General features: G+C 34.7%; 9 protein-coding genes and 1 non-coding gene across 12 annotated transcripts in view; 5 read left to right on the top strand and 5 right to left on the bottom strand.

Annotated features, from left to right (window-relative positions):
* The window catches only part of LOC126977468 (ATP-dependent DNA helicase PIF1), a 3526-nt gene extending 1801 nt beyond the window's left edge, over window positions 1–1725 (top strand). Inside the window, exon 3 of one of the 2 annotated variants that reach the window (XM_050826298.1) lies at window positions 1–1725. This exon is cut by the window's left edge and continues 142 nt beyond it. In XM_050826298.1, coding sequence (XP_050682255.1) covers window positions 1–854 — 854 coding nt within the window. In that variant the 3' untranslated portion in view covers window positions 855–1725. The other variant, XM_050826297.1, reaches the window with a different exon arrangement.
* LOC126977529 (uncharacterized) lies at window positions 1721–3686 on the bottom strand. The gene is made up of 3 exons (XM_050826386.1): window positions 3473–3686; window positions 3204–3399; window positions 1721–2160 (listed from the first exon to the last, which is right to left on the bottom strand). Exons 1-3 carry the CDS (start codon window positions 3547–3549, stop codon window positions 1762–1764), a joined length of 672 nt encoding a protein of 223 aa, XP_050682343.1. The 5' UTR covers window positions 3550–3686; the 3' UTR covers window positions 1721–1761.
* Window positions 3687–8409: 4723 nt separating this feature from the next.
* On the bottom strand, window positions 8410–32841 carry LOC126977443 (protein brunelleschi). Its single transcript, XM_050826234.1, has 18 exons — window positions 32369–32841; window positions 31780–31870; window positions 31258–31488; window positions 30063–30361; window positions 28960–29136; window positions 26741–27370; window positions 25517–25681; window positions 24607–24767; window positions 23813–24050; window positions 21878–22365; window positions 20285–20451; window positions 19293–19427; window positions 18584–18665; window positions 16313–16437; window positions 14788–14951; window positions 13061–13258; window positions 10920–11127; window positions 8410–9821 (listed from the first exon to the last, which is right to left on the bottom strand). The coding sequence occupies exons 1-18, from the start codon at window positions 32556–32558 to the stop codon at window positions 9593–9595; spliced, it is 3978 nt and encodes a 1325-aa protein (XP_050682191.1). The 5' UTR covers window positions 32559–32841; the 3' UTR covers window positions 8410–9592.
* Window positions 32842–35281: 2440 nt separating this feature from the next.
* LOC126977543 (U6 snRNA-associated Sm-like protein LSm7) lies at window positions 35282–36101 on the top strand. Its single transcript, XM_050826399.1, has 3 exons — window positions 35282–35455; window positions 35555–35738; window positions 35881–36101. The coding sequence occupies exons 1-3, from the start codon at window positions 35423–35425 to the stop codon at window positions 36015–36017; spliced, it is 354 nt and encodes a 117-aa protein (XP_050682356.1). The 5' UTR covers window positions 35282–35422; the 3' UTR covers window positions 36018–36101.
* A 1289-nt stretch (window positions 36102–37390) lies between these two features.
* Window positions 37391–70932, bottom strand: LOC126977479 (chitin deacetylase 1). The gene is made up of 10 exons (XM_050826321.1): window positions 70771–70932; window positions 70621–70693; window positions 53178–53350; window positions 50817–50953; window positions 46535–46660; window positions 43957–44165; window positions 42125–42244; window positions 40567–40724; window positions 38705–38949; window positions 37391–37754 (listed from the first exon to the last, which is right to left on the bottom strand). Exons 1-10 carry the CDS (start codon window positions 70823–70825, stop codon window positions 37476–37478), a joined length of 1575 nt encoding a protein of 524 aa, XP_050682278.1. The 5' UTR covers window positions 70826–70932; the 3' UTR covers window positions 37391–37475.
* A 10132-nt stretch (window positions 70933–81064) lies between these two features.
* LOC126977495 (chitinase domain-containing protein 1) lies at window positions 81065–86936 on the top strand. The gene is made up of 6 exons (XM_050826339.1): window positions 81065–81470; window positions 81585–81765; window positions 82426–82632; window positions 83513–83674; window positions 84501–84738; window positions 86734–86936. Exons 1-6 carry the CDS (start codon window positions 81216–81218, stop codon window positions 86873–86875), a joined length of 1185 nt encoding a protein of 394 aa, XP_050682296.1. The 5' UTR covers window positions 81065–81215; the 3' UTR covers window positions 86876–86936.
* Window positions 86937–89308: 2372 nt separating this feature from the next.
* Window positions 89309–113551, bottom strand: LOC126977506 (short-chain dehydrogenase/reductase family 16C member 6). Its single transcript, XM_050826358.1, has 7 exons — window positions 113349–113551; window positions 107307–107595; window positions 100323–100438; window positions 92543–92662; window positions 91891–92052; window positions 91224–91423; window positions 89309–89521 (listed from the first exon to the last, which is right to left on the bottom strand). The coding sequence occupies exons 2-7, from the start codon at window positions 107572–107574 to the stop codon at window positions 89425–89427; spliced, it is 963 nt and encodes a 320-aa protein (XP_050682315.1). The 5' UTR covers window positions 107575–107595; window positions 113349–113551; the 3' UTR covers window positions 89309–89424.
* A 20083-nt stretch (window positions 113552–133634) lies between these two features.
* Window positions 133635–224396, top strand: LOC126977502 (estradiol 17-beta-dehydrogenase 11-like). Of its 2 annotated transcripts, XR_007732217.1 has the most exons (8): window positions 133635–133851; window positions 166877–167267; window positions 196865–196989; window positions 201795–201905; window positions 211635–211882; window positions 215664–215780; window positions 218156–218389; window positions 218422–224396. XR_007732217.1 is itself a non-coding variant. In XM_050826349.1 (7 exons), the coding sequence occupies exons 2-7, from the start codon at window positions 166964–166966 to the stop codon at window positions 218328–218330; spliced, it is 1080 nt and encodes a 359-aa protein (XP_050682306.1). In that variant the 5' UTR covers window positions 133635–133851; window positions 166877–166963; the 3' UTR covers window positions 218331–224396. The 2 variants fall into 2 exon arrangements, 1 of the variants encoding a protein (XP_050682306.1); XM_050826349.1 differs by having other exon boundaries at window positions 218156–224396.
* Window positions 178434–178507, top strand: Trnas-gga (transfer RNA serine (anticodon GGA)). The gene has a single exon. It is a non-coding gene; the product is annotated as a tRNA-Ser (tRNA).
* LOC126977456 (integrin beta-nu) lies at window positions 224391–277180 on the bottom strand. Its single transcript, XM_050826257.1, has 13 exons — window positions 276967–277180; window positions 251636–251774; window positions 249108–249262; window positions 247714–247879; window positions 245309–245453; window positions 243010–243199; window positions 242366–242487; window positions 240160–240489; window positions 237464–237636; window positions 234913–235104; window positions 232790–232959; window positions 231310–231501; window positions 224391–225918 (listed from the first exon to the last, which is right to left on the bottom strand). The coding sequence occupies exons 1-13, from the start codon at window positions 277022–277024 to the stop codon at window positions 225533–225535; spliced, it is 2418 nt and encodes an 805-aa protein (XP_050682214.1). The 5' UTR covers window positions 277025–277180; the 3' UTR covers window positions 224391–225532.
* Between the last annotated feature and the right edge of the window lie 11178 nt (window positions 277181–288358).

Below are 288358 nucleotides of genomic sequence, written 5' to 3'. Positions count from 1 at the left end.
CTTGTTGGGAAAAATGTATTGATCTATGTTATGAACTAAAAGAAGTACACAGGCAAACAGACCAAGAATTTATATCAATTCTCAATAGCATAAGAATAGGACGTGTTACAAAGGAAATAAGTGATAGGCTAGTAAAAACAGCATCACAGAAAATTGAGAGTGATGGTATTCTAGCTACAAGGTTGTGTTCACATACAAATGATTCTAAAATGATAAATGTTTCAAAGCTAAGTGAATTGAATAGTGAGCAGAAAATATATTCAGCACAGGACAGTGACAATGCAACAACTGTTCTAGACATACAGACAATAGCACCGGCTAAATTAGTATTGAAAATAGGTGCTCAAGTTATGTTGCTGAAAAACATTAATGTAAATGCAGGCTTAGTCAATGGAGCAAGAGGAGTTGTTGTAAAGTTCGAAGAAGGCTTTCCAGTTGTAAGGTTTAAAAACAAAAAAGAGTATACAGCTAGAACAGAGCGCTGGTATGTCAAAAACTCTAATGGATCACTTTTGTGTAGAAAACAAGTTCCATTAAACTTAGCATGGGCGTTTTCTATCCATAAATCTCAGGGTCTAACATTGGATTGTGTTGAAATGTCTCTTTCAAAGATATTTGAAGCAGGCCAAGCCTATGTGGCACTAAGCAGAGCACAAAGTTTAGATACACTTAGAGTCCTGGATTTTGATGCTCGTCATGTTTGGGCGGATTCTAAAGTTCTAGAGTTTTATCAGAAGTTTAGACGAAGGATACAACAGATGGAAATTGTTCCGCTCGGAAGACCATTAGCTGATAAAACTAATAAGAAAGTGAAGCTTAGGGAAATTTTAAAGAAGCACATGAGCATAAAATAGTTTTTGATAAAATAAAACATTTCACTGACTGATACAACAGATGGTTCTCATTCCCATCTGGGCTGAACATTTGGATTTCTTTGAATTAAACAGTATACAAAGATAAATCTAAACAAATTGTACTTGCCAAACATTAACGTTTGATGGCAAGATTGTGTTAGCATTAGTTAATTAACAGTTGCAAATAGAATTTCATTAGTCATTTGGACTTTGTCTTGTCCAAATGTACCAACTAAATTAATGTAGATTTTGAGAAAATTATGTAAACAAAATTCTAAATTATTTTCCTGACACCGAAATTGAAATTTTGTTAAAATTCTCTGTTATGGTAAATGAATTCAACACTATTTTGTGCAAATATTTTACTTAGTTCAAAGAACCAAAATCATCAGCTGGATATTATCAGGAATATACCAAGTAGCTAAATGATAATAAGGATATTGTATTGGTGTAAGTTTAATTAAATACTTATTATGGCTGGTATTGAGATATATAATAGATCTTGAGTTTGAAATTGTATGCTGTATACTATGATAAACTACATCCAATAAGGTTGTCTTGTAGTAAATTTATTAATTTATAATATATAAATGTATAGACTATATATGAATACTGGATGTATGTTTGTATAGAAAATTTAATTGTGTAAATTGAAAAAAAAAAGGTCTCTACTTATTTTTGCACTATAAATTTAAATTATGTTTCCTTTGTATTAACTTAAATACATATATTTTCAATATTACATTCAGCAATAATTTATAGACCGAGTCTCAATTTTATACTGCCTATTTATTGTGTTCAATCTACGCTATTATTGTAATAAAAAGACTGATAAGGAATTTTAGTTATAAGTGAAAACAAAATCATAGTTAAATAATTTGTTTTATTTCAATCACATTAAGAGGTCTTATCTTGATTCTACTGCTGTTAAAATCTCAATTTGCTCTTCAAGTGTTGCCAGTTTTTCTTGCAAACACTTTATAGTATATATTTTATGTGCTTCAGTGGTTTGATCATTTTTATCAATCATGATATTTTCTTGACTATTGTTCCTCAAAGCTTCAGAATTTTTACTTTTAGCTAATTGTTCTGACAATGTGGCTATTAGCTTCTCCTGTTTCTTTATTATAAGCCATAATTTTCCTTCTTGAGAAGATTCATTTTTCCATTGCAAGTTGTCTGTCACCATTTCATCTAAATTATTTGGTTCTTTTAGCTTTCTTAGTGAAATTCTTATATCAGAAATAAGCTCAGATGGTGCCATATTACTAAGTCCTTTTTCAATCTTTTTACTTGTACTAACAAACTGAAAAAAAAATGTGATATTTTGGAACCATCAATATTATACACACATATTTGGAATTACAGTCAAGAGATTGGTAAGTATTTATTAATAGAGGGTAAAATAGTAATGCTCATAAAATAGGAGCTTGACAATATTTTTTTATGAAAGTGAAGGACAAATGAGCATACATATATGTTGGATGGATATGAATTCACAAACATTGCCAACCTTATAAAGCATCAAATGAATGTACATATAAAACTAAAAACACAATAATTTTAAGGAAGAGGATGGCACAGCAGTGAGTCAATGGTTCTATCACCAATCCTACAAAATATCTTTAAATTCTATAAATCACCCAATAGTGCTTTTTTTTAAATTAATGTAACCCAGGAAAAAAACATGCTTTATATACATCTTCCTATATTAGAAGTAAAAAGTCTAACTGTTACAATTATAATGCCCATTGGATCTTATTGTAAAGAATATTATGCCAACTCTTAATTTGTGGACTTATGGTATAATTCCCATTGATAATAAAAAAACTGCAACTCTGAAAACCCAAAAATAATGTGTTATGGGGTAAGTTTCCTAAACTATGGTGAGGAAGGCAATAGGTATCTTGCTCATGAATGAAACTTTAAATGTTGATTTAAAAGTGTGGCAATGAGATTTTGCCAATACTTCTCATTTAACTTTGCTTTCATTTAGAAGCTAAAATATTTGGTTCTAGGTTGTAGTACTTATGATAACAAATACACTACTTTGTATTGATTAGAAAAATTCAAAAACTTATTAATGTTTTAGACTGAATCACTTTGGAAAGTGTTAACAGAAGTACCTACTATACTATTCACTTTTCTCAACTCAACTTAGTATTGACACTTGGTAACAGCATTATTCACAAAAGTTGCCAAGTGCCTCACAATCTAACCTCAGCTCAAAATTAGTCCCCAGAAGCCTTAATAGTTAAAACACATATTGCCTGCTGTACCCTATTTCTATTAAAATAAAAACTAAAGTCAACTCAATAGCAACTTGATTACAAATCTAGAATAACTTACCTTCTGAAAGGGCTTTTTGGCAGGAATAACATTAAAAATCGTCGGTATTGCATTTGCCTTTAATCTACCATTGGCTTCAATATATTTACGGTGAAAATGCTTAGAACATATTTTACTCTTTAACCAATCCAGGTAAGTACATTTGTTTTTCAATGTGTGCAGCCACTTATTTCGCATGTCATTAGATGTAGGGCAACTAGAATTTTATTAAGAAGCATAGAGTGGATACATTTTATGAATACATAGTTAAATATGTTTTTGGAACTTACGAGTGCAAAGAAATACCAGGTTCTTTATTAAATATTGAAGTTTTGCAGCCCTGTATAGAACATTGTGTAGCGGACATTTTAATTAATTCCAATTAAAGTTAGTAGAGCTAGAGCTTTGTTCACAGAACACTATTAATCTAACGAGGCTTTTGGTTTACAATTTAATATTTATAAAACAGGCAAACGCAACAACAAGCATGAACCAAAGATTAAATTAAAATTTAAATGCATGGAAGGTCAACGGACTGACAAGTGACGTCTGAATTTGACAATATCTATAAGTACTCTGTGCCTGACACCTCTTTAGAGGAAATATATTTCGTTCAATTGAATGAACAGGTTAACTTTAAACTACAGTATTACTAAAAAAATCGAAAATCTTTTTATTGCACTGGGTCTTAACTCGATCGGACGTGAAATGGCGTATAGTCCTTTTCATGAAAGAAGTCCCCCAGAAAATTTACATATTTTACATTTAGCATATGTAATTTATCAAATAATACTATTTCCTGCATACTTCGATGAAACACTATAAGCTCTTAAATTATATTAAGAAATAAATACATTTTGAGATAGGCTGTAATTGCATTACTTAAGCCCTTACTTATAACAAAAGTTCAGATTAGTGAAACATGTATAATATTCTGATAAGTCAAAAGTATATTTGGGCATTTTTATTAAAATGTCCACCAACCCACTCATGGGATGACCCATGCAATAAGTCCAAATAACTAACGTTAATGACTCTGTAAGTGTCGTGTTATTATTAAATAGTTTCAAATGACTAAAGTTTCCTTTTTTACTATGTTGTTAGGTGAGAAACTTAAAACAAAGTAACAAAATTCAACTCAGAAATGTGGCATCCTACGTTTCCCAGTAGGTACTGTCCCCTGTTTTAGGTAACGGTCGTGACCAAAAATCGTCGGCTTTTATAACTTTAAAAAGAAAACTTTAGTCATTTGAAACTATTTAATAATAACACGAATTAAGTTACTAATATAGTTATGTAAGATAAGTTAATTATTTAAAATGTTTTATAGTATGTGTATTAGCTAGTAAGTAAATTTTTGTTTTGTTAACTGTAAAGAAGGCTTTATTATTATTATTAATAACACGACACTTACAGAGTCATAATAACGTTAGTTATTTGGACTTATTGCATGGGTCATCCCATGGGTGGGTTGGTAGACAATTTGATAAAAATGCCCAGTTACCTATATTTAGTACTATAGTACTGTTATGTAAAAAGTATATTTTTATTTACTTATATAAGCGGTGTTCTACCTACTTATAGGGAAAAGATGAGAAAATATGGTAAAGAAAAGCATTCCAATTTTATTCACAGTTTTATTGAATAATTGTGATCAGCGGTCAATGGGTGCCAAAAACTGTCTGAAGAGTGGATAGAAACAGAATCAGATTCTGTTTCAGTATCACTAGTCGTAGATATAATTATTCGGTCCATCTCTTCATCCATAAGGCCGTCATTTTTTATATTCCTCCTCTAAATGTTCGACATGTGTGCACTGAGCTGTCCAATCTTCCGCCGTAATAGACTCAAAGGCCTCTTCAGTTAATTTTACAATTTCTTTTGGATCTTGAGCCACGTTCTTATCCGCCATTTTTCATTTTACAAGGCTCCAGATTTTCTCAATCGGTTTGAGGTCGCAATGGTAAGTTGAATGTAATTCGGTTGCGGCCTCGGCATAAAGGATCCGAACTGCAAAGTCCTACAGAGGAAATATAACCGTTCCTCTAGATTTTCCAACAGTGTCCAATTTAACCCCTAAAAGACTCAAGTTTGCACGTTTACAACTAAAAAAAACTTCCGAATCGTCGTATCACCGCTCTTCGACAACACTTCCCGTAAAGCCTCGTATAGTATCTGAATACTGGGTCTTTCGTGTTCATTTGGGTGGCAATCGAAGAAGCTGGGCGTCATAAACAGAGTACGGCCATACATCAAGGTGGACCACATTTTAGCGTTCTACAAAGCGAATGTCCAGCCACATACCGACTATTAGTGTCATCTATGCAGGCGTACCCCAGTATCAGCTCGAACCATTTGACTGCGTGCAACGCAGAACTGCTTGAATTGTCGGGGACTCAATGCTCTGTGAATGGCTAGATCACTTGGCGTTGCGAGGAGACATCGTTTCACTTTGTGTTTTCTACCGCATTTCCCATGGGGAGTGTTCCGAAAGACAGTTTCGCCTGATTCCTGCCGTTGAATTCCATCTTTGCACGACGACGCACTAAGTAGGATACCATCTGGATGTATAGTGTTCCTACACAGTGCGGTTTTCGAGGAACTTTCTTCCACGTAGAACAAAGCTGTGGAATGAGCTTACTTGTGCGGTGTTGCCGGGGCGATACGACATGGGTAACGGTGGTACGGCAGTGGTTGCTTAACATCAGGTGATCCGTACGCTCATTAAATGATTTATTATTTTATTCAACCATTATGATGTATTTTTATAGCATTTTTAGATTGGGTTTTAAATCTTGCTCTGTAAATATTAAAAATGTTCTTGTCAGCTATAGCAAGAAAATCCTAAATATATTTAGGATTTTTTTCCAGCAGTAGATGGTGTACTCTTGACAAAAGATGCTGCTGCCCATCCTCCGTTGTTTGTATCCCTTAATCGCCTCTTACGACACCCACGGCAGGAGATGTGGTTGTACTATTTTAGTGGGACACCATACACACAATGCACGCTGTCGACTAATTGGGAAGCTTCTTTAGAACTTAAATGACCGTATTTATGGTTTTGACCATATTCTTTGTTAAAATGTTTCTCAATTGTAAAAAATTTCCCATGCGTAAACAAAATTTTTCTGTGACCTGAGACCTCCCTTTTTCGTACAGCTTCAGTAGTAGTTTCGATTTTACCACCCTATTCGTTTTTGAATTATCAATTAAGAAATGACCAGTCTCCTATAAGCTGCAAATACTAAGTCACCTTTTAAAATACGCGACATGGTTCTAGATGCTATCTTCATCAAAATAACGCAAATGTTATGTGTATTAGGGTATTTATCCACCTTCCAAAGAATATTAGAGAGATGCCTAAAACATTAATGCATAAAAAATTAAAATTATGGCTAATAGATAAATGCTTTTATAGTTTAAAAGAATTCTTTAGCCAAAAATAATAGTATTCAAATGTAATTTTTGAGAGGTACCTACAAACTAATGTTTATTTTATATTATATCATTGAATTAAAGCTATGTAATGTGTATTAAGAACGTATAAGTTTAAATTAAATATGATATTCCAATATTGACAATCAAATATTTGTATGCCGATATATTGGCGAATTGTGCTGTACACCAATTAATTGTTAACAACTATGTTACCACGATTCATACAAATAAATCATTTCATTTCATTTCATCTACCGATATAAAATCTTTTGCTTTCTGACAGGATTTCTTCGAATTCTTTCAAAATTTTTCAAACTATTAAAATATCTGAGGACCAGATTAAATTTCATGAAGGCTTGAATCGATTTGCAGAATATTGTAAAATAAATAAATTGTCTCTTAGTTTAAAAAAGTGTAAATCAATAACATTTACAAAAAAAAAATTAAACATAAATGTAACTACAGATTGTCTGATGAATATCTTATTTAGGAATCATATTAGATAGTAAATTGCACCTAGATATACACATTAATAATATTATCAACAAAGCGTTCAAAATGTTTCGTTTTTTTCTCGATCTTGTCATAATTTCACCGAACCAGATCCATTCAAAAATATAATTACAAGGCACTCATTCAAAGTATTTACGCGCTTTAGCTTAAAAAGTAAGTAAGTTCGCCATGTGCCACGGAATAGTACAAGAATAAGGACTCCGTGTCACCTTACATAACAGTGTAGCACCAAAACAAGCCGTTTAACGTGTAAATACATAGCCCCACGCACACACTTGCACTACTACAGAGAATTGTTATAGTCTGTGACAGATCAGTTTGCGTCTCAATACAATATTTTAAAAATACCGTCGTGCGTTGTGAAGAAGTGTAAAAACGATACTATATAAGTATTTGAGGCCATATATCATTATTTAAGGGAGAAAAAATTGTGTAACTAGTATCCCTCGTAGCCGCACACACACTAGCATAAGGGTGATTCATTTGCTAATATCACGGCGCGGAGTCCTTCTTTTTTTACTCGTCCGTGGCCATGTGCATTACAAATGTTTTCGCAGTAGACTACCTTATGACCATCTTTTAAAGCTTTATAATTTATTAGTAGTTTTTGGTTTTTATACTCATAAGAAATTTGAATACTCATTGAGATATTTCACATTTTTCACTCATGAAATGTCGACGATGTCATGGTTATCGCTATTGGTTACATGTAGTCATCAAATTTTACAACTTTCATTAATCCAATAACAGTGAAAAAAAGACACTTATACTTAATTTCCGAATCCGTTGTAATGCACAATCAAATAGGTTAATGTTTATCCGATTGAACTATAGTCCAACAACAACAGCAGGCTACGGCAGTCTCACGCGTTGCTCTACTACAACACGACCGTCTGTCATCCTGTGGGACGGTCGCTCACTAAGTTGTCGGACTATAACTACATACCTATCTATTGATATCTGATAAATCAATGCGGTAAAGTCGAGCTTGGCTTAGAAGATTCTTGTTGGTATTCCATTTTTATTATTACATTACTCTGATACTTTTGTAGGTACGCATAAGTACAAGATTCCACTGCTCAATTCTGCAGGTATGTTTGTTTAATACCTGTAGTGAGAATAGTTTATTGAAATCATTGCAATCTCTGCGGCCATCTGGTGACATCATGGATTGTCGTAAACAGTAAACAATAAATATAAAACTTCAATTTTGTATTTAAATACTATCTATCTATCGCTCACTATCATACAAAAGACATAAAATTAAACAAATTGATAATTACAAACATTTATTTACATAATCAACATATTTTAACAATTAAATCATCCCACATATTGTGAATAAATAATTAAATTACCATAACATGCATGCTTTTGGTGTTTTTTTTTTTTTTGCGAAAGTCTATATCAAAAGCGATGCGACTCATTAATAACAATAGCATTTGGATTATAATATTTAATATCTGTATAAAATAATTGGTTATATTTAATATAGGTATAATATATTACACTCTTCTTATTTAATTAAAGTTTTAGCCCACATCAATTTCTTCTGTTGTGGTGTACTTGTTTGAACGGTGTTTCCGACTCATCGAAAATTAACCCCATAGACGCCAAATTAAAGGACAAACTCTTTTAGTTATATGATCAAAGATAACGTAAAATAACTCATATGATAAGTAGTCGGCCCTTCTATCCATCAGTTTTATCTCCATGTTCAAGGCTGCCTCCACAGAAGAGATGGACAAACACATAATCCTGGAGGCCGTATGTGTAGCCACGTACAGGGCCTAACACCTGGGGTCATATACTCTTAGTTTGAGTAATTTTGTTGAGCAGTTGGAACGGCAATATTAGCCACCCAACCCTACCACGCAAAACAGGTGTTCAGTGGACACATACCTTATATAAATACAAAGTAGGCAGCGATTTTTTAAGATATGTTGTGATCATTAAATAATGACCAGGTGACCTATGAGTGTTCAATATCCCGCACCTGCTCACTTCAGTTGGTTGAGTGATGTGACTCAACCAAGTGAATGTTATCAAATCAAATGCAAATCACTTTATTTGACACTTATGAAAGTCAAGTTTCTTTTCTTTTTACATTTACCACCACTATTAGATTGTGATTATTTTATAGCGATAGAAATGACTGTACAATATTGTATATTTTTATTGAAAAGAGCGCAAAAAAAAAGAATGCTGGGAGAGTTTCTTGCGCCGCTTCTTCTCTCTCAGAGCGCCATTTGTTTCCGAAGCGGTAGTACTATCTAGTAGTATAAGAAATAACATCAAAAAGAATTCTAAAGGAATCAATTTTGAGAAAATAAATGCCTTTTATGCCTTTTTATCGGAAAGGTTGAGCATTAGTGAGTGGTAAGAAAATCTTTTAATATGTGTATCATCATAAGACGATGGCAGGGGCTTTTTCCGTCACTAATTATCATAAAAAGCTCTTAATCTGTAACACTGATGGCTACAGGTGGAATGAACCTCCAGACATGACTAACTTCTCCGACACATGGCTGCGTGATGGACGAATGTTCTAGATCCTTCGAGGGGTCGTCTGACAGGGGCTCGGTTGTCGAACACTGGATATCTATCTTGTATTCCCCTGGGGTCAGGAACACCACAGTGCATTCGTGGTAAGCTTTGGTGGATTCCTCTAATGTTTTCAAAATGACTCTGCAAAAAATATTTTAAAATGTTAAGATTACTTATATCGTTATACGAATATTACCGACAAGTTAATATAATATTAGTCATAACGAGAATATGTCACAGTGTAATGGGAAAACACATCCAGATAGAACTATGTATAACAATTTCGTCTGTCTTATTTTTATAGCATATAGTAGCTTTAAATTTTCACGGGAGCGTTTTTAAAATTTTAGGCCGAGTTCACATATAACCAACGATGCCAAAAGAAGAAGAAAAAAGCTATAAAATTAAATAGAAAGAGTACCTACATGTAACAAGGTGTGTGAATGGGAAGCGAGATTTTTTTTTGTTTTTTTATTCGCGATCGTTGTTGTGGAAAAGCAATAGTTATTGTATTATTGCATTGGTATCATATTACCAGCTTTTGCTAGCAAAAACATAATTAATCAAAATAATACTAAATAGTTTTCAAATATTTCAAAAAAAAGTAAATTATACATAATAGGCAACATGTCATTTACCAAGCACATATGTTTTATGAATAGAAATATAAGCAACAGAAGCAACTATGAAAAAAGATTAAAGTTTCTTAAAATGAATAAGCTCTCTGATGGACGTCGTATGCTTGACCACTCGTTTTTATATAAAGTTTTAAACAACATGCTAGATACACCCAATATCCTGAGCAAAATAACATTAAAACCGAAATTAGGGTAAAGAAGTAAACACAAACTTTTCTATCTACCCACCGTAAGAACTAACGTTTGCAGCAACGCGTCACTATATCGTGTCTGTCATTCATTAAATAATAATTTGGAGACATCCGGGGCTGATCCATTTTGCGATGGCCTCATAGCATTTAAACGTAAGGTATTGCAACTATAGTATAGTGATTCTTTAATTACTTACATCATATTTTTTATTACCATTTATTTTTTTTCATTATCATTTTTTTTATACTGTATAAGTCTCTGTGTTAAATATAAGTGCCCAATTGAAATGATTCTCATTTATGTTGTGTGCACCTGTAATTGACTATTTTTGTGCAATATTTAAGTTTAAGAGTGTATGTGTTGTTGGAGCACCTTAAAATAAATGTATTAGTCAAATAAAGACACCCACTTGTTGTTCCCCGCAGTAGCGACACGGTTGTCCAGCTTGTAGTTGAGTACTCCGTTGTTGTAGTCCTGGTAGAACTGCACGGACAGACACAGCTGCTGCAGCGGCCTGCTCAGGTGGTTGGATATGGCGACCCCGAGCGAGAGACACTCGCCGGCGTTGCAGTTCAACTCCTCTTGGGGCTTTATTTGTTGTTTGTTTAAACTTACTTCTGTTAAGTTGAAACATTATTATTATCATAGTTGATTTTAATAATATAGGTATATTAATCTAGTTGGTATTTTCTGTATGGTGTTGGGTACTTTTATATTCATTTTATTTTTTATTGTAGTACACTGTAAAATAATATCGTAGGTATTATTATACTCAAAACTGTAAGCCGAATTGCATATATAGATTAATTATTTAGAGTAACTTAAATATTCTTAAGTCTTCTAATTATTTTGACAGTGGATAATATAATATATATAGTTGACAGTTAGATGACGCTTGTGTTGTACCACAGAGCGAGCAACGTTGGATGCGACGTTATGTCACAGAGATACTGTTTACACCGCGAAAGTCGCAAATCAAAAAGTATTCAAAAAAAAATGTATATTAGTCTAAAGTCGAATAAGTGTTGGGACTGCTACGAGGTCTCAGAGTGGCTCAAGCGGAAGATCGGTTGTATTTTTGCACTAATTTTTGAGCTGCAAATAAAATATTTTATTATTATTATTTTTTTCCCATCTCGATGAAAAGCTCGCTTTTAGGGAGCCCCTGGTACGAGGGACGAAAGTCGTCTCGCCGGGAGAGAATCGGCCACACAAAATCGTATATGCACCACGTGAGATAAGTAGGACATTGCCACCCGCGATTTTCAACATTCCGCGGGTAAGAAGGACCTACTTTTATCCCTAGGTTCGTAATATACTATTTTATACATGGAACAATGTATCCCTGGACATCTTGAACTCGAATTTATTCATTAAATTTCAAATATTTTTATTCAAAATAGGATGTGCCATCACTTATTGAAAGTCAAAAACAAATGCCTCAGACGTGAGAAGAATGGGCGCAACAATCTCAACGGACTTTGTTTTTTCATCGAAAAAATATGTTTACAAAATAAAATTGTACAATTAAACTTATTATTTAATACCCTGAGAGCGGTCGCTCCAATCCCAATCTTTGGCATCATTAAGAAAGTCATATATGTTATAGGAACCTTTACCACACAAACTTAATCTCGTATAATACTTTTGTTTTGAACATTTTCTAGGATCTTGTAGTACACGCATATACACCCCATAACAGACTAACCAACTCGAATTAGCCGAGTAGTAGGCATTATAAGTGTATGTCTGTTCTGGTGTTAACATTATGGTTATGACAGTTTCTAGCAAATTCATTTATGGATCGTTTAAACTAATATTTTATCGACAAGATATAATAAACTCAAGAGAATCGTACTTTCTTCCAAGTGATTTAAGTATGCTACATCTTCAAGAAAATAGAATAAAATTCAGAAAATTTATTGTGACAACGACATCAGGCCCAAAACCTTAATGAGGCTTAAAAATGTAAACCAATAAGTCTTCAATTAATCCATTCCTAACAAGCTCTTCTAATACGTATTATATCTACAGCCCGAAAATATATATTTACGTTAAGTTGTATAATAATACGACTTAGGTATTATAATTTTTTTTTCTTTACAGTGAAGGTGTCATGTTACTTTTTTTCTTAATGAAAATAAGGGACGAGACGAGCAGGACGTTCAGCTGATGGTAATTGATGCGCCCTGCCCATTACAAAACAGCGCCGCTCAAGATTATTGTAAAAACCCTAAAATTTTGAGCGGCACTACAACTGCACTCGTCACCTTGAGACATAAGACGTTAAGTCTCATTTTCCCAGTAATTTCACTAGCTACGGCGCCCTTCAGACCGAAACACAGTAGTGATTACACATTACTGCTTCACGGCAGAAATAGGCGGCGTTGTACCCCTAGTCTAGCCGGCATCCGGTGCATAGGAGCTTCCCACTGGTAAATCATTGCTCAACTGTCGATCTTAGACATGCGATTCCTGATTGCAAGGGCTAAACTTCATGAAACTAACATACACTTGTAGAATAAACAGCATATACAGAAAAAGGCTTACCCCAATTTAAGGGTGACATTCGAACAATGTCTATCATAGCCTGAGATAATGTGATGCCCTTCACCGAAGCTCTGCCAAAAACATTGGTCTGCATCAGGTGCCACTTCAGATGCACATTGTTGGTGATATGCTCTGAGCACATTAGCTCCAAACTATTTGTTGATACACTTGTGCTAATTGACTTTGAGTCCATTGTATCTGAAATATCAAAGTCAAATTCAAATAAACTTTATTCAAATAGGCTTACACTAAGCGCTTCTAAATCGTCACTATAAATATTTCTTTTAAATTACTGAGTTTACCATATCTTCGTAAAAAGTTCAGCTCATGAGATGAACATATAAGAAACTCAACGGCCACTCTTTTCAATCAAATAGAGTATTTTACAATGGCTGTAATATACATAACAAATTAGTTTGTAAAGTGCTACATCCAATATTTGAGTCATGTTTAAATAATAAAAATTATTTCATTAAAGGTAATAAAAAAATAAAAAAATATATAAATTATCGTATATTGGATGCATCAACCTTTAGAGCTTGAATTCATTGTTTGTGTAAGGATGCTTCGTGAACATGATGGTCGTGATTACTGTCACAGTTAGTAATTGCATCCACATATCATTATTAGATAACCAATTAATTAAGGACAAGATAATATAATACTGTATTAGTTCCACACTAACACTTATCACCAATCAGTATTGACTATTGATTAAATGAACCCTTAAGGATTATTCTGGAATGATATCGTACTGTGAATGACAAACTAGAAGAAATAAACATGTGACCAAGTTGTTAATGTAACAGCAAGTTGTATCATAATCATACTTAAATTATGAGACATAAGGTCTAAATTACCTAATGATGGTAGTTATAGTAGCTCGCGAAAGTTCTATAACAACATGAAAAAAAATAACAAAAAACAACCGACTGCGAAAACAGTATTCCAAAACAATAGATATATCATGCACTAAAAAGTATAAAAATAATTGCTAGTTTTATACAATCTAATTAATTAATTTAATTCTAGTTAAGATTATTGTTATTCTTGGAATCGGTGTCCCCCCACCGCGGCCCGCTCTCGCCTCTTGCCTCCTCACGTAGCGCGTGCGACTCAAGCACATCTCATCTATGCAAGTACTTACAAACCTACCTTAGCTGACACCGACTCCAAGAATAACAATAATCGTAACTAGAATTTTTTGAAGTCGGTTAAAAATTAATCAGTTTTTAAGTATTATTATATTATTTTTAGTTATTAAGTATTTGAAACTATGTAGTACAATAATGCAAATTTTGATTCTACTATTATAACAAGGAAGCAGCAGTCACCATCTGTGCTTCATTTAGGAGGGCAAACGATCGTACGGCTCACCTGGTGTTAAGTGATCACTGCTGCCCATATTCTCTTGCAACACCTTAGGAATCACAGGAGCGTTGCAGGTCTTTAAGGAAGGTGTACGTGCTTTTTTTGAAGGTACCCATGTCGTATCGTCCCGGAAACACCGTACAAGGAAGCTCATTCCACAGCTTTGTAGTACTTGGAAAAAAGCTCCTTGAAAACCGCACTGTGGAGGACCGCCACACAACCAGATGGTGGTAATGATATCTTATCTTGTGGCGCGTCGTGCGAAGGTGTAATTCGGCGGCTGGAATCAGGTGAAACAGCTCTTCGGAATGCGGTAGAAGACACACAATGAAGCGACGTCTCTACGATTATCTTACCATCAATCTTTGGCGTGGAATTGAATGGACATCTATCCAAGGGCACGGGGACTCTGCACGACTCCTTGCCTTCAATGAGTATGTGCTTATTCTCCGTGTAGTGTAGATCCATTTCCTCCGACGTTAGATTTGTTACATCCAGTACTAGATACAGTTGACTTGGGCTAGGAACAATCAATATAAATTAAATTTGTAAAGAAAATTTAAGAACGATGCGGGACTCGAACTCACTATCTCTCGGGTTCCGTCCGAGCGCTCTTCCACTGAGCCAACCGTCCGAGTGATGCATCGTTCATAAATTTTGGCATGTGGTGTCAGATTGTGCGTTCATGAGTAATTAATCTCAGAAGTGAGGGTTAGCACTTTAAAAAATAACAAATTGTTTTGATTAATTGAAAGAGCGACATCTCAAGTCATTTTAAATAAATAATATGTAAATATTGGGGTTTAGCAGGTTATCTGTAACTGTTAAGTAGATCCTGTAGATGGAACCCTAACCTGAGAGTTGAAGTCATACCAAGATATATGAACGATACGTCTCTCGGACGGTTGGCTCAGTGGAAGAGCACTCGGACGGAACCTGAGAGGTCGCGGGTTTTTGTTTACAAATTAAATTTGTAATTAATCCAAGAAATGAGGTTTATCACTTTAAAAAATAGCAAATTGTTTAACAATCAATATTATATGAGTAAACTAAGAAACTGTACTAATTTAGAATCATATTAGTTGTGCTAACACTTCCGATTTTTACCAACACTTAGATAACTTTAAAGAACTGGATCGAAATTAAGATTAATTTTATTTTTATATGAGGACTACAGATTTCCTACTTTTATTTGTAGTTTTAGTTAATACTTTAGTCAATGCTTGAAGTCATCACGCATTAAAAAGTAGGAGTATTTGTACTATTGTAAGATGGTCACTTTTAAGACCTATAACAAAAGGAACCGTGTTGTCTACGGCTACTGTCAACAGGTCGACTTGGTAGGTACCTACTGAAAATCAGTGTTGGAATTGGGGTGATTCTTATTTCAATTCCAAAAATGCTTCCTGCCGCCGAATTCCACCTTTGCACGACACGCCACAAGTTAGGATATCATCTGCACCATCTGGATGTGTGACGGTCCTCCACAGTGCGGTTTACAAGGAGATTTCTTCCGCGTACTACGAAGCTGTGTAATGAGCTTCCTTGTACGGTGTTTCCGGGACGATACGACATGGGTACCTTCAAAAAAAAGCGCGTGAACCTTCCATAAAGGCCGGCAACTTGTGATTCCTCTGGTGTTGCAAGAGAATGTGGGCGGCGGTGATCACTTAACACCAGGTGACCCGTACGCTCGTTTGTCCTCCTATTCCTTAAAAAAAAATGCTGACTGGGTGTCGTTTTCATGACATCCTATTTTTAATTTCTTAATTTTACTCTGTACATATTTTTTTGTGTTGTAATGAATAAATGCATTCTTTACTTTACTTTAATGAATATAAACATAACTGTTGCTTTTAAAGTTTTTTAATATTCACTTACATTTCGGCTGGCAGTACGTCCCAGTGTGTTATAGAGACGCTTGGCAACAGTTCCACATTGAACTGCAACGTGGACTCTCTGCAGTGGACCTCCTTACCTTCTCCACCCGAATACCTTATCAGTATCTATAAAAATAGTTCACAAGGATACATCTATAAGTAATATTTATTTAAAAACAAGTACGGAATAAGGATTATAGAACAACTAGCGGCCCGCTCCGGCTTCGCACGGGTATAAAATACCTACGACGACCTGTATAGCCGAGTGGTAAGCGATCCTACCTACTAAGCTAGAGGTCCCGGGTTCGAATCCCGGTAGGTGCAAGCATTTATATGATGAATATGGATGTTTGTTTCCGAGTCATGGATGTTTAAATGTATTTATGTATGTTATATGAATGTATCTATGTTTAAGTAAGTATATTGTATTGAATATATCATTGTCTTGTAACCCATAACACAGGCTATATATGCTTAACTTGGGGCAAGATAATTTGTGTAAAAAGTGTGTCAATATTATTATTATTATAAAATATATATGAATGTGCCTATGTCATTCACTGAAAAAATGATAAAATCGATCCAGTAGTTTTGATTTATTCATTACTGCCCGTGGCGCGGCCGCGTTAAATTTAGAGTTATATGCACGCTCCTGCCGCCCGGTCAGCCGGAACCGCCGCAAACGCTACGTCCCGTAATTTTTAAATCTGTAATATCTTCGAAAATATTCATTTAAATCATATGCTGTAAAGGGCCATATAGATCTATATTAAATCAAGAATGTATTTAAGGTATTTAATTAGATAAGAATTAATGCTGTATTGGTAAAAATAGCTTCGAAAATTAGCAATTATTTGTGGTAAAAAGTAAATGATAAAAAAATGTTATTGTGGGATATCCATAAGAGATAGACATATACCTTAGCGGAGTTTTCTGTAGACCTTTTCAAAGTGTACAATACTTAGTACATTATTTTGATAAATCTCGTAGGGTTCAGCCTGCGTTTGCAATGTAAGCGGAAAAAATGTAATTATTTACGACACTAAATCAAAAACCTCAAAAATAACCTCATCAATCACTATATCTATTAAAAAAATCCGTTGCGTAGTTTTAAAGATTTAAGCATACATAGGGATATAGGGACAGAGAAAGCGACTTTGTTTTATACTATGTAGTGATATATTGTTCTATAACAAACAAAATCAATATTAATCTTATTTCAGTAAAATCCTGCAAGATACAAGATACGATTAAAAATAACTTTAATCGATAAAAAATAACACCTAAGTAGACTTATACGCGCCTTTTTTCCCGTTTTACTAAAAAAACACTTAATAATTTAAGTTAAAATTAAGTTTACATCGACCTCTTATAGCCTAGTAGCTCTTAATACCTATATTGTTAACAAATAAAATTTGAAAAAAAAAAAATATGAACGATGCGGGTCTCGAACCCACGACCTCTCGCGTACCGTGCGAGTGCACTGCCAATATTGAGGTTGAGCAGGTTATCAACTGTAAAGTAGATCCAGTCGTCCTGTAAAGTTGAAGCCACAACCTGAGAGTTGAACAAAGCATACAAGATTTTATGACGATACGTCACTCGAACGGTTAGCTCAGTTGGCAGAGCACTCGCACAGAATGCGAGAGGGGTTCGAGTCCCGCATCGTTCATAAAATTTTGTTTTCAAATTTTGTGTATTAATTCTAGAAGTGAGGGTTATCACTTTAAAAACATAATAAAATAAATTGTTTAGATAACAAATAGTTTGATTTACAAGAGCGACATCTCAAGTCAATTTCCTTATATGCAAATATTGGGGTTGAGCAGGTTATCAACTGTAAAGTAGATCCTGTAGATGAAGCCACAACCTGAGAGTTGATCAAAGCATACAAGATTTTATGACGATATGTCACTCGAACGGTTAGCTCAGTTGGCAGAACACTCGCACTTAACGCGAGAGGTCGTGGGTTCGAGTCCCGCATAGTTCATAAAATTTTGTTTTCAAATTTTATTTGTGTATTAGTCCTAGAAGTGAGGATTATCCCTTTAAAAAGATTTAAAAAATGGCCAGGTAATAATCACAATGTTAAAATGTACGTTTCTTTCTGTAGGTAATCCAATAATATGTATGTAATATCTATATGTAGATAGATTTGACACAGTTACATTATGTAAAATCGAATTGGATAAACTCTATTAAAAAGTACAATCCAGTTTGGTTCCACGTGAAAATTCGTCGCCTTAAAAAGTTGCATATAAAATATATCTACCTGTGACTCGATTTGACGACCTCTAGATGGGGGCATGACTGATATAGGAGCGGACCAGTTAGTAGTATGAGAATTTGTCGATCTGAAAATAACATTACATTATATATTTCTAAAACAGCACATTCTAAAAATACAGAATGCCCAACCAACCATTACTGTAGGTTCACGTTCGGTACGTACGACGTTGTTACATAGAAGCACTTTTAGAACGTAAAAAGCTGAAAATACACTAAACACACAAGTGTATTTGCAAGATTTGATTAGGTACATGAATTAACTCGTTACTACAATTTCGCTGGTAATCTTCGAGATATTCAATAAGGATTAAAGGAGTAAAACCTGGGATGAATGGTCGCAAGAACTTCTACGGGGTCTTTTTTTTAAATAATATATTGTTACATAACTTTTTATGTATCAGATGGCCTGAAGACCGTCGCTCCATTCCCTAGGTGCGGGATGATTAAGAAAGTTATTTTCGTTACAGTAATAATTACAACATAAACGTGGTTATAACAATTCTTTTAAATTTCGTAATGTACTATTATGAAGCCTGCTAGAGTTAGTAATGAGCAATTTCTTATTTCCAGTGTCGTAACAATGAACATTAATATTTTGAACAGATCCCATCTGATTACCTACAGTAATTCTTTCAACAACAGTTAGAATGGAGTTACAGATGAAAATTGATGTCAGCCGATGAATAACTCACCTGAAACTTCCCGAGGTTCTGTTTACAATAAGTCCACTGCTTAGTGATGTGTGTGTATTGGAACTTTGCGTTGGAAGTGATGTGTTGGCGTTCGGAACAGGAGATCCCACCCGAGATGGATAATTAGAGCTCAAACTGAAAACATAACGATTATATTACTGCTCCTTAAGGATTATCAGAGGATCTGCAAAACAGTTAATCCTATTTAGTGTCTATTATGAATTTATTGTATTTTTACCCCCTTATTCATAATAGTCTGCTAACTTAAAGCATTGCTAATTCTCACTCTGTCTTCTTCTATTGACCTAAGTCAGAATGAGAAAAAACACTCCTTAGCGGCTGTTTAAAGTTAGCGGACCATTATGAATAAGGGGGTTAGTGTATTTTATGAAGCCCACTAAAATTAGTAACCAGAAATTATTATCTTCTCGTATTGATGTAACATTGAAAATCACTATTTAGAGCAAAATATGACGATTTTTGTGAATGTATATTACATTTTTATAGGTATACTGCCAATGATCAATCGAAGTATTTATTTCTTTGAATTGATATAAAGAAGGAACAACTCTTTTCTGCAAGGCGAAACCTATATTATAAATGTCAGCAGCATGGCATGATAGCAAAATACCATAAGTCACGATGATATGAAAACAATGTACCTACTTATTTAGCGGCTTGACTTATTCTCATGAAATTTTGAGTGCATATTGGGTAGGTCTGAGAATCGGACAACATCTATTTTTCATCCCCCTAAATGTTAAGGGTCGTCCACACGATTTTTTTTTAAATTTTTTTGACATTTTTTTTTAAATTTGTTTGATTATGAGTTAGCATTAAAAATACATACAACTTTAAATTTTCACCCATCTACGATCAACAGTTACTTTGGTATCGCGATTTTAATATCGGCAATACAACGTTTGCTGGGTCAGCTAGTATATATATGTAATAGCTATAATTCTTTAAAATTTACAAAATTATTAACCAACCTGTTAGGGAAGGCTTCACAAGTTCCCCCCAGATCCAAGAAATCAGCTTCACCATACAACTTCATCAGAATCGTAGCGGTCTCATTTGGCTTTAGCGGCAATAGTGACTGCACAGCATCGTTGGACCATTGGAATACTTTATTTTGAAGCTGACTGTCCATGTTAGACTGTGAAATAATTTTTAATGTAGAAATGTAAGAATTTAATCCATTCCTTCTCTTACTTGAGATAAAAATCTTAACTATAATTGACTTCTCTGTCCCAATACACTCATCGACGGTAACTCACATTATCCGTGCACGCTGTCTGTCAATGGGACGACGTACAGCTTACCAGCGATATTAAGTTTGTATGGAAATTGCAATTCAAGCGTCCCAATATAAGGCGATAAGAATGACTTATCGGGTATATTGGGACAGCTTCAGATTGTAGACAGCTAATTACTGACAGTAGAGGGTAGTAATTTATCTCTATCTGTACATAGTATATTGGGAACCGCCGTTAAAAATTATGAAATCTGCTGGGCTTCAGAAAAAACACAAATTTAAAAAATATTAAGTAACACAATAGTTTTTGGATGACAGAAAAGAGACTAGAAAATGAATTTTATCCAGTTTACTTTACTACGTAGGAGTGTAAATTGTTATGAAAGAATGTGTGTATAACAGCATTTTAAAAATACTAGATAATCAACAAAACAAAACACTGTTCATTTAGTAAGGACAGTAGAGACAGACTCGATATTCTGATAATATACATATTCTTGAAAATTTAATTTACGAACATAGACACATTAGGGAATCTTCTAGAAACTGAGATAATCACAAGATGATTGTCAGACACAGTGAAGAAACATAATTTTTTTATATCTACTAATCGATTAACGGCCGTTCCTAATATTCTGTCTACCTCTTACTTGAGATAAAAATCTTAACTATCGTTGACTTTTCTGTCCCAATAAACTTATCGACGGTATCTCAAGGTGAGTTACCGTACACGCTGTCTGTCAATGGGACGACGTATATACCAGCGATATAGTTTGTATGGAAATTGCAATTCACGGGTTCCAATATAAGGCGTTAAGAATGACTTATCGGGTATATTAGTACAGCTTCAGATCATTGGTAGCTAATTACTAACAGCAGAAGGCAGTAATTTATCAATACCTGTAGATAATATATTGGGAACGGCCGTCAGTCTTTGTTAGGCGATGTTTATGTTTTTACAACATGATCCCAGAAGATTTATAGTAAGTTGAATAGAGGTTAATCTATACTATAATATTATAAAGCTGCAGTGTTTGTTTGTTTGAACGCGCTAATCTCTGGTACTACTGGTCCGATTTGAATGATTCTTTCAGTGTTGGGTAGTCCATTTATAGGAAGGCTATAGGCTATGTTTTTTTTAAAGGTGTAAAATCGAAAACCTATTTTTGCGTGCGCTGCAAAAACTATTGACAATAGAACAAAATGATGTACAGGCTATAATATAGGCAATATTTTATTACTTATAAAACTATCACGTGAATTATACTTTATATGGCAAAACAACGTTTGCCGGGTCAGCTAGTATTAAATATCGTGGCAAATTTACCTGTATAGATAAATCCAAGTATTCAACAGGCACATTACTCGTGTTTGTAATCTTGATACTACAGTCCGTGCTCTCTCCGTTGTACAATGATATATTTGTAGAGCCCGAATCAGGCCCAAACACATTGACACCCCCCGACACTGTCACACATGTCTCAATACTAATTATTGGCAGACTCGGAATAACTGATACAGTGAACGAAGCAGGAAATTTATTTGGCATCGGCATGTGTTTTAAACGACAATTGGATTTGACACCTAGAGTGTGGGTGGAATAACCCAAAATTTGTAAATCCCCTTCTTCTTTTGGCGTTCCGTGAAGGTTGACTGTTGTAGGTGTATCAGGCGGCAGAATGATTGTCTCTGGTATAGATTCAAACACAATTCCGGTGGTAAGTAACAGCATGTTTGATACTTTTAACTCGATTGGCAGGGGATTTGTGAGTTTCAGTTGAACTTCGCAAATATCGTCTTGAACCCATAAATGATCTAAAACATAATCCGAAACAGTTTTATTAATAATTCTGTGGTAATAGTAGGAGCAAAAAGTACTGTCATCGTCAAAAATTGTCACTTGTCATAATAATATGATAATAAGAAATAATGATAATGGATGATTTATGATCGTCACAATTAAAATAATAATTCCGAAAAAATACATTGAATTAGATGAGAATTTAAACAATATGTTATGTTTTTAAAGTGATAATCCTCACTTCTAGGATTAATACACAAATAAAATTTGAAAAACAAATCTTTATGAACGATGCGGGACTCGAACCCACGACCTCCGGCGTTCCGTGCCGGTGCTCTAACCATATGAGCCAACATAATTTTGTAGCGAGGCGGTACTCGAACGGTTGGCTCAGTTGGTTAGAGCACCGGCACGGAACGCCGAAGGTCGTGGGTTTGAGTTCCGCATCGTTCATAAAGTTTTGTTTTTCAAATTTTATTTGTGCAGATGAGCATTCTATGCTGAATTATTTTTTTATGAAAATAAGGGACGAGTCGAACAGGACATTCAGCTGATGGTTATTGATACGCCCTGCCCATTACAATGCAGTGCCGCTCAGGATTCTGGCAAAACCCCAAAAATTCTGCACTACAACTGCGCTCGTCACCTTGAGACATATGATGTTAAGTCTCATTTGTCCAGTAATTTCACTAGTTACGGCGCCCTTCAGACCGAAACACAGTAATGCTTCACGGCAGGAATGGGCGCCGTTGTGATACCCATAATCTAGCCGGCTTCTTGTGCAAAAGAACCTCCCAGTAGTAGGTATACCACGAGTAAATTCAAAGTTATTATGATGGCAACGTATCAATGTGACCTTGCGACTTGGCTAATTTGATCTACCCGCACTATAAGCTATCTATATAGCGCACTTTTTGCACACATTTTGATCAAACTTTACCTACGTAAAACTTAACAGAGTGTAAGCTTAGCAAAATCTTTGATTTCGTTTTTATAGTCATTTGACAGGTGAAATTGAGTTTAAGCTAAGACTTCTTCTTCTTCTCCGTCGTTACACTCTTGACAAAGCGGAATGGTCATCACGAATTGAAATCTTTGTCAGATGTGACGCTCCCCCCGAGACTTTGCCACTTTTCTCTGCTGGCCGACAGTCTCGTGAACTCATTCAATGGACCGCTTCCGGCGGACTTAAATCGGTCGGTCTATCGCATGGGTGACCGACTCCGGCCTCTGGTGCCCTCCACTTTGCCCTGAACGACATGGCGCTCAATGCACTCACTCTCGCGCCGGGAGACGACAGGAGGAGAAGCTAAGACAGCCCAATGCAAAAGTCAAGTTCGCGTTTTATCACACTCAGCTAAGTTTTAAGTAAGCAAAGCCTATAAGATCTCAGCCTTAATGCCTGTTGATCACTTAAAAAAATAGCTTAGTTTTATATTAAAAAAAAAACAATTGTCGTACCCATTTTTCCTTCTTCCTTCTTTGATTTTCTCTCAAGACTACCGAAGTGTATTGGTGTGAATATAAACGGCCCATGTTGTGGTTTCGAGTTGATAAGTTGTGGCGTCCTCGTTGCCTCGAGCGGACGCGGGTTGAAGTGCAAACAGTGGGGCACGTGGGTTAGGTTTGCAGGAGGAATCACTTCTCCTGTCTCTAGCACCAATGGTACTGGTCCACCTTCACATTGAGCTGATAACGCCTGATAATAAAGAACAATAATGACTGAAACGTATTTTGGAAAAAGGTTAAAATTGTCTCATGGTGTTTACATTTTAAAAGGTTAAGAAAGCCTGCGCTAGATCTAACAGTTCTTAAAAATAAAACAATATATAAGTAATTTAATGATCCTGCCGGGATGCATAGTAGCATCGGAACCGTTTGATATGAGATATATTTCGATATTACTGTTTGATCAATCGAATAGATAAAATGCAACGTAAAGTAGCAACTACATTTCAACTATTGACAAAGTACATTTGTGAACAGTAATTTCGTGATGTGTACTTTGTGAACAGTAATTTCGTGATGTGTACTTTGTGAACAGTAATTTCGTGATGTGTACTCTGTGAACAGTAATTTCGTGATCTGTACATTGTGAACAGTAATTTCGTGATGTGTACATTGTGAACAGTAATTTCGTGATGTGTACTTTGTGAACAGTAATTTCGTGATGTGTACTTTGTGAACAGTAATTTCGTGATGTGTACTTTGTGAACAGTAATTTCGTGTTGTGTACTTTGTGAACAGTAAATTACTTGCAACTGTATGGCTAACTCCCGTTGCTGCAGACGTGACAGATGAGGCCACAGCGTCTGCAGCAGGTAAGTCATGTGCCTGGTGGCGAGCGCGGGGTGTCCCATGCGCCGGGCAGCTACAACTATCTCATGAAGCACCTCGATTTGTAATACCGGCCAACCTGCCGATAATGGTTAACTTTAGACGCCATACAATAAAATAAGTGAATCTAGTTGAGTTTTACTTAATTATTTGTTATATTGTTAGCTAATAGAATAATCACACTGTATTAAAAGCAACAATACTTTTTGTGTTAATATTGAGGGTATTTGTAAATTCTTTGTTTGTAATGTTGTTCATATACTGTGTTAGCTCTTTTTATGTTAATATTTGTATGTATAGTTAAGTTGTTTCCTTTTTTAATTAATTAAGTATTACACTTTAAATTGAAATAATATTATGTATTCCCACGACCTTATGTACACGGTAAAACTCGAATGTGTTTATGTATGGACAAGAATTTTGATATTTACAATATGTAATTTATTAATAGGAAATAAATGAACAAAAAAATTAAAACAAAGATTAGTATTTTCGACCATTATATGAATTTTATGTATGTTTATGAATTATTTATTCTGTCTGTATCTCAAGTGTTAAATGGGCACCGCTGAAAATCAGTACTGTTTCATAGCCATGGCCTTGTCGCAGTAAATCCTGAATTGTTGACCCATTTCCTGCACTGAACAGGAACTCTCTTCTCTCGTTCTTTTTCGGTTTGTTTTGTACCTTTATTTCATTTTATTAAGTGTCTCCTGTAAGTGTTTTATGTTATAAATGTTTTCTTTCTTTCTTTCTATTTTTGCAGATCAAAGCAATTCAATTGCTTTTTATTTTATTATAATTAATATTTTTTTCTATTCTTCTTACCAACTTGATGTTGTATCACATAATCAGGGTCCAAGCACAGCTTATGACCGGGAAAGCTGTGAAGCATGAAATAGTAACACCGTTGCCAGTCGGGGTTGGGATTGTTGACGCTAACGTGTCGGGTCGCAGCCAAACGCTGACAAAATGCTGCCTTCCGAAGAAAACCTGTAATACATATTACATGCTAAAAACTCGTAACCAGACATTTCTCTTAGTTCGTTTTTCATTCAATTTTAGTGTAAAAATATTTATTGTAGCTTTGATGTAATAATACAATAATATCCGGACGACCGAGCCTTGCTCGGATTTTTAAGAAAAAAACTAAAAGGACATCTGGATTCGAAACCGGGGTCTTCTGCTTTCCAGATCACCCAATGTCCCACCTGAGCTATTATAGTCTTGCATATGGTGGCGAAATTTACCTTTATATTCTGATGTTATTGTAGCTGTTTCTCATTAAAACACGGATAAAATTATTTTTTTTAAAGTGAAACCAAGCTACATCGATTTATCGCCCCCGAAATCCCCTGTATACTAAATTTTATGAAAATCGTTGGAGCTTCCTAGATTCAGATTCTATTATATATATATATATATATATATATACTAGCTGACCCGACAGACGTTCTGTCAATAAACGGTTCGAGAGATATGGTAAATGCGTGGGTGAGTGCGTTGGTGGGATCGTGACACGACAAACTATATATGTAAACCTTCCTTGAGCTTCAACGAATCTATTACAAAAGATTTCATTGAGATCGGTTGAATAGTTTAGGAGTTATTAGAGAACATACAAACATATATTCTCTTTTATATATATAGAAATTTTATATATCTATATATATAGTATATCTTCGTAAACTTTTTTGTTGATCTACACTGGTTTTATGACCGTAGAAAAAACTAAATGACATGCTGTTCACGGAACTAAAACAAATTATATCAGAGATGGATTTTTACGTTTGCTAAGATTCCAAAAATCGGAATTAAATTTGTCAATTCTGTCAAGAACTATAACTATTATAAGAATACTAGTAAAATTGCTTTGTCGCCCGTAATATATATTTTTATTTCATACAAAATCAATTTGTAATAAAAATAATAATGGATGTTTATTATGTAATACGAAAGATCGTTGTACAGTCAGCATCATAAATGTTAATTATTGCAATATTTTGATTAAACTTATAAAAAGATGGGAAATAAAAGCTGAAAATATCTTACCTATATCTTTATACAACTCAGCAAGAGTATCAAATCTTTGTATCTTCTCCTGTTCACTCAATGTCAGGTTGATGAACACAATATTCTGTAAGAAACTGGATGCTTGTAAACAATTGCCCTGCTCAACAGCAATCCTAGCTGCTTTGAAACACGCCTCTGTTTCGATAATTCCAGCATTTTGATATTTACTGTAGTGTATAATAGCTTTACGATACTTTAGAACAATGTCCTCTCCATTCAATAAATATTGGTTATGTAATTGAGAAGAGGGTTGTCTAGGAATAGATGGTAAGTCAGGCGTCAGATACGATTTTTGGCTCTGATATTCCATATCACTGCACGAAGCCAGCGATTCAGTATCAGCATTTTCCAGCTCAGACTGTCTTGAAGATGTTTCAATACTTTCAGATGATGACGGAGTCAGATCGCTGGGTAGGTTCACCGGACTTGACATCTTAGATTTTGACGGTGAAGCATTCATTTTAAACTTTCTAACTGGATCACTCGGTTGGCATAATGATAAGGATTTCATTTTGTATGGTGAACTTTCTTGTAGACTTGCATTACGTTGTAAAGGTGTTGAGTTTCTTAAGTTTGGGTAGAGGAGTATAGCAGACGCTGCACAATGTCCTAGAATTAAAACAATTTTTTTTTAACAATAACAATGTCATTAATTTCTTATTATTATTAATGCCAAAACAAATGTTTAGGGTTACTACTGTTGATTTTGTTTTAAGGAACAGTTCGATTCCCGCCAAGAAACGATGTGACGATTGAGACGGCGCAGCTGCTTTTGTATTTCGTAACGGAGATGCAGGTATGTTGATCAAGCCATACTGCGTAGATATTTAACATAATATTCATTGTTTTATGTACATCATACCGACCCCGCCGTAAGTGTCCTAACAAAATATATATACATACATAATAGCTTTAAGGGTAAATGTATACACTTCTAAAGTCCCAGCCACTGTTCAGGCATAATCTATAAATAAATTTAAATGTTTTATAAAAAATGGCTCTGTCGTAAATCCTATTACTCCACTGCTGAATATCTAAATGATTGGACAGCCTGGGACTAGATTGTGATTATTTTATAGCGATAGAAATGACTCTACAATATTGTATATTTTTATTGAAAAGAGCGCAAAAAAATAATGCTGGGAGAGTTTCTTGCGCCGCATCTTCTCTCTCAGAGCAGATTTGTTTCCGAATCGGTAGTAGTGTCTGGTAGTTATTAGAAATGACATCAAAAAGAATTCTAAAGGAATCAATTTTGAGAAAATAAATGCCTTTTATGCCTTTTAAAAACAGGTCACACCGGGGTAGCTTTGTTGTTATGATATCACTTGCCACCTTCTCGGTATTTTTGATAATGAATAAATTATATTTATTCGTACATTTATTCATTTTTTTTTTAATTGAGAGTGAATTGGATGATTAGCTTGTTTTTATAACACATTTGTCTGATTTTTTAATTACCTATTCAAATGTATGATCTGTGTTTTACTTACGTGTTTACCCGTTCAAAGGTTGTATTTTTTTTTCGTTATTTTCTTGAAAATTGTGTATTGTAATAAGATTAGTAGCACTATAAACGTGGACCAAATCTCTATAACTATGATTTATAAAAATTGGTTAGGTTAGGTTATGTTATAACAGTTAAAACAACGCACGAGCCGAGCGTAGCAGGTCGCGGGAGCGGCCGGCGAGTGCCAGAAACGAATTCTAGACGTTTCCCTTTCTTTTCTCTCCATAAAAATGTCCAACCCTTAAAAATGTCATAATTTGTGGTTTTAGGTTATAAAGCTTTTTTCTCTGGAACGGTGCATTACCTTGTAATTAGAGTGGTAGCATTATAATCGTGGACTGAAGCTCTATCAATTAAAATATTTATTACCTCATAATTCGTGCTACGGGACACTAAGTTTTAACCCAAATTTCATTCAATGATGTCTTTTTTCTCTCTAATCCGATAATCGGACGACTAATTAAATTCATTCGTCCCGTTGCCGGACGAATAGCAACAGCCTAAAATAAAAGTATTCGTCCGACTTCTGTACGAATAATAATAAATTGTTCGTACAGTACCCGTATTAATAGACTCAGCCTATTAAGTAACTGTAAATATAATCTTGTAAAATATGGTTGATGGTATGGGTGTTTCATACAAAATTTGATGTTGGGATATTGCTTGCCAAGTGTTAATCATTATGTACCTTCTTTTGCAGCAGCAAGCCATAACCAATCATTTCCTGATTTAAGTATTTCAGCAGCAGAATGGTATAAGCTCAATGAGTCTGCCACTAGGCCAGCCTGTAGGGTAAGGTCTGCTAGATTTTTTGTTACACGACCCATGCATCGCTTTTTATTGTTCCTTGATTCCATGTCAAGACCTGAAAATTATGGCGGTAGTTTTATATTAAAAATGAGCGTAATTATGCTTAATTTTAATTAATTGAATTTGTTAAAAGTAACCTTACAGTAGAATTGAAACTGTGTAAAAAACTTTTCTGTAGATATTAGGTAATCTAAATATGGGAAATTGGTACAATTTTATCATATTATTAAAAAATATAATATTCTTAAGAAATGTCAACACCACATCTCCATTGGTTGTCTCACTTGCTCTGAGCTTCTCCAACTATTAAAATTCATACTCAAAAACTGTTGCATGCAAATATGACATCTATTTAAAGGCATTTGTGTCAAAATTGTACCTTCTTGTGTTCAGTTACCGAACTTGCTGCTTAGTGCTTGAATTGGAATGTGAAATGGAAATACATATATCTTTATTTAAAACTAGCTGACCCAGCAAACGTTGTATTGCCGATATTAAAATCGCGATACAAAAGTAACTGTTGATCGTAGATGGGTGAAAATTTGAAGTTGTATGTATTTTTTAATGTTGACTCATAATCAAACAAATTTAAAAAAAATGTCAAATAAATTAAAATAAAAATTTGGTGTGGACCACCCTTAAAATTTATGGGGATGAAAAATAGATGTCCGATTCTCAGACCTACCCAATATGCACTCAAAATTTCATGACAATCGGTCAAGCCGTTTCGAAGGAGTGTAACTACAAACACAACAACATGAGAATTTTATATATTAGATAAAAGCTATATACACGAGTTGTAATAAAAGTCAATTTGGAACAACAACATAATGTAAACTTGTTGTAAAAGTCGCATTTCTGATTTGTAGCCAATTATATAGATTTTGTCTGTTCACCTCAACACACTCAATGATATCCTCCTAGGTAGCCTCCAACCAGAGGGGTATAGAATTGCAAGCAGTGACTTATTTCTAGACTCACCAACATAATCCTTTTTTTCAAATGGCACCAACAAAAGAGAAACTTTCTCCAACTTTTCTTTCGACCTCTCCAGTCTCTTCGATTCAACAACCCAAAACAATGAGTTGATAAGATCTGATATTTGTTGTTCCATATCTAACATTGGGTCATTTTCTCCGTAAAACATGGCATGAGTTTTGAAATTAGATGGAGTTGTAAAGTTTTCTTCTTGATTTGAATATGAGGCAGTTGATGAGGGTGATCTTGAAAAACTTTCTGCAGACGAGAGGCTTTCAGCTGCCTCACTGGGTAGTGATATTCTAAAAATAAATTAAATTACTGATCCATTGAAGTTCTTGACACAAAGTAAAAAAATGAAAAAAAAAGGGTATGGCTGCAGTTACTATAATATGACTGTCACTATGTAAAAGTACTATAAATAAGCCCATACAATATATTTAGCATATGTTTGTAAATGATTATTGGATATATAAAATCAATAAGCCAGGCTTTAATAGCAATTTCTGATTAGTTGGATTTCTATAATAAATTGTTATACTAAATTGGCGATCTATCAATTTTAATTTAATCCATTCCCTACTTTTGGATTCAGTCTGATTTAATAATTTATCTATGGGATGTAATTGTATTTTAGCTTATTTGAATGAATGTGACAGATGTTTTCTATAGAAAATGGATTTAAAAATTAAGAATATCATATGAAATAGAGATTCACTATAGAATATTGGCATCTTACATTAGAAAATGGACAATAAAGAGTATAATATATAGATCTATTATGTATTATCTTAACCTTCCCAAATTAGTACTGCCCCAGGGCACTAAATTTTTCAGATAAACCAAAACCGAGTGTAACATTCGGCACCCTACTTCCTCACGAAGTTCTGACCATTATTTTATTTATAAGATGGTTTACTTTGCATGGTCTTATAGCTTGCTTCACAATAGCTTTCTGATACATTCACTCAAATCATCATAATTATAAGCAATCTATTGATACACATAAAATAATACTCATTGACAGAACACTACATTTATTTCCAACTTTACATTTTACATTTTATTTCCAACTACTGATTTTGATAATGTTGGAGCAACACAATTTGACGCAAATATGAGTAGCTTTATGCTGAGTAAATTATGAAAACCATTTTGATTCTCTGTGTCACTATTGCACCACTGTCATTTTACTTACCTGTCACAAGTACTTGTCTTCTCTTTTGATAGTTTGTCATCCTCATACACACTGTATGTTTCTGGTTCTTGCACAGGTCTCTTCAGATTGGTTCCAGGACCAAATATAAATGCTCGAGAATCATACAAAGTATTCGAATATTTAACTTTAAGTGATTCATGAACACGACACACTTCATTTAACTCAACTTGATTTGTGTATTTACTAAATGTGATCAATCCCAGAAGTCGCCTAGAAATTGAAAGATGCATTAAAAATTGGGAAAGAAAAGCCATATATACAAATAGAATTTTCTTGAGCATATGAATCAATTAATGCAAAAAGACTACATGGTATTGTTCACCTAATGAAGGTGAAACATGTAATTAATGTAATAACAATGTTTGTGGTTTGATTCTATAAAGATTTTGAGTTTCCTTTCAACAGCAACTTTTATCAGCTCTTTAGATGAAAGATCAGTGGCACAACTCACATTTAGGTAGTAGAAGTAAAAATAGAGCAATATTATATAATGTATAATACCTATGAGTTTGGAAGTCTCCCCAATCATTATTTTCAACAGGATAATCCTGCACATATCGAACCCAGATATCCCTTATTTGTCCTTGTGAATCTACAAGCAAAAAATATATATTATGTCTCATAAAATATATTAGTGACTTATTTAAAGGTAGGTGCAGAAAATACTTAGTGGTGAGAGACAACATTTAACCTAATGTACCATTAAATTTAAATACTCAGTATTTTCTTTGATTGACTGAAGTATTAAGCAAGGCAACAATATATCAGATAAATGATGATAATTTAAGAATCTAATGTTTCTAATTCTTCAGTTTTAAAGAAGACTTTAAAGAGCAATAAGATTGAGAATTGACTTGATATTTTCCTATAAAATGTTAACTAATTTAAGAAATTCATTCATTCAACTTCATAATGTCTCTAAAAGAGTTTGGAACACATAAAATTTGTTGATACTGAGTCACCATTGATATTTGACTACACACCAGCATAGCAAAGGTTAAAAAGTATTTTTACCTATGAAGTACACTTTTTTTGGTACATATATATTTATATTGTATTGAATATAATAGAAAGTAAAAATCTAAATTACCTGTCACTTTTATATTGTTTACTTTTTGTACACGATCCCATAATTTGTTAAAATTTTTCAATACTCCTCCAATACCTTTAACTAAGATCAATAAGCAACCATGGTGTTGAGCCTGCTGTGAGTAGTCAGGGTGCGACATAACTGACTCTCCCGGCGCGTCAGAAAGTATATAACTCACCGATGAGCGCATTGAAATTATGACTTGCGAATAAATTTATTTAATAAACTTTTATTGTTACAATAGGAAGACTGGATCCATTATTACAGAGTGGCAATCAGTCTACTCTTAGAATTAACGTAAATGTGTACTCGATTTTAGTACGGTCACTGAAATGCTAGTTTATCTTATCATCCATTATCGCATGGACTATGAAATATTTCAGGATAATATACAGGTTAACAATAACCTACAGTCCTTATTTGATTTTAATAAAATTTAATCTTATTCGTAAAGGTACGCAAAAGGAAACAAAATTATAAATACAAAACACAAACAGAGGTGGCAAAACAACTGTCAACGCCAAAATCAAAATGTCAATTGTTAAGCGGACTATTCACGTCCCACACATCTGCCGAAGGAGTGTCCTAGGTTGTAAAAGTGGTGAGTAAATATTATGTGGTTAGCTGGGGCAATTTCCTAGATCGGCGATTGCGGTAGGGCAATAGGCGCCTAATCCAGTAAGTCCATCCTTGGTCCCTACATAGCTGTCACAGAGTACCTTTGTGTATAATAAAAGTGCCTGTAACCGAACCTTAAACACGAAAAATGTGGTTTCAAACTTAGAATAATGAGTGTCAATATCTTATATATTCTAAGGTTTGAAACGACAATATTTTTTTCTTCTTCCCTCTACGGGTAAAGTGCTTATTACACTTCATTGAGTTTAGTAGTTCAGTCGTTACTGAATTTAGACAAGTATAATCGCATTCAACAACCTAGCATCCTAGGTACCGCAACGGCGCCTATTTCTGCCGTGAAGCAGTAAAGTGTAAACATCACTGTGTTTTGAATTTACTGGGCAAATGAGACTTAACATATTACTTATGTCTCAAGGTGACGAGCACTATTATAGTGCCGCTCAAAATTTTTGGGTTTTTCAAGAATCCCGAGCAACACTGTATTGTAATGGGTAGGGCGTATCAATTACCATCAGCTGAACGTCCTGCTCGTCTCGTCTCTTATTATCCTAAAAAATCCTAAATTCAGAAATAAGGATGGTTTCTGAATAATAGAAACGCATTTAGGAAGGTGTAGTCGCATTAAGTTTTCGTCGACTTCAGTCGCTCGTGACTCTTCGTGCGTGGAGGACGTATCTTAAGCGCTTATTACACTTAACTGAATTTAGTGTTCTTTATTAAGTCGTTAGTGAATTTAGACAAGTATAATCGCATTCAGAAACCTAGCATCCTAAATTCAGAAGCAAGGATGGTTTCTGACTGACTGTATCATTAAGAAGCCTAATTAGAAACGTCTAATTGCATTTAGTTACTGATTTCAGTCGCTCATGGCTCTTCGTGCGTGGATGACGTATCTAAGTTTTATGTGCCTGAATAATAGTAATAGCCCCAACAAGTTTCAGATATAGTTTATGTCAGCAGAGCTTGAGCTATTAAAGAAATGAGATTAAAGTCGTGATATGAATTACCTATTGCTAGAAATCTTAGTGTTACGACCAATTTTTCGTAGGAGTAGTAGTACGTAGTAGAGATAGTATCTTGCTTTTAAATAAACGGTATCACATGATTTAATTATTTTTCAAACGATCTCGAATACATTTGTAGATTTCCGAAATCTGTTGGTTCTACAACACCTATATATGTCTCTTTACAATGTTTGTTAACTTTCACCCACGGAGAGTAAAAATAGAAGGACTCCGCGCCGTGATATTAGCAAGTGAAGCACCGTTATGTTTGTGTGTCTGCGGATACGGGGGATACTAGTAACACAATGTATTTCTCCCTTTAATAATCATATATGGCCACAAATACTTATAAAGTATCGTTTTTACACTTTTACACCACGCACGACGGCATTTTTAAAATATTTTATTGAGACGCAAACTGATCTATCACAGACGATGACAATTCTCATAATGGGCTCCTATCGGCGTGTAGTACTGTAAGTGTGTGCGTGGGGCTATATATTTACACGTTAATCGGCTTGTTTTGGTGCTACACTGTTATTTAAGGTGACACGGAGTCCTTATTTTTTTACTAGTCCGTGCTTTCACTCATGATTTTCTTTTTCTATTTTAATTGAGCCAACCGCCAGGGCTCAGCAAAGGCCAATTTTTGGTGTCCAAACAATACTGGACCATCCTCGAATACGACACGTCCGACTACGTCGCGCTTTAAGTGAAACTGTAAGGTGGTAAGTGGTAACTGATTTAGTAGCTAAATTTAGGACAGTGTGATCAGAAGCTTCTAATTTGTTTCTAAAGTTGCTTCTGAATTTAGACGACTAATTAAGTGTATTATGCGCTTAAGTTTTGTTTTGTGTTACGGAATAATAGTAACAGTCCAGAAGTTTCAGTGACAATTTATATCAGCAGGGGTTGGGATAAGAGAATTAAATTTTAAATCTTGCTATGAATTTCCTATTGCGATAAATCTTAGTGTTAGGATCAATCTTTCTTCTGCAATATTACTATCTTGCTTTTGAATGAACGGTGTAATAAGATAAAATAATTTGTCGAATGATCTCGAATCCATTCGTAGATAACTTGCCAGGGCTATCAGGAGCCATCTTCACATACGACACGTCCGCTTCAAGTGGTACCTGATTCAGTAATCAGTTACTAAATTTAGGACAGTGTGATCAGAAGCTTCTAATTTTTAAATTGCTTCTGAATTTAGACGACTAAGTTCAGTGATGTGCAATAAGCGCTTAAAGGCAAAGAAATGACAAATGTCAAATTCAAGTTCGATTTTGGAAATTCAAATGTAAATAAATATATTGTTAGAGTAAACCAGAGTTTCAAATAACTTTTAACTAAGTTTGTATTTCTGTTTGTTCTTCCTTCTGTTGAATAAATTAAGAAAATAAGTAATATAATGGCCTCCAAAGAAGCAGGTGAAAAAAATAAGGTAAATAATTAGCCGCTTCCTATTAGTATTTTAAGGTTATCTGCGTTTTAAACTAAAATTTCAATAACTCATAACTTTATGCTTTATTAATGTATATAGGGAGGTCAAGGTGGTGGTGACAACAAGGAAAAGCGAAGAAAAGAGTCTATTCTAGATCTCAGCAAGTATCTAGAAAAAAGTATAAGAGTTAAGTTTGCCGGGGGTCGTGAGGCGGCAGGAATTCTAAAAGGATACGATCCCTTGTTAAACTTAGTTTTAGATAATACTACAGAATATTTAAGAGGTAAGTCCCTTTTTTCCTGCCATCGTCGATTATTGTGTAGAGTATTCCATTTTAGTAAGAAAAATTGCCCCCATTAAAATAAATAAACAAACAGAGCATAAAATAATGTATAGATTTTTATTTGTATATGAATTACTTACAGACCCTGATGACCCTTATAAGTTATTGGAAGATACCAGAGCATTAGGTCTAGTTGTGTGCCGAGGAACATCAGTAGTCCTTATATGTCCAATGGATGGAATGGAAGCTATCCCGAACCCTTTCATTGCACAGGAATAATATTAACTTAATAAGTAATTTAAATTTAAGGAAATAAATATAAGATTACAATAAATTATGCTATTTTTATAGCAAAATTATAAATTTTATTCTTGTGACATTGCCATGGATCCCATCATCTACTTCAACCTTATAATTATTATAAATGTGAACAAGAGACTATGGAATATTATGACATACTATACTATATGACTATGAATATATGACATACTTTGTCAGGGATACAGAAAAGGATATAGTGGTTGGAGGATAAAATTTTGCTCTTGGAGTGTAATGCAAATTTGAGGTTGGGATCACATATTTCGAATGACAGTGTAAGAAAGCTATCTGTCAAGGTTACATCCTCTATGATGTTGCTGTCTAAAGTTTTTGAGGTATAAAGTTGATATCCTGATAGCCGAGTGGTTAGCGATCCTACCTACTAAGCTAGAGGTCCCGGGTTCGAATCCCGGTAGGTGCAAGCATTTATATGATGAATATAGATGTTTGTTTCCGAGTCATGGATGTTTAAATGTATTTATGTATGTTTATATGAATATATGTATGTTTAAGTAAGTATATTGTATTAAATATATCATTGTCTTGTAACCCATAACACAGGCTATATATGCTTAACTTGGGGCAAGATAATTTGTGTAAAAAGTGTGTCAATATTATTATTATTATATTATATCCATATATTAAGTTGATGTGTGTATAAGTTGGTACTCAGGCACACATATAGGTCTAGTCTAGTCATAAAGCATTGGTAAACTTTGAGATTTTTAAGATGTTGCTTAAATTAAATTGAATTTCAAATGTACAAATATATAATATTCATACTCTTAACCAAGATATTATGGGGCCCATAATTGGTATTCAGAGACAAAAAGTAACATGTTTTGTCACTAGGTGATAAAGCAGGAAACATGTGATTAACTCAGCTTTGTAACTTAGTATTAAAGCCTTATTAATTTGACTCTTACCCAAGATGAATGTATGGGGCCCATAATTAGTATTCAGAGATAAAAGTAACATGTTTTGTCACTAGGTGAACAAGCAGGAAACATAATATTATGATTAACTCACCTTTGTAACTTAGTATTAAAGCCTTATAAATTTGACCCAAAATTAAAGTGAGTTTAATTAGTGAGAGTTATTAACTTAAATAGAACAAATTTGATACATTATTATTTAGTAAAACAACCCAAAATCCAATCATCATCACATCATAAGAAAGTATAAAATATTTTATTCATTGGACTCTGATATTTGATAAAATACTTACCTAACTTTAACTGATGCTACTATACCATGAATACTCAAGATCCAATTCAATAATTAGTGCCTATTTGCATGTAACAGGGCCTTGGATAGTAAAAAAACAGCAAAAATGAAACAGAAACAAGAATAATTTATTAGTGTGCTAGTAATTAAATCTAAATGGTAACTTATAACTTATATTATACACTTATATTGTTATTCAACACCAAACTCATTTCTAATCCACGGATAGCTCTTTGGACAATCTATACATGTGATCATATATTTATCGTGCTCGAGAACTTTTGAAGGTAGCTTGCATGTGTTTGGTTTTTGGCAAGCTATTTCGCTGTCTTGAAATCTTTTGTTATTGCATTGCCATGGTTGGAATTTCTTGAGTTGTATCACTGGTGTTGGTCGTTTCATCCAATCGATCACTTCTCGGTATGTTACAAAATAAACATCAGGTAACTTCAATAATTCAGATGTGAATCTCTGTAAAGAAAGATGAATGCATAAATAATTTTAACTTATAAAATAGTAGATTGTTATACAAGGGTTAAAAGGCAATGGGAATTGATACTGTAGGTACTTTATCAAGAATGTAGAGAGTTCCTTGTCTGCTAAATTGTAAGTGGTATCGCAATTGCGGTCTGCACTTTGAGACAAGATGTTAAGTCTTATTAACTTTGGAATAGTGAGTAAATTCACTACCTATCATATAAGCAATTTTTCATCAAAATTCAATACCCACAATACAAGTAATAGAACAGTACCATATCTTAGCGGTCTCCTAGAAGTTTATACCTACGTTTACGTACATAAAAAGATATAGTTTAACTCGGACAGCGACCAGTCTTGGCGGCGAACGGCGTGCCACTCAATAATTTTGTCTACCCAAGATTGCTTAGCGGCCCTGTAAATGTTGTATATGTGTGTGTGTGTGTGTGTGTGTGCATGTCGATTCGGGTGCTCTATTATAAAGTTAAATTACTGTTCTATTACGTATTTTGCTACGGCCGTTTAAATCGAAACACAAATTGTATTTGCACACTTGTTTCTGATTGTCGCAGAAAAGGCGCCCCACAGCGGTTACCCATGCCGGTAGGTATCTAGCGAACATCCTGTGCAAAGAGGACATTTCTTACAGGTGATATAGTTCACTAGCGAATATGTAATGATTTAGTATGAATAAGAACCGAAAATGCTACGTTTTTCAAATAAAATACTTAGGTATATTATTTTTAACTATGACATTCATAATTAATTTATATTTTGCGCAGCATTGCTGCACAAGTCCCTCAATATGCGCAGCGTTGTTAGCATACGTAGCAATGTAATTAATGCATAAGCACTTTTAACATTCATTTACTTAACATTCTTATTTAGATTTTTATAAACTAAAACAGTCAGATATTTTAATGTTGAGTGTACAATATACTTACTTTTAGCGCCAACAAGTAATCATTATTCTTAAGCCACGTCGCGTTCAAATGAATGCCGAATGGTGCTCTATTCTTCAAATAATGCCTCTTGAAATTATCCAAAAGTATATTGTACACATCATCTCCGCTAAGCGTCGTAGGACAATACTGTAGTGTGGGACACGTAAGTTCGCCGTGTTTGAGCGGGTTTATCACCATCTCCCACAAGCCAGCATAGCTTCTGGTTGGACAGTACTGGTTGTTTCCTAGAAATTAATATTCAATATTATTACAGAGCTAACTTCTATTTGTCAAAAATTAAGCTCCTCAATCGAACAACCCAAAAGATTTTGGATAAACGTTTAAAACTTCGGAGATAAATCATAAGATGAATAAGACCTCCCGTGGACCAGGAACCATGTAATTTGGCAAAAAATAGGGTCTAATGGTCTAAATAGTTGGAGAAGTTGGCGCTGTTAATAATATTTTACATTGTCCTGTACGTCATCCGTCATACGCACGGTCCTGTATAAATATTTTTTCTATAATTATGAATACTCGCAAGTGTCCACACTTTAGTTGCCGAAAAAAAAATCTCAAGGAAAGCTAATGGGGCATAATTGTAAACCTTTTTTATCAATTCAACTCTAGCTGTATATACATGATAATACATAACATGTAATCTTAGTGTCAGTTAACTGTTACAGATGACAATGCAACACACTTTCTTATAACGTCATACATAATGATTCCCACGCCACATTTACCAAGTTACGATCTTTAAATACTTGAGGCCTAGCTCGAACTGCGAAAACTTATTGCGCCATTTTTTTTCGCGGTTAGCGATGTATGTCCAACGTTCATATGTCACAGAATTCTGCGAGAAATAGTGCGCAAAGAAAAATTTGCTATAAGTCAATCAATGTTTGAACCTACTAATATTTATGAAAAAGTATCTACTATTAAATCTTATATCTTTAAACGAGCAATTATATATATATATATATAATCTGAATCTCGGAAACGGCTCCAACGATTTTCATAAAATTAAGTATGCAGGGGATTTCGGGGGTGATAAATATATCTAGCTAGGTTTCAATTTAAAAAAAATGGTTTTATCCATGTTTGAATGAGAAACAGCTACAATAACATTAGAATACAAAGGTAAGTTTCGCCACTATATACAAGACTATTATAGCTCAGATGGGACATTGGGTGATCCGGAAAGCAGAAGACCCCGGTTCGAATCCAGAAGTCCTATTAGTTTTTTTTTTGTTCAAGTTTTGTACATTCTTAAAAATCCGAGCAAGGCTCGGTCGTCCGGATATTGGTTATTAGATAAGTATTAACGCAATGGATCCTATAAAAATGGTTTTTTGATTATATGTGTTTATTGTAAATTAAGATATATTACATACCAGCTGACCCGGCAAACGTTGTTTTGCCATATAAAGTATAATTCACGCGATAGTTTTATAAATAATAAATAGCCTATGTGTTATTCTGGTGTGTAAGCTATATTATTGTAAAGTTTCATCAAAATCCAATCAGTAGTTTTTGCGTTAAAGAAGTTCAAACATACATCCAGACATACAAACTTTCACATTTATAATATTAATAGGATAGATATGTGTCGAGATAAACATTATTAAGTACCAAAACCTTAATTCTCTATGTGGTCGTATCTGAGCAAGGAAACGAATATATCTACATAATCCTAATAAGAATTTTGAATGAATAATGTGATTTTGATGTGTTTGATATGCTATCACGCCTACCTTAACTTAATTTTTTATGTGTTCCCGAGGGAGCGCGATACGAATTTAACACGAACGAATTCGCGATCAAGAAGTTAGTAAGCAATAATACCAACATATAATTACCTTTGCATTGATGTGGCATTTTGTAGTCTAATGTGTACGGCCAGAAGGGAGGATCAGATAACGGTGCTACTGCCGTAGCGTCGTATACAAACCCGAACTCTTGCATCATCAGGAACTGCCTGTTCCATCCTACTGAGTAGTGCGGCACTCGCATACCTCTGCACAAATAAGAGATGATATTTTTTAATAGAGTAAGTGATAGAACGATTGGCTGGTTTACCAGATGTGAGCTACAAAGCGGGATTATATGCCCATAAGGCTGCCTGTCCACTGGAGCGGAGATAAACGAAAAAGTAGTTTAAAAATCTCAAAAACCCGGAGAAAATTACTCGTCGCATGAACTCGATCTAACCCCGCACAGTCAGTAATTCCATTACTTCCTCCGCTATCCGCAATGAACACTCTCCGCAACTCCGCTCCGCACCGGTCAATGATCAGCCGGCCACAGTGGAGTGTGAGGAACGTTAATTAGTACATTGTGATACAAGGGTGTTAATTAGGTTTACAAACTAGGTGTCATTAACAATTTTTAATGGCACGACGTTTTTCAATAATTGTAGGAAATAATAAAAAAACAAATCAAAGAACTAAATATGTTTATTTTAACATACTTTCAGAAAACGGCGCGTTTTTGGAACGGGACTGTTCGATTTTTAAAACTGATATATAATTAAATAAAAAACAACCATTAATATGAATTTTAGGAATTCAATGCGGAAAATTTAAGGACTTCATTCATTGTCAATGTATAAAATCTACCCGATTTTATTTTATGTTTGAATATTTCTTGCTACTAAAATATTTAAATTGACTTATAAATTTCAAACTAAACTGCGAAGGTACCTAATGATCGAGCTCGTACGAGAAAGTCACGACCATGTCAAATAAAGATATGAAAGCTCTATGGAAAATACTTAATTTTCGAATCATTATTATAAGCCTCTAATAGTATGCTATGTTTAACAACTGCATTACTTCAAAATGAATTGATTAAGTCATAACATTAGGGTTGCTAGAGAGCAAAATTTGTTTAAGAGCATTAAAGGCCTTTTAATCTTGATTTCAGACAGATATTGATTTTAGGAAGATATTCATTTCTGATAGTTCTCTTTCGTCCCTCAGTTAGGTTGAATGGATGGATGGGAGGCTCCTTTGCACAGGATGCCGGCTATATTATGGGTACCAAAACGGCGCCTGTTTCTGCCGTGAAGCAGTAATGTGTAAGCATTATTGTGTTTCGGACTGAAGGGCGCCGTGGCTAGTGAAATTACTGGGCCAACGAGACTTAACATCTTATGTCTCAAGGAGACGAGCGCAATCGTAGTGCAGCTCAAAATTTTTGGATTTTTCAAGAATCCTGAGCGGCATTCCTAGTAATGGGCAGGGCGTATCAATTACCATCAGCTGAAAGTCCTGTTCGTCTCGTCCGTTATTGTCATTAAAAAAAATCGGTTCTGATATAATTCCTCTAAACATGCAAAAAATAATAGAGTATTGTAATAACATACCAAACTACTAGCACAGAATATAATGCGGGTAGGCAAAGAAATGTCGGTACCTGAATTCTTCCATCCATACACGGCCAAACCGATTTATAATGTTGGCCTGACCCACCATTTCATCAAACCAGTCCTCAACGGTCGCGTTCTTCGACCACCACTCCGCTGGACCGCGATTTCTGTAAATCGGTATATAAAAGATAGGTTAGCATTGCCATATATCCTAGAGCCTCTTCTTATCTTTACGAAAATATCGTATAAAAAATAAAATATTATCAACAAAACTTTTTAGACCTTTCGTTTTGTACCTATAATGCTGGCGCTTAATTAGTGGCCGAATTTTCGCGCCAAAAACATCGTCTACGGGCTAACGCGATGTCCCTGGCTACATATTCTATGCAGTCAACTAAATCGCCTACCGCGTGAATTATAATAGTCTAAACACATGGTCGGATTTGGTACGACCGGACGTGTGCCTCGCACCAATTGGCCCGCCATCGTAATCGCTACGGTCCGGGCGGTAATCATAATATTTTTGTGCGATGGATGATGCGACATACCATCGAATATGGTCCGGACAGCGTCCGATGCTTCGGCCGTACTAAATCCGATCATGTGTATAGGCTATAATTATGAAGCGGCGAACGTTGTCGCGACAAAACCCTTTTATGCGCGTCTATTTACCAACAGTGCCGCGATGTGCAGCGTTCTGCGCCCGTCACACACCGCGATGCGACGAATGGCGTGCCTTAATTCGCTAATTAGCTATAGCCATAGCCCGCTGGCTACGCGAATATTCGCCGTAGCCCGCTAGTGAAGTCCGAGTATAAGAAGTGTCGAGACTAGCAAGACGTTCTCTTAATATCCAAGTAGTAAAAATCATAGTCTGATAGTACCCGCGATTACATACAAAATGTTTATTTCGCATAATTCATATAGTATTGACACAATATGTGTACCTAATTCACTATTTGTAGTAACCGTAGCAGTTAAATAAATAAAATAATACCTCGACGTCTATTAGCTAAAAAGTAGAAGAGGCACCAATTTCATACTAAATTTCTCTATGTAGCAATTGTCGTGTTGTGGAATAAGAACATCGAATGCGTGTAATAGATTTCATGTACCTTCATGACACTCTTAAATATCAGTAGGTACCAACTTGCAATTGAATAAATCGATACGACCGCAAACTGCAGGGACAGGAGGGAAACGCCGCCTCCTTCATTAGTCCTTCATTGCCGAGTTGAGTCAATATTTGAATGAAAAAGTATAAAATATAAATCAAATCATACTTTATTAATAATGTATCATGCTCAATAAAAGTCTTGAATGTTCGATAAGTTCAGTGAACATGACAATCGTATATTTACACGCAATCCACAATAATTATTAATTCAAATTCACTAAGTATATTCATTTAGTTACTTCTGTAACAATAGAACAATAAATTTTGGCTACAAATTTGTTTTAATTAATCCCTGAAGTGAGGGAGATTTTAAAAATAACACACTACAAATGTCAAATATTCGCGCGCGCCAGCCGTTAAGATGGAAGTGTGTAGTTCCGTCACTTATAGATAAATGCACTATTTTTTATGAAATCATTGACTGAAGAGAAGATAAGTTAAGCCATATAAATAATCAGATCCTAACAAAGTCAATAATATCTGAAAACGACCAATGGCCTAGCGCGCTTCTTCACTGAGATTTAAAGTAAACACACTGGCAGCTACACCCTTACTATACTATTTTTTATGACAATAAGGGACTAAGGGATTTCATAAAGGCAAGCCAGCAGGAAAAATAGACCTCGAACCCATCTTAACTCGTTTACGGAAGTGATATTACGACAATATAACAAATGTCATAGCAAACAATACTTTACTCACGTTATTGAATTAACTGCGATTTCGTGATCGTCGTTCCATAACTTCTGTACGTGTCTATAATTTGTGTACGGATGCGACACAAAGAAAGTTGCCTTAATTGGACATCCATTAGGGTTCTTTCTGTCCGCGTTGAGAAGCTGCTTCGTGTAGATATCCCAGTTCTCATGATTCACGGGTCCGTCGAATGTGAGCGTTATCATTTGAGGTGTCTGTAATGATAAAATTTAGCTACAAGCGATTATAGTTTAAAAACCAAGTGTAAAACGTTGTGGTCATTTAAATATTACACATTTCATGATAACTAACTAATATTTTGGCAGAGTTTACAATAAGGAATTAAAGCTCAAAAGTTATCTCGCCTATCTAGACTCGACAGCCAATTGTGTTAATGCAAACAAATGACAGCAGTACTATTTACCAACTATCTTACGTACAAATATATCGTATGGCTCCATAACTTTGTGAGCGTTTAACACAAGATATAATAATACTATTTGTACTGGGCCTTTTGTATTTCGCTATCTTAGTTATTATTATTTGTTTATAGCAATGATATTTAAAAGTATTTAAAAGATAGGTTACGTAGACAACATTTGGTGTATGAAAATGATACACTAACGCACACATGAATAATTTAACATTGCAATAACACACTACATTACAATTACACGTCAAAGAAGGATACTAAATGCAATTATCGCAAGCGAAAAAGGGATAACTCTAATTTGCTAATTGCTTCGTATTTGTATAGATTTTTTACCGTACACCGTGATTTATGCCTAAATTACGATTCATTCATGAGTTCATGTAGTAAAAGCTATAAAGTAGTAAAACTGCATTGAAATTAGGTAGATAATGTGTCATTGATTTTATAAAAAAAATATATTGATTATAATATATAGCTACATTGATGATATTAATTACATATTTATATATAAAATAATAAAAAAACATACAGACACCAAAACAAAACCGAAAGGTATCTACAGTAAGGGTCCAATAATTTTTCAATTTTACTAACAACGGCTCCCAAAAAGTTTTAAGATTACAATTATTATTTTTTGTATCTTATATTATTTATGAATGTCTTTTTGTTGAGGGTTTATTACAATAAGGTAATGGGAGAAGAAGAAAATGATCCATTGATTCTTCTGCAGTTAGCAAGGGATATACTGAAAAAACTCCTACGTAAACAAATAGCACTCACTGTCTACATCCGCTAGCTACCCTGAGACTTGTTTTAGTAGTTTGATAGTTCAGCTACCTATATACGCACTTGTTTATTAAAAATTATTACATTCACTGCAACAATGACTTTTTTACATCATTTCCTAAAATATTCTACCTCGATCATCCCGCAACAGACCGCATCAATATTTTGTCATTTCTGTACGTTAATCTATGATCGGCTTGGCGGCGATCGGCGTTGTCATGGCAACATATTTATTTTATTAGATAAATAATTAAATCAAATAAAATGTTATAATTCATGATTTCTTAACTGTGGTATGTAATTCTATGATTTTTTTTACTTTCGTAATTAGTGCATCTTCCTATAACACAAGACGGCATTTTAATGTATGAACCTATATGAAATTGTAAGCAATTCTGTCAACAACAAACGCGTGTGTACCGTTTTCGTATCGAGAGAGCGACTACGACAAAAGGAACCAATTGACTCAATTTAGGCGATTGATTTTCGGCGCGCTAGTGACATATATACCTCTTTTAATACTATAATACCATTGGTTTATAGTTATAGCGGCATTATATAGTAGGTAATACACAGTATATAACATACTCTGTCAAAGTTTCAGTTGTCTAACTTTTACGGGTTCAGAAATACAGTCCACTCCGTTAGACAGACAGACAGCCATAGGCTTAAAATATACTAGCGTATACACGACCTGACAGCTGATGGTTAGCTAGTTTAATATTCAAAATACGACGGAGCTGTCAAACGCGGCTGTCTGCTTAAGACGTGTCAATCAAAATTGGTTAAAGTAACTATAGATTCGCTTTCTTTTCGAAGTTAAAATGCTTTAGGCGCGTTATGAAAAACTGATGAGAGTGAAATTTTTAAGATGCGCGCGCATCACTGTTACACAAAAGTAACAGGGTGAAGTTGGATCCTAAAATTTTCTGACGTTTGCGACATTCGTTATTTTTTTTTTAGTTTCTTCGTCCATTATTAGGATACGTAAAGGGTTCAAGTCCGTACAGCTGTTTTATTTAACTTAACGTTTTAATTAACTGTCAAAGCCAACGTTGGAAGACTTTTACAATATTGTTTATTTATATTTTCTACAAAGGTAGAATAGCACGAGGAATAAATAATTTTAAGGATTTTTGCTTTGTTAGGCCAAAGAAGTATAACTTCTTGCGTGCATACATTACATACAAGTACACGCACACTATTTTCTATCTTGTCTGTGCCTCCGTTAGAAATGTACTTCTTTCTCGGACATTATGTTTATCTACACAATAGTAAATTGTAAGTCGGGCTATCTTTCGTCACCTATCGGTCACGTCATCCTATAAGTGTTATCAACTTGAATAATAGCAGTAAATAGCTTACCTGACTAGGTACCAAGTTGCCTGGTGTGTCTGTTCCATTCTTTGTACAGAAGCAGTTTGGCAAGAGACACAATCCTGGATCGCAAGGTAGAGCTCCGTTTGGATCGTAAGAAATGTCGCACCATCCCTGGACATAAAATTGAAAAGGTAAAAAAGGCACGAAGCAAAGCATTGCTATGATGTACTGTGTCGACCCAAATGTGTCGAGGTAGACCTAAGCAGGTTGAAAAGATTCACCAGCCACATAAGAAGGAATTTGCTGCAGAAGAGGGCTATTCGCGCTATTTATAACCTAGTTCCTAAATCATTAAGAGAACAATTTAAAGAAATAAGCATTTTGACTGTTGCTTCTCAATATATTCTTGATAATGTTCTATATGATAATAAGCACATTGAGGAATTTGCTAGAAACTGTGAAAATCATTATGTTATCACGAGGAACAAACATAAACTTGTTATGCCTACTACTAGGTTAAGTCGAGTTAGTCTTTTATTCGGCGATGTATATTCATTTACAATATGATCCCAGAAAATGTACAAAACAAATGTGTTACGAAATTTAAAAGAATTGTTAAAAAACGTTTGTGTGGAAAAGGTTACTGTAGCATAAACATACTACAGACTGGGATTGAAGCGAACACCCTCAGGATCTTTAATTATAAACGATATTACATAGCCTGCTGAGTTTCTTGCGCCCGTTCTTTTCAGATCTGAGGCAGTCTATTTTGAATGGGGTTTTGACGTTCGATAAGTGGTTTTGAATCAAATATTTGAATGAGTAGGTAAGTATATTCCGACCCAAGAAAGAATTACGTTTAACTTACACTATATAATATGATAGCTTAGTATCTAGCAGTATATATAGTACAACGACATAGACAATCCACGTGGCAGCAGTAGCTTACATTTTTCGAAAATGGGACAATGTAAACAATTTCTTCGAGGGTGAAGCTTATAGACACGAGACGAAGCGGAGACCTCACAATACATTGAGTAGGTGAATCTTACTTTCTTCAGAGTGATAAATATATTGTTTATACTACATCTTGCCTCATGAAGTAAACAACAAATGTTTTTTTTAAATAAAACGGAGGACAAACGAGCATCACTTAATGTTATGTGATCCCCACAGGCTCTTTAAGATTAGAGGAATCACAAGACCGTTGCCGGGCGTATGAAGCATCAAATAAACATACATAATATCACGGACTAGTAAAAAAAAGAAGGACTCCGCGCCGTGATATTAGCAAATGAGGCACCTTTATGCTAGTATGTGTGCGGTTACGGGGTATACCAGTTAAACAATTTTTTCTCCCTTAAATAATCATTTATCCACAAATACTTTTATATTATTGTTTTTACACATTTCCACAACGCACGACGGCATTTTTAAAATATTTTATTGCGACACAAACTGATCTGTCACAGACGATGGCAAATCTCATAATGGCGGCTGATCGGCTTGTATTAGTGTAAGTGTATGCGTGGGGCTATGTATTTACACGTTTACCGGCTTGTTGCACTGATGCCTCACTGTTATGTAAGGTGACACGGAGTCAGGAGATTATGATTGTAGTTACGTGGTGGGCGAGGAGTGACCCGGGGGCACCGTGGTGAAAGTCAGCGGCTCTAAATACCTACAGCGCCGTCATTGTATTTTACGTAAACAATAGGCCAAAAAATATAAATAAGTAAAATAGCAAAACAAAATGCAATTATTTTACAAATGGGAATGCAGAGCGCCTTGAAGTATTTTTGACAGGCTTAAATTGAAAATAGCCAGTATCGTTTCTGTCAAAATATTCAATAGCCAATCTCTTTTAATACAATAATATCATTGATAGCCAAACAAAATATTGATGGCACTATTCACGGACGAGGTCACTATTAAACGTAATAATTTCGTTAATTCTTTGGCGTAATTTTAAACGAGCGGAATAATTTATCTTTGCGTGTGGATGATAGATATTTATATATTTAAACTAGAAGTATAAATAGAAAAATTCCAATATTTACAATTAAATATTTGTATGCCGATATATTGGCGAATTGTGCTGTACACCTATCAATTGTTAAGAACTATGTTACCACGATTCATACAAATAAATCATTCCATTTCACTTAACTGCAACAACAAACTTTTTCCCATAACTGTTATCATAACTTTTCTGGATTCTAAACAATATGTTATGTTTTTAAAGTGATAACCCTCACTTCTAGGATAAATACACAAATAAAATTTGAAAAACAAAATTTTATGAACGATGCGGGATTCGAACCCACGACCTCCGGCGTTCCGTGCCGGTGCTCCAACCAACTGAGCCAACCGTTCGAGTAGCGCCTCGTTATAAAATTCTGTTTGCTTTGTTCAACTCTCAGGTTGTGGCTTCATCTACAGGATCTACTTTACAGTTGATAACCTGCTCAACCCCAATATTTGCATATTAGGAAATTGACTTGAAATGTCGCTTTTGTAAATCTAAACAATATGTTATGTTTTTAAAATGATAACCCTCACTTCTAGGATTAATACACAAATAAAATTTGAAAAGCAAAATTTTATGAACGGATTTTTCAGGATTCCGCTTATTTTTTATGAAACAAATACTGCAGTTCGAACTATTTTCAATACAAAAATACTTAGCAAGAATGGTAGGTATCTATTTCTATTGCACTTACGCACAGATATTATGTAGACGGAGAATACTATGGATTATTACGTAGGTATTGTGTTACGAATGTTTAACAAAGAAATTCCAACGGAGTATGGAGCTAACGATCATAAAAATTTAAAGCGCCCTGTGTTACAGATAGCACCTTCATTCTGCACAAAAAACACCATTATCGTCATTTTAACCGACTTATAACCGATATAAATGAAATATAACAATGCGATTTGAAGTCCACGTTCTTTCACACACGACAAATACCGATTGTTTAATAGACAACAAACAAACGGAACAAATAGGCACAATTAATCGTATTAAATGTGCATAATTATGAATGATTTGCAAGTATAATAGTCTTCCTCTTCCAATGAAAACTCTCACATCGGAAGTTACGTAACGAATGCTACTGGTAGTCGGGCAAACGTTAAATTTCGCGCGCAGTGAAAGTGGACGCATGAGAACTAGATTAAATACAAAACGAAATGTGTGAATGACTTGAAAATGTGTATTGAATAATTAATCTGTGACAAATACGAAAAAGGCACTACAATTCGTATGCATAACCGGCGTTTGCCCTGGGTCGATTGGTACGTAGATGTGTCTTCCAATCAAGCAACGGGTTGTAGGCTCGATTCCTTCTAGGACCGTCTCATATTTCGCTACATTTACACACGCAAACACATAATATACTGGGTGTATGTGTGTTTGTGGGTGTGTATATGTTGTTATAATAATGTATCCTGGTTTGTAGTAATTTTTCATTAAAATAATTATTCGAACGGAGGACTGTTCACAAGTATACGGCTGTGAATCAAAAGTATTTCTCACATATAGGTAACTAGTTAACTACGGCGAATGGAAACTATGGAGAGAAAGGGACAGAGTATGTGTAGTGAGGTGAGTAAAAAAGAAGTCATTTAACGAGCTTTTATTTTTGTTTCTCGTTGTTTTTATGTGAACAAATCCTTATCAAAGTTGTTTTTAATAGTTTGGACGCTTAGATTATTTATACGTCTAGGTAGACTGTGACAGCTGTAAAAACGTCGAAAAAGGTCGTGAGGTCGACAGTTAACCACTATTTTGAACAATGCACGCACACTATCACAAAGTGACATACAAATCGCGAGTGTTAGACGTAGCTTGTCACGCACACTAAACTAATAAAACTGGCTTGTTTTCATCGGTTTTTGAAATCGTTATAAAGAAAAAACAATATTTTTTATGAAAAAAGGGACGAGACGAGCATGAAGTTCAGCTGATGGAAATTGATACGCCCTATCCATTACAATGCAGTACCACTCAGGATTCTTGAAAATCCCAAAAATTCTGAGCGGCACTACAACTGCGCTCGTCACCTTGAGACATAAGATGTTAAGTCTCATTTGCCCAGTAATTTCACTAGCTACGGCGCCCTTCAATCTGAAACACAGTAATGTTTACACATTACTGCTTCACGGCAGAAATAGGCGCCGTTGTGGTACCCATAACCTAGCCGGCATCCTGTGCAAAGGAGCCTCTCACTGGTAAACAAATGCTTTAGTGAAGTGCTTATTGTTTTATAATCATGTTCGCACCAGATGGTGTCGGGGTGAGCTACTAGTACCTACTACTTACTTCGTCTGAAGAGTCCACACAATCGTTGGAGCCATCACAGAAGTATTCAGCCAGAACGCATGTCTCGTCAGCGCAGCCCAGATGTGTTTCATTTGCACATCTCGCAGACTCCAACAATGGTTTCGGTACTATCGTTTCTGTAAAAAAACTTGTTACCTATGTTATATTGAACTTAGAACTACTTGTTCTCACAAACGGATTCACCAACGCAGAGCATACACCACTCGACAGACTTGATATCTTTCGCAAATATTCTTTATTATGATGTTTGCTCTTAAGAACGGATTTTTGAAATATTTACCCCTAACGGGATAGGATAAGGGATAGACAGGTGAAAGGTTACTCCGTCATTTTATAGCTTCTGCTTAGAATGAAATTTAAACGAATATATACGATACTGCTATATCCGGGTTTATCAAACATTTTAAATTTAGCGTTAAACGTTAACCCCTAACACGTTAATAGTTTTTTAGGACTACGTTGATTTTCTACGAATAAGCCACAATTGAAAATTGCTGGCATATGCTGTGAGTCTATAGGTATATATATACATAAACTAATAAGTTATCTCAATACAAAAAAAAAACATTTTTATAAAATTTTATTTCCTCTGTCTGCTCGTATTACCGGCTTATACAATTTTGACATTTTCACCGGAAGATAGCTCATGTAATAGGAAGTAGCTACGGTTATTTAAGAAAAATTGTGAACTATAAAATTGTTTGCATGTTAACGAATACAATAACTCTATTTTACTAAGAAAGAAGAGAAATGCTCAAATGACGTGACGCGTAAACATACGAGTGTCTACAAATAACATATTTACAGATAAGGACAAATGAAATCCTATTTTTTAGTAGATAAAATATACTTTATGACGATTCAAAAGCGCTTACCTTAGTCACCGAAAGAGTAGTGCTATTTTAGTGTATTTGAATTTTCAAATTAATAACTAAATCAAGTTTTATTGGAAATGTGATTTGATATGAACAATAATTCAGAAAATAGGGTGAACTATTATTTTATTGACACTGCTATAATAATTAGTACTTTTCAATTTAATTTGTCAAATTAAGAGTAGAATTAACAGTAGTGTTATCCCAACTGAGGTCAGCGATCGCAGTGGTCGATGGTCAATGGTCAGGTGATGATCACAACATAATATCGTAAACAACTGCTCTCGGCTATGTGTACTATGTGAAAGCCTTAGCTCTTAATTAGGCATCTATCGGCCTTACAAATAAACTTGGTACTTACATAAAAAGTTATACCAGATAATAAACCTAGAATTAGATAGATCAGATTAAAAAGTTGACTATATCGCTGACAACAATATAATGTCAATACAATGGTAGCTCTCCCGGCCTACGGACTTGCATCCCGTGCAACTAAATAAATTAAAAAAAAACTAAATATATAAAAAAAAAATTAACTCTGAAATTTTCCGAATGTCAAGCAGCCTTGCAAATAAACGCGGGAAACGGTACACTTCCGATTAAACCAATAATAAGCTAAATGTCTATTTGTAAACATTTTGCATATTCTTGGTTTATTCTCAGTTACAAATTTATACCAAGTTTATTTGTAAGGCCGTACATGCCTGTCGGCGTACGTTCCTAAAAGGCCGCTCCTGTATTTCTTTTACAGTTGTAAAGATGACAACTTACTATGTGGTGACCCGTACGCTCATCTGTCGTTATATTCACAAAATATATTAACGGAGCCCTATTTAACACTTTAGTTGTTACTTAAAAGTAAATACTTTACGTGGACATCTAGATAAATATGTAGTAAGTACATATAAAGATGTTAAGGCGACACTAAATGCCGGCGACCTTGAGCGATATGAGTTCACGGTTCCTATGTAACAAAGCCAATATTTTCAAAATTCTTTTAATTGCTTACAATCCTCATTATTGACTACTAATCTGAATAAATGTACCTACAAAAAAAAGTAAAATCTATAAGAACAACTTTTATGAAAGTAGTATACTAAACAAATGCATGATGCCGAGAAAAAACTTGTATAAGTGCAAAGAAAACTGGTAGTTCATAATAGCTCTGGAGTGCTAACTTTAACCAACAATAAGCATTAGCAACCTAGAAGTAAGACATAAGGGTATGTGTAACAGGATAAAGAAGTGTTCATAGCTCCAAATCCTATATTTTCATCACATAACTTGAGGAGGTTTTTAGTCGGTAGGGGGTGTTTACACCCGAGCCCGACATATGCGCCCCGTTTCGGGCTTCAATACGTAAATGTATTTTACTCCTCTCGAAAAAAAACCCGCAAAACTTGTCTAAAAACACCTTGTTTGCATGTTTTCTATTTACCCTTCGCCTTAAATGTACATCTCAAACCTGTAGTAAGATCACAGTTATGCACATTCTGGTAGGAATCACACAGCTGACGATTGACGTCAAAGAGTAGACCCTGGGAGCATTTGAACTCGAACACTTCATCTTGCAGACACAGATAATACTTGGAGCACTCGACCGACGTCCACATCAGGTTCTCATCACGATCGGGATTCCTGTTACAAATAAAAAGTAATAAAGAATTTAATAAATGAATATCCCTTAGATAATTAATACTTACGTCTAGACATGTGACAGCTGTGTACGCTTCGAAAAAAATAGCAACGCACGCAGACTAAAACAAAGTGACTGACGTCTTGAAGACGTAGCTGTTTGCACACTAAAGTAATAAGCCTGGCCTGTTGTCATGCGTTGCCTAACAGCAAGAGGCTTTTTTTATGAAAATAAGGGGCGAGAGCTGACGGTAATTGATACGCCCTGCCAATTACAATGTAGTGCCCCTCAGGATTCTTGAAAAACCACATAAATTCTGAGCGGCACTACAACTGCTATCGTCACCGTAAGACATCCAATGTGAAGTCTCATTTACCCAGTAATTTCACTAGCTATGGCGCCCTTAGACCGAAACACAGTAATGCTTACACATTACTGCTTCACGGCAGAAATAGGCACCGTCGTGGTACCCATAATCTAGCCGGCATCCTGTGCAAAGGAGCCTCCCACTGGCTCTATATAGACGTATAAATTATCTACCAAGTAAGTAATAAACCACCACTCTTAGTTGTGGATAAACCATAGAAATCTAAAAATGAAAGTATATGCGGTAGTACGCTTTTTATATTAAGAGACTTGTAGATACATTAATGGTGTGCAAAATACATTGATGTAGTATTAACAACTAAACTCACAATCACACACAAAAAATATCTGAAGCAAAACTCTGCCTAAGTGTCTATTAGGCACAGTTTTCGTTCAGTTGTGTTTCAGCCGCGCTTAGAATACAACGCCACACAATGACAAAGTTTAGTTTGAAACTGTACAAAGAAGAGCATATCTAAACTTACAAGGGATGAAGTCTCGTATTTCAAGTTAGTTTGCCCATAAATTACGTAACAAAATTGTGTAATCAACTTGACGATTATGACCAATTTACTAAATAATTACATTTCAATTACTAAAACAAAATGTTCTTGTCTCGTGTTCGCGTCGGAGCTTTTAATGAGCGTATACAATAGACTTTGAACATTACTGCCACGAAATATGGTGTTAATTTGAACTGTATAAGTTAATGTATACGTATTTACAGCGCCGCTCGGACATCTTTTGACGACCTTTTAATAGGAGATTGAGGAGTCTAGTTGTTTACAGTACGTCAATGGCAAAATACGAATTAATTGAGAATCTCATTATGAAAGAAGATCACATATATATATAAATATAAAAACAGCAGTTAAGTTAAAAAACGAGAGCTACGGATAAAATTTAATATTTTAAATGGCATTGTTGCATGCTGTGGATGATACTGTAATATTATACTAACACTAAATCACTACTTATATGCTTTACACAGCTGTAGAACGCAACAACTACTAAACCAATTATAAATACATACATACATATAATCACGCCTCTTTCCCGTAGGGGTAGGCAGAGGCCACTTCTTTCCACTTGCTACGATCCTTACATACTTGTTTCGCTTCGTCCACTTTCATTATTCCTTTCATACATGCTCTTCAGTTTAGGGTACTATTGACCTGGCCTTTTTCAATGACGTCCCTGATTTGATCTTGAAACGTCCGCCTAGGTCTTCCCCTTCTAACACTTTCACTTACACTAGCCTTATACACTTTCATCGTCAATCGTTCTTCATTCATTCTCTCGACATGTCCAAACCATCTCAGCATATTATAAATTACCTTTAGAAAGCTACAATATCAGTACAGTAAGTACAGATTGGGGATGTGAACGTGAAAATTGATAGAGAAATCTGATTCAAATTGAAACTATATAAAAAGGCATTAATGGCATTTATTTTCACAAAATTGATTCCTTTAGAATTCTTTTAGATGTCATTTCTAATGTACTAGATACTACTACCGCTACGGAAACAAATGGCGCTCTGAGAGAGAAGAAGCGGCGCAAGAAACTCTCCCAGCATTCTTTTTTTTTGCGCTTTCCAATAAAAATATACAATATTGTACAGTCATTTCTATCGCTAAAATACAATCATAATCTAATATAATAATATTTATAGTATTTAACGAAAGTAATGGGTTTGAGCTTTATATAAACGCAAGCCTATGAAATTCTGAACAAAATCTGTACCAAAACCCGTACCAAATCTGACCATGAGGCATAAAAGGCATTTATTTTCTCAAAATTGATTCCTATGGAATTCTTTTTGATGTCATTTCTAATATACTAGATACTACTACCGCTTCGGAAACAAATGGCGCTCTGCGAGAGAAGAAGTGGCGCAAGAAACTCTCCCAGCGTTCATTTTTTGCGCTCTTTTTAATGAAATATACAATATTGAACTGTCATTACTATTGCTATAAAATAATCATAGTCTAGTCCCTGGCTGTCAGATCACCTAAATATTCAACATTTTTTTTTTACATAATGCCTGAATAGTGGCTGGGACATTATTATAAAAGTGTATACTACTAACAACTACATACCCTTAAACTTAAAATGGGTTCAAGTTGCAACAATTGATTATCGACTTTCAGTTGTTTTTTTATTGAGCTTAGAGATATATATATATCATCCTCACCATCTGGATGTGTGGTGGTCCTCCACAGTGCGGTTTTCAAGGAGCTTTCTTCCACGTACTACAAAGCTGTGGAATGAGCTTCCTTGTGCGGTGTTTCCGGGACGATACGACATGGGTACCTTCAAAAAAAGCGCGTACACCTTCCTTAAAGGCCGGCAACGCTCCTGTGATTCCTCTGGTGTTGCAAGAGATTGTGGGCGGCGGTGATCACTTAACAACAGGTGACCCGTACGCTCGTTTGTCCTCCTATTCCATAAAAAAAAAACAAAAAACTAAAAAAAAGAAGAGATGAAAGATGGATGCTTCGATAATTGAATAAAGTTTATTTGAATTTGACGAAGGTAAACAAAAATCTATGCAAGCAAAGTCGCAAGTGGCCGCTAGTATCATTTAATAAAGTTACGAACATGAACTACAGAAACCTGGGTGGTACTTCCAGCTTTTCAAGCTCAAGGTTATGATATAAATAACGACTTATTATTGTTTGCAGTGAAAGTTCGGGTCAACAGTCTTGTTCGTCATTCATCGTTTATTGGCGTGCTATAACTACGTAGATAATAAATAGACATTATTGTATCATATAACAAGTAATTTTTGTTTGTTCGTTTTTTAGGTACTGCCATACCGTTCATCCGATTGCAATGAAACTTTGCGAACCGTAAGATCAATCTTTGTTATATCTTCAATGGATTTATTTGAAATTTTTCTTATCAGAGTGACCATTGACTTGGTTTTTGTATCTACAATCCACTTTGTCGTAACTCGACTCAAAGTGGTGAGGAATCGAATCTTGCATCGTTCAATCGACCACCCGGAAAACTGTTATACACAGGTTTTCAAACATGGAGACTATTTTAACACGCAATTTTAACACTCTATAACTTTCCCCAATATGGCGCTGCAACATATAAACATAGGTTACTTGTCATAATTTATAATATATTATTAAGAAATATTATTTTCCCAAAAAATACCGACTTCGAACATGCACATACAACTATAAGAAAAGAAAATATAAAATAAGTTGTATTTATTCTCTTAAGGGAAATTTCAGTATGACCAGCGTTATACACGCCTTTATTACGCATTGCATAGCATTGTGCGTGTTGGGAGTTGCGTGAGTAGTAGGGATTCGCCGGTTCTGGCTCACAGTAGTAGGGATTCGCCGGTTCTGGCTCCTCGATTCTGGCTCACTTGCTCGTGATGCCTACTAAAAAAAAAAAAAAAGAAGTTTGGTGTCAAACTGGGGGTTTTGATGTATTTCCGAGCGATTGCGCTGATCCGTTTTTCGATATCTCTTATAGTTTCAAAGTTAGCTTTTTAAATTAAACAGATCCATAATCATTAATAATCACTGGTCATTTAGCTAATGATTGGTGAGCGACTCAATGTCTAAATTTCCATGAACGTGATACAGGTAATTTACTAATTACCTCTATCACATTCGTTACTACGATTAAAAAGACAGTTTCTGTATTTATTATTTATTTTTAAAACATGATTTAAATAAAGTATATAATAAAACATCATTGCAGATTGTATCATTTTCAAAATATTTGATGAAATCATTCAAACTCTTCTTATTAAACTTAAAGTATAGATACATTATGCAGTACTCGCCACACACTGCGGTATATTCATTCTGTACTCTTGCAGTATTGTAGTTATACATTCTGCAATTCCTTTGTAAAAACATCAGCTGGAATCCCTGAGGTGGACGACCATATGAATCGAAGTATTGTCCAATACCCTGCTCATCAATGTGTATTGCAACCCAGTGAGTGCCTGGCTTATTATCACTATCTAAATTGCTGACAATATAACAGGGCGTTACAACATATATCGGCAATCGGTTTGCCGCGTAAACATTATTTTTAATACTGGGATCGATTTTGTTCAAATAATTCTGTATCTCGATTGTATTCATATTAGTTGAGAACAGGGTCTTGTCAGTTGCGATGATTGAATAGTTATGTGGATCATAATAACATAAGCACTCAATAAATAAGGCTTTAATGTATCTTATTCATGTATTTAAAACTTATATGGTTACAATAAAACAAAATATCATTACAAGCGATTCAAATATAAATCTATGAACATTTGATGAAATTATATTTTCATCAATTTTATTATAATATAAAAGCTGATTGAAAACGAACTTTGTACCTACATACTTACGTAGTCATTAGTACAATCTGGAAATGTTGACTCCATTAAACTATCAATAATTGAACTTATCATTTAAGTGCCATTATGTTTCACCATAATAAAACAAAATAACACAATCTTAGTCAATATGACTCTCATTTTATTGTTCATGCATTAAATTCTATTGAAGGGGAAATTGATATTATTCCACAAACGAAAGAAAAGTACATTTCTTTCACAAAAACGATAAAATTTAATAATCATAAAATTCAATTGAGATTCGTTGATTCGTTTAAATTTTTGCCTTGTAGTTTAGACAAACTTGTTCAAAATTTGATGGAGGAACAATTTCAAACATTAAAATATAATTTTCCAAATAATAATGATTTTTTACGTCTTAGAAAAAAAGGAATTTATCCATATGAATTTATGTCATCACATGATTCCTTAAAACTTTCAGCACTCCCTAGTCGCGATAAATTTTACAATACATTAACCGACACACATATTTCCGATGAAGATTATGAACATGCCAAGGATGTTTGGCAACACTTTCATTGTCAAAATATGTCAGATTATTCTGATTTATATCTTAAAACCGATGTTTTACTTTTAACAGATGTGTTTGAAAATTTCCGAGCCTTATGTTTGCAAACATATGGTCTAGATCCAGCTCATTATTATACAGCACCTGGGTTAAGTTGGGATGCTATGTTAAAATGCACAAAAATTAAATTAGAATTACTTCAAGACTTTGAACAAATAGCTTTTATTAGATCGGGCATTCGAGGAGGTGTATCTCAATGTAGCAATCGTTATGCCAAAGCAAATAACAAATATATGCGAGAATATGATAAAGACACACCAAACTCATTTTTAACTTATCTTGATGCTAATAACCTTTACGGATGGGCCATGTCTCAATTCCTTCCTACAGGAGGTTTTGAGTGGGTAGATGTCACAACTAATTTTGATGTCCCTGATGATTATGAATATGGTTTTATTTTGGAAGTAGATCTAGAATATCCTATTGAACTGCATGATTTACATTCTGACCTACCCTTATGTCCCGAGAATATATGTATTGGTAATACAAAAGACATAAAATTAGTTCCAAACCTTCGTAATAAAATTAAATATGTGATTCACTACAGAAATTTAAAGCAATGTCTGACAATGGGTTTAAAATTACAAAAAATTCATAGAATTTTAAAATTCAAACAATGCGCATGGTTACAATATTATATAGATTTAAATACAAACATGCGTAAACTAGCCACATCTGATTTCGAAAAAGATTTTTATAAATTAATGAATAACTCAGTGTTTGGAAAAACAATGGAAAATATCGAAAAAAGAGTAAATGTAAAATTATTGAGTCATTGGGAAAATCAGGGTAAAATTCTAGGCGCACAAGATTTAATTGCTAAGCCAGAATTCCATAGTTTATCTATTTTTAATGAAAATTTGGTTGCAGTTCAATTACGAAAGACGAAATTGTTCCATAATAAACCTATTTATTTGGGATTTTGTATATTGGATATTTCTAAAACTCTAATGTACGACTTTCACTATAACTATATGTTTAAAAAGTTTCAAAACAAATTAAAATTATTGTACACAGATACTGATAGTTTAATATATCAAATTTTTACAGATGATTTTTACAGAGATATAAAACCTGATTTACATTTGCGTTTCGATACCTCTGACTATACAGAAAAAAATATATTTGGCTATCCAAAACTCAATAAAAAGAAGTTAGGCTACTTTAAAGATGAAAACAATGGTAATATATTTAATGAATTTGTAGGACTTAGATCTAAAATGTATGCATTAGATGTTGAGGGAAAATTCACAGCTAAAGCTAAGGGGGTTAATAAAAGTGTTACTAAGAATATGAAAATGGAAAATTATAAGACTTGCTTATTTGAAAATAAGAACGAATATTGTTCAATGCTTAGATTTAAGTCAATAAAGCATAATATTTTTACTCAAAGAATAAATAAATCTAGTCTGTCATTTAATGATACCAAACGGTACATTTTACCGAATAATATTGATACATTAGCTTGGGGTCATCATAAAATAGAATAAATATTATATTAAATTTTAAGAATAAATTATTATAGTTTTAAAAAACCAAATGAGAGATTATTGTATTTAGATGTATAAGTTGCGGAGTAAAACATGATGTACTGTATATTGTTTCAATTATCGATTTTTCTGTTTAAATAAATGGTGGTTTAATAACAGATTGTTTCATTACTATACTAAACCTTAACACACATAGACGTAGTAGATAATGCATCATTTCAATCATCCATTCACTGCAATAGTTGCTGGTCCAAGTGGATGTGGAAAATCAGTTTTCGTAAATAATTTTATAAAATTTTTGAATGATATCTGTGATACAAATTTTACCCAAATCACCTGGTGCTTTGATGAAATGCAGCCTTTATATAATCTCAACCACATTAATTATCTTCAAGGTTTACCTGATTTATCTATGTTTGACGGAAAAAATCCTCAACTTGTAATAATTGATGACCTGATGAGGGAATCAGATGGTCGTATTGTTGATATATTCACGAAAGGAAGTCATCATAGAAACTTAAGTGTGTTTTATTTATCTCAAAATTTGTTTCATCAAGGTAAAGGACAAAGAGATATATCACTCAACTCAAGTTATATAATATATTTCAAAAATCCTCGAGATAAAACCCAAATTCGATACTTATCTCGTCAAGTATTCCCTGAAAATCCGAAATATTTGGAAGATTCTTACAGAGATGCTACCAATGAAGCTCATGGTTATTTAATGATTGATTTGAAACAAGAAACAAATGAATTGTGTCGCGTTAAGACAAAGATATTTCCATCCGATGGATATTGCACTGTTTATGTACCCACAAAAGGGTTTAAATATGGTAAGAATCAAGAAATTTCGATCATTTATAAATGATGCATAGACGTTTAAAGACGCATAAAGATTTGTTAATTGCTCTACATAAACTGAAGCCAAAATATCAAAAAGCTTTATTAAAATCATGTAACAAAACAGAAATAAATTACATTTGTGAATGTATTCATAACGTACTGCGGGGTAACGTTGAATTGGCCGAGAAAGAAAAATCTAAATTAAAGAAATATAAAAATATTCTTCGAAAATTGGTAAGAAAAGGTACGAATAAAATTAGAAAAAATATAATTGTACAAAAAGGAGGTTCATTTCTACCGATAATATTGGGTTCTATTCTAAGTGGGTTGATTAATTCATTTATTTAAGAAAATGGATAATGCTAAAAAAATGTTACTTATTGAACCATCATTATTGGAGAAGTTAAAACAACCCAAAGAAAATGATACGCCAAGATCTCGATTAGATACTGATATGCAAAATATCTTAAGCAGTGACATAGAAGATCGAAAGAAATGTATTTTATATTTGCAAACCCTTCAAAGATATCTAAACTTCGTCAAAGAGGATCGACAACCATACCACATACCACTTATAAATGATAATGATTCATATATTGGTTTTAATCAAAGTCATAATGAAATCGATACTGATTATATAAATCATGATGTGAATAAAATAAATGTAGTTCCTTCTCAAACATCAGTGGAGGTTAACAAAAATATTGGAGAAATATACACGAGCTCTGAAATACTGAAACTAATACCGAAAACATATGCTAAAAAAGGTGAACTTTTACTAAATTTGATTTCCTTGAATAAAAATAAAATAAGCTGGGATGAATCTGGTACCGTGATTATAGATAATGAAAAAATACCTGGGAGTAATATTGTGGACTTGGTGAGTGATTCCTTGAGAGCTCTTCAGAAAAGTGAACCTATAGGTTGGGAAAAATTCGCAACAACTTTAAAGGAAATAAAAGTACCACTCACTTATATCGGGAACCCAAAGCGATTGGATTTTATAAACCATTTGCAATTAAAAGAGGTTGAAGCTAAATCAGTACCTGACGAAGAATTTTCTACACCAACAAGTAATAAGTACACAGGGAAACTAAAAAAAAGATCGGACTGGGAAAAATGGACCCCATATTAGAAATAAATAAAATTTATTATGATGCATCACATCCTGCTGGCTACAGCACTATTGATAAATTGTCAAAAGCAATGAAGGGTAAAATGGACAGAAATAGTGTCTTAAAGTGGTTACAATCACAAGAAACATATACATTACATAAACCTGTTCAAAGAAAATTTCCTCGTAACAGATATATTTTGTCTAATATTAATGAGTTATGGCAGGCCGATTTAAGTGATATGAGATCTTATTCTGAATATAATGATGGTTTCAAATACATACTTTGTGTTATTGATGTCTTTAGTAAATATGCGTATGTTCGAGCAATGAAAAAGAAAAACTCTGAAACAGTTAAGGAATGCTTTGAAAGTATTTTTGCTGAAGCTAATACTACACCTACACATATACAGTCTGACAAAGGAACTGAATTTGTTTCCAAATATGTACAAAAATATTTTAAATTAAAAAACATAAATTATTATACAACCAATAATCCAGATATTAAAGCAAGTATTGTCGAAAGATTTCAGAGAACTCTTAAAATGAAAATGTGGCGCTATTTTACACACAAAAATACTCATAAATACATTGATGTTTTACAAGATCTAGTGCATTCATATAATCATAGTTTTCATTCTAGTATAAAAATGTGTCCATGTGATGTTAATAATACAAATATAATGAGTGTATGGCGAAATTTATATGATAGAGAAAGTAAGATAAAAACATCAATTAGTATGGTGAATCCAAGAATTCACGTTGGAGATTATGTTAGAATAACAAAACATAAACATATTTTCCAAAAAGGATATGAATCAAATTGGAGTGACGAAATATTCATCGTATCTACTATAATACACCGATCTCCGTTTGTAGTATTTACTTTAAAGGATTTAGAAGGTGAAGAGATAGTTGGTACTTTTTATGAAAAAGAGTTACAAAAAATCATATTCGACCCCACTACTAAATACAAAATAGATAAAATAATACGCTCTCGATATACCGGTAACAGAAAAGAATTGTTGGTGAAGTGGAGAGGTTATCCAAATAAATTTAATAGCTGGATATTAGCTTCTACTTTGAAAAAAATATGAATAAAGATAGTTTTTATTTAACTTTACTAAGCAATAGTTCTATGGATTATTTTCCTGATAATACAACAACATTATTTTCTACGAAACTGCCAAAACCAACAATACTAGAAGGTGAATGGAGGGTTGGAGTAGTAGAATTTCAGTACCCATGCACTATGTTCACCGTTCAAGAACATGAAAACATTATTTATATAACAAAGTTGATGCAAGTACCCAATGAAAGTAAACCGTCATATGTTTATTACAAGACACATATTCCAGCCACAAATTACGATAACATAAATCATATTTTGATGGCACTGAATAACACTCGAGAAAAAATTAAATTTAAGTGCGATGAGGTTTCAAGGATTGTAGTTGCTACAATAACGGATGAATCCATAAAATCTGTAACTCTATCACCTAAATTATGTCTTCAACTAGGGTTCGAACCAAACAGGAACCTCGTTGAAAAAAATTTTGGAAAGTGTCCAGCTAATTTGCATTTGGGTTTACCGTCTCAATTATTTGTTTATTGTGACATAGTGGAGCCTCAAATCGTTGGAGATGTTATGACACCCCTTTTACGAATAATACCATTGGATCCCTCAAAATACATATATGGAGCGTACAAAATGCACGTTTTCTCTCCTCCCCATTACCTACCTGTGATGCGTAGAGAATTTGATACAATCGAAATAGATATAAGAACAAGCACCGGTCAAAAGATACCATTCCAATTTGGAACAGTGTGCATTAAACTCCACTTTCAAAAATTATAATGTACGGCAAACGTGATAATATTTCATGTCCATATGAACACTATTATACTCACCAGGCCGGATCGGGTATCGGAGTTATTTATAAAGGAGCACCGTATCAAAGAGGTCATGGAATCGGAAGTTTTCTTGGGGGGCTGTTTAGATCTATTTTACCACTACTGTCTAGTGGTGTTCGAACTATTGGTAAAGAAGCATTAAGTACCGGTGTAGGTATATTATCAGATATGGTTAATGCACGCCCCATGGAAGATTCAATAAAAACTCGTCTAAAAGAAGTCAGCTCAAATTTGAAACGAAAAGCCGATGCTAAAATAGATAATATCAACATGTTTGGATCTGGGTATATAACAAAACGAAAACGTCGTTCTGCGATCATTCCATCATTGACTGCGAAAGCGAAAGCTATTAAGAAATTAAAATTGAATCAAAAACAAATCAAAGATATATTTACTGATTAAATATGTCATTTTTACATAGTCAGTCTTGTGAATGCATTAAGTCCGAATTGGATTTATTTGCATTACCATCAACTCAAACTAGCATTGAAAGTGGACTATGGATTCATTATAAGCCCATTTCATCACTTGCTGATGATGGACCAATAGAATTTCAAGTACCTGGGGCAGGTGATGACTATGTGGATTTATCCCATACTTTACTCCATATAAAAGCTAAAGTTTTGAATCAAGATTATACAAAACTGACAGTACCGACAGTTGTGGCCCCAGTTAATAATTGGTTACATACACTTTTCAGTCAACTTGATGTATATTTAAATCAAAAACTTGTATCGCCACCGAATAATACATATGCATATCGAGCTTATATTGAAACTCTATTGAATTATGCACCTGCTGCAAAAGAATCTCATCTCACTTGTGGTCTATGGTATGAAGATTCAGCTGGAAAAATGGATGCAACTGATGAACAAAATAAAGGATTTATTAAAAGACAAGAATTGGCTAGTGAAAGCAAAGAAATAGAAATGATAGGACATTTACATGGAGATTTATTCAATCAAGAAAAATTTTTGATTAATGGCGTTGACATGTGCGTAAAGTTAGTTCGTTCTAGAGAAAATTTCAATCTCATGGCTTCATCAACTGACCATAAATTTAAAGTGTCTATTACAGATGCAACTCTTATTATTCGAAGAGCACGAATCAACCCAACTGTGCTACTTGCACATCAAAAAGTTTTATCATCTACTACAGCAAAATATCCAATCACGCGAGCAGAAGTCAAAGTTTTAACTATACCATCAGGCATTCAGGGGAAAACCCTTGATAACATATTCCTTGGTCAAATACCCAAAAGGTGTATAGTCGGTTTTGTGAATAATGCATCCTTTAATGGTAGTCTCACAAAAAACCCATTCAATTTCGAAAATTATGATATTAATACATTTTGTTTATACATAGATGGACAACAGATACCTTCAAAAGCCTTACAGCCATCGTTTGACAATAATATTTTTACTACGGTCTATCATACGTTATTCTCAGGAACAGGTATACATTTCCTAAATGAAGGCAATGGAGTATCAAGAGAGCAATATGCCAAAGGGTTTTGCTTGCTAGCCTTCGACTTAACACCCGATTTATCAGCAAATTCTTCAAGTCATTGGAATCTTATAAAACATGGTAGTGTAAGATTAGAAGTTCGTTTTGAATCAGCTCTTACACAAACAATTAACTGTATTGTTTATGCGGAATTCGATAATGTTATTGAAATTGATAAAAATCGTAATATTTCTGTAGATTACAGCAGTTAGAATATAATAATTAATGTTTGAATCGTTTGTATCCTTGTGTATTTTTTATGTTGATTAAATACTAGATTACCTTATAAATTTATATAATAAAAATATGTATATAAAATGATATTTTGTTTTATTATGGTGAAACATAATGGCACTTAAATGATAAGTTCAATTATTGATAGTTTAATGGAGTCAACATTTCCAGATTGTACTAATGACTACGTAAGTATGTAGGTACAAAGTTCGTTTTCAATCAGCTTTTATATTATAATAAAATTGATGAAAATATAATTTCATCAAATGTTCATAGATTTATATTTGAATCGCTTGTAATGATATTTTGTTTTATTGTAACCATATAAGTTTTAAATACATGAATAAGATACATTAAAGCCTTATTTATTGAGTGCTTATGTTATTATGATCCACATAACTATTCAATCATCGCAACTGACAAGACCCTGTTCTCAACTAATATGAATACAATCGAGATACAGAATTATTTGAACAAAATCGATCCCAGTATTAAAAATAATGTTTACGCGGCAAACCGATTGCCGATATATGTTGTAACGCCCTGTTATATTGTCAGCAATTTAGATAGTGATAATAAGCCAGGCACTCACTGGGTTGCAATACACATTGATGAGCAGGGTATTGGACAATACTTCGATTCATATGGTCGTCCACCTCAGGGATTCCAGCTGATGTTTTTACAAAGGAATTGCAGAATGTATAACTACAATACTGCAAGAGTACAGAATGAATATACCGCAGTGTGTGGCGAGTACTGCATAATGTATCTATACTTTAAGTTTAATAAGAAGAGTTTGAATGATTTCATCAAATATTTTGAAAATGATACAATCTGCAATGATGTTTTATTATATACTTTATTTAAATCATGTTTTAAAAATAAATAATAAATACAGAAACTGTCTTTTTAATCGTAGTAACGAATGTGATAGAGGTAATTAGTAAATTACCTGTATCACGTTCATGGAAATTTAGACATTGAGTCGCTCACCAATCATTAGCTAAATGACCAGTGATTATTAATGATTATGGATCTGTTTAATTTAAAAAGCTAACTTTGAAACTATAAGAGATATCGAAAAACGGATCAGCGCAATCGCTCGGAAATACATCAAAACCCCCAGTTTGACACCAAACTTCTTTTTTTTTTTTTTTAGTAGGCATCACGAGCAAGTGAGCCAGAATCGAGGAGCCAGAACCGGCGAATCCCTACTACTGTGAGCCAGAACCGGCGAATCCCTACTACTTGCGTGATCGAATATGTACGGAAACATGATACTGTCCGCACTTGAATAATAGCATTATTTATTAGATACATAGATACTAACTGATAACATTTATTACAAAAATTTCAATGAGTTTTGAGTCTGTTAGGTTCGCGCACGCTCGTGCACGCTCCTCCATGGGGTGTGAGTCCAAAAAAGTTGATAGTTTTAAATTTATACACGTAAGAGCTTTTAGAATGCTTGACATAATAGAGGTGAAGATTAAAACAAATAAGTATGTTTTTTTATTTATTATATGATGTACCTATTCATACTAATACAAGTAAAATATTCTTTGGTGCCTGAGACATCCGTGTCTAATTTAAAAACAACTAAAACGTAATAAAGGCATCATGAAGTGCACGCCGTGGAACGGGATGATGAAGTACAGAGCTAATACGTACACGCCGCATGTAACGGGGTCATGAAGTACAGAGCTAATACTTACATGCCGCATGTAACGGGGTCATAGGATCGGGGGATAAAAAAAATACACTCCAGCGATATGGTATCTGTACCTATCGCAATATCAGTATATTCTATTATTGCGATTACACGTAGGTAAGCCAAAACCCTAACTATGAAGGGAAAATGTTAAATTTAATTTTCGAAGGTCGGCGATGTATCTTTTTTAAGGAATAGAAGGACAGATGAGCAAATGGGTCATGTAATGGTAAGGGATCGTCGCCCCCCAGTCTCTTGCAAGGCCAGAGGACTCACAAGCGTTGTTAATGTCCGATCTGCCGTTTCCAAACAAACAAAAATCAAAATTCTATAGATAATTAATGAGAAATCTTCTCTTTTCTCCGCTAAATCTATTTCCACAGAAGCTAAGCGGAGTGGAGGTGTTGAAATAACGAAATCTGATTGATTATCAAAATACATTTCGTCTCTTCTCCGCTTTGGTGGATACCGGACCTAAGATGCCGGTTAGCTGGATACCACAGCGGCGTCTTTATCTGCCGTGAAAGCTTCGTCAAGGTTATAAAATATTGTTGTATTATATCTATTATTTATTAAATTATTATAAAGTCCAAGACTTTAAACTAAATCGTATTTCATTGGAAATAATATCAATTATAGGCAAACAGTGTTTCCAAATAATTTATCGTCAAATCTCAGTGGGTTTGACGCTACAAAAATTTCAGCGAAAATTATTGAGTTTCAGGCACGTTTGCGAGAATTATTTAACCCTCAATATTTTAAAGGTCTCCTTGAAGGGAATTATTCAAATGCAAACTTCCTTAGGCGGGATGTGCACTTAATGTGTGAGTATCGAATCAGAGTGAGGTGTCACGATCAGCTATAGGTACGTTACGCTCATTCAGCTAAAGTTAGCTTGAATCTATAAAGAGAGCGCAATCAGTCAGAGAAATTTTTTTCAGAGGAATACACAATTATATATTTTTAACCTCGACATGAAGAGTGATTTTAAATAGACACGGTTATGTTTGGTAAGTATAAAATTTTAATACTAATTCCTATTCATTAATCCGAATAAATAACTTATGCGACTATAATTTATAGATCTCTTCAGGAAAATGTCAATGCAATTAATTGACACTATCATCAATTTAAATCTAATATTGGGTTGATAACAGCAGTCGAATCCCACCACCGTCGATATGCGAAATTTCACCAGCATCATTTTTCACTACGTCTGGCATGCCGCAAGCTACAACCACGCGTTCTGCAAATATTTTTTGTCTCACACAGCCGCTTTGTATTCTCAATAGGGTATATGCATGTAACTTATATTTAATTGAAATATTACTTTTTATAATATTTATTATTATTTATTATATCTTAAATAGATTTTTTTTATTTAATTTGTGTTGTATAATAAATATTTAATATACAAAAGTGTAATAAATCCGCGCGAAATATAAAACTACGAAACGGAATGCTATTGGTTAAAGCGCAGTGTGACGTCAAAGTCTAGATAAACATAAGCAGTGGCATAGTTCCTAGATATTACTTTCGGTGGTTAGCGATATATTAAATTATATGTTAGTTTTTTATTATTTAATTATCTGTATAATTTTTATTTACAATGACTGAAAGTGGATTTGTTAAAATGCAATGAGATAATCTTACAAAAATAGATGCGTTTATGATGCTGTTTGATGACGTGTTTCGAACCCAGATTTTTTTCATCTGAATTTATAGAGTGAAACTTGCACGGTAATTATGTGATAATAAATTTAATTTTTAAGTTTTCTCAATACATATTTTCTCACATTAATTTCTAAAACTAAACATTATAAATAAATGCAGAAAATATATAATTTAACTGGAATTACCATATCCACAATTTTTTTCTGTTATTAAAGATCATAAACATATGATTCCCGTTGAGATCAATGTTAAGATTCTGTTTTAAGTTTTTGCATTTTTAAAGTAAAAAGCATTCAAACTATAAACTAAATAAAAACGCGCCCGCTCATTGCATAAATTATCACTATTTGTAATGAAATGTCATGGACTGAATTAGTTGTATTGCGAATTTATAGGCAAAAAAAAAGGTAAAAAAAAATATTTTAAATAAGTTATCACAAACATATTATATAGGTACCTTCTTAACCGAAGGAAAAAATCGGCCATACATTTATTAGTAGGTACAATATAGATTCTTGGGATAGACTCTGACGTCACAGAAACCCCGCGCAAAAAGGCGCGTTTAAATAATCGAAATATATTGCCGGGAAATAATATTTATTTTTTAATTGAATAAGAATGTTTTTATCTATAATTTCATGTGTTTGATAATTTTTGGATGTAAAAAATAAAATTTAAGTATTTATAAAATTCATGCATATACCCTATTACCGGCTGCAGTTATCCCAAACCGATACGACTTAGGGACTTTAAAGATTAGAGCATTCAGCATAGTCCCGACATTAAAGACAAACGCATCTCTTGCGGATGTCCATTGCCTCACTACTTGTAACTAATTGACTCTTGTAACTAATTCTAGTAGGCTTCATAGGATACATAATAGGTTTAAGGGTAAATAAATCTATACACTTTTATAATAAAGTCCCAGCCACTGTTCAGGCATTATCTATAAATAAATTTAAATGTTTTATTAGAAAATGGCTCTGTTGTAAATCTTACTACTCCACAGCTGAAGTGATCGGACTATATTTATAGCAATAGGAATGACAGTACAATATTGTATATTTTATTAAAAAGAACGCAAAAAAAGAAAGCTGGGAGAGTCTAGTGCGCCGCTTTTTCTCTGTTAGAGCGCCATTTGTTTCCGAAGCGGTGGTAGGTATCATTAGAAATTACATCAAAAAGAATAATTCTAAAGTAATCAATTATGAGAAAATAAATGCCTTTTTATACCACTACCCATCACATGAAGCTTTTGCCCGGTTGCATCCTATTAAAATATAAAAAGTTACATTTGTATCTATTTGTTAGGTTCATAAAAAATCAATTAAAACCATTCCTCCTTGTCGAAATAATTTTTTATTCTAATAATTTAGGCTATTTTAAGCTGTCCATTAGCCATTTTAAGCACTCTACTTAAAAAATATTTATCATTAGTTACAAGAAATAAAAAAAAGCTATATACCTGTAAAAGCGTCCACTTTCATGACATTTTACTTCATTCAAACTTTTCTCACTCACGTGTTTCCCATGAACCCCTGAAATAAATAATTACTAAAACACCGCGCAAAAACTTATCGACCATTTACACTATAAACCTTTAGTAGCTACCTACCAAGTAACAACGTAAGAGCGAGTACGTAATATAATCGTGAAAGTTGTAAAGCCATGTTCTGGGCTCAACTTCTGTTATAATACTGATTACTGAATCACCGCTTGACTTTCATTTACCTACCTACGTTATTGAAGAGAGCGTCGTCGCATAACGAGCGATGATAGCTGGCGGAAAAAGGCTATTGCGCTTTAAGGTAATGTTCTATAACATTCTGTAAAGTGTAACTCGTCAAAGTTTTTGAAGTAAAATGCACGATTGACTTTGGGAGTAAGCGGGTGAATGCGGGACGAGAGCCTTATCTACGAAAAGTGTGATCGGGTGCGGGGAAGGGAAGTTGAATTTTGAAGTGAACAGTGCAACAGAAAAAACGACAGGTATGAGACACAAATACAAAAGTGTGTAGGATGAAGCCGACAAAGAATGAGACAAAAATATGCATACTATTTTATTTATATGAATGACGCGAGTAGGTAGCAATACCTTAATATATTCTTATGTCATACGCACGACTTATAACTGCATAGACACCAGGAGAACATAAATATGGTAGCGGTATTAGCAATGTCTTTCATAGCGGTTGAAATCATGTGTCATCCTAGTAAGTTTAGAGGTTCATGCACAATGCAGGTTTCACTTCTGACATGTGTACTTTGTACACACGCAATTTTTTTTAGATGTCTTAAATATATTTTTTATATTTTCCTTTGAAATGTGTGTTTTTAATCATTGTCCGTTGAAGTTTCACTTCTATGTGTCCAGCACACATTTCGACTATTTCGTAATTTAATTTCGTTCTTAAACAGTTTTATAAATTAATATTTTGTTTTACTTCAGACGTGTCTTCTAAAAGACTACAGGACACTCGTTTTTTATAAGAAAAAGATACGAGATGAGCAAGAGGTTCACCTGATAGTAAATGATACACCTCGCTTACAGTGCAATGCGCTCATTACAATTGCGCTCGTCACCTTGAGACAAGATGTTTAGTCTCAATAGCCCAGTAATTTCAATAATAGAAGCGAGGTTGGATGATCCTGTAACCAGAAACTCTTAAATTCTTAAAATTATTATGTTTTCATAATCGCTAATAAAATGCTCGAATAGTACCTTTATTTATTTAAGGTGTGTGTGGATTGATGCATCTGCTGTACTCAATAGCTCTTGTATTTTTGCCCACTTTTTTTTACTTACTTGTGTGAGGCATTTAATATTTGACGTTTGATAATTTCTGTTTCATCACTTTACATAATATAATGTAATTGAAATGATTTGTAAGACGATGAAGCTATAAATGTTGATATTATAAGAGTGGCAATGAGTTTCTTGCCAGTTCTTCTCATTAAAAATCAACCTTTTCCGAAGTGGTGGTAAATGTAAAAAGAAAAGAAAACTTTTTATATTCATTATTTCCTTGTCCTACATGAATAAAGTGATTTTTATTTAGCCTCTGGTATATAAATTAGAGGAAAACTCTGAATCGATGGGTTCCATACCATCATACAAGATTATGTAAGACGAACATTTTTATAGCGGTCATTTTGATTTTTCCTATTTGTTGTTGCAGCAACGTGTTGGAATAATATGGTAAAGGATAGTTCCTTCGTACAGAGTTTCACTTGAAAATTTTTGAATAGTTTCTTATAAAAATTCCGTATTAAAGGATGTACAACTAGATGGCATAATTGTTTCCAGTTATCTTAGAAACAGTAAAATTCTGTCTTTTAAGGCTAGTTTTATATAAGTATATTTATATATATATCTAATATCTTTAAATGAGCAATTCTTGTATATATATATATTCAGAATCTCGGAAACGGCTCCAACGATTTTAATAAAATTTAGTATACAGGTAGTTTCGGGGGCGAGAATTCGACCTAGCTAGGTTTCAATATTAAAAAATGTAATTTATCCGTGTTTTATATATATATATATATATATATATATTATATACACAAGACTATAATAGCTCAGATGGGACATTGGGTGATCTGGAAAGCAGAAGACCCTGGTTCGAATCCAGATGTCCTATAGTATTTTTTTTTTCAAGTTTTGTACATTCTTGAAAATCCGAGCAAGGCTCGGTCGTCCAGATATTTATTATTAAGCGGGACAATTATTTGTTCATTGTGAATGATTGTGTGCGTTCATTAAAATTACAATAAAAATACTCATTAAAATTCATAATTATTGTATTTTTGAAGTGAAACTTCTAAGACTTAGTATTAGGATTTTTTCTGTCACGAAAAAGCGTTACGGCTTGGTTACGGCCGCGTGGAGGGGGACTCGGTTCGATATTAAATAGTGTGGTGAGATTATTATATTATAATATATATTTATATTATAACAACGATTGTTTTTACGTATTTTTAAATTAAATTTAATATTATAAGTTTGAATATTAAATTAATTAATAATTCAATTGATTAATATACCTACATAAATACGCTGCGACAGGTTATACAGAAGACGAAGGAGTATTATAACCAGCCACTATGCTTGGCGTTCGTGGACTATGAGAAAGCCAATGATTCGAACGAGATCTGAGCGATGCTTCAGTCTCTTCATAGGTGCCACATTGATTATCGATATATCGAAGCGTTGAAGCGTTTGTATGGAAACGTCACCATGTCAGTTCGTCTCCAGGATCAGTTCTCGAAGCCTATCCGTCTGCAAGAGGGAGACAGAAAAGGCGATGTTATATCGCCGAAGCTGTTCACCGCCGCATTGGAAGATGTCTTTAAGCTTCTGGACTGGAACGGGCTTGGTATCAACATCAACGGTGAATTCATTACTCACCTTTAATGCGCAGATGGTATCATAATCATGGCTGAGACCATGGAAGACTTAGCCATATGCTCAATAGCCACAATACAGGTTCCCAAGGAGTAGGTCTCAAAATGAACATGGACAAGATGAAGATCATATCTAATATCCATGTCGGCGTTGCACCAACTCCCGTAACTGTTGGGAACTGCATTTTCGAAATTGTTAACGTGTAACCTTGGCCTAACTAGATTGAGTTAGGCATGTCCAATTTCGTGAAAGAGGTCACTCGTCGAATCCAACTCAGATGGGCAGCGTTCGGGAAACTCCGTTAAATCTTCTCGTCCCAAATACCACAGTGTCTGAAGACGAAGGTTTTCAACCAGTGTGTGATGCCAGTGATGACTTACGGTACCCAGAAGTGGTTGCTAACTTTGGGCCTTATGAGAAAGCTCATAGTCGCTCAGAGGGCAATAGAATGGGGCTATGTTCGGAGTTTTCCTGCGAGATCAAATCAGAAATGAGGAGATCCGTAGGAAAATCAAAGTCACCGACATACCCCAAATTATTGCAAAACTGAAGTGGCGGTGGGCAGGGCACATAATTCAACGGTCAGATGGCCTGTGGGCAGTAAAGTCCTCGAATGACGTCCACGTAACGGAAAACGCAGTGTTGGTAGGCCCCCCACAAGGTGGACCAACGATCTGCCACAGGTCGCCGGAATACGATGGATAAGGGCAGTGCAGGAGGTCTTCTCACAAAATCGACAACAATATATTCGGAACGAGACGATAATACTCCGAATATATCGCATTGCACCTACCCTACTCTAACAAATGTTCGCATTCCATATCGTTTATCGTAACAACATCGGAACCATAGATTATTTTGATTTTTTTACGATGTTACGAGGGCTGCACTTAAAATATCGGGAATCAAGGAAGTGACACAACATTACTATTTAAAAATGTATTTATTGCTTTTTGAAGTATTCTCCGCGAAATATGACACATTTTTCCATACGATGGAACCAATCATTGAAGCAACCATTCCATTCGGAAGTTGGGGTCTCCAAAATGGCTTTTTTGTAGGCGTCCACAGCTTCTTCAGGTGATGAAAATCTCTGACCACGCAATTTATTCTTTATTTTAGGGAAAGTATATGAATCATTAGGGCTTAGGTCGGGGCTGTACGGCGGATGGTCTAATAATTCTATGTTTTCTTGCTCTAAAAACTCTTTTGTTCTGTGCGCGGTGTGGGAACTCGCATTGTCGTGATGGAGGATGATGCGGCGGTTTTTTTTTTATGAGAGTGGGCAAACGGGCAAGAGGCTCATGGGATGGGGAGAGGTGAGGCAACCGCCCGTGGACATCCGCAACAACAGGTGTGTCAAGAAATGCGTTGCCGGCCTTTAAGGTGGGAGTATTCTTTTTTCTTGAAGGTCCCTAAGTCGTATCTGTTCGGGAAGACCGCTGCCGGTAGTTGATTCCATAAAGTGGCTGTGCGAGGCAAGAAATTTCGAAGAAAACGCGCGGTTGTGGAATGCCAGACGTCTACGTGATGCGGATGGTACTTTGCACGTAATGTTCGATGGTGGAATTCGGCCGCTGGAATCAACCCGAACAGCTCCTCTGAGCACTCCCCGTGATAAATGCGGTAGAAGATGCAGAGAGACCCCACATCTCTACGCAATGCTATGAAATGAAATGAAATGAAATGAAATTTTATTTGCAGGAAACATTGTACTTAAGGTGTTAACAATATAATGGATAATCCAATATGTTTCGTCAATTGACATGCAAAATATGTTACAAAATTGTCTAAACACTAATCGTACTGTTATATTGAAACATGTCGGATTTCACAATGATATCAATAATATTTATAAAATGAAATTTTAAGATATTATAATATGAGACGTAAATAACTTAATAATTCATTTAGTACCTATGTAGAGAATCAAGCCGATCGGAGATGACTTGATCGTCGATGATTCGAGCCGCTCTTCGTTGTATGCGGTCAAATGGAAAAAGCTGGTACTGGGGAGCACCCGCCCAGAGGTGAGAACACTACTCCGAATGAGGCCGAATTTGCGTCTTATAAAGTTGCAGGCGATGGCTTTTAGTGACGTACTGTCTCGCCTTACTGAGTACACCAAGCTTTTTAGAGGCCAGTTTGGCCTTCTCTTCCAAGTGACTACGGAACTGAACGTCGCTCGATATATCGACGCCAAGTATGCCAATACAGGCTGTGGCAGTTAGAGGAGTGATCTCGAATCGAGGGGATACGACAAAGGGAGACTTTTTAGTGGTGAACGCACAAACTTGTGTCTTCTTGGGGTTGAATTGGACTAAATTTTGTCGGACCCATTCCGAGACTTTGCAAAGCATAGTCTCGATTTCAGACACAAGTTTGTTCCGGTTCTCGTCGACGCTATCCCGGGACATGTTGGCACGGCCGGTGTAGGAAGCATGCCCCGTGCTGCCGTCTGCATAGCAATGAATATTGCTGATTTGCAGCATATCATTGATATGCAGAAGAAACAGCGTAGGGGATAGCACACAGCCTTGCGGGACACCAGCGTTTATGGGTTTTAAGTCGGAGCATGCACCGTTGATAACAACCTTGATGCTCCGATCAGCCAAAAAGCTAGTGAGCCATTTGCACAACTTCTCGGGAAGCCCATAGGATGGCAGTTTCGCTATAAGCGCTTTATGCCACACCCGATCAAACGCCTCTCCTTTCGACTCAACCGCTTGCGCCCATTTATGGGAAAGGTACAGCTGAGCGACCCTGACGGAAACCGTACTGGCAGTCGCTGATCGGCTGGTGCCCCTCTAGGTATCCCAAGAGCTGGCGGTTGATGATCGACTCCATTACTTTGGAGAAAATGGAGGTAATGGCAATGGGGCGGTAGTTGGACGGATCTGAGCGTACACCTTTCTTAGGGATCGGGTGCACTAAAGCCGCCTTCCATAATTTCGGGACTACGCCTGATGAGTAGGAGAGCCGGAAAAGACGGGTAAGGACCGGCGCCAGTTCCAGATCACATGTCCGCAGCACTATCGGGGGAATGCCATCGGGCCCGCTCGATTTGTGAATGTCCAAGGTGAGAAGCGCCATAAGCACGGCACCATGCCGGATTTTTACCTCCGGCATATATGAATCGCACCGTGGAACATGCGGTGGTGGTGCACCTCGGTCATCCAGAGTCGAGTTGGATCCGAAGAGGGAGCCCAGGAGATCAGCTGTCTCTTTCGCGTCATGGGCCAGCGAGTCATCATCCCCGTGCAGTGGCGGAATGGCTGGCTGGCAGAAGTTTCCTTGGACAGCCTTGGCGAGCGACCAGAACGCACGAGTTCCCGAGGGAAGGCGTGCAAGTCTCTCGCCGATTCTGCCAATGTGCTTCGACTTCGCGTCAGCAATAACTCTTTTGAAGGACCTGGAGGCATGATTGTAGTGTTTTTTAAGTTCGCTGGAATTCACATCCTTAGATACCACCGCATTGACCCAAGCCTGATAGCACTCCTGCTTTCGGCGAGAGGCCATTTTGCAGGAGCGGTCAAACCATGGTTGGGACCTGCCACCGATAGGCACAGAGGAGGATGGAATGAAGAGTTCCATACCTTGCAGTACCACATCAGCAACAGCGTCAGCAGCGGCATCTGGATCTCCCAGCGAAAATCTGCCTCCACGTGTAGGATGCAAAAAAGCACCGCATCTCGTCCCACTCTTCTGACCTATAGTGCCACACGCGGCGACAGCCTAAGAAGCGGGGCCGTGTTAGGCGCGTGATCGGCACGGTGCTCCGGATCAGGCAGTGGTCCGACGATCCCTGAGGAGGGTCAACGGAAACTAGGTAGCCGTCCGGATGTGAGGTCAACAGAAGGTCCAACAGTGAAGGTGTATGATCTTGCACATCTGGGATTCGCGTTGGCGCAATAACCAGTTGCGTCAGACCATATGCTAAGGCGAAGTCGTGAACAGATCTCCCTGCATGATCGGTGGTACGTGAGCCTAGCCATTCGGCGTGGTGGGCGTTAAAATCGCCAAGAAACACGATCTCTGCAGTGGGGATCTGCTCCAAAACGGAATCTGTAGCCATTTGGATGTGTTCGAGGAGCCGGTCAGTCTCTGCGTTACCTCTATGGGACCTATACAGGCATGCGTAGATTCGCGGATGGTCATCGCAGTCTACACGCAGCCAGATGATGGATAGGTCCTGTCCTTCAAGAAAACTCAGGCGTCGAGAACAGACATCCTCCCTGACGTAAACGCACACGCCAGCCCGTGGTATAAAGGAGTGTTCCAAATTATACCCCGGGTAGGAAAGGTAAGATGAATCAGCCAGGGACGATATCTGTATCTCGGTTAAAAAGAGCAGGGCTGGCTTAGCCGTCTCCAGGTGAAAGTGGACGGCATTTAAATTTGAGCGAAGCCCCCTGATGTTGCAAAAGTCCACAGCGAGTGTGGAGGAGGGTGGTTTGAGCCTCCTGCTCTGTTTGCCCCGAGTCAGCGCAGATTTGGCCCCTCCAGAATACGCGGGGCAGCCTGGGCTACCACTGTTAGGTACAGGCCCTAATTGTGGACGCCCAGGGACGGATTCTCCAGGGCTGCATAGCCTGGTACCGTCCTGGAGTAGTCTCTTTTTAGTCTGTGCTGCCATTTATATTTGGGAGGGGGGGTGTAGGCCTCCGGATACCCCACTCACCGGACGAAACACAGCGGCATAGCCGCTATTTCACGCCGGTTTCGAGTGGGGGAGTGGTATTTCTCCGGGCGTGCCGGCCCAATTCGGTTGTGTCCGTGAGGACCCAACATGGCACTACCACTCCTAAAAGTACTACCACTCCTTTTTACACCTAATTGTTCATGCAAGATTATTTGTATTTGACTCATGCCAATGTCTAAAGTTGCCTGAATTTCGCGGTATGTCACATGTCGATCTTCCTCAATCAGCTTACGCACAGCATCAACGTTTTCTTTGGTGACTGCAGTTTTTGGACGACCTTGACGGGGATCATCACTGAGCTTGACACGGCCAGGTAGAAATTCAGCAATCCAGCGATAAATTGTTGTGTTGGATGGGGCTTCATCACCAAATGCAGAAATCATCCGGTCAACACACTGTTTTAAACCACTTCGACAGTCATAATAAGTCATCGCTCTAGAATTTTCTCAAGTCAATTCCATTTTCTCAACGACTATACAAGTTTGAAAAGACCTTGTGACAAACCGAGAATCTTTTTTTAAATAAATAAATGGTATTCGATTTATAAAACCAAGGAGTTTTCAATTAAAAAGATTTTAATATGACAACAGGAACAGTGGAAATATTCCATTCCCGATACTTTTAGTGCAGCCCTCGTATAGTGAATAAATTATATGCAAACCTTGAAAAACTAAATATTATCTATGCTATGTCGCTGATAAGTGTCAAAAGTCAAGACATTTTTAAGTTTAGGCGCTAATGACCATGCCAGACTCTGCACCACCAATTTGGTATCATTTACACTAAATGTAAAATTATGTTATGCATATAATACGACCATTTAAAATTTAATAAATAATACAATACTTGCGGATAATAAAATGTAAAAAAAAGTAACTCAACCCTTCTCGTCGACTTCCTATTTCTCAGGCGGCCATTGCAAAATCCTGTTGAATAGTAAATCACATATAATTATTTTAATAATATTTATTAAGTAAGTATATTTTATGGCAAATATATCTATACAACTTGAAACGATAATTAGCAACGACAGCTTAATATGTGTCGTTGAGATTATCGTAAGAGTGACGTTTGATTATTTGTCATATTCGAATATTCGTCTCTGACATTTTCTACTAAGAGTAACCCTACGGTTTGCACCAATACGAAAAATGTTTCGTTCGTTCAATCATCGTTTCGACATTGAACACGATGTAACTAAGAGTAGGATTCGACACGAATAATGCTATAATATATCGAATATCGATTTTAGGAGTAAGCTCCCAGGGCCGATCGTCGTGGAAATATTTGGGGGAGGCCTTTGTCCAGCAGTGGACGTCTTCTTCTAATCTTTTTGTAAAAGTAAATTAAACTAAGCGCCGCTTAAAACGGGGGAGACGCCTGTTGAGAGGCAGCGCGATTGAATTGTTTTTTTTTGTGTGATAAAATAAAATGTTTGGTTAAATAAAAAATGCATTCATTAAAATGTACCTAACCTAACCATTTCATTATAATTTGCAGTAGGTAATCGAAAACGCAGATTCGTTTTTCCATTTGTCCGTTGAACTTTCACTTCTACAGCTAGTTATTTGTATCTCCTTTTTTTGTTGTATTTTGATAAATGCATACGGCCTTCCAAATAAACTTGGTATATCAGTAGTTATTCCTGTGAATAAGCCAAGAATATGAAAACTGTTATGTTTTATGATAAACGCCGCATTACAGCGGCGCTAGGCTGCGTGTCGTTTCACGTTGTGAGAAGGTACCTATTGCATTACAATTGCATTCATTTCTATACCAGTTTACGAGCGAGCAACATAGCAAGATGAGGGATAGTGTCGAAGATTTTTCTATATTTCTTTATCGTGTACAGAAGAAAAATGAATTATTATGGAAGAGAAAAAAATAAGAAGAAATGGATTGCTGAAATACCGGTCACGATATCAAGATTTTTTTTTACAATTAACAATATGTATACTGAAGCGACGCGCCGCTTGCTATGTCGCATACAATACCTACCATTCCATTCGAAATGATTGAAATAATATTTCGACGCTTTGTGCCGCGCTGTGCAGTGAAGCGCCGCTGTAATGCGTTCCGGCCTTAATTCTGAATTTTCCGAATTTAAAGCAGGCTAGCAAATAAAATATGCGAGAAACATAATACGTCCAAATAGACCAATCATAAGAAAAATATCTATTTGTAAACGTTTTGCAAATGATTGGTTTATTCTCGGGTATACCTAGGTTAGCCAACGAATTACTTTTCCCATTAATCTAATGGGTTTCTTTTTCTTGTTGAAAAGAATTCTGGCACCGTAAAGTACTAATAATTTGGTTCTCTCTTCACAATCGGTGATTACACGCGAACACGATTGTGAAGCGTGAAGGGCTTAATCGCTTCTAGTAGCCGATCTTCGTCTATAATCGTCGTAGTTATCGCGGGAATCGGTTACTTGTCGGTTCTTCGGGCACGCATCAAAGGGAATTTGCGTGCCAACATGATCGCCGGTCATTCATACACTGGAAGACACTGGACAGTGAGCGAAGCCGTACGTACTTCGCTTTGTCGCACGGACAATTGACGATCGTGTGGATGCTTACACTATAATCAACGATTAACTTGCCGATGACAGACGATGATACAGGTAAGGATCATCGCCGATAATGGAGAGGAGGCCTAAGAGTATTTTTTTGGATCGATTCACGATTGTGCTGTCACTTGTCACTGTCAGTCACAGAATATAGGTACTCCTATTTGCTCCTAACCTTGCTGTCAGTTGTGCTGCTGTGTTTGTGTGTATGTAAGTACTGAGTGTTATTGACTGTATATATTTGTGTTTGTTTAGGACTGTAAGGTAATTGGTGTATGTGGATTTTGAATTTTATTGTGGTTTCTATTCAATTGCGACCAGTAATACTGATTAATATTGTTGCGAAAAATCTTTAATAAATAAATAAAAGTAGTAACAATGAAATGTTTGACTACATTTGTAGAGGTCTTATTTATGTTGAGTGTTTGTCTTGCCACTTTATCGCCGCCGGCTGATAAAAGGTCACAAAAAAGTGTAAAACCACAGGAAGGACCTCGTAAAAATAATGTGTTGGATAGAAAACTGGTAGTAGAAACTCCGTATGCGAAAGATATTATTAAATATCATGCAACTTACCATCAAAACGTTATAACACGGAACTTCAAGAATCCTGTTTTGGGTTATGTTACTCCGGTGAGTTAGTGTGAATTTAACGATCAATTTCCATACAAGAAAATGTACAAGTCTGTGGAAAGCAATCTAATTTAATTGTTTCAAATGATTTATGTAATCATAATATATTTTTAGTGGAACGACAAAGGGTATAATGTCGCGAAGACGTGGGCTCCGAAATTTAACTATATATCACCGGTGTGGTTGCAAGTCAAGAGACAAAGTCCAAATATTTACATAATTACAGGCTTACATGATGTGGATCATGCATGGATGAAAGAAGTCAGGCAGAGAAGCTCTCCTGGAAATGTCAAAAGTTAGTAGATTATTCTGTATCTGCATAACACACCTTTCTATTGAACATTCAGTGCCAAACTACACTAGCATTTAAACATACTAAGTAAATATTAAATTAATTGTTTGGCACATCATCTTATCAAAAATATAATCCCTTTCTTCATATAATAAAAATATATTATAATACTTTATTCAGATGGTAAAAACATATCCTTATCTAAACATCTACATTTCTATCTGTTTGTCTATTGACAAAGTTATTACTCTTCCAACCCTTTTCACTATATACCTCTATTACTCTATCTCTAGCGATTGTAGACCACATCTTGCCTGTTATAGTTACCACAGAAGATAGATCTTCTGTATTGTCGTCTGATTATACATTTTAGATTTCTGGGATACCAGTCTGTTAGGGATCTACATTCTCCATTTATTTGCACCAATAAATTATTAATATACTATTGATTATTGTTTGTTATTATTACTGTTGGTATAGCTGTGGTGATCGAAGCCATTTAAACATTTTTAGCCATCTAAACACTTGTGTAAAATGGTGTACAGGCCTTGGATTTAGAAACATAATTGTTTTGATTCAGAATATGTCAATACAAAAATTTTATGAAAACATTATTGTATTAATATTATAAGTAGTAATAATGTATAATTTTTGAATTTTTAGTATTGCCGAGACTCTTATTTGATAATTGGCAATCAGCAGACCTGAAAGCTTTTTTCAAAGACACATCATCAATGTCAGAGCAAAAGGCATTGATAGAAGAGGTGAAGAAAACATGTAAGCAGTGGAACTTTGACGGGATTGTGTTGGAAATGATCTCTCAAATTGGAAAATATGTAGAAAAATCAGTAAAATTTATTCAGCAATTTGGTTGGTGTCTTACATTATAATTGTCTTTAACTTACAGTTATTATAAACTGAATCAGTGTAACATTGTCTAATGTGATTTGAAATTTTTTTTGACTCACATAATCATCATCATCAGCCGGAAGAAGTCAACTGCTGGACAAAGGCCTCCCCCAAAGATTTCTACGACGATCGGATCTGCGCTGCCCTCATCCAACATATTCCGGCGATCTTGACCAGATTGTCGGTCCATCTTGTGGGGGGCCTCCCAACACTGCATCTCCCGGTACGTGTTCGCCGATCCGAGGACTTTACTGCCCCATCTGTCTGTCGATGTATGTGCCCTGCCCAATTCAGTTTTGCAATTGTTTGGACTATGTCAGTTATTTTGGTTCTCCTACGGATCTTCTGATTCTTGATTCGATCTTGCAGGGAAACTCCGAGCATAGCACTCTCCATTGCCCTCTGAGCGACCATGAGCTTTCTCAAAAAGCCCATAGTTAGCGACAACATCTGTGTACCACACACATAATATGAAAACATAATTATATATAGAGAGGATGGTTAAAGTAGATTGATTCCACAAATTAGTAAAGCAAGTGTAAATGAAAAATAGTTCAGAAAGGTTGACATAGGCTTAACATGAAAAGATATAGTTAAAGGTGCCAAGTTTAGCTGTGTTTGATAGGAGTGGCAGTTAGGAACATCATACCTATTTCTCGACTGTGGAAAATGAAGGTTCATTATTTAGTTATTCTCTGCCTATCGATTCGGGAGTAATGTAAGGTCTATTCCATTTTTAGCAGATGGACCAATACCAGATATCAGTAACATATCAGTAAATTAAAGTTATTAAAAAATAAATAAAACAATTTGTATTAAGTCAAACACTATTTGTTTTCAGGTTTAGAAATGAATGAAGAGAACTACAAATTAATTCTAGTCTACCCACCATTCCGAGGATATCCAAGTGATGAGTTCTTTATAAGTGCTTACAATGACATTTATCCTTATGTAGAAGCTGTATCTGTTATGACATATGACTTCTCAAGTCCTCAAAAACCAGGTCAGATGTACACAAGGTATTTACATCTAATAAAGTCCAGTTGCCAGCACCAACTAAAGTTTGGTGTTGATGGTTTATCATTATGAAGTGGTAAACTTCAGCCAAAAGACATCCGCTGCTGGACAAGGCCTTCCTCAAAGATCTACATAACAATTGGTTCTGTGCTATCCTCATACAACCTAACCTGGCGATCTTGACCGGATCATTGGTCCATCTCGTGGGCTTACCAACACTTTGTTATGCAATATGTGGTCGCCATTAGAGGACTTTACAGCCCCTCCCATGTGTTAATGTGTAATATAAGAAAAATATATAATCTTGAGCTATTTTAAGGAAAAAAGTTCAACAATTCAAAATTGCCAATATGCAGATGATTTTATTATGTAACATTCATGTAAATTGGTTAACATACATTGAGTATTAACATTCAAGAACCATGTCCTAACAATGTCCTGAAAAAACATCTTCATTTCTATGAATAGTTTTAGATTTCAAATATTATCGCCTGAATTCTAATTTAGTCTCATTAGATTATTATTATTAAGTAACACATATTAGAGATTGCAATTTAAGCCACACACGCACAATGCCATATAACATTAGGCTTAATGTATTATGTAATGTGATAACATTATGTTATTTATAATGTATTGTAACTGTTTATATTTATAAAAAATGCTGCTAAATATTGCTTGTTTTGTCATTTACAAGACATTTTAAATATGATTCTATTACAAAAAGTTATGGCTGTAGAACCCTGAGCCGCTTACACCCAAAATAGGTGGGCTGTAAATATAAAAGTTAGTAATATATTTTTATATTTCAGGACCAAATGCTCCTCTATATTGGATGAGACTCTGTCTAGAGAAATTAATTGATAATGAAGAAAATCCATTAAAAGAATCAAAGATTTTGCTTGGTCTTAATTTCTATGGCTCTTCATACACTACCAATGGAGGTGGACCTATTGTGGGCACCGAGTATATTGAACTGATGAGAAATGCCAAGATTAATCAGATGTTATCTTATAACAACAATACTGCTGAGAACTACATAGAATTAAAGTGAGTATTAAATTTTTACATAATTTAACTTTTCAAATTTTCGGAATACCATTAATAATAAACACACTTTCACACAAACTAACTAAAATGTGTGTCCCAGACAATGGTACAGGGTGGACCAAAAGTCCGTTTATAATTGGAATGATGATTAAAAAAAAACTAATTACAGTAGATCAAAACTGTTTATTGTTTTCGATAGTAAACAAAAGGGGAATTTATTTCTTAAAAATCACATCATCCATATGTAATCCTTCATTATTCTGGCATTGCTGCAATCTAGAGCGGGAAATTTTCGATGACAGCTTTACATGTTTCTGTTGAGATGTTTTGGATTTCTGTGCGAATACGATCCTTTAATTCGTCAAGAGTTACTGGGTTGATTGGCTGGAATGCAGGGGTTTTTGATCAGTGTCACTCCAATAACGACAATTTTGTCTATTAACATGCCCATTTAGGTGGAAGTGTGCCTTGTTGAGAAAAAAATGTTTGTAAAACTGGTGAATCACTCTACCATTTCGTTCGCAAACTGCAACCTAGTGGCATGGTCCTGAGGCCTTAATTCCTGCACCATTTGGATTTTATAGGAAAGTAGACTTAAATCTTTCTTGAGAATGCGGTTTAATACATCATTATCTTGGCACGTTAAGGACAGCAGACCGCTTTCGAGTTGATAGTCCAGGTTGGTCACGAACAGACGATTTTACTCGCTCCACGTTTTCGGGGTCCCTCGACGTTCTAGGCCGGCCAGATCGACGTAAATCCATTGTTGACCCAACCCGTCTTCTCAAACTTGAGCACCCATTTTTTAATTAACACACCTGATGGAGCTTGATTTTTGTGTCGTATCTTGTAATGATTGCAAAACTTTCGTTGAGCTAAGGTCGCAGAATCGTTGTTTAGATAGTACTCGCATACACAAAATGCACGTTGACTACCGCTAAACGACACCATGGTACTAAATTCCCATTGGCCGCTCTTGCAATGCGTAAGCCTTCCACCCCCCTCCGCCGCCGCTGCTAAACGTGGCAACCGATTCAAATGTAAACGGACTTTTGGTCCACCCTGTACAATATACATATTTAAAACATACATACAAACCAATAATACAAAAACCAATGTTCATCATATAAAAGTTTGCACTTACCAGACTCAAACTAGGAGGGTCCTATGTTATCGTGTGGGTTGAAAGGAAACTTTATTTTTGTAAGATTGGTCATCGACGGTAATTTAAATAAATAACCTACATATAATAATATATACCTTAGATATTTCGTTTTCGTATGTTATAGTGCTAGTAGACTTTCACCCAGCATTGACCATACTTGCCTAGCTTACCTGAGGCATTGAGTGAGAATTTCGAAAAACACTTCAATGATTTTGTAATAATAGTTGAGCAAAACATTATGAATATTTATTAGGTGGATCGTTAACTTCATCAGCAAAACACCATGATATTATGTCAAGAAACAACAATGGCTATTATATTATACTAGCCGTTCCCGCCCGCTTCGTTAGGCGAATTTTACGAAATAAATATCAAAAAATAAGTAGCCATAAACCATCTAGGATAAATTTCGCATCGAATGGTGGTAGTTTCATGTCGATACGATCAGTGGTTTAGGCGTGATTGAGCTTCAAAAAAAGACCATTTTCATTATATAGATTATATTTTATGGAAGAGAAGATCAAACGAGCGTTCGGGTCACCAGAACACCAGAGGAATCACAGGAGCGTTTCGGGCCTTTAGAAAATAGTATGCGCTTTTTAGAAAGTACTCGAAAGTTTTTGAGGTTGAAGGTAATCGCGCAAATTGTTTTAACAGAGTAGGACGCTATAACAGTTGTATAAGCAGATAAAAACAATTGTAAAATCTAAATCTGTGAATCTGTTTTTCTTAGTAGAATATAAAAAGAGTGTCATTTCCGTGACCTAAATGAATAAAGTGATTTTGATTTTATAGTTTGTTTTGATAACATTAAGAATTTTTTATTTCAGAACATCACAAGGAACCAAGAAAGTGTTTTACCCTACTTTATATTCAATAAAAAAAAGACTGGAACTGGCAGAAGAGTTTGGTACTGGCATTGCCATATGGGAGTTGGGACAAGGCTTAGATTATTTCTATGACCTGCTCTAATATGTGATATATTTTTAAATTTAATTAAGTATTTATTTTATTGGATAAACTTTAACCTGTATGTTTTGTTTTAATGGTAACCTATGAATGTCATTAAAATTTAATTGGCCAAATGGTCAGAAAATGCTGCTTGTGGTGCCAGGTTGGACCTATTTAGTTAAAATTATTGTATTTGTTGGATTTTTAAAAGTTGTATACAGTTTATTCTTTATTAATCTTTATGAAATATTTATTATTTAAAACACTTTTAACTTTAAACATGATTCATGTACAGGATGTTAAAAAAACCCTGTACTATATCTTAAGGCGTTTGGTGTGAGTCTCACTCAGAGTGAGAACAATATTGATTTTCAGGAAATAAGCATATTAATAAAAGTGAAAAAAAAAAAAAATTATTAACGTACCCAATTATAAAAGTTTGAACACCTATGCCTGCGGCCATTTTAATTTTTCGCTCACACACCCATTTCATTCATATTGTATTAATTTAATTTCCGCGATTGGCGACTTCGGTCAAAGGACAGCGGCATACAAAGGAGCGAAAGGTCTCGCCGTATTCGCAGCGCAGCTGATGCTGAATTAACATATAGTAGATTCAGTAATTCAAATTATAAATATTATTTCACTTTAACTTTCATCTAAAAGTACCTTTTACCAAATGTACTTATGGCTGTTTATTGGGACTTAATCAGAGAATAAGTTTTAAAATTTTGACTCTATGTTTATTCCGGATAATCATCGAAAGGGCTGGACATATTTTGACGGAACTTTAACAAGTACAATGATGACATATCTTAGGCTAGTTACTTTTATTTAAAAAAAAAAAGTTGTGATTCCGCGCGCTAATATTAAAACTCTTTAAGGAAATAGCGAATATGCATAATTTATTTCATATTATTAAAACTGAGAGTTAATGAATAGTGGATTATAATGTGTGTTGGATGAATCCCGCTCTTAGGTTCTTAGTTAGCACACACGATTAACCAGTCCTGGTGCTTGTAGTTCTGAGGACATCACTTCACTTCGAACGCTTCCCATCGTTCTGGAGCAGATAGCTGGAAGATCAGGAGCTCGCAGGATAGTACCAACATTAGCAAGATCCGATAGAACCTACCACGACCCTTAACAATTTGTGTTACCCTACCAAATTTTATAATAAACCGTTGTTAATATTAATTTTAAAATTATGATCAACAATTAAAGGTTAAAGCCGCGTCTGCTGCGCCGTGTTTTCGTGTTTGTAAACGTAAAAACATGTTTTATAAATAGATTAGGGGCGTGGCTTAACGGTATTTAACAGGATATATTTTATTTATTTGAGGCTGATGTTTCGATCCAATTGCATGAATCGTAGCTCAAGAAAGTTAGCCCCCCAGATTTTTTTTATTTTTTTTTATTACATCTTTAGTTCGCCATTTGTTCTTGATTGTTCTCTATAAACATTTGTTTGTTCTCATTTTTTTTTAAATTTGCAATTTATTAAAATTGGTTAGGTTATGTTAGAACAGTTAAAACAACGCACGAGCCGAGCGTAGCGTGCCGCGGCAGCGGCCGGCGAGTGCCAGAACCAAATAGTAGGCGTTTCCCCCCATTTTTAATTAATTGTTTTTAAATAAACAACAAAAGAACAAACAATTATTTATAGCGAACAATTAAGAACAAACTACGAACAAAAACTAACGATATGCGATATTGAAAGTTCAAAGATAGAAAAAAAATTTTTTTTTGGGGGGCTAAGTTTGATGAGCCGTGAATCGTGGTTATGCAAAGAGTATAATAATATATAGGGAAAAGAGAGACCTCTCTACGCATTATGAGCTGTCTATTTGAAAACTAGCGCCATCTGGAGATTGGCCCCGAAAATAACTATATATAAGCTCGAAAATCGAAATAATAAAATTCATTTTTATTGTTGTGACGCAATTAAACAACTAACTCTATTTTTTAATGTAGGTATTGCAATTTTTTACCATGTTGAAATTGCGCGTAGAGTTAGTTATTTAATTTTGTCACAACATAGAACATAAAGGATAGATTTAGTTGTGTAAATATGCAAAATGGAATGCATGTGCAAACGCTAGAAGTAGCCGCCATTTTATGACCAGTGGGCAGTGACACAAATAAAGAAAAGTTTCAAAGCGAGTGACAGCTGAGAAAGCTTTGATTTTCGGGCCAACTAAGAGATGGCACTACAGTCTTCTGAAAACGTCACTTTAAGGCGTCTGTCCCACCCCTGTGGTTATGGCAGGACTGAGGCGGCGGCGAATTGGTCGATTTGTCGTGAATCGACGATGGCGTTCTTTTGTGCATGCCATGCTTCATTGTTTGCAGTTTTCAAGTATATAGTTAACTAGATAATAATGTTAATAATAATAAACCTACTAATGAATATTAATTTTTTGTGATAGGATAAAACAAATTAAAAAACGGACGGAAGGTCTTTGTACCATTTTATTAGTAGAATAATTTATCAAATTTAAATGCCTTTTTGAACTTCAGCAAATTTATCACCAACATTTAACATATTATATATATTGGAATCCTTTAAGTTACGCTGCTTGAGGTTTCTTCCTTAATTCCATCATAGACTGGGGTCCTTTCATGACGCGATGCATCAAATCCCAACACATTTTTGCGGGCAGTAAGCTGGAAGAAATATGTCAATGGGTAAATATGTTATGTTTATGGTTTGTAAAGTGGCTTTGGTCCAGTTCAGTGCAGCCCTGTTTCACTGAGACCAATGTGATCTATTGTGATAGCCACTAAACAATATGTTATGTTTTTAAAGTGATAACCCTCACTTTTAGGATTAATACACAAATAAAATTTGAAAAACAAAATTTTATGAACGAACGGTATTCGAACCCAATTAGATTTACAAGAGCAACATCTCAAGTCAATTTCCTAATATGCAAATATTGGGGTTGAGCAGGTTATCAACTGTAAAGTAGATCCTGTAGATGAAGCCACAACCAAAGCAAACAGAATTTTATAGCGAGGCGGTACTCGAACGGTTAGCTCAGTTGGTTAAAGCACCGGCACGGAACGCTGGAGAACGCTGGGTTCGAATCCCGAATCGTTCAAATAAATTTGTTTTTCAAATTTTAATTGTGTGATAACCACTGTTAACTATAGCTCACTGCTAAGATTGATTCTTTTCACGAATCTTATTATATCTTTTGCAGTGAGCTGACGTATCTCAAGTTGTTGAAGAATTGGACTTTCCAGAGAGATACTACGTTTACGCTTTAAAGGACCACATTCAGAGAGAATATGTAACGGTCTTTCATCTGCACTATTAGGTACAGAATCTACACGCTCTGCAATCTTTGAGACCGTCATTGTCAATGGGTAGGTATAGACTTTATTATTTCTTGCTTAATTCTTAATAATTTTGCAACTTCTCAATGATTCTACATGTTCTGTAATCTTTCATGGTTAAATATTTAGGTAATTATATTAAGGGACCATCCATAAATAACGTCACACATTTTTTTTTGCTATTTTAACCCCCTTTCCCGTCCTTGCTACAATTGGTCACATTTGTGAAACCCTTAGTGACTGCTGTGACTTCTCATTTTTTTATAAGAAATAAAATGAATAAAGCTATTTTTCTGCAGATCGGACAAACAAAGATGTATTTATTAATATTTCTTTAAATTTTGCTTTAGATGTAAATTTCGAGCATTAATATTTTAAATTTTAGGATGTGACGTCATGAAGCATTTTATTCCCCCTGTCTCTTGTCACACAATATGCTAGCCCCGCTTAAAGTGTGACGTAATCTATGGATGGCAAATAATTAGAATGTTTTAATTTGACATAATTTGAACAAGTCTCAGGGTAACTGGCGCGAAAATTACCGGAGTCATATCGTATCAAACTACGTCTTACGGCCGTTGTTCGCTCCGTCACATCTTTTGCCCTGTGCTTCCTCGGGGCATGAAAAGATTAGGGTAGTCCCAGGCCAAAGGTTGTCGTAAGAGACGACTAGGGTCATTTACCAGTGGGAGGCTCCTTTGCACAGGATGCCAGCTAGATTATGGGTACCGCAAGGGCGCCTATTTCTTCCGTAAAGCAGTAATGTGTAAGCATTATTGTGTTTCGGTCTGAAGGGCGCCCTAGCTAGTGAAATTAATTAAACTACAGTAGCTTTTAAATGAGACTTAACATCTTATGGCTCAAGGTGACGAGCGCAATAATAGTCCCGCTCCGATTTTTTGGGTTTTTCAAGAATCCTGAGCGGTACTGCATTGTAACGGGCAGGGCGTATCAATTACCATCAGTTGAACGTCCTGCTCGACTCGTCCCTTAATTTTATAAAAAAATCTATAAAAACTCTGCATACCATTTCAGTGGTAGGAGATATCGGACAGATCCAGGCATGATACAGTTGACTTCATTCTTCCTGATTGAGTCTATCATAGTCTCCGCAACGTAGTCCGGCTCCAACATTGGCATCAGGCGCGGCGTCACACCGTCGAACATCCCCGTGTTGATATAGTACGGACAAACCAGCGTCGCATGAACTGTGCTATGGCCGTGTGCCTGTTTCAAAATAATTGTTTTGTTCTTTAAAATATCGTGAAAGGGAAATAAATTGTGAGTTTGTAAAGATATAAGTTTCTATGTGTTGTAGGGTTTAGGTACACGCTCAATTATTAAGGTCAGAACTCATTAGTGCCATTCAACACTCGAACAGCAATGCCTTGTCGAAAGGTGGCCCACGGGTGGATGCCATGTTGTTAGCAATCAAACCAAATCAGGCATACGAGTAGCGGGTTGTAAGTGTTTCACTCGTGGACAGATTGTTAACTTCGAGTTCGGGTACCACTACGGAGTCGTACCATACAACTTTATATGAAGCTAGCCGCACCCTCGTGCGGTGTGGTTCGAGTGCTGGGTTGACCCTTATGCTGTTTTTTATTTAAGTAGAAGCCCTAACGAAACACAACTGATCATTATTATAGTTTTATAAATATCTTCCCTAGTGTTGAGTCTACTATGTACATTACCCTGATTTCCGTATAAAGACTCTCGTGGAATCCAACAGTAGCAAACTTAGTCGCACTATAATCAGTACAGCGGTAGGTGCCAAGTAGTCCGGCTACCGACGATACTGTCACGATGTGGCCTTTTTTGGTCTTAATCATATCAGGGAGAAACGCCTTAACCGTCTGAAATTAAAGGAACAATAATTTAAAAATCTTATATCTTTTGACTATTTAAGTTATTAAGGCTGCGTTGCACCAACCAAAGTCTAAATAAATAAAAATGTGTTCTAAATAAGGAAAAATGTGTTGCCCCATTTGACAATTTTTAGATGACCGAAGTCCCAGACTACCAATTCTAAGACCTCGTAATAATAATGTTTTTAAGTAGAATATTTCCTCGATACTATTGTAACTCGTATGTTAGAATAATTTTATACGAAAAATTTACATTTTTTTATTAAAATTAGCGATCAATAAATGCTCTCATATTGTTATATTTTTATTATTTTTTAAAGTGATATCCCTCACTTGTGGGATTAATCAACCAAGTAATGCGGACGGTTGGCTAAATTGGTAGAGCGTTGGGACGTAACCCCAGAGGCGCGGGTTCGAGGCCCGCTTCGTCTAAAAATTTTGGTTAAAAATTTAATTTGTGTAAAATAATTGTGATTACCCAATAGTGCGAGAGTATGTTGACTTTGTACGTAGTTTCAATGGCCGTGTCGTTCAGTTCCAGAAGTGTCTCTCCAAACACCACTCCGGCATTGTTTATCAGAACATCTACTTTGCCGACCTGAAATTTGTTTTATAGATCAGTAAGATTCTGAAGCAAACATGGAACTCCTTAACGACTTACAGTAAGGGTGCGATCTGTAGCAGTCGGTGTTAGCCAAGGTAGTTTTGCAACTACATACATAGTTATAGGTGAGATGTGCTTGAGTCGCACGCGCGACGTGTGTAGGCGATAGCGAGGCCGCGGCGGGAGGACACCGATTCCAAAAATAACAATAACCGTAACTAGAATTAGATTAATTAATAAGATTGTCTAAGAATACGCAATTATTTTGTAATGCGTACTATATCTATTATTTTGGACTAGTGTTTTTGAAGTCGGTTGTTTGTTTATCAATAAAATCAATGACGTTCGATAAACTTATAAGGACATAGGTACTATCATTCGCAGTCTTATCGCGAAACGGCAAAGGTGTAGTTAAAGACAGTGTAAGCACAGTATATTCAAAGGTACTCTGTGGCACACTTTTCTCCTGAGTCGTGTGTATTCTGTCACGGTCTGAATCGCGTTCTAAATTCAACACACGTAACCTCAACTGAATAAACGTTATACATTGCTGCTTATTGGACAAGAATATTTTAAACAACTGGTGAAAATGCGGCAATGTATACATAAGCAGTCGAAGCATCATAATCAGAATCATAATAAATGATGTGATTTGTAGCATATTCCATATTTTGCCTTTATTGTTATAAGACGCGGTTTATTTATATGTATAGAACGTGATTGATCGAAATCGACTAATTCGAAGTTGCAGAAGACGGAATGATGCTCTTTCATGCCGTCATGCTCCGGGTGATCTAAAGATCGACCTCATCTATTAAAACTTTATAAAATGAACTTGCTGAACCGGCAAACGTTGTTTTGCCATATAAATTTTCGGATGTTGTTTTTTCCGGCTTACTTTTTTAAACCAACAACCAAGAAAAAGTCTATTAATTTTACGGGTTAATAAAATACAGCCTATGACCACGGACTAGTAAAAGATGAAGGACTCCGTGCCGTGATATTAGCAAGTGAAGCATCTTTAATAAAGATTTTAGAAAGAATAAAGATTCTTTATATTAAAACTTGTTTGTGTGCGGTTACGGGGGATACCAGTTACACAATTTTTTCTCCCTTAAATAATCCACAAATACTTTTATAGTATTATTTTTACACTTTTTCACAACGCACGACGGCATTTTTAAAATATTTTATTGCGACGCAAACTGTTCTGTCACAGACGATGGCAAATCTCATAATGGCGGCAGATGGGCTTGTATTAGTGTGTGCGTGGGGCTATGTATTTACACGTTTACCGGCTTGTTTTGGTGCTTCACTGTTAAACTTTCGACTGGGTAAGAAGATTTTGATAATTCTTTTTTTATTGGAAAGCTGGTGCTTCCCGTGTGGTCCCATTGTAATTTGGTCTAGATCTGACAATGGAATCCACGAGAAAACGATAAAAGTCTTAAATTTGCTATACACACGTATAGCAAAGTGGATGATAAATTTAAGAATAACTCAATATTGCGCCAACCGATTTCGATGACTCGTTTTTTATTGGATAGGAGATAGATACTTCAAAGATAGTTTGGTTAGGTTCTGATTACGGAATCCCTGACAAAGTAACGGAAATCTTCAATTCTCAGGAGCAAATTACGAAAGTACTCTTTCGAATATTTTTTATGCTATCCGGATATTTAAGTCATCTACCATAACATAGTTATGGTCAAGTAATTGTCGTAGTCGAATATGATGACCAATGGGCCTCCTTAACGACATACAGTATGGGTGCGATCTGTGGCAGAATTTCTAACTGTCCTGTAATCAAATTGCAAAGCGCTTACGTTCATTGCTGCATTGAAAAATTTAGTATATCTACACATATTTAGAAAAATTATTAGTTAGTGTACTTCAAATTCACAAAAAATCATAAAATAAAAAAAAAAATAACAAAAAAACAACCGACTTCAAAAACTATTCCAAAACAATACATATAATATGCACTAAAAAGTATAAAAATAATTGCGTATTTTTATACCATCTAATTAATAAATCTAATTCTAGATACGATTATTGTAATTTTTGGAGTCGGTGTCATCCAAGATAGGTTTGTAACTACATACATAGTTATAGGTGAGATGTGAGGAGGCGAGAGGCTAGAGCGAGTCGCGGCGGAAGGACAACGATTCCAAAAACAATAATAATCGTTACTAGAATTAGATGATCGCATTCGCCCGCCACTGGATCACAACATAATATCGCGCACTCGGTTGTTTATCATCGTCGTCATAAGATATATTCAAATATATGTCCAATCAATCAATTTGTTACTATCAAATGTGCGTTAGAAATAAATGAATAATTTTTATTGTATTTATGGTTCAATATTTTGACCATAATGGCTTACACATCAAAATAGATATATTATGTGTTGTTCTGATGTGTAAGCTATATTATTGTAAAGTTTGCGAAGAAAGAGTAACAAACATTCGTCCATACATTCTTACAGGCTTTCGCGTTTATAATATTAGTAGGATGATTCAAATTGCAACAATCAAACAAATTAGTAAATGAAATCTAAATGTTAAACAATATAACTGTGGATTTATAAGAGTGAGTTTTTTTGCAACTTCTTAATAAAGCTACATTGTTCCGAAGTGGTTGTAAAATACACAACTTTCCTATGTGACATTTTCTGAGCTAAATGGAAAATGATTTTTCAGTGAAATCGTAATTTCAAGGCTGCTATCCCAAGAAATCGCCAAAATAGCGCATAATTGAAGCCATTTCTTGACGATTTATATAAAGCTTATATTTTTACAAAAAAAAAAAAAAATATATCTACAGAATATGAGAAGAAAATTCATTTTTTCTTTACATTTCTATTTTTTATAGACAGTGCGAAAAAAAACAACTTTTACAGTTGGAGCCATGCTAATCAATCAATCAAGATAAAAATTTTACGAAAATTTATTAATTGTCAACCAATATTATTTAACATGACATAGTTTTATTAGTTTTGTAAAGATAATTGTATTCTGTTTGTAATAAATTAGAAATGCTTCTAAGTCTGAATTAAAACTTGGCTTGGTCCCCAGCCTAGCTTTGGCGGAGACCTCTAATGTGTCTGACCAGGAAAAAAGATTTGGATTTGTGCATTGTTAAAAATTGGCACATATCGAAAATCGTCTAAAAGGCATAAAAGGCATTTCTGTTCTCAAAATTGAGTTTTTTAAAGTTGTTTAGAGAAGGTCTCCTGATACTGACCTTTTCTTATTGGTATATGTATCGAGGAAAGATATTATAAAAACGTGCGGCTTTTTTTATGGAATAGGAGGACAAACGAGCGTACGGGTCACCTGGTGTAAAGTTATCACCGCCGCCCAAATTCTCTTGTAACACCAGAGGAATCACAAGAGCGCTGCCGGCCTTTAAGGAAGGTGTACGCGCTTTTTTGAAGGTACCCATTTAGTATTGTCCCGGAAACACCGCACAAGGAAGTTCATTGCACAGCTTAGTAGTACGTGGAAGAAAGCTCCTTAAAAACCGCAATGTGGAGGACCGCCACACATCCAGATGGTGGGGATGATATCCTAACTTGTGGCGTGTCGTGCGAAGGTGGAATGATTGGATAACAAGCCTTTGAAGTGTTTTAGAAGTAACCGACCGTTCTATAGTCCTTAATGACTTTGTACAAGGCAATCCATTATATTCTGAAATTTAATATCTTACTAAACAATAATATGTTAAATCTAATATATAAAATTCTCATTACACGGTGTTTGTAGTTAAACTCTTTCGAAACGGCTTGACCGATTCTCATGAAATTTTGAGTGCATATTGGGTAGGTCTGAGAATCGGACAACATCTATTTTTCATCCCCTAAATGTTAAGGGTAGTCCATACGATTTTTTTAAATTTATTTGATTATGAGTCAGCATTAAAAAATACATACAATTTCAAATTTTCACCCATCTACGATCAACAGTTACTTTTGTATCGCGATTTTAATATCGGCAATACAACGTTTGCTGGGTCAGGTAGTAAAACATAATATTGAATGATGGTAGTTTCTAACATCACAACATCAGATTTTCAAGTTGTAACAATATTTATACATACATACATACATAAAATCACGCCTCTTTCCCCTTGGGGGTAGGCAGAGACCACTTCTTTCCACTTGCTACGATCCTTACATACTTCTTTCGCTTCGTCCACTTTCATTATTCCTTTCATACATGCTCTCCGGTTTAGGGTACTCTTGACCTGGCCTTTTTTCAAGACGTCCCCGATTTGATCTTGAAACGTCCGCCTAGGTCTACCCCTTCCAACCTTTTCATTCACACTGGCCTTATACACTTTCTTCGTCAATCGTTCTTCATTCATTCTCTCGACATGTCCAAACCATCTCAGCATATCTTTCTCAATTTTTGTCACAGCATCTTCTTTCAGACCACAACGTTTTCTTATCTCACTATTTCTTATCCTGTCACTCAGTGTAACTCCTATCATACTTCTCAACGCTCTCATCTCAACTGAATTTATTCTGCTTTCATGTTTCTTCTGCCATACCCGACTTTCACTTCCGTACATGAGTGTTGGAACCAACACAGCCAAGCGAGCCTTATTAGACACCTTCTGACTGTTCATAAAGGAGTGCAAAGCTCCATTCACCATGTTTCCTGCATTCACTCTTCTTTCAATATCACTCTCTTACTTTCCATCTCTTGTAGATTTAGAACCCAGATACACAAACTCATTCACCTGTTCAATTTTTTCATCTCCAATCACGATATTGCAGTCTGTCACTACCTCATCTCTTTCAAGCACCATCACTTTCGTCTTCTTTACATTCATCTTCATTCCCTTTCTACCAAAAGCTCCATTCATAGCAGTTACCATCTCTTGCAGCTCCGAAAGATGCAAGTAATACTTGGTCATCAGCATAGAGAAAACATTTGACGAGTAACTCATTCATTCTCAAACCACTGTCATTCTCTTTTAAACCTGTCAAGCAATTGTTCATGAACAGATTAAACAGCCACGGTGACGCTACACATCCCTGTCTAACACCTTTTTCGATATTAAACCATTCAGTGTATGCCCCGTTTATCCTTACACAAGCACTAGAATCTCTATAAAGAGATTGCAATGCTCGTATGAGGACACTGCTCACACCGCTTGTGGACAATGCTGACCACAATTCATTCCTCGCCACTCTATCATAGGCCTTTTCTAGATCCACGAACGCGCAATAGACCTTTTTGTTTTTAGCCAAAAACTTTTCGGCTATGCACCGCAAGGAAAAGACCTGATCCGTACATCCCATTCCCTTTCTAAATCCCGCTTGTGCATCCCATACTTTTTCGTCTGTTTCATTCACAACTCTTTCAATCAACACTTTTGCATACAATTTACCGACGACGCTGAGAAGGCTTATACCGCGGTAATTTCTGCAGTCTTGTCGTGACCCATTTCCCTTATACAATGGCACGATTACAGCTTTGCACCAGTCTCCTGGTACTTGCCCATTTCGCCAGCACAAATTGAAGAGGCGGTACAGCTGGCTAGCCACTATGCCCTGACCAGCCCTCAGCATCTCGACGGTAATCCTGTCATACCCTGCAGCTTTACCTAATCTCATACTTTTCAATGCTTTCACTATTTCATCCATGCTTATCTCACTTTCATCAACATTTATATTAGTTTCAATAGAAGCTGCCGTATGTTGTTCATGCACTTCCTCTCTTTCAAAAAAACTTTCAAAATACTCTTTCCATCTCTTTAGCACACATTCTTCTCCTCTTATAATGTTCCCATCTTGACTCCTGATTATACTGAGCTCCGAGGTAGACGTTTTTCCTCTGGGTGTTTTGATGGATTTCCAGAAGAACTTAATGTTTGACTGGAAATCTTCAGTGAGCCTCCTATCAAAATCATCCTTTCGTTCTTCTTTCTTTCTAGACACAACTGCTTTCGCTGCTGATTTCAATCTTTTATACTTCGTTCTTGCTTCCTTTATCTCGTCATCCGTTGCCTTTTGTACTTTTTGGTTAGCTTTTGTTGCTAACCAATCCAACCTAGCTTTCTTCTTTTCTTGCACCGCCATTTGTACCTCTTTATCCATCCACAAATTATAGTTCTTTCTTCCTTTCCTTCTTTTAGCTACCCCGCATACCTCAACAGCAACATTTACGACCCCTTTCTTAAATGTCTCCCACAAATCTTCAATCACACCTATCTCTTCTATGCCTTTAAAACTTTCTTTCAGTTTCTCTACATACTCGTCTTTCCTTTCTTTTTCTTGTAGATTTTCCAATTTTACTCTGTCCAAAACACTCGTAGGTGAGCCACGAGCTGAGGCTCGTCGGTGTCGCCAACGTTTAAAAAGGCCGCGCATTCGGGCTATGACCAGGAAGTGGTCTGTGTCGAGGCCTACACCGCGGTATTCCCGAGCATCTAGTACTTTCTTTCTCAGTCTTTCATCTACAATTACAAAATCAATCATACTTCTAGACTCACTCTCATCTCTTGTATACAAATGGATCTTTTTGTGGTTAAACATTGTGTTGGCCACGCAAAGATTCCATTCCATGCATACTTCAAGCAGGCTTTTCCCATTTTCATTCACTCTCTCGTCCCCAAACGTACCCAGAACTCCTTCATACCCATCACGCTTTACTCCAACCCACCCATTAAAATCCCCTAACATCACGATCCGTTCATTTTCTCCGCATTTATTCAAGACCTCTCTCATACTGTCCCAAAATTCCTCTCTCTCTTTTTTGGCTTTTAATGACCCACCTCCGCACAGATCCGTCGGTGCATAGACCCCAAGGATAAACAAGCGAGTGAGTCCGACTTTTAACCTAATCCAGAGGAGTCTTGGGCTAACACATTCATGCTCTATCACAGATTCTACTATTCGAGCGGAAAGAATCACACCAACTCCCTGACAGCCTCGACTGGTTTGGAGGACTCCGAACCAGTATGCCGTGTAGGGACCATGGTATCACATCCTTTCCTCTTCGTTTCATTCACGCACAGAATATCTATGGATCGTTCATCCATCATCTGACATACTTCATCTACCTTATCATCCACTCCTCCTCTTACATTCAACGTAGCAAAGCGGCTCTCCATGGGCCGCTTTTCGCCCCCACGAGAAACGAGACGTGATGGGTGGCGAACCACATCGCCGCCATTTTGGTGAAATAACCTATTTTTATTAGTCTCCATTGCGTTCCCACGAATAGTAAGGGAAAGGTTTGTCCACCCCAGCAGAGCCCCGCATGCCAGGGTAAGGCTAGCCTGATTCTGGGTCGCCCGGTCCCAGGGCAGTGTGGCACGCTAACGACTAGGCTTGCCCCTAGCCATGCATCCATCCGCGCGGCAGACGTTGGATTGGCGGAGAGGGTAGGAATAGGGAAAGGGAAAGATAGGTGGTGTGAAAGGAAGATTGGTAAGTTAAAGTGGGAAATAGGAAATGTAGGATATTACCGCCCAGGAGGGCAAGGATAAGGACAGTAATAGCTAGGGGAGCCGGGGTCGCATACCCGTATACTATACCACAACTTCCGGACAGGTAAGTTGGGATGAGTATCCCATGACTTATTTATAACGTGACTATATTATACTCAATATTTATAACGTGACTATATTATAATACCTCTCTTTTAACTCTTTCAGCTGTTTCGTAAACTGCGTTCCGGTCTGCTAAGTCTACGACATAGCTCGAGATGTGATATCCTTCGTCCTTTACTGTATCGGATGTCTTTCGTAGAGCTGGAATATAATATTATTATATAAGTAATGGGTAATCTAACACACACTTACACACTCTAAGCTTGTTGGTCTACTGAAACGTGACATTGGCGAGTTGTGGTGCCCCTTCCACAGAAGCCACTAGAAAGAATAGAATAGAATAGGCTTATTTTTGCTCTTTCTTTCATTCTTTCCTCAAACTGGCGGTGAGCGTCACTACATTCTAATGGGCAAGGCGTATTTAATACCATCAGCTGTACGTCCGGCTCGTCTCGTCCCTTATTGTCATTAATAAACCCCCTTATACATAATGGTCCGCTAACTTTAAACAGCCGCTTTGGAGTGTTTTTTCTCATTCTGACTTAGGTCAATAGAAGAAGACGGAGTGAAAATTAGCAATGCTTTAAGTTAGCAGACTATTATGAATAAGGGGGGAAAATACAAATTATAAACGTGAATGCGTGAATTTCTTTATTACACTTTCACTCCCTAACAGCGCAACCAATTATGATGAAATTTTGTACACATGTAGACAGAGGTATAGGTAAAATAGTGTAGGGTACTTGCTATCCCAAATTTATTATAACGATATGAATGACGACTGCTGAGTATAGTACACTATATTATAACAATTTGAAAATTTGTCACTATACTTAATTTAGTATAGCATATATATATATATATATACGTAATTCAAACAAATTCTTCTGTAAAGAATTCAGAATTGTAACAAGAATTGTCAGTCATATATTAATATGAAAATTATTTTTATTTAAACCATTTAACAAAATGCAAATGTTCTTTTATAATCTTTGAGTTAATTATTATTTGGACTTGCGTGCCATAATATTTATATCAATTAATTAATTAATTAATTGAAATCTTTATATTCAACCTAAAAACTAAGAACCTAGTATAAAAATAAACGCATTTAATTTTAAAATGCTTATATTAGCTTCACCTTCACCTTCTCCACATTTTTATTCAAAATGGCGTATAAAAGGCCCGATCTTCTCAGGTCTGAGGCATACCTTTTGGAATGGGTGGTAGTTTTTGTCTTTCAATAAGAATGGGTGGTAGTTTTTGTCTTTCAATAATCACTTATTGAAAGACAAAAACTACCACCCATTCCAAAAGGTATGCCTCAGACCTGAGAAGATCGGGCGTAACAAACTCAGGGGGCTTTTGTATAAAAACATCGTACAATAAAATTTATTATTTAATAGCCTGCGAGCGGTCGCTCAATTCCCAATCTGTGGTATCATTAAGAATGCCACTAACTTATAGTAACCTTTACCACACAAACGTTTTATAAGAATTCTTTTGAATTTCATAATACATTTGTTTTGAACATTATATGGGATCTTGTTGTAAAAGCATATACAACGCCCCACAAAAGACTTACTAACTCAACGTAGCTGAGTAGTAGGCATTATAAGTGTATGTCTGTTCCCGGTGTTAAAATTATGGATATGACTGTTTCTAGTAAATTCACTTATGAACCTATGTACATACATAATATTATCAAGAATATATTGAGAGGCAACAGTCAAAATGTTTATTTTTTTAAATTTTGCTCTCAATTATTATTGCTTCTTGAATGTTTGCACCTACCGGGATTCGAACCCGGGACCTCTAGCTTAGTAGACTGGGTCAGTAACTCGGCGATATGGATCGTCTAGTAAGATCAATATCACCATAATCTGTTTCTGTGTGTTTTCATTTTTTGGTTATTTTTGTATGGGCTAGTTACATCAAACGGTTTTTTAACAGCTTTATCATATTGCACGCAAACAGATGCCTAGTACCTATACAAATCCGACAACAATAAACGGAAAAATAAAAACGGAATATTTCCTTCCCAATCAGTTCCCAAACGACAGTTGGTCGGTTTTTGGAACTAAATAGTCGACAGTTAGTCTAATAGTCTGCAGTTATCCTCACCGTATTGATTGAGAGAAATAATAATTTAGAAATTTTCTGTCATATTCATAATGACATAACGGATATTTAAAACATCGCTAATATACGCTTGTAAAAAAATGGTATTCATAATCGCATGTTAGAGCTAAAACGCTCATTATCTCTTCGATAAAGCTGACGTGAGATAAAGTAGCTGGGACCCTTCTATTAACCTATTTTAAGCACTCGAACGCAAAAAAAGCTGTTCGTTAAATAATGTGATAAATCGTTTCCCGCTCAAAGATGCTGGATATCCGTCATAGATTGACAACCGACAGACTTCAAAACTTAGATTTTTGAAGTTTGTAATTATTCTGACATCGACTTTTGATAAATGACAAACCATTGACATTGAAAAGATTCTGTTTCTATTGACAGTTCCTCAATAAAGTAGTTAAAAACATGTTTTTTTGTACGAAATGGCAACATTGCGTTCTATAGGGACGTATTAGTTATGGGAGATTTATCTAACAAATATGAATAAGGAATTTTATCGAACGTTCGATAGGCTTAAAACACGTTTTAACTAATATAGCTTTATTATACCTTCGAAAAGCGTTTTATTATGAATTTTAAATTTAAATTGGCTGCTAAATTAATCAACAAATTGCCAGTAGCCAGCACAACAACTGTTTTCTATATCATGCTATAAGATAGATAAAAATAAATGACATTTTGTGAAAAACTAATATTTATGTAAAATGTATTTATGCTTAATTCATTAAACTAGTATTTGGCTTTTATATTACTAAATATTCGATTTGGACTTTATACTCTCACAATAGTTAAGAACGGCGACAAAAACTTCAAAATTTATAAAGTCTGGTTATATTTTTGCCTTTTACCATGACCTGCGAATTGCGCGTAAGGAAAAAAAAAATACAATACATATAATACATAATTTTAAATGAAAACAAGAATATTGTTGTTTCTATACCGACCTCCAAGATTCACTTGAACTTTCAGGGTTCCCTCCTTCAAACAGATAATTTGAAATCCTTATTTTTGTGAAATAGAAGGACACATGAGTCGGCAAGAAATCTGATTACGAATCAACGTCGCCCATGTACTATTTCAAACGAATAAAAACGAACGAGAATAGAACAAAAACATCAAAATGTAGTTAAACTCTAAAGAAGACTCTTTTGTCACGCTTTTAAATCAACATTAATAACTACAGCTTGAGCATTTTACAAAATATTATCCAGGTCAAGTAAATTGGTGCGACAAAATTCCCCTACTTTTCAACTACGTAGGTACTTGATAAGTAAAAAAAAATGTTAGAAAATTTACGAGATTTGAGTGCATGTATTTGCATTGCGACTCAATAAAAAACGGTGATGGGCAACGTTCACAAATAAAATGATCTTTTTCTTTTTTTTTGTGATAATAAGGCACGAGACGAGCAGGACGTTCAGCTGATGGTAATTGATTCGCCCTGCCCATTACAATGCAGTGCCGCTCAGGATTCTTGAAAAGCCCAAAAATTCCGAGCGGCACTACAATTGCGCTCGTCAGCGGCTCTTCACCTTGATACATATGATGTTAAGTCTCATTTGTCCAGTAAATTCAGTAATGCCTTGGGTCATCTACGTTTACCATCTAGTTTATATCATTTATACGTCTAGATAGACTAGATAGACAGCTGCGAAAACGTCGAAAAAAATAAACGTTAGAATTTACCTCTATTCAAATTCGCGCATACTAAAATAAAGTGTAATACAAATCGCGAGTGTAAGATGTAGCTGACAAACACTAAACTAATATTCCTGGCCTGTTTTTATCGGTTGTCTAGCAGCAAGAGACTCTATCTAGACGTATAAATTATCTAAGCTATTTAAATTGACAATAGCTTCGCATTTTTAGTGTTGTAATGCGCAAAGATTACCTACTATCGAGTGACCTGGTCATCCGTTGATGATGATTAAAACAAACAAACTTTCAGCACTTGTCCCAGTCTTGCTTGAAATAGTGATGTTCATAGTTACATCACTAGAAATAAGGAATCGCTGCTATTTATTCCAGCAGGCTTTATAAAACACATAACAGTTTTAGTAGTCCCATTTATGTCCCAGGCGAACTTCAGTCGTAAATAATTATAGTTATAAGTATAAAAAAAGTTTAGTTAGTTAGTTTTTAACTGCAGAAATTTATATATATGATCACACTGCCTGGGGGTAGATTATGATCATATTTTAGCAATGACTTTTATATAAAACAATAAAACATAATGGCTACTTTTTTTAAAGATCGCAATTTGTTTCCGAAGCAGAAAGATATCTGAAGCAATAAATTGTGAGAAAGTTAATGTATTTTATATCTCTATATATAAAAATGAATTGCTATTCGTTAGTCTCGCTAAAACTCGAGAACGGCTGGACCGATTTGGCTAATTTTGGTCTTGAATTTTTTGTGGAAATCCAGAGAAGGTTTAAATGGTCAATAAATATGAAAATGCTCGGAATTAAATAAAAACAACAATTTTGTTTTTCCTTTGATGTGTCCCTCGTCGTTCAGAAATCAAATTGAAAGAATAGTTTAAAATGAATAACTAATAAAAATCTTTATATCTTTCTTACTTTCTCAGGGGGTAAGATTAGCGACAGTTGTTGACTATCTATCAAATTATTTCTAGATTGATAGATCTTAAGTTTTGTCACAAATTAAATTTTTGAACGCAACCATACTATTTGACATTTGACAGCAAATATGTCGATCCAACCTCTATGTAGATCGATACCTTAGATAAAGAGTGCATCGTTGTTTTTGTGACTGACGATTACCGAGAAGGCGAGAACTTTCTTTACTTCGGTTATCTTTTGTGATAGTGACATTTCTGTCTCTTTTATACACCAAAAATTTTTATTATTGATTTTTTTCTTATTTCTTTATATGGCAATACAACGTTTGCTGGGTCAGCTAGTCCATTATATATATCTTCCGTAGATATTACTATGTTGGGAACCCTCGCTGTGTGAGTTAGACACGAACTTGATAGATTTTTTCAAACAATGTTTTCTTTACAATAATAATTGTTGTTAAAGCTGTCTGCAGCCTTGCAAAATGTCTTTAAGATCAATGCTATGAGCGACAACGCATTTGACGTAATTTCATTAGCATAACGCCTTCTGTTCAATATTCATTACTTAAGACTAGGCCACCATAGTATAAATTATTATGTTTAAAATACTGAACGCAGTCATATTGTCTGATAATCGAAAGGATTCCCGGTTCAATCCTTCTTGGGAGAGTCACTCGAGAATTGTCCACGTGTTAATAATGTTAAATTAATCTATTTTTTTTTAGTTTTATGAAAATAAGGGACAAGATGAACTGGTCGTTCAGCTGATGGTAATTGATACGCCCTGCAAATTACAATGCAGTGCGGCTAAGGATTCTTGAAAAACCAAAAAATTATGAGCGGCACTACAATTGCGCTGGTCACCTTGACACAAGATGTTAAGTCTCATTTGCCCAGTAATTTCACTAGCTTTGGCGTCCTTCAGACTAAAACGCGATAATGTTTACACATTACTGCTTCATGGTAGAAATAGGCGCCGTTGTGGTACCAATAATCTAGCCGGCATCCTGTGCAAAGGAGCGTCCCACTGGTAAATACCCCACCGAAAATAATATAATATTGACACACTACTACATCAATTATCTAAATCCAAACTAGGCACACCTGTAGGTACTATGGGTGCAAAACAACTATATATTTAATATAATATACATGCTTAACCATCCTATTAATATTATAAATGTGAATTTGTATGCCTGGATGTATGTTTGTACTTCTTTAACGCAAAAACTACTGGATGGATTTTGATGAAACTTTACAATAATATAGCTTACACACGAGAATAACTCATAGGCTATTATTTATAAAACTATCGCGTGAATTATACTTTATATGGCAAAACAACGTTTGCCGGGTCAGCCAGTACAATATTTACCTTTCGTCATGGATGTACATCACAATAGGCGATATAGATGGAAAAAGGCGGTGTGGTGTGAACAGAGGAAAAGAGTTTTTAAGCCAAAAATAAACTATTTTGTTACAATCTACCAATAATTGTAAGTTATGTTCAAATTAAATGTTTATGTTAATGAATGAAATTCTGAATTCTATGAGCGCAAACAATAACAGTAATTGAAGTTTATTAATGATTTTATCCTCGCATGTTTGATATTGTTTTTTTATTTTTAATCCGTTAACTTGTTTAATGGGTTATTTTAAGGTAACTGTAGATAGTGCAAGTATATCTGATCTAAGCGGAAATCAAAATAAGTGTTCCCGTCGAGATGGGTCCGAATGGCGGTGTAGTTGGCTCATTATTCATTCCATTTTTTTTTTTGTAAGAAAGTATTGGCGACGGTGATCACTTGGACTATCAAGTGACCTCATGCTCATTTGTCCTCATATACCACAAAAATAGACTACACGACAAAAGTGAAAACTTAATTAAAGTGAGCTAAATAATTATGTAAAGTAACATTTATTATAATCGTGGATTTTTAATTATTATTGTAAGTTCCTCTGGTAAATTTTGCGCTGACTGATCGCCCTTCCTTAGTCAACTCCAGTCGACTTTCTCTCCAGACCGCATTCTATACCTACAATTAGGGCTACCATCCGTCCGGATTAATCCGGACATATCCGGCCTTTAAGACTCTAGTCCGGATGTTGTCTGGCTCAAACTTGACCGGATTTTATTTTAAATTATCTTTATTATAAATCATTACGAAAACCAAATCTTAACGAGATCATCGTAAAAGTCCAGACTTTTCACGAAATGTCAGACTTTTTGCCAAGACTTTTCAAATTACGGAATGGTGGAACAATACAAAGAGCTCAGCGAGCCTATAGCAGATTTTACTTCAAATAGAAAAGAGTTTTGAATAAAAATATTTATGCAAACCTTACATTGTTCATTCACATCCCATATAACGACTTTTGCTCCTAGCCTTGCCAGTTTCACAGCCAATTGTCTCCCAACTCCTCCACCACCACCGGTCACCAGCACCACATCTCCTTCCAAACTCTTCATGGGCCTTAGCGCATTCGGTACTAAAGTCCAGAAGAGTGACTCCAGTAAATAATAACAGGAGAGAAGGAGAAACAATACAGTGTCCTTTGCAATATCAAAGATACTCGCGACCTGGGATGATTTCTTCATTTTGATGCTTTCCATCACTCCGATTTTCTTCTTATACTAAAAACAAAATAAAAAACAGACTTTTACACATATTATTATCATGCTACAAACTGGGCATTGCCTGTACCATGGGCACAACACAACGATATATTTAATACAATATCTATATATATAAAAATGAATTGCTGTTCGTTAGTCTCGCTAAAACTCGAGAACGGCTGGACCGATTTGGCAAATTTAGGTCTTGAATTATTTGTGGAACTCTAGAGAAGGTTTAAATGGTGAATAAATAGGAAAATTCTGCTAAATTAAATAAAAACAACAAATTTGTTTTTCCTTTGATGTGTCCATACATAATTACTATGAGAGAATTTATTGACGCACGGTTTGTGAAACGATTTCATTACAACAACAGGGTGCATATTTTACGAAGTAATTTTTGATGTTATGATATATTATTGACAAATTTATAAAAAACATTATTTTATTTATTATATACAGAACAACGTCTGTCGGGTCAGCTAGTCTATATATATAAAAATGAATTTCTGTTCGTTAGTCTCGCGAACGGCCGGACCGATTTGGCTAATCTTGGTCTTGAATTTTTTGTGGAAATCCAGAGAAGGTTTAAATGGTGAATAAATATGAAAATGCTCGGAATTAAATAAAAACAACAATTTTGTTTTTCCTTTGATATGTCCCCCGTCGTTCAGAAATCAAATTGAAAGAATAGTTTGAAATGAATAACTAATTAGAATCTATATCTTTGTAACTTTCTCAGGAGATAAAAAATAAACTTAATTTTATATACAGAACAACGTCTGTCGGGTCAGCTACCTCATAATATATATTTATAAACATCTATGTCTCGAAAACAAACATTTATATTCATCATATAAATGTTCGCACCTATCGAGATTTGAACCCGGGGCCTCTAGCTCAGTAGACAGGATTACTAATCACTGGGCTTTAGAGGTCATCGTCAAATAATTGCGATAATAGCCGAATTTCACCTCCACACGACACGCCACAAATTTGGATGTCATCCTCATCTTCTGGATGTGTTGTGTTCCTCTACACTGTGGCTATCAAAGAACATTCTGCTACGAACTACCTACTACTAAACTATGGAATGAGCTTCGGCAGTGTTTCCAGGACAATGCGACATAAGTACATGAGTAAAAAAACTGTGCAGAGACTAAGTTTCTCGAGAGCGGATAAAATTTTTACCTATTCTGCTTGGGTTGCCGCAAAAAGCTAATATAAATTAAACAAAACATTGAGTACAACACCCAATGTTCAAAAGAGTCCTGTTACTCCGGTGTTGCAAGAGAATGTGAGTGGCGGTAAATACTTAACATCAGCTGACAGGTATACTAATCTCCTATTCCATAAAAAATATACGAGTAAGAGAATGAGTTTGATTACGAATCAAAGGTAGAATAATACTTACAATACGACTTATTTATAATAATAATTAAGGTAGAATTACAAGTTTTTTTACATTTCTTTTCAGATTTAAATATATATAATTTACACGAATAACTCATTATCGGGCAAACCAATTTCGATTATTCTTCTTTTATTTTAAAGGATATACTTCAAAGGAATTTGGTAAGAGTTTGGTTAGATTCTGAACATCATTATATCTATGACAAAGTAACGGAATTCTTCAATTCTTGGGAGCAAATTAACGATACTCAGCCGAATCTTTTTTATGCTATCTGGATACAAATATCCAGATAGCATAAAAAAGATTCGGTAGGTGACTCAAATCACCTACCGTAACGCCGTTATGGTCAAGTAATTGTCATAGTCGAATATGATGATCAATGGAACTCCTTAACAACTTACAGTAAGGGTGCGATCTGTGGCAAAATTTCTGTCTCTAATCAAATTGTAATGCACTTAAGTTAATTGCTGAAATGAATGATAAAATGAAGCAGATCTACACATATTTAGACAAGTTATTAGTTATTGTTGGTACTTAAGAGTCACTAAAAACAAAAAAAAAAAAATACAATATATAATATGCACTGAAAGGTTAAAAAAAAATTGCGTTTTTTTATACAAACTTATTAATATAATTAATACATTTAATTCTAGTTACAATATTATTATTGGAGTGGCCGTTGGAAAAAGGTGCCGTTGTGGTAGCCATAATCGAGCCGGCATCCTGTGCAAAGGAGCCTTCCACTGGTAAAAATAGTTACAGATATTATGTATTAAGTTTTGTTGAAATAATTAATCTTATGTTAATTATGTTTGTCTCTTTCTTGGCCTTCTTGCAGAAGGAGCCTGAATACTAAACACATGACCAAATGTATTGCTCTCTCATTTATGCATAATTATAAAGACATTCACCACAACACAGTTCATATCGGATTACATAATTTAAATATAAGGCAATATGTATAAACAACAATAAAAAGAAACCCGCCAAGATTTTTCCATTCGTTCTTCACAGGTGGGAGATATATCATTTCGAATTAATGGTAGATTTCGTGATTTTAGGACCAGAATATATTGATACCTCAGTTCCAAAAAGTCACAATTCAGAAAAGGGTTCCAAAAGAAAAAAAAATGTTACTGTTTGAAACGATAATATTCTAGACTTATGAAGATGTATTGGAAGTAACAATTAAACTGCATTCACTTATCGATTTTTTTTTATGGAATAGGAGGACAAACGAGCGTACGGGTCACCTGGTGTTAAGTGAACACCGCCGCCCACATTCTTTTGCAACACCAGAGGAATCACAAGAGCGTTGCCGGCCTTTAAGAAAGATGTACGCGCTTTTTTTGAAGGTACCCATGTCATATCGTCCCGGAAACACCGCACAAGGAAGCTCATTCCACAGCTTTGTAGTACGTGGAAAAAAAGCTCCTTGAAAACCGCACTGTGGAGGACCGCCACACATCCAGATGGTGAGGATGATATCCTAACTTATGGCGTGTCGTGCGAAGGTGGAATTCGGCGGCAGGAATCAGGTTAAACAGCTCTTCGGAACACTCCCCGTGATAAATGCGGTAGAAGACACACAATGAAGCGACGTCTCTACGCAACGCCAAGAACCCAGCCGTTCACAGAGCACTGGGTCCTCTGCGTTACACGCGGTCAAATGGATAGAGCTGATACTGGGAAACTGGAGAACTGGACTTGTTTCTCTTTGGTAATGGTGGGTTACCATTTTTGAAACAAATTCTCATACTTATCTCAAAAAAACAGAATTTCAGACTTGTTAGTGAGTCAATTATTTAACAGGCCCTGAACTAATGTCCGTCGATAGATATAAAAAGTGTACCGATTATGTGATAACTTACCCATAGCTGATGGCTCGTATTTCAATTTTACAAAACACAATGGAGCAGTCAAGTATATTTTAACCAAATAATGGATTAAAATAGCCGTAATAATGTTAAATATACGTAAAGGAGTTCTAATAGTGAATGTTTGTCAGTTAATGTAATGCTAAGTGAACTTATAAAATAACTAAAGCTAGAAGGCCGTCTAAAACATTCACTGTGTAGTAAGAAGACTAGATGAGTACCTTCGTTTTGTTTACAATAAATTAATAACAATAATAATTAATTAACTGTTTAATTTACATTATATTATGTATATATGTATACAGGTACAGTTGAAAGTTTAAAACTTAGAACAAAAAGTTTATCTACTGTCATGCACAAATAAAATTTTATGAACGATGCGGGACTCGAACCGACGACCTCTTGCGTTCCGTTCGAGTGACGTATCGTCACTTTTTTTTCAAATTTTATTTGTGTATTAATCCTAGAAGTGAGGGTTACTACTTTGAAAAGATAAGAAATAACTATCATGCAACTTAGCGATGTACTGAAGGAACTATCGAAACCGAAGGTCAGAAACTAAAAAAATATTTAAATAACGTATCATGCTATGTTTTGGATGAGATACTCCAGATACCTAAATAAACCATAGGATTTTTTTTAGACCTTTTCCGTAACGTGTATGTATGAATTAAGTTACATTTTTAATTTTGTTTGTTAAATTACATAAAACTCACTGTAAAATATACAAACATATGTTCTTATTTTGCACATTTTATTATTATTTATTTTCCGTCTTTTTTTACTAAGTATTTAAATTATGATAAAGTTGGAATAGGCTATCCTTATACATAGAATTGATAAAATCCTTATTAAAAGTTATTGTGTAATATATTTTTTATTTTTCTAAAAATTGATTCTAAATGATTGTGTTGTTGATTCATCTAATTTTGGTTGCTCTGAGAGAGAAACTGTCCAAATATGTATTCTTTTTTTGTGTTCTTCCCAAAGCAACATGTGCATAAGTATTTTTAAAAATTGTACCAATCTAGTTCCTGGCCGTCTGAACTTTTAAATAATCTGTAGGTAGGTACTTAGTTCATTAATTTGATGAAAAAAAATTAAATTTGCAATGTTGGCTCAATATTTTTAAACAAAGGCTATATTTTTATCTTAGACTTAATATTAAGTACCTTTTTGGTATTACAATTTGTCTCTAAAAATGGACTTATATAATAAAAACTATCAACGCGTTTATAACAACGAAATAAGACGTATGTATGTCCATAGAACTACATATCTACTAATGATAATCAGCTGCGTAAAGTAATTAGGAATATCAAGAAGTGTATTCGTTTGCTAAATTTCTATTATCAACTAACTCTCTTTCATGGAATTTTAAGGGTCATTAACACCATCAAGTTAACCCACAAAAACCTGGCAAAAGTTAATTAGGATACTTATAATAAATCATTTATTTCAGGCATTTCACCCATAGAATTACAAACAATCAATGACTTAAATTTTAAATTACAATACTTAATTGAATTCACTTTGATTTTAATTAATTAAATTACAGATGAAATTAAATATTATGTCATAATAATTATAATATAATGAGATTTAAATTCTGAAAATAAACACCAAGTGATCCGCAAAAAACTTAGACCAAGATATTGATAATGAGAATACAATTCCTAAAAAAAATCAAGTATTTCTTACATATTATAAATTGCGGTAGCACAAAATTATGCCGTAATTTGAAGACTGCTCAAGTCAAAGGCTATGAAGAAGAAACGAAAAAAGGTACTAGGCAACAAACTCATTAATATTTTTTGTTTATCTTGGGTAGAGGATGACATGGTAAAATATTATAAGTATACTAGCTGACCAGACAGACGTTGTTCTGTACATAATAAATAAAATACCGTTTTTGATGAATTTGTCAATAATTTTTCATTGTAACATAATAATATGCTCCTTGTTGTTATAATGAAATTGTTTCTCAGCAGAACTGTCAAACCGTGCGTCAATAAATTCTCTCACAGAAAATATGTCCATACAAAACAAATATTGAAAATAAATATAATTATGGGTCCCAAATCGAAATAAAAACTATCCTATCTCTCAAGTTGGACCAAATTGCACTCCATGAAGTAATCCCCATTAAAATCTGTTCATTAGTTTAGGAGTCCATTGAGGACAAACACTGTGACACGAGATTTATATATATTAAGATTGAATGCGATTGAAAGATAATAATATTCTGAACAATAAATCTTGTGCAATATTGTAAAATGATTATTAGTATTGTTGAAAATATTGATGCATTAAATTAATTAAGCATTTATAAGAAACTGCTACTCATTTTTATGTTTATTTTTTATATTTTAGAGGTTAAAGTATTAAAATCACTATTAACTTCGAAGAGAAAATATAATTTGTGAAGTGATTTCTGAATAAATTTACAAAGTAAAGGTTTATTTTAAATGAATGCATACCTGATTCACGGTCTTTTTTCAATACAACGCTGTATGTAAGTAACACGAGTTTTTTTTACGAATAAATAGCACTGTACGCTTACATTGATGGTCTACAACTGAGTTCGGTGGTTCACTTTTACACTAACCGTGCTTTCTCCTCTGCACTAACGGTATTTTACGACATTGTTGCTATAGACGATGTATATCGATGTATTCCGTCTAATCAGACTCAAAATTGAATTGTTCACGGATTGTTTTGTATTTACACTCGTATTATAAGTGTAAAATCAGACAATGGAAATCTGGCTCTTCAATTAAAATGATATGCTTTATAAGCAAGACAGTAAACAGAAATGTACGCTTTATATTAATTTTATTTAAGCGAGTTACACACCCTTAAAATTGTAATTATTGAACAATAAATAAGAGTTTATTTCTATGATTTTGCTCCGGATTCGCTGACTATAGCTGTTACATATAAATGTCCCTATTTTTTATAGGGGTTATTTGTAAGATTGATTTTTGCTGGTGTACTGTAAACTTGAGTTTTTCACGTAAATTTCTTGCTATTTTTAGGTTTCACTTTAATAATCGCACAAAAGAATTCAAGAATTCGCAATTGAGACATGTTTTTTAAGTAAAATCCGTATAAAATAAAAAAAAAACGCCGTATCAAATTACCATTTTTAATAAGATAACTCTCAACACAAATATATAAATGAATAACATACCTGTACGACATGCAGTTGAAATGAATTATAAGATGCAATAGACATTTTGTAATTGTTATAATGAGCTGTTGCAAATGTTAGATGTTTTGTATTCAGACAGCGTCAATTGGTCATTAATTAAAGTCGGTGTTGAATCTTTGCAAATTGTTAGAAATACTATCGGGGTTCCGTACTCAAGAGAGAAAAAATGGGAACCTTTGTATGGTTTCCAATTCCTCGAGTCCTATTCCCTGCACACTGTCTACCTCTAATATTACATTACAATCTAATCTTGTATCTATATTAACAATACTGTGATTACGTTACATTAAAACTATCATTACGAAGAAGTGTACCAAGAATACTGGCAGCATATCTGCGTTGGATAGCTAGACTGATCCGTTGACCAAAACAGCTGCCAGCGCTTGGGTCTCCAATAGCCCTATTGAGGTGCGTAGATAGAGTACTTTATACATTCTCCTCGCCTCTGGGTTCCACACCAACCACAAACCATAGATCAGAATTATTTTCAAAATATCATAATTATTTGTGTTTCTCTTTTTAGTTTTTAATGTCCACCATTAAAAATATGTAATAGTACTAGTAATGGTGCTATAATACCTTTAGAGCTTCCCTTGACAGCTCTGGATATTCTTTCTTTTAATCCAAAATACGTCGTCACTTTGAGCATCATCATGGTATCAAATCATTATGCAGTCTTTGAAATAAATAAGATTGAAAAACACTGGTGTCAGCACATGTTGCTTGCCGTCAAAATGTGTCCCAATTAGAACTCTTTCGAGTCTGCGATACGGCAGCAAATAACGAATCTTTTAAATATATTACCATCGGCTAGTTTCGTTACTTTTATAGTATTATAGCTATGGTTTACTGTTGTGGGGCAATTCAGGGCTTTTCGTGCTATTTATAACTCAGGTCCTACAGAATCAATAAGAGATAATTTTCAAGAAGCGGGAGGTGCAGCGGCGGAAACTGCCGAAAACCTAAAGCGGAGGAAATATGCATCACTCGGTGATGGATACATATTTGTATATATATTTTATACATATAATATCCCTTTGGGGTGGAGACGATGGGTCCTTGGAGTTCATCGGCACAAAAACTCATAAAAGAGCTATCCAGGCGTCGAACCGATTTAACAGGTGACCCAAGATCTGGTACGTACCTCTGTCAAAGGATAAGTTTGGCTATACAAAGAGGTAGCGTTGCCAGCTTCATGGGCACCTTACCTGCTGATAGCGATCTTAATGATATTTTCTATTTGTAATTAATTAATTTTATTAGATTATTTAAGTTTTATTTTATTATTTTTTATATAAATAGCGTTGTTAATTGTTAAGTCATATTATTTTTCAAGAAATTAACATATATTTAACTGTTGCCTCTCAATGTAATTTTGATAATGTTATGTAGGTACCTATGCACCTTTACGAACCTTCTAGAAACTGTGTACGTCATAATGCACTTAAATATGCCTCTACTCGGTTAAGTCGAGTTAATAAGTCTTCTGTTTTTTGCGGGCAATAACTATGCTTTTACGACGCGCGCGTCAAAATCGACGTAATATTTTCTATTAACTTAACTCTTATTGTTTGTAAACTGATTGATATGAAACACACAGTAAATATTATGACGGGTAGTTTACAATACATACAAATCGGTCTAGTCGGTTCTGAGGTTAGCGTGCATAATCGCACAAATAGACGAAAATTATAGATTTTTTTATGGACGATGCGGGACCTGAACCCACGACCTCTCGCGTTCCTTGTTGTTTTCAAATTTTATTTGTGTGTTAATCCAGGAATTGAGGGGTTGTGACTTTAAAGCAACAAATTGTTTAGATTTACTAGAGACATCAAGACATCTCAAGTCAATCTTCTAATATGCAAATATTGGGGTTGAGCAGGTTATCAACTGTAAAGTAGATTCTGTAGATGAAGCCACAACCTGCGAGTTGACCGAAGCATACAAGATTTTGTGACGATACGTCACTCGAACGGTTAGCTCAGTTGGCAGAGCACTTGCACGGAACGCGAAAGGTCTTGGGTTCGAGTCCTGCATCGTTCATAAAAATTTGTTTTCACATTTTATTTGTGTATTGATCCTAGAAGAGAGGGTTATCAATCTAAACACATAACAAATTGTTTATACTGAAATATTCTATTTTATTCGACAGTGGCATAACAATAATAACAATATGAAAAATATAAAACTGACACGTGTGGTAACTTTTGGTTTTGTTCGAAGCCCATTGATATTTATGTTCGGGTCCAAAACTTTCACTCGCGTAACCTTAACACAATGTACGTCGGAAAATTTTGTGAACCAGTTGTTATGACCGCGAGTGCACCATAATATTCCTTTCCAATGTCGACATCGTCATAAGATCACGTAAGATATTATTGTTCGTCGTGTTTACTGAACTTTTTGCACTTTTTGGTGCCTAAGGTGAAAAAAAACAATAATAATAATATAATAGTAAAGCCTCATTTAATCCAAAACTCTTTTTACACTAGCGAATTATTAGTAGTATTAGTAGGTGAGATATATTTCTAATAGCTCGGTGTTAGTAAGATAAGTTGCTTATGCTTCTATTTATTTGAGTTGTGAATCTCGTTAGAGTAAAGGCCTCCTCCATGTTTTTCTATAGTGTTCGATTTTTGCTTTTATTTCCTGCTATCTCTATTAAGTCATCAGTCCACCGTTTATTTGGACTGCCAACTCTTCGTTTGCCTAATATTGGTCAATTCCATCTTATAGTTAGGATTGTCCATCGTTATCAGTATATCGTGAAATATGCCCTGCCCATTGCCACTTAAACTTCAGGGCTCGTGTCAGTGCATCTGTAACTTTTGTTTTTTGTCGTATGGACTCATTTTTAATTTTTTGTTTATTTTGAGAATGCTTCTTTCCATTGCTCTCATAGCTCATCATGCTGCTCATAGGTACATAAATATTTACAACAAATTGTCTTTCTAACTTTTGAAGTTGATACCGAGCTAAATATAAAAATTGCGACAGTTATTTTATATTAATCATCTACAATATTGTAATAAAATCGTATCAATGCCATGTTAGTAGAACATTAAATAATAATTTTTCATTAACATCTTTTATGCGTGAACAACGTAAGTGAGATCCAAAATAGTTTTAAGAATACTTGTCTGTTAGTTTATGCAACTGAATCTCTGAAACATCTCTGAAAAAAGCCGATTTGTATGAGGTTTTTACTGATGTGTTTTGGCAAGATAATTAGCGAAACATTTACCCCCTTATTCATAATAGTCTGCTAACTTAAAGCATTGCTAATTCAAACTCTGTCTTCTTCTATTGACCTAAGTCAGAATGAGAAAAAACACTCCTTAGCGGCTGTTTTAAGTTAGCGGACCATTATGAATAAGGGGGTAAGTATATTATGTTTCGTTGCATTCATTTTTTAAACAAAGCACAATTAAAGGGTTTCAGCTCATACAGCATAAATAATATATAGGCCTCACGTAGTAAGTACGACCAAAATATAGTTTTATTCTTTTTTCTTTTCTTTCTTAAGTACCTAACCTTGTTTCAAAGTATATAATATCTATATATTAAACATATAATATATTAAACTTACACTCAGACACATTAATTTACCTAATGAGAAATTTACCCGTAAGTTTAGTTTTAAATAGAAAAATAGTTTATGTTTGAAAGTTTGATTGGATAGAGGAAAGGTTGGTGACGATGGGTCGTTGGGGCACCAAATCACATAACAGAGTTGTCTTGGCGTGTAACCGATTGGGCTGGTGACTCGAAGGTCTGGGACGTACCTCTCTGAGGATAATTTTGGCCATACAAAGAGGTAACGTTGTCATCACTTCATGAGCACCTTACCTGCCGACAGCTTTCTTAATGATATTTACTATTTGTAATAATTTTTTTTTATAATTTTTTTATAAAGAGTATTATTAATTATTAAGTCACGTGGAAATAATCAGTATATAAAGAAAACTTTTTGAAAGTTTAATATGTAATTTGAAAGTTTAATCCCTACTATAATATAATAAATGTGAATGTAAGTTTGTTTGCTACGCTTTCACGCCTAAACAACGGAAACGATTTTGATGAAATTTAGTACAGAGATAGACTAAAACTTGGAAATGGACATAGGCTACCTTTTATAGCGAATAAGTGGTTTGGAGGGGTTGAAATAGGGGGTGGAAGTTTGTTTGGAAGTTCCAGTTCAAGAATCGCACTATGAAACTTTGTATTTAGGTAGGTACTTGATAAGAAATCCCGGACGAAGTCGCGGGTAAAAGCTAGTATGTAATAATTGTGTTTTTCGAGTACAAAAAAAACTGATTAACATATTAACGATCTCTTATTTTACGTAGTCCAACCTTGTATTGTATAAGCAATTACTTGCATATTATTACTTTAAGTCGCGCAAACAATTGCAACGCGAGGTAACACCACAAGAAACGGAATTAATACATAATGAGTGCTTCTCTTGATAATTTAAATCAGCTCAAACATTTATTTATTTAATTTATGACATTATAACTAACTAAAATAATTACAATTGTCCCCTTGGAACGTCTCAATGTGAACATAGATGTTAAATATAAAAGCGACATCTGTTTAGGTGCACGTACAATTTACCATAAAAGTTAATCTCAGCAAAGGTAAGTAAAATTTGGTAAAAGTAAGCTATTAATTGTTAAACTTGAATATAGAGGCAAAAATAATAAGATTTAAGTTTGATTAGAACTGAATATTTTTATAAACATTAGTTTTATAGTTAAAAAGGGATGCACGAAAACATGTCAATGTTATTCAACATTATGTTATGTTTTTTTTAAAGTGATAACCCTCACTTCTAGGATTAATACACAAATAAAATTAAGTTTAGATTTACAAGAGCGACATCTCAAGTCAATTTCCTAATATGCAAATATTGGGGTTGAGCAGGTTATCAACTGTACAGTAGATCGTCTAGACTCTAGAGGAAGCCACAACCTGAGAATTGAACAAAACAAACAGAATTTTATAACAAGGCGGTACTCGAACGGTTAGCTCAGTTGGTTAGAGCACCGGCACGGATCGCCGGAGGTCGTGAAATTTTGTTTTTCAAATTTTATTTGTGTTATTCAACGTGTGATTATGTAGTGTACATATTCTGTGAAATTGCGCACGTTTATCAATATTGGTCCTAGTTTTAGAGACGTGGAATAAGTTTTGTGATCTAGTGGCTATAGATGATACACCCAAATTAATTTCAGATAAGAATTGGGATGACTTAATCTCGCTTTTACAAATTTTATACAGAGCGTTTCATTGTTAGGACAAATAGACTGGATATAGACATACTTATGGACTTTCAATTCCTACATTCCTGCTTCCTCACTTAATCAGTTTATTGGTACTATTTCTTTTGTTTATTATATATTATAAATAATAATATCGACACACTTTTACATAAATTATGTTACCCCAAACTAGGCATAGCCTGTACTATGGGTCCAAGACAACGATTACTACTTACTTAAACATACATAAATACCTACATATAAACATCCATGTCTCGGAAACAAACATCCATATTCATCATATAAATGATTGCACCAACCGGGATTCGAACGAAAGTAGTCAGGGTCACTAATTCGGCTATATGGGTCATCATATGAGAGGGGACAAACGGGCACCCCAACACCAGGGGCCAAGAGATGCGTTGCCAATGCTCAATACTTGAAGTAATTGACTTAAATTTCAGTAGAACTCTAAGAAGTGGTTGGTAATAGTCTCTTAACAATTTGTCGTTAGCTGTAAAGTACTGTATTAGAATTGTGGTATTGAGAAAATGTGACGTGACGATCAATACCTTACTCCCGTTTACCTGTTCGTCAGTGATACGCCCTGCCCATTACAAAGCAGTGCCGCTCAGGATTTTTTTATGATAGAGGTAGACAAATGAGAGTATTGGGTATACGCGCTTTTTTGAAGATACCTATTTCGTATGTAAACATATATACACCGCACTAGGAAGCTCATTCCACAGCTTGGTTGTACGTTGATGAAAGTTCCTTGAAAACCGCACTTCGAAACACTCCCCGCGATAATTGGGGAAGAAGACATATTGCATTGAAGCGACGCGACGCGGACGTCTCTATGCGGCGCCCAGTGATCCAGCCGTTGACTGACCCAACAATCCGAGCAGCTCTGCGTTGCACGCGGCCAAATGGTTCAAGCTGATACTGGCGTGCGCCAGCTATACTCCATATATGTCCGGACCTGCGCTTTGTACAGCGCTAGAATCTGGGCCGGCTTGAAGTATTGCGTGCTCTATTTATAACGCCCGGCTTCTTTGAAGCCAATTCTTGAGAGACTCGCTGTGAGACAAAAGATGTTAAGTCTCATTAGCTCAGTATCTCAATTGAAACGGCTCCCTTCAAACCGAAACACAATAATGTCTGCACATTACTGCTTGATGACAGAAAATATTCAGTGCAAAGAATTCTCCCTCTGGTAAACCTTATAAGTATTTCATATATAAAATTGATTATCATCATTAAAGGTCAGTGAACTGTGGAACACATTAATAATTGGAGAAGATTGTGACCTATGACTTGAAAATAATCGACTATCTTTATTTATGAAAGAGAGGACAAACGAGCGTACGGGTCACCTGATGTTAAGTGATCACCGCCGCCCACATTCCCTTGCAACACCAGAGGAATCACAAGAGTATTGCCGGCCGCTTAGAAGTGTACCTACGCGGTTGTCTTGACGTATCAACTACCATCAGCTGAACGTCTTGCTCGTCTCGTCCCTTATTAATAACAAGCAGTTACTCGCGACTTCGTCTGCGTATAATTTCTGATTTTTTATGAGATTATTTTGGGCAATCAAACCTATCGACAAAAGTCCTGCTGCTAGTAAAAACCGCACTTCATAGTTCATACATATAGAGGGTCGCAATTATAACAAACATAGAAAAAAGAATAAAGAGCGGACAGTTCTATTTTCTCCAAACTTCCCCGTAAACAAAATTTCAATAAAATTTTGTTATATGCCTCCACGTAGGTACAACTGGTCGTTTCGTCAATTTCTGATATGTACACCGGCTGTTTTCAAAGTTTGATTCTGGCTTTATTATTATAATAAGATTATCGAGTAGCATAATTTTTTAACCAGAAATTGTTGCTATGTTTAAATTGCAATTGGTATCCCGATGGTATGGAAAAAAAGAATTTACTGCCCTATTTTTTTAAAACTTCCCTGTAAACAACATTTTTAGTTATTCAGTCGGGTTGAAGAATAACTAAACAATCTGGTGAACTATCTCTGGAGCAAGCCACATACAACTGGCCATGCGAGAAACAATAATTTATGAGATCTATACCTAACCTTTCAAAGTTTGGCCCTGTGTTTAATTAATTATCATCATGTAGAATATATTGTCTAAAGATTCATTCATGAACAACGGGAAGCTTTTCTAGCATAAAATTATTAATACTGTTGGGTGCGTCGTTTCTTGGAGAAATAATTGCTCTTTCTCTCAGCCATTAGGGTAGATTTTATCCGTTAAGATAGTCAGATCTCTCATAACATCATCAAGATTACAGAAAATGTTTATTTTATCTCCCTCCTCCAAAATGTTTCCATCACACATGTCTAGCAACAAATTGGAGAACTCCTCCGCCTTTGAATCATGTTCAAGATTGACACCCATACTTACTTTAAAGGACAAATTATTAACTTTAGGCCATAAAACTAATAACTCAAGGCAAGCCTTCACTTCACGTGTCCCTCGTGAGACAACAGGCCACGTCTGTCTGAAGTCACCAGCCAATAGTACCGTGACTTCGCCCATATCGGTTACAATTTCTTATATCTTGGAGACTCCTATTTAGAACTTCAATGCCTTTCTTATGGGCCATAGTACTCTCATCCCATACAATTATTTTGGCGCTTGTGCCGTTTAGATATATTACACAGTCATTTCATTCATTTTAAAAGTTCTTTATTCAAGTAAAAATATATATATATAGAAAGTATATTACTTGACACAGTCAAAGAAATAACAATCTTAAAGTTAATACATTTCAACGGCGACATTGCTTTATAGAAACGATGTGTTCAATGAGTATGTTTTAACATCGGACATTTATAAAACTTAAAATAATATCAGATATTTGATATTATAATGTGTACCTTTGAAGAGGTAGGTAGCACTTGTTTACTAAAATATTAAAAAGGATTAGCTTAGTATAAAGCAATCATTAACTTATTACTGATGGCACAGGTAATAAGTTAATTGAATAATTAATTGAAGGTAGGTTGAAAATAAAATACTTGTAACGATTTGTTCAAAGCGGTAATTAGCTTGTGCATGTTTCATTACTTTCATCGAACTGGTTTAGCAAATGGTGATGGGGCAGTTTATATCGATTATACGTTTCGATAAACGGTAGGTAAATTTTTCTTATTTTGCCAATGGATGAAATTAATTGTACGTAGAAAAATTGTTGTCATATTTTTTGAAATGAACTGGTGAATTGTGGGATATTTTATTTAATATGTAATTGCTTAAGATTCGCTCGAAATTGAGTACTATATGCAATTTTAAGGGCTTTGTTTTGAATAACTTGAAGTTTATTGTAATTTGTTTGGCAGGTGTTACTCCAAACAGGTGAGGTATATGTCATACAGGGCCGAACTAAGGTAGTATATATTTTCAATTTAGTTTTAGGACTTAAGTTACTTTTTCTGTTTAAAATCGGCATTTAGAGCTCTCAGGGCTTTGACTCTCACATTGTCTATATGATTTGACCAGTTAAATTTTGTATCTAATACTACATCCAACTTGATAGACTTTTCCCATGGAATTTGATAGTTTTTAATAATCAATTTTTGTTTTGGAGGTTGACGCTTTCGGGTAAAATAAATGGCAATCGTTTTGAATACATTTATTTTTAGCTTCCAATCAGTGAAATATTCTAATAAAAGTTTAAAGACATTTGTATATTACACAGTGGAGATTCAGAAAAATTCAGGTTCAAAGGTAATTTGAAAGCCGAATGAGCCTTTTTGCCCTCCATCAAGCAAGGTAGCTGCAATTCCTAAGGAAGCAAAAGCAATGGCAATATTTCTCCCTCATCTAAATGACTGAGTATAACAATATTTTTATTTAATAATTTTATCATCGAAAGGCGTAGATGTCAAAGGTATTTTAATGATATAGTTACCTATACAAAAAATACCACTACGGCCGAACTTCATAAGTCTTTCAACCAACATTTCAACCCCAATTTCACGCCCTTATGAGGTTTTCGAAAAATCTTTTCTTAGCTGATACCTACGCCCTAAAAAGAACTCTATCTTCTAAACTTCAAGTTAGCAATACTTAACAATAATTAAAACTTTCCAATACAAAATTTCATCCTATATTTAACCACCCTTAAATTTGGAGAGATTTTCAAAATTAACATATAGGTACATATTTTTATTATTTAAAGCGAATAACCTAAATTACGATTTTTACGTTGCTAACTTCAAAAACATAGGACTTTCATACAACCTTCCAAACCTCATTTTACCCCTTTGAGGTGGTGGACAAACTTTACCCCCCTATTTTACCACCCTTTACAGGGGATTTCCCAAAATAACTTACACGGACTTTTATTATTTGAAGGTAATAACCTAAATGTCGATTTTCACGTTTCTAACTTCAAAAACATAGGAATTTCATGCAACCTTCGACCCCCCCCCCCTTTCACCTCCTTAGAGGAGGAGTTTCTCAAGTCCGTTTCTTAGCTGACAACTACCTCCTAGAAAGATCCTCCTCCTCCAAGATTGTAGGCTTTGTAGTTTCTGAGATTTCGTGATGAGTCTTAGAATTACCGGTGGAAATCTCTTATCTTTATATATATAATTCTTCTATACGTGTGTTGACAGTGAACTCCTCCTAAACGGCTGAGAATAAATAATTTGAGAATGGTTGAGATTCTCTATTCAGTCCATATATAATACTCCTGCCCATGTTAGTGAACTCCTCTTGACGGCTGGACTGAATTTTCAAACTTAAGACGTGTTTACAGGACAACGTCTGTCGGGTTCGCTAGTATATTATATAGATTGTGCTACCATACCTATTATTTTGTACATACATTATATTATATACTATTATATATTATACATTATTGAAACTTTATTTCATAGGTTTAGTGCAAAAAATAATTTTCATTCATTTATTTATTATTTGATATATAAATACATCATCTATAGTCACCTACGTACGTGGTTGGTTTGGGATTATAGCCCCCACACTCTGAAATAGGGTTAAAACTTTGTTATATTATAGTGTAAGCGTAACCTTTGATTGGCGGCTTGAACCTGACGTCACGATGACGTCACTAAGATGGCGGCAAGTCTAATAGCGCGGGGAATAAAATTCAGCTTGATACCTCCTCGTGTTTTTTCAAGAAGGAGAAACTGGCTCCTAATTTCAATTACTTAGAATGTTTTAAGTCATGAACTGGAAAAAACATTGAAATCAAGAACTCATTCAAGAATAAAAAAATGAGCCTAAATTAAAATAAGAAACTAGATATTTATTTGTATGAAATGTTGTTGTACTTATCACATCATATTTTAATGGTGTATTATAATTAAAACAAAACGCTACACGCAATAATAATTCTTACAGCCATTATTATTCAATAAAAATTATACTAGTCACTAGCGCCACCTATCGCTACTCAGAAAAACAGTATAAAGCCTTCCCATCGTAAGGCCTTCATATGCAGAGTTGTCACAACTTTCTGAATCAGAATCAAGAGAATCTCAACAAAGTTACGATACGAAAAACAAGATGGCCGTAGTGTTAGCTGATTATATATACATTGCATACATTATATATATTGTATAATATTAAATTATTTATGTAGGTATTCCATTATCCATTTATACATTATTATGTGGTGCAAAGACTAGATCCTTTTTCGAATGAATACGTCCTTAAATTTGCTTTAATAACTGGAGACCATAACAACATAATATTGTGGATGTGTATACAGTAATTCTGTAGCTTATCAGTTTATAAATTAGGTACATATTTATTATCCAAATCTAAAGTATACTCGACAGCCAAATAATCAAAGAAATTGTTAGGTTAGAGTGAGGATAATGAATTATTGTACCTGATAGTGAGAGAAGCACCCCTATTTTGACATTTTTCGCATCATCACCTAGTTAACTGTCGCTTAGAACATCGTGAAGCTTGAAGAACCTACGACGTTCCTTTTTATTTTAATCGTCAGCTCTCTCGGAGATCTATAGATTGCGTATTAAGAATTAGTGTAACTTAGTTATATGAAGAAAACTGTGTAATAGTGAAAAAATAATTTAAGAATATATCTAAAATTACTACACTTTGACGGGCTACTCGTCAAATAGAATTTAAAACATAAACATACTCGTAACAACAAACATAAAAGTACAAGAATGACTACATAAGTAGGTAGGTATATCTGCGGCTAGGGAGCTGCGGTTATATATTTTGCCAGGGAAAATACCACTGGAAAAACATAAACTTTATTTCACTAAAACAAAAGTCCAACACTATATTACAAATACTACGTTATAAAAATACTTATCTTAATCTTAAAAAATGCAAAGTAGGTAATACTATCGCTGACAACTCAGGGTCTTACACTTTTGTTGATTTCTTTCCTGACTAAAGAACGGAAAATCTTGCGATCATCTGAAAAGTGCTGAAAGAAAATATCAAAAATAGGACGCAGACAGGACATCTGACAAGAGTTCGTTTGAATCTGAATACTAGATAATAAAAATGACGAGGTGAAAGAGAGAATGAGCTGTTGTATATTTTTTAAAAGTACTATAAATTTAGTATGCTGAGGGATATGAAATAGTGTTTTATAAAATACTTCAAACAGTGTGAACATACATGTGGTTTTAATTCAACCATAATTATATAAATTATACCATAATATATAAATTATACCATAATATACCTGTGGGAATAGGTGTTCCACAGGGTTCTATTCTCGGTCCTTTCTTGTTTCTTATATATATTAACGATCTACCGTTTGTGGTAGATGATGCCATGAGATTGTATTGTTTGCTGATGATACTTCACTTATTTTAAAATGAAGCGACGTGCAGATAGTGATGACGAGGTAAACAATGCACTCTCAAAGATAGTGCGTTGGTTTGATGAATAATCTGCACTTAAACAGTAAAAAAACAAAGTGTTTACGGTTCCTTACACCAAACACAGTGGAGGTACAAACCAACTTAATTATAAATGACCAGAGATTGGAACTTGTGGACACTACGGTCTTCTTGGGTATCACGTTAGATAAAAAGCTTCAGTGGGGTCCACATATTTGCCCATCTAGCAGATAGACTCAGCTCTGCGGCATATGCCGTTAGAAAGATTAGAGAGTATACGAATGTTGCGACCGCTAGATTAGTGTACTTCAGTTTTTTATCTGTATAAACAGCATCATGACGTACGGTATTTTACTATGGAGTCATGCTGGTGACATTGATATAGTGTTTGCTCTGCAAAAGAGAGCTGTTCATGCTATATATCAGCTTATTATAGACAGTCTCTCAAAGAAAAATTTAAAGAAATAAATAAATAAAGACTGTTTATTGTCAGTATATTTATGAAAATTTAATATACGTTCACAAAAATCGTCACCTTTTTGTTCTTAATAGTGATTTTAATTATTATAGCACTAGAAATAAAGGATTGCTTGTAACTAGTTCTAGTAGGCTTCATAAGATACATAATAGCTTTAAGGATAAATGTAAACACTTCTATAATAAAGTCCCAGCCACTGTTCAGGCATTATATATAAATAAATTTAAATGTTTTATAAAAAAATGGCCCTGTCGTAAATCCTATTACTCCACAGCTGAATATCTAAATAATCGGACAGCCTGGGACTAGATTGTGATTATTTTATAGTGATAGAAATGACTGTACAATATTGTATATTGGAACGAAGTTCCTTATCGCGCGTTGTGAAAGGGGGCTAGACGGAAAAAATTCTTACGAAAAGTTGTCACGACACTTTTTGCTATAGTAAGCTATTGTAAGCTGTGCGGCGTGCGCATGTTTCTCTGTCTGTCTGTTATAAATGGATATTAAATAATAATAATATTTTTTATTATTATATTAATAATAATATTATTAATTTATTTAATATTAAATCAATAATTTAATTATTAATGCATATATTTATTATTATAAGAAATGTTATAAAATAATATTATATAATATAATATTAATAATTTTCTTATAATAATTAATATATATATATAATATAAATAATTATAATTTAAAATTAAAATTTCATATAATTTATTAATAATTAATTTAAATAATAAAATTTAAAATTAATATATATAAAATTTTATTACAATTCCTTCACTAATTAATCGAAAGGTACTTCGTTGCATTCGGGTGTCCCTTGACACCTCTCAACTTTTTTTTTATTCAAAAGAGCGCAAAAAAAAGAATGCTTAGAAATGACATCAAAAATAATTCTAAAGGAATCAATTTTGAGAAAATAAATGCCTTTTATGCCTTTTTATAAATAATTGCACCTACCGGGATTGGAAACCGGGATATCTATGGTCAGGGTCACTAACCATTTGGCTACATATGTCCTCAAACTTAAATCTAAATTAAATTACTTAATTCTGCTCTTCGCCCAGCAAGCACGCGCATTTGTCATTCAGGCAATCATTCACAGTGTAATAAGCCTTTTTTATTAAAATCTTCTTGATTACCGATTTAAATCTAATAATAGCAATTCTTGCAGGCAAGTTCTTATTTTATTATAAATGTGGACACCCATTCTCACAAAAGAATAATCTACTTTTTGCACCATTTACTTGGCGTCGGCATGCCTTGTCCTTCTTCTCGTATACGGCATGATTGTGCTAGATATTGTGTTATTTTATAATGAGCTTCTTTTAAGTCTCTTTGGACCGTCGTCAACCAAAGTGTGCCTTGCGTCGCCTTGCGTGGAAGACCCTTGTCTTCCACGCAAGGCGACACTAAATGCCAGCGACCTTGAGCGATATGAGTTCAAGGCTGCCGGCCCGCAATCTATTCAACAAAGCCAATAATAAAAAAAAATTCTTAAGTGGAAAACAGTTTATATGCTTACAATCCTCGTTATTCGCTACTAATCTGTATAAATGGACCTACACAAAAAGTCCAAGCTATAAAAATAACTTTTCTGAGAGAAAGTACCAAAAAAAATGCGTCACGCCATGCCAAAAAACTTGTTTAACTTAAAAGAAAAGTGGTAGTTCAAAAAGGCTCGGCATTGTTAACTATAACCAACAGCAAGCATTAGCAACCTACAAATAAGACTTAAGGATATGTGTAACAGGATTAAGTAGTGTTCATAGCTTCAAATGCTATATTTTCACCACAAAACTTGTCTAAAAACACCATGTTTGCGTGTTTTCTGCTTACTCTTCGCCTACCAACTACACTCAAAAGACACTCGACACGCTGAGGGTGCAGTTTAACAATAGTTTCAGGATGCTGCTGGGCTTGCCGTGGTTTTGTTCGGCATCAGGCATGTTTGCTGAAGCACGAACGGATGATTTCTATGCCATCATAAGAAAAAGGACGTCATCCGTCCTGGCAAGGCTGCGTTCGAGCTCAAACAGTATCCTGAATATGATAGCGGGAAAACTGAATTCGCCTATATTGCAGCGATTAATTCAAGTTCTTGTAAATAATAATAGAAATAAAAACACGCTGTCTCAGATTGTTAGCAAAGATATTTTTTCTTATTATGTATTATGAATTAATTATATTAAACAAAACATATAAATTGTAAAACTAACAAAATAAGGGCCATTCAACATTCGTTTTATTGTAATTCCGAAAAATAACGCCTACCTAATTCAAAAAATTTTCTTAAATGCAGAAAGTATTTTTTTGTGGATGCCATAGTACTAAATATATAATATATACTTGCTTATTTGCTTGCTTTATTTTAAAACCTTAAATAAAATAATGAATATATATAAAAATCGTTTTATTAAACTTTAATTATTCTGTCTGTCTGTTTATATAATATTCCTGTCTATGTGTATATCTATTTATATCTAACTATTGAGCTTTATGTGATATTTAACTCAATATTTCCGAAACCGATTTGGATGGGCTTACTTTACAGCTTAAGTTATTAACACATAGGAGGATAAGCCGTAAAAAATGAAAAATGAAAAGTATTGAGACCCATAAAGTGAAGAATATAATCCAATTTAATTCATGTTGATTTATTTAACATATTGATCACTTATTATTTATAAGTGCTGACCCGGTAAACGCTCTTTTGCTATATTCAGTACCCCGCGTCCTCTCATTGCATCAATTGTAATGAACTATCATTGACAGAATTATTTATATTTGCTTTCGGATAAGTAATCACCATCAAACATATACTAAGACCTTCTCCGAAATACGCTGCATATAATGGTATCAGTATTATTCTGATCGGTTCAGTAGTGTTCGCAGTATAACCGAAGGAAAAAACCGGTTATCAATTTATTAGTATAACGTAATATAGTGAACAATACGTCATATGCTCACACGTAGACAAAACTACAAACGAGGAAGTATACTAAAACTACTGGCAGCATTTCCCTGCTGGATAGCAAGGATGATCCGTTGGTCGAAATACCTGCCAGAACTTGGGTTTCCAGTACGTCTATTTAAACCCTAGAGAGTAGTAGGATGTAATCCACGTGCCTCTGTGTTCTACGGGCCAAGTGTCTCCACACTAAATGGTACAAAGATGTAAGACTCGCTGAGTCTATTCGCACTTATTGTAATGTTCGTCGTTTACTCACGAACTTACTTGATCTTACTTGAAATATATTAGTCTGTGGTCTGGCATAGAGTACTGTGACGTTCTATTAAACATGCTTTATAAGGCCGGTACTCATACACCTAGAAACCGTAAAAGTATATATGTCACTATACTCCGAATAAAGAGACATTACATAGAAAAGTACAATATTTAAATGAAAGTTCGTACTGTTATACCTTTAGAATGTAGGGCATAAGGCTGATTAAGCATTTAATATTGATTAGTCAATATTTTGATTACTATATATACACCACGACCGAACGGGAGCAAGAGCAGTACTTAGTAAGTCAATCGCCGGTCTTCTATCCTAATAAACGTGTTCTATTTAAAGTACTAATTCTACCAAATCTATATTCTCTGTATCTTTTAACTGTTTCTTTGACTATTGTATTTGTGTAAAATAAACATTTCTTTTTGAAAAGAGAGATTTTCCTTTCGGTATAACAGTACCAAGTAATTTGCAAGAAAGACAATACTAGATAATTATTATCGTAGTTTATACCATATTATCTACTATAATGAAAGAAGGAAAGAAAGAAAAATCATTCATTCACTTCGTTCAAAATGCCAGTTATGAATGTCAAAGAATTTACCATCACTTCGGGATTGTTGAGCTTTAATGAGAGAAGTGGGAAGAAACTGAATGGCGCTATTTTAAATTTATATTTACTATATTATGTAAGTATTGTACTTATAAGATATATTGTATGTAGAGTGATGCACTAAAAGTACCCAAAAGTTAAGAAAAAATTGTGTAAGTTAAAATGAAGTAAATAATCATAAAAAAAATATTAATTAATTCTTTTTTTGCTCCCAAAAAAACGGGAAAGGCCTACCCTCCGGGATAGCGACAGGAGGGAGGTGGTGAATGCTCATGCATACCAACGCAGCCTAAGTCTGCGTTGGTTATGTGGGACTCACTGAAAACCTAGGTGCCTACCCACTACACACCACCTGAGGTTGGCTTTGGGCAGGTGCCCTCTAAGCCTTCATCGAAGGCGACCTTCTCTTAGGGAGAGAGAGGCGCAAGCGGCACTGCCTATGGAGTATCCGCTAACTCAAAATAGTGATGAGTACCGTAGATGCATCAATTCACATACACTTTAAATAAGAAAAGGTATTATGCATGCACGAAGGTGTCTAATAAGGCTCGTTTGGCTGTGCATGATGGGGTGTTGGTTCCAACACTCATGTACGGAAGTGAAATGTGGGTATGGCAGAAGAAACATGAAAGCAGGATAAATGCAGTTGAGATGAGAGCGTTGAGAAGTATCATAGGAGTTAAACTGAGTGACAGGATAAGAAATAGTGAGATAAGGAAACGTTGTGGTCTGAAAGAAGATGCTGTGACAAAAATTGAGAAAGATATGCTGAGATGGTTTGGACATGTCGAGAGAATGAATGAAGAACGATTGACGAAGAAAGTGTATAAGGCCAGTGTGAATGAAAAGGTTGGAAGGGGTAGACCTAGGCGGACGTTTCAAGATCAAATCAGGGACGTCTTGAAAAAAGGCCAGGTCAAGAGTACCCTAAACCGGAGAGCATGTATGAAAGGAATAATGAAAGTGGACGAAGCGAAAGAAGTATGTAAGGATCGTAGCAAGTGGAAAGAAGTGGTCTCTGCCTACCCCTACGGGGAAGAGACGTGATTTTATCTATGTTTGTATTATACACGCAATTATATATGTATTTAAACTAATAACTTAACATGGTATCATCATCATCATCAGCCAGAAGACATCCACTGCTAGAGAACGGCCTCGCCCAAAGATTTACACGACGATCGGTCCTGCGCTGCTCTCATCCAACATATTCCAGCGAAATTTATTTAATTATTTATTTTTATTTACTTATAAGATTTTACAGAGCTTTCCAAACAATGCCCATCCGAGTTGGATTCGACGAGTAACCTCTTTCGCGAAATTGGATCTACCTTACTAGATTGTTTGTCCAAGGTAGACGTACTCGTCAACAATTTCGAGAGTACAGTTCCCAATTATTACGGGAGTAGGTGCGACCTGGACATTTGACATGGTTTTCGTCTTGTCCATGTTGATTTTGAGACCTACTCCTTGGGAAGCTGTATTGAGGCCATCGAGTGGTATAGGTATTAACAATAATAAAAAAAGTCCCCGAAGACAGGACTGACCATCAGCGCCCGTTCACTAGCATGACGTATGGACCAGCCATGGGTTCCCTTACAAATATCTTAAAGAAGTTAACAATCAACCCCATGACTTCGCCACGAGCAGTGCCATTCGACATGACATGTCATGGCAAGCCCTGCTCCGGTAACTCAACGACGAAAAAAACATGTGAGATATATATACACACGAAATACCTTCACTCACAATAAAAGATATTCGTAATATAAAAATATATTCGTAAAGATTTGCTACAATAATGGAAGGTATCAAATGGAAGAATATAGAAGGATAACGCCTCACATGCACGCATATGAGAGATTCCCGTGTTTCAGGTTGATGGGCGCAGATGGATGTGTTCGGGGTATTTCGGGGGGGTCGTATTCTGTCGTGCCTTAGGTCGTTACTAATCTGTTCGTGCAGACTCACTCCCACAATGGGAGTTACGTACACACCACATCATATAAAATACAATTCTCTTAATCTTGTGTTACAATTAGTAGTTCTAAAGTATAGGACGATTATGGTGAACATAAAAATTACAAAAGATATTCTACTACTAATATAAATTTAACCTATTAATCGAAATAATTGAGAAGAAGACAACTTATTTGACAAATGCAGATTGAGTACCAGCTAAGTGTTTAACAACGCATTCTAACCCACTACCAAATGTATCAAGTTCTGAATTGGTATCGTTTAACTTTTTATTTTTTTTATGATAATAAGGGACGAGACGAGCAGGACATTCAGCTGATGGTAATTGATACGCCCTGCCCATTACAATGCAGTACCGCTCAGGATTCTTGAAAAATTCAAAAATTCTGAGCGGCACCACAATTGCGCTCGTCACATTGAGACTAAGATGTTAAGTCTCGTTTGCCCAGTAATTTCACTAGCTACGGCGCCCTTCAGACCGAAACACAGTAATGCTTACACATTACTGCTTCACGGCAGAAATAGGCGCCGTTGTGGTACCCATAATCTAGCCGGCATCCGGTGCAAAGGAGCCTCCCACTGGCACTTATTGTACATACTCGCGAAGAATTCCAGCGAGAGGTGCCTGAACACCAAGGTTGGTTTTTACAGAACTTGGAGGATTCTCTAGATTTTGAATCTTGGGAATGAGTATGGGACGGTAAGGTTAATATTCTGCAAGAGGTTACTACATTGTGTTTGACCGTTGAAGAGTTTGCAAATAAATAATGACGCCAGAAAGAGATGAGACGCTAATGTTACGGGTGTCTATATATATTATTAAAAATATATAAAGTTAAAATAAATAATATTCCACGATGAACCGTAATAATGAATGTAGAATTTTGCGCCGCACTGCTGAGCACAAACATAATTATTGTTATTATAAAAGTCTATATTCACAACCAGTCCATGCTAACTGCTAAATGTCAGTTTTATTTGTTGAAGAAACTTTAGGTGAATTCTGAAGGTCACGATCTCAACGCGGGGGTGTGAGGGTCGCGCTTGCGCTCAGTTTACAGCCGGCTTAACGCTCACTCAGTCGATTCTCAGCAACGAGCGCTGGTGCCGGTCGTCTAACCGTTACAGCATCAGCCGCGCGGAACGCGTTCTTAATTCAAAATTTAAAAATAAAATCTTTGACATTCGCGTGCCTTGTAAAGAAAGACAAAACGAATAACCACCAAAGATAGTGTAGTGCTTTAACCCAAATTTCTTGTGACGAAAGGTCGACAAAAAATAACGAATAGAGGTGAGTTTGTGATGTTAATTAAATGTTGTCATGTTAGGTAAACGTTTTCGCATAGTCCACAAGAGATTGGAAAGTATTTCAAGGCAATCGCGGTTCTCAGTAAGCTGACTTTGAATTATTGTTTGTAATGAAAAAATGTAGCATTAAGGTAGCTTTACACTACGATGATGAAAAAATATACAATAACCTACACTTAATGTACAAAATTACTGTCGAATGTGTAGGTAGTAGGTAAGGCTGTCTTTATTTGTAAAACAAATTCTGAAAATAAATATATAAGTATGTATTACTAATCAACTGTTCAAGTCAGTATCACTTAAAATTCGTGTACCGAGGGTTTCGTATAAATCAGTCATTATTTGAGTGATGATTTTTTATGATTTGAATTTCCAAATTATCTAAATCCAATCTAAATTATGAAAGACTTCGTAGCAAGCAAAACAATTACGAATACTTACAATTGACATATGCTATTGGTGGTGTAGTGGCTAAGCAACGAGTGGTTTTTGACGTTAAATAAGTGATTTAAAATCCTATTTTCAAGTAAAAATATACAAATTAAGTAATCCAAAATTACAACATTTATTTAATTTGAATTATGATACCTAATTGGCCAATTATCGTGATTCGAAACAAAATATTGCAAAAAACGAAAGTAAAAGAGTATGTTGCCATGCACTGTGTCATGGATATATTTGTTATCAATACATTTGGCAAGATAACTCGGTTAGTATCCAAGGAGAGCGAGATGTTTATATCTTACAAAATCTCTTATTTGCAATCGAGCCGCAAAATTACCAAACCAGTTAAAACAGCCGAATCTTCAGACGCGAGCTAATATAACTTGATTGACGACTTTCAATGACGCCAAAGTTGATAGATTTGCTCACGTTAATTTTGGCGTTGGTATTCCTAATCCTATGTTATTGTATATTTAGTATCCGCACTCAGAGAATCCTTTTAAGCTATTAGTTATTAAGTATCTAAAAAGTCTAAGTCACCGACACAATTTTGAATATTTATACGAAAATTCATTGTATTCTATTTTTTCTATCGAAATTTCACGTTCAAGACATTTTTAAGCCAGGCGTGTTAATAAACGCATGAAGACACTATTCTTATTTAAATTCAGATCAAGGTTAATTGTTATTGCTGAGTTTATGTTTCATACTTACTATTGTTAATATTTAGATAGCACTCCTAACTAAACTTATGTGGAAACATATTGTTATATAAAAATATAAATTCTTATACACCTTTATAATAGATATTCCAAAATCGTGCTAAATACTTTATAAATTGATTATTACCTCTTTCACTGAGGAACTAAAATGGAGAGAATATAAACTAAACTGGACGATGCAAATTGTGAGTTACCTGTAATAAATTATACAAGAGATATTATTAAACTTCATAATTTGTTACTCAATTAAATTTACCATCATCCCAGAATTTCTGTCAAACCGTTTTATGGTACCTTTTTTAAATCATTTGCATCATAAGATCAGTGAAATGTTGCGGTTTGGATCCACTTGAAAATCTCTGGGCTATGGCTATTTTTATCATTAAGGGTAAAATCAATGGAAGAGTCCTCCATTTGTAATCCTACGACATAATGGACCACGTTCCCATCCTTTGAAAACTGATAGTCTATCTAATTAAAAATATAAATTAAAGAAATATATTAAATTGATTGTCTCTTCGTAATATTGAAATACCAGCTTCATACATAGTTTTGCCTTTCTATTGGCATAGGCTAAATAAATTACTGGATCAATTTTGGCGGGACATCCACTGACAAATAACTTATATAATATGTATTTTACTCCTCCTATCTCTTTGTTAGTTTTATTTTTAGAAAATTTATTAAATCGGCATTAAAAAACATTAAAATCTCAAAGCGCAATAATTTTATAAAAGTTAGTAGTTGTTGTAGGTAGTGTAGTGCCATTGAGTACTAGTGTATCGTACCAACGTGTTTGGTTAAGCAATACAGAAGGCCGTCCAGTGCTTTTAGTGCCTAGTATTTGCCACAACTTTGGAATCTTGTACGTTCATTCAATACATACTTGTGTCATGATCTTTAAATAGTAGATACTTGTATTTATAAAGTACTACTTAATGATAGAAGTTATCAGAATACTAAAATAAGTATATCTCATTTCACTTGGATGAGTAACGAATGAAAAGGAAAGATTTAATGTTCGGTAATTTTCGGCTATTTCCGTTGATGTATCAACGTTAGACGCAGAGGCTTAGTTTTTAGGTAGATATATCGAGCGTTCGAACTGAAGGGTAAAGGTAAATCTAATCAAATATCAAATCAACTCAAATAGTTTATAACTGGAAAACAGGATACTTGTTATCCTATTTTCTCTTGACGTTATAAAAACAAAGCAAGGCAAGTCGGTCGCGGGAGATGTCGTAGAACATTCGTCGACTAAATTAGGGACGTTTTGAGAAAAGGAGAGGTCCGAAGCACCCGCAACCGGCGAGCATGTATGAAAAGAGTAATGAATGTAGAGGATCCGCGTGAGGTTTGTAAGGATAGAAGCAAATGGCATTCTATTGTCTCTGCCTACCCTGACGGGAACAAGGCGTGAGTGTGTGTGTGTGTGTGTTATAAAAACATTAAGTTAGCTACAAAGATATAATGTGTTTTTAAAGTAAGGATTGGTTTTGTAAAGAATGGAATATAGGCACCTATTACTTTGAGTGATTGTATTTCCTGACACTTGTTCGTATAGTTTAATCGTTTCAGCTATTGCGTCTATAATAATTATTGTTACTTCTATTGATTATACTTCATAATAACTTACTAAGCTACCTATGCTTAGCAGAAATATGAAGTACTGTTTTCCTTAGGCTACTCTTATCAACTGTAGCACACTACAGTAGAACATTACAACATAACCAGTGGGAGGCTCCCCTGCACAGGATGCCGGCTAGATTATGGGTACCACAACGGCGTCTTATTCTGCCGTGAAGCAGTAATGACTAAGCATTACTGTGTTTCGGTCCGAAGGGCGGCGTAGCTAGTGAAATTACTGGGCAAATGAGACTTAACATCTTATGTCTCAAGGTGACGAGCGCAGTTGTAGTGACGTTCAGAATTTTTGGGGTTTTTCAAGAATCCTGAGCGGCACTGCATTGTAATGGGCAGGGCGTATCAATTACCATCAGCTGAACGTCCTTCGCGTCTCGTCTCTTATTTTCATAAATAAAAAATATTAAATACCTACTTTCTGCAGGTATCACATATAATATAGCTAATTAGTCACCGTGGAATAAAGTTATATTGCGATAAAACTTTATTTATTAAACAGTACAAAAACATGGGATTGAATGTAGAATTATAGTTAATCCTTAAATTTAACTATGTCCATACTATTTTTTTATTTAATTTATTTATTTATTTAAAACATCACAAAATCCACAGAACTTAAATTAGGTTATAATAATACTATTTTGTAGGACTTACAATTGTAAATTGCTTTAATAAGTAGATTTAAGTAATTTTGTATATATACTGTAAGATCAAATATAGAAATTTGGGATTTGATTTTTTTTTTTTGATAGTTAATCACATTAATTAGAACATTCGCATGAATCACATGGATTCTATCTTTTGGCCTAGCGTTACAAGAATTACTGAAACCCTATGTCAATGTTAATTGTTCGAAGTAAATCCATCGAACAGCATTATATTACAAATATTGCTTAGTTGATAATATTAATTACTAATAACCATGTGTTGCCTTTAGTAAGGCAGTACGCGGGTGACCATTGATCGGGCCGGTCTTAGTTACCATTAACCATTACAGGACTGGCCCAAGTAACCATTTTAACCATTATTACCAATGCATTGTAGACATGCAGTACGCGAGTAACCATTGATCGGTCCGGTCCTAGTTACCATTAACCATTTGTCTATAACCATTACAGGACTGGTCCGAGTAACCATTTTAACCAAATAATAGTAGAAATCCGCGTACTCACAAATAGAACCATTAATTGAAGCTATTTAACAAGTGTCATAGATTAATTTAGTATCTTAAGTAAATAAATACTTTTACCATAAAACCAATATCTAACCTATAACATATCTAACCCTAAGTCCAACCCTTTTTATTAATGATACACACTACACAATTATAATGATACCAGGATTACTATTTTTTATACTTACGAAAAATGGTGACGCTCATATCAAGAAGAGGCAAGAATCTATTATATTATAATTAAAACATAACATTTAATTAAATCGTAACAAAGTAAAAAGTATACATTAAATTTTTTTTTCTGACTTTTACATACAAACAACACCGAAGCAAAAAAAATATTGTTTATAAATTTTTCGTTCGTTTGCCTATTTATTATTATTTATAGTACTATTTATTTATAGTTCATATGTCTGTATGGCTAAATACATAACATAACTTTTTTTTGGGACAAATAATTGATGAAATTGTAAGGTTTCTGCTTTTGAAATTTGGCAACTCGACTCTAAGAGCATCTAGGACACATGCATTATTGCATAATTACTATGCAAATTCCCTTGTGCTATTTTAGCAAACATGCCAGCAGCAATTGTGTGGCTCAGCACTTGAACATCTAGTTTTACTCTCATCTTTTGTTTGGTATTTGGATTTAGATGGTCTTTTGTGAGAGATGGTGCAAACACAAAGTTTAGATTACAGTTGTCTTGTTCATAAAATTGGACAATGTGACTCCATTTGGCTACACCTGAAGCAATAAGTATATATAATATTATCATGACCAGTAAAATAAACAAGATATACATCGTGCAATGAGTAGATAATTTACCTGTTCCCTGGTTTCCATCAGCTGATGCTATGTTTGATGAGCATTGTATATTATACTTCAAGAACAGATTTCTAAAGCACTTTATTGAGGTGGATCAAAAAGTGAAACTATTTTTTTATCATATGTTTCAAATTGTGGACAGCTAGTACTATTTATTATTATTTTTGCTACTTTACAGCGTCCACCTGGACGACGTTGGCTGATCAACTAGTTGTAAATATGATTAATCTATTTACTATGATACAGTAAAAACATAGAAACTCATTTCCGATATGTTTGCTGTAAAAGGGGAAAGTATCTGCGATAACGTAATTATTGTACAGATAGAAAATTATGCATGCATTTCTATAAAGGTCGCTGCAAACGAGTCGGTGAGGGCGTTATTACAAGACTTACTTTATGGGTATGGAATATGATGTTTTGTGAACACAGACGACCGTCTGACGGTAATTCGCATCCATAGAAATCTCAATAAGAAGATAAAAGTAGTCAGTAAACATATATGCGTGTAACGTGTTGCCTCACAGGTTACTTAATAGACCACCAGCGTGTCGTGATATAGTATTAATAGAGGATCGTACGAATTCCGAATTCCACCTTCACACGACACGCCACAAGTGAGGATATCATCCCCACCATCTGGATGAGTGGCGGTCCTCCACAGTGCGGTTTTCAAGGAGCTTTCTTCCTCGTACTACAACGCTGTGGAATGAGCTTTCTTGTGCGGTGTTTCCGGGACGATACGACATGGGTACCTTCAAAAAAAGCGCGTACACCTTCCTTAAAGGCCGGCAACGCTCTTGTGATTCCTCTGGTGTTGCAAGAGAATGTGGGCGGCGTTGATCACTTAACACCAGAGGACCCGTACGCTCGTTTGTCCTCCTATTCCATAAAAAAAATCGTACGTCAGCAACGCATAAGTCCGTATTTTGATGATATATATCTAATATCTATATGATGTATATCTAAGTGCGAAAACTGAAATTTACCAAACTAAATACAAATCATATGCTGATTATTTTCACTGTGAGATACATTAATTTATTCGTATTGTCATCATTTTGCATACCATTGCTGTACAAGTTCCTCAATATCCGCAGCGTTGCAAGAGTACGAAGCAATGTAATGTGACAGTCATCCCGCAAGGAATTACCACTTATTCTTCTTATTCGGATTTCTATGCTCGAAAATATTTCTGTTTATCGGAAATTTAATATATCACGCGGAATACAATTTCACTTTATGGACCGTATATTAGACTAACGAAATTTTTGAAGCTATATTTCTTTAGGCGCGTTATGAAAAAATGATGAGAGTGAAATTTTAAGATGCACGCTCAATACTGTAACACAAAAGTAACAGAGTGGAGTTGGTTCCTAAAATTTTCAGACGTGTGCTTCATTCGTTATGTTTTTTTTTTTTGGTTTCTTTTTGGAGGAATAAATAATTTTAATGATTTTTGCTTCGTTAGGCCAAAGAAATATAACTTCTCGCGTGCATAAAAAAAAAAGTGTGTGTGTGTACTTAACACACACACTTTTTTTTGTCGCTTTTGTCACCATCATATCTATGACACATGCCGTTACACAGTTCCGTATACATTTTCTATAAATCGGTACTTCAAAAGATTGTATTCACGTTTCGTCCGTACTTAAAAAAGTCACGTGTGCAGCGACCTTAACGCGCAGACACTGCGATATAATTTCCTCAAAGTGTACGTGGAGATGTATAGAAATATGAGATGCGATACAAGTGAACCGTTCAACAGAATAGAAATTAATTAATTATTTACTTAACGGAGATAAATTATCTCCGTAACAGCGTGATTTAATTAATCGTTAACAGTTGCATAGCGTGAATGCCAATCGTTACGACACGATATTAATTTGTACCGAATTTATATCGATAGTCAAACATTTGTGTGTCAATGCCAGCGTTGCGTACGTGAATGTGTTGTGAGATTGCTTTGCTCTCTGACTTTTAAAGTCAATAATAAAAATAATGAGTTTATCTGGATTATTCTTACAATATATTATACTATAATACAATAATAATAATATAGCCTTTTATTCAGATCTCTTAGTACAATGAATTTTTAAACTTATGTAAAGGACTAGCATTAAAATCTTAAACTTGATAGATATGAATAAATTTAAACTAATATTTGTTGTTTGGTTATCTCTTGCCTCTCTTTGCCAGTCGGCAAAGGCCTCCTCCAACCTTTTCCATTCCTTTCTTTCTTGAGCCACTCTGTTCCATGTGACTCCTGCCACTTGTCTTAAGTCATCGTCCCACCTTTTCTGTGGTCGGCCTCTTTTCCTTTTGCCTTCCCTTGGGTACCACCATGTCACCCTTTTGCTCCATTTGTAGTGTCCTCTTACCAGGTGACCAGCCCATCAAATATACAATATATAATGTACTTAGTATTTTTTTTTAATTGTTGTAGTCATTTAGAAATTAATTTAAAATAAAATAATAATAATTTAAATAAAAATATTAGCCAATTTAAAAAGAATAGCAATGTACACAGTGTCAATACTCGAAACAAACATAAACTCGCAATTCCATCTACTAGGCTCCGTAAATTTGCTAAATATTTTAAAGTGGATTGTGTTGTATTTTATAATAAACTCCCAAATAAAATTAAAATGTTACCTATTAAAAAAATTTAATGTATCGTAAAAAATAAATTAACATCTAAGGCCTATTATAGCGTAAAAGATTATTTGAATGATAAAGATAGTTGGAATTCTAAATGTTGTTAATGAATATTGTTATACTCATTTGAATGCTATTGTAACTTTTGTACTTCATCCTGACTTGCACTGAATAACTTATAAAGTTTTACAGTGAATAAAGATTTTTTGACTTTGACTTTGACTTTTAGGTGTCTATAATATACGTATTTTTATCAAAAACCGAAAAAATATCAAAGATATTATAGAAGAAAATGGAAGAGACCTTCACCCAATGTAGATCCCACACTATTAAGAACTGACATAACATAATTTTTTCTATGTTAAATTTATATTCATTTTTTTATTCAATGAACAAAATTATCTTAATATATATAATAATAAAGACAAACTCGCACAACCTCTATGGTTTATGTGCGAGCGGTAAATTCGCATTACTCAAATCAAATAAAATGTTATAATTCATGATTTCTTAACTGTGGTATGTAATTCTATGATTTTTTTTACTTTCGTAATAAGCGCATCTTCCCATAACACAAGGCGGCATTTTAATGTTGTACCTATATCAAATTGTAAGCAATTCTGTCAACAACAATTGCGTGTGTACCGTTTTCGTATCGAGAGAGCGACTACGACCCAAGGAACCAATTGACTCAATTTAGGCGCTAGTGACATATCTACCTCTACCTATAGATAAATTATCTAAGATGAGTGCAACGTCCATTCAACTGATTTCTGAGATAAGCTTGCACAATCAGTCAAAATTTCCAAAGACTATATAAAAATAATGTTAAAATAGTAATAACATTAAAAAAATTAAAAATATTAAATACTTAATAAAATATTTTTCCTTCTTCTATCATCATTACATACAGTATGCACAATATTATGTTTCCATATATTTTCATAAAATATAGTATCTACATCTCTTCTAATATATAAAATTCTCGTGTCATGGTGTTAAACATTGAACTACTCCGAAACGGCTTGACCGATTCTCATGAAATTTTGAGTGCATATTGGGTAGGTCTGAGAATCGGACATCTATTTTTCATCCCCCTTAATGTTAAGGGTGGTCCACACGAAATTTTAAATTTGTTTGATTATGAGTCAGAATTAAAAAATACATACAACTTAAAATTTTCACCCATCTCATCACCGATCAACAGTTACTTTTGTATCGCGATTTTAATATCGGCAATACAACGTTTGCTGGGTCAGCTAATATATATATACTCATTAACCATTAATTCAAAGCGAAAGTTACATTAATTCAATACGTTTATTAGAAGTAACGGTTAACATTATTTGAATCGATGTAAGAACCTACATTCATCAATCATTTTAATGTCAATGAGATAAATGTAAATTCATTACATTTTAGAAAATGGCAAATCATGTTAAATTGGTTACAGCACTTGAGGCGGTCAAACATTAAAAGGCATTTATTTTCTCAAAATTGATTCCTTTAGAATTCTTTTTGATGTCATTTCTAATAACTACTAGATACTACTACCGCTTCGGAAACAAATGGCGCTCTGAGAGAGAAGAAGCGGCGCAAGAAACTCTCCCAGCATTCTTTTTTGCGCTCTTTTCAATAAAAATATACAATATTGTACAGTCATTTCTATCGCTATTAAATGATCATAATCTAGTCCCAGGCTGTCCGATCATTTAGATATTCAGCAGTGGAGTAATAGGATTTACGACAGCCTTTTTTTATAGATAATGCCTGAACAGTGGCTGGGCACTGTTCACACATTATGTATCTTATGAAGCCTACTAGAATTAATTGCAAGCAATCCCTTATTTCTAGTGTTATAATAATGAAAATCTCTATTAAGAGCGAGAGAGAAAAGGTGACGGTTTTTATTAAAATTTAAAATGACTAAAACACTGAAAAATTAAAAAAAAAAACTTCATACTTAAGATTAAAATATGAGAAGAATGGAATATGGTATAATGTTAATCGGTCGGATGAAATACTTATAGACAACGAAGACTATGGCAAAGTAGCACTATAACTGTATATGACATAGTAGATACAAGTATTCAATAGAATAGAATAGACACCACAGAAATCTAAATAAAAAGGTAATCGTTGTAGTGCGGCAAATGTAGAACTAAGACGAATTAAATATCAGTTTATGGTTTTTGTAGATTGGAATGTTTCATATGATGGCAATGTTTCAATCTTAATATATATAAATTACGTGACACGTTGTTTGTCCGCGATGGACTCCTAAACTAATGAACGGATTTTAATGGGGATTACTTCATGGAGTGCAGTTTGGTAAAACTTGAGATATAGGATAGTTTTTACTTCGATTAGGAACCCATAATTATTTTTATTTTCAATATTTGTATGGACATATTTTCTATGAGATAATTTAGTGACTCACGCTTTGACAGTTCCGCTGTGAAACAATTTCATTATAAAAACAGGGAGCATTTTTTACGAAATACTTAATTCTTGATGTTTTGAAATATAATTGGCAAATTCCTATAAAACAGTATTTTTTTATTATCTACAGAACAACGTCTGTCGGGTCTGCTAGAATAATATAAATCATAATTTTATAACTTGTATGAAATTAATAACCTTCTGAATTACACGAAGATATTTTGTCTTCTAAGAAATATCGCTAGGCTAGAGTAAATCAGGGATACAATAATAATGAAGAAATAATTAATTTCATTTATAAAAGTGGCTATATTTCTCGATATATGATTTGATATAACATGAGAATACACATTAACTTCGCGACGGTGAAAGCAGAGAAAGTACATAAATAAAAAAGAAATGCCTAAAAATTGTTGTGGCAGCACTTGTACCAGTTAAAACTGGTTTGAAGATACACAAATCGTAACTGTTAATGTATTCATATTCTCAAATTGAATAATTGTGTTTTGTTTTGCATTATATTGATCTTTTTGATAGATGTATGATTATTGACTTGACTATTGACATTATTTGTGGAATATAACTAATTATAATTATTGTTTTCATTCTAAAAATCAATTTTTATATAATACTAGCTGACCCGACAGACGTTATTCTGTATATAATAAATAAAATAATGTTTTTTATGAATTTGTCAATAATATATCGTAACATCAAGAATTACTTCGTAAAATATGCACCCTGTTGTCGTAATGAAATTGTTTCACAGCAGAACTGTGAAAAAGAAACAAAATTGTTTGTTATTATTTAATTCCGAGCATTTTCATATTTATTCACCTTTTAAACCTTCTCTGGACCTCCACAAATAATTCAAGACTAAAATTAGCCAAATCAGTACAGCCGTTCTCGAATTTTAGCGAGACTAACGAACAGCAATTCATTTTTATATATATAGATATTGCAAAAGCTGTAATGAAACATAATTGGTATAGACTATGTAAGTAGGTACTTACACTTATTAAAAATATTTAATTATAAAAATATAATGCCAGTAAATACCATTGTAATTTAGAATTTCCTGTTGGCAATGCTTCTGTTCGTGACTTAGTGTATGTAGATCAAATTTGTTACAAAAATATTATATAAATCAATCATGTCGTTTTCGCGTCATCGAACAGCCTAGCGAAACTCTCCAAGAAAAAAGCATTTGTATGAAACGTGCAGTCATTGATAGATTGACAGATGACGTGTATAACCTTGTAAAAAACGGAGACAGCCGATTCGCTTTCAAACTCAGCCGGATTATACTTAATCGTCTTATTATTGTAATTACTATTTCAAACTTATGTCATATCACTGAACGTTTCATACTAAATTTCAATTTTTACTTAGGCAGGCTTACCTGCCTGATACGTAGTATTAACATCCTCTTTGTCATCGAATATCGACTACTGGAATAGTATATTGGAATATTTTTACAGAGCAAAAATAATTTAGTATAATTTAATTATTTTCCTCACTGTTACCAAGAGGAGAACGTGTAAAGAGGATGCAATTGGTACATAGATTGCGATACATCTATGGTGGAATCGCTTTGCCTTCGTATTGATGGGCGATACAACCAGGGGCGTGCATATCATATAGGCAATTAGGCAGTGCCTTACTAGTTATGAATCTACATAAATATAGCACTAGTGTTAAAGTTAATTTACTACCTACGATAGGCTTATCTACAGATTCCATATACGAAGCAAGCAGCGTTTCATACAACTTCGTCTAACGTCGTACTAAAGCGCAACTAAAATTAGATAGCAACCGGTTTGAATAACGTATCTCTAGTTACGGATACATTGCTATCACCGTTTAATGACAAAATATTAGCTATCCATGGTTATGTCCAATATAGTTATACGGCCGATTTCAGTAACGTATCTCTGGTTACGCATACATTGCTGTCACAGTTTAATGACAAGATCTTATCTATCCATACTTATTTCCAATATAGTTATAGTCCAATGCATTATGTCGATAGGTTATTGAAATGTAAGTAAGCGTAAAAGTATACATTTATCTACCTCTAGTAAGTTAAACTTAGGATAGATAGGTTATTGAAAACGGCCGTTAATCGACAGTGCCTACCGTGCTAGAAGACCAATGCACGCCCCTGCGTACAACATACAAGTACAACTTTTATGAAGATCTATTTCTAACGTGGGCAAAAAAGTTATATTGACATCCAATTTTAACGCGTTCCTTATTTGTTCTATTCCATTCTTCATTTTTTTACGGAAAAGGAGGACAAAAAAGCGTGCGGGCCACCTGGTGTTAAGTGATTACCGCCGCCCACATTCTCTTGCAAAAACAAAGAATTCACAGGATCGTTGCCGGACTTTAAGGAAGTTGTACGCGCTTTTTTTGAAGGTACCCATGTCGCATCGTCCCGGAAACACCGCACTAGGAAGTTCATTCCACAGCTTTGTAGTACGTGGAAGAAAGCTCCTTAAAACCGCACTGTGGAGGACCGCTACACATCCAGATGGTGGGGATGATATCCTAACTTGTGGCGTGTCGTGCGAAGGTGGAATTCGGCGTCAGGAATCAGATTAAACAGCTCTTTGGAACACTCCCCGTAATAAGTGAGGCTACTGTGGTGTCTGTGGAAGGTATACCACAAGTGAGCCAGTGTCACGTTAAAGTATTTGTTTTCAAATTTGAATGGCAATGATGGGTGCTTAAAATTGAAACAATTTTCTAATTTTATACCTGAAACAAATATACATACTGAGATTATAAAGAACATACACAAATATAAATAATTAAATTATTAAATATAAGCATTTGGTGATATCTACAACTTAATCTATTTAATATACTTATTTACACAAAATATTCACATAAGGAGTGAAAACTAGGGAGAGGAGACATTTAAAGAAGTTGAACGGGCAACTTCAGCATGTATTTAATTGTACAAAGAAGGTTGCATTAGAGGACAATTGAAGAACAAATGATCCACGTTACCCCCATCTAGGACACATTCACAAAGAGAACTGCCCAAATATTACCAGACTGACATTGGTTAGTGACATAGTAATATGTTGACAATTCGAGATATATTTTAATGTCGAGTGACAGTTGTTCTACTGCACAATGACTCTACAATTAAACAATTCGAATAATTTCACGCTTTTATTAGCTTCACCTTTCACAAACAAACATACATAATGTTTGTTTGTGGCGCGATTTTGACCCACTTAAACAGCCAGGTTTCGTTCAAACGTCGATTGTCATCGTGACAATACATTAATTTGATAGAATTATTCCATTTTTCAATTTGCAAAATAATATTTTTGTTAATTTATAAATTTTTCATCGAAAACACTATTTCGATATTTTCTGTAGTATTCACGCGATTTCACCCTTCCAATAAGTGTCAAACTATATACTGTATAATGTGTGTTTGTTTGTTTGTTTGAACGCGCTAATCTCTGGTACTACTGGTCGGATTTGAATGATTCTTTCAGTGTTGGATAGTCCATTTACCGAGGAAGGCTATATGCTGTGTTTATTTTTTTCAAAATTAGGGATCCGTAAAAAAAATTGCTATTTTGTAACACAAGGTGTAAAATCGGAAACCTATTTTTGCGTGCGCTGCAAAAACTATTGACAATAGAACAAAATGATCTACAATATATAATATAGGCAATATTTTATTACTTATAAAACTATCGCGTGAATTATACTTTATATGGCAAAACAACGTTTGCCGAGTCAGCTAGTTATTTCTAAATCGCGTGCGCCAGTCATGAGCACGTCGTTGACGCCAACCCAAAAGATTTCCCCCTAACAAAAAGTGCCCAACGCGGCTTTAGAAGTAATCACTTCAGAAATTTTATGAATTTACCTAAATGTCAAAGCGGACTATTCTCAAGTTGCGCACTATAATCCATATATATATAAATCTCGTGTCACAATGTTTGTCCTCAATGGACTCCTAAACTAATGAACGTATTTTAATGGTGATTACTTCATGGAGTGCAGTTTGGTCCAACTTGAGAGATAGGGTAGTTTTTATTTCGATTTGGGACCCATAAATATTTTTATTTTCAATATTTGTTTTGTATGGACATATTTTCTATTAGAGAATTTAGTGACGCACGGTTTGACAGTTCCGCTCTGAAACAATTTCATTCTAACAACAGGGAGCATATTTACGAAAAAATTTTTGATGTTTTGAAATATAAAACAGTTGTTTTTTTACTATCTACAGAACAACGTCTGTCGGGGCAGCTAGTATTATATATGTACAGAATAGCTTCTCTAATATTACCTCAATTCTCAAGAAATAGGAATCACGTTGCCTGTCTGCAATAAACATAATAGAGTTATCACTTATTACTTTTGCACAAGTAGGTATTGCACGCAAAGGTAACGTAAGTAATAAGCAATTTGGAAATAAGTAACTCAAATCAAAACAGATACAATATAATCTAGTGTCGTTATCTCTCGCAAGAAACGTGAGATAAACCATTTACATCGAATCCATGTTTCATAAAAACTATTGCGGTTGTTAATGTTTCTTATCCACTATCTGTTATAGTTATCTGAAGGATTAGTGTTATTATTATAAACCTGAATACGTACTCACAATAAGGTTTGGCTATTTTATGATTGCAAAATGAGATATAATCAGCAAAGTTAAAATCCTTGGAATAAATGATTGAAGGTTTGATATCATGTGGGTGCATTCAGAGTAATAGGTTAATTTACTTTACTAATTCTAGTAGACTTCATAAGATACATAATAGCTTTAAGGGTAAATGTATACACTTTTATGATGAAGTCCCAGCCACTGTTCAGGCATCATCTATAAATAAATTTTAATGTTTTATTAAAAATGGCTCTATCGTAAATCCTACTACTCCATAGCTGAATATCTTAATGATCCAACGGCCTGGGACTAGATTATGATTATTTTATAGCAAAAGCAATGACAATAAAATATTGTATAATTGATTAAAAAGAGCGCAAAAAAAAATTTTGGGAGAGTTTCTTGCGCTGCTTCTTCTCTCTCAAAGCGCCATTTGTTTCCAAAGCGATAGTAGTGTAGTAGAAATGACATCAAAAAGAATTCTAAAATAATAAATGATAATCATAATTCAATTTTAAGAAAATAAATGCCTTTAATGCCATTAGTGCAACGTTCCTTAAAACAATTAATAAATCAAAAAACATTATAACATTAAAAAACACTGCGTTTACTGCACACGACGTCATGCGACAGAATTGCCATCTAAAGTTCTAATATTTAACTAGTAAACGAATACATCAACCAATTATCAAAAATACATAGGTATTAAAAAAAACAAAATTCAAACTTGCTAAAGTATCAAATTCATCTGATTCCCGCAATTAACTTTAAGTACGTGTATGTGTTTGAGCGGTGTCAGTGTAGTAGTGCGATTCGATACCTCTCTGTTTTGAGAACGCGTCCTTAATATAAAGTAACGATCATTACTGATACATTATTGTACAAAATAATTAATAACTTTGTTGACTCTCCACTCCTACTTTGTCATATTTGCTTCAAATGTCCAACAATAGGTCATCGCTCCACCAATCAAATATTTTTAGTGCCATTATTTAGAACTAATTATTGTAAAAATAGATTTCTGATCAAAGCTTGCAGAACACACAATGAATGTTATAACCAAATAGATTCGATGTAATATGCACGAATTTGTATCTTTTGTTAAAAAAAAATGGTAGCTATAGGTTATTTTTGTATCGGTAAGTTACCTAATAGACTCTTTAAACTTTTGTATTTTTTATCTAATTATTTTTAATAAGCCTTAAAACTTCACTATGTACTGATGATCCGACTGTCTAATTAAAACAAAGCATGGCGATGGCCCTCGCGGGTGTTGACGCAATGTGATTTGAAACAGGTGCGATGTATATTGTCACGTTATAATACAGTTGCTATTAGACAGTCGGTATTGGGTGTTCTGCTGTACTTCAGGACGCTCACCCAAAAAAGTTGATCAAGTAGCCACCCCATCTCGGTTATCCCAGCAACGGGCGCGGTAGCCTTCCATTGACCTGAAGTAGATGGTTCCGAAAGGTTCCTCGGCGGTAACCCGTCAAACGTGGTGGAGGTAGCTTTACCGACACGGGGGCTATGGGGGAGGGGAGCCCACTGGGAGGCTACCAGTGCTCCTCCGTTGGCGTTGGACTCGTAGTGGCTTGGTGCTAGGTGTCCATAGGACAGAAGTCGGGGAGATTGTTATCAATTTGCATGCGTATAGCATATCTCTCAATAGGAGACGGCCAGTTTAGGCTGGGTCCCGATCTCTGCCTTCGGTTCGTATGGGCGAAACGTCTGTGGAGTACCGCGACTGGGGGTGCTTGCCGCCTGGGCGAACGGGCGAAATTGAACAGTCGTAATTGGTTGTCTGTGGCCCTCTACGTCTGACCAACGAGCTATACCAGGCCTGGAGCGAAAGCTGTTGTGCTGTAACCTATTGTAGGCGGTGTGTGTTGGGATTCTAGCAGTTAGAAAGGCAGACAGTAAGTACCGCCATCCGACGTCGGGCCGGGTGCGCTGTGGGGGGTTGCCAGCCCCCCAAACGTAATAAGCATCGTTTGGAACTATTTTGGTTAGTCTCATATTTATTCACAAATAAAATATGAAAACAAAATTTTATGAACGATGCGGGGCTCGAACTCACGATCTCTGGTCCGTGCCAGTGCTCTCCCAACTGAGCTAACCGTTCGAGTGACGTATCGTCATAAAATCTTGTATGCTTTGTTCAACTCTCAGTTAAATAGTATATTAGTCCTAGAAGTGAGGGTTATCAGGGAATAAGGGGGTTAATATTTATTGTTTATTATAACTTTATGTAATATAAATAGCTGTAAGTTTCTTAATACATATAAATGAATAAATAATGCGAAATATCTTGATCGCAGATAGGAATTTCACCAAATTGGAAATATTAACTTTCACCCAATAAAGAATTGTAAAACGATCAGTTGCAAAGTTGTTTTGAAGTCAGTTGAATAAATTAAGTCTTACAAAATAAATGAAGGTGCCGCTCATATAATAAAGTATATTTCACTAATATTTTAATTATGTTACAGGTAGCGATATAATAAAAATCTTCAAATTAATTAATGAAATTTAAGTATGTTACAGGTAGCGATATAATAAAAATCTTCAAATTAATTAACCTAAAAAATACAAAAGACCTATGGGGCCATTCGACTAATATTGTTAAATACATACTTGACATTATAGCACCTGAATTAGCAATAATATTTAATGAATGCATAGATGAGGGTGTGTTCCCTGACCTCATGAAATACAGCAAAGTTATACCTTTGTTTAAATCGGGCAGTTCTTTTGACCCTGCTAATTTCAGACCTATTTCAGTGCTGCCTGTTTTTAGTAAAATTTTTGAAAAACTTTTGCTTCAACAGCTACAAATGCATTTTTGTAAATTAATGAACAAAAATCAGTTTGGTTTCACTAGGGGTTTATCAACAATTAATGCGGGTACTAGACTCATTGAGCACATCTTTGACGCCTGGGAAGAGTCACAGGATGCATTGGGCATTTTTTGTGATTTGTCAAAAGCATTTGACTGCGTCCACCATGAAACTTTACTCCTAAAACTAAAGCATTATGGAGTGAAAAATAGAGCCCTAAATCTGTTAAAATCATATTTAAGCGAAAGAGTTCAGATAGTCGATGTAAATGGCAAACGGTCTTCGGGTAAACCTGTGCGAATAGGTGTTCCACAGGGTTCTATTCTCGGTCCTTTCTTGTTTCTTATATATATTAACGATCTACCGTTTGTGGTAGATGATAGCCATGAGATTGTATTGTTTGCTGATGATACTTCACTTATTTTTAAAGTGAAGCGACGTGCGGATATTGATGACGAGGTAAGCAATGCACTCTCAAAGATAGTGCGTTGGTTTGAGACGAATAATCTGCACTTAAACAGTAAAAAAACAAAGTGTTTACGGTTCATTACACCAAACACAGCGGAGGTACAAACCAACGTACTTATAAATGACCAGAGATTGGAACTTGTGGACACTACGGTCTTCCTGGGTATCACGTTAGATAAAAAGCTTCAGTGGGGTCCACATATTACCCATCTAGCAGATAGACTCAGCTCTGCGGCATATGCAGTTAGAAAGATTAGAGAGTACACGAATGTTGCGACCGCTAGATTAGTGTACTTTAGTTATTTTCACAGCATCATGACGTACGGTATATTACTATGGGGTCATGCTGCTGACATTGATATAGTGTTTGCTCTGCAAAAGAGAGCTGTTCGTGCTATATATCAGCTTGGTTATAGACAGTCTCTCAAAGAAAAATTTAAAGAAATAAATATTATGACTGTTTATTGTCAGTACATTTATGAAAATTTAATATATGTTCACAAAAATCGTCACCTTTTTGCTCTTAATAGTGATTTTCATTATTATAACACTAGAAATAAGGGATTGCTTGTAACTAATTCTAGTAGGCTTCATAAGATACATAATAGCTTTAAGGGTAAATGTATACACTTCTACAATAAAGTCCCAGCCACTGTTCAGGCATTGTCTATAAATAAATTTAAATGTTTTATAAAAAATGGCTCTGTCGTAAATCCTATTACTCCACTGCTGAATATCTAAATGATCGGACAGCCTGGGACTAGATTGTGATTATTTTATAGCAACTGTACAATATTGTATATTTTTATTGAAAAGAGCGCAAAAAAAAAGAATGCTGGGAGAGTTTCTTGCGCCGCTTCTTCTCTCTCAGAGCGCCATTTGTTTCCGAAGCGGTAGTAGTATCTAGTAGTATAAGAAATGATATCAAAAAAAATTCTAAAGGAATCTATTTTGAGAAAATAAATGCCTTTTATGCCTTTATTAATAATTCAATGAGAAATATAAAGTCTTGAGGAAAAGCCACATTGGTAATTTAATTAATTTTTCACGACGAACAAAGAATTTGGTGATTATATTTCATTATGCATAAATTTACGAAGTTTAATTTAATTTGCTACAGTTATTTTTATATCACGTTTTCACAGAATTATTAATATTATAAATTATGAATAGCTTGCAAAGTAACAATTTCAGCCAGTAAGAATTGCAAAAATTGGTTAAAACTGAAAACTTTGTAATAGGCGGCTTTTATTATTATTTTTATATATCTTAACAAAGTTAGTCATTTATAGGTTAAAGATCTAAATTAAAATGTCATATTTATTTTTGCATCTAGGTATCGGCTATCCAAGCAGCTATTGGGTACACAAATTATTTTCTTAAGTATATAGAGAGTTGAACTAAGCAAACAGAATTTTATAACGAGGCGGTACTCGAACGGTTAGCTCAGTTGGTTAGAGCACCGGCACGGAACGCCGGAGGTCGTGGGTTCGAATCCCGCATCGTTCATAAAATTTTGTTTTTCAAATTTTATTTGTGTATTAATCCTAGCAGTGAGGGTTATCACTTAAAAAAACATAACATTTTATATAAAATAGGTACTTAACAATAATAACATTTTTAATATTATATATACTAACTTTTTTTTTGACAACAAGGGACGAGACGAGCAGGACGTTCAGCTGATTGTAATTGATACGGACGTATCATGAATCTCAATGCAGTGCCGCTCAGGTTTCTTGAATCCAAAAATTCTGAGTGGCACTACAACTGCGCTCGTCACCTTGAGACATAAGATTTTAAGTCTCATTTGCCCAGTAATTTAGTGAAATTAAAAAAATTAAATGAAAAAAACGCCGCTGTGGTACCCATAATCTAGCCGACATCCTGTGCAAAGGGGCTCCAACTATTTGTGTAAATAACATGAATCATGAAATAATATTGATCGCAATATAGTCCCCTCAGTATAACATGGGCCGCCATATAAGTGACGTCATAGTTACGTCAGGTCTAGAAAAACATTTCAAAAATCACTATGCCACTATATCCAATGATAGGTAACTAGTGCTGATGTCACGCAGACGATAATGAGAAAAGATATCGATGTCAAAAATACGTAGTTTAACAATAGGATGTCCGGAACGTGACCATGAATGCTTTTTTACTCCTAAATGTACTCAACGCACCTTAAGAAGGTTTTTCTTAAAATAAATGGATGTGCGTGTAGGGTTGCCAACTTTTTTTTTACAAGAAATAAAGTATATTCAGGTCTGTGAAGAATATTAAACAATATTTTAGAAAAATGAACAGTATTTTATTTATTTATTGTTTTAAATACATATTTTTTTGAAGTTCTCGCACAACTTACTAATATAATCTTGTTTAAAACTTCATACGCATATACACCTACAATTAAATAAAATTAAAATAAATTAGGTAATTCACGGTCCACGTAAAAAATGGTTATATGTCCTGAGAATGAGAACGAAAACGCATACACTCGCATGTCTGTCACTGACAGTCTTGAATATTTGACATTGACAGATTCGTTCAGAAACTCGGTGTGATTTGTTTGTGGCTATGCTCACGCTGTGCATCAGTGAGCGCCCTCTGACTAAATAAAACAAAGTGTGAGCGAGTAAGTATAACACATAATGTGTTTGCATGCTGAAAACAGTATTTTGTATACTTAATTTTGTTCAACAGTAAAAAGTATAATTTAGTGAAAAATAGTATAATACTGTTGAAAACAGTATAGTTGGCAACCCTATGTGCGTGTAATCTTTACCCGCGATTGAAGTTAACCTTATAATAATTAAATTTAGTCCAATAATTATTTCATGTTTTTTGTCCGCAATGAACTCCTAAACTGCTGAACCGATTTTGATTAAATTTTGAAAACCGTGTGCAGTTTGATCCAATAACATTTCATTATTTTTTATTTTAACTTGCGATATAAATTGAAATGATATATTGAAATTTATTAAATTCTCGTCCATTGGTTGAGTAGACATATGAGTCGCAAGAGGCTTGGTAGCTAAAGTTGATCAACTAACGTCAGGGTGTCGAATTAACGTGACGGTGTGCCCGCGAATCATAAAATTTGACTCTGATTATTTTTCCCTAACGCGCCAAAAGAATAGTATAACTTTAAAAAAGATATTTAAAGAAATTCCCCAGCTATATTATTATTGCTAATTGAGTACCGTTCACTACCGTCTCGAAAACTGTTGGACGAATATTAATACGCGTACCTATGGCGTGAAATCACAAATTTAAGTTTTGCTAATTATTGTTAGCTTGTTAATGCCCTTTTATTATATTTACGTATTGATTCATGTCGGTACGTATATCTACTATAATCTGTACATAATTATACTTACTATTACTTAAGGCGACACTAAATGCCAGCGACCTTGAGCGATATGAGTTCACGGCTGCCGGCCCGCCATCTATGTAACAAAGACAATATTTTCAAAATTCTTGCGTGGAAAACAGTTTATATGCTTACAATCCTCGTTATTCACTACTAATCTGAATAAATGAACCTACACAAAAAAACTAGAAGCTATGAGAATAACTTTTCTGAGAGAAGTACCAAAAATGCCAAAAAACTTGTTTAACTTCGAAGAAAAGTGGTAGTTCAAAAAGGCTCGGCAGTGTTAACTATAACCAACAGCAAGCATAAGCAACCTACAAATAAGACTATAAGGATATGTGTAACAGGATTAAATAGTGTTCATAGCTCGAAATGCTATACTTTCACCACAAAACTTGTCTAAAAACACCATGTTTGTGTGTAAGCAGAAACTCTTCGCCTTAAGGCGACACTAAATGCCGGCGACCTTGAGCGATATGAGTTCACGGCTCCTATGTAACAAAGCAAATATTCATATTCTTTGACACTACTAGCAATTGTTATAATATTTAGTCTGACATTTGTTTTAAAGTTTAACGTTCGTAGCATCTAGGAAGTGCGGTATTTGCAAGGCCTTGAGGCGATATAGTTGCGACATTGCAGTTCATTACCTTGCTGTTACCAGCGTCATGCATTACCTACATTTCATTACCTAATTTCCGGGAATGTCTCTACTGACACAAAGAGAATACAACTAATCAAATCACGGGTATTGTCTTTTCTTTAATTTGTTACAGTTATTGTGTTTCTATTTCTACCTAAATTTTAAGGTTTGTGTATTAAGTAATGTTAATTTGCTAATATTATTCGTTTCAGAACTAAGCACCTAGTTGGTTACTAAGAAAGAAATTGATCTCACAAGTTGGGATTGTGTTACCAGCGGGGTTCGATTAGCAAATTGAACAATAATGAATTAAGTTATTGGCTATGGTATTTTGAAGTGAAAACTTCTATAGAGGCGTTCACCACTTTTCTTAGGGTGGTTATAAAATGTTAAACTCGCGTCAGGGCATGTGACCTGATCGCAAAAAAGCAAATTCGCAAGACAGACGTTGAAATTTGATTTTTCTGAGAGACTAACTTTTTAATGTAATATAAATATTTGTGTAGGTACGATAAATTTTTGTGTACGATAGCGCAATAAATGGATAATGTATTTAACCACATAAATGACAGTACCTACTTTAAATACTGATAAATAAAGCAATTCGTGCTAGTATCTTCCCTCACTATTCCAAAGTATTTAAAAATGCACGTTAAAGTTTTAGTTTTCACTTCTGGTGGCACTCCTGGAGTGCAATCCCTATTTTTTAACTTGTTATTTGTATGAAAATGGTAGATAAGCTGTTCCCGTACAATATGGATTTGGAAATTGGTATGCGGATTCAGGTTCGAGGTTCAGTGAGGGTTTGCATCTGGATTCTAAATAATCTTAGATTAGAGATCGAAAACTAAATCACTTTTTCCAAATCCATAAATCTATCTAAGTATACTAATAAATTGAGAGCTGAATTCTTTGTTCGAAATGTTATACTGCGAAAACGAACCGATCATAATAACAGGTACATATACTTTACCAGTATTCAATGAAGGTTTTAGTATATGGTATGGAACCTATGTCTATTTAACTAAGAAATATCTATATATTCGCAAAACAAATAATTCAGTGAAGCAACTGACATGAGCGGGCGCGGGTTACTTAATATAAATGGCAAAACAGCGTTTGTCAGGTCAGCATTATAATAATTATAATAATAATAATATTGACACACTTTCTACACAAATTATCTTGCCCCAAGTTAAGCATATATAACCTGTGTTATGGGTTACAAGACAATGATATATTTAATACAATATACTTACTTAAACATACATAAATACATTTAAACATCCATGTATCGAAATGCCAGAATAGGAAAATGGATCAAACCTGATTTTCAAATAGAGTTGCCAAATTTTTCTAGAAGACGAAGAGCAAGTTCAGTCATAAGGAAGGTAAAGAAAAAGTATTAAAGTTAATTATATAAAATATTTTTTCACATATTAAAGTAACATTATGTTATTATGTGCTTGATTTAAGCGAGTGACTGTGTTAAGAAAGACCTAAAATTTATTTAGGTTAGTTAATTATTGTTAGTCTATTTTGTATGTTAATGTTATGGCTGGCCAAATGATAATGCCATATAGTAATTTTTTTTTAAAAGAGAGTTTTAGTGATCTCTTTTTTCTCTTGATTATTAAGTACCTACATCCACACGAAATAAAGTACAATATTATATTTTTGAGTACGAATGGCAACCCTAAAATCGACAGAATATAGAAATAGTCAAGCAAGCACCGAAGTCGTTAACACAAATGTAAAATACCTACAATATCAAATATTTCAACCTCTTTTTGTACCTATCTATAATAGCTATCTATCTTAAAAAGATTAACGAGCATTAAGACTAACAAACGTATATATAAAAGATTTAGGTGAAGATTTTGTAATTATGAACAGATTTTAATTCATATTTCTCCTGGCCCCGTCTATCAAAGCGGTTTACATAACTCTTGAGACATAGTCAAGGACGTTAGCGTAACACGAAAATATCAACAATTGCACCATTTGGACGAAATTTCGAATGTCAAATTATTACTGCTATTAAATTATGACTTTTATAAATCATCTGCGTCGGTGATACAACATACAAAATTGTGTTGATGAAAGAGAAGGTTATTTCTGTCGCTGTCTTTTTTAATCCTGTTAAGTCGAACGTTAATTATCTTTTGAAGTGAAAACGTCTTTAGCTTCGTTTTGATTTCAAAGTCGATGAAACAAAGAGTAGGTCCAGACTCCAGCCACACATAGAGTATTGCTGTAATCTCTGGTCTGGCGCACCCCAGTATCAGCTCGATCCATTTGACTACGTGCACCGCAGAGGAGATCGAATTGTCGGGAACCCACTGCTCTGTGAACGGCTGGATCACTTGGCGATCCGTAGAGACATCGCTTCATTGTGTGTCTTCTACCGCATCTATCACGGGGAGTGTTCCGAAGATCTGTTTCACATGATTCCTGCCGCCGAATTCCACCTTCAAACGACACGCCACAAGTTAGGATATCATCCCCACCATCTGGATGTGTGGCGGTCCTCCACAGTGCGGTTTTCAAGGAGCTTTCTTCCACTCCACCTACTACAAAGCTGTGGAATGAGCTTCCTTGTGCGGTACTTCCGGGACGATACGACATAGGTCTGGTCTGGGTTTGATCTAGTGGATACTATCCAGTTCTAGGAACTTTTCTAAGACTGTTTTTACATATCAGTTGCAGTATCATTTTCAAAGGATAATCCTTTACTAGTGTAGTGTGTATTTAAAAAAAACGAATAACATATACACAATATATCAATCTTTTCATTGTGATATTTCTACATGGTCAATGCTCTATTTTAATTTAGCTTTAGAGATGGACTCAGAGAAACTACGAAAAAATTAGGTATCGATTGTATTACGCATCGCAAATAAACATCAATTTGTTTGTGATTAGTGATGGGAATTAAAATTTACCCCAGTTATCGATATTTTTTTAACTAACCTATTGATAATTTAAGTAAGTGACTGCATCGCAAGTAAGCTTATAATAACAAAATCGCATAATTTAGATTACTTTTTCGCTTGGGACCTCTCGATTTAGTGCTAGTGTTAATGGTAACAAGGTTGAATATGAAATATTGTGAATGTAGAGGACCTGCTGCTTTGATTGCGATTATTATTATTTTGATGTTGAGTCCCTTCGAGTTGATATTGAAGCAATTGTGGTAAACAATCTCTACAAAAGTTCACGATAATCGGTTGAATAGTAAAGGCTGAAAGCGTAACAAATAAATTCACACTAGCAATTATAAGTAAATTATTATATGTATAATCTTAACTTAATTAACAGAAGAGAGGCTCAATGTACTCGGCGCCTATTTCTGTCGTGAAGCAGTAATGTGTAAGCATTACTGTGTTTCTATCTGAAGGGCGCCTTAGCTAGTGAAATTACTGTGCAAAGGAGACTTGACAACTTATGTCTCAAGGTGACGAGCGCAGTTGTAGTGCCGCTCAGATTTTTTGGGTTTTTCAACTGCATTGTATAAAAGGGCGTATCAATTACGATCAGCTGAATGTCCTGCTCGTATCGTCCCTTATTTCCATAAAAAAAACTCGACATCAAGCCTCTTACTGTTAGAGAACGCGTGAAAGCAGGCCGGATTTGGCGCTATTTTTTTTGACAGTTTATCTAGACGTATAAATTATTTAAGTACTAGCTGACCCGGCAAACGTTGTTTTGCCATTGAAATTATTGTACTGATCTTTTGCTTGCTAGTTGATAAGAGATGGCGCTAGTTGTATTCATTAGTAACAATCACACTTCTTTTATATTTTGTATAATTCACACTATACATTTATAAATTATAGCCTATTTGTTATTCTGGTGTGTAAGCTATATTATTGTAAAGTTTCATCAAAATCTATTCAGTAGATTTTGCGTTAAAGAAGTTCAAACATACATCCAGACATACAAACTTTCACATTTATAATATTAGTAGGATTGTAGCTTTAGGTCGTAACGGGTCATGAAAACAAAATGGCAGCATAATAATAGAGATCATGCACACGGCATAGGATAATATAAGACGTAAGATCAATGTCAGTTCCACGATTTCCTTTGTAGTTGGTGTATTTATAACTGTGCCGCTTACAACGCTAACGTCAACGCGGACTCAAATATATTTTTTTTTATGAAAATAAGGAACGAGACGAGTGGGACGTTCAGCTGATGATAATTGATATGCCCTGCCCATTACAATGCAGTGCCGCTCAGGATAAACCCAAAAATTTCTGCGCGGCACTACAATTGCGCTTTCACCTTGAGACATATGATGTTAAGTCTCATTTGCCCAGTAATTTCACTAGCTACGGCGCCCTCTTAACCGAAATACAGTAATATTTACACATTACTGCAATTCTGAAACATAATTAATAAACGGAATATCTATGTGAGTTCGGCTCGCTCTTCGATAATAATTATTTATTTCGTTTAATAAAAGTTTTGTATTGATATTAAGTAATAATGTGATTTAATAATAACTATCATTGAAACGCTGGCTGAATCCTGCGAGATAGATCAAAATAATGTACTACAGTATTGTACACCTTTAAAAGGTCTACAAGAAAGTCTGCAATGGTTTTACATTTGTCTATATCTTAGAGATAACCCACAAAAAACATTTTTTATCCTTTACTTTTTACTAGAAATAATGGCTTATTTACGAAGCGATTTTAAGCACTACAGCATCAATCCTTATCCAATTAAGTACCTTAAATAAATTGTGCATTTAATATGGATCAAGTTGTACCTTTACAGCATGTAATTTAAATGAATATTTTCGACGATATTACAGATTTCAAATGCATGGACATAGCGGTATCGGCCGTTTTGACATTCTGTAGTATAACCCCCTTATTCATGATGGTCCGCTAACTATAAACAGCTGGTAAGGAGTGTTTTTTCTCATTCTGACTTAGGTCAATATAAGAAGACAGAGTTAGAATTAGCAATGCTTTAAGTTAGCAGACTATTATGAATAAGGGAGTATGTATTTAATATCAGCATTGCACCCGTGCGAAGCCGGGGTGGATTGCTAGAATCATATATATGATACTAGCAATACTATATCATATGTATACTGATAGATATGTTACATATTATATTTGTTTTAAAAGTGTCATAATATTACAACGTCCATACGAGAAGTTAAATTCACAAAACCGCATCCAACTTTCTCATAATGACTTTAACGGACAAAATTAATTATGTTATTATAATTTCCAATTATAAAACCAACTTAGACCTAACCACAGCATAAATCTGTAATGACATTGTTATTTATAACTATTCAAAACAAAACAATGCTTATAACTATTGTCTTTATTATAATAACGACATTGTATTTTTAATGGTGTACACCATACAATAGACAGTCACGTTTCTACTCCTGACGGCTTAATACAAAGAGAAGGTAGGTTTAATCAAACAGATAAGGCTTTGGCGACCGTTGCTTGTTACAAAGAGTATGAAGCTTCACTCATACAATTAAATTGTATAAATATTTCAAATTCGTTTGCTGTGCGTTGTTGGGTGTATAAACAATTATATATATTACTAGCTGACCCGGCAAACGTTGTTTTGCCATATAAAGTATAATTCACGCGATAGTTTTATAAGTAGTAAAATATTGCCTATATTATAGCCTGTACATCATTTTGTTCTATTGTCAATAGTTTTTGCAGCGCACGCAAAAATAGGTTTTCGATTTTACACCTTGTGTTACAAAATAGCAATTTTATTACGGATCCCTAATTTTGAAAAAAAAAACATAGCCTATAGCCTTCCTCGATAAATGGTCTACCCAACACTGAAAGAATCATTCAAATCGGACCAGTAGTACCAGAGATTATCGCGTTCAAACAAACAAACAAACACTGCAGCTTTATAATATTAGTATAGATTACTAGCTGACCCAGCAAACGTTGTATTGCCATATAAAGTAATTAAACAATTTTGGGGTATAAAAAGTAGATACAACTGATTCTCAGACCGACCAAATTATGAAAATATTGTATTGTCATTGGTCCTTGATACGTTTTGTTGAATTATTATTATTTTTTTATTAGCAGCTATTATTCATCCTAAATTATTAATAGAAGAAAAAGCTAATAATTTTCGAATTGAAGTTTTAGTTAGCAGTAATGAACTACCTTTTACCAAATAAGTTTCTAGTATGTATAGGTACTCAATTTTATAATATTATTGACCTTCATGGACGTGACAACAGGTTGAACTGTAGGGTTGTCAACGACGACATAATATTGCTTAAAGTTTAAAAATTATATATTTTATTTAATCAATACTAATTAAAAGTTATCATTTTTCAATCTTGCATAAAAGCAATCGCGAGTATGGTGTCTTCATGATTCTGCAAAATTGAAACCTAATGTTTCTGTACTATCTTTCGTTGCCAAATGATAGTCATCTGCAAAATTCTTATGAATATAAAGTGTAAATTTATCCTAGTTATAAAGCTGTTAGCACATCTGTTAATTTAAAGGCACTGAACTATAAACGTACCAGAGTACCTATTTAAAATGTTAGTTACTGCTTTTGTATATGACAACAACACATTTTTTGATGTCCAAAGCTAGGGTCCTTTTTCTTAATTATATGCTATGGAACGACGTGACTTGGCGAGTTATAATTTATCGTAAATTTAAATAATATTATTAAAATCCCAACGAATTAATTGATTACTTAGCTGATTGTATATTGTATAAACTAAATAATAATACCATGACATATTTATTTACAGTAAGTCTAACGCGATATTCTTATCCATAGGATAATAATAGTCCCCTGAGCAAATATCTCTACAGTTGTTTTCTATTCATGTGGTCTCTATTTGATAATAATAATGATTTATTTCAGGCATAATTATAACCCATAGAAAATACAATTGAAATAAAGAACAAATTTTTAATTAAAATTACAATTAAATAATTTAATAACTTGACTTAGTAGCCCAACCCACTGTATGTATGGAATACACTAATATTAATTAAACTTTAAACACGAATTCCTTAAGACGTGATGTTTGTGGAACGTTTTTCAGGAACTACGTCCAATTAATACTAACATCAAGTTCCAAAAAAATTACATTAAATTAATTATTTTCATTATGTGAAAAAATCATTTTCAATTTTTGACAATATGGATGTTTATCCATTTTTGTAAATATCATTATTATTCACATTGTTACAGACAGTCATCAGAATATCATTGTTGTAGCGTCTCGATCGATTCCAAAAATATGCAATTCTTGTGCGAATTATTGCGAAAAAGTCGGGGTTAATAGGATATAATGCCCTTTAAAAAATAAAATACATGACAGCCCTACATCAAGCGGAGAGTTTGTGCAACATTTGCCAACCGACCATTCGTTGCGACATAAGTGCTAGCGTATATGAAGTAGTTTAAATACTAATCTTTAGTCAAGCATTTTGTATACGTTCTCCGTCAATGAATCATCTTAGTAAATGTGAGAACTATGCTTTGAATTAATATTTGAAAGGGTTAAAAATACTCTCGGTGTCTTTCGATGCCCCGTCTTGCCTTGATTAGCTGATATTGATTGATCATTGCCATATTATCACTGTTTTTATAACTGCGCATAAACTGAACAAAATATATTTAATCACAGATTACTTACCCTCTTCTGGAATACGGATCATCGATAAGTACATATACTCCAACTTTTTAGGTAATACAAACCCGAGTTTGACATACAAAAGCAACTTTGAAATTAAAAATGAAACTTATTTAAAATAGGCATTACTTTGCGGAAATCGATAATAATTTAAATATTCGAATATATCTCTAGTGTAATATCCGCCTGTTTTGTCAGTCCACATGCAGGAGGTCTACTCGCAAAATCGACAACGATACATTCGGAACGATACGATAATACTCCGAATATATCGCAACTATCCTACTCTAACAAATGTTCGAATTCCATATCGTTTATCGTTACCATAGACGAATATTTTGATTTTTTTACGATGTTAGTGTGAATGAAATATGTTCAAAGCTAAACATTATCTGTGCTATGTCGCTGTGAAGTGTCAAAAGTCAAAACATAGTTTAGGCGTTAAGGACCATGCCAGACTCTGCACCACCAATTTGGTATCATTAACACATGATGTAAATTTTAAAAATATATGTAATGAATATAATATGACCATTTAAAATTGAATAAATAATACAAAACTCGCGGAAAATAAAATGTAAAAAAAAGTAACTCAACCCTTCTCGTCAACTTCCTATTTCTCAGGCGGCCATTTGCATTATTTCTACGCATAAACGATCAACACAATGACTTAAATAACTTAGTAGTAAAAAAATCCTGTTGAATAGTAAATCACGTATAATTATTTCAATAATATTTATTAAGTATGAATATTGTATGGCAAATATATCTATACAACTTGACACGATAATAGCATCGACAGCCTAGAAGGTGTCGTTGAGATTATCGTAAAACTGACGTTTGATTATTTGTGAAATTCGAATATTCGTCTCTGACATTTTCAACTAAGAGTAGGGTTAGGACCGATCATATCGAATAATGTTTCGTTCGTTCAATCATCGTTTCGACATTGAATACGATGAAACTAAGAGTAGGATTCGACACGACTAATGCCACGATTTATCGAATATCGGTTTTAGAAGTAGGCCCCCAGGTTGGAGTCCACCTGCCTGTTCACACGGCAAACAGTTACGGGTTAAACGCGGCCTCCATCGAAGAATCGGCTCCCGCTGGCCTCTCGACTGTTTAGATGTTGACGTGAAAAGAATTCGTCAATTAATGTATGGTCTCTTAGGAGTTGTTCACTCGCTCAACGCTGAAACAATAGTACTTTTACCAGTGGGAGGCTTCCTTTTCACAGGAAGCCGGCTAGATTATGGGTACCACAACGGCGCTTATTTCTGCTGTGACGCAGTAATTTGAAAACATTACTGTGTTTCGGTCTGAAGGGCGCCGTAGCTAGGGAAATTACTGGTCAAATGAGACTTAGCATCTTATGTCTCAAGGTGACGAGCGCAATTGTAATGCCGTTCAGTATTTTTGGGTTCTCAAGAATCCTGAGCGGCACTGCATTGTAACGGGTAAGGCGTATCAATTACCATCAGCTGAACGTCCTGCTCATCTCGTCCCTTATTTTCATTAAAAAAAATACGCGTTCGATCCAATAATGAAGGCTTCGAAAAAAGTGTTGAATTGGTTTCAGCAGGATCACATGAGTAAATAAGAGTAAACGGGACAGGGTTTCGCTTTGACAACTAACCCGATCGTTCCTTCGAGAGCTCACCGGGAGCCGGGTGAAGGACGCGGTTAACCCGTGACTCTAGGGCTGACATCTACAGAGCGTACTTAGACTTTGCTCAGACTTTACTTACGTAAAACTTTGCTGAGTGTAAGCTTAGCATATTCTTTAATTTCGTTCTTATAGTCATTTTACAGCTAAAATTATGCTGAGCTTAAGCTGAGACAGCCCAATGCAAAAGTCAAGGTCGCGTTTTAACACACTCGGCTAAGTTTAACGTTAGTAAAGTCTGAGCAAAGTCTTAGTATAATCTATAAATCTCAGCGTAGGTCGTACTTCCATCTTGTATGTAGGGGTACGATATTTAAGCAAGCGGCTGATTTGTTACCAAGCTTTTCAAGTGTTTTAAATTTAACCGACGGGTCCATTATCACTTTATGAAAGGTAATTGCTTTTCTGTTCTATATTCATTTAATAACTCTTTCCATTTTGTAAATAATATGAATGTTAAATAACTATAAAAAATGTTTAAAAAAAATAGAGAAATAAGAAGATTCTAAGTTGTACCATAAATAATAACATATCCAAAAATAAGTAACACGTAGTAAGATCTAGATATTAAGAAAAATACTAACTAACTAAATATGATACATAAGATATTAACTAACTAGATATGACATAAAAAAACATTGTGATTAATATAATTAATGTTAAGTTGTAACAATATTTATGGCTAGAACTAGTTAGTTATATAAGGTTAAGGGTTAAGGCTGAGTACCTGAGTGTGAGAACTTAAATAAAACAGTTTTATTACAAATGTCAACTTAAGTCAATCTTTAAAGCTATTGTTTGGCATTGGACTTTTCTCGTATAGAGAATCTTGAATCATATAATTGATCCAAACTTGTTTAATACTGACGTCATCTCACATTGTGCAAAGTACAAAAAGATATACTTTGTAAAATATGACTGTGAAATTTTCCACTTGTCAAGAATACAATTGACATAGTTATATTGTCTTTACATAAGATACATAATAGCTTTAAGGGTAAATGTATACACTTCTACGATAAAGTCCCAACCACTGTTCAGGCACTATCTATAAATAAATTTAAATGTTTTATAAAAAAATGACTCTGTCGTAAATCCTATTACTCCACTGCTGAATATCTAAATGATCGGACAGCCTGGGACTAGATTGTGATTATTTTATAGCGATAGAAATGACTGTACAATATTGTATATTTTTATTGAAAAGAGCGCAAAAAAAATGAATGCTGGGAGAGTTTCTTGCGCCGCTTCTTCTCTCTCAGAGCGCCATTTGTTTCCGAAGCGGTAGTAGTATCTAGTAGTATAAGACATGACATCAAAAAGAATTCTAAAGGAATCAATTTTGAGAAAAAATAAATGCCTTTTATGCCAATATAATGAAGAATTATTTTTTTATATTAAAACGGCCTTAATCTCTGTAGCTGCATATCAAATTTGAAACTTTATTTGCCTAAATGATAGCTATAATAATAAATTGCTTTATTTATATATCTTTCGTTAGTTTAGAAGTCTTTTCTACTTTATTGTTGTGTATAAATATATTTTTGTGCCTCATAATTTAAAAAAAAAATTGTGTTTCTTACTTTGAAAATAAGAAACTTGCATACAACCCTTAAGGGTGAAAAATTAGAATAATACCTTCTTAGTACACGCTTACATCATTATTATTATTTTATTACATCGGTGTGCCATGCATTAAAAATTTACCACAGACTAGTAGTAAATAAAATAAATAAATCAATTGACTAATTTATTTATTTTCCACAGATTTTCGAGTGCAAGTGCGTGCTGCCATAAAACCTTATAAGAGTTATGATAAGATATTAAATATTATAGAAGATACATTTTACAAACATGTCGCAAACTCAAGAATATACCAATGGCATGAGACCGGGACCTTTGACAAAAGAGATACCAGAATGCATGAGGAATAAGTATACAATGGTACAAGCGATTTTCGACCTTATTGTAATATTGATAACAGTCGTCGGGTACTTATTTCAAGGAATATACAGATCGATTATTGGACATCCAAAGAAGGATTTAAATGGACGTATTGCGTTGATCACAGGGGGCGGCGGAGGACTTGGCAGTCTACTCGCTTTGAGGCTAGCGAGGTTAGGCTGTGTTATTGTGCTGTTGGATATTAACCAAAAAGGTACGCAATATTTTATTTTATACAAAGTAAATAGATATATATTTATTTCAAACAGTGAGTGATAATAACATATTGCAACAATACTTGATGAACGTCATGTACGGCTTTGACATGGGGAGAAGAACTGATAAGAATTGTCGGGGACCCAGTGCTCTGTGAACGGCTGGATCACTTGGCGTTGCGTAGAGACGTCGCTTCATTGTGTGTCTTCTATCGCATTTATCACGGGGAGTGTTCCGAAGAGCGGTTTATCCTGATTCCTGCCGCCGAATTCCACCTTCGCACGACACGCCACAAGTTAGAATATCATCCCCGCCATCTGGATGTGTGGCGGTCCTCCACAGTGCGGTTTTCAAGGAGCTTTCTTCCACGTACTAAAAAGCTGTGGAATGAACTTCCTTGTGCGGTGTTTCCGGGGCGATACGACAAGGGTACCTTCAAAAAAAGCGCGTACACCTTCCTTAAAGGCCGGCAACGCTCCTGTGATTCCTCTGGTGTTGCAAGAGATTGTGGGCGGCGGTGATCACTTGACAACAGGTGACCCGTACGCTCGTTTGTCCTCCTATTCCATAAAAAAAAACTCCCAGCCCATATACTATATATAAATATATAACTAAGCCTTCTTAATATAATATAGCATACAATGTTAGGTGGCCTGCGCAGAACCAGACAAGAACCATACATCATTATCCACTATATAATCTACTATACTATTATTAGCCTTCTTTGTCAAAGAAGCTTTAATATATTTCTTGAATTTTTTGCTCAGTGAGTCCGAGTATACTTTCTGGTATTTTAATGGGGGCTAACTCAAAATTGACACCTAACTAATAATTTACTCGAATGTAGCAATAAAACCAAATTAGAACACTTTTAAATCCGTTTATAGTTTTTGAGTATTTATTTATGGACAGCCAAATATTTTCTGTTTATACTGTTAGTTTATATGTTTTTTTTTAAAGATATAAAGTTCTGTAAAATATGAATATATTTTATACAATTCCTAGTAAACATATTATTAACCAGAGGAATTAAATAATTTCGTGTACATTCATAATAAAACTTGCTATGAGTTACCAGGGTAACATAATTGGGCAACATCAAACACTAATTACTGTAAAATATAAAGTACGGGTGCTTTAATATTGGAATATGAGCGTAAGAGCTATGTTACGAGATTACGGTTACGGGCTGTTGTGATGAAAAATCATTTTATTTATCCACTAATTAGCCTGATAAATTAATCGTGTATATTTCCTTATTCTTAATAAAAAAAAATAAAACGTTCTAGAAACAAGTTTGAAGCGGATAACAGACAGTAAAATATCGGGTAAACAGTTGCGCAAGGTTTTATAACAAAAAATAGGAAACACTAGGTGATTCAAGTATTTTCAAATTGTTCTCGAACTTTTCTTAATATTTTTGGGATTTCCAATTCCAAACATGTTGCTACTAACGTTCTTAGGGCTAGTGAAATTACTGGTCAAATGAGGTTTTACATATTATGTCCCGCAAATGCAGGGCCGCTCTGAATTTTTGGTTTTTCAAGAATCCTGAGCGGCACTGCAGTGTATTGGGCAGGGCGTATCAATTACCATCAGCTGAACGTCCTGCCCTTATTTTCATAAAAAAAAAGAAAAATCCGTTTGAAGGACGCCATATCTAGTACTACTATGCAGTGGGATACCACTCAGAATTTAGAGTATTTCCTGAGCTTTGTACTTACCATCAGATGGACATCTTGGTCATGTTATAACTTTTTATCTTAGATCATTTATACGTCTAGATAGACTGTGACAGCTGTGAAAACGTCGAAAAACGTCGAGGTTGACAGTTAACCTCTATTTTGAGCAATGAAATACAAATCGCAAGCATAAGACGTAGCTTGTCACACACACTAAAGTAATAAACCGGGCCTGTTTTCATCGGTTGTCTAACAGCAATGGGATGTATCTAGACCATAGTTTCTCAACCTTATTTTGCTCACCGCCCACTTTGAGAATATGATTTTTTTCTAGGGTGTTTTCGTGTATTTTTTGCCTTTTTCGATTATATTTTTTAATCTGCCCACGCCCCATCTGCGCCATCTTAATGCCCCCTAATTTTCTCAGGGTCTTCTACTGCCCCCCGAAAGTCTCAAACGCCCACAAGGGGGCGTTATCGCCCACGTTGAGAACCTATGATCTAGACGCATAAATTATATAAGCTTTTTCTCATAAAATAGTTTTATTGCATAGAAGAGTTTCCTTTAAAAGCACACTGGATTAAACCGACTGAATTTCTATAACTGAGCTATATTATAAAACAGTGTATGAGAATAACTTATCAGCTAACTATGTCATCGAACAAGTATAGAACGAGGCCGCGCATTCTGGTGGCCTTCAGTTATCCGGTACAAAATATACAATAATTAGTAAAATCATAAATTTTATGATTTAAAAAATGCATTTCAATTTATAACGATTTATTTTACTTGAGTCTTGAGCGCACTTAAAAATACATCCGTAGCGATATAAAAATCAAGCAACTACTTAATAAATAAGGTATATTTTCGAGATTGTTTCATTGGTAATGCCAGCGAAAATCTTTGATTAGTATAGTTATTCCAGACACTGACTCGCCCTATCTGCTTAAGGCCGTTTTCAAAAAACTATCTTTCCTTAATTTAACTTACTAGAGGTAGACAAATCTATCCTTTTACGCTTACTTACATTTCAAAAACCTATCGTCTAACATGTAACCTATATTGGACATAACTATGGATAGATAAGATCTTGTCATTAAACAGTGATAGCAATTTACCCGTAACTAGAGTAATAAACGTATTATTAAAAACGGCCGTTAGTAAAATATGCATTCGTTGCCAGAGAACTACTTCGCGCCTTATGGAAACATTCCATTTCTCGAACTTCATATCCCAAAAATCTATTTATTAGCAGAACATCATACTTATACAACAAACGTATAATAATCGTTATGTTTTTAAAGTAATAACCCTCACTTCTGGGATTAATTACACGAATAAAACTGAAAACAAATTTTATGAACAATTCGGACTCGGCCCACATACTTGGAAACCCATGTCGTTAAACGCATCTTGAAGACCCTCAATGCTGAAGATCATATGTGAAAAGAACATATTGAAGTACATTTTGTACACCCGTGAACGCCAATAGCGATGCAAGAGTTACAGTCGTACCGTGATCTTTATAAACACCCCGCTCCCCGCACTCCATCGAGCCGCGCACTACGAGAGCAAATACGCAATGCTAAACGGGACGTAACCGCGAACTCACTATACTCACCCTGATGAAGGTATCAACACCGATTAATCATGAGTAAAGTGCTGATCATAAACTTTCAGACATTTCCTTTCTGCCTTATAATATAGACATGACAATACCCAAAAATTACCAATCAACCAAATACACACAGCAACGTTGTTAACCTTTTCGTATACAATTAATGTATTTTCTCTCTGGAAATGTACCTACAGCTAGGTCTATAAATAAACATCCACGTTTACGACATAGTCGTTTTATGAGTTAATTGTTTTAGAAAGTGGCTAGCTTTATGATACTTATTCACTCTTGTTTAGTGTATAAGTGCAAACTTTCTTCGTGTCATGTTATGTGACAGATATAATGTCGTAGTAGCTATGTTACAACAATGGCAACTATATTGCAATATCCGTCATGGAACAGTGGACGGTTTATAGGTGTTGTTTAATTTATGGTATGTGAAATGACTCTTTGAAAAATATGTTTGTCTATGGTAAAGGAGCGGGATAGTGAAGTCTTGTGTTTATTTATTGTATACTAGTTGACCCGACACACGTTGTTCTGTATATAATAATAATAACATAATGTTTTTATATGAATTTGTCAATAATATATCATAACATCAAAAGATACTTCGTAAAATATGCACCCTGCTGTCGTAATGAAATTGTTTCACAGCAGAACTGTCAAACCGTGCGTCAATAAATTCTCTCATAGAAATTATGTATGGACACATCAAAGGAAAAAGAAATTAGTTTTTTTTATTTAATTTAGCAGCATTTTCCTATTTATTCACCTTTTAAGCCTTCTCTGGACTTCCACAAATAATTCAAGACCAAAATTAGCCAAATCGGTCCAGCCGTTCTCGAGTTTTAGCGAGACTAACGAACAGCAATTCATTTTTATATATATAGATAGGTAATGAATGGTTGCCTACTGCTATGTCATCACCGCTTCTAATGCACTCTTACAGTATTCCCGAAGTTTCGGATCAGTTACTGTACATGACTTTCTGTAGGTCTGTCATATTGACCTGGGGTTGGGAGGAAGGTGGAAGAAAGATCCTTGAAATGTGCTCTATGGCATGTAGAGCGATTTTCGAATTAAGTGGCAAAAATCGTGTATAATAATTGCTCTTCAGAACTCAACTCCCAGAGGCGCGAAGAATGTACAAAGTAGGTACTATCTTCGCGCCTCAATAAGGTTACTGGCAACCCAAGCGCTGGCAGCTATTTCTGTCAATGGATCAGCCTAGCTATCCAACGTGGAAATACTGCCAGTATTCTTGGTACGCTTCTCCGTAGTGATAGTTTTAGTTTTATGTAATCATAGCATTGTAAATATAGTTATAAGATTTGCTTTGTTTGAATATATATGTAATTGAACACATTTTGTTTAATATATTTGTGTATACATAGCATTTCCTGTTAATATATTATTGGAATTAATGGTGATTTGCAATAAGGTTGACTGTATATTTTAGGATGTTTAGTGGAGTACAACAAGCTCCACATACACAGAAAGAGATATCAGATGGCAATTGTAACGTGATTTTGCCATATAAATTAAATACCCCGCGCCGGTTCATTGTATGACTTGCAATATGTAATGAAATATCATTGAATGAATTATTTGTATTGCGAATATATAAGTATTACAAAGTAAAAAAAATATAGGTTACGGACAAATATTCACCAACATATTATATACTATAATCTTTATCGAAACACGCCGCATCTTATGGTATAAGTATTATTCCAATCGGTTTAGTAGTTTTAGCATAACCAAAGGGAAATACCAGCTCTCCATTTATTAGTATAGATTAATAAAATCACTTTTTACACAAATTATCTTGCCCCAAATTAGGCATATATTATATATAGCCTGTACTATGGTTGCAAGACAACGATATATTTAATACAATATACTTACTTAAACATACATATATACTGACTCGGAAACAAACATCCATATTCATCATATAAATGCTTGCACCTACCGGTATTCGAAACCGGGACCTATACCTTAGTAGGTAGGATCGCTAACCACTAGGCTAAACAGGTCGTCAATATATTTGTATTCAATTAATCATTCAATTTAAATTACTTATCGAATGTCAAAAATTACCATTTGCAAAAATATGCCTCAGACCTAAGAAGAACGTTCGCAAGAAATTCACTGGGTTTTCCTTCTTTTTAATAAAGGCATAAAAGGCATTTATTTTCTCAATATTGATTCCTTTAAAATTCTTTTTGATGTCATGTAATTCCGTTACTATAAAATTTATTAATCGAATAGACTAAGGGCGGACGTTCTATTCTCAAGTCGTGGTATCAAAGTTGGTAAAGCTGGTAAATAGTGATTGTGTTATAGAGAAAGATGTGGTAAATACTTACTAACTGGCCTTAACCGAGTAGTAAGTAGCCTTTAAGAAGTTTGTGACTGTTATGAGTGTAGAATGTAGTACTTAATCAGTTTTTGAACTTGAAATGCCTAGCAATTTATATACTACTTACCAAGGTTATGTAATCGAATGCAAAATATATGTGCATTTAGATTTCTGATTTATTTTCCGGTTATTTGGCTGTTGAGTGGCCGTGCCCTCCAAATTAATTTAATTGCAAAATATATTTTGAAGGTAAACTTTATTTATAGTAGAACATAATACAAGTATTTAATTAATCCAACCGTCGTGTCGATGCAATATTTCCTCATCGCTATAAAAGCCGTACAAATACGTAGACTTCCTCTTAGCAATACATTCCATTTTTGCTTTGTTTGTTGATGCAATTCCATGTATTCACGAAGTCTGACATCAAATATGACTCGATATAGAAAACTCTTGTAACATTTATCAAGTGATGCTATAAATCCTGCATACAGTGTTCTGAAACCGTTATTTAATTATTCCTACTAACAGTATAAATCTGAATGTAAGTTTGTTTGTTACGCTTTAAGGCCGGAGCCTCTAAACCGATTTTGATGAAATTTGGTACAACGATAAACTAGACCTTGGGAAATGATGAAAATAACGTCGATAAGCTATAACTATACCAATTGTAGGTTTAGTTTGCCATAGAAATCTTCCTCGAAATAAGATTCATATAATGTTTTAGGAACGGGAACTGGAATAGGACATGAGATAATCTTCAATTCCAAAATTGCTTATTATTTTTAAAAACCATTCATCCTATTATTATGTTTAATTATTTTATTTTATCCATTTATTATATTTAACCTTGTATAAAATCATATCATAATAATCATAATCCCCCGAAAAACAAGTTGGTAATTAAAGCAACGTAACAATATAAAGTAAGCTTAAATTATCGTGGAGTGAAATTAGAGTTTGTTGATTTGATAACCATCGCTGGTTATTGCAACATCTAGACACACAAGTAATGCCGCCATTTGTCTGGATTTCGTGAATCTTTTGTGCAATTTCAGGATTTTATCAAGAAAACTATTACAAATATGTGGTATATAACGAGAAAACAAGATAATTTAATAGTATAATTTAAATTTAATATTAATGAACCTACTTAATCGTTTTTAAAATAGATTTCACTTGAATATCTGCCCGAGTTGCTAGTTGATGTGAGTTATTTTAATAATAAAATATTAGAAATGAAAACTGTAATAATCTAGTTCAAGATATAAAAAAATGGCAGTATAAAGAAGTTATAGGGTATGCGCTGCGAAAAGTATTGGTTGTACATGAAAAAAGTTATATTTAGGGAGGAAATATTAGCTGAGGCCTATTCAGATTTAATTATCCTAAAACAACATACCGTCAAGCTGACGTGGGCGGGACAGTCAACAGTGGAATAAATACAAGTGCTGATCAGACTAATAGCCTAAACACATGGTCGGATTTGGTACGGCCGAACTATCGGACGCGGTCTGGGGGCCTACTCTTAAAATTGATATTCGATAAATCGTGGCATTAGTCGTGTCAAATCCTACTCTTAGTTACATCGTATTCAATGTCAAAACGATGATTGAACGAACGAAACATTATTCGATATTGTCGGTTTAGAACCGACAATGATAATGATAATGAATAATGTTTTTTTTCATGAAACCGTACTCTTAGTTGAAAATGTTAGAGACGAATATTCGAATTTCACAAATAATCAAACGTCACTTTTAGGATAATCTCAACGACACGTTCTAGGCTGTCGATGCTAATATCGTTTCAAGTTGTATAGATATATTTGCCATACAATATACATACTTAATAAATATTATTGAAATAATTATATGTGATTTACTATTCAACAGGTTTTTTTAACTACTAAGTCATTTAAGTCATTTTGTTGATCGTTTATGCGTCGAAATAATGCTAAAAAATCAAAAATACCAAAAACGCACAGATAGATAGAAATAGTGATAATATTAATATTAGTTCAAAATATTTTTTTTGTTTGGTTAAAAATAAAGAGAAAAGAGTTGAGTAACTTTGTTTGTAAAGTGTGATAGATATACCGAGTCTGCATTGAAAAGGGTATGGCGTATCGTTTATCTGATGAACTTCTCGCTTATAATGTTATTTATTCTTTTGTATAACATATTTTGCATGTCATTTGACGAAACATATTGGATTATCAATAATATTATGTTAACATCTTAAGTACAATGTTTCCTGAAAATAAAATTTCATTTCATTGTGCACTTTTTTACATGGCATTGCATTTTTTTATGTTACATCCAATCCGCCCGTCGGATGCATTATTATGACATAATATTCGGACGACCAAGCCTTGCTCGGATTTTTAAGAATGTACAAAAAATTAACCCAAAAAAAAACTAATAGGACATCTGGATTCTAACCGGGGTCTTTTGCTTTCCGGATCACCCAATGAGTCCAGCCATTATAGTCTTGTATATAGTGGCGAAATTTACCTTTGCATTCTAATGCTATTGTAGCTGTTTCTCACTAAAACACGGATAAAACTACATTTTTTTTTTAAATTGAAACCTAGCTAGATCGATTTCTCTCCCCCGAAACTACCTATATACAATATTTCATTCAAATCGTTGGAGCCGTTTCCGGGATTAAGAATATATATACAAAAATTGTTCGTTTAAAGATATAAGATACATACTTATACTATGAGACTATTTAAGGATTTAAGGTTGCACAAGTCATGTGTTATTAACGTGAAGAAAATGATACACGCTATTAAATATTGTTAAGGAAAATCCGACTCATTGTTAACACTTATGTTAGAAACATTATAATTAAATCGTTAAATTACTTAAACAAGAAATCTTATTATCATTCTTTGAAATGATGTTGAACCAACAGTATTTTAAAAGAGTTAATATAAAACAGGGGCCCGATTTTCCAGCATAGAGCGCTCGCCAACAAAGACCAGTAGTCAAGTCATATATGATTCTGTCAATGTCACTGTCTCTTTGTCACTGTCACTTTCACAGAACACCAATTTTAGGGTTCTGTAGCAAAAACGGAACCCTTATAGATTCGTCATGTTTTCCTGTCTGTCTATCCGTCCATATGTCACAGCCACTTCTTTCCGAAACTATAAGAACTATACTGTTAAAACTTGGTAAGTAGATGTATTCTGTTTACCGCATTAACATTTTCACACAAAAATAGAAAAAAAAAACAATAAATTTTGCGGGTACTTAATACTTAAAACTGAAACTCAAATTTATTTTTCATGAAACCCATACGTGTATCTATGAATAGATAGGTCTAAAAAAATGATATTGAGGTTCATAATATTATTTTTTCCTAAACTGAATAGTTTGCGCAAGCGCCCCCGAGCTCTTTAAACTTCTAAAATAAGTGAATGATAAAACTAAAAAAATATACGATGTACATTGCCATGCAAACTTCCACCGAAAATTGGTTTACTAATCGGCTATTTATCAATCAAATGAAGTTTACTGGTTAACCTTTGACCATCATTGGCGGACAAGACTAGACGACTAGACGACTAACCGTCTAGGTACATATACGCTGTTCTTAAGCACTGTATTTTAGAAGATGTTGACCGAAACCGTAATCACTGTATTTTATGACTATCTTTATATATCTGTTCGTGGTCTCATATTACATTTTGAAACGCCTCAAATTCAAATATTTTTATTCAAAATCTCTTATTGAACGTCAAAAACTACCACCCATTCAAAATACACTGCCTCAGACCTGAGAAGAATGGGCGCAAAAAATTCAGCGGGCTTTTTTTTATAAAAATGTGGATGACAATGTAATATCGAACAATAAACATTTATAATTTAAGAGCTTGAGGGTGTTAGCTTCATTCCCAGTCTGTGGTATTATTAAGAAAATCACTGATGTTATAGTAACCTTTCACACACAAACTTTTTCGTAACACATTTGTATTGTACATTCTCTGGGATCATATTGTAGAAGCATATATATACATCGCCCAATAAAAAAAGACTTACTAACTCGACATGACCGAGTAGTAGGTATAACAAGTTTATGCTTGTACCTCGTGTTAACATAATGATTGTCACAGTTTCTAGCAATTACCTAAGACCTCAGAATAAATAGCCTTACAAATAAAAGGCATTTATTTTCTCAAAATTGATTCCTTTAGAATTCTCTTTGATGTCATTTCTAATAACTACTAGATAAGTAGATACTACTACCGCTTCGGAAACAAATGGCGCTCTGAGAGAGAAGAAGCGGCGCAAGAAACTCTTACAGCATTCTTTTTTTGCGCTCTTTTCAATAAAAATATACAGTATTGTACAGTCATTTCTATCGCTATAAAATAATCACTATCTAGTCCCAGGCTGTCCTATTATTAGATATTCAGCAGTGGAGTAATAGGATTTACGACAGAGCCATTTTTTTTATAAAACATTTAAATCTATTTATAGATAATGCCTGAACAGTGGCTGGGACTTTATTATAGAAGTGTATACATTTACCCTTAAAGCTATTATGTATCCTTTGAAGCCTACTAGAATAAGTTACAAGCAATCTCTTATTTCTAGTGTTATAATAATGAAAATCACTATTAAGAGCAATATACCGTAAAATAAAAAGTAATGTATTAACCAATGTTAATATTTCAGTTTATCGCAATATCATGTAGGTATACGATGATAAAACCAATACATACATGATTCATTGCTAACTAATGGCATATAATTATTATTATAGTCGTGATGAACACTAATCACTTCATGCAGTCTATTGCAATTAACATTGTAAATATACGCTGATAATATTTATAAATAGGAAGGCAATGTACAATTTATAATAGTTTAGTCTTTGATAAAATTATCGCAAATTATTACAAGCGATATGTTATGTTTAAAAGTGATAACCCTCACTTCTAGGATTAATACACAAATAAAATTTTATGAACGTTGCGGGACCCGAACCTGCGACCTCTCAAATAAAATCTCGTATGCTTTGTTCAACTCTCAGTTGATAACCCCAATATTTGCATATTAGGAAATTGAGTTGAGATGTCGCTCTTGCAAATATTTAGATACGTCATAGGAAAGTACCAGTCATACCAGTGGGTGGCTCCTTTGCACAGGTTGCCGGCTAGATTATGGGTACCACAACGGCGCCTATTTCTGCCGTGAAGCAATAATGTGTAAGCATTACTGTGTTTCGGTTTGAAAGGCGCCGTAGCTAGTGAAATTACTGGGCAAATGTATTAAAATCTTATGTCACAAGGTGACGAGCGCAGTTGTAGTGCCGCTCAGAATTTTTGGGGCTTTCAAGAATTCTGAGCGGCACTGCATTGTAATGGGCAGAACGTATCAATAACTTTCAGCAGAACGTCCTGCCCGTCTCGTCACTTATTTTCATAAAAATAGAACGTTATACACCATATGTCAAACGTCATCAAAAGATACGTCACTCGAACGGTTGGCTCAATTGGTAAGAGCGCTCGCACGGAACGCGAGAGGTCGCGGGTTCGAGTCCCGCATCGTTCATAAAATTTTGTTTCAAATTTTATTTGTGTAATATATTACAAGCGACCCAAAATCAGGTTTATCTTTTGAATTTGCGCGTGACCTCAGATGATCTTTGTTTTATATGACCTGAAGTGTCAAGGTCTTCGATTGAACTTTTGCCACTGCTTTTTGGACATTAACAAGACAACCGATACTTAAGATATTAATCAGGCATTTATTGTAGGCTAAGGACCTAACTTGAGGTTTTAAGATGACACATTCCAAAACTTTAACTGCTGAAACCGATCTGAGAATACTTAAAAAAAATATGCAGTCACGGGACGCCCGAAAAAAGCGAATCTTTATAAGATAAAGTGTATGAGCTAAAAATTTATATTGATACACTTTTACACAAATTATCTTGCCCCAAACTAGGCATAGCCTTATAACGATATATTTAATACAATATACTTACTTAAACATACATAAATAAATATAAACATCCATGACTCGGAAACAAACATCCATATTCATCATATATGATTGCAACTACCGGGATTCGAACCCGGGACCTCTAAGCTTAGTAGTCAGGGTCACTAACCATTCGACTATATCGGTAGATAGTATATTATCACAGAGCAACGTGTTTGGACTCTGTTGGTACGCGAACACTTGCCGTCTGCGAAGTGCCGACTGCCGATAAGGACTACTTTATACGATTTATATTTAGAGCGATAACAAGCGATTAAAAACGGAATACAAAACTAGATATTTTAACAAAACTTTATTTTTTCGAAACGACCGGATGCTCTCATTTTTGTTTTCAAAACAAATCGAAGATAAAAAAAAATAATCTCCTCTTATATTCTCCACGCTTCAAAAATTCAACCGCCTTGAGATAGGGAAGTGCTCTTTATTCTTCTTGCTAATAAGATTCATTTAAATCGTATTCAGAGCTGCGATGGATTCATAATACATTATACTAACTTAGGGAATACGCGCACTTATTCAGCTCTTTTCAGCTTTTGTCCATAGAAAACAACAATTTTGTATGGAGACGTGTACGCGTCGATTCAGCTTTCCGCGTCCATTCTGCTTTCGCGGCAAACCAGCTTAAAATGAGGATAAATGTGTTTTTATTATGCGAATGCTATAGAGAGCGTTCGGCGCTGTTCCGCCGCGTACAGCGCTGTTCGCCGTCGAATGCGGCGGAACAGCTCTTTACAGGGATGGTTCGCGACTCTTTGTCGACAAGTTGCGACCTGCATTGTTCCTGCATTGATTTGACGTAATCATTATGCACGTAAAGATTAAGGAGTGCAGACGTGATTTAAAGTTATTATTCTCACTCTTACGACGCCGTATGCGGCTGATAGAAGCAGAGCTGTATAAGTGTGACCAAAATCGTTCAGCGAAAAGCGAATGGAGCTGAATAAGTGCGCGTAGTCCCTTATTCGGTACTAACTGAGAACTGACGCGAGCGGTTAAGACAGCAGGCGACATTTGAACGCTACCTATCCTATCTTCTGGTTGTAAGGTCGAGGATAAATCTGACAAGGCCAAAAAAGCTACTTAACAACTCGTATGATGACATAAGAAAGAATTACTTACTTACTTTGACTAATTAGATACCTTGCTGTACTGTTTTTGTCTGTTATGCCTATCTAAAACTTTTTTATGCCTCTCCACATTTGAGAAGACTTTTACTCAGATTAAATTAAAGATAAAAAAAAGAAAATACTACACGTAATCTTCAAAAACAAAGCAGTGATAGCGCGAAAATATCACGACATGTACCTAACGATAATGAAACTGCAAACCGTACGGACGCAACATAACGAGTACGAGGGGGTGAAAGGGGAATGGAAGGGGACATCGCGTTCCAGCGAGGTCCAGAGATTATGTAACTCGGTTGTATGCTCCTAGGAGTTTAGTGATTGGCAAACGTCCAAAAAAAAAGAATGCTGGGAGAGTGTCTTGCGCCGCTTCTTCTCTCTCAGAGCGCCATTTGTTTCCGAAGTGATAGTAGTGTCTAGTATATTAGAAATGACATCAAAAAGAATTCTAAAGGTATCAATTTTGATTAAATAAATGCCTTTTATACCTTCCAGTGACAGCCGACTATTCAAGTTGGCCTGTCTTGAAGATCTTCGCGCCTCTAGGTATGTTTACGTAGGTGCCTAAGGCTAGGGTTACTATGGATGCAAGTTCTGACGAAAATTTGTTCTGAAAAAAAAAAATCTGACGAGTACTTCCGAAATTCTCGTCAGAACAAGGCGTTTACACTGTGCGCGTTTTCTGTTATTCTGATAGTCAGTTCGTTTCTGCCGTCCAGCGAAGATGGACGAATTTGATGAATTTAATTTTCTTGAAAGTCCATTATTTAAATTATTATTGTTAAATGGTGGAAAGACAGAGCATGTCAACGAGTTATTTTCTATAAGAGACGACAAAGGATAGTTCAAAATGTAGAGTGTTGAGTTCTGTAGCAACTTTCTCCCACTTTTTCCGAGATATATATCTGTTGTGATAATTTTTGTCTCTCATATCCCACAAACACCTGTTCTCGTACACGAGACTGATTTATTTATCGTTATCCATAGTGGAAACCAAATCACTCGAAATTCGCAGACGCAGGTCGTGCGAAAAAATCAAACTCGTTTGAACGCTCGAGTGGTTCTGACGACGTCGTGCATGTTCTGACGCGTTCGTCATTGCCAGTGTTAACACTGTCATTGGATACCAGGCGTTTGTTTCTTCTGACGAATCCGTCAGAACTCGTCAGAACAAATTTTCGTCAGAACTCGCATCCATAGTAACCCTAGCCTAAAGCGCGGAGTAACACATGCCAACAACGACGGCTCCTTATAATGGCAACCGCGCGCAACTTCGCCATCGCAAATTGCATTTACGTAGCTGTCGACCACTGATTCAAATTTGTACACCATTTCTTGGCTTTTAAAATAAAAGTAGCCCAAGTTTTGCCTTACAACACTTGGATATACTTCCATAAAATAATCCTAGATACTCCATATTCCATTCCTCAATATTCCATACAAAAATTACAATTACGTGTTCGCATCAACATAATAAACATCTAATAATGCAATTTATATCTTATCACCTTTAAGTAAGGTTCAATTGACAAAGCAGAAATAGCACAGCGCATTAATGAACATGCATAAAAATAACTGCTGCCGTTTTTATGCCCAAGACGTAATGTATGATTTTTACAAGCTTAAGGACCGCCAGGTTGGCTTAAGTTGGACCATACCAACACAAATATGACCACAATTTTATGTGGGGACTTTCTTACCATTCTAATAAAACCATGACCTTTTATCTAGTAAATTATCGAAAATGAAACATTAGCTATCTGCCTGTGAAATTCTAGAACATACCTAAGAATATCTCCGCAAGATATGAATATACAGATAGAAATAAAAAAAAAAGTGTGTGTGTAGTTATGTATGCACGCAAGAAGTAATACTTCTTTGGCCTAACAAAGCATATTCATTAAAATGATTTATTCCTCGTGCTATTCTACATTTTTAGAAAAAAACACTTTGTAAAAGTCTTGCAAAGATGGCTTTGAAAATTATTTAATAAATAGTGAATACGGCTGTATGGGCTTGAACCCTTTGCCTGTCCTAATAAAGGACGAAGAAACAAAATAAAACGAATGACGCAAACGTCAGAAAATTTTAAGAACCAAACCTGTTACTTAAACGCTATTGCCAAAAGAAGAAAAAAAAAAAACCTGTTACTTTTTTATGTTACAGTGATGCGCGCGCATCTTAAAATTTTACTCTAATCATTTTGTCATAACGCGCCTAAAGAAGTATAACTTCAAAAATATGGTTTCCGGCATTACAAACGGGCAATTCATATTTTCTATGTTTAGTATGTTTAAATAATAAAATAAATAAGTAACAGCTTTGCGAATACTTCGCATAGGTTTTCTGTAGCGGTTCTTGTTCCTAATGAGGAAGACTCTATGCAAGAACACACACCAAACTTCAATATTGAAGGAAGCTCTTTAGATACTTTCTTAGAACTCAGTGAAAAGTACACAGTTGTTAACTTCTAATAATCCGCATTTCACAATCTCACTGCATCCGAAATGTACTTATTACGAATTTATATAACGATATGAACTAGAGCGTGTACCTATTTAAGTTGTATTTAATTGTTGATCATGTCTACTTTAGGTAAGATTAACTAACCGACTTCAAAAAAGGAGGAGGTTCTCAATTCGTCGTTTTTTTTTTGTTTTTATGTTTGTTACCTCAAAACTTTCGACTGTGTGAACCGATTTTGATAATTCTTTTTTTATTTAAAAGCTGGTGCGTGTGGTCCCACTGTAATTTGGTCCAGATCCGACAGTGGAATCCATGAGAAAACCATAAAAGTTTTAAATTTTGCTATACAAACGTATAGCAAAGTGGATAATAAATTTACGAATAATTCAATATCGCGCCATCCAATTTCGATGATTCTTTTTTTATTGGAAAGCATATACTTCAAAGATAGTTTGGTGAGAGTTTGGTTAGGTTCTGATAACGGAATCCATGACAAAGTAACGGAACACTGTCTGTAATCAAATTGCAAAGTACTTAAGTTCATTGCTGCATTGAAAAGTTTTGTATATTTACACATATTTAGACAAATTGTTAGTTAGTGTACTTGAAATTCACTAAAAATTATAAAATAAAAAAAAATAACAAAAAAACAACCGCTTTCAAAAACACTATTCCAACACAATAGATATAATGTGCACTAAAAAGTATAAAAATAATTGCGTATATTTATACAATCTAAATTATTAATCTTATTCTAGTTACGATTATTGTAATTTTTGGAGTCGGTGTCATCCAAAATAGGTTTGTTACTACATACATAGTTATAGGTGAGATGAGCTTGAGTCGTGAGGAGACGAGAGGCGAGAGCGGGTTGCGGCCGAATGACACCGATCCCTAAAATAACAATAATCGTAACTAGAATAAGATTAATAATTTAGATTGTATAAAAATACGCAATTATTTTTATACTTTTTAGTGCACATTATATCTATTGTTTTGGAATATTCTTTTTGAAGGCGGTTATTTTTTTGTTAAAAAAAATTTTAAGGTATATTTTTGAAAATGTAATATGCATACGCTATCGAAAATATGTAGTTTGGTTATTAGTTCAAATCTGATGACTGTTGTGAAGTATTTATGCCGTAGGCTTATTCTATTTTTTATATATAACTTTGAGTTTTTTTCTACCCAGGAAACTAATAATGTTTTCAAAGAAATTGATTCCTTAAATATCTTGTACATAATCTATAAAAACCATGCCTTAATATTGACTATACAGAAACAGAGAGTACTTGGTACTCGATTCTTGTTCCAAATATGTTATTTTTTAATGAATAAATATAGAACTTCAATATAAATGAACTGTGGATGCATCAGTAGGTACAATGCGTGACTCTTTCGTTAGTTAAGCGCAATCGCAAACAGGTCCGTGGACCCGCCTTCTCTCTCCCAATTCGTATCCCTGTCTCCAGACGCAATCCCGTGTTTTGTCTAAAGGTTTTTTTTAAGAGGTACCCATGAATTTGAACTTGAAAAAAGGAACACAATTAGTATAGTAGCGTTTAGTCACTAAATCAAATACAACCTTCTTTCCATCGCAAGCGGTGATTTTATATTAAATAATCTGTTAAATATTTTTTGCTTTATTCAACTTTATATATATTTAGTCTTTTTTTACAAGTTCCTTTTTATATGGTATGTATCAAGTTGATAGTTACATACAGTTATGCTGCTCGTGGCAGCATCGTGGGGCGGGTCGTTACCTTTCCTAAAATATGTGCGAGGGAAGCGATGGCTGGTTCATGCCTCATGCGCTGTTTGTCGTGCCTGGTCATATACAATTTGATAATATACCATTTTAATTTATTACTTTAAATATATAAATGTTAGCAAATTACCTTTTCTTATTTACAGTGTATGCGAATTGATACAACTACTGCAGTCGTTACTCTTGTGAGTTTGTTTTAAGATTTTTTACTTCTTTTTCTTTTTTTTTACCTTACATAAGTATGTCAAAACGTTTAGGTAATTTAGGTACATCAATTTACATATCTTAATATATATATATATTTCTTGTGTGCGTGTGTATGTCACTGAACTCCTCCTAGACGGCTGGACCGATTTTGATGAAACTCACTGTGTGTCTTCAGGTGGATTCGAGGATGGTTTAGATTCACAATTAAACTACCTCCTAAGTGGCTGGACCGATTGTGATGATATTTTTGTGTGTTCCAGTGAATTTGAGATTGGTGTGTCTTCAGGTGGATTCAAGAATGGTTTAGATTCACAATTAAACTAGCTCTTAAGCGGCTGGGACTGATTTTGATGATTTTTTTGTTTGTTTCAGTGAATTTGAGATTGGTTTAGATTCTCAATTCCGTCCATATTATATAATTCTCCTGCTCATGTGTATGTTAGTGAACTCCTCCTAACGGCTGGACCGACCTTTTCAAATTTAAGACGTGTGTACAAAGGACAACGTCTGTCGGGTCCACTAGTATTGTATAAAAGACAATGTAAAATGCTGAAACTGTAAATATAGATTAAAATAAGTGGCAATGAGAGCCACTTCTTCTCATTAAAGCTCAACTTTTCCGAAGTGGTGACATTAGAGCATTTTGGCAATGCGACATTCCTCTAAACAGTTCCAAACAAGTTATCTCTCCAAAAGTATATATTTCAGTTTAAATTTTATACATACCCTTAAAAGGTACGCAATCAAACAAGTTTTTAAAAATAATATTTTAATGTGAAGAATAAATAGTCAACCAACACAAAAAAAACTATTTCCGCGTAATAATAACGCTTTTTCAAGGTTTTATTCGAATTCTGAGACAATAGATACAAATAAAATATATTGTTGGCAACTCAGTTAGATGTAAAAAAGGGTCTCATTGCGAAAAACAACATCCTTTTGAACTTGTACCTATGTCAATAAAAAATTATTTTACCATTCATTAATATTTACATCTCATACATCATTAGGTACATCCTTGTATTAGACATTTCATTTAATTTATATGTTTCTATATTATATGTAGATGTTTGTATTATGTATAATATGAATGTACTCTCAACATGAATTTATTAAAAAGAGCGCAAAAAAAGAATGCTGGGAGAGTTTCTTGCGCCGCTTCTCAGAAGAATTCTAAGGGAATGCATTTTGAGAAAATAAATGCCTTTTATGCCTTCACAATCTGACTAATACTATAAGAAAACTTAAATGGTACTATGGACGGGGTACACAAACTGGGTACAGACAAATAAGGGGAAAGCCATCAAAGACTGGTATCCAAAAAATCTAAAAAGTAAACGGGAAGGACAATACAGGATATTGTCAGATGAACTAAGCAACTAAACGATAGCAGGCAAAATAAGATCTAGAAAGATAGAAAAAGCTAAAGATAGAAAAGAGTGGAAGAAGTTGGAAAAGGCGTCTATCAATAGACACCTCTCTTAATAAAGGATTATTGTGTACATGAATGTACTCGCAACATTAATTGGTTTGCACAAATGCGTTCAAGGGTTTTCACTTACAATATGGCCAAATCTACATCCGAAAGGTCGGTGTTTGGAGATATTTTAAGAAATATGCTACTTATACACTATTTTTGCAAATGCAATTCATAACTAACGTCATAGAGAATCAAGATGCGAATTTTTTTAATATAAAATAAGTACTCACCCATAGATTAAAGATTGGTGTCCGCTGCGCTCCAATTAGATACCGCAGGCGTAGTCGCAAAGTGCTGCAACTTATAGTTGACGTGAAGACGTTGACGTGAAACATGTTCTGTTAAACGTTAATAAAAAGCTATTGTTTTTAGCTAGTGCGTTGTCTAGTTGGAGCGCAGCGGAGACCAATCCTTAATCTAAGGCTGAGATCTATTAAGCGTACTCAGACTTTTCTCCGACTTTACTTAAGGCGACACTAAATGCCAGCGACCTTGAGCGATATGAGTTCACAGCTGCCGGCCCGAAATCTATGTAACAAAGCCAATATTTTCAAAATTCTTGCGTGGAAAACAGTTTATATGCTTACAATCCTCGTTATTCACTACTAATCTGAATAAATGAACCTACACAAAAAAGTACAAGCTATAAGAATTACTTTTCTGAAAGAAGTACCAAAAAATGCGTCACATGGCGTGGCTAAAAAACTTGTTTAACTTCAAAGAAAAGTGGTAGTTCAAAAAGACTCGGCAGTGTTAACTATAACCGACAGCAAGCAATAAGCAACCTACAAATAAGACTTAAGGATATGTGTAACAGGATTAAGTAGTGTTCATAGCTCGAAATGCTATACTTTCACCACAAAACTTGTCTAAAAACACCTTGTTTGCGTGTTTTCTGCTTATTCTTCGCCTTAAGCAAAACTTAGCTGAGTGTGTAAGCGCGAACTTAACTTTTACATTGGGCTGTCTTAGCTTAAGCTCAGTATAATTTTGAACTGTCTAACGATTATAATCAAAATCAAGGATTGTACTAAACTTCTGCTAAGTTTTACGCAAGTAAAGTCTGAGCAAAGTCTTAGTAAGTTCTATGGATCTCAGACTAAGTACTAACCATTTTGTTATATCCGTTCTCTTAACATATACATAGGGCCTAAGTAAAATAATATTTTATTTAAGCCCTCGGTGCTGGTTTCATATTCCAATATTTGTAATATTATGACGAAATATCTATATATATAAAAATGTATTGCTGTTCGTTAGTCTCGCTAAAACTCGAGAACGGCTGGACCGATTTGGCAAATTTAGGTCTTGAATTATTTGTGGAAGTCCAGAGAAGGTTTAAAAGGTGAATAAATAGGAAAATGCTGCTAAATTAAATAAAAACAACAAATTTGTTTTTCCTTTGATGTGTCCATACATAATTTCTATGAGAGAATTTATTGACGCACGGTTTGACAGTTCTGCTGTGAAACAATTTCATTACGACAGCAGTGTACATATTTTACGAAGTAATTTTTGATGTATATATTATTGACAAATTCATATAAAAACTATATTTTATTTATTACTAGCTGACCCGACAGACGTTGTTCTGTATATAATAAATAAAATAATGTTTTTTTTTTTTTATGAATTTGTCAATATTAAATAATATCAAGTATTGCTTCGTAAAAATGCACCCTGTTGTTGTAACGAAATTGTTTCACAGCATAACTGTCAAACCGTTGCGTCAATAAATTTGACGGGGTACGCATCAAAGGAAAAACAAATTTGTTGTTTTTATTTAATTCTGAGCATTTTCCTATTTATTTACCTTTAAACCTTCCCTGTACTTCCACAAATAATTCAAGACCAAAATTAGCCAAATCGCTCCAGCCGTTCTCGAGTTTTAGCGAGACTAACGAACAGCAATTCATTTATATATATACATAGATAAACAGAACAACGTCTGTCGGGTCAGCTAGTAATAAATAAAAAAGAATTTGCAAACAGAGACGCAGTGAACAGTTAAGGAAGTTGTGTTTGAGGAAGATTAACTAAACTAGAATTTTCAAGGAAAAATTAATTTTTAATGCTAATGTTTAATGTTTTGTAGAGGTTAATGGATAACTAATGATCATTAATATTCGATTTAGATCATTTATAAGTGTGATTTTATCAAGATCATTGGAATTTTAAATATATTATATCTTAAAAAGATAGCAATAATATTAATGAGTCTTTATTTGTTGTAAAAAGATATACAATTTTGCTTAAAATTACCCTCGACCCCCAAACTAGGAAATCAAAAATCAAATTCCAAATTTCTATATTTGATAGTAAAATATATATACAAAATTACTTATAATCTTCTTATTAAAGCAATTTACAATTAAGCCTTATATATGTAGGTACCAGAAAACTTATTTCTACAACCCTATCTACGTGTTGAGGGATAAAACTATATTATGCTTTAAAACTAATACAGTTTACACAAGGTTTGTGGGGGAAAATTCAGGAAACTGGGAAAACCTGGCTATTTGCTCACTTAACCTCACTTAATACTAATGACTAGAACTTAAGACTAACTTAAAAACTAAGGTAAATAAATACATAGATATGTATATACGTGTATAATATATAAATATAAGTATAAGAGGGGTGTGGGGTGGAGTGGGGGGGGGGGGATTTAATACTTACAACTAAACCAATTCACAATATTTTGGTTTTACATTGATTCAGACCTAACTAGAACTCTGTGTGGGATCTATGTGGCCCGTGACATGATTTTATGTGTAAGGTCGCTATAGGTGTGATATAGTTATATCAGTAGGGATAAGGTTATATACCTGGATATACATTATACCTTGATAAGTAGATTGTTGAACATTTTGTATTAACTTTTGTTGATTTTATGCCGAAATGTTTTTCATTATTGTTATTTGAATAACTGTACTTATAACACTGAATAAGTAACCAACGTAATGTGACTAGACTATAGCTATGCCCCCTTATTCTTAATGGTCCGCTAACTTTAAACAGCCGCTTAGGGGTGTTTTTTTTTCTCATTCTGACTTAGGTCAATAGAAGAAGACAGAGTGAGAATAAGCAATGCTTTAAGTTAGCAGACTATTATGAATAAGGGGGATAGACTATAGCTAGATAATAGCCGCGGCGTCTGCGTTCACACATTATTGTGCCCGTAGTGCAAGAATCGTTGTTTCTTAAGACTTTAATAACTTTATATCAAATTAAGATATCGCTATATTTTTTCTAGATAAGTGCCGAGTCTCTAAGGAATATCTTAGAAGACTTAATTGAAATCTATTTCGTAGATTTTCCGTGATGCGCGCACAAATGAAAACCTCTATCATTTTATATATATAAATAAGTAATTAGTTCCGTAAAATATATTATACTCACAATATATTCCACTTGATTAGTCTACAATAACAGTTATATTATTAGATCGTACTCGTATCACAGTTAGTAAGACAGCCATGAACCACTTTCATATAATTATATTACGGTACATTCAGAAGATATATTTATCTAATATATAAAATTCTCATGTCGCGGTGTTTGTAGTTAAACTCCTTCGAAACGGCTGATTCTCATGAAATTTTGAGTGCATATTGGGTAGGTCTGAGAATCGGACAACATCTATTTTTCATCCCCCTAAATGTTAAGGGTGGTCCACGCCAATTTTTTTTTAAATTTGTTTGATTATGAGTCAGCATTAAAAAGTACATACAACTTAAAATTTTCACCCATCAACAGTTACTTTTGTATCGCGATTTTAATATCGGCAATACAACGTTTGCTGGGTCAGCTAGTATCACTATAAAGATATAACTTTATCTCACGGGTTCAATCATCTTAATAGTGTGACGTAAAGCAAGGTGCAAGAAAACTTCCCCATTTGTGCTTTCAGCAAGAACTTTTTATGAAATAATTTATATTATTTAAACACGACTCATATATTGGATGCAGCACCTTAGAAAATAATTTGTTATGTATATTACAGCCATTGTAAAATACTCTATTTGATTGAAAAGAGTGGCCGTTGAGTTTCTTGTATGTTCGTCTCGCGAGCTCTACTTTTGCTAACGTATGGTAAATTCAGTAATGTAAAAGAAATATTTGTAGTGACGTTTCAAAAGCGCTTAAGCCTAATTGAATAAATTTTATTTGACTTTGACTTTGAATGTGTCTGCTGCCCGCTGCCCTCTAATAGCTGAAACACATGATCGGATTTGGTACGGCCGAACAACCAGCCATCGTACAGAATTATTATTATTACCGTCCGGATCGTACTCAGTACGGCCGCGGACCAATTGGTACGAGGCGCACACAGGACCGTCTGATGGTGTCGTTGCTGACCACGTGTTTAGACTTTAGTCTATAAAGGTCGAAGGAAACGATTGCTGCTCCATGCATCACGTTGCTGTGGATGAGGGGTCTGCTTGACCTCCTTTTGTTGTTAAATTTAAAACTGTATTTCCTTTAAATAGTTTTAAATGTTTTTATAATTTTCGCATAAAATCTGTATTTATTTCCCGGGTCCCGGGTTCGAATCCCTGTAGGTGCAATCATTTATATGATGAATATGGATGTTGTTATATGTATTTATGTCAGTTTAAGTAAGTATATTGTATTAAATATATCGTTGTCTTGTACATATAGTACAGGCTATGCCTAGTTTGGGGCAAGATAATTTGTGTAAGAGTGTGTCAATATTATTATTATTTATAATGTACATAAATACATAATTGTTCATGTTTTCTTTTTGTTCATTTAGATACCTTTTTTTGCTAGTTACATTGCATTGATTGTATTTAATATAATTTGTAAACTTATGCAGCTGTGCAAACTTCTTCTCATACAAATGATTTAAGTTTTCTTTAGTGTTAATTCCGCCAATATTTGTCTTTAAACAATTCGACACGTGTTCCGCCTCTACACGAGGTATCCTCAGGACGTGTTGTCTCGCCAAAATCTGGCACGAGACTCATTGGCTTGAGTGGCGAAACACGTGTCGAATTGTTTAAAGACAAATATTGGCGGAATTAACAATAAAGAAAAATTAAATCAAAGTTATAATTATGGATTTCCGCAATGAGACGCCTACATCAATAAAAACTTCTTCTCAGTAAAGCCACAGTAGACATATGTACGTCTACTGTGGTAAAGCCCAACTTTATCGAAGTCGTGGTCGATTGTAGAACTTTGATATACATAACAGTCATTTCTTTGACCTACGTGACTACTTTTGAGTTTGAGTTTAAAAGCAACCATTCAAATGATTCAATGATGTAGATAGGCTTCATATAATAAAATTTGGCCACCATGCAAATAAAAAATGATTCACTTGTAATCGTATTACAAAATAAGTACAAATTATTAAATCTTTTACAATATACGGACCCCTGTTGTGCCTTACGACCTTGTTGATATTTTGTGTCTTGTTGTATTCGCCTGTAAAGTAAATAGCAAGTGAATGTTATTGTATAATATTTTGTTTATATTAATCTTTTGTTATATTAATGTTTGTTATATTAATGTTTTGTATGTTCATAAGCACATTGAGGAATTTTCTAGAAACTGTGACATTCATAATGTTAACACGAGGAACAAACATAAACTTGTTATGCCTACTACTCGGTTGGGTCGAGTTAGTAAGTCTTTTGTTGGGCGATGTATATGCTTCTACAATATGATCCCAGAAAATGTACAAAACAAATGTGTTACGAAATTTAAAAGAATTGTTAAAAAACGTTTGTATGGGAAAGGTTATTATAGCATAAACGATTTTCTTAATGACACCGCGGACTGGGACTAAAGCGAACACCCTCAGGCTCTTTAATTATTAATGTTTATTGTACGATATTACATTGTAATTCATATTTTATATAAAAAAAAGCCCGCTGAGTTTCTTGCGCCCATTCTTCTCAGGTCTGAGGCAGTCTCTTTTGAATGGGTGGTAGATTTTGACGCTCAATAAGTGATTATAAATCCTATTTTGAATAAAAATATTTGAATTTGAATTAGTACCGGCAACAACATTTATAAATTATTCAAAAAAATATCTGAAAAGCGACAACTCTTTCCTTGGTTGTTATTAAGTTAGATATCTATATTTTTTATGTTTACAACATAAATTACACTTAACATTGTTTACATTTGTGAACGGTACCAAGTGCTTTGCCGCCATTGAGACACGAGTTTGTGCGTTCACCGCTCAAAAGCCTACCTTTGTCGTATCCCCTTAATTCGAGATCATTCCCTTAACTGCGACAGCTTGTATCGGCATACGGTCAGTTTCGTTGTTACTTGGAAGAGAAGAAAAAAATGGCCTCAAAAAAGTTTGGTGTACTCAGTAAGGCGAGACAGTACTTAAATTTTATCAAATTAGATTATTATTATTATAATTATACTAGACACTACTACCGCTTCGGAAACAAAACTGTCCCAGATTTTATTTTAAATTTTAGTATTTTAAAAATTGAAATTTCACAATGCTTAAAAACAATGTTTTTTTAGTTTCAATTTATTTTTGAAACTTATTTTCATTTATATATTAAAAAAACAAAAACACTATTTTAACAATGCACATTAGAATGCGACACTGTATAGCTACAGATATACTGCTATAAGCATTTCGGTGACGCGAACTCACGAGATTTCACCAATCCAAAAAGTGTCTAAATATGAATAATTATTTATTTATCGCGATCGTCGGTCATGAGCATGTTAGTGACGCGAGCCCGTAAGATGATTCCCTACCAAAAAATGCCCCACGCTACGCCGTGTCTCCTACTAAACATAATATGGAAAGTACTTTCGTTTATATAACAATGCGTGCAAACTCCAAGTGCTCAATTAAGGCTGGGCGCAAACGTTCGGAAACCGGATTAGGTTTCTTGATCAGGAGTACAGATTTCGAAACCTGAGCTCTAATTACATTAAAAATTACCGAAAGTTAGTAATTAGTAGTATTAGTATTAGTAGTTAGTAATTAGTAATTAAGTTACCGGACAGAAAAAAACCTAACGTTCGGTTCCGTGCGTTCGGTTTGTAAGAACGGAAATAACTCAATGACGTCATCCAAAATGCAGCTCTATACATTTAGGCTCAGCCGCCGCACACGCACGGAAATTTCAATTCAGATTCGCGCGAGCTTTGTAGCGAGTGGACGTCTGTAGACACGTCGTAGGTAACAAATTTAAATTTCTCTCGTATGCCATTATAAAGCTCATCAAATGATTTCACTGACATCCTGTAATATTTGAAGAATTCATCTGAGTGTTCTCGTAATCTTGCTTTTTTGAGATAAAATTGACTATCTGTTAATCTCCGAGTATTCAACAGGCGTACCCAGTAACGACGATTCCTCTACTTCTTGTTTAGCGCCAGTAAAAGTGCAATAGTAATCAATTCGTGCACTTTCACAAGCGTCTCTTTTCGTACTGGTCGTAAAAAAAAAGAACAAAAAAACCGGACGTTTGCGCTAGTCTCACGGAATTCCGAATCTGAATTCCTGATCAGGAAACCTAATCCGGTTTCCGAACGTTTGTGCCCAGCCTAAATCAAATTTTCGTGCTGCTATTTCAGTCGACGTGGGCGGTGGGAATCTCTGGTTATCAAATTATCATCAGGTCTGTTCTGTGGTCACGCATCAGTTACAACAACATAACTGTTGCGATACAAGGAAAGAATCGTTTCAATGAACAGCAAGCTAGTGTTATGTGAAACGTTCCATCTTACTTTATATAATCTCATCTATTTCTTCCGAAATATATGTCTCTATAGAGACGCCATTAGACTATCTTACTATTCTAATATAACCTACGACGAGATTTTTTTATGACAATAAGGAACAAGACGAACAGGACGTTCAGCTGATGGTAATTAATACGCCCTGCCTATTACAATGCAGTGCCGGTCGGGATTTTTGAAACATCCAATGTATTTCTAGTAATTTCACTAGCCCTTCTGACCGAAACACAATAATGCTTACACATTACTGCTAGGCGGCAGAAATAGGCGTCGTTGTGGTACCCATAATCTAGCCGGCATCCTGTGCAAAGGAGCCTCCAACTGGTTTGGTGAGATGAGGCTTTCTTGGAAAATGCTAAAATTATGAGCGCCACTGTGATTTATTAATTTGCAATAACAAATTATTATTATAATATATATTCAGTGTATATAATAAAGGAAGTTGAAAATGTAACCCACAATGTTATTCGCAGATTACTTTTTAACACCTTACCTACATAGTAAATAGTTTAAAAACGTAACTTATTATTATTTTTAAACAAATTTTAATCCCAACGACCCGCCTACGCACCATAATAATAATTTTTCATTTTAACAAAAGAACAACCAACTTCAAAAACACTATTTCAAAACAAATATACATAAATATAGATATAATATGCACTAAAAAGTATAAAAATAGTTGCGTATTTTTATACAATCTAATTAATGGATCTAATTCTAACGTAACGGTTATTGTTGTTTTTGGATCCGAATTATCGTAATCGCTTGGCGCGATATTGAGTTATTCTTAAATTTGCCGCGCACAAACTTATAGCAAATTAAAGACTTTTATGGTATTCTCATGGTTGCCATTGTCAAATCTGTACCAAATTACAATGGGACCACGCGGGAAGCACCAGCTTTCAAATAAAAAAAGAATTATCTAAATTGGTTCACCCAGTCCAAAATTTTGAGGTAACAAACATAAAAAACAAAAACATACCGACGAATTGAGAACCTCCTCCTTTGTTTGAAGTCGGTTAAAAAAAATTACTTAATTGGGTATAAAAAGTAGATGACGACCGATTCTTAGAATTACCAAATATTATCGTACATAAAAGTTATCGCATTACAATAATCATTATATTCGATAGCCATCTTGCAACTTGTATATAAAATAGAATAATATTAAAATCGGGATACAAAAATAGGTGTTGATCGTAGATGGGTGAAAATTTTAAGTTGTATGTATTTTTTAATGCTGAATCATAATAAAATAAAAATTAAAAAAAATGTCGAAAAAGATAAAAAAAAATATTTAGGAATGGGCGACCCTTATAATTTAGGGGTATGAAATATATTGGCCGATTCTCAGACAAATTTTCAAACAAATTGGTTTAGGCGTTTCGGAGGAGTTTGGTAACACACACCGTGACACGAGAATTTTATTTAATAAGATAATAAGTAACTGCATGCGGATCTTGAGTAGGTAAGATATATTACGCAATATGTACTTAGTCAAAGATTAGTTTACATATTATAAAAACTCATTTGTGAGTTTATAATAACACACTAATGAGTTATTTCTTATGAGCATACTTATTACTGTACGTCTTTCATGTATTTAAATCACGATGAGTTATTTTTATGTTATAGTGGTACTAAAGTTAATTACTCATTTGGCTATGGTATTGTTTGTACAACACACAGCAAATATTCTTTAAAGTAAATATTCAATGGACAATTTTAACATTTTTACGATGTTATTATGTACCTACTTATTGAATTAATACTTTTTTATATTATGCACCTACTTATGTAATAGTTCAGGAAGCTCCGTAAAATCATCTCGTCCCAAATACCGTAGTGTCTGAAGACGAAGGTTTTCAACCAGTGTGTGTTGCCAGTGATGACTTACGGTACGCAGACGTGGTCGCTAACTATGGGCCTTATGAGAAAGCTCATGGCTGAGAGGGCAATGGCTCTCCATAGCCCTCTGGCTATGCTCGTAGTTTTCCTGCGAGATCGAATCAGAAATGAGAAAATCCGGAGGAGAACCAAAGTCACCAACTTAATCCAAATGATAGTGAAACTGAAGTGGAAGTGGGCAGGGTACATTATTCGACGGACTGACGGAGATGGCCGGTGGGGCAGAAAACTTCTGGAATGGCGACCACGTGCCGTGAAACGCAGTGTTGGTAGGCCGACAAGATGTACCGACGATCTGGTTAAGATCGCCGGCATACGTTGGATGAGGTCAGCGCAGGACTGATCGTCGTGGAAATCTTTGGGGAGGCCTTTGTCCAGCAGTGGATCTCTTCTTAATGATGATGATGACTTATGTAATAACTACAGATTATAACGTTGTCCGGTATATACCTACAAAACAGGCTATGCCAGTTTTCGGCTAGATAATTAACTGTGTGAAAATTTGTCAGTAATAATTATTATTATAGTTGGAATTATTTTCGCGCGGTAGGAATGTTTAATTCTTATGATTATGACATTCTTATAATGGTATACAAGGGCCTTGAAATGCGGATTTATACGTTTCGGTATTGATAACAAAAAGTCGATTGGCGGCGCGATTTGACCTAAAAAACCAGTCAAGTGTGAGTCGATTTGTCACATGAAGGGCTCCGTACAAGCGAGTACTAACAATATTTCTATAATGTATTTCTACTCCCATAATTCATAATTTACTTAATACAAAATCTCAAACCACCACTACAATAGAAATATTTTTTTTTCGCACTTTATAAAATAAATATAATTGCAATTAATTTAACTAAATTTTATAAAATTTATTTGTTATTTGTAAGTAGGTATATAACATACCTAATAGCTAATAACACTAAATACCACGTAATTGTTATTTAATTTCATTTGTATTTTCTAAACAATTTGTTATATTTTTAAAGTGATAACCCTCACTTCTAGGATTAATACACAAATATTAAAAAAAAAAACAAAATGCCTGACGTATCGCGAGTAACGCACTTTAAAGTAATAAACCTGTCATGTTGACATACGTTGCCTAACAGCAAAAGGCATAGAGCCTCTTTAACGTTTAAATTATCAAAGGAATTATTCATTAATTTTCATCATTATTGTTACAGGTCTAGAAGATACCGTTAAGTTAGTGAAGGGGATTGGTGGGACATGCTTCGGATACGTCGTGGACTTAGCAGCAAGAGATGACATTTATAGAGTGGCCAAGAAAGTGAAAGAGGATGTTGGAAAAGTAAGACTTAAGCTTCTTTAAAAAAAAAAAATATGAGAGTTTGTGTGAAACCCCCTTATTCATAATGGTCCGCTAACTTAAAACAGCCGCTAAGGAGAGTTTTTTCTCATTCTGACTTAGGTCAATAGAAGAAGACAGAGTGAGAATTAGCAATGTTTTAAGTTAGCAGACTATTATGAATAAGGGGGTAAATCTATGTAGGCACAATTGAAGTAATAATTCTTTGTATGACAAAACAAAAATAACTCATAATTATAAATATATATTTAAATATTGATTGCTATAAAAAATTATAAAGATTTAGTTAAAATAATACGTACCTCAGTCAAGTTCAATGTTACAAAAACTTAGTTTGAATAAATCATAAAAACAACTTACATTGACAATCAATCAATGTTTTTATAATTATTGCGTTTTATTTGTTTATGTCACTAGCGACCATAGTTATATCTTACTATAAAAAACTGTAGAGTCGATGTTTCTGTATAATGGATATTTTTTCTGAAAATGGATTGTTAGTGATAAAGGAATGTCGACGAATACAAAAATACAAATTTAAAAAATTTACAGATTCTGTCGTTTTTGTACTTGCAAGCAATGCAAAAATTACTAAATACAAAAACTTCAAATTGATATTAATATACGCACTGACAGTACATAACATCTGTTATACTTTTGAAATCACAGACCTCTACTATATACCACTGGACTGGCGGCTGTCAAAGTACTTTTGTGCCTGTTTGATAAGCGCCATTTTGGTGCTGTTGGCCATGTAGCGAGAGTCTGCGGTACTAAAACTAGTGATGACAACCTCAGCAAACTTCGATAGATAGTTAGCTGTGTGGAAACTACTTACAAAAAAAATGTGTACTTTATTACGTTGATTCTTGAAGTATAAATAACACGGAAAACAAAAAAAACGAAATTAATTCAAAATCCAAAAATACTTCAGAGTTTGTACGTTCCTTCGCAGCCATTTGTATTATACGTCAAAATTAGTTCTCTGGACGCTCGCGAATGGCGCTTCGAATAGGCACAAAAAATTTGCTGTCAAAAACATTGAACAGCCTGTCCAGTGGTATTTATACAGGTCAGTATTTGAAATAGTGTTTGGAAAGCATTAATTTGAAAGAATTTTAGTTTTGGATGTGATCGGAGGATTCACAAGTGTGTTGCCAGCTATTTATGAAGATGTACGTGCTTCATATATCAGTGTATTCATTGCAAAAAAAAATACTATGCTATCGTAAGATTTCCTATTTACATACTAGTCTTAAAAATGTTTTCGAACGGAATATTATTACTGTAACCATATTGATTGTTTTTTTTTTCAACCACGGAAGACCAACAGCCTTATATTGAAAGTTAAACTACAATCTTAAAAAACAAAAAGCTAATGACAACTTCTCGCTTATACGTAACAAAGTACACAGGAAATTTTGCACATACACAATAAACTAAAAAGAGGATATACATTTTTGATGCTATTTGTCTTTTGAATCATAGAGATATGGAGTTGGTCAAACATCTCTTCGGGACATTCCCCGTGAATAATAATGAAGCGACGTCTCATATATAGATATCTATGATAAAACGTTTTACGAAAAAATGAAGAAATATTGGAAATAACAACTAAACTGCATTCACTTATCGACTTGTTAGTGTTTGATAATTGTGGGTTATCATTTATGGAACAATTTCTCATAATTATCTCAAACTTACTGAATATCAGACTTGTAACAATAGCTGGTGACCGGTGCCCTTCATTTCACCTATACAAATGTATATTATAATATACAAAATGTCAAAGCAAAATCTCAAATATTTTTCGTAAATTAAAAGAAATAATTTATAGATATTCAATCATCAATCAATAATATTATTTCGTTATTCGCTGTTCTTTTTAATAAAATAATGTCACGGTAAAACTGTCAAACTGTGCGTCAAAAAAGACTTTTCCGTAAGTCTCCGTAAGTGAATTTCTAATATTTTTATTTTTTAAAGTTTGAAATCGAAAGTTTTTTAGATTTAGGCCTACCAATCTAGCGTTATTTGATGGTTAAAATAATTTGAAACAACTGCGTTTTAACAGAAAAAATATTTGAATATCACTATCAAAAATCTAATTTTTTATGGTTATTTTTGTATGGATTCGGTGAATTTATTGTTTTATTAAAAAAAAACATTCACTGATATTTTTTGTTTCATTTAAATTAGTTTTTTTTTCTTCATTTGAAATAAATATGTATATTTTTGTATGTATCGCATTTATACATGCTAACAACACACTCACAAATTATTTTTTATTTCCAAAGTTTTATTTGTCATGTGATTTGATTCCTTTTCCTCGCCTGGTCATACTTAACGATTACAGCCTGTATATTCAAGATAGATTGTGTGATAATCGTTAATTTCAATTAATTGCGGTATTAGGTACCTTTAAGGTGTAAAATTAAAACTTATTATATAACTTGAATTCAAAACAAAACACGAACAAATAATGTTTCTTTACAACAACACTTTCAAGTTCATTTACCTGGGAACCAACACGGAAGTATGACAAGAACTCGATCATTGCCCTCGAATCTTAAAAGTAATGAAAATGCATCATCTTAAAAGTTTTTCACGTTATATTTGTTAACATCATTTCCAAGCTAGACTGTTTTTATTTTACCTCTAGTGATAGATACCTTGATGAACTGGTTTCTTAATTATAAAAATAATAAAAAGGTCCACCGCCACCACTAGCTGGTAAATAGTACCTTTTTTATATGAGTTTTATCTCTGAGTTTCTTGCACGTACAAACCTACTCCCATTTGCCGCGTTCAGAAAGTTCAGGCCAATATGTCTGTATAGTTTCTCAAAGGCTGGCAAAATTTTTGTGATTTATTTATTTGGGCGTACCAACTAGATCCATAATTTTACATATTCCACCTTCGCGCGACACGCCACAAGTTAGGATATACAAAAAACAAAAAATACAAAATGTTTATTTTCTTTATCAAGTATGTACATTAATCAATATTCATGATTGGAGCCTCCTTTTAAGCACTATAGCGCCTGTGTTAGAAGACTCCGCTCTTTCATAGCTTATTAATATTTATTACATTACTTACAGACAATCAATCTCTAACTACTAAGAAGTATATCTAAAAAGTATGTATAGTAAGAAATAAGGTGTGTGCATTGGGTGTGTTGTGAGTGATAAGTAAGGTGTGAGAGGTATTATGAAGTGGGTGTGAGTCAATGTGTGTTTGTGATCAAATGAATGAATGTTAAATTAATATTATGATTGTGTTAAAAGTACTTCAGTTTCTGTATAAGTGAGTGAATTTATCCAACTTACTAGCATTTTTTTACATTCATAAAGTGGTTTTGAATGGATATATATTTCCTTGTTAACCCTATTATAAAGCATGGCTGAGAGCTTGCTGTACTGGCGATTTGCAAATCTGTTTTTTGTTGCAGGAATTTTCGCAATAATATCCAATCATCCCCACCATCTAGATGTGTGGCGGTCCTCCACAGTGCGGTTTTCAAGGAGCTTTCTTCCTCGTACTACGAAGCTGTGGAATGAACTTCCTTGTGCGGCATTTCCGGGACGATACGACATGGGTACCTTCAAAAAAAGCGCGTACATCTTCCTTAAAGGCCGGCAACGCTCTTGTGATTCCTCTGGTGTTGCAAGAGAATGTGGGCGGCGGTGATCACTTAACACCAGGTGACCCGTACGCTCGTTTGTCCTCCTATTCCATAAAAAAAAACATACCCAAAAAGATAACTATTAAAACTGTTGCAATTTACATAAATAACTTTAAGGTATGCACAAAATTACTAAACAACGAACATACATATGCATTTAATAATTTATTAAATACAATTAATTCACTTAAAAACCGACACCGACAGTTTGTTATAAATTTAAACAAACTCTCATGATGATTATTCTTTTTTTTAATCTCGGAGCGAAAGCCCACTCAATATAAAAGACATCTCTGGTGTTGCATGAGAACAAACGTTTGTCCAGCTATTCCATTAAACAAGAGGTGTCACTATTATTATTTTTAAACGAATTACCGGAGGAGAAGCGGGAAAAACTCTTTTGCAAAATCAATGTTTTAGGTATTTACCATGAAATAACGATGTAAAAAACAACAATAAATACAAATTACCTAGATATATTGCTTAAACATTGTGCTAATTTATACCAAGATACTATAAACTTTTCTCAAAAATAATCTTTAAAACAGCCCTTATAAAAGATTTAAACGAATAATTTAATTATAAAAGTTCAAATGTCACACATAAAAATGATATTGGATATGTTTCTTTTCAAGTAGGTACCACAGATAACCTGATTTTTGTTTTTTTAAGGAAGAGAGGACAACCCAACGTACGGGTCATAGGTTTTCGATTAAAATCCTATAGTTATTAAATTAATTTTTACCCGCTCCTCCTCTCCAGTCGAGCACGAAAACTGTCGCCTGCGTAGATCTCGTTTACGCGACAATATGACCATTTTAGATGGTTTTATTTCCATTTTCATGGACTTTCATTTATTGCGAATTTGAAAAGATGTCATTTTTAAAATTTGTTTTCTAGCATAAGTGCTTCACAAGCATTCCTAAATAAATATGAAAGGGTGTTATTTCAAAATTTATTTTCTATTATTCTTACGTGTCTCGTTATCGTTCATAATTACGACACACTAATGACACGCAAATATTCACATGAATTTGATATTATTTTCATGTTACACACTTGAATTTTATTGATATGTATCAATTTATTATTATATTTATAGGTTTCACTTCTCATAAACAACGCCGGTGTGGTCTCTGGTCAATATTTACTGGACACTCCGGACCATCTCATCCAGAGGACGTTTGATGTCAACATCCTCGCTCACTTCTGGGTAAGTTTCTATTACTTCAAATATTTTTAAACATAATAAAATTAAAACCAATACTTTATGAATATGAAACACAGACTGTAAACTCTACGAGAGTGGTCCTACATAGTTTCATAAGGAGGAACTCGATCTTAAACTTTTACATGAAACTTTCCTATTTATTGTACTTAGATATACTTATACAAAGTTTATTTTCTCGTTAACGAATTATTAATTTATATATTCTTTTATTTAAATATAAATAATTTATTTGTTTTACAAAAAGTTCTTATTGTAATTTATAAACAAATAAATACAATGAACAAAGTATAGTATGTTACTATGTACATAAAATTTTTAAGTTTTTGGAGCTGAACTAGGAGGAACCTACATTACAACTTACAGCGCTAATCCCCTTGAATGACATTAAATAATTTACGTAGATGCATGCATTTATAATATTAATTATCATTTATATTGGGCTTTGTGATAGTGGTCCGTGGTCTGATCCTCGATACCCATTCCAAAACGAATGCCTCAGACCTGAATAGAATGGGCGCAACAAAATCAGCGGGCAATTTTTTTCTCATAAAACTATGTTTACAAAGTAATATTGTACAATTAAACTTATTATTTAATAGCCTGAGGGTGGTCACTCCATTCCCAATGTTTGGTATCATCAAGAAAGTCATTTATGTTATAGTAACCTTTACCACACAAACGTTTTTTAACAATTCTTTTGAATAATGTAATACTTTTGTTTTGAACATTTTCTGGGATCTTGTTGTAAAAGGATAAACATCGCCCCGCATTATAAGTTTATGTCTACTCCTGGTGTTAACATTATGGTTATGACAGTTTCTAGCAAATTCACTTATACAGCCTTAACACATGGTCGGACCAAGCTCGGCCTCGCACTAATTGGTCTGGCGTCGTGCTCGGTACGGTTCGGGCGATATTACCTGTATTACAATAAATTGTATGTCCTATTATCGAGAATTTTGGATTATGGTTGATTATATAAATGGGCCGATCGATAGTCGACAGAACTTAGGTCATACTGTTAGTCCCTAGTTTCTCAATAATAATGCCACATATTATGTTTATGATATATTAATCGATTTTGTCTCATTTCACTGTACCAGGAAAACAGAGAGTAAAGAGATGAAGTTTCTGGCAATTTTGTTGTTGGCTTAAGCCGCATCGAAAATCATAAGAGTTATGTCGCGAATATTTAGAATAGAATAATTTATTGGGGTACTATATTAGTTACATAGTTGTTATAAAATATCTGTTACAAAGTATACAGTGGTGCAAAGTAAGTGACTTTATTTTCACAAGTATTCTGGCCTCACACTAGGGTTCCCTGTGTCGCGAGTTAAGTGAATTTTCTCGATTTAAACACATGCCATCGCCGAAACAAAATTTTCAAAAATATACCACACTGTAAAACTAATTACAATATTTTTCTTTCAAACAACAAACAGTTTCTTATATTTTACTGTATAAAGCGGTTTGTTGAACCTGAACCGGTTGACCCTTGCCATAATGTTGGTATTAAAATACTTGTATTAATTACCACGTCACTTTATAATGGTCAGTTTTTAGCAAGACTAAAGTGGTTTAATAATAAACTTCTAATGTTTTTTTTTATGAAAATACGGGACGAGACGAGCAGGACGTTTAGCTGATGGTAATTGATACACCTTGCCTATTACAATGCAGCGCCGCTCAAGATTATTGAAAAACCCAATAATTCAGAACGGCACTACAACTGCGCTCGTCACCTTGAGACATAAGATGTTAAGTCTCATTTGCCCAGTAATTTCACTAGCTACGGCACCCTTCACACCGAAACACAGTAATACTTACACATTACTGCTTCACAGCACCGTTGTGTTACCCATAATCTAGCCGGCATCCGGGCAAAGGAGTCTCCCATTGGTATAATGTGTAATGTCTCTCTACTCAGAATTTTTGGGTTTCTCAAGAATCCTGAGCTTCACTGCATTGTAATGGGCAGGGCGTTATCAATTACCATCACTGAACGTCCTGATCGTCTCGTGCCTTATTTTCATAAAAAAAACATGGTGGGTAAGTAGGAACCCGCTAACTGTACCTACACTCTAATTGAGTATTTTATTATATTCCAAGTATTTAAACTTTTTAAACTAAAACGTTTTAAACCGTACATTTTTTTTGTATAAACCGATAAATAACCTGATACTGTGACGTTTTAAATCCGAATTTTTATTTATCGAAATTTTATATCGTTATTTTTAATATCCTCTAATTATGACTCGACATGACTATTTTAAGCTACAAATATTTTAACCGCAGCTTAATCAGTAAATATTTCGGCTTCAAGCATATCGTAAAGACCGATTTAAACCGGTAGTATATGAATCAGGTTCAAGCTCAAATCCGGTTTACGTCGTTTAATGTTAAGTTGTTATGACAATCCTAGCAATCCACTCCGACTTCGCATAGATAATTATACATTGAATATTTAAACCTTGGCACACCACATAAAAAAATAAATCCATATGCATCTCCATAGCTTTCCAGAACAATCAACTGATGCAAAAGAAAGTATGTATGAACTCTTAGAAAGCGTTATTATTTATATTTTAGTATGAACCCTTTTTTTTTGCATTTCATTCTGTTTTATAGACAATCTGACAACCCGATACTGCAAATAATACAAATTAATATAAATTTGTCATGATTCGTTCATTGATGTTCCGTTTTGTGGTGCCGAACAGTAGTTTAAACCAAATCTCACTGTAACATCACCTATTCCTGTGAATACAATTGACTTACCTAGTTTACAAAATAAATATAAATATTAAAACGAATATAATGCTACCAAATCATGAGAGTTGCTGCTTCTTAGCAATTACACAATACAATTATTGTCATAGAACTTATTCGAATAATATTATACAGTTGTATCATACCGCTTTTGGCGGGAAGCGATGTGATTGGTTATTTTAAACGCGTCATGTACACCACGCACATATCTCTCGCAAAATTTGGTTGACGTGGACTTTATAAAAATAATTTGTATTGTCGGTCTATTCTCTATAATTAATGTCTTTGCATGGAAATGCGATGCTTGCGTTAATACTATTTCAATTTATGAATACACAATACAATATTTTTGTCTCTCTACAAAGATTTTATAATTAAAATGATCTTATTGGTTTTCAAGGTAAGCTACCTTCAAATATTATATGAGTAAAAAATTATGATAAATGACTGTTCTGCAAAAATAACAATTTGACATGAAATCAGAACAGATCTTACCACAGATATGAATTATTTTTGTTGTTAAAATATTAATATAACTCTGTTTTTATTGAAAAGATAATCTTTTTAGCTCTGTCTGTAATTTATTAAATTATTTTTGCAAAACATAATAGCTTTAAGTGTAAATGTCTTTTATAATAAAGTCCCAGCCACTGTTCAGGCATTATCTATAAATAAATTTAAATGATTTATTAAAAAATGGCGCTGTCTTAAATCCTATTGCTCCACAGCTGAATATCTAAGTGATCGTATAGCCTGGGACTAGATTATGATTTTTTATAGCAAAAGCAATGACAGTACAATATTGTATATTTTTATTAAAAAGAGCGCAAAAAAAGAATGCTGAATGCTTCTCTCTCAGAGCGCCATTTGTTTCCGAAACGGTGGTAGCATCTAGTATATTAGAAAGGACATCAAAAAGAATTCTAAAGGAATTTTGAGAAAATAAATGCCTTTTTGCCTTCAACATGTCAAAAGGATTGCTAATAACTTTAATGTTAAACTGCTTTGACACGAGTATTTGTAATACCTTTTATGAGCTTAAAACATGCGTCATGTCATTATAATCCTACTCTGTAGTAAGTATGGTTACTTTCTTATTAATTATAACTATATAAGTTAAATTTTATTATTTTTATATAAAGAGTTTTAAGTATTAATTGTAAAGTCATATGTAAATAATCTGAATAAATTACAATTTGAAATAACGCTTAACAATTAAAAAATAGTTATAGTAACTTTATCAAATTGTAATGTTTTTCTAATTAATCTTCTTTTAAAGGCATAAAAGGCATTTATTTTCTCAAAATTGATTCCTTTAGAATTCTTTTTGATGTCATTTCTTATACTACTAGATACTACTACCGCTTCGGAAACAAATGGCGCTCTGAGAGAGAAGAAGCGGCGCAAGAAACTCTCCCAGCATTCTTTTTTCTGCGCTCTTTTCAATAAAAATATACAATATTGTACAGTCGCTATAAAATAATCACAATCTAGTCCCAGGCTGTCCGATCATTTAGATATTCAGCAGTGGAGTAATAGGATTTACGACAGAGCCATTTCTTTATAAAACATTTAAATTTATTTATAGATAATGCCTGAACAGTGGCTGGGACTTTATTGTAGAAGTGTATACATTTACCCTTAAAGCTATTATGTATCTTATGAAGCCTACTAGAATTAGTTACAAGCAATCCTTATTTCTAGTGTTATAATAATGAAAATCACTATTAAGAGCAAAAAGGTGACGATTTTTGTGAACATATATTAAATTTTCATAAATGTACTGACAAAAAACAGTCATAATATTTATTTCTTTAAATTTTTCTTTGAGAGACTGTCTATAACCAAGCTGATATACAGCACGAACAGCTCTCTTTTGCAGTGCAAACACTATATCAATGTCAGCAGCATGACCCCATAGTAATATACCGTACGTCATGATGCTGTGAAAATAACTAAAGTACACTAATCTAGCGGTCGCAACATTCGTGTACTCTCTAATCTTTCTAACTGCATATGCCGCAGAGCTGAGTCTATCTGCTAGATGGGTAATATGTGGACCCCACTGAAGCTTTTTATCTAACGTGATACCCAAGAAGACCGTAGTGTCCACAAGTTCCAATCTCTGGTCATTTATAAGTACGTTGGTTTGTACCTCCGCTGTGTTTGGTGTAATGAACCGTAAACACTTTGTTTTTTTACTGTTTAAGTGCAGATTATTCGTCTCAAACCAACGTACTATCTTTGAGAGTGCATTGATTACCTCGTCATCAATATCCGCACGTCGCTTCACTTTAAAAATAAGTGAAGTATCATCAGCAAACAATACAATCTCATGGCTATCATCTACCACAAACGGTAGATCGTTAATATATATAAGAAACAAGAAAGGACCGAGAATAGAACCCTGTGGAACACCTATTCCCACAGGTTTACCCGAAGACCGTTTGCCATTTACATCGACTATCTGAACTCTTTCGCTTAAATATGATTTTAACAGATTTAGGGCTCTATTTTTCACTCCATAATGCTTTAGTTTTAGGAGTAAAGTTTCATGGTGGACGCAGTCAAATGCTTTTGACAAATCACAAAAATGCCCAATGCATCCTGTGACTCTTCCCAGGCGTCAAAGATGTGCTCAATGAGTCTAGTACCCGCATTAATTGTTGATAAGCCCCTAGTGAAACCAAACTGATTTTTGTTCATTAATTTACAACAATGCATTTGTAGCTGTTGAAGCAAAAGTTTTTCAAAAATTTTACTAAAAACAGGCAGCACTGAAATAGGTCTGAAATTAGCAGGGTCAAAAGAACTGCCCGATTTAAACAAAGGTATAACTTTGCTGTATTTCATGAGGTCAGGGAACACACCCTCATCTATGCATTCATTAAATATTATTGCTAATTCAGGTGCTATAATGTCAAGTATGTATTTAACAATATTAGTCGAATGGCCCCATAGGTCTTTTGTATTTTTTAGGTTAATTAATTTGAAGATTTTTATTATATCGCTACCTGTAACATACTTAAATTTCAAGTCAGTAGAAGATACTGGTACGTGTAATGTAAGCATATCATATGCTGCTTTTGGCGAAGAGTTAAGGTATTTGGTCGTGACAATCGGGATTTCGGAGAAGTATTTATCAAATTCATTTGCAATTTCTATTTCCGAATTTATAACGCGTTTATTAATATTTAAACAGATAGAGGTGTTACGGCAATTCGATCTACCAGTTTCATTGTTAATTACACTCCAAGTCGCTTTTACTTTATTATTACTGTTTTTAATTTTATCTGCAATGAAACGTGTTTTCGCTTCATGACAAACTATTTTAAAGAGCTTGGAGTATTTTTTTACATATATTTTAAATTCTTCACTATTATTGTAATGTTTCTCATAATAAAGGTCATATAAGCGTTTACGACTTTTGTGGATACCCATTGTTGCCCAATCATTAAAACTATGTTTGTTGTTTACTGTCACCGTTACTGGAGTAAAAATCCTGTCAAATTCCTCACAGAAGGAATTGAAGACTAAGTTGTAGTGAAAATTAGCAGTTTCGCCACAGTGTAAAAATGGTATTGTATTTACCAAATTATTTCTAAACCTCTCAAGACGGCTACCCGTAACTGGTATAATCGTCACCTTTTTTGGTCTGACATTGTCCAATCTTGTATTTACTTTTATAAGTTGCCCACTATGGTCGGACTGAAGATTATTAATTATGAGTTTACTAGTAATAGTAACATCTGTAAAAATATTATCTAAACAGGTTGCTGTTGTAGAAGTGATTCTAGTAGGTTCCCAAAATACATTGAACAAATTAAAACTTTGAAATAAATTTTTAAGGCTAGTACAATTGGCCGAAGGTTCAAGCAAGTTTATATTAAAATCTCCACACACTATAATTGACTTGCTAGTTTTGCTAAATTTTGATAGTACCTCCTCCATTCTATGTTGGAATTGTTCATATGATGCAGTGGGGGGGGCGGTATACACTTACAATAATAAATTGCTCTAGTTCTATACAAGCTATCTCAATTAGTTGTTCTATAGAGAGATTAACAATATCTCTTCTATTTTTACATTTTAATCTATTATTAATAATAATTAGGGAACCTCCATGTATTGCCCTACTTCTACAAAACGAACTGACTACTTTATGTTCTCTAAAACTAAACTGGAGCTGATGACTCTTACGCCAATGTTCTGTAATACATAATATATCTATATTACAGCAGCTCAAAAACAGTTCAATTTCTAATTCCTTACTTGAGATACCTTGTATATTCTGGTGAACAATATTTATGAGCTTTATATTATGATTATCTATAGCAGTAACATTTATATTTCGTGAATGTTGCCTATTTTGTATGATATTGCAAGAGTTGTCCTCCCTTGTCAAATAACTTAATTTAAATTAATTGAAGAAAAATCTTCATTGTTATATTTTTGTACATTAGTACTAATACATTCCCCAATAGGGGCTTGTATGTCGATTATTTTACAATTTTGCCCAATAGAGGCATGTTTATTAAATAATACTACAGAGGAAGTAGTTTGTTGACTAAGACTATGAGCTACTAAAGTAGCCAGCTAGTAGCAGCTTTTTATATTCTTATTACGAGTGCGTGAAGTGCGTTTCTTTGCAAGGACACTAGCACTTCTTAAATTTATTTGTTTCTTCCTAAATTTTTAACTTTGAAAGGAACTGTTGGTCCATATGAATTGAATTTTCGGGTTCGAATCCCTGTAGGTGCAAGCATTTATATGATGAATATGGATGTTTGTTTCCGAGTCATGGATGTTTATATGAATTTATGTATGTTTAAGAAAGTATATTGTATTAAATATATCATTGTCTTGTAACCCATAATACAGGCAATATATGCTTAACTTGGGGCAAGATAATTTGTGTAAAAAGTGTCTCAATATTATTATTATTATTATTATATCATTAATATTTGATATTGCTGCTAATCTATATTTGATTCATTACACCACCAAAAGACCCAAGAACTTCCAAGTCATCTTAATTTTCAAATTCATAAACAGTTCTCACTTTCCTACAAATATCAATCTCATGATCACCATAACGATCCATACATAATTATTGCAAGTTGTAAATGCCATTAGGTGCTATCTGCTCCAGTTAAAAGGCATAATAATAATAATCATCTCTAATATACTAGATACTACTACCGATTCGGAAACAAATGGCGCTCTGCGAGAGAAGAAGCGGCGCAAGAAACTCTCCCACCATTTTTTTTTGCGCTCTTTGATAAAATTTTCAATATTGTACTGTCATTGCTATTGCTATAAAAAAGTCATAATGCCTGAACAGTTGCTGGGACTTTATTATAAAAGTGTATACCCCCCTTAAAGCTATTTTGTATCTTATGAAGCCTACTAGAAATAGTTACAAGCAGTCCCTTATTTCTAGTGTTGTTAATTGTGAAATGATCTTAAATGGCCCAGTAAGTTTACTCGGAGATTGAAAAGTATATATGTTAGGAACTGACATATTTTTGATATCATTTTGAGTATAGATACTACTTCCGCTGCGGAAACAAATGGCGCTCTGAGAGGGAAGAAGCGGCGCAAGAAAATCTCGCACAGAATTCTTTTTTTTATAAATTTTTATTGTAATTTACAATATTGTATTGTCATTGCTATTGCTATAAAATAGTCACAATGGTACTAGACCAGGATGTCCGATAACTTAGATATTCAGCTGAGGAGTAGAAGGATTTACGACAGAGCCATTTAAAAAAAACATTTAAGAGTTACTACTTATACCAATGTGAGATTTCAAAAGGGTGAATTTTTTTGAAAAATAAGTGTATTTATTATAACAATAATACAAGCCTTTACTCAGACAAGATTTACATTATTTTACTTAACCTAGTATATTTTTATGGAAGTATAATAATAAAATTTAGACTCCCTCACCAACCTTGTCTGTATGCGTTTAGTTGGAAAAGGCTTCTTCCAATTTCCTCCATAAATGTCTACCCCCTGTAGTTCTGGTCTATGTGTCACCTACAACTCTTATTTCATCCACCCGACTTTGGAAAGGTCCGTTTCTCTTTTCATGTGTTGCGTAGCAACCCTTCGAGGTATAGACGAGAGTTGTCAAACTTCAAGACATTGTTAATTTCAACAGCTCCGTCAGCATTACTCGTAGCTCAGTGGAAAAGTGTTTACTTTAGACGCTGTAGACCCGGGTTCGATACACCTACCAGTGTATGGATTTTTTTGGGTTTTGTGAAGTTAAAGGAAATTTCTAGTTAGTTCAGGATCAAATCGAACAGAAAAAAAGGGGTGGAAAATGTGTAAGCAGGATAAAAATAGTTAAAAGAATTTTCTAGTGCAATTTAAATTTAACGATGGAATGGGAGAATCATTTTGAAAATAGAACGGATCCGGGGGTATATAAGCCGTACTAAGCGTGGCCCACAGCAGTTCTAGTTCTGACTCGAAAGTGTAAAGAAGAAGAAGTAGTGAAAAGTGGAAGTGTTCCAAGAGGAAGAAGATAGAAGAGACTTAGTGTTCGGTGCGGTGTGACGCGTTGAAGGTACCGCCGCCCACAAGAGGAACAGCGGCAGACCGGCAAAGTGCAAGTTCAGAAAAAGTGAACGCAAATAAAGACTCGTTCCTATAAGCGGAGTATTATTTCCAATCCCTGACCCACTCCCGTGTCACATGTTATCTGTTAACCATTGCATTAATGTATTGCTCCATTTTCAGAGGACACTCTAATTCTGTGCCCATCCCACTTCCGTTTAAGTTTCTTGATAGTTATAGATATATCTTTGGTTCTGGTGTGCTTATTTAAGTTTGATATTTTTAATCTATGTAAAGGGTCTTCCCCATCATGCTTATATTCTTTTACATTCTATTTAATGTGTCTTATCCAAGCTTAATTTTTCTTTTCAGACAGTCAAAGCCTTCTTGCCCGATATGATACTGAGCAACGATGGCCATATTGTCACAATTGCTTCGATGGCCGGTCACGTGGGCGTCCCCAAGCTAGTTGACTATTGTGCATCGAAATCGGCGGCCTGCGGGTTCGATGAAGCCTTGAAATTGGAGTTGGAATCCAAGGGTGTCAGCGGTGTATACACCTCGTTAATTTGCCCGTATTTTATCCGAGCTACGGGAATGTTTGAAGAAGTTCAAGCAAGGTAAATATTCGTTTTGGTTGTAATGTAAGCATTACTGTGGATCGATCTGAAAGGCGCCGTAGCTAGTGAAATTACTGTGCAAATGAGATTTGACAACTTATGTCTCTAGCTGACAAATGCGATTGTAGTGCCGGCCTTATTAGTCAAGAAATGCTTTTTAGTTCACCCTTTTCTGGTAGTCCCGAAATATTAGAACCAGGTGCTATTTGGTTCGGAAGAGCATGTGGTTTTGAAAAAATTGCCAATGTTATAATAATTTTTCCTAAGAGAGTTAGTAGGGGTTTTATTTGGGATTTTTTAAACACAAACTGTAGGACCGCTATTTTTAATTTTCCTAAAGAAGTAAAAATTCAGCTAAAAACGAATGATGCCTTGTATATTTTGGACAATAATTTATGAAAAAAATATTACACAAATAAAGGCGGTACTCGAACGGTTAGCTCAGTTGGTTAGAGCACTGCCACGGAACGTCGGAGGTCGTCGGTTCTAATCCCGCATCATTCATAAAATTTTGTTTTTCAAATTTTATTTGTGTATTAATCCTAGAAGTGAGGGTTATCACTTTAAAAAAAAACATAACATATTGTTAACAATTTATTATTTACACATTAAAATATAAAAATTATTAAGAAATAAAAATCCATGTATGTACTTGAACAATAATCCTCACTAGATTCCCGTTTATATTAAAAAAAATATATCAAAGAATAATAATAAATGATAAGTTTATATCAAAGAATTCACTTTTTTAATAAAAAGTAGTACATTACTGAAAATTGTACAATCTGTTCGTCACTGGGCCAAGTTTATAAATGGCTAAAGTATCACTAAAGAGCCCAAACATGTAAAGTATCTATAACTATCTAATCTACCAGTGGGAGGCTCCTTTGCACAGGATGTCGGCTAGATTATGGGTACCACAACGGCGCCTATTTCTGCCATGAAGCAGTAATGTGTAAGCATTACTTTGTTTCGGTCTGAAGGGCGCCGTAGCTAGTGAAATACTGGGCAAATGAGACTTAACACAACAAATGTCTCAAGGTGACGAGCGCAGTTGTAGTAGCATTCAGAATTTTTGGAGTTTTTCAAGAATCCGGAGAGGCTCTGCATTGTAATGGGCAGGGCGCATCAATTATCATCAGCTGAACGTCCTGCTCGTCTTGTCACTTATTTTTATAAAAAAAAAACTAATTTGAAACTTTTAACTACATTGACAGCAACATATGCGCTTGCTGTTTTTTTATGACAATAAGGGACGAGACTATTAGGACTTTCAGCTGAAGATAATTGATACGCCCTGCCTACATTGCAGTGCCGCTCAGGATTCTTGAAAAACCTAAGAATTCTGAGCGGCACTACAGTCGCGCTCGTCACCTTGCGAAATACGATTTTAAGTCTCAATTGCCCATTAATTTTACTAGCTACGGCGCTCTTCAGACCGAAACACAGTAATGTTTACACATTACTGCTTCACGGCAGAAATAGGCGCCGTTGTGGTACCCATAATCTAGCCGACTTCCTGTGCAAAGGAGCCTCCCACTTGTAGAAATATATTTGTTCTACTGGTATTAATAGAAATATATTTATTTACCATAGGAAGGCACAATAACATAACATATTGCAATAACTCTTGGTAAACGTTATGAAGCAACATCAGTAAAAGTAACGCGGCTTTGACATGGAGAGAAGAACTGATTAGAAACTCCCAGTCCTTATCTAAAGTTACCTACAGACCTACCAGGAACCTCTCTACTAACCCTACCCCAACATCCTATTCTATGTTCTAGCGTAGGTACTCTTTGAATATTCTGTAGATTTGGCTTCATTTAAAATTTTAATTAATAACAATTTCTTATGTGTTTATATAACCACACAAACAATTCCAAATATATGAATATTTTTTTGCCCTTGAACTCTTAACATTTTGCTTTTAATATTAATGTTTCCCCAAACAATAATTTTTTGCTCCCCAAAAATATTATGAAGGCTTTCGACACATTATAAATATTAATATTCGTGAGCCAGCCATGATATTTATTTCTTTTTTTGTGATTTTGGTAACTTGACGTCTTAGTAGAATTGGCATTCAAACCAGGTTCCGAGTTAGCTAGACCGGGTTATATCAAGCTTCATGAAAAGAATCGATCTTATAAAGGCATAAAAGGCATTTTTTTTATGGAATAGGAGGACAAACGAGCGTACGGGTCACCTGGTGTTAAGTGATCACCGCCGCCCACACTCTCTTGCAACACCAGAGGAATCACAAGAGCGTTGCCGGCCTTTATTTTCTCACAATTGATTCCTTTAGAATTCTTTTTGGTGTCATTTCTAATATACTAGATACTACTATAGACGACTTGTATAGCCGAGTGGTTAGCAATCCTACCTACTAAGCTAGAGGTCCCGGGTTCGATTCCCGTTAGGTGCAAGCATTTATATGATGAATTAGTAAAATTTTTAAAAGTAATATAGTATTAAAAGTATATCCCCATTCGTAACTCACGCTTGACCTTGTATTAGGCCATATATGTCTGTACGCGGCGCACTCTCCGCGGTCTACCGCAATAACGGTTCATCATATGAAAAAAAAGTTCAGACAAAAAATGTAGAGAATTTTATACTCTACAACTTTTATAATAAGTGCAAATTTCATTTAAGCAATAGAAAGCGAATTATTCACGAATAACCGATTTTTACGACCTATGACCTTCAATATCTTAAGACACGATAGAACTTGTGACTTTTGAGACAACATTTAGAACGACAAAACAAAGATTTATACCACTTTACAGCTTATTATCTTTCATTCCGAGGTTGACCCCTTTTTTACATATAATGACTGTGTTATTAGCAGTGAGCTATCACAATAGATCAAATTGGTACTGTACTAAAGTCGCTTTAAAAACCATAACCACTATAACTAGTATAATTATAATTATCTATAAAATAGCTACTATGGTAAATTGTACTCTGACTGATCGCGCTCCCTTATTCGACTCGAACCGACTTTACCCGAACAAGCATTACATTGTCGTGCGTTACAACTCAGTATAATTCAATACCCACAAAATTAAGTCCTCAACACGCTTGAAGAAGTTTCCTCTTTAAAAATAGTCTAAAAAAACAATGAGCTGTGGAAAAATCGAGGCTACTGATTAGGAAACATATGCCGAGATTCAAATTGTATTCTCTAGACCTAAAAGGGTCCAGGCAGGGCAGGCTTCTTCTTTGAGTGAAGGTGTTTTAAAACACCCAAGCCAGATTCTGGCAATGGCCTCACAATCCAGAAGGATGTGTGTGGGGTCTTCAGCGGCTTCACAGCATTATCTGCACAGGTTTTTTTTTTATGAAAATAAGGGACGAGACGAGCAGGACGTTCAGTTGATGGTAATTGATACGCCCTACCCATTACAATGCAGTGAAAACCCAAATAATAGCGGCACTATAGTCACCTTGAGACCTCAGATGTTGAGTCTCATTTGCCCAGTAATTTCACTAGCTACGGCGTCATTCAGACCGAAACACAGTACAGTTTACACATTACTGCTTCACGGCAGAAATAGGCGGCGTTGTGGTACCCATAATCTAGCCGGCTTCTTGTGTAAAGGAGCCTCCCACTGGTAACGGTTTGGTTCACTGAGACCCATACTGGCGAGGTGCCCATTCAGCTTGCAGTGGCCCGAGAGGAACCCCGTGAAGGCTCTGAGTTGTCTCCTGTCCAAGCTTATGCATTGTTTGCATTAGTTATGCATTCTTTGATGATATATAGCTTTCATTTAAGGATCGTGCCTCAGCTGAACTCGAACGACGTGGCCGACCGCGTGGTGTACGCGATCAGAACCAACGAGCACATGGCCGTCATACCAGCCTATTTCAGGCTGCTTGTACCATTCAAGTGGTAAGTCTTGTATTATTATAACACAACAGAATTACAACAAAAACATAACATACTATAAGTCTCTTAGAATACGCCTCACAAGTGTAGAACCCCGTCTACAATATATAGGTACATTAGACGTATTGAAGCGTTACAAAAACGGTTTCTGCGTCATCTGCAATTTAAAATAAAAGCATATCTTCCGAACTACAATAAGCGTTTTCAAAAATTTCATATTCTGCCATTGGAAGAGAGGAGACGTATAGCCGATCTCATTTACTTAATGAATATAGCGAGGGGTTCGGTCGACTGTCCTGAACTGCTCGCGCGCATTGGTCTTCAGGTTCCGTTTGCTTCACTCCGGAGACCATGCCGCCTGCATGTTGCCGGAACTAGAACTAATTATAGACAAAATAGTTATCTACTGCGAGCTTGTCGGTCTTTCAACGACTTGTCTAAGCTATTAGACCTGGATTTGTTCACCACTCCAATTAGGCAGGTAAAACAGCTCCTTACCGAGAAGTTTTTCAATCAGGTGTTATTGTAAATTTTAGTTATTTTGTTAATTTTTTTTTTGTCTCTTTATCATTTTATATAATTTTCGTGTTTGTTGTCCACTTAACTCTTACATCATATATTTTATCTGTGAAAACTTTTAATTGTCCTTCTGTAATTATGTATGTAACTTATATTTTTTAACCTAGCTGTAAGTTTTCCAAAAAATGTAAAATAAAAAAATACTAGAAAACTATCAACTGAATACAAAATAGGCTGCAACCCCTCGAGTTTTTTAAGTTAAGATTTTAGTGTCAGTCGTGAAATTATGAATGTTATTGTAAAAAAATTCTCACAACATAATATATTTTATTTGCAACAAAAAAGTGTTTGTACTTACCTGTGTACGCACGCAAGAAGTTATTTTTCTTTGGCGTAATAAAATAAAAATCCTTAAAAAAATATTCCTCGTTCTATATAAGTTTGTAGAAAAAACAAAGAAAGTATTAAATACAAGCAATTATGATATATTACATAATCTAATTAAATAACGTGTTATTAAATATCATTAGGTAAAGTTTTCTTTAATTAAAACTTGTTTATATATATTTTTTTAATTCTCCTCTATTGGTTGTGGTTTATTAGACATACAAGAGGCTTGGTAGCTGAAGTTATAATACATAATATGGTCTAGTTGATCAACTAACGTTAGGGTGTCGAATTTGCGTGACGCGCGCATCGTAATAATTCACTCTGATAATTTTTCCCTAACGTGCCAAAATAAGTATCAGTTCAATAAAACGGCAGAAAATGAAGGCATAAAAGGCATTTATTTTCTCAAAATTGATTCCTTTAGAATTCTTTTTGATGTTATTTCTAATATACTAGATACTACTACCGCTTCGGAAACAAATGGCGTTCTGAGAGAGAAGAAGCGGCGCAAGAAACTCGCCCAGCATTCTTTTTTTTGCGCTCTTTATAATAAATATATACAATATTGTACTGTCATTGCTATTGCTATAAAATAATCATAATCTAGCCCTAGGCTGTCCGATCACTTAGATATTCAGCTGTGGAGTAATAGGATTTACGACTTTTTAGAGCCATTTTTTTATAAAACACTTAAATTCATTTATAGATAATGCCTGAAAAGTGGTGACTTTATTATAAAAATGTATAACATTTACCCTTAAAGCTTTTATGTTTCTTATGAAGCCTACTAGATATTGTTACAAACAATCCTTTATTTCTAGTGTTATAATAATGAAAATCACTATTAGGAGCAAAAAGGTGACGATTTTTGTAAACGTATAATAAGTTTTCATAAATGTACTGACAATGAACAGTCATAATATTTATTTCTTTAAATTTTTCTTTGAGAGACGTGTTGATGTAGAAAGGTTTCCGCAGTTAAATATAAATATGAAATACCAACACCATATTTATGACTTGTTTCATGTCCGCCAATCACTTCTTGGTTGTTGGTGGTCTAAAAGTCACTATAGTAACTGACTGATCTATGTAATATAAATTAATTTTATAACCAAAATTCATGGACGTAAAAAAACCATAAACCCACGACCTCTCGGGTTCCGTCCAAGCGCTCTTACCAACTGAGCCAACCATCCGAGTGACGCACTGAACGCAAATCTTGGTATGTCTTGTTTAACTCTCAGGTTGTGGCTCCATCTACAGAATCTACTTTACAGTTGATAACCTGCTCAACCCCAATAATTGCATATTAGGAAAAAGGATTTTTTGTAGTAATACTTAGTAATTATACGTAGTTAAGCTCAAACATTAGATATACTCTTTTAAGTAAACAATTAACAATGTATGTATGTTGATATTAAATAATATAAGTTTTCAATGCAAAATTAACTATCAAATTTCATCGACAGGATCGTCCCATGGAAATGTGTATCAGAAATGATTCGCGGCTTAGTTCCCGACGCAATGCCAGCCCTTATGCGGATGCCACAAAATAAACAGAAGGCAGGAATATCGGTGTTGGAGAAGGATGACTCTAGGCCCATGTCGGTGACGCCACCGCTGAGAGACGACCGCCGCGTATGACGACCACCATACGTTCAATCTTTATCGTGCCTTTGTGTGTTTTGGTTATTGATGGAAACCTGAGCTACACAATATGTGAAACATTGACTACATTAATCATCAAGAATATATCAATTTTCCTGCATTTTTTCAGGGGTTTTGATACATACATTTTATAGGTTTCAATATCGTTCGCATAGAATCTATACTTAAATATACATCAAAGATTTTCGTAACTTTTTGAAAATAGTAAAAATGATACAAAATCTAATGTATTGCTGTAGTCTTAAATTTATATCACACCGACACCAAGTGTTGGAAGTATGGGGGATCATAATAATTAATAACAGTTTAATTATAGTGGGAGTAGTTTTAATTAAATTAAATTTTGAGGAGGTTTTTAGCCATTTTGAATATTGGGTATTGATCAAATATTGTCCTTAATTTTTACTTAATTATTATATATGTCCATATTTATAAGATTCGTTTTTATACTACATGTTAAGATAATTTTTCATTATTAATGCAACTTTTCAAATATTATCACAATTCACCAACGCAGACCTACTGGCTTGAAATCGAAATTGCAATGCAGTTTGACCTCCATTTTGCTTACTAATTAATTGCGGAATATTTTTGCATTAAGATTCCGCGCACATTAATGCAAAAACTTTTAAATAAATGCTTTCGTGTTTTAATAATGTAATGGGACATAACACAAATTATTCCCTGAATCTCCGAGCATTTCGAGATAACTGTGCATGACGAATGCTTGATTGATCGTCTGTCAGCCGCTTTAGTTTGAATTTTACGAATATCCTTCCACAGGATATTGCCATAAAACAGTTGGTCTATTGTCAAATCCATTAATCGCTAACATTTTAGTAATAATATGTATCCAACATTTTACGTTTATGACATAACTAAATAACAATTATTAAAATTTTACTGAAAGCGTTTTGTTATGAGGAAAGTTGGACAATTTTGTACGGTTAAAAGATATTTATTGAAGGGATTCATAAGCTTTTAGAAATAATAACAGTAAACACTTGAGATTGTAACTATTATAATATTAGAGTTTTATATGCAGCTGATTCTAAAATATTATGTTTTCACGGGACTCTTGGCTGATTTGAACATCGGAACTATTTCGTATAGATAATAAATGATTTATAAAATATGGCATAAAATCTTAATAAACATAACATTGGAGAGTTGACATTAAAATATTTTATAATATGTACATTCAGGTTAAAACAATTTTCAATAATAAATAATATTATTTTTATTGATAATAATGAATATTTATTTAATTCTATTCAATGACGTTCAATACAATGGAGGGTCACATAATTCGCAGTCTGATAATGGAACGGCAAAAGAGTGCTTATAGACACTTTTATCCTTAGTCACATGTCAACTGTCACTCTGTCACTGTCAGAATTGAGTTTTAAATTCAATGTACGTAGCCTAAACTATTGCTAAGCAGTGGCTAGTGCGATTAGTTTATTATAGTGTAAATTGTGGCATGTTCCATATTATATCGGCTATGGTTTTATACGACGTGATTTACCTATGTGTACAGAACGTCATTGATCCTATTGAGTATTAAAATTTACAATTATATTTAAAGACACAAACGTCTCAATGCAGTTGCAAAATAATCTGTTCATCTAACCGGCTGTGTTGGATGTTCCATATCATAAAGGTAAAGGATCGCATTGCAGCAATAGAACTGCATTTAAATCAACAAATCTTTAATAATGCTTATAAATTTTTTGTTAATGTAGACCTTAGTATAGATACAGGTATTGATTACATTGTTACTGGTTGTACTGAGTAACATACATACAATTATAACCAAAATATTTGTAATTTATTCTGGTGTGACCAGAAAATATTGCCTTAATCTTAAGATTTATGTAACACTGACAAGACTTCATCATGACTGGTTACTGGTACACTGCTACAGATAACGCATGAGTTGAATGCAGAATGCGATAGTGTTGTGACCTAATTATAACTGATGACGATATTCATGAGTGTGTCGATAAATTTAATAATTAAATCACAAATTTTTGTTCTGCCTTTCTGCAACACACAACAAACATTTTTCGCCATTTCTCGTGCTTGGCCAAGGACTAATGCTCAGGTTACATTCCAAATAAAACGATTTTTTTTAACGGAACCTGAGCATTGGCCTTGGAGCCTTGGAATTTGATGGACTCGGATCAGTCATTATTAAAATAAAAAAAAATAACACGGGCTCGCAACTTTAGTATTAACGCTATAACACGGTAAGCGACAACTACGACACAACACTACACTGTAGGCGCGTGAGGTGAGACGTGCGGTCAGCGGGGGGAGATGCTCCCGCTCTTCACCCCAGGCCCCGACTGCATTCAACTCGTGCGCTAACTGTAACTACAATGTTATGGCTTCTAGTGAATTTCTTCCACGTAAAATGCTATTTGTACTACCCAGGTGCTATAAAGCGTAGTTGAGACTGATATCGCTTACCATCTTAAAACTGCCCGCAATTTTGACATCCTAATATATAAAAAATGTGGCCCAGTTATACGGAAAATTGGTGCGGCCATTATGAGCACAGATAAGTTCAAAAGTTGCAAACAGTACCATCACCTACAGCGCTGTAAGCACTTCCTAAAACTATTTATCATATTCAATAAAAACTCATATGGAATGCTTTATCGTTGGTCTTTGGAGAATACAAATAATTACATATCACATCTATTTTACCACATGTTCTTTTATGTACATATATTTTATTATTCTTATTAATGTACTTTTATGGAATACAAATATCTTAACACTAGTTCGTGTATATTCACATTTCCTTGCTTGTATTAGTGTATGGAGAACTTAAATATATAATTCACCATTTTCTTTAGATATAAATTATGGTACTGGGCTAAAATCATTGAGGTAATATGTACCATCGACAAAATTGATTCAAGACCCACTTTGCTGACAATTCTTTTAAAATAATAATAACAGTTGGGTTTATATTTGCATGAAAAAGATTGTATGACATTAGGTGGACTGTCAGTGTGTAATAAAATGATAACAGTTACTTAGAGGAAATGTATGTTCAAGCGAATTTCGACCTACTTGTTTTTTGTGACTGTCGCCGTTTGAATTATTTTTGGGAGCCTATTCTTAAGCTGGGACACGATTCAATTTTGTCGATAGTACTATACTTCTCTAGTAGAGAAGATATTCCGAATTGGACGCAACTTCATCACACCGTACAAAGAGGCGCGCCACAGAACACTTTAACGGGCTTACAAATAAAATTGCCATAAAGTTATAACTAATCATAAACCAAGAAAATGCAAAATGTTTACAAATAGACATTTTGCTTACGATTGGTTTATTCGGACGTATAACGTTTCCCGCGTTTATTTACAAGGCAGCTTGTCATTCCGAAAACTTCAGAATTGTCATTGTATTGACAGTGTTGTCAGCGATATTGTAAACATTTTGCATATTCTTTGTTTATGCTTAGTTATAACTTTATACCAAGTTTATTTGTAAGGCCGTAAATATATAAGTTGCTTGTTGTCACCCTGATAACGTGTGGTCAAGGATTATATTAACAAAAAAAAATTCAATTTAACGTGATTTAAAGATAATGTTGAACTTACTGGGGAAAGGTCAATTGATGACTCTTATTTGTCTTTTAAGATAACTTTTAAAACGTCAACTATTTAAATAACGTAGTAGCTACATATCTGAATATGCACAATGCCGTGATATGTTAAACAAAATCTAGCATTCAAATGTGTGAGTTGGCGACAGCTGCCCATAACTCGTGTTACAAACAATAGTCACTGACCTGTATAAATACCACTGGACAGGCTGTTCTATATTTTTGACAGAAAAAAAATTATGCCTATTTGAAGCGCCACTCGCGAGCGTTCAGAGAACTAATTTTGACGTATAATACAAATGGCTGCGAGAGAAACGTACAATACTCTGAAGTATTTTTGCATTTTGAATTAATTTTGTTCGTTTTCCGTGTTATTTATACTTCAGGAAACAACGTAATAAAGAACACAATTTCTTTTGTAAATAGTTTTCCTATTCATGTTTGTTAAGCTGCGGTTGTCATCACTAGTTTTAGTTCTGCAGACTCTCGCTACATGGCCAACAGCGCCAAAATGGCGAATATCAAACACGCACAGAAGCACTTTGACAGCCGCCAGTCCAGAGGTAAATAGTAGAGGTCAGTGACAATAGTACGTCATAATATTGCCTCAATGGCTGAGTTATCATTGTAGCTTGTTTTTGTTAATATTTCAACATCAATAAGTTACACTAATTAGTTAATGTGGTATTTAGTCATGATAAGTTTAAAATAGGGTACGATGTGATTTCTAGTTGAATATTGTAGGTATATACGTAATTTTATTGTTTTTCTAATGTACACATAGATTTTTGTCGTACAAAATTTAATATAAATTCAACAGTAAAGTTACCGTCACTTCTTTCTAACAGTGGAATCTTTAGGCGTTTTTTTTTTAAATTTGATAGCTATATCGTGATATGTATATTATACTCAAAAAGCCAGCGCTGAATAGACACGTTTTATTTGTGACGACCCATATAGCCGAATGGTTAGTGACCCTGACTACTAAGCTAGAGGTCCCGGGTTCAAATCCCGGTAGGTGCAATCATTTATATGATGAATATGGATGTTTGTTTCCGAGTCATGGATGTTTATATGTATTTATGTATGTTTAAGTAAGTATATCGTATTAAATATATCGTTGTCTTGCACCCATAGTACAGGCTATGCCTAGTTTGGGGCAAGGTAATTTGTGTAAGTGTGTCAATATATATATATTATATTATTTCAACAATTTGATAGATGCCTGTCAATATAAAAACCAGCGTGGTAAATATGGTGGCTAGGTGAAGGTACTCATGCATTTAGGTTTAATTTCGTGTTGTAGTTTTAGTAGATATTAAATATATTTACAAGAACCCCGATAATAATCTAATATCTAATGATTACTTTCGTCTCCAAGACTCCAGTTCGGGACTTGGCTCATTAAATACCTCTTAATTATTATTAAGTTTATTAACTCAGGTTGCGGTTACTTACGTTTTACATTGCTCAAGTTATTAACGATGGTATAATTGCAATGGAGTAAGTAAGATCAAATTATATATGTCTTCCGTGTTAGATTAATAAGAGCTGGAAATGTTCATTGATGTCTTTTTGAATACATATTATGTTTTTACTCAGACCTAATAATCATGTTCTAAATTTTAATAAATTTTCTGTGGATGCCTTATTTTTCAGTGTTCGACTCTTTCGACATGTGTCTTATTTAGTTCAAGAAATCGTAAAGAAAAGTTTAATGTACTATGTTTAATTTATACTATGAGAATTTAAATAATTTTTTGCAAGAAGTCTTTCTATATAGAAATATAGAAATACTTGGTTCTCAGACGAAAACAGATACATGTCGGAATAAACAAGAAAACGATAAAAACTTTTGTAATATTTGGCAGTAGGTATTATATTAACGGTTGGATGATAAAAACCATTGTACCTTGACATCATATAAAAATCTATTTTTATGCACGGACCAGTAAAAAAATAAGGTCTCCGTGTCACCTTACGTAACAGTGTAGCACCAAAACAAGCCGATTAACGTGTAAATACATAGCCCCACGCACACACTTACACTACGATAGGCCGATAGGCGGCCATTATGAGAATTGTCATCATTTGTGATAGATCAGTTTGCGTCTCAATAAAATATTTTAAAAATTCGTGCCTTGTGAAAATGTGTAAAAACGATACAAAATAAGTATTTCTCGCCATATATGATGATTTAAGGGAGAAAAAATTGTGTAACTAGTATCCCCCGTAACTACACACACACTAGTATAACGGTGCTTTACTTGCTAATATCACGGCGCGGAGTCCTTATTTTTATACTCGTCCGTGTTTGTATGTAACATATTTTTGTAATACGAATGTGATAAAGAAAGTAAGTACTTATCGAAAAATATTTTTATAACTCTAACAATAAAACAATCAAAAATAAATCCAGTTTTTTATTTTGATAATTATTCTCTGATTTAATTATTATGTATAAATAATTTGTACTTATTATATATACCTTATATTATAGGACTAGTAAAATCGTTCATTAATTCAGTTATATAAATATCGGCTTATCATAAGGCAGAGAGATTACAAGAGCAGAATTACAAAGAACCTCGTTGAATGCTTAAAATATGTAATAGGTAATGTCAAACACTCGTAGGGAACAAAATGTAGGAAGAGAATGTTGTATAAATTATCTAACGGCCGTTTTCAATAACCTATCTATCCTTAGTTTAATTTACTAGACAAATCTATCCTTCAAACGCTTACTTACATATAACCTATCGCCATAAAGCATTGGACTTGAATTGTACTATAAGTATATTGGACATAATTATGGATAGATAAGATCGTGTCATTAAACGGTGACAGCAATGTATCCGTAACTAGAGATACGTTTTTGAAAACGGCCGGAAGTAAACAACATTCAATGACGTTATAACATTCGAACTTCGATCTGTCAATAGTAGTAATTTTAATTAAACTGTATTTTGAAATAAACAATAAATTAGTATAACATTTAAATATTGAAATAATAATATTATGTTAACAAGAAACAAACTAAAACAAAACAAAACTTGGTTAAAATTACCCGTAACTATTTATTTTTTTTTTTAATTTATAACCTGGTAACTAAGAACTTTAAGTCAAGTCTTAAATATTTTCATACCTACTAGAAAATATGTCGGATACTTCGGAAAAGTTGAGAAGTGGAAAAAAGCCGATTGCCACTCTTTTAAATCTATATTAGCAGTTTCAGCATTTTACATTAAATTTATTTCATACAATGAATATGAATTGTACAGTGATTACTAATATTATTGAAACGTTTTGACATACTTGAGTGGGTTAAAAAAAAGTGATTATGTAATTATAGCAAGTATCAATCCTCATGCACTGTAAACAAGTACCTAATAATAGTATTATGAACAATTAAATATAATCTAATAACTTAAAATGGTTAGAATACTAGAGATGGATGACCTTCAACATTCAACAATATGTGTAACATATCAGAATGAACACACTGAATTTCTCGGTCTACAAAATACTAAATAAACTGAACACAATTATTCTAGTCGTTTTTATCCCTTGCAAAACCTTCTGGTAACCTGAACTCTGAAATTGGAGAAATATAAAGCGGGTTCAATTCCTGCATATGTTTTCTACTTTCCTCTGCTTCTTGTAGAAATTTAGCGTACGCTCTTCTATCGGAGACAATCTGAGCGCTTTTCACAGCCAAGATAATAACGACACCCCCGAGAATGACGCAGGCCATTGTAATTAACGCACTTGTTACAATCTTGGCGCTGGTTGGTTGGAAACACTCTTTGTATCGGATGACTATATCCATGGCTATCATAGCTTGAGCTGCGGCCTTGTAGGTGTATCTGTATTCACATTCCATACCATCTTCCTCGCGACGAAGGATGCAGGAGACCTCATTGCTATCGGATTCACCTGGAAGTAAATGTTATTTTTATTTATTAGCTATATATACTTAGTCTGGCCATAAATACTGTTACAACTAAAAATAAACAAAATATTACTGTTTGGAATCTGTCATTATTATATGATTGTTCATTGAGTTTTATCATTTTGGCGCCAATACAACATTTTGCGATATTAAAATTGAGTGGGGTGATAAAGAGAACTGTATCGCTGTGATTGCATTAAACAAAGTAGGTATGGAGCCAAATGCAATTTATAAAACTCTCCATACGCTTAGTATTAGTAAAATGTTTGTGAACGTGGCTATTAATAGGTACAATGATTCCTCCTCTGTTTGTGACAGAAAAAGATCTGGCCGTCCACGTAGTGTTTGTGCGGAAAAGGTGGTCAAAGCAGGAAGAGAAAGTTAAGAAAAGACAGTTTGGAGCCCTAAAATAATCCGTTCGATTGGCAGTGAACAATTTTCCCATAGAAAGAGTGCGTGCTTCTATTAATACTGGCCTCAACGGACTAAAGGACTGGATTGCAGCCAATGGAGCCCACTTTGAATAAGCTTTTCATATTTGAAATTGTTTCATATTTATGTATTAAAGTAACACACTGTAAAACCAAAAAAATGTTATTTGTAATAGAAATTTTTGTTTGTTTGCTACAGTATTTATGGCAAGACTAGGTATATCAGGAGTTCGGTCTAATGAACACACTGGAACTCGAAGGACCAATAATATTTGTGGCTTGGCGTTCTAATCATATCCAAATACGGTCAATGTCGGGTTCATATACACCCAATGTAAATTGGGATTTTTTAAAGTTATATATATATCACGTGTAGTTATAACTAAATTTTTATATTAAATCTTTGCGTAAAAGTATTTTACTACTTATACTATTTATATATGATTCAAAACGTTGACTGGCAAATACTTTGAACTTTTACGCTGCTTTTACGCCTGCAGTAAAAATTCAGTTATAACACATGTTTAGATCCATTAAAAGTATTAAATAGCTAAAAGGAAAAGGTACACGTTTTAATCAAATAAATTACTAAAATTTATATTCTACCAATATTATTATAAGTAGAACACTTTACTTATCAAACGAGTTTTAATACCTTTAAGTTAAAAAGTAGCATTCAAATTGTAAAAATATAATGATATATTTGTAAAAGAAACTTACTGTTATTGTATATCATGTTTAGAAATTAGAAGACAGCTGATATAGACAACATGATATTCTATACAAGATTAATATGATTACGATAACCGCAATGACTCTCAGAGAAAACTGTTAAATATTATCTTCTAATGATGTACCTTGAATAGTACCTCGTTATCTTAAGGCTTGCGATATACATTGCTTTCTATAACTAGGTATACTTCTTTACTAATATTATAATGAAGAGAGATTTAGATTTCCGTTTCGTACTATTTTTTTATTTGTTTTGTACCGACTAAGTAAAATACAAATACAGAATGTTTATTTTCTTAACCAACTATGCACCTATATAAATCAATATTGGAGCCTCCTTTTTCCACTGGAGCACTATTAACGCCTGTGTTAGAAGACTCCGGTCTTCCATAGGTTTATAATATAAACATTATTTACAGAGCAGAGAGAGAATCATAAGCATATTCCAATCACTACGAAGTATATACGTGTACTAAGAAATAAGATGTGTGTATAAGGTAAATTATATCAATTATTTTTTATTTAAACTATTATTCTCGGTGATTTTAATGTGCCTGGTATTACATGGTCGTGCGATAACATTTCCATTCCTCGTCTGTGCCCTAGTAAAGCCTACGATACCAAATCTTCGCTACTTATTGATCTACTGGAGGTGGGTGGCCTGTCGCAATATAATTATGTTCGCAATTCAAATAATCGTACTCTTGACCTTTTTATGACAGATCTGACAGACGTATCTTTATCTGAGAGTTCCCCATTATGTGTGCCCGACCGACACCACCCAGCCATTGAGATCGATGTGTCTATTGAATCCAATATTAAAAATATACAAAACAAATCTATGATGGTGCCTAACTTTCGTAAATGTGACACAAAAAGGTGTATACTACAACTTAATAATAACACATGGGACAGTATTTTAAGCCATAGTGATGTCAACTTGAGTGTTAAATGTTTTTATGAAATACTTAACGACACAATAAAAAGAAACACAAAATATAAGCGAATTGGTCGATTGAACTATCCTATTTGGTTTTCAGAATCTTTGAAAGCCTGTATAGAAGAGAAAAATCGTATCCATAAAAAATATAAAAAAACCAATGGCTCTGATTAAGGCTTGTTATAACTCATTCCTTTTAAGTGTGGAAGAGTCGCTTAATAATTCAACCAAACTATTTTTATTATTATATATTATATTTATACAATATTATATTTATTACTATCTTTTCTTATATTAAAAGTAAAAGACTTGGACCGTCAATCCCCGCGACCATTAAGTTTGGTGACAAAATTGCAACTGGTGGTGAAGCCGCAGCCGAACTCTTCTCCGAGTATTTTTCATCAGTTTTTGAACCAGATAGGCACATGAACGATTCTTTATCAAGTCAGCCTACTATTAATTATCCTCTATTTTCAGTGCACATATCTAAAGAGGTTATTTTTAAAGAAACTCAATGCATTGGATCCTAACAAAGGAGCTGGGCCAGATAGCATTCCTCCCTACTTTATTAAGCATTGCTCAGAGGCTCTGATAGACCCTCTTTACTTGATTTTTAACAAATCTATACAAACTGGTGTTTTTCCTCATGCTTGGAAAGAAGCACACATCATACCAATACACAAATCGGATGACCCTAGCGACTGTACTAATTATAGGCCTATAAGCATCTTATCCAGTTTTGCCAAAATATTGGAGTCCTTAGTTTACGACAACCTATACCACCACTTTATCCCGCATATTACTCAGAAGCAACACGGTTTCTTAAAAGGAAGGTCAACCGCCAATAACTTGATGGAGTATACAGACTTTATTTGTAGAGCTTTCAACGATCATGGTCAAGTTGACTCTATCTATACTGACTTCCAAAAGGCTTTTGATAGAGTAAATCATAGAATATTGGCCTGTAAATTGGAGACTATGGGTCTGCATGGTTGCCTCTTACGTTGGATAAAATCTTATATATCCAATCGTAGTCAATTAGTAGCTCTAAAGGGATTCTACTCACGACGAGTCTCTATAATATCCGGCGTTCCTCAGGGATCCCATCTTGGCCCATTGATGTTTATTATATATATTAATGATCTGATTCCTAGGCTAAGAAATGTTTCCCTACTTTATGCGGATGACCTTAAAATTTTTAGTCGAATTAAAACTGTTAGTGACTATATTGATCTACAATTGGATCTTGATACTCTACTCGATTGGTGTAGTGCTAATAGTATGAATTTGAGTATAAAAAATGCTCCATTATATCTTTCACTCGTATTAAAAACCCAATTTTGTTTGACTATAAAATTGATAATAAACCACTTGAGCGGAAGTTTGTTTTACGGGATCTAGGTATTGCTTTTGACTCGAAACTAACTTTAAATATCACTATGAAGCAATAGCCAAGAAATGTAATAAGCTATCTGGCTTCATATGCAGAGCTACTAAAGAATTCAAGTCACCAAATAGTTGACTGTTACTCTATAAGTCGCTAATCCTGAGCCAATTCGAGTACGCCTCCATTGTCTGGTCACCTCAATATAATACGTATACTGATATGCTTGAGTCTATTCAAAGACGTCTTCTTCGCGTATTGACGATTAGGTTTGGTCTAAAAAGCTGACTACATATGAGGAAAGGCTATCTCACTTAAGTTACTGAGCCTCGAGAGTCGACTACAACTAGTCGACGACAACGACTTTATACAAAATACTCGATGGCACAATTTCTACTTCCCTCTTGTCGAATATTCATCTAAGAGTTCCCAATCGGTCTTCAAGACATGAACAGCCTTTTATCATTCCGTTCTGCAATAATAACGTGTCCTTCCATAAGCCTATCTATAGAATTTGTCGTCAATACAATGCACTACTACTCGAAATCAGTGAAGTACCTGACATCCACAGTTCATCTGTTTGTAAATGGAAATCTAGTTTATATAAATTCCTTAATTAGTTTAAATTTTTAAAAAAGGATCTTAATATAACTACCATAATTATTCACTTCTATTTGTTCAAATATATATTTTCTCTATCTTTTTCTTTTATAATACACTACTTTTTTAATTCTACATTACCTAAAGTTAGTTTTAAAATCGCTATTACTGTTGTATTTGCATAGTTATTAATTTATGCTAAACATGCTCAGTACACACCCTCGTGGAGTTGCAGCCTATCTTGTATTTAGCTGATAGTTTATTTTTTTTATTATGTATTTGTTGTAATTCTGTTGTGTGTACCTATTAAATAAATAAATAAATAAATCTCAATATATATTTAAAGTATTAATAAGTTAGCTAGTACCCTACTTATCTATACATTTCTGCCATCTCATAAAAGGTTAGTTCGATAAAATTCTGGTGCCTTAGACACAACAAACTCTGTGAGTGCAATGTGCATTTTCTATTGCTTCTAGCGAAGAAATATTTTATATCTTTAAAATACAGTAATAGAACAGTATTTTAACTTCATGCTAGAGCGCCTGAATCAACGCAATCTTGGGGAGACAAAACTATTGAGTGGTACGCAATACGCCACCGAGACTGATCGTTGTCCGAGTTAAATTAGATGCGCCGAGACGTCCGCGTTGTCATTCTTTTTGTATATAGGTACCAACCCTAGCGGTTTGCCCAGACGTAGGTATATATTTCAAAATACAAATACAGTTGTCATCTCGTTAACGTTTTGACACTTATCGAACTGTTGTGACCAATTAATTTCCTTCGGATGAGCTAAGATTAGATCATAGTTCGCTTTAAAAAGTTTAAGAAAGTGTCGTATTAGTTCTGGTACAGTAATTAATAAGCGAGGATGCTTTAGATCAATTTTACTCATAATATTTAAGGAGTTTCAAACTTCCAAAGTAACACAATTAGTTAGAACAAGATCCAGAACTCTGCTATCCTCGTTAGGAACGGGGTTCATTTGCATAATATTATTTAGTGCCATGAAGTCAGTGAGTGCTATAACCTGTAGTGAACTATAATTAGATGCACTGCATGAATCACCATCTAAATTGCGAGACCAACCAACAAAGCCCAAGTTGAAGTCACCCAATATTATACTGTTCTATTACTTGTATTGTGGTTGGGGTCAGGTCATGCGAGTACGGACCATGTAAGGGTTTCCAAATTTGGTCCCAGTAATATTTTAATACATTATAGTTATGTGTAGGCTAAAACATTTACAGATGCAACCGGTCAAAATAGATTATAACACTCTTACCTTCACGGTAGCTCTCACTGACAGTATAATTAACATTTCCGATGCTGCAAGTCTCTGAGCAGTTATTGCTGAGGTGGCAGAGGACACATGGTTCGGCGTTAGCACACAGCGGGTTCTCACAAGTAGCGCACGTCTCGCAGAACATTCCGGTATATCTGATGCCGTCTGCTGTGGACGAACACTCACAACGACCTGGGGAAGAAGAAGGAACATCGTTTGATGTGATGAAACCTTTAGATAAACCGTCACGGTCGGCTATGTACGTCACATAGTTTGGTTAAAGTCTGCTGCTGTCGACTAAGGGAGATTTATTTCTACATGAAGTTTTCAGTTCTGTCGTATAGTCTTATGATCGCTACAAGTCATAATAGAGTCATTTCACCTAATTTTACTTTGCGCTTTTATCAAACAATGTCTTTCCCATCTTTTGATTAAATTGTATTCATTGTAGTTTGATTGTTGAGAGAGATGATTGTTTGTAACAAAATAAACACCATTTTCATAATATTCTATTATTATTATTTTTTTATGAAAATAAGGGATGAGACAAGCAGGACGTTCAGCTGATGGTAATTGATAATAATTCTGAGCAGCACTACAATTGCGCTCGTCACCTTCAGACATAAGTTGTTAAGTCAGTAATTTCACTAGCTACGGCGCCCTTCAGATTGAAACACAGTAATGTTTACACATTACTGGTTCACGGTAGAAGTAGGCGCCGTTGTGGTTTCCATAAACGTGATTCTATGCCCACTAGAACGTAAACTCAGTGCAATATCACACGACAATTGTTGATGTCTTGTGTAAGACACAGGACTGTACTCATCCATGGTCCAAAGTTCAAAGCGGTATAGTGAACATAGTCTCTCATAGTTTCAATTCAAATATTTTTTGCCCGACACATTCCACAGCTTCGTCCTGCTTCATGTTATACACAAGCAATTGTGTATAAAATTACTTATATTAATTTACAGTCGTTATAATTTTATTATTTAATGATAGTGATTATCATAAAATATTTTTTTAAATAATTAATCAATATCAAACTACAATTATTATATTTAAATGGTATATTATTGACAACTAAGTTACGCTTTTTGATATGTATTTGCCATTTGCATCATGATAGTAACATAACGTAACCTGCTTTTTCATTATAAAATTATGCCAAGCCATCCATTTAATTGTCCTATATGTTAATCATGATTGGCCTTATGTAATGTTATTTTTAAAGTTACATGTAGGTATGTTGCTTGGAAACCAATATTATATTAATGAATAAATAAATCTATACAGTTTGTTTTTCTTTATGATAAAAAGTGATGAGTAAGACGTTCACTGATAGTACGGATTAGTAGTATTAAGTATAGAGATACGGTCTGTTTTTAATGACTTAAGAATAAAAATGAAAAATAATAACGAATGAATAAAGTTTATTTGACTTTGAATCATATGGTATACTACTTAGATCGTCAGTTACCACAAACACAGTCGCCGTTCCCGGAGCACACGTGGTTGCCCGCAGGAGCCACGCAGGACTCCGTGTCGGCGGTACAGTCGCACGCGGCGCCGCTCCAGCCCTCCGAGCAAGAGCACTCCCCGCATATGCACGTGCCGCGACCCACGCCACCGCATTCCAGACCATTCTCACTGGAATAAACATATATTAGAACCTCTGGACAACTTTAAGGGAGACACGGAAAAATAAGTTCTAAAGACTGTCGATACAAATGAAAACTTTGATCTTTAAACCAATGAAATTATTAGTAACAATTTATTTTTCACACTTATTTTGAATAATATATTAATCAAACAAAAACACTATTGAATTTTTCACTAAATCCATTCGATTTCGATATACACAGCACTAATGCTGCACAATACGTTAGCTGTATGGCTACAGATAGATATATTCTGAACTCGCGAGATTTCACTCGTCCAAGGGAGTCTAAATATTTATATACATTTATATTTATTTATTTTATTATTTATTTAACGCGTGCGCCAGTCATGAGCATGTCAGTGACGCCAAACCATTAATAATAAATCGAACCCATTATAAATAAAGTAAAATAATTAAACTGTTCGAGTTTCAAAGGTAAAATGTGTATTATAATGCCTTATTAGGAATGAGTGACTTCTTCAATAAATATAATTTAGGTTTTGATTGTTGCAGGTTTTGGGGCTAAATTATGTTTCCTGGCCATAAGTGAAGTGTCTGTGATCGAGTTGCGATTGAAAATAAAAATGGTGGCAGTGACAATAATTACGTTCCACCCGGTAAGAGTCAAAAAGAGGGTAGATTGATATTCTGCCGATAACTTACAACTACTCGTTAGGTACTAAGTTACTCTTGGGCTAAACGTTTGAAAGAACGTTGGATTATCGGAGAAACACTTAAGTCTTTCAATCATGTTATTGTTAACGTTGAATTGAATCATGTTGTCATTAACATTAGGTAATTAAGCGTTATTAACATTAACTACCTATAGCGGTAAAAGAGCTCTAGAAGAGCGAATTTTCTCGTGCGTGTCTCACGTGACCTTCGCGTCCAGAAGGACCGAAGCAAAACGTAAGTATTTGGGGACTCAATTTCCCTCGATACGTGCACTCGCTCTGGAGTTCGGACGTTAACTGCACAGAGTACATTTTATTATACGTTAACAGACACAACAACTAACAAGCCTAAAATAATAGAGCAAGAGCCCGTGGACCCCAGACCTACGTCATTTTATAAAAGCTGAAAGTTTGTCAGCGCATGCTTCCAACATAGGTAAGAACGATGGTCCATTATGGAATTTGGCAGGTAAACGGTACAAAATGTGTGTAAAATACCGATCTTAATACATCAAAGTATAAAGTGCGATTTTTCGGTATTACCTTCAGAACATTATTAAAAATCATGTTATTAATTGCCAGACACTTACCATCGTGTAAACCCCTTGCCAGACATCTTTAATGGTCACGAAATTATAATTTTACTTACATCATAATATAAAAGCTGATTTTTATATAAAATACTTAGGTTATACGAAGATGATGTTTCCCCATTAGCCAGACACTTTTGATAGTTCCCACCCCTTGCCCGACGTGGCTTTGGCAGGTACCGTTTACCTGCTAAAGCCACTGCAACCCAAACTCCATAATGGACCATCGTTCTTACCTGTGTTGGGAGCATGCGCTGACAAATTTTCAGCTTTTATAAAATGACGTAGGTCTGGGGTCCAAGGGCTCTTAGTTTCTTTTTATGAAAATAAGGGTCGAGACGAGCAGGACGTTCAGCTGATGGTAATTGATACTCCTGCCCATTACCATGCAGTGCCAGACTATTGAAAAACCCAAGCTCTATGAGGCAGTACAACTCCGCTTGTCACCTTGAGACAAGTTGTCAAGTCTCATTTGCCCAATAATTTCACTGGCTACGGCGCCCTTCAGACCGAAACACAATAATGCGTACACATTAGCAGTAATGTTTTTCACTGCAGAAATAGGCGCCGTTGTGGTACCCATAATCTAGCCGGCGTCCGGTGCAAAGGAGTCTCCCATTGGTAAACTGGTAGTTGTCATTACTAAGTAACTTAGATACATACTGTTCCAACTTACATACTGAGCTCACAATCCTTACACTGGCAGAACTTGCCAGAGGATCCCCGGTCACACTGGCACTTGCCGCACAGACAGTCACCAGCCCCAGAACACGCGATAGCTCTGGTGGAGTTTGGCTCCCTGCACTGTGACAGCAAGGCAGTCGACGCGGCGTCGTCTTCGATCGAGCAGTCACATTTAGGACCGGACCTGAAATTTTATTATATTACAATATTGAAAATTACGTAACCGATATTACAATGTGGAATTGAATAGTATTATAGTTGTTTTTTTATGGATTTTATGGTTCAGCCTTGTATTGTTTTACTGGATTTCATTATATTAAATTATAATAAATATGTATTTGAATTGTATTTCTGGTGATTGACGTTGACGAGCACTCTTTCGATTTTATGTCAATAAAATATTATTGAGTTTGACTTTGACTATATCTTAACTTTGTAATGAACATCATAGGCCTAAAAGGGTAGGTGGTATTGTTTTAATTAAAACGTTAAAAACACACCTTTCAGACCATTTAGTTATCTGAATATACTAGCGTATAAATTGCCCGCCCGAAAATTCGTGACCAATTTTGATTTATCAATGTGTGCGTTTGCTAGTTCAATAATATTTAAAATACTAAGGAGCTTTCGCGAGCATTGTTTGTCTATACGCTAGTATATTGTGGATTAGCCTGTGATACTTTTTACTGTAAAGTCAATGAAACTTCAGTATAATTATGAGATATAAATATAATAAGTATAAGGGTCGAGACGAGCAGGACGTTCAGCTGGTGGTAATTGATACGCCCAGCCCATTACTATGAAGTGCATGCCCTGATTTGTCGTGTACATCCCCGGGGCGTAAAAAGAATAGGGGAGTCCTAGGCCCATGGATGTCGTAAGAGGCGACTAAGGGTTTTTTTGAAGTGGGAAAGTCACGCTGCCGTCTTATGGCGTCAGCACAATCGGGCCAGACACGTCCGGGTTAATTACCACACTCGCGCAGAATACCGGAGTGAAGTAGCGGCCTATTGCCGCTATGTTTCGCATAGGTTAGTGTCGAGGATCGGATTTTTAAAATACAATATTGAGTCGCAAACTGATCTGTCACAGACGATGAAAATTCTCTTAATGGGCGCCTATAGGCCTGTAGTAGTGTAAGTGTGTGCGTGGGGCTATGTATTTACACGTTAGTCGGCTTGTTTTAGTGCTACACTGTTATGTAAGGTGATTCAGAGTCCTTATTTTTTTACTAGTCCGTGCTTGTATGTAGAGAAAAGAAAAGTGGACACAACAGAAATGACACAAAATGAGAAAGTTTAACATAAAATTATGGAACGTAAACTAGCTCATTTTATAAAGTGTCAATATCAGCAGACACTTCATTATATTCTCTACAAATTCCAATAATGGAGTTGTTATGCGATGCGCTATTATTTGATGAATCGAAGGCATATGTAGCATCAGTTTCATTAAAACATATTTATTCTTGCTTCTGTATTTTGTATATCCTTATAACATTGTTATACTCGTATGTTTTGGGGGTTCAGTGATATTATCGTTGCTCAAGTTTTTCTAAATTAAATTTTAAAAACTTGAGCAACTATTACTACATATTTCAAACACCGGGTCCTTCAGAATGAACATCATGTCTGAATGGTTTCTTAATAATCTATATAAATAAAAGGATATAGCTTTTCATTTCATTTCATGACCTAAAATCTACGAGACAGATTTCAATTAAGTCTTCTAAGTTTTATACTAGTTATCTTCATTTAAATTAATGTTGATAAAGTTTTAAGAAACAACAATTTTTATAATCACTACGTGCTCAGTAATATGTACGCGGACGAAGTCGCGGGTATCAGCTAACTGTCAATATGCTGTGTAATTGTGGGAGAAATATTTGTTGTTTTTTTTTTATCGTAGTTTATAGTGACCTAAAGAATAATATTTTAGTTTAAAAGTAAAAAGACTTATCTAAATGTATGCATGTCTATAATAATAAAATACCTTTAATTTAATACGGATTTTAGCTACAGCTACAGGGAGCCTTATCTACCAAATTTCTGTGAAGATATAACTAGTAGAAAAACGACATGTCATAAACAAGTTTCACTTCATCCCTGTGTATTCTGGTGTACTTATATATTTTAATACTTTGTACTTATATGTACGTAGTAATGAAAAAATAAGAAGAAAAACAAAAATAGTAGATGCACAGAAATGATGGAAAAGAATAGATGGACGAAGCGCTTAACAGAGTGGTACCCACTACGAGAGGAAAAAAGACCGCGTAAGAGATGGAGAGACATCTTTAACAACAGATGCTGATCCCATTGGATGCGGACGGCACGAGAAAGAAATGTTTGGAAGGATTTAGGAGAGGCCTACGCTCCAGAAGCGACTACTACTTTTAAATATAAATAAAATTACAGTTAACTAGTATACTACCTTATTAAATTAATTAATAATCATATATGTATAAAGTTCAAACTAGAGTATGATGTAAAATATTGTTGTAGTAGAAAAATGAAGGCTATTTTTATTTTTTATTTACTCACCATCCTTTATTGCACTGACAAACACCGCACACGAGATGCGAATGGTTCGGGCACGACAGAGACATATCTTTGATGAGGTCACTCTCACAATCACAGCCACACTGGATCTCCACCTCCAATCTCAAGTTATCTTCTCCTAATTGACTCTCCAATAGCGTTATAGTCTGCTGTAGCTGTTCAAAATGTTAAAAAATATGAGTTAGTTTACCACAGAGTAGGTATGGATACTTACCAACGTATTTTGTTTACTTTTTTATTTTCTGTCACCTCATAAGCTCGTGGTTTAGTCTTTTCAACTTTGATTGCATCCAACAATTTTTTTTTTGGAAGAAAGATAAGAAAGGGTAAGTATGGGTCCTGCAACACCAGAGGAATCACAGGAGCGTTGCCGTCCTTATTTTAATTGTTGTACACATAATAATATAAAAGTAACAATAATTTCAGTCCTTTAACTGATAAAAGGTAAAGGAATTAAATTATTCAGAATTTAAACTACTTTGAAATAGTTTGTAAGAATATTCCTTTAATCATTTTTGATAAGTTTATACTTACAGGCGTTACAAAATATAAGGCTTTGATAAAGTTTTTACTAACTTAAATTAATTTTCGGTAAAATATTGAATATGCATAGGTACAATAGCAAATTTTTTGAACTGTGATATTCGTAATGTTAGCAATAAACTAAAATTTTAATAGTATTTCAATCTGTTGGGTTCGGTTTCCAGAAGCTGTCTTTTATCTCTTATATGTACTGTTATAAAGACACTGACTTACTTATTTCTAATACTATTCCTGCGGAAACGTGATAACAAATTCTAAAATAAAAGAAAGTCCTTAAATCATTAGATATTTGACAGCTATAATTCATCTTAAAATCAATCCAGTCGTTTTGTACACTACCTACTCCAAAAAAAAAGGAAAAAAAAATATTTTGTTTTCTCGTATAAGTGCCGCGTAAACATTTTAGTTAAAAGCTGTTTCTTTTTAAAAGTACAGCAATCCTTTTTTTTTATAAATAATATTACGTGGCCATCCCACTAATATCTTGCCTTTCTTGGCGCGAATGGGATGTCACTATGCCAACTTAATGGCTGACAGGCTTGCCCTGCATGTTTCGGTATGACAACTCTCTCTGTTAATGATTATTCTCATATTAAACATTTTATTGAGATAAAACCTTTAGTTGCGAATGCAACGGGCAGCTACTAGTTTAGTGTAAATAGGAACTGAAAAAGTAAATATTTGGCAATTAAAAAATAACTAATTAATAATTTTCTTGCCAAGTCGTCTTTTTAACCGACTTCCAAAAAGGCGGAGGTTTCTCAATTCGCCGGTATGTTTTTTTTTTATGTTTGTTACCTCAAAATTTTCGACTGGGTGAACTGATTTTAATAATTCTTTTTTTTTTATTTGAAAGCTGGTGCTTCCCGTGTGGTATTGTAATTTGGTCCAGATCTGACAATGGCATGCATGAGAAAACCACAAAAGTCTTAAATTTGCTATACATACGTATAGCAAAGTGGATGATAAATTTATGAATATCGCGCCAACCGATTTCGATGATTCTTTTTTTATTGGAAGGGATATACTTCAAAGATAGTTACGTGAGAGTTTGTATTACGGAATCCATGACAAAGTAACGGAACTCTTCAATTCTTAGGAGCAAATAAACGATACTCGGCCGAATCTTTTTTATGCTATCCGGATATTTAAGTCATCTACCATAACATAGTTATGGTCAAGTAATTGTCGTAGTCGAATATGATGATCAATGGGACTCCTTAACGACTTACAGTAAGGGTGCGATCTGTGGCAGAATTTTTAACTGTCTGTAATCAAATTGCAAAGCACTTACGTTCATTGCTGTATTGAAGATTTTTGTATATCTACACATATTTAGCTAAATTGTTAGTTAGTGTACTTCAAATCAAAAAATAAAAAATATTTTAACAAAAAAACAACCAACTTCAAAAACACTATTTCAAAATAATAGATATAATATGTACTAAAAAGTATAAAAATAATTGCGTATTTTTATACAATCTAATTAACTAATCTAATTCTAGTTACGATTATTGATATTTTTGGAATTAGATTCGAAACATATTTCTTCTTCACAGCAGAAAAAGACGCCGCTGTGGTCTTGACTCCGGTGGCTAGGTTACCATCCGACCGGATGAATCCGGATATGTCCGGAGTTTTAGACTCTAGTCCGGATAAGTCCAGCTCTCTTGTCCGGGTTTTATTTTAAAGTGGGTGGAATATAGTAATAAAACTACATATTAACTATTATCATATAAGTCTTTACGAGACATGAAATCTACCTAAACGAGATCAACAAAAATGTCCGGACTTTTATAGAAATGACAAACTGTTTGTCAGGATTTTTCAAATTACCAAATGGTAACCTTGCCTGTCGTCCTGTGCAAAGAAAGGCTGGCAAAAGCTCGTTTGAACACAATTTCTAACTTTTTTGGAACTATTTTTCATACTGATGATTTGATGACACTAATTAATACATCAAAACTAACTAACACTATTAGATATGATTATTTTGTCTATGTCGCTATGTGCAGTTAATCGGCTTTAATCCAGTCTTTATGAGCGACCAAATCATCATCTCCATTAAATTAATGCTCAAAGTGAATATATCGATCTCAGAATAGATAAATACCAACAATCAATCAAATACCAACCTTTTTGTATTCGGGACAAGATTCCAACGTAAGATGGGCCTCGTAACGAAGGGTCATGCCGTACTCGACGCCGGCGCACCGATGAGTCTCAATCAACTGACCACCTTTCACTCCACAATCGGTAAAGTACTTGACCTTCACGGGGCCCAAATTGGCGTCATCTTCGAAGTCGACGACACTCACAATGTCTTCGTAACCCATTTTCACTAGTTTCAATATGTTTGAACTATCGCTCTCGAGCCGCGCGATGTATGTGAAATCGCTGAGGAGTTGATGCAAGCTGTCGTAGTGGTCTTTTACGCTTTCTGTTACAGCAAATATTACGTTCACCTGAAATTGTTATAGTAAATGAATATAGATGACATCACTATTAGATGGAACTATTACACATAGTATTTTCAAAATATAACCAGTTGGTATGAGCGAACATGCAACCAAGGCGTCGCGTTAGGTTTATTACGAAAAGAAATGCTATAAAATAATTCACTAAATGTATTCATAAAACCGAAGCAAAAAATTTATAAATACTAATAAACTATCGAATAAAATTAGTTTTGTGTTGATATCTAGACGTCATAGTTTTAAGATAAACCCTGTGAGAAGAACAAACAAGAAAATTGCTGGCCCTTATTTTTAACACACAGTTTTGTTTAATAACTATTGCAGTAATTACATATACATTTATAATGTGCTGTTGCATCTAATATATCATAGTGGTAATGGAATTCAGTTAATTAGTAGTCAGGGTCACTGACCAATCGACTATAGGGATCTTAAAAATATATAATAAATATATTATAAAAATATATAAAAAGGTAAGGTCATGTCGAAACAATATAAATAAAGCTAACAAAGCAAAACACGAGAGTCAAAGAGTTCCCTCTCGGCGTAAAGGAATCAAGACCTTATCTGTGACGTATTAATGACGAGTTTGACATAATTTGCTGTTACATAAACAACCTGTTTACTTGTTTATTATTTACTGGCTGACCTGGCAAACGTTGTTTTGCCATATAAATTATATTTATGTAAACCTTCATTGATCTTCAACGAATCTATTACAAAAGATTTCATTGAGATCGGTCGAATAGTTTAGGATTTATTAGGGAACATACAAACATACATTCTCTTTTATATATATAGATAGATGACACTGTTTGACATCATTAGAAAATAATCCTAAGGGATACATTATATATAGGCCCATTTCAATCATTTATTCATTCAGTAACTGAAGGTGAAAGTGTACATTTGTTGCAATATTGAACAAGCAATACCGCTAGAAACTTATTGGTCATGAATAAAGGCTGATCAGTAGAGCGTATTTAGACTTTGCTCAGACTTTACTTACGTAAAACTTAGCTTAGCGAACTTGAATTTTGCATTAGGTTGTTAATCTAAATTAAGCTCAGCATAACTTCAGTTGTGAAATGACTATAAGAACGTAATCAAATATTATACCAAGCTTACACTCAGCTAAGTTTTACGTAAGTAAAGTCTGAGTTGCTCGGAGTTTCCCTGCGAGATCGAATCAGAAATGAGGAGATCCGTAGGAGAACCAAAATTATCGACATAGTCCAAATGATTGCAAAACTGAAGTGGCAGTGGGCCGGGCACATAGTTCGACGGACAGATGGTCGTTGGGGCAGTAAAGTTCTCGAATGGCGTACGTAAGACGCAGTGTTGGTAGGCCCCGCACAAGATGGACCGACGATCTGGTTAAGATCGCCGTAATACGTTGGATGAGGGCAGCGCAGGATCGTCGTGGAAATCTTTGGCGAAGGCCTTTGACCAGCAGTGGACGTCATCCGGCTGATGATGATAATAATAATGATGAAAGTCTGAGAAAGGTCCAAGAACGCTCTATGGATCTTAGTTTTAGTGTGTAACGAGTTATTGATACCCTGGTAACATAACATGCGCTCGTCGTCAAAAATGATTATATATACGTTATAACTATCTATCTCATATTATAACAAGACTAAAATTGCAATGGCCTCAATGATTTGGAATAACAGTGGCCTCATAATATGTAAAATGTACACAGTATATTTGGTATGTTAACGATGATAAGAGTGTGCGTAAAAGTAAACATTTGAAAACAACCATTGGTGTTACTGTATTACAGAAACGCTAGTAGGGTGAAGTTTACTTTTGCGATAAGAGCATGGATTTGCGTAAGCGCTCTACAAAGTATGATATTTACCTTATACTTATCTAAGAGGCGATATACTTGAGCAATCGAAGGATAGTCATACTTTGCTGCTTCAGAATAATATCCGTTTTCATCCAGATGACAAGTTTCATCATTTTTCAAAGCAGCACCACCTAATAATAAAAATATTTTTTTCCAATAATGTTAATTCAATCTAAATTTTTGTTCTAAACTTTGCCTGAAGATTCGATGCATCATGTATGATATGTATTGTAATTTTTTAAGGAATGGGACCACAAAAAGCTGCTAATCACATTCGGCTTCGCTTGATTATGGCAAGTGATCCCATACCCTTATGCAGATGAATTACAATATCGCGCTTTTTTAAGAAACCCATCTCATATCGACCAAAAAGAGCTCAGGAGTAAGTTAAGCCCATAGTTTCGTTGTACGTGGAAGTTAAGACTTTTGACAACCGCGCCATAGATGAATATACTTTATTAGACTACCGTGGTACATAATCTGAACATATACTGGACATAAAATAAGATAATGCTTTTCAAATTTCAATTTTATTTTACTCTCGGTTACTTACTTCTTCTTTCTCAATGATCACAATGAATTAGTCGAAAGGATCATTAAATCAGTTATGACATGAAAAAAAATCTTTTCTTTTGATTTAATTTTGTACCTACCTAGTTTCCCATCACCAGCTGTATGCAACAAGCCATCAGACAACAGGATAACGATCTTCCGACTGTGCTGCGCCCAGCCCACTTCTGTTCTGCAAGTTATCGCCTGTACCAAGGCATCCAATTGAGCTTCAGCATTGTCCAAGTTAGCCGTCACCGCACTTTTGTTGACGCTCTCGATGAAGTCATTCACCTGTCACACATAAATATTTTCTTATAGACTGAATTGTTCAGCAGTTAGCAGTTGGGAGCTAGAAACGTTAGCCTCTAAGTAGCCTTACTATTCTTCGATAAAGCAGTAATATGCTAAGATCGTGTATTGGTTTGAACAGCGCTCTAGATAGTGAAATTACTGGGGTAGTGTGACAAGCGCAATTATGGAACCGCCTAGAATTTTGGTTTTCCAAGAATCCTGTGTTGCACGGCGTATCAATTATCATCAGGTGATCGTCTTGAACCTTAGACAAGACATTATCTCATTTAAAAAAACGGCTTGCACTCCGTGAGTACCGGCAGAAGTGAAAACTTGAACATTAACGTTGTGCATTATTGAGTATTTTGGAATGGTTAGTGAATAATTTTGCACGAGTTGCTTTATTTATTAGTATAAAAGTACTAGCATTTATGTTGTTAAATACAATACTCATATTGCGCTATCGTTCACAAAAATGAAAATTAAAAAAAAAGGCATTTATTTTCTCAAAATTGATTCCTTTAGAATTCTTTTTAATGTCATTTCTAATAACTACTAGATACTACTACCGCTTCGGAAACAAATGGCGCTCTGAGAGAGAAGAAACGGCGCAAGAAACTCTCCCAGCATTCAATTTTTGCGCTCTTTTCAATAAAAATATACAATACTGTACAATAATTTCTATCGCTATAAAATAATCACAATCTAGTCCCAGGTTGTCCGATCATTTAGATATTCAGCAGTGGAGTGAGTAATAGGATTTACGACAGAGCCATTTTTTTTATAAAACATTTAAATTTATTTATAGATAATGCCTGAACAGTGGCTGAACTTTATTATAGAAGTGTATACATTTACCCTTAAAGTATGTATCTGTATGTATGTATCTTATGAAGCCTACTAGAATTAGTTACAAGCAATCCGTTATTTACATAAATATTTAAAAAAATAAATTACATAATAAATTTAAAACTTCAAAACTATTACAATTATCTTACATAAAAAAGTTTATCTCGCAGAAATCAACTTTCATCCATAATTTCAACGACTGTCTTACGAACTTCTTAATTTTCGATCAGGCACGTGTCTCACGCGAGTTTTACATTTTATACCCATCCCAAGAAAAGTGGTCAACTCTTAAGGTGTTTCCATTTCAAAAATAAAATTCTTACGTAAATTTTTATTCAATGATAATATTGTTAAAACGAGCAAGACGGTTCATTTTTTACTTCTTAGTCAACCAATTCTGGCTGAACTAAGTCGAGGCGAGTGTCTATTATTTTATATATCCACTGAACATACACATGCTTACGATGTGTAAATAAACGAAATCATAAAAAAAAATCCTCCCCTTTCCTTCTAGATCACATAAGCAGACATATATGACGAGGAAAGAACGTCTGTATTGTTTTTAAAAGGTGTGACCTCATTACTGTTGACATCACAATTGCTATCTTGCTGAAGATCACTCATTGGTTCTTCCAAAGAAAACTACACGAGTAAGTATTTTATTACTTTCGTTTATTCAACGAGCAGCGTTACGACGTCCCAGAGAGGTCCGTACCGTACGACAGCCCGAGCACGACTGACTCGAGTGTCGACCGTGCGGCTGTATTTATAGGACTCGGCGCACGTGCTCGTGTTTTACATTCATGTTGTTTTTACAATAATTTCACATCACAATGTAATTTATGAACTAATTTTAACTAAAATTAGTTAAACTAAATTATTCTCGTTTTTATAATAGGTGTGTTGTAGTTTTTGCGCTGATATATACATTATTGCGTACCAGGTTATAATTTTCTATTTTATTTATATAATCGGCAGTATTGGACATAAAAACAAACCCCTAAAACCCAACTTGCATAGCCTGAACTATTATATATAGCATTGTAGGTTTCTGTCCTGTTTGTATTTATACATTTCTAGCACTTTCATCAACCTCTTAATTACAAAATTTAAACACAGAAACTATTCCCCTCGTTTCTTAAAAAATTGTTTTACGGGGATAAAACCCAGGGGTTAACGGTTAAATGATTCAATCTTTGCATAAGCTCGAACCATTTCGCTTATATCCTGAAAAGCTAAATGATTCAATTGAACTCAAACCTGATGAGTTAATGTGAGATGATGCTTGTAACTGTAGGTCGCTTCGCAATCTTCTTCTTCAACTGTACACGGATTCGCCTTTCGACCAGGATCTACACTAATAAACGGCATTACTGGCTTCTCGGCAAAACTACCGAAGCCTAATCTGAAATATTATGATGCAAAGTCATTGATGCTGTACTTTAACAGAGAGAGGCTTACCAGTGCGAGGCTCCTTTGCACAGGATGCCGGCTATATTATGGGTACCACAACGGCGCCTATTTCTGCCGTGAAGCAGTAATGTGTTTCGGTCTGAAGGGCGCTCTAGCTAGTGAAATGACTGAACAAATGAGACTTAACATCTTATGTCTCAAGGTGACGAGAGCAGTTGTAGTGCCTCTCAGAATTTTTGGGGTTTTTCAAGAATCCTAAGTGGCACTGTATTGTAATGGGCAGGGCGTATTAATTACCCTCAGCTGAACGTCCTGCTCGACTCGTCCCTTATTTTCATTAAAAAAAAGAGAAATATCAAAATTAATATTGTTTGAAATATGAATAAACATAATAAACAAATATTATAAAAAAATTAATAATGATAAAATGTTTCGACAGTATTTTAATAACATACATAATCAATTAAAAGTTAATTGTTTAAAATAGAAAGCTAGTCCAAATTAAAATAAAAAAATTATTAAAACAATAATATGCAAAAATAACAGTAGGCTTTGCTCATGATTCTATAAGTTGCAGTACAATTTCTCGTAATGAATTCTGTTTTAATAGCTTTGATACTATCTTTTGGCTATACGCAATGATTGCGTGTAACTACTGAATTAACCTAGTTTTGATTTCGCACCTTGAATGTTAAACGGGACATTATTATACTTAAGTTATATGTAGGTATGTATTGATACTCTGTGGTCTGTGTTATTAGTAAGTTGATAGAACAAAAAATTGTTATAGACTGTGACCAAATCATAATAATGTTGTGATTATAAAGTTAATATCTAATTGAAGTATTTACTAGTGAGAGGCTTCTTTATCTGCCGTTAAGAAGTTCATTACTGCTTCGTTTTATGTGTTCTCTTTCACGGTGAACGTCCCGAAGAGCTGTTTCACCTGATTGCTTCCGTCCTATTTCACCGTCGCACCAGTGCAATGTTCTTTACATAAGATGCCGGAGAACTGGGCGTCTTTTTGCGCCGTAAACATTGACATAAAATGAACAACTAGACCGACCATCACGCTCAAAAATTGCCTAAAGCAAAACTCTGCCTATGCGTCTATTAGGCAGAGTTTTCGTTCAGTTGTACCGCGCTTCGAATACTACGCCACGCAACGACAAAGTGTTCAGGGAAAAACTGTCCAAATAACAGCATATCCATTTATAAACGATAGAGTGTCTTCAGGTCAAATACCCCTTTTAAATTAACAAAATTGTGTAAGTAATCATTTTGCTTAATAATTACATTTCAATTGTTCACACACACGAGCCATCGTGTTCACGTCAGAGCTTCTAATGAGCGTATCTATTCAATAGATTTTGAAGGTGTTTATTTGAATGAATGTTTTAATGTTATCTGTTTAAGTTAATGTATATACGTATATAAAACGCCGCTCGGACATCTTTTGACGACCTTTTAATAGGTGATTGGGAGTCTAGTTGTTTATTGTACGTCAATAGCCGTAAAACAAACAGTATTATACAAGCATTATTGTGTTTCAGTTTGGAAGGCGTCGTAGCTAGTTACATTTCTAGGCTAATCTTTTATCTCAAAGTGACAAGTGTAATTGTAGTACCGCTCAGAAATTATACCTTAAGGTTAACCAAGAAGTAGACGTTAACGTTATATTTAATTTATGGATATTTTATGGTTATGTTTATGGTATACACAAATTTTTAGTATATAAGCTTAATAAATAAATAAAAATAAATTTAGATCTTTGTGATTTTCTTCGTCTAATAACCATACAGCTCGAACAGCTCGTAAGTAAATACCTAAGTTACGCAAAGTAGAATAAACTGGCCGATGATTTAGATCAGCAGTTAGCTTACTAGGAAATCCTTCTACCGACGTCTTAACCAGAAATGCAGCAAAAATCGATGCAGAAGCAAATAAGAGGCATTGAAAATGGACAGGCTGTATCACAGACGCACGCCTGCACTAAGATTAAACTGCTTGTGTATTTAAGTTCGATCACAAATAAATATTATGAAAATTCTAAAACTCTACAGAGCAAAAGCCCGCAACGCTACTGTGCTCTTCCCGCGTTGCATTTACCACGGACGACCCACTCCCATCATTTTGAAAAATAATACAAAGTTTTGAAAAAGTTGGCGGCCTTTAAAATAAAATTTCATTGAAGTTGCTGAAAGTTCAGCCTACTGCAACTTATCTATGAGGAAAATTAAACATTCACCCACCTGAAGTTATCAGTTAAGTTCTTGAGCATCTCAGGTAAATCATTTCTGAGAGATACAAGTGTTTCTTTATCGTCTTTCATCGACCAAGTTAGATCCATCAAATAGTATAAATCTAGGGGATAATTCTTTGCTGGCCGATAGGAAAATTTTATTTTTCTTGTCTCACCTGAAAAAGAGTTGTGTGCTGTAAATTGGCTGCGAATAAGTTTTTAGAATAGATCGCATTAAATAATTTGGTCTGCTTCCTTAAAAATAATTAATTGTGATAGGTCTTCATAGACCTCATTCAATTCATCATCATCAGCCGGAAGACGTCCACTGCTGGATAAATGCCTCCCCTAAAGATATCCACGATGATCGCTCCTGCGCTATCCTCATCCAATGCATCCCGGCGATCTCAACCAGATCGTAGGTCCATCTTGTGGGAGGCCTACCAACACTCTGTCTTCCGGTACATGGTCGCCATTTCTTGGACTTTACTGTCCTGAACTATATGCCTTGCCTACTGCCACTTCAGTTTTGCAATGATTATGGCTATCTCGGTGACTTTGGTTCTCCTACGGATCTCCTCATCATCTCCTCATTTTGATTTGATCTCGCGGGGAAACTCCAAGCATAGCCCCTCTCCATTGCATCTAGGCCCATACTTAGCGATCACACGTACGTCACCACTGGCAACACACACTCATTCAATTACGTATAATAAAATAAAATAACTAACAATCCAATTATAAATGGTGATCTGAACCCTATCTTGTTATTAGTAGTATGCACATAAGTAAAGCTACCATGAGGATAAAATAAAGTAGAATATATTCAAATATAGGATATCAATAAACTAAAATAAATAATTTATAAAGTCGATGTCGTCAAATGAAATGTGATAAATTAACCTGTGAGTTCTTTGGGGTAGCTAGAATAGAAAAAGAAAAGTAACACGAGTAACAAACCCAGTCGCGTAGTTGGTAAGGATTTTGGGTTCACAAAAATCCTGAGTAATACATTGCAATAAACAGAGCTTACACTTACTCTCGGATGAATATATTAGTCCTCTCATCACTTTATTGATCACTAAATATAAGTTGAATGAGCTGCTTTAAGGCGGCTGACACATTTAACAGACAAAAAGTTAATAAAACGGACCATATTTTTATAATTTTTGTACCTACCAATGATTATATTGCCCTTCTTAGGTATTATTATTATTATTTATTGCATAATGTATATACAACTAATATATATTATGAGTTTGTTCGTATCTCAAATTTGTATTACCACTTGCCATATTCAAGAATACCCCTACATTATTTTATGCATTTAGCATTTCGGTAGGAAATTTATTATTAACCAATGACTACACATTAAAATTTAAAAAAAAAATATTATGGACATACGTGGTTTCAACGACAGCTTTATCCTCTGCGGCTGAATCTGTACAGCCTCTAAGCTGCCCGGGAACATGTCTTGCAAGCTTCTGTTATCGACAACCTCCCACACAGGTTTATCAGGACGTTGGATCATACTTTGTCCACATCCAAAGGCCACTAAACTGAAAAAATAAAAACTAGTCTGGTATCAAAATTGCCTTTATAACTACGCTCCAAAAGTATGTACAAGATAGCAGCCTCTATAATATAGGCCTATATATAGCCTATATAGGAACGGGCCTATATATAGGCTATATAATAAGCAAGACAAATAGGGGCGCAATTATTTATGTTTAGTAAGTTCGAAATACAGCTAACGTTAGGCTACACTAGCACCTTATAATAATATGGCTAAAATTACAATTTTATCACACAAAGGGGCGTCCTTTGGTGGACCTTCCGTTAAACCAGTAAGGCTCATTTTTCATTACTAGATGTTCATATAGTAATTATAACTTCAACATAACTATTGTATGGAATTGTGTGTCTGGAGGATTTACATATCGATGGCTTAACTCCTGTTATGTGTAAAATTTGGGTACGAAAAATAGATGATGGCCGATTCTCAGACCTACCGTTCAGCCGTTTCGGAGAAGTTTGGTAACAAACACCGCTACATGAGAATTTTATATATACGATAATATTTATATTGCTTTAGAACGAACTCTACATATTTAAAAACAATATTCTACGTTTAAAGCGTATTTTTTTTTAACAATTTAAGTTATAATAACGCAAATAGCACTTAAACAAAACCCAAAAACAGAGAGCCACATCAAAATACCGCTATATGTGTTGCAGCAACGTTTTATAAGAGCAAAGGTCATTTCTTTATAACATGTGCATCTTGTTCTGTCGGCTCTTATCGTCTTAGAACATTATGTTGTCCGTCGATCAATGATAAAATTAACTAACGCAGCGTGCTATTGAAATAAAAAGCCCCGTCCATACTTCCTACATAGTAATCGTCTGTCGGAATCAATCAAAACTACTTAATGTTTGATACAACTTGTAGCTTACATGAGTTTTGTGATGTTCAATTATGTTATTGTGATTTTCAATTTGGTCTTGTAATACTTTGTGTTAAATAACGGAAACTTTATGCTATTTATATATTAATAACATGAAGAGGAAATTAGTTGAACATAGGTTGTAAATAGGTAACTGTTACAAAAACCACTTAAAGTTTACTTTTAATTGTATATTTGAACAGAAAACATCATTGAAGTACCAGCTGTGCCAAAATTCAAAGACAAGCAAGAACCACACTGGGTTGTGGACATGTTAATGACCACAAAAAACTGTATTCTCTTTTTTTTTTCAAAGTTGTTAGTATTAAGTGTTTCAATAATCCTTGAAATTGAACCCCTCGCTGATCATAACAATTTCAAATAAAAGCAGAAGATCTGTAGTTTCTTTTCCTACAGTTGGAGTTGACAAATACTTAAAATTATAAATATTTAACACATTAATTTTATTTGGACTAGACCATAGGTCCCTAAAAGGCATAAAAGGAATTTATTTGGGTCACAGATGAACAGTAGGTATATTTGATCTGGAAATTCTCATTAGTTCCCGGGGGAGAAGCACATCGATACCTCAGTTCAAGTTTGAAATTCAGTAAGTTTAAGATAATTATGCGAAATTGTTCTATAAACAATAACCCAACAACGATTACCAAACAGAAACAAGTTGATAAGTAAATGCACAAATTTAATTTCTATCAAAATTTATGGACGATGCGGGACTCGAATCCGCGCCTCTCGGGTTCCGTCTGAGCGCTCTTAGCAACTGAGCCAACCCTCCGAGAGAGGCATCGACCGAGATTTTGGTATGTCTTGTTCAACTCTCAGGTTGTGACAAGTGAATGCAGTTTAGTTGTTACTTCCAATATTTATTTATTTTTATGGAAAAGGAGGCCAACGAGCGTACGGGTCACCTGGTGTTAAGTGATCACCGCCGCCCACATTCTCTTGCAACACCAGAGGAATCTCAGAAGCGTTGCCGGCCTTTAAGGAAATGTACGCGCTTTTTTTAAGTACCCATGTCGTATCGTCCCGGAAACACCGCATAAGTAAGTTAATTTCACAGCTTTGTAGTACGTGGAAGAAAGCTCCTTGAAAACCGCACTGTGGAGGACCGCCACACATCCAGATGGTGAGGATGATATCCTAACTTGTGGCGTGTCGTGCTAAGGTGGGATTCAGCGGGAGGAATCTGTGAAACAGCTCTTCGTAACACTCCCCGTGATAGATGCGGTAGAAGAGACACAATTAAGCGACTTTTGATATTTGAATGAATGATGTAATAAATACACACAATTGTTTCTTTATAAGTCTAAAATATTTTCATTTCAAACAGTAACAACTGGATATTTTTAACCTTTTGAATTGTGACTCTTTGGAACTGATGTACCAATATTTTCGAAATCCACGCAGACGAAGTCACAGGCACAAATATCTTTAATTCATAATCATTCCAGATTGATGCCTTACCTCTCGTCGTCATTACACCTCGGAGCCGTGGAAGGGTAGTAGGGGTCAGCACACCATCGGCAGTGGACAGCTGCAGACAGACAGGGACCACATTCCTCGTGCTCGATACATACTAGTTTATTCTTCAATTGCTCTTGTACTGAAACAAAACTACAGTTTAATGAACTGATAAAAATACAACCGACGCGTCTACAAATTTATAACTCATTTGTATATGACAATAAGGGACGAGATGAGCAGGACGTTTATTTCATTGTAATAATTGATAAGTCCTGAAATGCAGTGCCGCTCAGGATTCTTGAAAATTATAATAATTTTGAGCGGCACTATAATTGCGCTGGTTAAGATGTTAAGTCTCATTTGCCCAGTCATCTCACTAGCTAAGGCGCCCTTCAGACCGTAACAAAATAATACTTACACATTACTGCTTCACCGCAGAAAATGGTGCCGATCTAGCATCCTGTGCAAAGGAGCTTCCTACTGGTAAATGTCGGTTGTCATTTTATTAAATCTTATTTTATTTATTCGATAAGATGCTCATTTATAGAGCTAAAGTTCACTTTGAATTTGTTGTAAAAGCTACAGTAAAAATTATTTCATCGCCTATTAAATTAAATCAATACAGTCGTTGATTTTATGAAAAACGAAAAATAAATGCATTAGGTACCTACCTATTAAGTAATCTTAACTTTCAACTAGGTAATTAATAAGTGTAGGTGCTTATATACATTTTACTAATAACCTGTATAGATAGGTTTATACAATAATTAAATTATACACCTTATGATACAGTAAGCACTTAAAATCTAAATTTTTTAGACTTACCATTAATTGCTTTTTTGTTACTTTTATCCCGTTCTACAACTATAACTATGTTACCAAGATGGGCGCTATCTCTATCAGTGGGTCCCAAAATAGATGCAAGCTCGCCATTTTCCTTTAGGATTATACCGCGTTTACTATCTATAGTATGAAATGATGTCGCTTCCGCTGTCTATTCGCTTTGATCTTTTAAACTATTGACAGGATTTGAAGTTGTAAATTCAGTTCAACAATAGATAGAGTGATTCAATAGAAAGATTTATATGTAAACATTATTAAAAATTATCTGAGTAACAATAATATTTTAGTCTTAGTAAGAAAATCGGTTCGAACAAACTGTCGTACGTTTAGTCTATTAAGGCGACACTAAATACCAGCGACCTTGAGCGATATTAGTTCACGGCTGCCGACCCGGCATCTATGTAAGAAAGCCAATATTTTCAAAATTCTTGGGTGGAAAACAGTTCATATGCTTAAATCCTCGTTATTCACTACTAATCAGAATAAATGAACCTACACAAAAAAGTACAAGCTATAAGAATTACTTTTCTGAGAGAAGTACCAAAAAAATGTGTCACGCCATGCCACAAACCTTGTTTAACATCAAAGAAAAGTGGTAGTTCAAAAAGGCTCGGCAGTGTTAACTATAACCAACAGCAAGCATTAGCAACCTACAAATAAGACTTAAGGGTATGTGTAACAGGATTAAGTAGTGTTCATAGCTCGAAATGCTATACTTTCACCACAAAACTTGTCTAAAAACACCATGTTTGCGTGTTTTCTGCTTACTTTTCGCCTTAACAGATAGTAAATTAAGTTAAATAATAGTTAATTTGATTAATAAAATATTAAGTATATTTTTTATATTTAAAAACTACGTTTGCTAATCGAACAAGTTTCGGAGTTCTAATGATGGAAACCCGAATATAAAAATAGGAATACAACAATAATAATAATAATATACTAATCTACAAAAAACATAATATAGGTACAATGGTGATAAAATATTATAATAATGAGCTTATATGTTTTGCTAGCACTATTCCTAGCATACAAATATTTAACTTAATACAATTAATATCAGAATTTGATTATCCACGAATTCCTTAACACTATTAAAATTATAAGAATTTAGCCAACTATATAGCTTACTCTTAAATAATCTAGAATTTAAATTTTAATGCTATTCAAATTCAAATATTTTTATTCAAAATAGGATGTGACATCGCTTATTGAAAGTAAGACAAGAAAAAAAACCACCCATGCCAAACAGAATGCCTCAGACCTGAAAAGAATCGGCGTAACAAACTCGGCGGGCTTTTTTTTTCATCAAGAAATATGTTTACAAAGTAATATTGTATAATTCAACTTATTATTTAGTAGCCTGAGGGCGGTCGCTCCATTCCCAATCTGTGGAATCATTAAGAAAGTCATTTATGTTATAGTAACCTTTACCACACAAACGTTTCATAATTATTTTAAATATCGTAATAATTTTGTCTGAATATTTTCTAGAATCTTGTTATAAAAGCATATACATCGCCCCACAATATACACTGGCCTTCAAAAGTAAGTATCACACTTTTAAAATTGGGATAACGTTTTAAGTTCACAAGATATACTTTCGAAATAAAAAGGACTCCAAAGAAAATTTAATTTTGTACATAAAACTTTATAGTCAGTAACATTCTTTTAAGAATTTGCTGAAAAAAAACTTCAAAAACAAAACCATTCCTTTTTCAAAGTGGACGTTTCCGAATTACAATTTTACCATTCACATTTTTCTTTCTGTTTTAAATTTTTTTCAAGATCGATGGGTCTTGTTTTAAAAATTTATGCTAAAAAGCACATAACATTTATTTATCATGCCTCTTTCAGTTGAAGAATGTGCTAGGATCATGGCTTTTCTGGAACTAGGCATCAGTATGCGTCGCACTGCAAGAATATGGTGGGTGTGACGGTACGAACGGTCCAGAAGGTAAAGCGAAGGTACGAAGAGACTGGACACCATCTGAGGAGACCTTGTAATGGCAGACCCAGGTGTACCAGTGCCGAGAAGATCGTTATATTATTTCCACTGTGTTAAGAAATCGCCACCAAAATGCAGTTTAAGTCCAGCAACAGCTACTTCAGACCCGGAGGGATTACATTAGTGACAGTACAGTGAGAAGAACACTTGCTGAAGCAAATTTGAAACCCCGAAGACCAGCGAGTGGCCCAAAACTCGAGAGACAGCATCGAGTAGCGAGACTGCGATACGCCCGTGAACACATGCAGTGGGATGAAGAAGAATGGTCAAGAATTTTGTTTGCAGATGAGTCTCGATTCTCCCTTTACACTTCTGATGGAAGGCGAAGTGTTTACAGGCGACCTGGTGTACGATACCTTCAAGCCTGCATCTCAGAAAGAGTCCAATACGGTGGAGTCAGTGTACATGTATGGGCTGGCATATCTTCAGAAGGTCGCACAGAGCTAGTAGCCATAGAAAATGGCACCCTCACTGGGCAAAGATATGCTCAAGAGATTCTCAATGAGTATGCAGGGCCGTATTTAGCAGATATGGGTGATGGATCGATGCTGATGCATGATAATGCCCGGCCAAACACGGCTCATATCGTACAAGAGTATATTCAGGAGGTCGGTATCAGCGTGATGGCTTGGCCATCAAGAAGTCCTGATCTCAACCCTATTGAACACGCCTGGGATGAGCTTGGGAGGCTAGTCAGAAATCGCAGAGCACCACCTACTACCCTCAGGGCACTAAAGCAGGCCCTGGTAGAAGAATGGGAGAATATTCCCCAACATTGGCTCCGAAACCTAGTGTTCAGTATGCCAAACCGACTCGAAGCTGTATTCAGAGCTCGAGGAGGCAATACCAGTTATTAAAAATTAAATAACATGTAACATACATTTTAGTTGAATTTTTTTACACTAAACTAAAAATGTCTATTTTCATTGTTTTATCTTTTTTAAGTTAAAAATGTTACTAATGTATAATTTTAGTTTCTAAGAATTAAAGCCTATAAAATTTGCAACAAAACGTTTTTAATCTTAAATCTCTACCTTCTATAGTTACGAAAAAAATTTAATTTGAAAAGTGGGATACTTAGTTTTGCAGGCCAGTGTAGCTTATTCGGTAACTTATGATAAACATGAACACAATTACATACACAGCTTGTATTATATTTAGTAATTTTGGGAACATCATGTAGAACGTCGTATTATAACCACTACTTCGTAAGAAATGCGTCTGCAATGGATACATTGTACCATTGTAATTGGTGTGGTAACACCATACGGATTATTACTGAACATAATATGACAGTATCCCGCTGTGCTCATTCTCAATATTACTATAAAATTGATGTTACTAGCAGTAACGATCTATCCAACAGAGATAAACAATAAAAGGAATTATATACTATACATATGCTGGTAAGTTAAAATGTTAGTACCACAAAGTACTTTCTACACACCTCAATAGGGCTACTAATAACTGGAAACCCAAGCGCTGGCAGCTATTTTGGCCAACAGATCACTATCCAACGCGGAAATGCTGCTAGTATTATTATTCCATATTCAAATTTAGATCATTACCAACTGAACTAAGTTTAGACGAAAGCTAACAGCGTGAAGAAAGGGGGGATTCAAATACTCTTTAAAACCACAATAATAATACAGTAATAAACACATAAATATAACACAAATTATATTTGAGCTAAAAATCGTCTTAAGTACAATTTGAAGCGTTAAGGTATGGAATTAGCTGGAAATTATAGGGATACCCTTTAGGGTCAACCGTTTTCCTATTTTTTTTCTGAAATTCCCAATCCCAGTTGCGCCATCATTAAACTACATAAATAATATTTTTCGAATGAGTTCCACTTCCGAAAGGAAAACGTTGCAAAATCATAAGCATATTTTAATGGGTTATTTAGGTTACTCGTCGGTCAAAACATGTAACATTATTATTAGGGAGCGCAATCTTATCTGCTGATAAAATCTGCAGCTAACATAGATATGCACGAGTACCATGGTATGTAGATACAATGTAATTGTGAAATACTAGAGTATTTAGTAACTCGTTTGTAAAATTACGCGACTATACAGTCTCAAATAATAATAATATAATAAAATAATATTGACACACTCTTACACAAATTATCTTGTCCCAAACTAGGCATAGCCTGTACTATGAAGTACAAGACAACGATATATTTAATACAATATACTTGGGAAAATTTATTGAATTAGGCGTTACTTTGCGGAAATCCATAATTATACAAATGATTTAAGATTTCTTTAGTGTTAATTCCGCCAATATTTGTTTTTAAAACAATTCGACACGTGTTTCGCCTCGCCAAAATCTGGCACGAGACTTAAAAATAATATTTAATTAGATAGAAAGGTAAATTGCGGTTTACGATTTAACTCGTTCAAACCATTTTTTTAATTCTATCCATAAATACCCCACACGTATGGATTTCATGAATAAAAAATTTTGAGATTCAGTTCTAAGTATGGGGAACCCCCAAAATTAATTTTCGGAAAAAAGTGGCTGTGACATACGGACGGACAGACAGATAGAGATGACGAATCCATAAGGGTTCCTTTTTTTGCCATTTGGCTATGGAACCCTAGAAAGTGTTTCATACATAATCTACAGATATAGTGCCCGCGTTCATGAGGAAAATATCTTTATTATGATTAAAGGTTTATTTACTAAACAAATGAGGTCAAATTATTAGTATTGATTCTTACACCTTATACGAATATTTACATCATTTTTTTAACACAGAACAGCGTCTGTCGGGTCAGCTAGTTACTATAAATGAATAGATTTTCTTTCCGACAGGCCATTCGCTTTATATTTTTTAACATATTACATAAATAATTTCACCCATTTAACGGATTGGTGAATGTTTTTTTTTCCCTTTCGAATCCTGTACTAGGTATACTCAAAGTCATGTTGACAAGTATAGCCGTTACTTGAAATGAATAATGTTAATTTTATCTCATAATAATTATAAATAAATTCAGTTTTAATCCCCTAAGTGTGTGAAACTTTGGGTAACATAAAATACTTTAGATAACTATTTTGTTAAAATTCGTTTGTACATTTGATATCAAGTTAAATATGGAATTCACGACTCCTTATTTAGAAGGCTGCGGCGTTTTTGTCATACTAAAAAGTTTAAATGTTGTTTATATTACTCACGAAAATATCATAAATTACTATCGGATAATCTAGGGATATATCAACGGTCATTTTTCTCTAACATTATAATAAAAATGTCTTAACTAGGTCATATAGGCTAAGAGCTAACGGTACTCAACAAAAGAATTAATTGTATTCACCAAATGATTAGTGGATGTAGATTATCGTGCTTCGTGAGATTGAATAGAAAGTTCCCGAATGTTTACATTCTTGAATAGCTTGGGTACACACAATTGAATTCACACAATATTTGATCTTACAATAGCTAATCGTAACATTTATATTTAAAAGACAAGCGTCCCGTTAACATTATTTCTACAATTTCTATAAGAGGTACATTATGATATTGACAAGGTTTTTTCTAAAATAAGGGATGAGACGAGAAGGACGTTCAGCTTATGGTCATTGATACGAACTACCCATTACAAGGCAGTGCTCCGATCAGGATTCTTGAAAACCCCAAGAATTCTGAACGGTACTACAATTGCACTTGTCACCTTGAGACATAAGATGTTTAGTCTCATTTGGCCAGTAATTTCACTAGGTTCGGGACCCTTCAGATCGAAACTGCTTCACGGGCCACGGCAGAAATAGGATCTGTTGTGGTACCCATAATCTAGCCGGCTTCCTGTGCAAAGGAGAGATTCTTGCGCCGGTTCTTCTTAGGTCTGAGTCATAAATTTTCGGATGGGATGTAGTTTTTGATATTTAATAAGTAATTTTTTATTCTATTTTGAATAAAAATATTTGAATTTGACACATTACTTATGCTTTCTTGTTACATTGTTTTTTTTTTTCGCAGTTTGACCGTTCGAGTATTTAAAACCTCTCCACTTCGGAACTGCGAAAGGGTCTATTCTATTAGCAATTATTCACATAAAGTTCCCTCAAACTATACTGCTATTCAGTGTTAAGACTGATTTGGATTTGGAATCTGGATATGTGTTTAAGACTACAAAAAAAACATACAAGTCAGCTCAAAAGAAATGGTATTCTGAATGGTTTTCATATACGCTGTGCTATCATACCGTTCTTCCGATTGCGATAATTCTTTCCCAAATTGATAAAAGTCACGTTCACAGTGTACATTGCGAAAGACAATAATGTAACACAACAGCATAAGGAATGGTCAAATTTAAATTGAAATATTATTATTCCCAATAGTATTTAAAAATCGCTTATTGAACGTCCAAATTTACCACCCATTCGAAAAATGTATGCATCAGACCTGAGAAAAACGGGCGCAAGAAACTCTTTGCCAACTTATTCGTGCATGCGCTATGGTGACAAGGGCATAGTCAAAGTAAAAGTAACAGACAGAGTCGAAATAAAAGTTAAATTTATTATTTTATGTATTATTTATTTTAAAATTATTTATTAAGTCCTTAATTATTTATCGTTCAGAAAATGCAAGGAATTAGAAAAGTAAAATATTGACATTGTTGTTAAATTGACATTCATTTGTGTTTTTCAGTATAATATACCAGTAAAGAATTATTGCTGGTTATTATTACTACCGATTATTACTACCGATTATTGCGACCATTAGAAGTGATATAATACCAGTGGGAGGCTCCTTTGCACAGGATGCCGGCTAGATTATGGGTACCACAACGGCTCCTTTTTGTGCCGTGAAGCAGTAATGTGTAAGCATTAATGTGTTTCGGTCTGAAGTGCGCCGTAGCTAGTGAAATTATTGGGAAAATAAGATTTAACATCTTATTTCTCAAGGTGACGAGCGAAATTGTTGTTCCGCTCAGAACTTTTAAGTTTTTCTTCTAATCCAGAACGGAACTGCATTGCTCGTCTCGTCCTTCTAGACTACTATTAAAATTAGACTACTTATTTTTCTTCAAGACAGTAAGCTGTCTTGAAGAAAAATAAGTAGTCTGATTTTGAATGTGAATAGATATTTGACGATGACTGTACAATACACTCCGTATATTTATTATGTCAACTACTTCTACTTAGATTAATTCTTATAAGAACAGCTCCCTGAATGCGTAGAACCACAAGTTAGGATTTCATCCCCACCATCTGGATCCTCCACAGTGCGGTTTTCAAGGAGCTTTCTCCCTCGTACTACAAAGCTATGGAATAAGCTTCTTTGTGCGGTGTTTCCGGGACAATACGACATGGGTACCTTCACAAAAAGCGCGTACACCTTCCTTAAAGGCCGGCAACGCTCTTGTGATTCCTCTGGTGTTGCAAGAGAATGTGGGCGGCGGTGATCACTTAACACCAGGTGACCCGTACGCTCGTTTGACCTCCTATTCAATAAAAAAAAAATCTTATTTGCATGCCTTTCTTATTTCGTGTAATATTTGTTACACAGTGTCACTACTAGTAACTCACTAGTAACTACACAAACCGGCATTCGACTTCGGATTATGACTAAAATTTAATAAAACACTCAGCACGTCCATCTTGCAGATAACGTATGTATATTTTAATATTTGTTTGTTATTATTGAAATTTTATTTGACCTGATTTCTGCAGCCGAATTCCACCATCGCACGACACAAACTTAAATATATATGACACGTACACACACAGCGCGTACACCTTCCTTAAAGGCCGGTAACGCTCTTGTGATTCCTCTGGTGTTGAAAGAGAATGTGGGCGGCGGTGATCATTAACACCAGGTGACCCGTACGCTCGTTTGTCCTCCTATTCCATAAAAAAAGGAGGATGGCGTTCGGATTACCTGATGGTAAATGATCACCGCAGTTCCAACGGTAAGATTTAAGGTACCATTGTGAGATTGACCAGGAAACATCGCGCAAGGAAGTATTTCAATCAATTGTTTAGTTCTACGTAAGAGAAAGTTACTTGAAAACCGCACTGTGGAGGGCTGCCACACATCTAGATGGTGGGGATGATATCCTAACTTGTGGCGTGTCGTGCGAAGGTGGAATTCGGCAGCAGGAATCAGGTTAAACAGCTCTTCGGAACACTCCCCGTGATAAGGGAGGTAGAAGACACACAATGAAGCGACGTCTCTACGCAACGCCAAGTGATCCAGCCGTTCACAGACCACCGGGTCCCCGACTATTCGAGCTGCTCTGCGTTGCACGCGGTCAAATGGATCGAGCTGATACTTATTACTCTTATTCCGTAATGAAAACTATGTCCGCCCGATAACAAGGGGATGGGCTGCCATCTTATTTCCCGTATCTGTACCGATCTGTGGTTTACTTAGAAGGGAGGTGAGAGCGCTTCGAGAGCACACATAAACAAAAGTGTGTGTGTACTTATGTATACACGCACGCATGAAGAAGCAAAAATCATTAAAATGATTTATTTATACCTCGTGCTATTCTACGTTTTTAGAATGAACAATTTTTGGGCTTTGCAATATTCAGCTTTGACAATTAATTGTTAAATAATGAATACGGCTGTATGGGCTTGAACCCTTTGCCTGTCCTAATAATGGACGAAGAAACCAAAAAAAATATCGGGTGACGCAAACGTCAGAAAATTTTAGGAACCAACTTCAACCTGTTACTTTTGTGTTATGATGCGCGCGCGTCTTAAAATTTCACTCTCATCATTTTTTCATAACGCGCCTAAAGATGTATAACATCAAAAATGAGAACTAATGGAGAGTCGAGGAATGTGCCGGGCCCAAACACTGACACAATATCTCCCGCCGTTTTGATCGGACGTAAGTATGATAACCTTTACTTACGTCTTGATGCCCGAAAATTTGCTAAGACAATGGGAAAGAGATGGATCACTGTAGAATAACTCACCAATATCCCGGATGACTTGAATACCAAACGATAGTTTGAAACGTTTAGACCCTTATCGGGACTCACTCAAAACATTCTATAGTAAAATTTTATTCAGTTATGTAAGTAGTAAAATAAATATTTGTAAAATAAAATATAATAAACTAATTATAGGCGAACTACCTGTGACCTAGAACTATTTAATTGTGATATTTTTTCGGTAAGAAGTTAATACGTTTTTTTAATTTATGTACATACTTCACTTAGATTATACCATGTTAATATTTGAATTAATTAATGAAAGAACGTCGCAATTCGAAAAATAAGTAGCCATCTAGGATAAATTTCGCATCGAATGGTGGTAGTTTCATGTCGATACGATCAGTGATTTAGGTGTGATTGAGCCACAAATACCATTTTCATTATCATATACAGATCTACGGAATACTATTATGTTATAGTTGAACTTTAATATAATTAAATTAGCAGAGTTGGTGGGCGTAAACATCAGGTTGAACATGAAACAGATTGCCGCAGAATGAAGTAATCGCTTACATCATTAATTTGTGCGTGAATAATTCATGTACATTTTTGTTTTCATCTGTTTCATTGTTATTTCTAACACCACTTTGTTTGTATAAAGTATATTGTAATAAGCCCAGAGTATTGAACCCTTTTTATATCAACGTATCCGTGCGAAACGATATGATGATAAATAATTGTCATAAGAAGGTTTTAATTCACGTAACGCCCTTAAAAGGCATAAATGGCATTTATTTTCTCAAAATTGATTCCTTTAGAATTCTTTTTCATATCATTTCTAATATAATAGACACTACTACCGCTTCGGAAACAAATGGCGCTCTGAGATTATAAATTCTCCCAGCATTTTTTTTACGCTCTTTTTAATCAAATAAACAATATTGTAAAGTCATTGCCATTGCTATAAAATAATCATCATCTAGTCCCAGGCTGTCCGATCACTTAGATATTCAGCTGTGGAGTAGTAGGATTTACGACAGAGCCGTTTTTTAATAAAACATTTAAATTTATTTATAGATAATGCGTGAACAGTGGCTGGGATTTTATTATAAAAGTGCATACATTTACCCTTGAAGCTATTATGTATCTTATTTAACTAGACTCCCATTTGGTATAAGTGTAATTCGTTTTAATCGCACTGCCTAAGAAACTCGTCAAAACTTTGGTATATCTCAGACTATGTGATTACTAATTTTAAAAACGCTTTTGTGCAAGTAAATAGCTAAAAAGCTTTTAAATGACACTAGTCAAATAATAACGCTATTCAATTATTTTATAAAAACTGTAGACCGCCACTAAATTGAAGATAATGCACCAGTAACTTGTTAGAATGTATTTATTGTATAGAGTTGTATATTCCCTAAAGATACAACCTTGAAAACCTTAAAGGGGTTTCTTAAACTGATTTATCATTTGCCCAACAAAAATTTACATACTTACCCCAAGCCGACTTACATTAATAGGTACGTAAAGTATATACGTACGTATGCCTGAAGTACAGTTCAGACAGAAAACTGTTAGGCGAGCTCTGTTTTCGTTGGACGTCAGGAAGTCGAGCGGGCCGGATGGCATTTCTCCAATCGTGCTAAGAACGTGTGCCCCTGAGTTGACGCCGGTGCTAATGCGTTTATTCCGGCACTCTTATTCCAAAGGCGTAGTCCCTGACTCATGGAAATAAGCCCTTGTCCATCCGATCCAAAAAAAGGAGACAGACAGAACTACAGGCCTATTGCTATCACCTCCCTGCTCTCTAAAATCATGGAGAGCATAATTAGCCGCCAGCTTTTAGTATACCTAGAGGGTCACCAGTTGATCAACGACCGACAGTACGGCTTTCGCCATGGACGCTCGGCAGGTGATCTTCTGGTATACCTAACACATAGATGGGCGGCGGCTATTGAAAGCAAGGGGGAAGGCCTGGTAGTTAGCCTGGATATAGCAAAGGCCTTTGATCGTGTATGGCACAAGGCGCTCCTCTCAAAACTTCCATCATTTGGGCTTCCCGAGAGCTTGTGCAAGTGGACCTCCAGCTTCCTCACTGGGCGTAGCATACAGGTCGTTGTCGACGGATATTGCTCGAACCCGAAGCCCATGAATGCTGGAGTGCCCCAAGGCTGTGTGCTATCTCCTACGCTGTTTCTTCTGCATATCAATGATATGTTGGACACCTCCAACATACAATGCTATGCGGACGACAGCACTGGTGATGCCGTATACACGGGCCATGCAGGTCTCTTTCGGGAAATCGTCGACCAGTGCCGGGAGAAACTTGTGTCTTCTATCGAGTCCTCTCTCGAGAAGGTCGCGGAATGGGGTAAATTGAACCTTGTCCAATTTAATCCCCAGAAGACTCAAGTTTGCGCGTTTACCACTAAAAAACCCCATTTGTCGTATCACCGCTCTTCGAGAACACTTCTCTTAAAGCCGCGCCTAGTATCGGAATACTGGGTCTCGAAATCTCGAGCGATTGCCAATTCCGTGGCCATCTGGAGGGCAAAGCCAAATTGGCTTCGAAGAAGCTGGGCGTCGTCAATAGAGCACGGCAATACTTCAAGCCGGCCCACATTCTAGCGCTCTACAAAGCGAAGGTCCGGCCACACATGGAGTATTGCTGTCATCTCTGGTTTGGCGCACCCCAGTATCTGCTCGATCCATTTGACCGCGTGCAACGTAGAGCAGCTCGAATTGTTGGGGACTCAGTGCTCTGTGAACGGCTGGATCTCTTGGCGTTGCGTAGAGACGTCGCTTCATTGTGTGTCTTCTACCGCATTTATCACGGGGAGTGTTCCGAAGAGCTGTTTAACCTGATTCCTGCCGCCGAATTCCACCTTCGCACGACACACCACAAGTTAGGATATCATCCTCACCATCTGGATGTGTGGCGGTCCTCCACAGTGCGGTTTTCAAGGAGCTTTCTCCCTCGTACTACAAAGCTATGGAATGAGCTTCCTTGTGCGGTGTTTCCGGGACAATGCGACATGGGTACCTTCAAAAAAAGCGCGTACACCTTCCTTAAAGGCCGGCAACGCTCTTGTGATTCCTCTGGTGTTGCAAGAGAATGTGGGCGGCTGTGATCACTTAACACCAGGTGACCCGTACGCTCGTTTGTCCTCCTATTCCATAAAAAAAAGAGAAAACTTTGCACTTTAAAAAAATGCAAACGGATGAACGTGGAAGTTAAAGTTCATACGAAGAATAATGGCATAAATCTTTTTATATTAAAATGCCATATAAATAAATTAAATTAAAGTAAATATTATTTTATTTGATTTACGCTAGTGTTACACATTTAAATAAAACATTTTTAAGGAATTAAAACGCGTGCAAATACAGCGTCCGAGGCAATGAATGGCGCTAAATTGGCGCTAAACTTCATAATGTCCCCCTGTAAACGAGATCTGGAAAGGTCTTGTAAAATGTAACTTTTATGAAAAAATCGAATGCAAAAATACAGTTACAGTTACACGCGTTTTAATCCTTTTAAAAGAATAATATTTAAATGTGTAACTCTCGCGTTAATCAAAGAACCTCTTTTTATTTCATTGGTTAAAAGCTTAATGTAATAAGTTACGCTACAGAGTATCATGTAATTGTTAATTATAGAACTTATTATCATGTAGGGACGACTATATTGAAGGCTCCAATACAATTTCACGTTAATTAACTCATCACAACTATGCAAGAATATTGTTATAGTGTAAAGGTAATTATGAGGTGTCGGAACTATCAAGCCTCTCCACAGACAAGTAACAGTTTTATTAGTTCCTGTGGTGCACGTGCCGGCTGTTGAATCGCTTTTGGCGCCAAGCGTAGAGTAATCCAATTAAGTGTGCCAGTGTGGTATTTTTATTTACGTTATGATAGAGTTATGGTATTTTTTGAGACTTTCGTAACCGGATGTGAGATTGTATTTTATTGTACCAAAAGCTGCTATTTTTACATTTTAGCTTATATAGGTATTACTTATTGGTGTGTATTTAATAATATTAACATCAATAGAGGAGGATATTACATTTATGAATGCAGAACATGAAACCATGAAGCAGAAATTGGCCAACCAGGCGGTTGAACTAAAGGATCTACGTAGCCACAATACGTCTTTACAGAGTACCATCCATGAAATGTCCTCTCGACTTGAAGTCATGGAGCAAAACAATCGATCCTGCAATTTAAAAATTCAGTGTGTTCCAGAGCACAAAAGTGAAAATCTTTTGACAACTGTTATCCAACTCTCGAAGACTGTCTCGTGCGGGATCCAAGAAAGTGACGTACATCATTTTACCCGTGTCGCTAAATTCAACAAACAAGATCGTAGGCCTCGTGCAATCATCGTAAAGTTGGCAACTCCCCGAATTCGCGACTCCCTGTTGGCCAGCGTGATTAAATTTAATAAAGTAAACACCAACAAAAATGACAAGCTAAATACAAGTCACATTGGTATGGGTGGAGAAAAAGTGCCGATTTATGTAGGAGAACATCTATCACCAGTGAATAGAAAATTACATGCGGAGGCGCGTCGCAGGGCCAAGAAGAAGGGTTACAAATTTGTATGGGTTAAGCATGGTAGAGTATTTGCTCGAAAAACAGAGACCTCTGAATATATCTATATAAAAGATGAGAGTAGCCTAGATAAAATTCAGTAGTTGCCTCATTTAGAAGCTCTTTTGGTGATTTAAGCTATAAAATTCGATCGATTACAAATATTCTACCAAAATGTTAGAGGTCTTCGGACTAAGACTCATGATATTCTTTGTAATATTGCATGCTTAGATTATGACATATTAGTGCTAACGGAGACGTGGTTAAACAGTGGAGTATACGACAACGAACTATTTGACAATCGTTATAAATTATATAGGCGTGATCGCGAGAGTGGTTACCGGTTTCTACTCAGCTAAAGATGGTGGAGGAGTTTTGATAGCAGTCTCAAATAAACTATGCTCTTCTAGATTAAAGGACAAGGAGAGCTTATGTGAAGATCTCTGGGTCAAAGTTGAACTTTCTAAAAACATCGTAATTCATATTTGTGCTGTGTACATTCCGTCTCCAGTTAAACCAAATATATTGAAACAATTCATTGATAATTTTAATCATGTCTCCGAAAATATACATAATGTTTGCGTCATTGGCGATTTCAACTTGCGCTCTATTAGTTGGCCTCTTCCTGGATCTACTGATTCAATAACTAATAACGGTTCCTCGTTGGGTCATCTCCTAATTGATTTTGTTTCTCTTAATAATCTTTTTCAATATAATAATATAACCAATAACCAGCTGAAAATTTTAGACCTAGTTTTAAGTAATATGCCTAACATCAAAGTAAATGCATCACATAATCCACTAGTTAAAATTAACCCATACCGTGTTCCCCTGGATATATCAGTTTACTTAAATGATAAATATAAGGAACTTAGGGCTAATTTTGGGGAAGTTAGATATAATTTCCTAAAAGCAGATTATCAGAAAATTATCGACCAACTTGATAAAGTAAATTGGTTGAGTGAATTTTCGGATAGTGGAGATGTAGATGAAATGGTTGGTCGCTTCTATTGTATATTAAATAAAGTAATAAATGAATTTGTACCAAAGACAAAACTTCGGAATAGTACCCATCAGCATTGGTTTTCCAAAGCGTTGATAAAAGTGACTAAAGAAAAGATAAAAGTTCTACACCGTTTCCGAAAATATCATAACCCTCTGGACGAAATAGAATTAAACATTTTAAACAAGAGATGCAAAACGTATACCATCTCTTGCTACAACAAATACATCCAAGATATTGAAGAGAGTATCGGTAGCAACCCAAAATATTTCTGGTCCTACTTGAATAAGAAACGTGGTACGTCTAACCATTACCCTCATAAAATGATATACAAAGATGTTACTGCTTCAGATGGAACTCAAATTTGTAATCTTTTTGCATCACATTTTTCCTCAGTTTACAGTTCCTCAACCGGGTATAATTTAACAACGAGTAACGAAACTTTTGGTAATAACCATAATAACAATTTAGGTAATCTGCATATATCTAGATCAAAATTGTTTCTATACTTAAAAAGACTTGACCCTTACAAAGGCCCCGGGCCGGATGGTATCCCATCTTATTTTGTGAAAAGCTGCTGTTCTGTCCTAAGTCTTCCACTTTATCTCATATTTAACAGATCCCTAGCAACAGGTATTTTCCCATCACTTTGGAAAACTGCTAAAGTTGTCCCAATACACAAGAATGGAAATCATGTGGAGGTATCGAATCTCCATTTTACCCGTGTTTGCTAAGATTTTCGAGGCTTTAATATGTCCATACTTAGAAAAACATTTCAAACAATCGCTCAGTTTAGAACAGCATGGTTTTGTTAAAGCAAGATCTTCCAATACGAACCTCGTCAGCTACCTTCAGTATCTTGTCGACGCGGTTGATTCATCCCACCAAGTAGATTCTGTATACACAGACTTCTCAAAGGCGTTCGACACCGTGCCCCACGGACTACTAATTAAAAAACTAGAAAAATATGGTATCTTTGGGGCAGCCCTAAATTGGTTTGCCTCTTACTTATTGACTAGACAGCAATACGTGGTAGTGAAAGGCTATAAATCGAATACATTCACATCAATCTCAGGTGTTCCACAAGGCTCCCACATAGGCCCTTGGCTATTTAACGTGTTCATTAATTACATAGTATCTGTGTTCAGTAATAGCAAAGTTTTTCTCTTTGCTGACGACCTCAAGCTTTGCCGAGTGATTAGAACCTCTGAGGATACTGAACTGCTACAGAAAGATCTTTCAAGTTTGTCGAGTTGGTGTTCGGAGAATGGAATGTTATTAAATACCTCGAAATGTCACCATATAAAATTTACAATGTTATTTTTAATTTCGCAAACATAACATCATTGAATCCCGGTACCACTTTTGTGGAACAGCATTGGAAGAGGTAAATTGCATTTGTGATTTAGGAGTAGTCTTCGATAATAAACGGACATTTCTCCCACATATTGACAAAATCGTAGCTAAGTCTTCTAGAACTCTTGGTTTCATATTAAGAAATTGTAAGTATTTTAAAAAGTGAGCGGGTCACTAAGATTATTATTTATAACGCCTTTGTGAGGAGTACCTTAGAATACTGCAGTGTTGTGTGGTCACCAGTCTATAAGGTTCACCAATTACGCATTGAGCGAATTCAAAAAAGATTTTTGAGACACCTGTCATATTCGGTTGGTCTACACAAACTCCATAAATCATATGTCGAAAGACTGAATTATTTTAAAGTGGAAAACCTATCAGTTCGTCGTCAATTATCAGATATGGTATTCTTGTTCAAAGTACTGCGAAGTTTTGTCGATTGCCCTATATTGCTTGAATCTTTCACTTTTAGAGTTCCTCGCCGATTACCATATAAACCCCTGGGTCTTTTGCGTTTGCCGTTAGCTCGTACTAATCTGAAAATACACTCTCCTATATCTAGACTAAGCCAAACATATAACTCTCTCGATGTTTCTGTAGACATATTTAACACGTCACTCATTGCATTTAAGACTGCTGTTCGGAAATTTTTGAATATTGTTAAATAGTATTTAAGTTAGTTATAATTCTTAAGCTATATTAATAGTAAGTATTTTTGAATGTAGTAGATAATAATAGTTCATGTAGTTTTGAACTTAATGTACTTGATATATTTTGTTACTTGATTTGCATGTTGTGGCACCTATATTCAGTGCACTTACAATTTTATTTAGACATTTACTTATTTTAAGATTACTTTTAGTGTAACTGTAACTGGATGTCCTTAAATAAATAAATAAATATGTAGGTATGCACTTGTAACAAAACAATATAAATTAAAAATATTCCTCAAGAGAAAGAACAGTATTGTAATAAAGAAGGTCCTATTATAATATTATAAATGTGAAAGTTTGTATGTCTGGATGTATATTTGAACTTCTTTAACGCAAAAACTACTGAATGGATTTTGATGAAACTTTACAATAATATAGCTTACACACCAGAATAACACATAGGCTATTAATAATAAAACTACCGCGTGAATTATAATTTATATGGCAAAACAACCTTTGCCGGGTCAGCTAGTATTAAATATAACCAATGATAGTATTATTATACCGCATAAATATCATTAAATTGCCTGCTGCATCGCCTTTTTAATTTATGTCGGAAACAGGACCAAGTTCCAGACGATTGGACGAAGGCAGTGATGGTCCCAATTTATAAAGGCAAAGTTTCGCAGCAGGAATGTCAAAATTGTTGCGTGATCAGCCTTCTTAGTGTTGTTAGAATGTATATGCCAGAATATTGATTGAAAGTGTAATGAATGTGACTAATGGCAGGGTATGAGATGTGCAAGAGGGATTTTGGAAGGGAATAGGATTTACGAATATTTATTTACAAGTATTTTCCTTACGCTGCATCACTGAAAAATGTCTGGCAAAAAACCAGAAAGCAAATTGCGTGTTCATAGACTTGGAAAAGGCTTATGATACCCTATCATAAGCCTTTAAGAAGAAATAATTAAGAATAGAAAGGAATTATGGAAGGTGTTATGTGTGGACAATTTTCTGATAAGGGCTCTGAAATCTCTGCACAGGGATTTTCGAGCATGTGTTCGGATAATGGTGCCTATTCGGGCTGGTTTGATATCGCCAAAGGTGGCAAGGTTGTGTAGTGTCGCCTTGGTTTTTCAACCTTTTTATAGCTAGCATGAATGATGTGAGAGAAATGCAATGTGGGATCAATAGGGAAGGTTTGTTTGTTAAGTGCCTCTTGCATGCCGATGATCAAGTCATTTTTGCATCATTGGCGAATGAGTTGCAACAAATTATGGACTGCTTGGACGAGAGCTTTAAAGCGAGAGGTTGAGAATGATAAAAGTTTGACTGAGAATATTACGATTCAAGATGAAAGGGTAGAACAAGTTAGAGAATTCGTATATTTGGGTAGCATGTTTACAAGAGACGGAAGATATGAAGGTGATATTGAAAGGAGAGTGACTGCGGAAAACTGTGTGAATGCATGCCTTTATGAACGGCCAGACTGTGTCAAAAGAATGGCTGTTCATAATGGAGTGCTTGTCGCCACGTTAATGTACGGAAGTGAGAGTTGGGTATGGCAGAAGAAGCATAAATGCAGAATTAACGTAGTTGAGATGCGATCACTGCTTAGTATCGGAATTCTATCAATCAGCCTCACCCGTGTGGGGTGGAATGCGGTAATACGAGCGCGCTGAGGTCTGAAAGAAGATGTTATGACAATGCCTGAGAAAGGAATGCTGAAATGGTTTGGACACCTGGCGCGAAGGAGTGAAGAAAGAATGACTTATCAAATATATAAGGCAAGTGTGTGTGGTCAAGTCGGTCGCGGGAGATCTCGTAGAACATTCATCGATCAAATTGGTGACGTTTTGAGAAAAGGAAAGGTCCGAAGCACCCGCAACCGAGCATGTATGAAAAGAGTAATGAATGTAGAGGAAGCGCGTGAGGTTTTTAGGGATAGAAGCAAGTGGCATTCTATTGTCTCTACCTACCCCGACGGGAACAATGCGTGAGTATGTGTGTGTGTGTAGGTACCTTCTAGAAATAATTAGGTCCTTGAGCGGTGGCATTCAACTCGTAATAGTCGATAATCGAAAATAATAAGGGGGGGTGGGGGTAAGTCATGTTTATACCTACCTATAGCAATAAATACAAAATAATGTAGAATGTTGTACCGCCATAGTATTTCTAGGTATATTTAATTTAGGTTTGTTTATATTAAGATGCGCGCTTGATGTTCCCAAGAAACACAGTTTATGTGGCTTACATAATATCTGTAACAGCAATACTGCGTAAAATACTCAACTATTTCTATTTCTACCGGGAAGCAGTAGTGTGTAAGCATTACTGTGTTTCGGTCAGATGGGCGCCGTAGTGAGATTACTGGGCAAATGAGACTTAACTTCATATGTCTCAAGGTGACTGACGAGCGCAATCGTAGTGCCGCTCAGAATTTTTGGGGTTTTTCAAGAATCCTGAGTGGCATTGCATAGTAATGGGCAGGGCGTATCAATTACCATCAGCTGAACGTGCTGCTCGTCTCGTCCCGTATTTCCTTAAGAAAACCTATAACGAGTCCGGCCATAAATACAGTTACAATTTTAAGAACCAAAGATTTATATACTTTTTTTGGAACACACATTCACATTTGGAACATTTGTGTTCTACTATGGACTAAAAAAAACAACTTTTTATCGTACAAAATGGTATATAACAATCATATTGTACACATATGATTGATAGATAGTAATAGCAGTACATCGTCAGAGAGATAAATAATTGTGGAACTTATTAAAAACATATTTTTATATAAAAAAAATGTTTAGCGGCTTATGGTGTGGATTTATAATGTCGGACGGGGTAAACACTATAACTCCTGAAAATATAAATTTACTTAGATTCATTTGCCGCCATTCCTTAAGTTTTTTATAGTAATTATAAGTAATACGGAATGCAGTGTAAATAAAAACAGCCTGGCAGTAATTATGTTACACAAAAAGCCGTTTTTCTTTTCAAGTTGTTTCAAGAGAGTTGTTTCGGTCGTATAATATGTGAGTATATCAAATGATCAATACTTCTTGTTGTTGGAACAACAATTGGACAAGAAACGTAGGTACAACTTGTATCCACCGTAAAAATACGATGCAGTATGCAGTCATACTAGCTGAACCAGCAGACCTTGTATTGCAGCAGAAATTTTTTTTTATTACTATATAAGGTAATAAAAAAAAATCAATAATTATTTTTTTGGGGTATAAAAAATAGATGACGACCGATTCTCAGTCCTACCAAATATATCGTACTACAATAATCATGTTAATATTTGATAGCCATCTTGCAACTCTATTGCGTATCTGTGGATGGAATAGAATAATATTTAATCGCGATACAAAAATAGTTGTAGACCATAGAAGGGCGAAAATTTGAAGTTGTATGTAATTTTCAAATTCAATTTCATACAAATCTGAATATCAATGTGAAATAACACGAAGCGTATGTTACAAAATTTGAAAGATGCCATTGAGTGTCAAGATGCCACGCACACAAGCATCTAATAGTTGCCGTAATAAAAAAGCTATTGTTCTTAGTTAGTGCGGTATCTAGTTGGAGCGCAGCGGAGACCAATCCTTAATCTAAGTTAGTAATAATAAGTAGGTAAAATTATTCATAAAAAATGCTACTTCATGTTTCCTATGTAGCATAGCTTTTAGCTTTATATTTCTTGACTTCTACAATTATTTAGAGTTGTAAAACACTATGATGAACATGTTGTTATGAAACACATGTCTTTGAAAAGAGGATTAACTCGATATCTTCGCTCACGAATAGAAAAATTCTCTTTGAGAAATCTAAAACCGTAGTCGGCGGACAGACACAACGCATTCAGTTTATTTTTGAACCACATTTATTTTATGAACTCGACAACATGCAATAAATTATCCATTTGTAGATAAACTTTAGTAATGGAAGGTTTACGGTCTGATAAACTTACGGAGTAATTTTTATTGATACTGAAGCTATTTTGTATAAATAAGATACCTATACTTATGTTTAAAATAAAATTGTTAATGTTTGTGATCTATGTTTACAAAAATTCTAGAAATCTGTACAAAAGGTATGTACGAGTATGACATCAAATTTAATAATCATTGATAATTAATATTTTTTTAATTATATTAAAACAATTAATACTGTTTTACCGGTAACAAGCACGATGGCAGTTATAGGTTCGTACGTAATACCTACAAAGCAAGAGATAAAACATTTTATTGTTCTTGAATGCATTTAATAATACTTAGACGAAATAGTTTTTCCAGAACCTTCCTTACAGTTAGCTCAAAGTCACAATCAGACTTTATTTCAAAAAGAAATGAAATGGAATATATATTTATTGCACACCAAAAAATAATTAAATAAATCATAAACAGAATACATAACAAGCAATAAGCAACCTTATCGCTTAAGCAGTTTCTTCCAGGCAACCTGTACTGGCTGGACTGAAAGAGTTTTAGTTAATATGATAATTATAATACTTGCATCAGTTTTCAAAAATCAAATTTTTAAAATGAGCCCAGACTTCTCAGTAAACAAAGATCTGTCTACCCCGATGCAAGTACCTATTGTTAATTAGAAACGTCTACATAATCTTCGCAAATTAGGCATTATTATTAAGATATTAGTAACATAATGGGTTGATTCACCTAAAGGCTTTAATTTTGATGCTTCTAGACATTCAGGAAATAATAACAAGAAAACCACAGCGTATACTTCCGAACAAGACGGAGTTTGTAGACATTTACCCGCTTATTCATAATAGTCTGCTAACTTAAAGAATTGCTAATTCTCACTCTGTCTTCTTCTATTGACCTAAGTCAGAATGAGAAAAAACACTCCTTAGCGGCTGTTTTAAGTGGACCATTATGAATAAGGGGGTTAATCTTCAAAAACAACCGCTAAAACTAAATGTACAATCGATATGGCTTCGAAAATAAGATTTAGAAAATTGATGTAAAAATCTGATATTGAATATACAAAAACATTTTGGCAGCAAATTTTTACATAAATTTAATCTTGGAAGCGTAAGTTAGTCTCAAGTTCCTTAACTTCTTGTTTCCAATATTATAATGTGTACTATATTTTACTAAAATAACTTACTTATAAATAATAACTTACTATACGAGGGGAGGCTGATAAGTAATCTACCTAACTATGAAAGAAAAGACTTTGATGGCTAGTTTTTTTTTTATTTTTCTATATAGTCTCCTGCAAGTGAAATACACTTATGACATTTGCAAATAAGTGACATCATGCCGTTATAATAGTAATTTTTATTTTGCTCGTCAAAATGGTCAGTCACAGCCTCCTTCATTTCTTCGTCCGTCGAAAATCTGCGACCCCTCAATTTTTTCTTTAAATCTTTGAATAAGAAATAGTCACAGGGAGCCAGATCTGGACTATAAGGTGGATGGTTTATTTCTGTGAAGCCGTTTTCGCTCGCCGTTAAGGCTGTGTGTACAGGAGCATTGTCTAGTAAAATCAGAACACCTTTGCTGAGTTTGCCTCTCCGCTTTTCTTTGATTTGTTCACGAAGCTGGTCAAGCAAGTTTGCATAATATTCAGCATTCATTGTTGTATTTTTAGGCAAATAATCTATCATCAAAATCCCTTCTACATCCCAAAATACGGTGGCCATTAGTTTTCCAGCCGACGGCCGAACCTTGAACTTCCTTGGCGGCTTTTCTCCTTTAAATTTCCATTGCATTGACTCTTGTTTGCTTTCCGGATCCCACTGGCGAATCCAAGTTTCATCACAGGTCACAATTCGAGAGATAGTCTCTTCTTCTTTACCTTTGACCAGGTCTAGAAATGCCTGACAACATTCTACTCGCCTTTGTTTGTCAAAGGGGGTCAACATTCTAGGGACCCAACGCGCGCTCACCTTGGACATGCCCAAATGTTCGTGAATAATTTCATGAACTCGTTCCTTGCTAATGCCCACATCTCTGGCTATCTCCCACTGCTTGATTCGCCGATCTGCAAGAATCAGGTTCTTCACCTTTTCAACATTATCTGCGGTAACAGCAGAAATTGGCATTCCACTACGTGGGTCGTCTTCCAGGCTCTCACAGTCATGTTTAAATTGCTTCGACCAAAACTTTATGACGAATTCAGAAGGACTTGAATCACCAAACACCTTTAACATGCGCTCTCTGATCTGCGTAGGCGTATTTCCTTCTTTACTTAGGAATTTAATCACTGCTCGATGCTCAAATTTCATCATTTTACAATTTTCTTTCGACATGGTGAAACCAAAGCCGCGCCAAAAAAACAAAAGCAAGCGAAAAAAAATAAGCGTCATAATTTTGAAAAAGGAATAAATATAGAATATGATTTTGCAGTGGCCAGTTCGATTTTCAAAACTTTCTTTAACAAAGTAGATTTTATATCAGCCACCCCTCATAAGTACCTATAAGTTATTAATTATTTATTATAACAAATGATTTAAGTATTTTTAGTGTTAATTCCGCCAATATTTGTTTTTAAACAATTCGACACGTGTTTCGCCTGGCACGAAATTTGGCGAGACAACACGTCCTGATAATTATGGATTTCCGCAAAGTAACGCCTACTTCAATAAATTTTATTTATTAATATTGAAATAAAATAAGATGTAACGTAAATTAGTTTTTTCCAGAGAAAAATTCCTCATCATTAAGTGCTGTATACTAAAGTTTGTCCCCTTTTGCATTTTGTTCGACAACGTTAAAAAGAAACTATAGAATCTATACAATAAATGAATACATTAATTTGTTACAATGTTATTCGTTAGTGTAATTTATGTAATGTCTATTATAGCTACGCGATTTTCTCTAATCTAGGCTTGTACTGTGCTAATCAGTTCAGTTTAAAAATTATAATATAAGGTAGGCAATATTAAAAGTAAGTTCAAATTAGGAATATACCTATATATTAGGTAAGAATATAAGAAAGAATTTCAACTTTAAGGGAGCGAGTATGGATTTGCATATCTCTCAATAAAAGACTTAATTAATTAAACATAGAATGAAGGCTGTTTAATTGACTCACTGTATCATAAATAGCCCCAAACTAGGCATAGCCGAAAAAGTAAGATGGTAGTCAAGTAATCTTTTTTTAAAGGAGAACACACTAACATATAGTTTGTTCATGTAATGTTAAGTGATCACTGCGGCCTACAGTGGGAGGCTGCTCTGCACAGGATGCCAGCTAGATTATGGGTACCACAACGACGTCTATTTCTGCCGTGAAGCAGTAATGACTAACCATTACTGTGTTTCGGTCCGAAGGGCGCCGTAGCTAGTGAAATTACTGGGCAAATGAGACTAAACATCTTATGTCTCAAGGTGACGAGCGCAGTTGTAGTACCGTTCAGAATTTTTGGGGTTTTTCAAGAATCCTGAGCGGCACTGCATTGTAATGGGCAGGGCGTATCAATTACCATCAGCTGCACGTACTGCTCGTCTCGTCTCTTATTTTATTATAATTCATCCTCCGTTCTTGCAAAATGATTCATTATTTATTCATTATCACTACAACTGCGATCGTCCCTTGAGACATAAGATGTCAAGTCTCATTTGCCCAGTAATTTCACCAGCTACGGCGCCCTTCAGACCGAATTACAGTAATGCTTACACATTAATGCTTCCCTGTGGTACCCATAATCTAGCCGGCATCCGGTGCAAAGGAGCCTCCCACTTGTAAAGTCCATTTGCGTAGTTCATACTCTCAACTAAGTGAAGAACCTTGTTTGATCTTCTCTATAAACAAATACACATACAACAATATTTTACACAAAATATTACAGTTTTTCAAGCATCAAACATTATCTGTATCACTAGGTTAAATACTCAATGACACATTACAAGCGGTTAAGTTTCATGCCCATATATCAGCTGATAAGACTTAACGTAACGTAAGAAAATGTAATCCCTCACCTTGAGTACAGACATACGAAACAAAACAGACCCACAACAATACAGCACTGTACATCATCGCCAATTAAAATCACACACACTTAATATTTGCACGATCGTGAATCAACTGAAATTCGATAGGTTTCGCGACGACTGATAAGTGATAAGGGCTGATAAGGTGATACGAGGCGCGGCCCGCGATAGCCATCGCAGCACCGGCCTGCCAGCCGCCTCGCCGACATCTGTCGTGAGACTGAAGCATTCAACGATCAACGGTAACCGTAGTCAGTAACCATTCAAGTTTCAACACGAGAACTAATTACGTTTCGTAGTCCGTAGTACGAATTACGATGCAACAGGTTGTAAGGTAATATATATTTGCGTTTGTAGTTTTATATATGCATCATCATCAGCCGGCAGACTTCCACTGCAGGACAAAGGCATCCCCCGAAGATTTCCTCGCCGATCGGTCCTGCGCTGACCTCATCCAACGGCGATCTTGACTAGATATGTTTATGGATAATGTTTTTATAAAATTAACAGATGTATATAATATACTCTATACCAAGTGACGAATCTCATTTGATCTTCTCTATAAAGATTTCAAAGATTTTTATTGACATAATAACATACATGTTCGAAAATAGTTAGATCGTAAGTAGATGCATTAGTATAAACAATCATACAACAACAATAATAATTAAAATGTTTTTTTTACGCAAAAACTAATAAAAAACACAGTTTCAATCATTTAATCGTTTTAAAAGTAAATTTATTGAAGTAGGCGCTTCTTTGCGGAAATCCATAATTATCCAAATGTTTTGAGTTTCGTTGAGTGTTAATTCCGCCAATATTTGTCTTCAAACAATTCGACACGTGTTTCGCCTCTACACGAGGCATCCTCGGGAGGTGTTGACTCTGGTACGAGACTACATAAGTAAAGTCTGAGCAAAGTCTAAGTATGCTTTATAGATCTCAACCTTAGTGTGCTTAAACCAAAAAGATGACACCCATTTAGTCGAGTCAAATTCAAATAAACTTTATTAAATTAGGCTTAAATTAAGCGCTTTTGAACCGTCACTATAAATATTTCTTTTAAATTGCTGAATCTACCAAATGTTCAAAAAAAAGTTGAGCTTATGAGAGGAACATACAAGAAACTCAACGGCCACTCTTTTCAATCAAATAGAGTATATTACAATGGCTGTATATGTACAAAGAAATGAATTTCTAAGGTGCTGCATACAATATTGCGAAATACATTGAAGTGAAAACTTCATCTAGGCGAGGTTTATAATAATTAAGTTAATTTAAATAATTTTTGTTCCTTATTCATAAAGTAATAACATTTTATTCACTTGAGCCGACTTTGCCCGAACAAATGTAACATACCCGAGCGTAACATCTCTGGCCATCTACCTCTGTTGGAGAGTATTCGGGTGTATCTACTAATGCACAGGACAGTACAGCAGATTTAAGCCATTCCACCGCATGGGTGAAGATGACTGCACAGATCGCTCTGGACTCTACAGTCCATACCTACGTATCACATACCAAGCCAAACACCTGATCGAGGTCAGGACCAATCACCGAGGAAATTCTCAAAAGGTCACTATATTATTACGAGGGTATTTTGAAAAGCTATACACATAATATTTTGGTTATAACATGTTGTTTTTTTACTTTACGCAAAACTTTAAATGTGACCTACGTATGAGATGTTTCCATCCCAGTTTGAAAAGCGCGGTTATTTATTTAATTTAATTTTTTAATTTTTAATTTTTTTCTTTTGTTATTTAATTAAAAGTCATTATTGTTTGTAGTGGGCCGTCAGTAGGCTGTTAAGAAAGGTCGTGGTTCTAACTGAAAAGAAGATTATTCAAATAAATCTTGAAATTAACGCTTTCCTTAAGCCTTCATGGCAAAGGTAGTTAGCTCCGTCTATTCATACCATTAACTACGGATATTTGTAACAACGTTAGATATCGTGTATATACCATATACAAATAAGTATTCATTACTTCCTTCCTTTAGCCACCCGTTAAATGGATGAAAAGTATTTTTATCAATATTTTTTTTTGTAATCCAGAAAGAATTCCGATAAAACTGTAATAAATTAAAAATTCAAACATGGTTTGTTTTGAACAATATTCATAGTTTTAGTGATAATTTAGCATAGCAGTTGAAATTAATATCCATTCTATAGAATAACCATAAATTATCTACGGAATAACCATTGTATATTTTTGACCCGTTATAAAAATGGTTTCGATCTCGCAGGAAAACTCCGAACATAGCCCTATCCATTGCCCTCTGAGCGACCATGAGATTTCTCATAAGGTACATAGTTAGCGACCTACTGGTTGAAAACCTTCGTCTTCCGACGTAGGTTGTAGTTGGTGGTTGTTGTTGGTAGGCAATGACGTTCTGTATACATATGAAAACAGGTGAGTCAATACTCGTGATTTGATAATTTTTTTTTATTACGAACACCGAATTTGAATTGTGTGGTGTTTTGTGAATAATCTTGTCTTGATGGCTAATTTTCAGATAAGTTCATCAGAAGGGATCCTAGATTATTACATAATTAAAAAAAAAAAACGAATAAATCATAACTTAAATTTTTATATAGCCCATTAAACTAAATTAACTTTAGATTTAATTAGATATATCATTAATAAACGCATAACTTCGGTCGAGAGATGGCTTTAATTCTGATTGATTGAAAGTATAAAGAACACGTTACATCTCTTATGATGTATCTCACTAGACCGGATGCTTTATTATAAAAAGCATATATCAAGACATGCTGATGTTCTTAACACGGTACTTTTAGCTGTACTTTTAAGTGCATATCACTCGATGTGGCACGAAATTTGATAAATATTTAGTTTCTTGCATTTTATACGAATTGCATTATACAAATGATTTAAGTTTTCTTTAGTGTTAATTCCCCTTAAAGTCTCAGTCTCGTGCCAGATTTTGGCGAGACAACACGTCCTGAGGATGCCTCGTGTAGAGGCGAAACACGCGTCGAATTGTTTTAAAAACAAATATAAAAAAGCATAACACTAAAGAAAACTTAAATCATTTGTATAATTATGGATTTCCGCAAAGTAACGCCTAATTCAATAAATTTTCTTACGAATTGCATTATTTCAGGATAGATGGAGTTAGTTAGTTTCCGTTTGGAGTTCGTGATAATGATACATGCTAGGTTAGAGAATCTGTATATTATAGTCTTACTTTATCTACTGAGAAGCTACTACTATTAATTTACTTACTATTAATTTGTATTTTGTTTGATGAGTAAGGAATGGAAGTAACTTGTATGAAGTGGAAAGGTCAAATAAGAATTCTGGAGATTTAGCAGTTCTTCAAAACCTTATGCGGAAAAAATCCAGAGTTTACGAAAAGTGAACTCAACATAAGTTCCTATATCATTCCCACAGAACAGGTAAAAAATAACTCGTTTACTTGTTTTTGTGTTCTAGGTAAACTCAGCATAAACTATCATACCCATATCACAAGGAGTCAAATAAATAAAATAAAGAATCTATTTTGTAAAAAAATTCCCTGGATACGAGCAAACTATGACGCATAAGCAACTTCATGGTTATAAATAAAAGTGGCACCTTAGTTAAAAACTTAAACACAAACCCCCTTATTAAAAAAAAATCAAATTTCAAATACAAAATTAGAATAAAATATACAAAATTCCTTAAATCTACTTATTAAAGCAATTAACAATTAAGCCTTATATATGTAGGTATCAGAAAACTTATTTCTGCGACCCTATCTACGTGTTGGGGGATAAAACTTTATTATGCTTAAAAACTAATACTTGAGGTTTGGGGGGGGGGGGGGGGGGAATCCAGGAAACTGGCAAAACCTGGCTATTTGCTATGCAAACCCCCTTATTCATAATAGTCTGCTAACTTAAAGCATTGCTAATTTTCACTCTGTCTTCTTCTATTGACCTAAGTCAGAATGAGAAAAAACACTCCTTAGCGGCTATTTAAAGTTAGCGGACCATTATGAATAAGGGGGAAAATGTTATTTATACTGTTGATCCATGAAGAGTTCTATCATGATGAGCTAATCCTGGATGTCAATCAATATCATGCTTCAGTAAAAACGTATTTATTAGGAAAAGAAAATTAAAAGGAAATTTCAGCTGTAACTGATTACAGATATCAAATTCAATATTCCGTTTCAAAATTAGAAACGAACTGTAGAAATCTAACGAATGTACCAAAAGCTACATAGCCTTCTATGACCTTCATATTTAGATTTCTATGTTTCAAAGTCAATTTCAAATATTTTATTTAAAATAGGATTTAAAATCACTCATTGAACGTCAAAAACCTACCACTGCAGCACAAAGATTGTATATATATATTAATATCAATTGCATTGCCCCATAGCAGCATAATACTGTGAAAATAACTAAACTAGTCGCGCCGTATCTATGTCTAATTTTTTTAACCTTATATGCTGCAGATCTCAATTAATCAATCCTTTAATATTTCAAATAATATTTTCATTAAAACAGTCACCACTGCTTTTTGTACATTTTTACTGAGGGCTATTGTTTTCCCGAATATTTGGTAAACGGTTGACTATAGAAGAGAGCTATCAATATGTAAACCGTAATCAATTATGTTCATAATTGTGTATAAGAAGACGGAACCCGCTTGATCGCAGTTTACGTAATGAAACGTCTTCCGGAATACAGACTACTCTTATTCACTGCAGAATACTTGAGGTTATATCTTTATTTTGTCAGTTCGTTGATCCGGCTCTCATTAGTCATTACCACACGATCTGTTATCGCGCGTCGCGACACAGTTTTCACATCATGTGATAATGTAATTTTCATCTCGACGATGTCATTACCCTTTTCTTTGCTTGATTACCAACTCGGCGGCTGAGTGATGACTATATTCAACGAATAAATTTATTTTTTATTTTAGTAGTAATTATTATATTCTGTAGTCGCTTTGTAGATATGGTTTCTGGAGCAGGATGTTTGTAGTTTCGGAGGCCTAGAATCACACAAAGGTCTCGTAAATCTGCTGTTCATTGCTTTGCCTTACGAAGTCATTTGGGCTAGATTTTGCATTAATACTTTAATGATATGTTTAGTAACTAAATCACATTTACCAGTGGGAGGCTCCTTTCCACAGGATGCTGGCGAAATTATGGGTACCACAACGGCGCCTATTTCTGTTGTGAATCAGTAATGTGTAATCATTACTGAAGGGCGCCGTAGCTACAGAAATTACTGGGCAAGTGAGACTTAACATCTTATGTCTCAAGATGACGTGCACAGAGTTGCAGTGCCGCTCAGAATTTTTGGGTTTTTTAATAAACTAGCGGCACTACATTGTAATGGGCAGCGCGTGTTAATTACCATCAGCTGAACGTCCTGCTGGTCTCGTCCCTTATTGTCATTAAAAAAAGGGGAACGCAATTTGTGAATAAATAAAAATTACGGGAATAAGGTATAAGCAGCGTCTATCTGCCACGAGGGCCGAGGCGGCGCAGCCAATGTATAGAGCGTCTTGTCTTTCAAGCAAGCCCTGCACAAATACACAGGGGATTATTGGTGACACCTGTATTGAACTGGTGTTTGTTAAAAACGACATGACCCGTTATTGCACGAGTAATATCTTGGGCGTGTAAGTTTCACCAGCTTGAGAGAATACTTACGGTCTTTTCAAGATAGAGCTCCTAACCTGGTGCTCTAAAAGACTAAACTAAAAAACTCACTTATGATCGACATAGTGCATTCTTTAAAATGTAACAAAATATTTAGAAAGCCCTGACAAGATTTAGTGCTGTGTTAATACTGGTAAACTAATAAACATGTTAAATGTTATTGTCCTCGCACAAAAGTACGTAAACTCAAAGGATGTTGAATTAAATAGGACATAAAAATTCATTATTCTATCGACATCAACAAACCGTAAAAGCGTGAAGTCACAAGACTACTACATTCGAGCTTCCTTCTATCGCCTGTCTTCATATTCACATTAAAAGATAGCTTTCTTCATGGGTTATGTATGGTTAAATACTATTATGTATTAGTAGTTACTTATAATCGACTTATTGTCTAATAGGCATTGTGTTAGTATTGTAATTTTTTATTCCACGCGGGAAGGGTCCGGAAGGCCTACCATCAACTTTTATGCGATTTAGCGATTCAGTTCCGATGCAGTTCAGTTAAGGTACATAAACTGAATCGCTAAGATTAGTACCATAAGTGCCTATAACTGAATGGCGTTTTAATTGCTTAAGGAAGAATGAACGAAAGAAACTTGTCTGTGGTCCGCGGTGTGAGAAAGAGATGACGTTGCACCGTTGTTGCATAAGTCTCTTACTCGTTGCGTTTTGTAACCTATAAAGATATGATTTCAGCTGTTTTTTTTCAGGGGCCTTACTGCCTTGTCTTTAGTATTTTCATTTACGGTATTTATTTTCAGCATTTTGTTTTACAAAAAAGTCTAATTAAGTAATCTTATCTCTTCATCATTTTCCTTTTATGTCTGTTTTCACTATTTTTTAAAAGTTATTAAAAAAACGATTCACTTTCCGCTAAGAAAGAAGCAACTTTTTTTGAATCGCTTACTTTGACACATAAGTTACCCAGTTTAGGTTTAAATATTACCTTTTATCAATTTCCGACTTGATTTGACGGATTGGATAGCTCTAATGAGGTCGTGGTATGAAATAGCAAAGCAGTTCACTTTAGGTCGTCAATTGAATCGCAATAAGAGTTCAGGGTAGGCCTGCTGATAGGAAGAGCTTCTCCATTTCATTCCATCTTTTCCAATACTAACTCAAGTGTATCCAGCTCATCATATATATAGATAGACATAAGAATTGTGCTCAAGTTGTGAGAAACGCTTGGAAATAATTGCTAAAGCCGCAATTAAGTGACGTCACGAGCGAGCCCATTCACACAGTTAACTTGTCAGCAATAATAATAAAGCTCTCAATGTACGTGGACACAGAACTGTATTGCACCTTTATTTGGTATCAATGAGTCTGTAGGCGGTCGCTCGAGGCCAAAGTTGAGGCTTGCGAATGGTAAGTAGGCGGCATGTTGTGATGACAAAACCTACCTGTTAATTGTTTCATTACTACCTACGCTACGTATAGAAGATAAAACTTAGTACACTGTCAATACAGTAAACAGTAGTTACAGATTTTAGGTCTGCTATTGCTACTATTTGGAGCCGCCCTGTCCAGTCGCGCACTACGAGCCCAAGTTGGCAGTAAGAGGTGGGACGTTATCGCGAACCCACCACGCTCACCCTGATGAAGGACCTCCAAATGGTCCGAAACTAGTCGGTACCGACAACGACAAAACGTGAGTAAAGCCGTATTAATAGATAATTTAATAATGACCCACGAAAGTTTTAATAATTTATATTGACATCGTAATAGATTTATTTGACCTAATATCGATCAACTAAATACAAGACTAGATTCTCAATATTGTGCTATCGATGTATTCTTGCAAACTAATCACATTGCTCGCTGACAAAGCTAGGTGGAAGGTAGACGAAACCAACAACCAGATACCTAATCTGAATTAGTTCAGCGTGTTGGGTAAAACGGAAGGTTACCTTAATGTAACAATCGCCTTGAGAGAAGTAGAAATAACGACTTCGATGTAACAGTTTACTACAAAAACCGCTAAGTATTTAAATTTATTAAACGTTTATCGCTTTCGATTCCGTATAGTTTGAACAAAAACTAGTTGATTGCTACACAAGCAGCGCTAATGAACAAGTATGTACCATCGAGTTGGCTTTCTCTAAGTGCTTACGTCTCAAACAGAGGAGTGTCATAAAATACGCTGAACTAAGTTTGCACTTAGCACCTTATCACCAACCTGTTCCACACAACTGCTTGCATCTACAAACGACTGTGTACTTAACATTTTAACGTATCAAACATGTTGACAGAATTATATTTTATTCTTCAACCGTTTCCCGTCACGTCTTTGTTTAGAACATTGAGTACTAATCAAAAGGAGACGACAGTGATTTTTTAATGGCCAAGACTAATATATAGTATATAGTTTTATATTTCATTAAATGTACTAAGTATAGTTTTCTATACCCCTGTAAACGACTACATACATTCAATTGATTTATTTTGTTAATACACTTACAGATTCATAAATTCAGGTACCTACTATCCAAAATGGGCAATTGGTTGATTAATTAAGCAAGCCCCAAAGTAGTACTTACCGAGCGCACCTCAAACCAATTTACATTTATAAACAAAATTATATTAACCTAGGTTTGGACAGACAAACATTGATCATCCTCACCTCATACATCATAAATGTTTAACGAACGATCGACTTTAATTCAACTTTGAGCACTCAGTTGATTTTCAAAGCGAGGTTTTAACGATTAATCTGAACTTCTCAGCCTATACTTTTTTATTTACTAGTGTTTCCTTGGCCCGTCGGAATCCATTAAACCTGTTTTGATCAAACACCACGTTTTCCCCATGTCAGTGGTTGCGTCGGCGCGTGCTTTAGTTTCATATTTTCATTAAATGGTTCACGTGTACTTGTAACCATTAACTAGTTTAGCAAAATAATAAATATTGAGTGAGATTTTAGTAAGTAACGTAGTTTGGTTCACATATTCGTGTGGAAGGCACGTTGAGTATAACATATATAAGTGATTTCAATTTAAATTATTAAAACCTTTGTGAACTTTATTTATTTAAATCGGTTCATCGCTGTTGGTACCGACTTATTAAGGACCATTCGGAAGTCGTTTATCAGGGCGACTGTAGTGAGTTCATGGTGACGTCTCGTCTCACATTGACGAATCGCGAGTAAAGCCGATTTAAATCAATAAAGAATTCAGTATAAATATTTTCACGTTTTGCTCAAAAAGTGACATACTTGTTTGATTTGTACATAAAACCTCCCTTCTTTCATTCGCTTCGTTTGTATTCCTTTCGTCTTTTTCACTCGCTTCGGCATACACTCTTTCTATTTCGTACCAAAGCTTCCTTATGCCGTCGTTCGTTATATGTGGACTTTGGCTGATGTGAATGCCATATCCATTTAAGTTAATGCTCTAAAATATAGAACGACATACTTACAAAGTAGGAGCCCTTACCGTTAGTCGCTAGCAGGCTAATATTCAAATATCTCAGAATCTAACCGTCCTTAATTACAATTGAGTTATTGTGCATTGAATAAATTAATACTTATTCAAATCCAATCACGTAATCTTCAGTTTTAGGTGATCAGCTTACAGTTAGTTTAGGTTATGTAACTGTCTATAGATTGTTTTTGAGTTAGCAAAAATATTACTTCATCAGTGTATTTGGTACTTGTTTGAATTTAACTCGCATGCACCGATACTGTACAAAATACAAAAGATCAATTTTGTATGTAAGTAATATGTAAATAATTCTTATACTAGGTGCCATAATTGCTCTTAATTCTGTAACTACACCTGAGGAAAGTACTGAGTCAAAACTGAGTCGATTATTTTATAAAATACATACTGATGGATATGATGATCAAATATTTGATACAATTTTGCAATGTTTATTAAAAAACTACATATATTATTTCTATTGAAATTTGCAATTTATTTGCTAACTTCTATACCTAATACCGTTAGGCTTCTAGTAAATGAGACCGGGTCCACATTATTAGCCATGTGATAGACAAATTTTACACTACTAGGTATACTAACATTAAACTATATCGCTAATTCTTTGATAGTTTGATTAGAATCGGCTGCTATCATCGGATACAATTAATCACTATTTAGCTTATTAGCTGCTCAGGGTTTCTACGAAATTAAAATACAGCATTGATATCACGAGCTGTTTTTTTCTGCGTTTCAGCCCCGCCGGAGCCGAATGAAATCTTTACTTTTAAAGCCGAATGAAGACACAAAACTCAAACAATTATTGTTGTACATTTTGAAATCTATCATGTAAAAAGCTTCATTCTGAAATCTCGCAAGGTTTTATTTTAAATCCAAAAAAAACTATTTAATTGCTTTCATTCTCTCTCAAATAAACCTCTATTATTTCTCTCAAAATAACTGAAATTATTTTTAAATATGGAGATTTTATCCTAGATACAAGGCCATAATAATGAAAATATTACCGATGTCTGCAGAGTTGGAAACTTTAATAAAAATTTAATAAAAAAATTTCTTAAACTGGGTGAAAAACACAATCAGAAAGTCAGTTACATTTATAGATACAGTCGAAGCCAAATGTAAGACGTAAAATTAGTTAATAATTAATTAATTAAAATTAGTTAGTAAAATTGTTACACGACGCATGTACACTGACAAACTTGAAACGATATACAACGAAATCCTATTACTCCACTGCTGAATATCTAAATGATCGGACAGCCTGGGACTAGATTGTGATTATTTTATAGCGATAGAAATGACTGTACAATTTTGTATATTTTTATTGAAAAGGGCGCAAAAAAAAGAATGCTGGGAGAGTTTCTTGCGCCGCTTCTTCTCTCTCAGGGCGACATTTGTTTCCGAAGCGGTAGTAGTATAAGAAATGACATCAAAAAGAATTCTAAAGGAATCAATTTTGAGAAAATAAATGCCTTTTATGCCTTTTATGAAGAATCAAAGCTGATAACGTACATATATATATATAGTATATATACTAGTATATATATACTAGTGGACCCAACAGACGTTGTCCTGTACACATGTTTTAAATTTGAAAAATCGGTCCAGCCGTTAGGAGCAGTTCACTAACATACACATGAGCAGGAGAATTATATTATATGGGCGGAATTGAGAATCTAAACCAGTCTCAAATTCACTGAAACAAACAAAAAAGTCATCAAAATCAGTCCAGCCGTTTAGGAGGTAGTTTAATTGTGAATCTAAACCATCCTCGAATCCACCTGAAGACACACACCAATCTCAAATTCACTGGAACACACAAAAATATCATCAAAATCGGTCCAGCCGTTTAGGAGGTAGTTCAATTGTGAATCTAAACCATTCTCGAATCCACCTGAATACACACAGAAAGTTTCATTAGAATCGGTCCAGCCGTCTAGGAGGAGTTCATTGACATACACACGCACACAAGAATTATATATATAAAGATATATGTAGGTATTCGAAAGGTACTATTATTCAACTTTTGCATGAGAAGATGCTATACTAACTTACCATCGATTAGCCTTTAAGCCAATAAGTCCGCCTATTCCGTTAATAAGGACAGTTGCTTCTTTTTACTAATGTGTTTATTAAATAAGTTCGTTAAGGGCTAGATAATGTGTAGTACTATTTATATAGGGATATTTTAGAAACATGATCACCTCATTTAACAAATGTGAATAAGATATACCTACACCAAACTG

This window comes from Leptidea sinapis, chromosome 45 (genome assembly GCF_905404315.1).
Source record: "Leptidea sinapis chromosome 45, ilLepSina1.1, whole genome shotgun sequence".
In the NCBI taxonomy this organism is placed as follows: domain Eukaryota; kingdom Metazoa; phylum Arthropoda; class Insecta; order Lepidoptera; family Pieridae; genus Leptidea; species Leptidea sinapis.
This window is presented reverse-complemented; position numbering and strand designations above follow the sequence as displayed.

What these genes read in the sequence shown, in the direction of transcription:
- LOC126977529 (XM_050826386.1), bottom strand. Translation starts at nt 3,549, where the DNA reads ATGTCCGCTACACAATGTTCTATACAGGGCTGCAAAACTTCAATATTT. An exon ending in CCTGGTATTTCTTTGCACTC is followed by an intron (nt 3,400 to 3,472) that starts GTAAGTTCCAAA and finishes ATAAAATTCTAG; the next exon opens with TTGCCCTACATCTAATGACA. An exon ending in CCAAAAAGCCCTTTCAGAAG is followed by an intron (nt 2,161 to 3,203) that starts GTAAGTTATTCT and finishes TTTTTTTTTCAG; the next exon opens with TTTGTTAGTACAAGTAAAAA.
- LOC126977443 (XM_050826234.1), bottom strand. Translation starts at nt 32,558, where the DNA reads ATGCGCTCATCGGTGAGTTATATACTTTCTGACGCGCCGGGAGAGTCA. An exon ending in AGTTAGCCATACAGTTGCAA is followed by an intron (nt 24,051 to 24,606) that starts GTAATTTACTGT and finishes CTTTATTATCAG; the next exon opens with GCGTTATCAGCTCAATGTGA. An exon ending in TTCCACGCCAAAGATTGATG is followed by an intron (nt 13,259 to 14,787) that starts GTAAGATAATCG and finishes TTGATATTTCAG; the next exon opens with ATACAATGGACTCAAAGTCA.
- LOC126977543 (XM_050826399.1), top strand. Translation starts at nt 35,423, where the DNA reads ATGGCCTCCAAAGAAGCAGGTGAAAAAAATAAG. An exon ending in AAGCAGGTGAAAAAAATAAG is followed by an intron (nt 35,456 to 35,554) that starts GTAAATAATTAG and finishes TAATGTATATAG; the next exon opens with GGAGGTCAAGGTGGTGGTGA. An exon ending in TACTACAGAATATTTAAGAG is followed by an intron (nt 35,739 to 35,880) that starts GTAAGTCCCTTT and finishes AATTACTTACAG; the next exon opens with ACCCTGATGACCCTTATAAG.
- LOC126977479 (XM_050826321.1), bottom strand. Translation starts at nt 70,825, where the DNA reads ATGGCTTTACAACTTTCACGATTATATTACGTACTCGCTCTTACGTTG. An exon ending in GAAAGTGGACGCTTTTACAG is followed by an intron (nt 53,351 to 70,620) that starts GTATATAGCTTT and finishes TATTTGTAACAG; the next exon opens with GAATCCCGATCGTGATGAGA. An exon ending in GTATGGATGGAAGAATTCAG is followed by an intron (nt 40,725 to 42,124) that starts GTACCGACATTT and finishes TTATTTGTGCAG; the next exon opens with AGGTATGCGAGTGCCGCACT.
- LOC126977495 (XM_050826339.1), top strand. Translation starts at nt 81,216, where the DNA reads ATGAAATGTTTGACTACATTTGTAGAGGTCTTATTTATGTTGAGTGTT. An exon ending in TTTTGGGTTATGTTACTCCG is followed by an intron (nt 81,471 to 81,584) that starts GTGAGTTAGTGT and finishes ATATATTTTTAG; the next exon opens with TGGAACGACAAAGGGTATAA. An exon ending in GAGAACTACATAGAATTAAA is followed by an intron (nt 84,739 to 86,733) that starts GTGAGTATTAAA and finishes TTTTTATTTCAG; the next exon opens with AACATCACAAGGAACCAAGA.
- LOC126977506 (XM_050826358.1), bottom strand. Translation starts at nt 107,574, where the DNA reads ATGGAAAGCATCAAAATGAAGAAATCATCCCAGGTCGCGAGTATCTTT. An exon ending in ATGGGATGTGAATGAACAAT is followed by an intron (nt 100,439 to 107,306) that starts GTAAGGTTTGCA and finishes ATTATATTCCAG; the next exon opens with CTCTACGAAAGACATCCGAT. An exon ending in ACATACTCTCGCACTATTGG is followed by an intron (nt 92,053 to 92,542) that starts GTAATCACAATT and finishes CTTTAATTTCAG; the next exon opens with ACGGTTAAGGCGTTTCTCCC.
- LOC126977502 (XM_050826349.1), top strand. Translation starts at nt 166,964, where the DNA reads ATGTCGCAAACTCAAGAATATACCAATGGCATGAGACCGGGACCTTTG. An exon ending in GTTGGATATTAACCAAAAAG is followed by an intron (nt 167,268 to 196,864) that starts GTACGCAATATT and finishes TTATTGTTACAG; the next exon opens with GTCTAGAAGATACCGTTAAG. An exon ending in ACATCCTCGCTCACTTCTGG is followed by an intron (nt 201,906 to 211,634) that starts GTAAGTTTCTAT and finishes TTTTCTTTTCAG; the next exon opens with ACAGTCAAAGCCTTCTTGCC.
- LOC126977456 (XM_050826257.1), bottom strand. Translation starts at nt 277,024, where the DNA reads ATGATGTACAGTGCTGTATTGTTGTGGGTCTGTTTTGTTTCGTATGTC. An exon ending in AGGTGTAATGACGACGAGAG is followed by an intron (nt 249,263 to 251,635) that starts GTAAGGCATCAA and finishes TTATTTTTTCAG; the next exon opens with TTTAGTGGCCTTTGGATGTG. An exon ending in AAAGCTGTCGTTGAAACCAC is followed by an intron (nt 247,880 to 249,107) that starts GTATGTCCATAA and finishes ACTCTTTTTCAG; the next exon opens with GTGAGACAAGAAAAATAAAA.